This window comes from Podarcis cretensis, assembly GCF_951804945.1.
Source record: "Podarcis cretensis genome assembly, chromosome: 6".
Lineage (NCBI taxonomy): Eukaryota > Metazoa > Chordata > Lepidosauria > Squamata > Lacertidae > Podarcis > Podarcis cretensis.
In genome coordinates this window covers 82480216-82768573 of record NC_137175.1, presented here as the reverse complement: position 1 = coordinate 82768573, position 288358 = coordinate 82480216, and the positions used below count along the sequence as shown (strand labels likewise).

The 288358-nt window shown below is 42.3% G+C and overlaps 1 protein-coding gene and 3 long non-coding RNA genes across 15 annotated transcripts; 2 read left to right on the top strand and 2 right to left on the bottom strand.

Annotated features, from left to right (window-relative positions):
• Window positions 1–37265: 37265 nt before the first annotated feature.
• On the bottom strand, window positions 37266–48765 carry LOC307218965. Its single transcript, XR_013840199.1, has 2 exons — window positions 48499–48765; window positions 37266–37518 (listed from the first exon to the last, which is right to left on the bottom strand). It is a non-coding gene; the product is annotated as an uncharacterized lncRNA (long non-coding RNA).
• Window positions 48766–106333: 57568 nt separating this feature from the next.
• On the top strand, window positions 106334–220466 carry NR5A2 (nuclear receptor subfamily 5 group A member 2). 4 transcript variants are annotated; one of them, XM_079981542.1, is made up of 7 exons: window positions 106334–106728; window positions 129532–129650; window positions 131115–131256; window positions 136276–136925; window positions 186758–186877; window positions 198861–199008; window positions 219016–220466. In XM_079981542.1, exons 1-7 carry the CDS (start codon window positions 106662–106664, stop codon window positions 219261–219263), a joined length of 1494 nt encoding a protein of 497 aa, XP_079837668.1. In that variant the 5' UTR covers window positions 106334–106661; the 3' UTR covers window positions 219264–220466. The 4 variants fall into 4 exon arrangements, with proteins under 4 accessions (XP_079837668.1, XP_079837667.1, XP_079837670.1 ...); XM_079981541.1 differs by lacking the exon at window positions 106334–106728 and adding an exon at window positions 123927–124074; XM_079981544.1 differs by lacking the exon at window positions 106334–106728 and adding an exon at window positions 124277–124340.
• On the bottom strand, window positions 144134–277323 carry LOC307218911. 8 transcript variants are annotated; one of them, XR_013840118.1, is made up of 8 exons: window positions 276876–277102; window positions 275519–275640; window positions 274199–274321; window positions 253606–253725; window positions 176961–177068; window positions 158791–159008; window positions 146073–146203; window positions 144134–145013 (listed from the first exon to the last, which is right to left on the bottom strand). It is a non-coding gene; the product is annotated as an uncharacterized lncRNA (long non-coding RNA). The 8 variants fall into 8 exon arrangements; XR_013840117.1 differs by lacking the exons at window positions 176961–177068; window positions 276876–277102 and adding an exon at window positions 277133–277323; XR_013840119.1 differs by lacking the exon at window positions 158791–159008 and having other exon boundaries at window positions 276876–277099.
• Window positions 277324–277834: 511 nt separating this feature from the next.
• On the top strand, window positions 277835–282898 carry LOC307218971. Of its 2 annotated transcripts, XR_013840210.1 has the most exons (4): window positions 277835–277944; window positions 278112–278166; window positions 279874–280015; window positions 282831–282898. It is a non-coding gene; the product is annotated as an uncharacterized lncRNA (long non-coding RNA). The 2 variants fall into 2 exon arrangements; XR_013840211.1 differs by lacking the exon at window positions 282831–282898 and having other exon boundaries at window positions 279874–280638.
• The last annotated feature ends 5460 nt before the right edge of the window (window positions 282899–288358 follow it).

The following is a 288358-nucleotide window of genomic DNA, read 5'->3' as shown; positions in this document are numbered from 1 at the left end:
AAATCTCCACACACTCTAACTTAAATAAAGGGGAAAGTGGCTTTTCTGACTAGCTCCCCATCAGCACTTTAAATTCATGACAGTTGTTGTTGTTTAGTCGTTTAGTCGTGTCCGACTCTTCATGACCCCATGGACCAGAGCACGCCAAGCACTCCTGTCTTCCACTGCCTCCCACAGTTTGGTCAAACTCATGCTGGTAGCTTCGAGAACACTGTCCAGCCATCTCGTTCTCTGTCGTCCCCTTCTCCTTGTGCCCTCAATCTTTCCCAGCATCAGGGTCTCTTCCAGGGAGTCGTCTCTTCTCATGAGGTGGCCAAAGTATTGGAGCCTCAGCTTTAGGATCTGTCCTTCCATTTCTTCCCCTTCTATTTGCCAGGAGGTGATGGGACTAGTGGCCATGATCTTAGTTTTTTTGATGTTGAGCTTCAGACCATATTTTGCGCTCTCCTGTTTCACCCTCGGGAGGCGGGTGGCGCTGTGGGTTAAACCTGTGGGTTCAAATCCCCACAATTTGAACGGGTGGCGCTGTGGGTTCAAATCCCCACGATGGGGTGAGCTCCCGTTGTTCGGTCCCTGCTCCTACCAACCTAGCAGTTTGAAAGCACGTCAAAGTGCAAGTAGATAAATAGGTACCGCTCCAGCGGGAAGGTAAACGGCGTTTCCGTGTGTTGCTCCGGTTCACCAGAAGTGGCTTAGTCATGCTGACCACATGACCCAGAAGCTATATGCTGGCTCCCTCAGCCAATAAAGCGAGATGAGCGCTGCAACCCCAGAGTCGGTCATGACTGGACCTAATGGACAGGGGTCCCTTTACCTTTCCTTACTTTCACCCTCATTAAGAGGTTCTTTAATTCCTCCTCACTTTCTGCCATCAAAGTTGTGTCATCTGCATATCTGAGGTTGTTGATATTTCTTCCGGCAATCTTAATTCCAGTTTGGGATTCATCCAGTCCAGCCTTTCGCATGATGAATTCAGGTTCCTATGCAATAATTTTCTTCACAGCATTGGACTTTCCTTTCACTTCCAGGCACATCCGCAACTGAGTGACCTTTCGGCTTTGGTCCAGCCGCTTCATCAGCTCTGAATATTTTTGTTGTGAAAAGTTTGCTGTTCAATTACGTGAGCAAAAAAAAAATATTGTTGAATTTACCTGGCCCTTTTGTGCAGTCTTATATACAGAAAATAAAGCACCTCCATTAAGTGTTTGAATATTCATTCTGCCTGAAGTAAATTGCAAGTCTTTAAATCTGTCCTTCTCTAGTGACTACTCATTATATCTCAATTATAGGAACACAATTTAAAGAGCACAATTTGAAAAATAAGATGCTAAGGAAGTTTTTTTTTAAGGTTCTTCATTTATACTAGAGAAACACAATAGTTCTGTTTAACGCAATTACAACTGTGTGGTTACTCCCAACCTAGCTATATGATTAAATGGAATAACAACAAGCACCTTTTTATGTCTGAAAGCAATGCTCTTCCTGTTTATTCCTAAAGGGGTACCATACAGGCAGAAAACACAAGAGCCCTGAACTGGAGCCTTGTATGTGCTTCACTATGTGCATAGGGTCTTCAGTGCATGCTGGCAGCTCAGTTAATTTTAAGGGAGAAAGTGAACGGCTCTATGAGCACAATGTGCTATATAGGTGAATCTCCTTCAGAAATGAACAGGTAAATTTGTTTTGAGTGGAGGAGCTCCAACACCTGATAAAGATTGCTAGGTCACATTGCCACCAACGCAAATGACAACGCTCCTCAGATTTTAATCAAGTGGAATTGCATCCTCAGGTAGCCGGTCCATGATTAGACTTAACACACCTCCTAATCTCAAATATTTTTGCTTCAGTTGGTGCCCCAAAGTGTGCTTTTGCTTGTGCAGTAGACAGCTTTACTTCAAATACCACAAATTTATTGTTCATTATATTGAAATGTGTTATATTAGAGCAGGCATTCCCAAACACGGCCCTCCAGATGTTTTGGGACTACAATTCCCATCATCTTGGAACACTGGTCCTATTAGCTAGGGATGATGGGAGTTGTAGTCCCAAAACAGTTGGAGGGCTAAGTTTGGGGATGCCTGTATTAGAGTTAAGACAGGCATGATAAGCTAAGTAACAGTGGTTCCCGATCTTTTTTTTGCCATCTCTAAAATCCTGGTGCCCCCCCCCCCTCCTGTGACATATAATTCTTATTATTCAAAAAGTGAACTCATATTCACTTCCTATTCAAAAAGTTGGTGACACACACCCCCCCCATACACACACACACACTTAGAACCAAAAGAATATAGGATTGTGGATCCAGAGATATGCCAGCAAATGGAATTCTGGTGCTGACACTGTTCTGCAAGAGCTAGTGGAAGATTTTTCACAACACTAAGATTGTAAGTGGCCTGGAGGCTATCCTGCATTGGGAGACTAATAAGTCAAATTAATAATAATAATGGTGACAATAATTGTAACCTGCATCTTGAATCATTGCACAAGCTATTGCAGGAGGGGCGTTGCTAAATACCTTCCACTTAAAAGAAGCAGGCCACTGGGTTTCAGTTCTTTGCAAGACTTGCACTAAGTCTGAAAAAGCCCTCCTGCATGCAGAAGAAGTCTCATGGACAGGCACTTCTGGATCCAACCCATTAGTTTTATTTTCTTGAAGATTATTTCCCCCTCTTTATTGCAAACAAAAAAAACAATAATATATTATCCAGGTTTCATAATGGCTTTCGCCTTGATTTAGATGTAATGCAAATTGCTAGCTTCAGAAATCTGATGAAGGTTCTGCTGTTGGTTGGTTGGTTTTTTCTTTTCCTTCTTCCTTTTCCGAACCCTTGAATATCAGACCATAATTGGCAAGGCGGGAGCTGTTGAGTGCTGGTCCCTCTAGAATGCCTGGCACTGAGCTCTTTTGTAAATCTGACCTCACCCCTCTAAATTGTTATCCTGAGAAAGCTTTGCATCGCTTCGGAGTAATCATTAAGTTACAACAATTCCTAGCAGCGAAGTATGATGCAACCTGATCCTCGGTACCATCTGTAGGAAACACTGTAACAAAGCAGACAGTTGTCACCAAAGGCAGATTTCCTGGCTTGTGCAAGACCTTTGCAGGCTTCAGTGCATTTTTTCCTTTTTGTTGGAACACTCCAGTAAGGACCTTACTGTCATTCTTGTTTGCACTGCTTCTGCTGGTGCTGCTGCCTGCCAGTCACTTATTTATATTATTTTTTTAAGACTGGTGAGGAAAAGACGGGGGGGGGGGATATCCCTGCATGACCAATCGGCTGCTGCCTTCCAACAAGCTGTGATTACCTTCTTTGTCCTGTCCTGGGGTTAGCTGTAGCGCGGAGGGGGAGTGTGTGGTGGCGACTTGCAGCAGGAATGTCCCTGCTGCTACCCACCAGCAAAGCAGCAGGTGCCTCGTTCGCTCTGTGCTTGGGCTTACTTTTGGCAGGGGCAGGCGGCAAGTTGGAGAAGGGAGGAAAGAGCAGCAGAGCTGCTGCTGTCAGCCAGGTGGGGCTGGTGGCAGATGCTTCCTTTGCCCCAGGGAGGAGATTTCTCTGAAAGCAGGAGTTTGCTCCAGGAATAGGTGTGGGTGTGCAGGTGTGCAGGGCCTGCTTTAAAGGTAAAGGGACCCCTGACCATTAGGTCCAGTCATGGCCGACTCTGGGGTTGCGGCGCTCATCTCACTTTATTGGCCAAGGGAGCCGGCATACAGCTTCCGGGTCATGTGGCCAGCATGACTAAGCCGCTTCTGGCGAACCAGAGCAGCGCACAGAAACGCCGTTAACCTTCCCGCTGGAGCGGTACCTATTAATCTACTTGCACTTTGACGTGCTTTTGAACTGCTAGGTTGGCAGGAGCAGGGACCGAGCAACGGGAGCTCACCCCGTGGCGGGGATGCGAACCACCAACCTTCTGATCGGCAAGTCCTAGGCTCTGTGGTTTAACCCACAGAGCCACCCGCGCCCCCAGGGCCTGTTTTTAGGAGTGGGCAAAATGGGTGGTTGCCTGGGGCACTGATCTGAGCCAGTGGCTATGTTTTTGGATGTACAGTGAGCTAGGGGTGAGCAGGGGTGTTACGTTGAATAAAATATTGGTAAGCCCCATCCTGCATAATCGATCATATGATGCAGCACGTGAACACCATTTGAATGACAGAGCCTATCAACTTTGAGCAGGCAGATCTCTCAAATATGTTATTGGGGTGGGGGCAAAGGGACCTCGGCCTCTAGGAGTTGGCTCCTATGAAAGCAAATGTCTCAGCCCCCCCCCCCCGGTTCTACCTGTTCTTTGGATGCAAACCACAAGAATGATTTCTCTTTGGTCAGTCCGCTGGATGCAGCTGCATCTGTTCAAGGCAACTCTGCTATTTGTTGGTACTCTTAGAGTAGGCAAACCTTTTCAGCTTCTCACCATCATCCATTTCGCTTTCAGCAAACGTTTTTGAGAAATGATATTTGTTCACATTCAGAGGAAAAGCCGTATCCTTTGCTCTTTGCTTAGAGCCAAGTGAAATTAAGCACACAGCATCAGGGCATGTGCAGAGTTCCAGCTGAACCGAGCTTCTGGGTGACAATAAACTGACTGTTAAAAAAAGTAATTTCTAACTTTGGCAAGACCATCCAGCAAAGTACGTCGTAATGCACTTCCTGTTCGTTGGCGACTGCATATGGCACTCCAATATATGTGTAGGGGGCTTATGCAAAGGAAAAACCTACTTTGCATGATCCTGCGCTGAAACGCTTTTGTTTCTCAAAGTCTTGGTTGCATCACTGCCTGGTTTTCAAGTCCTCACCAAGTAAGAGCTTTAAAAATGTAAACAATGAAAGGTGATCATGTTGGGATTTTAACAGGTGCCTGCTAGCTCTACAAAAATGTTCTGGGCTACCTACAGGCTGTATGATAGCTATCCATGCCCCAGGGCACAAAATTGATTTTCTATCATTGAGATGTTTGCTTGAATGCAGAATCTTTCTTCTGAGTGTGGCTGGATATTGGAGCATAGAAGAGGCACATGTGTTGAATGGTTCATAATACTGAGCATTGCCGAGACTAAAACATTTAAATCATCTTCCTTTTATTTAATGTTCACAGTATGGAAGGGCTGCTGCGATTCACCTCAAATTCACACACAAGTATGCAGACATTGGCTCCTTCAAATCTAATGAAAGAAACAGCTTCCTATCCATCACATTTTATCCCCTGCCCCTATGGTCTGGCATCACATTATGCATTAATTTCTGTCAATGCATTCCTAGGAGGACTGACCCCTGCTCTATGGTCCACCTAGCAAAGGGGAGTAATTCACAAGAGCAATCTCACGGATGAAAATTAAAGATGAAAACATAACTAAACCCAGGACATTCTGTATCTGACGATGGCCAGCAGTAAATCACAGCTATGCATTTTCTGGACCAGTCACTGTCTTGTTAGCTGAACCCAGGGATAGCCAATGAGGTGACCTTCAGCTGTGGCAGACGTCAACTTTCACCAGCATGGCCAATGTCAGGAATTCACAGCATCTGGAAGGCACAATGTAGGCCTAACCAGCAGCTGGAGAGCACTACTCCTGCCTAAGCCTACCTCATAGAACTGTTGTGGTGATAAAATTAGGACGGAGAGATAAATATCTACAGCACCTTGAGCTTCTTTGAGGACACCGTCCCCAAGATACTAGAGATGCCACTCCCAGCCAGGCCTGCCTAAAGAACTTAAACAAGACTGTTAAAGGTTTTTGATTTATTTATCTTTCCATTTTGTTCACCAAGACTCATATCCATTGTTTTTTCATAAAGAAAACTCTTTGGGTAGGGAATCATAGCATTAAAAGTAGCACTACCTTTTGCACTAGAAGCCTAATTAAATAAAATAGCTTTTGAACAACTGCAGTCATGAAACATGAAAAGAAAAGGAATAACGTTCTTTTGGAACTATGACTGGTGTTTGTTCATTCGTTCATTCGTTTGCTTGCTTTTACAAGTGTGTCGTTTGCAAAATCTGCTAACCATGGAAGAATTTAACTCAAAATACAAATAGCTTCCTTAACTGGGACGTTTAAAATCTTAAACAGCAGATTTTGAGCCTACCACTATTTTTGACACTACCCCTTTGGCATGTGGCTAGGGGCAGCTGTTCAAGAAACATGTGTCCAGAGTCCCCTTGTTGTTGTTGTTGTTGTTTAGTCGTTTAGTCGTGTCCGACTCTTTGTGACCCCATGGACCAGAGCATGCCAGGCACTTCTGTCTTCCACTGCCTCCCGCAGTTTGGTCAGACTCATGCTGGTAGCTTCGAGAACACTATCCCCTTAGGTGTGCAGAATTAGTACCATGGTTCGATGGATTGTGGCCTGGCTTTTCAAGCAGAAAATAGCCCCCTTCCAGGTTCTTCCTTTTTAAAAAAGTTGGCCATTTTGATGCTTGCCTTACAGTTCAACATCTGTCAAGTTATCCTTCCCTTTCTGCCTTGTTCTTTTCTATCAGACAGCCAGCTATCACCAGACTCACCTCAGTGGCTCAGCACGCTCACGATCCTATTACACTGAGAGGCAGCACATCAGAATCTCCACAGTGCCAAACTCTCTGTTTTACAAGCTATTGATCTCAAGTCATTGTTTCAGCAGTGCAATGCCATCAGACTTTCCAAAGAAAGGAGGAGGCAGAAAGAGTGGGTGCACTATCAAGCAGGCTCCTTTCCACGTGAACTGACTTCTCTTATGAAGTCCGCTTGGATGGGGACAGGTGATCATTTTGTCCAGGTCACAGAATGCAGTTTGAAAGACAGACTGTTGCTGTTTGCAGTCTATATACTCCCCAGCGCTTCCAGCACTGGTATAATCAGCTTTTGCCAAGTTTTGTGTCATTCCAAAAGCCTGCAAAGCTTATTTTATCAGAGGTGACAGTGTGACAAAAGAAATCTGTATGGGAAGCAAAGTCTCTTGGAAACCACTTCAAATCCTCTTCAAAAAACACTTTCAGTCTGTAATATTTAACCCATTTTGAATAAGAGCAGTGCACACAGTCTCCTTCATCTATTTGACAGTTACCTGGGGTTTTTTCCCCACCTGGAGTTCTTTATGCAGAATGTATTATTAATTTTTCTTAAATGTGCAGCGATATATCTACTTGTAACTGTTCAAAACATCAGGTGGAGAAAGTGTGTCAGTATCACATCAAAGCCAGACAGTGTGTGAATTTGGGAGAGAACTTTGGTTCACATTTTAATATGAAACTCCCCAATTTCTCCCTCCCATGACAATTATGTGACGCAAAACACAGCACTCCTTTGAAATTTGTACTTTCAAAACTTTATGAAGTTGTCCTGCAACCAAATAATATGTACAAAAATGTGTATATTAGGGGGAAGCATGCACAAAAATGTGTATGTTAGTGAAAATAACGTGCTAAAATGCATTTTAAAGGGAAAGTGCTTGCAAAAATGTATATATTAGAGAAAATTGAATATAAAAATGCATTTATCAGGAGAAATCCACACTGAAATGCTGGGAATTTCTAATGAGGTCTCTTTTTTAAAAAAATGCAAACTAATTCAGAAATGTGGAGAACAGACGTGAAGGGGGAAAAGAGATGAGAAACTAAAATTGATATATTCACTGTTCCCCAATACACACACACAAAGTTATGTTCAGTGTTCCATCTACTAAGAATAGACTCACTGAAATTAATGGATGTCTCTAACTTATGTTGATCAATTTCAGTGGGTCTACTCCCAGAAGAACTTAGCCAAATGTAAATTCACACATGTCTGAAAGTTCTTTAAATTATTTGCTTGAAAACCCCTCAAATAGATGCAGAAATCAGCATGGCCCACACACCAGTGAAGGCAGGACTTATGCCACAATCCGTTCCCTGCACATGTTGCTATTTCACAGATATATCACCCAGCCTTAAATGTCAGTTAGATGCAGCAAAAGAAGGCCATAAAGGTAAAGGTACCCCTGCCCGTACGGGCCAGTCTTGACAGACTCTGGGGTTGTGCGCCCATCTCACTTAAGAGGCCAGGGGCCAGCGCTGTCCGGAGACACTTCCGGGTCACGTGGCCAGCGTGACATCGCTGCTCTGGCGAGCCAGAGCCGCACACGGAAACGCCGTTTACCTTCCCGCTGGTAAGCGGTCCCTATTTATCTACTTGCACCCGGAGGTGCTTTCGAACTGCTAGGTTGGCAGGCGCTGGGACCGAGCAGCGGGAGCGCACCCCGCCGCAGGGATTCGAACCGCCGACCTTTCGATCGGCAAGTCCTAGGCGCTGAGGCGTTAACCCACAGCGCCACCTGCGTCCCAAAGAAGGCCATAGCTTGTGTTTAAGTATAATTGGTCTAGCCATTAGAGCTCACCATTTCCCCTGGTGATTGGATTTATTTCCCTCTGTCTTTTGTAATATGGATGTTAATTTGTTGATAATGTTGTTGAAACATTCCTACATTTTAAGCAGGTGGACCCTGCAGTTCTGTGGTCCCTGGTAGAGAATCCCAGTAACCATAAAAAAGCACTGGATCTCCCTCTCTAAGAGCAGAAGAAGAGAGATCTTCCCTGGAGACTGAAATCTGCCAGTTTCAGTCTTACACAGGGATGCCAATTTGAATAAAATATTGGGGGGGGGGCAGGTAAGTCTCACCCCGCATAACTAATCACATGATGCAGTGCATCAGCCTTTGAATGGCAATGCCCATCAACTCAGGGAGGGGGGCAGCCCCATCAAATATTTTATTGTGGGGGTTGAAGCCCACACAGCCCCTAGGAGTTGGCTCCTATGGTCTTACAGTTAGGCAGGCCTTGCATCTCTTTGTCATACTATGTACAATTTGCATATTTTCTCCTTCTTAACCAATAGGATGGTTTTAAAATACTCCCACATGGGGTTTCTCTTACACCCAGCACCCATGGCAATTTATGATATTAACTGGGCAATCCTATGCATGACGTAAAAAGCAGAGACATCACCTTGCCAACAAAGGTCCATGTAGTTAAAGCTATGGTTTTCCCAGTAGTGATGTATGGAAGTGAGAGCTGGACCATAAAGAAGGCTGATCGCCAAAGAATTGATGCTTTTGAATTATGGTGCTGGAGGAGACTCTTGAGAGTCCCATGGACTGAAAGAAGATCAAACCTCTCCATTCTTAAGGAAATCAGCCCTGAGTGCTCACTGGAAGGACAGATCCTGAAGCTGAGGCTCCAATACTTTGGCCACCTCATGAGAAGAGAAGACTCCCTGGAAAAGACCCTGATGTTGGGAGGAGAGAAGGAGAAGGGGACAACAGAGAATGAGATGGCTGGGCAGTATTCTCGAAGCTACCAGCGTGAATTTGACCAAACTGCGGGAGGCAGTGGAAGACAGGAGTGCCTGGCGTGCTCTGGTCCATGGGGTCACGACTAAACAACAACATGCATTACAACTCAGAAGTCCCATTGGGCTTCCTTCCAAGTATATTTTATGAAATAATAAAAAAAGTTCACTGCACTTCTAACTTTTTGTAAGTTTTAAATTAAAAATGTGTCCTTAATGTTGTACACCGTCCTAGGGTCTTCTGATATAGGATTGTATATTAATCGAATAAATAATAATAATATTTTTATTGTTTGATCTTTTTTGTAAACTGCTTTGAGGTTGTTCTGCAATCAGGCAGTATACAAATTTTATGAAATAAATAAATAATAATAAAAGTACAGTGGTATAGGACTGCAGCCTAAAAATGCAACGATAGGACCTATGTGCTAGACAATTATGGGTTAGTTTTTTTTTTTCCTTTATCTACATAGAAAAATCTCCTTTAGCTTAGTGTATATGGCATGGACTTTAATTTGAATTAACTGTAAGTCTAGCACACTTATTTGTAATTATTATTTGTAATTATTATTGGAAAGAAATGTACAGTCATACCTCATGTTGTGTCCGCTTCAGGTTACGTGTTTTCGTGTTGCATCCCGCAGCAACCCAGAAGTACCAGAATGGGTTACTTCCAGGTTTCACCGCTCACGCATGCGCAGAAGTGCTAAATCGCTCCATGCGCATGCGCAGACACAGCGCTTTGGCTTGCGTCAGTTCCGTGTTACGAACGGGCCTCCGGAATGGATCCCATCCATAACACGAGGTTCCACTGTAATATTTACATTTTTAAAAAATCTGATTTTGATTGTAACTTTTAAAAAATCATTGGTTTTTATCCGCCCTGATCAGAATCCTGAGCCAAAGGTCCTTGTGTGCTGATATATAGTGTGCATGCAGCTGCCAAAAAGTGAATCAACATAGTAAGTTTTGACATCACCAGCCATCTGTGTGAGACAGAGTGGTTAGGGCAGCTGGATTCAGTAACACAGATGATCATTGTTAACATGTCTTTCCAAGAGTGGATGCTTTCTATTCTTACCACCGGCTCTCCGGGGATCAATGTAAAGTGTGGAAGAGAAGTAACAATCGTGGGGAGAGCAGTCAGGGAATGCGCACACCCAGACCTGGTCAAGTCAATACTTTAAGAAGCAAACACACAAATTTTGGAATGTAAAGTCTAGAATATTAACGAATATCAAATGTTTGTGAATATTCAATTCAGCTCCAAAAACAGATCTTAGGGGATGAGGGACTTTTTCTTTTATGCTTATTATTTGACATTTCCTGAAGAAGAAGAAGAAGAAGAAGAAGAAGAAGAAGAAGAAGAAGAAGAAGAAAATACAATTAAAATTGCTAGGTGGTTCTGCTATTGACTTTCTATAAGACATGCATTATGCATAGAGGTAGGAATGAAACTTGCACATTTCAATAGTGCTCTTGAAGGGTAGAAATATTTACTGATTTCCTCCCCCCCCCCCCAATTGTATTTTTTATTTTATTTTTTCCCAATCCCATTTGCTGTGTTTGCTTCTACTATCAGGTACTACTTGGGGCCATTTTTACTTCTTTTTCTCCTTTATTAGTCATATGAACAATCCAACTGAGAGTCACATAGTGAAAGGGATAATGTAATGAAATGGCTTAGCCAATCAGATTTGGCTGCATGAGACCTTCACAGGGGGTAAATAAAGATAGCTGAAAGTATTGGCACCTGTGATGATATTTTCAACTTTATCATCCTCTGAAATAAACCTGAGGAATTAATTGTCTTTTCAATTCTTTAGCCAACAGAACGTTTTTTATTTGAATCACACAGACCCTTTGAGTAGTCAATAGTGATATATCAAGCTTGTGACTAAAGAGCTCTGGCTTTTTTTTCTAACACTCCACTCCCCCCCCTCCAAAAAAAGAAAATTTAAAGTAAATAAATGTATATGTCTGGGGAGATGCTGATATTTGAATAGGACAATATTAGCACACATTAATTGTGAGAGGTTTGTTGCTGAGTTTGTGAAATGAAGTAGTAAAAGAAGATCACAGCTGCTTATTAGTAATGGCCACCCACAGTGTGGAGAACCTTGGATGATCAAAGAGCAGATATATTTAACAGGGTAATGTTGACATACTCTTCAGCTACTTTGCATAATAAGATCCAAAACGAGTGGTGCAGAGACGAGTGCTTTTAACCATTCAAAACTCTATTAGGTTAAAGGGCCTTCCTTCTTTGCTTCAAAAGTTAATGAATTTAGACACTGTTGTCTTCTTATTTTATCTTTATTTCTCTCCGGGTCATCCTTGATGTAGTGTGAATAATGCTTTACAATGTGCATATTGTGTTTGGCCCCTTGAGCTGGGCCCCTTGAGACGAATGCCTCGCAAGACAGAAAACCCGCTAGACGAAAGGGTTTTCCATTTTGGAGGTGCTTCGCAAAACGAATTTCCTATGGGCTTGCTTCGCGAGACGAAAATGTCTTGCGAGTTCCTGCGGGGGGGATTTCCTTCCCCCCCCCCTTTTTCTAAGCCCCTAAGCTGCTTATCTGCTTATCCGCTAAGCCGATAAGCTGCTAAAAGCCACTAATAGCGCTAATCCGCTAAGCCGTCAATGGGCTTGCTTCGCAAGACGAAAAAACCACTAGACGAAGAGACTCGCGGAATGGATTAATTTCGTCTTGCGAGGCACCACTGTACTGCTTTTTTCCCTATTTCCATTCATACTTCCATTCATTTACTGACATTGCTTCAAATGCGTAACTGTTTTCTGGACAGTTAAGATTATTTCATTATAGCAGGCCCCGGTTACCACAGTTTCTCACGGCACAGGTCTATTCTACGTGTCTGCAAACTACATCTCTATGCCCAATGAATAAGCTCCTCTGGAATATGAACATTTGAGGTAGCTCAAATGCTAAGGGAAACTTTTCCCACTTTTGCCCTGGCTCTATTCCAGAAAATAACACCATTTACTGAAATGGAGGGATAACAAGCAAAACAAACATGTCCAACTTATCCATTTTAATAGAGGATTTTGGCATAAAAAGGTGAATACAGTGATACCTCTGGTTACGTACTTAATTCGTTCCGGAGGTCTGTTCTTAACCTGAAATTGTTCTTAACCTGAAGCACCACTTTAGCTAATGGGGCCTTCCACTGCTGCTGCGCCGCCGCCGTGCGATTTCTGTTCTCATCCTGAAGCAAAGTTCTTAACCCCAGGTACTATTTCTGGGTTAGTGGAGTCTGTAACCTGAAGCATATGTAACCTGAGGTACCACTGTATGTTTGGCCCTGGCTCACTAGGACTGACCTGTTTAATGTTATTTCCCCCTATTAGAATGATATTAGATATGTGGTTCTAAAATGTCATAGGGCATACTTGTCAATTAAAACGTTTTTTACCTTGTTTTTCCCCGTCAAATGTAAGTAACATCCAGCCACACCATTTGCAAAACACTGTTTCTTTCCCTGCTACTGGTTGCTGGTTTCTCTGCTCCGCCCTCTGGTGTCACATTTTAATTCTTCCTCCCTCCGTGATCTGCGTTATCTGTGCATGTAGGCCCTTCAAATTTAATTTATGAGCAGTGTTTCACCAATATAGAAGCATAAAATGATTAACAATTAAGCGATAAAAAGGCAAGGTAACATAAAAAGTAGGACATTGTGCGGCTGTCTATGTTATCAAAACCATTCCTTAATGTTAAAAACCATGTGTGTAGATCCACCCTAGGTCTCTCTAAACCAGAGCTTTCCAAACTTTTCATGTTAGTGAGACACGTTTTAGATATGCATCATTTTGCGACACAGTAATTTGGTTTTACTAGAAAACCGGAGGCTAAAAATAACCCCTTCCCAGACCCAGGAAGACTGTGGGGAGCATTCGCGTGACACACCTACACACTGCAGCTGACACACTAACATGTTGCAACACACAGTTTGGAAAGCTCTGCTTTTGACAATGATGGAAGCTGTAGCCCAGCAACACTGGGAGGGTCAAGGAGTCCTCATCCCTGTACTGGGCATTACGTGAGCCCCATAGCCCCCCTTCGTGGAAACCTTTCCAGCCTAGGGGCCACACTCCCTTCTCAAGGCCACATGGCAAAGCGTGTTCTCCCTCATAGAGAGCATGTGTTGCGGTGGGGTCTACCGGGCCACCCCCCTGTTGCCAGGCAGGGTTAGAAAGATGGCAACAATTGGATGATTGGGTTGCTGGGGTAATTTTTATGTTGCCAATTTGGTGGGAGGGATCAAAGGTTTTATATTCTGGGCACGCAGATCACCTGCCCACCCGCCCTAACTTCAGGGGTTTTTTGCGTTGACCTTGCTATGCCTGTCATCGGGTCGTCTGCCATTGGGGCAGAGGCCTGGTAGGAATTTTGTCCATCTGGCTGATTGGCTTGAGCATTTGGTTTTTGCCTACTGCGTAGCAAATCATCATAACTTGTAAGGTTTGCGGTTACGCATTGGTTATCAATTGGTTGGAGGAGGGGTTAGGATAGGTTGGGCCTGCCCCTCCAAGGTTGCTGTGGAAAGGGAATTCCGTTAAAGGAATCCCGGGGCTTGCTGTGCTTTCGTCCAAATCCCTGGAATGGGGCTAGGGCCAGCAAGACCCGGGGAGCATGCGGGCAGAGGTGAGGGCCTGTGGCTCAGCTCCATTTCTCCCCAATATTGTTTTCCCTTACTGGCTTTCGCTGGAATCCGGAAGTCACTTCTGTCCCCAGGCGGGGGGACAGACAGTCTTAACCAATGCCTAAACAACCACTCACATTTATGTATTTTAATAAAGTTGTGGCCAAAATTATGCCAAAAACTTTAAACAAAAATTATGTGTGAGTTGTGAGTTATTTCGGGGGTGGCTTGGAGACCTCGACACGCAATGTTGGGTGGAACCAGAAGGAAAAGTCGATGGAACAATGAATTTAGATCTCACCTTTGTACAGTAGGCCAGGTTCTTCATACACTCCACACTCCTTTCTCTGTCCTCCAGACAAGCAAGAGGCATTTTCAGAGTTCAAAGACACGTTCCAACTAGCCAAAAGCACTTGGGCTGTGAAGATGTGGCCTGGGCAGAGTCCTGAGCTTCCTGGAGGGTAGTATTCAGCCCTGAGGACTGATGCTGCCCACTTCTGTGTTAGGCCTTTAAATCAGAATGGGAAGAGACTCTGCGGTTTCTGGAGTCTAAGGTATAGATCTATAGCTTTGGCACGTGCCGCTCTGCAATTTGTTCAAGTTGCACTTTGAAGAGTCTTCTCTCCTCTTTCCCCCCTTCTCCCTCTTTCTCTCTCTCTCTCTCTCTCCCAAAGCTGTAAAGTATTCATAAAAGCTAACAACTATCCGAAAAAATTAGCATTGATGGATGTTTTCTTGCTCTCCATCAGGAAATGATGTACTTGAAACTCATTACAGATCTTCACAGAATCTCTGCCGAATGTGCCTTGGGCTTTGTGTGGATCTGCACGCGCCTCGTTTGCTGCATAATTCATATCTCTTGTGTCACGTTTAATGTGTAACATGTATTCCTTGTTAATTAGAAAAATATAAACTGCCCCCTCCTTACCTTAGAACAGAACCAGAGAACTACTACAGAAATCAAGAAAACATAGATTCTCTCTCCCCCCTCTGCTGCCTCACTTACATTTTGAATTGAATTCTGGCACCTACTCTAAAGCTAAATCATTTAAACAACTGCATGAGAGGAGAGGGTGGGTGGGACTTTCATCATGCCAAGTCCTTGGTCCTCATTTAAACAACTGCATGAGAGGAGAGGGTGGGTGGGACTTTCATCATGCCAAGTCCTTGGTCCTCCACTCCTTACTATTTACTTCCAGGATCGGTACAAAACATTTTGCCGCCTGAGGCAGAGAAGCAAATGTCCCCCTTCCCACACATAGAAAGCTGCCTTGTACAGAGCCAGCCCACTGGTCCATCAAACTCACTGTTGTCTACACTGATTGCCAGCGGCTCTCTGAGATTTCAGGTGGGCACATTAACAGCCCACCTGTCCAGAGATGCCAGGGATTGAACCTGGACTACCCTTAGGGTAGTGATACCCTTAGGGTAGTCATCTGAAGGCAGCCCTCTTTAGGGAAGTTTTTAATGGTTGATGCTGTACTGTTTTTAATATTCAGTTGGAAGCCGCCCAGAGTGGCTGGGGAAACCCAGCCAGATGGGCGGGGTATAAATAATAAATTATTATTATTATTATTATTATTATTATTATTATATAACCAGGCAGAGGGCCTTCTTGGTAGTGGCGCCCTGTTAGGATTTCACACTCCCCAGTGCTGATTTTATGGTTGGTATATTTCACACGCCTGTCTGAATGGAGCCTGAGAAAGGAAGACTGTCTGATCTCTCTTCCAGTGTGAGTCTGTGAAACTGTACTTTCACTTCTACACTCTCTCTCGGAGCTGGATGAGAGAAAGCATCATGATTCTGTGTCTGTGTAATATAGTGTATATAAATAGTAGTTTAGAACTATGATGCCTCTTTCTTTTGCTGTGTTAAGAGAGAAGGCTAGTGTGCGTAAATCAAGTTGGTTTATGTCGCTTGAGCGCCTTGGAAAAGAAGGGGATGCCTTTCCCAGAGCTATGCTCACCAGACGATGCTCAGAGATCCTGGAGCATTATCCCAACACGCCCGCCCTGTGGAACGCCCTCCCATCAGATGTCAAAGAAATAAACAACTACCTGGCATTTAGAAGACATCTGAAGGCAGTCCTGTTAAGGGAAGTTTTTAATGACTGATGTTTTAATGTATTTTTAATCTTCATTGGAAGCCGCCCAGAGTGGCTGGGGAAACCCAGCCAGATGGGCGGGGTATAAGTATATAAATAATAAATTATTATTATTATTATTATTATTATTATTAAGTGGGATATCAAATCCAAACTCTTCTTCTGAATGCAAAGCAGATGCTTTATTACTGAGCCACTGCCCGGGCCCTGTACCCAAGGCATAGCTGTCAAGCGTCCCTTATTTGGCGGGACAGTCCCTTATCCCAGCGCCATGTCCTGCTGCTGTCCCTTATTGATGATGTCCCTTAAATTTCCCGGGCTTCAAAGGAAGCAGCTCCTCTCCCTCCCTCCCTGCCGGCCAGGGAGGAGGGAGACTCCATCTGTGTTGCTTGGCTGCGTTGATCACCCAATAAGGAGTCTAAGAATGACTGGGGGGTGGAGTTTGCATGCCTTGTGCCGATCAAATTGGCCGCATTGCCTGGGGACTCGCCTTTGCTCAGCGCTTCCCAGCGGAGAGGTGACAGTGGTTTTCCTTGCTGCATCCCCTTTGTCGGGTTGCTGCACTATGGGAACCACCACCTGAGGCTTCGTTTGGCTGCTGGTTGACTAAAATCCCTTATTTTGGCTGCTGATCCCTTATTTTCGAGGCTGCTGGTCCCTTATTTTCAAATCTGTAAGTTGACAGCTATGACCCAAGGCCACCTGAGTTACTTTGGCCGCTGAGGTGAAAAGCCCACAAGTGCCCCACTCCCTCCCTGACAGCAAATGTAGAGTAATCATCTGTCAGAGCTGCCCCTAGGTCCCAGCTCACAGAGGACCAACGCGAGGCTGTCGTTATGTACAAAAGTCTTTATTGAGGTTCAGTTTCCATTTCAAAGCCGCAGCGCGCAGCTCTACGTCTTAAACCCTAGACCGGCAAAGTCCCGTCTGAATCTCCTCCCCTCTGACACCAGTTTAAGATCCTAGCCCTGCTCCACCTTTTCCGCTGCTTTCTCCTCCTCTGGGTCCTCCTGCCCGCTGGGGCATCCCCCTTTCTGGACTCTTCTGACGCTGAGTCGCTTAACTCCTCCCCCTGCCTCCGGCGGGCTTTAGGACCCAGTTCCCAATCCTCATTCTCTGCTGTCCCGCGCTCCTGTACATTTGAACTTGCCTCTCGCGCCAACCCAGTGACCTTCCTCCTGACCGTTACACTACTTCTGTCACTGCTTCCCTCTGGCCGGATCTGACCTCCCCTCCGTTGTCTGACTCTCCGATGGAGGTGTGGTCAGCCCTGCCTTATCTTCTCTCCCTGGTGGGGAATGCACTGGCCCCGATCCTTGGGACTCTTCCCCCCCCCCCACTCTGCTCTGGTGGGGAAGCTGGTCCTGATTTCCAACTGCTGCTCTGGGAGTCCCTGCTGCCCCCTTGCTCCTGGGGCGTTCCCCTTGGGAACCCCCTACCCCTGGCCACTGGCGCCCCCTTCTGTGAATCTTCCGATTCGCTGGAGAGGCTCATGGAATCTCTCGGTCCACTGTCCTCTTCTCCTACGCTCCCCTCGGATTCTTCCCCTTCGCTCTCCATCTCCTCTCTTCCCTGTGCCTCTGCTCCTGAGCCCCTGACATCATCAATTTTAAAATTAGCAATCTTCCGTCCTTTTGTGAGAGCCCCAACTGCCTGATGCGGCCCACTCCTTCTATCGGTAGGTTGGCCCTAGAAATTTATAACGTTCTTAGAAATGGGCTCCACATGGATTTCTGTTTCCCTTCTCTGTGTTGCTGCCACTAACCAATGGGTACTGTAAATTTCTTGGGGCTGAGACCTACACTCCCTTCCTTTCATTCTTCTTGTTTGTGCTGCATTGTATGAGCTCCTGTTAATGGTTCCATAGGGAAACCCAGCCAGATGGGTGGCGTATAAATATCATCATCATCATCAGATGTGGGGAACCCTTGGCCCTCCAGATATTGCTGAACTGTACCAAATCTTTCTCCTTGCCTGTGTGATAGTGTACAACAGGAAGAAAATACAATCTGCCACACCCACCCACCCAAAGCCTGAACTGGTATAGTCCAGAATTCTGAGCCCACCATCTGATTCTGTATAATGTGTAGATATATTCATGACTGTTTTGAAACAGTTTGGACAGTACCACTGGCTAAAAGATGAAAGTATGTAAAGCACAAATATGAACAGAGGAAAGAACACAGCTTGTGGGTTGACACCATAAACCATTTTAGGACAATGCGGATGAGCAAAGGTTTGACAAAAATCAACTGTGAAATATTCTTTCATTTATGAAGTGTAGTGGATTTTTAATTTTTTGCATAGTTCATTTATAATAAAGGTTTTTCCCATCACCTTAGCATTTCACCTCAGGGCAAAATCATAGATTTTCCCCCAAGTATTGATTCTTCGTTATATCCTAAATGAGATATAGGGATTAATTTTTCTTCCTTGTGTCTAGCTCTGGGTTTTGGAAATATGTGTCTTGGCCTAGCACTGTCCATTATTGTGAACTGAAACCAACGTCACACACCATCTCTCCTGATGGGGATTTCACTGTTGAAAGTGTTTGATTTCTTTTGACACAAATCTTACTGTTTTGAATATTGGTTAAAGGTGAAAAGAAGGCAATGGAATTATTAATAAATTGAGGGGGCATATATTCCTTGAGGAAAGAGGATGTGCATTCTTAGCCTAGAGCCCTCAAACAATTCGAGACAACTAATTATTTTGTTTTCTGAGTATTGGGTGGAAAAGAATCTGTTCAATATTTGGGGCTGTAGTGCTAAGCACACTTACTAAAAGTAGTCACACTGAACTCAGTGGGGCCTGCTTCTATTTAAATATGTCTATTATTAGGCTATAAGCTTCCTTAAAAAGGGACGCGGGTGGCACTGTGGGTTAAACCACAGAGCCTAGGGCTTGCTGATCAGAAGGTCAGCAGTTCAAATCCCCGCAACAGGGTGAGCTCCCGTTGCTTGGTCCCTGCTCCTGCCAACCTAGCAGTTCGAAAGCACGTCAAAGTGCAAGTAGATAAATAGGTACCGCTCCAGTGGGAAGGTAAACGGCGTTTCGGTGCACTGCTCTGGTTCGCCAGAAGCAGCTTAGTCATGCTGGCTACATGACCCAGAAGCTGTACGCCGGCTCCCTCGGCCAATAAAGCGAGATGAGCGCCGCAACCCCAGAGTCGGCCACGACTGGACCTAATGGTGAGGGGTCCCTTTACCTTTTACCTAAGCTTCCTTGGTTATTTTCCCAAAGAGATTGCAAAGGGAGCGATCCAATGTGTTGGCCACTCTTAGAGCATGTTGTCGGATATAGTAGGATACAAATCCATATATGGGGGGGGGGGTGAGTCTTCATGGTAAGGAGCCCTAATGTTCTGTGGGAAATTTAATCATAGGCTCCTTTTTGAGGGTCCCAGTAATGGTGGACAAGCTTCCCTGAAAGACTTGCCCACAAAAATTGCTCTTCCTGTGCAATGCTCAACTGAAAGGGTTGTACATGCTAAAATGCTTCCCAGAATCCTTTGCAGGGTGGCCACTTACACATAACCGTTGGTGGGGGGGCAAAGTAGGACACAAATTGCATAATTGTATAGGCTAATTGATATATATAGGTGTATATTTAGAAATACGATGTGCCTTTGCAGGTGTCAACCACCAGCTGATCAGCAGTGCCTGGAAACCCTGCTTTTGGCAGACACACACCTGATCTCATTTAATAATAATAATAATAATAATAATAATAATAATAATATATTATTTGTACCCTGCCCATCTGGCTAGGTTTCCCCAGCCACTCCGGGTGGCTTCCAACAAAGATTAAAAATACATTAAATGTCACACATTAAAAACTTCCCTGAACAGGGCTGCCTTCAGATGTCTTCTAAATGTCAGGTAGTTGTTTATTTCCTTGAGATCTGATGGGAGGGCGTTCCACAGGGCACCACGACCGAGAAGGCCCTCTGCCTGGTTCCCTGTAGCTTTGCTTCTCGCAATGAAGGAACCGCCAGAAGGCCCTCGGTGCTGGACCTCAGCGTCCGGGCAGAACGATGGGGGTGGAGACGCTCCTTCAGGTATACTGGGCCGAGGCCATTTAGGGCTTTAAAGGTTAGCACCAACACTTGGAATTGTGCTCGAAAATGTACTGGGAGCCAATGTAGGTCTTTCAAGAGCGGTGTTATGTGGTCTCGGCGGCTGCCCCCAGTCACCAGTCTAGCTGCCGCATTCTGGATTAGTTGCAGTTTCCGAGTCAGCTTCAGTTAGTCCCTCAAGCCAGAGATTCCTGACCAGTGGCGGAGGAAGAGGAGTTCCATTGCATTGCTTTGAATACTTGAAAAATACATTTTATTTTATTTTAAGTTTTCGGGCACAGAGGTTGTATAAAACAGAGGTTCCTAGGCACTTATGGAAGACAGATAAGAAGTAATATACTAAAACTCTTTCTTTCTCTCCTTATTTCTGTAATCCCACCATATTCAAATTTCGAAAAGTATTATGAAGTTGCAGACCCAAGTGGTTGAGAATCTCAGAAGTGGCGTGGTTCAGACTCCTTGCTATGCTCATTTAGCTTGACTGGCTGTGGCATTCTCTTTGAAAGAGATGGATTTAGGAAGCGATACTGAGGGGGTGTCATCCGTTCTAATAATAAGTTTTTTCAAAAGTACTGTATATATTCTGTCAGAAGGGCTCCTCCTGCTGGTGGCATGAAGCATTGCATATTTCTAATTATACAGGTATAGCAATATACAATGAGTATCTCAGCCTGAGATAAGTGCTTATCACAGTCCATATTTCTTTGGAGGCATAACACTATTAGAGTTCCATATTTCCACTAAAGTGGCTTAAGGTAAAAAGTGATGAAAAGCAGCGTACAACTGGACACTGGACAATAATATATTAATATATATTTAATGATCTCGCTTTTTGCACAGAGCTGGTTGTAAACATGGAACAATGAACAGATGGTGTTTATGAAGCTATGTATTGTAGAAGTTAGAAGGATACACTTAATATATAAAGATTATTTAGCAATATTATTTAGCCTACTGAACCCTTCTTTCTCATTCCCCCACTTTCCCCACTTGAACTCCTATTTAACCCTCTTCCTCCCTGCTTTTATTTTATTTTAAATTTTCTTCTTTTTCTGTGTCTTCATTGTAAGTTATGTTATTATGTCACTGATGATTATACACTTCATCTGTATGAAAATGTTATGAGTTGATCTAGACTTGTACTCAGCCGAGTTTCACTAATACTGGAGGAACAGGGGGACAGGGGCAATTTTTACCAATTTCCCTTCCCCCACAATACCCCGTGGCCCCTGAAAATCTGTTCTGGATGCTTAGGAGACCCTTTGGACCACCATGAAAGAGAAGGGGGGGGGGTTGCAGGGCAAAGAGGAAACCAGCAAAAAATGAAAATAAAATAAAAATCACCTTCTCTTCTTCAGTGGATCTTGGTGCCTTCTGCCAATAATAATAATAATAATAATAATAATAATAATAACAACAACAACAACAACAACAACAACATATTTCTACTCCGCCCATCTGACTGGGTTTTCCCAGCCACTCTGGGTGGCTCTCAACAGAATATTAAAAACACGATAAAACATCAAAGATTAAAAACGTCCCTAAACAGGGTTGCCTTCAGATGTCTTCTGAAAGTCAGATAGTTGTTTATTTCCTTGACATCTGATGGGATGGCGTTCCACAGGGTGGGTGCCACTACCAAGAAGGCCCTCTGCCTGGTTCCCTGTCACCTCACTCCTCACAGGGAGGGAACCGCCAGAAGGCCCTCGGAACTGGACCTCAGTGTCCGAGATGAACAATAGGGGTGGAAAGAAACTTTCTATTCACAGTTGGGACACTCTGGATCCAATCCTATATGTTTTGTATCATAGTATATTTACATTGGGACACGGGTGGCGCTGTGGATTAAACCACAGAGCCTAGGACTTGCCTATCAGAAGGTCGGCAGTTTGAATCCCTGCAACGTGGTGAGCTCCCGTTGCTCGGTCCCTGCTCCTGCCAACCTAGCAGTTTAAAAGCACATCAAAGTCCAAGTAGATAAATAGGTACCGCTTCAGCAGGAAGGTAAACGGCGTTTCCGTGCGCTGCTCTGGTTCACCAGAAGCGGCTTAGTCATGCTGGCCACATGACCCGGAAGCTGTACGCTGGCTCCCTTGGCCAATAAAGCGAGATGAGCGCCGCAACCCCAGAGTTGGCCACGACTGGACCTAATGGTCAGGGATCCCTTTACCTTTACCTATATTTACATTATTTACATTGCATTACATTACATTTACATTATCCAGGCTCACACTTTTTTTAAAAAAATGCATCACTGTATTTTAATGGTTATTTGGGGGAGCAAGCAAACCTTTCTTCAATCCAGTACAGGTTTATCACAAATGCCATGAGGAAAAAAAATAATTTTCTCTGCACAGGTTAACTCAGGTTTAAGCCGACTGCTGGACTGACTGTCACTAAGTTGTCAACTGCCGGTTATGAATAGTGTACAGAAGGAGAACAAGTTGACCTTGAACTCACTAAATGTTTTATGAATAGCACCCATTTCCAGGGAGAAAAAATACGAATATGTTTTCCAGATTTTACAGCCCCTCTCTCTCCTTTCCTTAAGGCTCTCCAGCACCAAATGCTTTTCATCTTATCAAGGTGCTCATTACAGGGAAGGTTCAGAAAGCAAAGAGCATCGTTTTAATGATGAAGGTAATGCTTGGAGAATATAAGGAGCTGACGCCACTGCCTTTCCCCAAAGGCAACACAGAATTTTGCAGTTGTCATGCCATGCTTCTGCAAAAGACCATTTGTTTTTGAGGAGATTCCCATGCAATATATAACATACACAAGTAACAGGGGGAAGTCTGCATTTTAGGGTTTTTCTTCATCCTTTTTCAAAGCTGGGTTTTGATAGGGAACTGCACAGGTATAGGGAGAGCAGCTAATTTACTTCAGTGCAGAATTTATTGGAGCCCTTTCTCCTGACACACCAACAGAATACTTTTGACTCTTTCAGAGATTGCAGACAGTTTCAGAGAATGCAGACAATGGCTCTACCTAAAGTTAATGACTTTGAAAGCTCTGCAAATCCACTGGTATGAATTTATGTATCTTCTTGGGCTGCCACTTTAAGAAGCACAAACAGATTTAATAAAGAAGACACTCTTAAACATCATTTGAAGACACATAAATCTGCCAAGCTGCCTGCCAGCCTGCCTGCCTTTCTATCTAAGATGCTACCAGGAGCAATGCTAATTTGGAGGAGCGAGGAGTGGCAAAGACTATTAGGAGCACCTGGAGGTGGAACAAACGGGACATGTTTGGCGGAGCACTTGCTAGTCCTTGCTAGCCCCTCATGTCAGCCATGGGTGCCGCCCTTCAATCTAATACATTTCCAGAGCTGGTGGAATGAATTTATGCATTCGTAAATGACTATTTTTAAAAAATCAAAATAAGATATAAACACAATAAAATAGGAAGAATGTTGAGGAACAGCAGGTCCGTTGCAATGGTTGGCTCAGGTGATATGTTGGAAGGACACCATTTTGGCACCAGGAAAACTTCCCTGGAGAAGACATTCCACAGGAAGGAGACTTCAGGCGAAGGACCGCAAGACACTGCCCATTACTGAGTCTGTCTAGCACAATAAAGTCCATGTATCTGGTTACTACCCATCAGTGAATGAGAGGGATCCAGAAAACAACCTCAATGGGTTTACTAAGTATGACTTAGTTGACTATCACCATATAATCTATAATCTTTAATCATCCTCATTTATTTGTTTGTTTTAAGCATTTATTTTCTTCATAGAAGCCCCCCACCCCTCATTTCAGAAATCCTTGGCAGGCATACCTGAGGGATTATGCTCTCTGGCACTAAGAAGTTTCTCCTCAGCCACTGGCTCTATTTAGAAAGTTTCATGGGCCATCTCATTATTTATTTGTTTATTAGGAATTGTAGGAGCAAGAAAGAAGCAGCCTCAGCTGGCTGGCTGGAAATATGATTGTATTTTGAAATATAGTATGGAGAGAATCTATATTGTGTGCTTCATGGAAAGCAGTTGGAAGAAACATCTTGACCCAGAAGTTCCATTACCCATTTTAATTGAAATTGGTTACTTTTTTTTCCCCATCAGAAGAAGAAGGAAAGAGGAGGAAAAGGAAGAACTGAAGATCAAAATACCCCTTTCAGTTTGGGCATTTCCTGCTAAAATGCTACTTGTTCCTGTGTGGTAAATGAAGAAATGCATTTGCCGGAGTTGCCAAACACATGGGTTGCCAATTGGTTCTGAAAGCACCAGTCCTGGAACTGAATTTTCCCATTCAAGCTCAGGGGAATCTCTGTCCCTTCAGCTTCAAGTCAGCTGTACATTAAATGCCAGAGAAGTACATTGGTTCTGTTTATAGGATTGCTAATCTTTTGCCTTAACAGGAACTGGCTCACAACTTTTGCTGGCTCTAAAAAATCTTTTTCTCACTCTGCCTCCCCACCCCCAGCTTAGCTTACTATGGATACGACTGGACACAAATATTGGGTGAGAATGTGTTGTGAATGTGATCTGGGCAGTCGTGGCCTCTCTTGTCATATAAAAGATTTCTCTCCTCCTTCTTGGCAACCGGCGAGCTGGTCAAAGTTCGCCTCCCGCATTAGGGATGGTGAAAGGAAACCAGAGACCCGTTCCTTGTCTACTGACACACTTACAAGACAAACACATGCTCCATTAAAAATAACACAGCTCTGCTGTGATATGTGGCCCTCCCATGTCTTTGGAGTAAAAATGTGCTTCAGTGTGCAGTGTTGAGCTTCTTAAGATATAAGGTTTCCACTTGGCACTGAGGCAACTCAAAGAGTTATGAGATAGAAGGCAGCTGATTTTTTTATTTTTTATTTTGCCAAGGGGGCGCTCCTCACTCGCAGCCTCATACCAAAGCCAAGCACCCTTGTCCCAGATTTTTATCATTTGCTTGTTCTCCATATTTCTCAAGTCAGTCAAGCTCCACATTTGACAAACTCTGGTGACTCCCTTCTTTTCTGTCCCTGGCAGCTGCAAGTGAAGGGGGGGGGGGAGGTTGTATTTGCTTTTCTCTGCTCCATAATGCAGAGTGTAATGTTTCCTTTTTAGCACATCTTGGTATTGTCAAGAAGTCAGAGATTTTAATGCAGGTTATGTTGTGCCCATAGCTCAGGATTCTCTGAAAGTGGGGGTGGGGGTGGAATACCAGCCAGATAATGGCTTCCCTTTTTCAGGCACCAAACTCTTATTGCCACATATCACTTGACAAGAACAACAATGCAGAGCCATGACTGAAGACAAAACAAACCTTGATTTATGTGTTTTAAACCGCTGCTGATTATGAGTGATGTAGTGTGGGTTGCCAGCGCCCGGGGGAATGCATGTACATTCAACTGCCTAACGGTGTCACCCAGGAGATCACAACTGCAGAGATAAGAAAAGAAGAGGCATTCCATTGTCTGGAGAGGTCACTTCCTGGTTTGCATGGAGAGGCCATTTTCAACAGAGCCCAGCAATGGAAGCACACTGCTGTATTGAGGCAGCATTGGGTGTTGAAATCTTGCGCCCCTAACAATTTTGCACCTGGGGCAAACACCCCTGTGCCCCCACACACTGCACCAGTGCTGATTATTCCCGTTGTTTACTTTCATCGGCATTAATGTGGACAGCTTGAAACTGGTCTGAAAGTGGTGAAGCTTAGCGCTGCATAGAACTGGTGCTGGTTGCTGTAAGTGCAGCAGAGAGCTCAAAAAATCTCTGGTTCTGGGGCAATGGCCACATCTATGTTTCCTGGGCTTCTCTCTCGGTGCATTTGGCCTCTACAGGCTTCTCCTACAACTTTGACACACAAACATCCCTACCTTTCTTCTGCTGTCACAGGATTTCCTGTAGTGCTGAGTATTTAAGGCTGGACACTTACTTGAGACTGAGAGTAAGTTTCATTGAGTTAAGAAGGGCTTAACATTGAGTTAAGGGGCAAGGGCTTTATTTGTGCAGCATGTGGGTGGGTGCAGGACTTTTCCATTTCATCCCTTTTACTGCCTTTCCAAATAATAAGTTAGAACTAACCTAGAACTAACTTAGTTGGTCTTTAAGGTGCTACTGGAAGGAATTTTTTGTTTTGACTATGGCAGACCAACACGGCTACCTATCTGTAAATAATAAGTTGTTAGGCCAGTTCCTTCCCTATTCCCTGCTCAAACTAATATATGTCTGTGTGTCCTGGGAGTATGATGTGTCCAAATCACAATCTTATTTTGTGTGGCTTCTTTTCGCTTCCAGACATATAGACATATGACCAACCAAGCTCAAAATGAGAAGGGATTCCCACCCTATTACATTTCTATTGCACCTTTCTTCCATCACAGGACCCAAAATGGCGCACACATGATTGCCAGTTTTCCAATCCAGACACTGATCAGACCCAGACCTAATTAGTTTCAAGAAAGTGGTGACCTCATGTGCCTTTCAACCATATCCTGAGAACCACATTTTTTAAAACGAGGGAGAGGGGAAAGGGGGGTAGTCCTTTTCGAGCCATTTGGGTGTGGTACTAAAGGTAAAGATAAAGGACCCCTGACAGTTAAGTCCAGTCGTGAATGACTCTGGGGTTGCGGCACTCATCTCACTTTACTGGCTGAGGGAGCCGACATTTGTCCACAGACAGTTTTTCCGGGTCATGTGGCCAGCATGACTAAGCTGCTTCTGGCGAAACCAGAGCAGCGCACAGAAATGCAGTTTTACCTTCCCTCCAGAATGGTACCTATTTATCTACTTGCACTTTGACGTGCTTTTGAACTGCTAGGTTGGCAGGAGCTGGGACTGAGCAATGGGAGCTCACCCCATCGCCGACCTTCCGATCTTCAACCTCAGTGGTTTAGACCACAGCACCACCTGCGTCCCTGGGTGTGGTACTAATGTTCTCAATTTATCTTAGACACTATGAGAGCATTCCCCTACTTGAGAAGAAGGGCAGGGAACCCCTCATCTGGGGGGGGGAACAAAGGGGGGAACCCACCTTTGTATCTTTATCAATTACAAAATGATATTTTCCCTTTAAATCTGCCAACCCCAGATCCTTAAAAAGAGGCTAATCTGCTCTTCCATAATGCCATTCCTAGTGAAGAATACACAACTTTGGCCCAATTTGAGCTGGCAGCCCTGCCCATGGAGGTGCTGCAAAAGTTAGCCATATTCCACTCTGGACCCACTCAGTTATTTGTCAGCATGGGAGAATTTCCAGTGAAATCATGAAGGATGTGAGTATGAACTGCAGTGTCACCAGCTAAGGAGCCGAACTATCTTAGCTGTTCAGGTCTAAGCCTCCTTCAGGCGTTTTAGTCACCCATAAGAGTAGTTTTGTTTTGGGGAGAGTGGGGGCAAGCAGGCCACGCCTAGCCCCCTCCATTTCCATTGTTGTCCCGCTTCTCCTTCAGAAGCTGAAGGCAGAACCTCTGAAGGAGAGGCTTACTGTGCACACATAAGCATTATCATGTCATTAGAAACCTGATAGGTTCAAAATCACGTGGGAAGCTTCCATTTATACTGATGTTCTCCTGCTTTTGGAAGTTAAATTCTTCATTGTGAATGCTGATGTTGAAAATCCTCCAAATGCTCAGATATTTGTATTTCAAATCTGTATTTGGCATTCTACCACATTTGGTTCTTTACTAGTTCTTGATAGTTGACGGTATTTGAGACTTGGCATGCAATGCTAATTTAGTGCTTAGCAGTATTTGTTAGCTGACATATACTGTTATCTGGAATTTAACAGTACTTGATAGCTGCCCTGCTATGGTATTTGACATTCAACATGATTTTATAGATGACACACAATTATACTTAATATCTGATGGCATTTGGCAGCTGACAGATTATGGCAGATTGCCAAGAATCTGAGGTAAGATTTTACGTTTGAAAAAAGTAATTTTGACCTGTAAATTTTGAGTAAAGTTCTACAGTTCGTTAAAAAACTGAGAAGTAAAAGTGGAAATTCACTGAATTTTGAATATTTGTGGATATTTTCCACTCTATTTTCCATGTGGGTCCCTTACATAAAGGCCCATGTCACTGAAACCCTAGCTGCACATCCTCCCATTGATCCAGATATCTAGGCTTGTATCCAGTGCAGTGGTAAGTAACCGTCCCGTCAACACAAGAATTTCTGCTTGCACAATGGGACTTTCCCCTTCTCCTTCCCCTGTACCCCACCCTAAATCTGTTTCGGAGTGCCCCCAAGCTTCTGGAACAAATTTGGGGAGGGTGCAAGGCATGCTGGGAGGAGGAGAGCAGGGATGTATAATTTTGTAATTAAAAACCCCTGGACTGACAAGGGCAGTTACCTACCGCTGCACTGAATACAAGCTCCAGTTAACCAAATATTATGAATGCTCCCTAGGCCATGAGATAGTGATGATAGTGTACCTTGGAAGTCAAATGGAATCCGTTCCGGAAGCCCGTTCAACTTCCAAAACGTTTGCAAACCAAGGCTCCTGCAGCCAATCAGAAGCTGCAAAAGCTGCATCGGACGTTCGGGTTCCAAAGAACGTTTGCAAACCGAAACACTCGCTTCCAGGTTTGCAGCGTTCGGAAGCCAAAACATTCGACTTGCAAGGCGTTCGGGATCCAAGGTACGACTGCATTAAAGCTCTTCCTCCCACGCCATAGCATGCCATCATGTTGATTGTAGAAAACTTGGCAATGTTTCCCTATAACCTGGGATCCTATGGTTCTTTTTAGTATGGCATGTGTGCTAACGGTCCTCAGCCATTGGGCAGATTTTTTGTGACAGCGTTCCTGAAAAACAATACCGGTGATTTCAACAATATCCCTTCAATCAGGCAATTTGATTCTCAATCACAAACTTACTTGCCTGTCTTTAGACTTTGCTCACCTGGCAGCTCATCTTTCCAATGACGACACACATAATGGAGAGAGAAATTCTTGACTCACAAACACTGGAATTTTCACCGTGGTAATGGCACCGGTTCACTCATATTTTATTCATTAAATATTATTTGTCAGTGCATTTGGCTATTTTAGAGATTTACTGTAAAACACACCATTATCACTTTCACATTTTGAGCATTTGTCAATACTATACCAGCCAACCTGTGTATTTATAATTATGCACATTTTCTCCCCCTCTCTAAAAGGCCAACGATGTTTCAATTAAGCTTGGTTCAGAAGTGCCCTTATTTAGCAAATTTGTCCTTCAGTGGGATTACTAGTGCCTTTTTTTTAAGAGCTCTGAGATACAGCCAGATTGTTTCATTCTGTCAGACTCAAAATAGGATACAATCAAACTCTAAATCAATAGCACTTTTTATTCCTACAGAATTGATGCATGGCATCTTTCTTCACACAAAGACTTAATGTGTTGTAAATTAATTATCTGCAATGAATACAGGGTCAGTGGACCTTGGAATGAGGGGGATGCAGTGCTAAAGCCTTCCGTTACCTCCCACCACTTCACAGATCTTACTAAGTCTTCTATAAATATGACTGTAAGGCCCACTTTCTGCAGGGGCTGTTAGCAAAGACTGTTAATGCTCATCTAAGGATGGGTATGGAAGGGCATACATGCGTTACCATAAATTTGCTGCCCAAATGTTTTGCTTAGAATCTTTGCTTAGTATTTGGGATCTAAGGGTGGCACCCATTGTTTGCAATTCTCAGGATAAAGGTAAAGGGGCTCCTGACCGTTAGGTCCAGTCGTGGATGACTCTGGGGTTGCGGCGCTCATCTCTCTTTACTGGCCGAGGGAGCTGGCGTACAGCTTCCGGATCATGTGGCCAGCATGACTAAGCCGCTTCTGGTGAACCAGAGCAGCACATGGAAATGCCGTTTACCTTCCCGCCAGAGCGGTACCTATTTATCTACTTGCACTTTGACATGTTTTCGAACTGCTAGGTTGGCAGGAGCTGGGACCGAGCAATAGGAGCTCACCCCGTCGCAGGGATTCAAACCGCCGACCTTCTGATCGGCAAACCCTAGGCTCTGTGGTTTAGACCACAGTGCCACCCGCATCCCAGTCAATTCTCAGGATTGACCCATTGAAATCAGTCTGTTTATTTTCATTGGTCTACTCACCCTAAGGCTGCAATCTTATTTCTATGGAATGCACATGGAAACTCCCATAGACTGTAATAAAAGTAAATTGCAATCTGTGGCCCTGATCAAACTTCATGTGTATATAAGAACCACTTACTCTCTACATTCAGTAAAGAGACAAGGGGAGCATTAAACCCAGCTCCTACTCCCCCTTGAACACCTGATCTGCACTGCTATGAATATTTCATTGAGGTTGCATAGATTGCTCTTGGAGACTACACACACAGCACTCATTTGCGCATATGACTTTGCATTCAGCTAGGATTGCATGTGCAACTTCCTGTGTCTGCACAAGCATGAGATATCTCCTAGATTGATCGATGTGTATCTTCAGAAGTAATGCCTCCTTGTATTTAGTTTATTGTATATTTAAATGATTAAAACACTGATTTTTCACTAAAGGCAGAATTTGACATTACAACAAACCTGAGTGAGTGCGGGGAGATTGAGGGGAGGGGCTGCAGCAGGAAAAGTGATGGTAGGTGGGAGAGTTAAATACTCCTCTTCCTGAGACCACTTTGCATATTAAATACATATATGAGATGCTTTGAATTACTAAAGCTGCAATCCTGTACAAATGGTCTGCTTAAATCCCATTTAGGTCAGTTTAGTTCTTCATGCACAGGATTGCAATGTGAGGAAAGAGGAAAGAGACAAAGAAACTCTTCACTTTTTTATTTTTATTTTTGCTAAAGCAAAAGAAATGGACGGTCGTTGGAGTATTACAGTGTGCAGAAGCGCTACAGAGATAAATGAACTCTCAGCCGTGAACACCTTGATTAAAAAGCTTGAGTTTGCTAACTTCCGAAGTTCTCATTTAAAAAAATAAATAAAACCAAGATGGAGAGGAAACTGCCATTATTTCTCTAGAATTGCTTAGCTATTAGTAGCTATAGAAACAAGGTTACTAGGTAGTAAAGACGGGCTCTCCACAAAACACAATATTACTTAGATTTGAGAATAAGAAAGAGAAACAAGCCACCGTACTCAATTAAATGATTTTTTTCTCTCATGATGAATTGACAGGTCAGGGGAGATGGGCCTAGGATTGTAGATTCAGTGCTGGAAAACCATTCAGTCCTGTGCTGCTTTATTAGATTTGATTTTTTGATAAACAGATGTCTGTTGTGTCCCTGTGCTTTGGGAAACTGAAGAATAACAGGAACTGGGGCTCCAGGCACGCATGCCATTTTTAATACTACACCTTAGATCCAGCACAGCAGGCATGGGACGGACGGGGCGGCATGTGGAGCCGGCTCTACCGTTAGTGCCCTCACCTGCTTGCCCTGGCTGCCACCACCAGCCCAACTCTTGTGGGGTTCTTCAAAGGTCTTGTCCACACCCTCCCCATGCCTCACTCTGAGGAAGAGGGTCATTCCTCAGAATGAGGGGTTCTGGGTGAGGTGTCCCCAAGAGAGTATCTGTGTTATGTACTGAAGTTCTCACCCTGGGCCAGCAGGGGGATACTGTAGATAGTTCAGGTCCACATATGCAAATAAGTGATCGAAAGTGACGTTCAGTGATTGGATTGTTACAGAAAGTTGTTGCAGTTACGTTGTACTGGAGCTCTATATAAGCAGGCTGACTGAACCCTTCAGTTCTGTTCTGTTCTGGCCTGTGAATAAACAAGAGCTGTTTGAAGAATCACTGTGTCGTCTGATATGTTCACCCACAACTTAACAGTCTGCAGCAGCACATTTTTCTGCTCTGTGCATGGAAGAGAACTGAACATGTGTGGTGTGCACACAGCAGCTCTAGGGGGCAGGCCTTGCACACAGGCCCCTGCCTCTGTCCGACCAGGAATATGGGTGTGGCATTTGCCGTCCTAGGTGACATCATGCTGGGTCATAAGGAAAGGGTTAAATGAGTGTGAAGTGATTGGCAAGTGGGAACCCAAGGGGAGGAGTTAGAGTTAGAGTTGGAGTTGTTGGGAAGTCAGTTGGGAGTTGGAGAAGGAAGAGGGAGGATAAGTTTGTGGGTTGGTTGAGTTGTGTTGTGAGAGAAACTGATAGGAGGAGTCAGCTAGACAGTTGGGATAATCAGTTAGTAGTTATTAGGAAAGGTATAGGCCAGTAAAGAAACTAAGATTAAGAAACTGACAAGGAAAATCATCTGAAACCATAAACTTGTTCATGCTTATAAAATAAACTTGATTAATTTGTTTTAATGTTAACAACTGTCTGGACTCCATGTGTACCCGAGAGAAACGGGTTGGTGGCAGCGGGGAAGCAATCACAGTGGTGGCACAGGGATCAATAGATCGTCAAACATCCGGGGACCCTGTGTGATCGCCACAATGGGGTTAGCATGTTTGGGCAAATATCTGAACGTGCACCCGGCTTCTACGTTTATGTGTAATTTTCTTTTTTTCTTTTTAAATAATATTTATCAAAAATTTTAAGGGTTACAAAAAACAAAAGTAAAAGTAATAGCACCATATTAAACAAAAACAAAACAACACATCACAATAAGAAAAAAAACAAAAACAAAAACAAAAACACAACTAATCTTCCCAACTTATCTTTCATTTGCTTGTTTCCTTGACCTCCTCACACCTCCCTTTTTTGTATTCTAATTCGATTAACTATTTCAGCAAATCCTTTCCATCTTTTCCAATCTTTGTTCTGTCTTTTATCTCAATATAATGTAACTTTCCCTCCTTTCACCAATTTTTTTTAACCTTAGTTTAACATTAATACTAATATACTTATATATGCTCAACTCCTTATAACATTTCTGCTAAATCCATAAAATATCAATCCACCATTTTTCTATCACTCATTAATTTTGCAATATTTCTATACAGTGGTGCCTCGCAAGACGAAATTAATCCGTTCCGTGAGGCTCTTCGTATAGCGTTTTTTTGCAAGCCCATTGACAGCTTAGCGGATTAGCGCTCTTAGCGGTTTAGCGGCTTTTAGCAATCAGCTGTTAAGCGGCTTATTAGCGGATCAGCTGATAAGTGGCTTAGCGGCTTAGGAAAAGGGGGGAAGGGGAAAAAACCCACAGGAACTCGCAAGACATTTCGTCTTGCGAAGCAAGCCCAGAGGGAAATTCGTTTTGCGAAGCGCCTCCAAAACGGAAAACCCTTTCGTCTAGCGGGTTTTCCGTCTTGCGAGGCGTTCGTCTTGCGGGGCACCACTGTATATAAACTTTAAATTTTCCAATCTTCTTCCATCAACTCCTCTCCCTGGTTTCAGATTCTGCCAGTCCTTTCCATCAATTCCATATAGTCCATCAACCTGGACGTTTATGTGTAATTTTCAAAACAGTCCACACAAAAATCTGCAAACTGTTAATTTTTTTTCCTGTTAATTTTTTATTCTTATTCAGTTTAAAACCTGCAACTTGTCCAAACTCTTGAATTATCTTCAGTGCTTTGATTCAGCTGATCTCAGGGTCCTGTAAAGTCAATACCAAATCATCAGCAAAGGCTTTTAACTTATATTGTTTAGTTCCCACTACTATGCCTTTAACTTCCTCATCTTTCCATCTCATATTCAGCAGCACCTCTAGGACAGAAATAAAATGCCAGGGGGGGGGGAATGGGCACCCTTGCCTGGTTCCCTTCTCAGCATGTATTTTTTTAAAAAAGATTTTTGAATTCATTGGTTTGTTTTCAGTGCAGCACTAAGGAGATGGTTGCATCAGTGCAAGCATGTCTGCTTTCCCAACAGAAAAATCTCCCCTCTCCTCCCCCTCTGTGGGGCTTCTCTCAACCCTCCAGAGCAGATTTAGGGAGGATGATATAACAGTGTTTGCCATCCTACATTTGTAGATAGCACTTTACTAATCTGTTGTTGGGGTTCCAGATTTATTGGCTTGGCGTTAAAAAGAAGTGCTGTATTTGACAATGACTCCAATTAAACATTAATAAGATGTGAAATTGTTCTACAAGTCAATGTATCCTGAGGTACAGCCACATAGGAATGACATCTGGGCTCTATTTCTATTGAGTGTTGAATGATGTTGTCTTCATTTTGGGAAGGGGTTGCGCTGGAATGAAGCCTGTTTCGCTCCCCTTGACAAAAGGCCCTGCCACTTGTAAATCTGTTCTCTCCCAGTCCAGTTGTTAGTGTCAAAGTCTGTCATATCAGCAGGACATTAAAATTATACAACTACAGTAGGAAGCGAGTGCCCCTAATTCCCAGCTCGTGCATCGCAAGCAATAAATAAATAAATAAATAAATAAAGCAACTATTTCTAATTTCTACTGAAAGTTCTACCAAAACCTTTTCATCTTGGATTCCTTCTGGCAGATTATATAATTTTACCTGTTTGGTGGAGCTTAATCGCAGGGATTTGTTTTATTACTAGCTAGATGCCCACTATACGGTGAGGATGCTCACGCATTGTCCAATTTGCTGTTGCTATCTCGGCACTTTCAAGCATGGGAGTGATCTCACAGCAGCCCTTAACTGCACTGAGAGAGCCTTTTTCTTCCTGATTTTTCTGGTGAGCTGTGGAATTTAGAGTCTCTATCAGTGAATAATCACACTCTGCCATACAACAATTATTACCCTTTCCTTCCTTATAGCAAGGTAAGTGGAATGGCTTGTATGTGGTTTCATCCCTGGCCCCAGCCCAGTGCCAGACTTATGTATAGGCTAAATAGGCTGAAGCCTAGCGCCTCTAAATCTAGGGGGCCTTTCCAGGCTGCCCTCTCCCCAGTGCCACAGTCTCCCCTCTCCCAAAATTGCAAACCCAAGACTTCATGCAAGGGCAGGGCAACTCAGGCCCAGTAACTATGAGACTCAGGGCTAGCCAGTGGAGCCCAATTTGAAATAGTGGGGCCCAACTTTAGTTGTTGTTGTTGTTTTGTAGGGCCCCAGTTCACAGCCAAAGTCTGCAAAATCTTATAGATATAAATAAAATCCATCTAGATTGCCCTGGTGCGGGGCCCCGATTTGGCCAAATTGCTCCAATTGCCTTAAGGTCAGCCCCGATGAGGCAGAGGCAGCTACAGTTGCAAATGGAAACAAAATATTTGTGAAAGGAAGAGGAGCAAGTTTGTTCAAGTGTGTTGCAAGTAGAAATGCTGTTTGTAACCAAGTCAGGGCAGTAGTTGCTCCAACTAACAAATAAGATGCTACATTAAAGGTAAAGGTAAAGGTACCCCTGCCCGTACGGGCCAGTCTTGACAGACTCTGGGGTTGTGCGCCCATCTCACTTAAGAGGCCAGGGGCCAGCGCTGTCCGGAGACACTTCCGGGTCACGTGGCCAGCGTGACAAAGCTGCATCTGGCGAGCCAGAGCCGCACACGGAAACGCCGTTTACCTTCCCGCTGGTAAGCGGTCCCTATTTATCTACTTGCACCCGGAGGTGCTTTCGAACTGCTAGGTTGGCAGGCGCTGGGACCGAGCAGTGGGAGCGCACCCCGCCGCAGGGATTCGAACCGCCGACCTTTCGATCGGCAAGCCCTAGGCGCTGAGGCTTTAACCCACAGCGCCACCTGCGTCCCAAGATGCTACATTAAAATTGATTAATTCATTGAGAAGGGGATTGTAAGAAAAACACTGGGTCCTAATTAGAATAATAGAGTGCCTGCTATCTGGTGGGCAATTTCCTCCTTTATATTGACACTGTGGCTGCAGACCAAATCACCTGTCGGGAGAGCTATGAGATTCAAGTGAGGGTCATATGCCTTGTCAGTCCCAGCAGGTATATAACAGGAAGATTCAGCCTGCCCAACTTGAAAGTGACTTAGACAAACAAATTTTGACGAAGTCTTGGATGATTTTGCTATGAGGCAAAATGATGGGTTTAATTATGGGAGTGGAGGTATACAGGGCCTAGGCCATTTAGGCCTTTAAAGGTCAGCACCAACACTTTGGATTGTGCTTGAAAACGTACTGTGAGTCAATGTAGGTCTTTCAGGACTGGTGTTGTATGGTCCCGGTGGCTGCTCCCAGTCTAGCTGCCTCTACTCAGACCCTTCTAACAGGTGACTAGCAAAAGCCCATACTGCATATATGGAGGGAGGGACAATAACTCAGGGGATACTGCAGAATGCACAAAAAAGTATGTATTTCCTACAATAGAGACACTGCAGGTGTCTATCCCCCTTCCCAACTGGCCATGTGGTCCACCCCTCAACCCCCTCCTTTCAAGAGACAATCTTCCGAGTCATCTTTGGAAAAAGGGGGTGGGGGCAAATGTACACCCACTACAAGAATGGGAAACAACACTCTCTGACTGTGGAGGCAAAATAACACCATCCACATGCAAGAGAAAAACACCAGCTGGCTTGCGGGGAAGAAGAAGAGTTTAGATTTGGATTTGATATCCCGCTTTATCACTACCCGAAGGAGTCTCAAAGCGGCTAACATTCTCCTTTCCCTTCCTCCCCCACAACAAACACTCTGTGAGGTGAGTGAGGCTGAGAGACTTCAAAGAAGTGTGACTGGCCCAAGGTCACCCAGCAGCTGCATGTGGAGGAGCAGAGACGCGCACCCGGTTCCCCAGATTACAAATCTACCACTCTTAACCACTACACCACACAAGGTTTGAAAAGGGATGCAACTTAAGAAAAGAAAACTTGGGAGCTGGAGAAACAAACAACACAATGAAGACTGAGTATGCTCAGTGGGCACGGTATGCTGAAGGAGAAGAATGGAAAACTGGATGGGGAAAGGGGAATGGAATGGAAAGTCCTGGGAAAGGGTATGGCTGAATGGCTAGAATCCTAAAGAGAAGCACTCTATACTCCATAGCATTTTGTCTCAGATTCCATTTGTAAACACCCATGGAGACCTGCATCCACAAGAGCTGCAGTCATGTGAACCTCCTTATCCGCATCAATCTCCCTTGCTGGATCACAGCAATTATGCACATGTGTAAGCTGATTTATGATATACCTCTTGGGGATGAAGGAAATTTAATAAATGTGTTGAGGATGTTTGGAAAAACCCTTTTCTTCTTTTTATATTTTAAAGCAGAATTGAGTGGTTCAAAATCACGAACTTTTCATTGCAAATATAAAATAATGTGCCCACACGTGTCAGGAGCAGTTAAATCTCTAAAATCAGCTCTTACTTTTGAATCAGCTAGTTTACACGGCTGCATCAATGCAAGGACATTTTATTATCCACAGATTTCATTCCAGTCCAGTCATTATGGTTTACTGGAAGCTCTACAAAAAATGAGGAGTAACAGCTGGAATGCTACTGGTGGACATCTCATGCTGGGAATGATCAATTGCATCATAAAGGGCTTTTTAAGTCTTCTGTTCTGGCTGTACAGGAGATGGACATCAACTTTTAGTGGTTTTTCGCTTCCTGAAAGTCTTGCATACTTGAACTCCTCCATGTGGCAAAACTACGTGCAAAACGAGAAAAAGGTGATTGACAGTCTATCAACACGGATATAAAGAAATTTCATAGTATATACAAATAAATTATTTTTGCAGTCTTCTTTAGAAAGAAATGTGCTTTGGAAAAGCAAATATTAACTCGTCTTAACTGATATTCAGCATATGGTATTTTTTCTAGCTGGAATTGTTGAATATGTATTAATGTTGATTGTGATTAATATTAGAAGAGACCTTTGCTAAAACTCAGCACACAGTTGAACACAGTTTTCAAAAGTGAGGGGCCCATACTGGATAGTTGCTTTAAAGGCCTGGGTGGACAGAAAGGTATTCATTTGATTCTGAAGGTGTGGAAGTTTGGGCGCGACTCATCCTGCTGAGAAGGGTTTGCGTGGGTTAAGACAGAGAGACAAACTAGGGACCTCCAGATTCTATCCATGTAACTTCATGGCTATGCCAACTGCTCTCTATCTCATTAATGAGATAGGTCCTTGTTTGCTGCGTCTTTACAACTTCCTGCTTCTCCTCACAGTCTTTCTCTGGATCTCTACCAGACTACCAGACTTTTAGAAGACATCTGAAGGCAGCCCAGTTTAGGGAAGCTTTTAATGTTTAATAGACTATTGTATTTTAATATTCTGTTGGAAGCCACCCAGCGTGGCTGGGGAAACCCAGCCAGATGGGCAGGGGTATGAATAAATTATTATTATTATTATTATTATTATTATTATTATTATTATTATTCTCGAGGTGATATGTCATCTTGCATCTATCTTCTGAGAACAAAGAGGAAAGCATGGTTTCCTTGTTTCTCCAACTGGATAGTTAACTAGGACTGTACAACCCTTTCATACCCTCCAACATTTTCCCCATGAAAATAGGGATGGCCTAAGGAAAATCAGAATATATTGGGATCAAATCAGAAACCAGGATGGCCTCTGTAAATATGGGACTTTGTGGGTCTGCCCTTTCCTATCAAGAATGTACTTTTTTTAATAAACTTTACCTTCTTATGCCATGCCAAGTCTCAATCTGAATACCATTCAACTCTAGTTGTCCTGAAAGCAAAGATTTGTTTAGCTAAAGTTATGCTGCTGCATAAAAGCCCTATATGCAATCAGAAGAGACCACATATGGTCGGCCAACTGGTGTCAAGGAAGGATAGGACTTTTTTTATGTATTCCACCACAGCAGCAAGGATTCTTTTAGCAAAGTATTGGAAGACACAAGAACTACCCACATTGGAAGAATGGCAGACGAAAGTGATTAACTTTATGGGACTGGCGGAAATGACTGGCAGAATCCGTGACCAAGAGAAAGAGACGGTGGAAGAAGATTGGAAGAAATTTAAAGTATATCTTAAGAACTGTTGTAAAATTGATGAGTGCTAAAATGTCAAGGGAAAGGAAAAAATAGAATTATAGCTGTAATTGATTGATGAATTAGGAGAAGAAATTGAAAAAGAAAATAAGTTATTATTTAATTGGAGCGAAGGGTTGTTGAAAAAATTTAAAACAAGGATGCAGAGAGGGGGGGTAAGGGGAAGTCCGAGAAAGAAGGTTTATGAAAAAGAGGATCTGAAATTATACTTGTTTATATGTTTTTGTATGTCTATGTGTGTATGTTATTTTGTTTTAAATTTATGTTGGAAAATCAATAAAAATTATATATATAAAAAAAAAAACAGAAGAGACCACATAGATGGCATCAGGCACACTGCCCTGAGCACACTGTTGCATAATCTGAGTGCTTGTTGTTGTTTAGTCGTTTAGTCGTGTCCGACTCTTCATGACCCCATGGACCAGAGCACGCCAGGCACTCCTGTCTTCCGCTGCCTCCCACAGTTTGGTCAAACTCATGCTGGTAGCTTTGAAAACACTGTCCAACCATCTCGTCCTCTGTCGTCCCCTTCTCCTTGTGCCCTCAATCTTTCCCAACATTAGGGTCTTTTCCTGGGAGTCTTCTCTTCTCATGAGGTGGAGTGCTACTACCTAGCTAAGGTGCTCTAAAGACATCATCTTTGGTGGAGATACCAACCACCTCTGTACTAGAGGGTCTGTCAGGGGTATTGTAGTGGGCCAGCAGACTACTTTCCAAAGTCATAGTCCTACCAATAACCAAAACACATATTGGCCTGCACGAATGAGCTCAAAAGTTCAAGTTGATGTGTTTCAGAATAACCAACTATGCATGCTGCATACATTTAAAAAAAAGTCTATGGAATTCATGGGCCATTATTCTTTGTAGTGCCCCCCCCCATCTTTAAGATTATGGGATAAAGCCCGCACAGAGAAATTACATGCACAAATGTTGGGAAAATGGAGTGTTTGAAATCAATTCTAATGTTAAATGCAAAGGACATCCTTGGCTCATTAAGTAAAAATATCTCATTTAATGAGCAGGAAAGCACTGGAGCACACTGAACCTTGACACAAAGCAAATTATTTAAGTGATAAATTAAATTTTATGGGGAATGTAAAAGTTAATAATACTCTGGAGTAAGGTAATAAATGCAGAGGTGTAACTAACATCACTGACTGCTTTACTTACAAACATGCCATATGTACTCAGTTACTTGCAAAGATAATAAAAAGAAGACATGGCACAAATTTTTGGCAGTGAAGACTTGTGTCTCCTTCCCAAACAACTTTTGTGTTTCTAGCAACATCTTTCATTTTCCCTTTTCTTCTTTACTTTTCATTCTCCCCTCCCCCCCCCCATTTTTTTGTCTTGTTATCATAAAAGCTAACAGTGCAATATTACACATCTATACAGAATTTATTCCAATGATGGCAGCCTTAGTTTACCTTCTGATGGTCTGATCTGGAAAGCGAATAACTGCAAGTGAGCTGCTTCTGAAATGGTCTTCAGAAGGACTACTTGACCCAGCTGAAAAAGCCAGTGGTTCATGAGTCAGTAGAAAACTATACACGTTTCTCAGAGTTTAGGAGTCCTGGATATTGTAACACTTGTGTCATGTTGTGACATTGGGTCTGGTGAGAAGACAACCATTTTTATGATTTTTTCCCCCAACAACTAAAGAGATCTCTATACAGTGGTACCTCAGGTTAAGTACTTAATTCGTTCCGGAGGTCCGTTCTTAACCTGAAACTGTTCTTAGCACCACTTTAGCACCATGCCGCCGGAGCCTGATTTCTGTTCTTATCCTGAAGCAAAGTTCTTAACCTGAAGCACTATTTCTGGGTTAGCAGAGTGTGTAACCTGAAGCGTATGTAACCTGGAGCATATGTAACCCAAGGTACCACTGTAATAGCTTTTCATGACAGGTGGTTACTGCTGAGTAGGGTTAGGAACAAATGGTAGTTGGACATAGCCAGCTTGAGATTTTGCAGCTATCAGAGGAGCTCTGAAGGCATGCTGCTTGCTTATCTGCTCAGGGCCTGCTCTCCCATGCTCTACTGATATATTTGAAAATAAAACAATACTGTTGAAATGTCATAAGTCTCAAGGACATCCTCATCTCAAGATACTGAGCCCGGAAGAATGTAGTTGGTGCTGCATCTGGATCATATTTGCAACCTTATCAACTGACACAAACATAATGGGAGAATGCAAAGTTCTCAGAAAGTGATACATGACCCATGGACTACAGTCACTATTGTTAGAAAGGAGGTGGCCGGATTGGTTCCGACTCTCACCTTTGACAAAAATCTCCAACAGTGCAGAAGTTCTGGAACATGATAGATATACATAATAGGTATTTCTCAACATCTGCATGCAACAGCAAAGTCACATAGAGCACACAACTGAAAGTCTCCCAAGCAACCTTCTAAACAGCACTGAATTGATAAAATTCCAGACTCTGTGATTATGTTTAAGAAAGTGCAATAAAGCAAGGAATTAAATTTTTAATAACAACACCATGGTTTCCATTTACCTCCTGACTCGAAGTCCGTCGAGCTTCAGGGATTGTCAAACCTGTAAATTTCAAGTTTATCCTAATACACGCATCTCTGCAAAGCCACTTTCACTAATATAATTCATTTTTATACACACTTTACCCCCAGTGTAAGCATTTTATGTGGGTTTACTTAATACACATTGTTTCAGCAGGACAACTGCATTGCAAAATTCAGAGAATTGCAAATTTCAAATGGTTTCTGATGTTTGCTTTGAATATTTTGGAAAGTTGGAATTAGGTAAACTCACCTTTAAATGTAAACTTAATCAAATTTCTCCCCTGTCCCTATTTCTGATCATATTCCAGTCAAATACAAATGCATATTATTATTTTTTCTAATGGTGATTTGACAATAAAAGTACAACTATCCTCACATATAACGTACATTTACCTGGAAGTAAGTCCCATTGAACCCAGCAGGGGCTCCTTCTGAATAGACATATTTACTAATTAGTGGAGTTCTCTTACTCTAAGCTAACCCTTGATATCCTAAGGACTAATCAATAAGTTACCTTTTCTTCTTCTTAATTAGTGGTCTTGTAGTGGTATGTGTGTTTTCCCTTTTTCCTTGTCTGTGTTGATTAAAAAAAAAAAATCCATGTTAAAATGCAGCAACATTCCATATCACAAGATGTTAGTGCCCAAAGATGGCAGGGGCATGGCCTCACCTGAGTGAATGATAATTGGCAGTGCCTCATTCTAAGATCTCCTGTTGGAGGACATTGAAAACAATGAGGACTAGAAACCAACTCTTCAAAAATAAAGAAGATATTATTACGATTTTGCACACAGAATCATCAAATTGTAGAGTTGGGAGGTACCCCGAGGGCCATCTAGTCCAACCTCCTGCAATCTAGTTGTTTCCTGTTCCTCGTGAAACAGATGCGCAGCTGTGCAGAAAGAGCACCACTGTCCAGTGATGTTTGTTGTATCACACCATGCCCATTGGCGCGAATGAAATTTAGCATGCTATGTCAGTAAAGGTAAAGGGACCCCTGACCATTAGGTCCAGTCGTGGCCGACTCTGGGGTTGCGGCGCTCATCTCGCTTTATTGGCCGAGGGAGCCGGCGTACAGCTTCCGGGTCATGTGGCCAGCATGACTAAGCCACTTCTGGGGAACCAGAGCAGCGCACGGAAATGCCGTTTACCTTCCCACTGGAGCGGTACCTATTAATCTACTTGCACTTTGACGTGCTTTCGAACTGCTAGGTTGGCAGGAGCAGGGACCGAGCAACGGGAGCTCACCCCGTCGCAGGGAATCGAACCGCCGACCTTCTGATCGGCAAGTCCTAGGCTCTGTGATTTAACCCACAGCGCCACCCATGTCCCCGACATGTCAGTATATCTGTCAAAAAGCCACCACAGTTCCATAATGCAACAGCTACTGCAGTGTGAAACAAACATTAACAAGTGGGACAGAAGCACTTACACAGTGTTTCTCACATCTGAATCTACCCTCCATAGAATCATAGAGTTGTAGATTTGGAAGGGACCCTGAGGGTCATCTAGCCCGACCCCCTGCAATGTAGGAATCTCAGCTAAAATCCATGACAGATGGCCATCCAACCTCTGCTTAAAAACCTCCAAGGAAGGAGAGTCCAAAACCTCCCAAGGGAGACCGCTCCACTGTCTAATACAGCGGTTCTCAACCTGTGGGTCCCCAGATGTTGTTAGACTACAACTCCCATCATCCCTGACCACTGATCATGTTGGCTAGGAATGATGGGAGTTGTAGTCCAACAACATCTGGGGACCCACAGGTTGAGAAATACTGGTCTAATAGCTTTTGGTGTCAGCAAGTTCTTTCTGATGTTTAGTCAGAATCCTACCTTCCAAAGCAAGAGAAAACAAGCTTGCTCCGTCTTCCACCTGACAGCCCTTTAGATACTTGAAGATGGCCATCATATCTCCTCTTTTCCAGGCTCCCTCAACCGTTGCTCATAAGGCTTGGCTTCCAGACCCTTGATCATCTTGGTAGCCCTACATGATGCAGGCCTGCCGTTGCCTAGACTTTTCCCCTTTCCTACTGCCTCCCTTTCTTCAGGAAAAATAAATAAATAGTGTTCTTAATCATGTGTAGATTAAAAGATGGAATCACACAAGTTAGCTGTTTATATATTTCCCGAATCGCACAACCAGATTTGTTTTACACAGCAGTCGCGTGGAAAGCATCCTGCAGAAAAATGCCTGCGCAAGGGACTGGCAAGAAAAGGCAGCACTAGCCACATGATTTAAATTAATTAAGGCAGCACTGATGCCTCCAAAAGAAGTTGCATTAGCGTTTTGACTCTTTGCTGGGGGAAAGCGATAATTTACATGTACAATATCCTTTCACGTTGCCTATTAATTACATCTACAGTGTCTCTGTTTACAAGCAATCCATTTGAAAACATATGCTGCAATAATTAAAATGTTATTATGCTGACAGCGCCTTTCTGGAGGAACTTGTAACATCTGTATTGACCGTGATAAGCATTGATTATCTCAAGTGATATAAATATTTGGGGAGCTAATAACAATCAGGTAGGAATTCAGTTCATGCTATAGGCAGCAGAAATAAATTACAGGAAGCCTACATCAAAGCCGCCTCCTGCATAAGTTTGTTTTGATACTTAATGGCTCCCAATAAAGCACACACAGAGAAAACTCTTTGGAGATTTAACGCATAAGGAAGTGCCTTAAGGAAACTTCCCATCCTGTCAGCATCTAGCATTTCAGTACATCTGTAGAAGCTTACATACATGGTGAAGTTAGGAAGCTGGGGTAGAAAGTAAAATTAGGACCCCCGGTAAAAAAAATACAAACAAACCCAATCCAAACTCACACAGTCTTCTAAGATTTTCTTTGAATAGGGTGGGGTGTGCGATCCTAATGGCATGAAAGTATGCAGACTCAATAAGTATAGGAGAGATCAGGATTGCACCCACCAGCCTCTTCCCTGGCCTACAAGCAGGGATTCAGTTCACATTTAAAGGCAAACCTTCCTGCTTTGCATTTTCTAAAACAAGACCTGAACCAAAACACAGGCGCCTTCGAAATACACACTTCTCTGGATTTTATAATGCAGTCCTCCAGCCCAGTGATGTGTAAAAAGTGCGTATACTAGTGAAAATTGAGCATACAGATTTACATATCAGTGAAAATAACATACTCAAAATGCATTACATTGGGGAAATTGGTTTGCAAAAATGTGTGTATTTGGGGAAATTGCATAGGTTGCCAAAGGCTGCAACTTGGAATATAATCCACATGTGCTCTTCTTTCATTTCTTTTAGTTTTTAATGTCTTCTTTTTACATTCTTGGCTGGTGCCTTTCCCACCATCCTACTTCACAACCCACTTTGGGCCAGGCATTATCTTATCTTCCTTATAACCACAGCACAGTCACAGTTTTTCCATGATGCTTGTTAACAGTTTGTACTATTCAGAAATGCACAGATTAAGCGTCTCCCACTATTATTTTGTCCTTGTTTCTTTCAGACCAATGCCCTGTGTTTTTTCCCCAAAGCAGCCAGAATGGGAAAAAGAAAAAAAGACATTGCAATCACAATAGCATGAGCTAATGCTTTGCAGACACAACAATAGCTGCTACTTGCACCTTACATAAACTACATTTAATTACCTTTGGGTTTCTTGTTTCATTCAAAAACATTCATTTACAGCTGCAAATACTTTAAAGAGACTTCTACAGTATATTGCACTGGACTCCATGATAAAATGTTATATTGCTTGTTCTTCTAGCACAGGGAAGTATTGTTGTTTTAATTATTTTTATTGATTTTTGTAAGAAATGGAAACTATTATAGTTTGCTTAATAGCAGTTTAAACAACTCATTTTGGTTCACTAACAAACTGAACTGAACTTTAGTTTGACATTGGGACTCGTTTAGTATTATTATTATTATTATTATTATTATTATTATTATACACTAAAGAAATTAGGTGTTGGGTAGCCAGAATCTCTTGGGGAAACAACAGCAAAATGAACTGAAACATCTCATCCAGAAGTAAAAGCGGACTGTGGTTTTAACTGATAATGGTTGGCAAAGAAATCTTAAGCCTAGGAAACTGCCAGAACTTATTTAACTTAAACCAGCATAAATTACTCCCATTGAAACTGTTCAGTACTGCCAGCTGAACCATCCTAAGGCTGGCAGAGGGAAAATAAGCCTTTTAATCAGAGTTGAATTACACCACCATTTTTGCCAGAGTAAGTTATGCCCGATGGTCAGATCATGTGACCAAGCTGAACTGAGTTAGGATCCAGGATAACTTCTACCCTGCCTAGTCCAACCCACACCCCTTCCATGGAACACCCAATTTACATGCCTAACATTTCATTTATCCCCCATATATAAGCAGATTGACTCTTGGGTGCTTTTGATGCCTAGGGGTGATATGAAAATAACAGCCATCCCCAAGACTACCAAAGCTAGTGGGATCCAGATATATTTCCCCAATCCTGCGTCATCACACTTCATGTACACTTCATGTACATTCCAAACACTTCATGTATGGATGTTAATTGGGCAATCCTATGCATGACATAAAAAGCAGAGACATCACCTTGCCAACAATGGTCCGTATAGTTAAAGCCATGGTTTTCCCAGTAGTGATGTATGGAAGTGAGAGCTGAACGATAAAGAAGGCTGATCGCTGAAGAATTGATGCTTTTGAATTATGGTGCTGGAGGAGACTCTTGAGAATCCCATGGACTGCAAGAAGACCAAACCTCTCCATTCTGAAGGAAATCAGCCCTGAGTGCTCATTGGAAGGACGGATCCTGAAGCTGGGGCTCCAATACTTTGGCCACCTCATGAGAAGAGAAGACTCCCTGGTAAAGACTCTGATGCTGGGAAAGATGGAGGGCACAAGGAGAAGGGGACGACAGAGGGCAAGATGGTTGGACAGTGTTCTCAAAGCTACCAATATTAGTTTGACCAAACTGCAGGAGGCATTGGAAGACAGGAGTGCCTGACGTGCTCTGGTCCATGGGGTCATGAAGAGTCAGACACAATTAAACGACTAAACAACAACAACAAGAACCTAGGGCTTGCCAATCAAAAGGTTGGCAGTTTGAATCCCCGCAACAGGGTGAGCTCCCGTTGCTCGGTCCCAGCTCCTGCCAACCTAGCAAAGCACATCAACGTTTGCAAGGAGATAAATAGGTACTGCTCCGGCGGGAAGGTAAACAGCATTTCCATGCGCTGCTCTGGTTTACCAGAAGTGGCCTTTTCATGCTGGCCACATGACCCGGAAGCTGTCTGCGGACAAACACTGGCTCCCTCGGCCAGTAAAGCGAGATGAGCACCGCATCCCCAGAGTCGTCCGTGACTGGACCTAACGGTCGGGGTCCCTTTACCTTTACCTTTAAGAGGAAGGAAAGAATGTTTGCTTGAGTGCGAGGAGAACCCTCTGCATGAGTTTAGAGTGAGGCAACCACCCCAGGCAGCTCATAAAAGCATTGTGGGAGGGGGGGGGGAGAAGTTAGCTATTTATTTTATTACGTGGCATTTTTACTGCCAGGGAGCAAAAAAAAAGTGCTTGTGGGATTTCGGCAATTCTATGCCAGGCAATGTATGACATTGGTTGGTGGGTAGCATTTGCTAGTATTCTGAACAACGCAAGTCATATCAAAGCTGCCCTAAAATGTTATCACGACAAGATAGATTCACATTATTATGGCTATATTTTGCATTCATGGAATTTACTCTACTGTGCTAGCTACCAGCTCCCAACCTGAGCATTTTATTGCTATTGGGAGAGGGTCTGTTTTGAAAAGTGGGGGTCTGGACCCTTGCCCCTCTTGGATGAGAAAAAATTAGCAGGGAGTGGGCAGCTGGCAGGGTCAGGAAGGTTATTAATGCTGCCATGAAGGAGAAATGATTTTGCACAGAAGCATTTAGACCAGGCATCCCCCAACTCAGCCCTCCAGATGTTTTGGGACTACAATTACCATCATCCCTGACCACTGGTCCTGTTAGCTAGGGATGATGGGAGTTGTAGTCCCAAAACATCTGGAGGGCTGAGTTGGGGGGTGCCTGATTTAGCCCAAGAAACAAAATGAATGAAAACAAGTTATGGCAACCCTAAATCTTACCCCCTAAGATCTTTCCACCTGGATAAAAGAGCCACTGTGGTTGGGCAGTTAGAGTTGGGGATGGGGACTGCAGAGTTCCAAGTTCATATCCCAAGACAGCCATGAAGCTCAATGGATGGCCTCAGTGGTGTAGCGTGGGGGGTGCAGGGGGGGCCGGCCGCACCGGGCGCAACATCTGGGGTTAGGGCAAATCCACGGGTTAGGGGGCGCAAATCCACGGGTTAGGGGGCGCAAATTACTTGCCTTGCCCCGGGTGCTGACAACCCACGCTACGCCACTGGGTGGCCTTGGGTCAGTTGCCATCTCCCAGCCTAATCTACCTTACAAGGTTGTTGTGATGACAAAATGAGTCGGAACCATGTGCCTTGGAAGAAACATAGGAAATACAATACAATTTTTAAAATGCCATTTGTTGAAGTGTTCTTCTTCTGTAGCCCCTCCAAAATACACTGTATACATCCTGGAAGCTTGTACAACATTTTAAAACATTTCAGAACAACTCTTATTTAGATAATTTCTAACAATATTTTTGTAAGCAGTCAAACTGATTGAAAAGGTCTGATTGAAAAGAAAAAGAAAGGAAAACTGTGGTAAATGCCCAAAAACAAAAGAGAGACAAAATAAGGGGGGAGTGAAAAATTAAAAATTAAAGAAAGTGTAACAGGCTGTTCTAGTGACCTTGATGTAAAATAATCCATTTAGCTGCCAGCAGCTTTCCTGCTATTCCTTCTCATAGTCTGTGGGTAACTGTGGCAGAAGGAAATTTGTGAAAACATAATTATCTCTTTGTCCCTCTTTTTAAAATAATGATGATGGTGATAAAAAAAATTGAGGGCACTTGGACCATTGCATTGCAAAACCTCTTTGCATTGTCACTGTAAAAAGAAGCATAATTTGTACACAAGGATAAATTTTTCATGTTTCTATCAAACTTTAATAATAAAGGTTTTAATATTTATTGTTACCCGTGGCCAAAGACTCTGAGTTCCCGCTCCAGTCGGGTTGACACTTCGAAATAGGGATTGCCTTTGGGTATGACTGATTGGGATGGTGTTCGTGATAGGGATTCCCCTTCGGAATATCACACTGGTCCTCAGTTCTGCTTAATCTTCTTAATATTCACTTTTACATATTCATCTGTAATCAGCCTTTATCTGGAATTCTAATGTGTTCTCAATTTATTTTTCCTCTTTGTTTTAATGCTGGCACAATCCACTCTGGAGAAACACACACACACACACACACACACACACACACACACACAATCTTCATCAGGGCTTGTTCCATCTTCATATTAAAATGACCCTCCGTGCTGCATCGATTCCACAGGGCTGTGTTTCTCCCCGCTGAAAACTATCACCAGAGTTTCACTTCGTTCCAAAGCACATAAAGGCTTTTTCTGTGATATTCAAAGGTGGATTGTTGTTTTTCTAATGCCTGAGCAGTTGTTTTGGCCACCACAGGGTATACTGCGAGATTTTGGCATCCTCCCCCATGGTGGCCAAGCAGCTGTTCAAAGTAACAGGAAAGATACAGTGCCAGAGGGAGGATGGCTCAGGGGAGTTAAGATAGGCTGCGACTTTGACCTCCAGGTCATTGTTCTGAATACGACCCAGGAAATGGAGAGATCAAAAGTTACTGCCATCTGACAGCTGGTACTCTAGCTCAAAAACATTGCATGTTCTGTAGGATAGTATCGGGTCATTTCCACCCCTGCATTTATCTTTTCAGTTTTCCAAATGAAATACATGCAACACCAACAAATATTTTAAATGTTCAGAAATATATTGTGGTTGAATCTGCATAGCTCTGCAATTGTTCCCAAGTTAGTTCCCAGGCCCAATTCAAACTGCTGGTTTTGACCTATAAAGCCTTAAACGGCTAAGAACCGCAATACCTCAAGGACCGCCCCTCCCCATATGAATCTTTTGACTACTACTGCTGCTGCTGCTGCTTCTACTAATAATAATAATAATACTTTTTTATTTATACCCTGCCCATCTGGCTGGGTTACCCTGGCTACAATGGGCAGTTTCTAGCACATATAAAAACATAAAAAATATCAAACATTTTTAAAATTGCCTTAAAAGCTTTGTAAACTATTAACAAATCTTTTGCACACAGAATTTTTGACAGTTGAATTGAGGGAGGGATAGGCTTGCCATATTCCTGACAAATTCCTGACACCCCCAAAGTTGTGGAGCTTTTTCATAAAAAGCCACCAAAATTTTTGAGACCGGCCTCCTGTTAGCAGCAGAAAACAGCTCCTGCCTCAGAGACCCCACACCCAGCCTGAGGCAGTGCATGAAGGCCTCGCTGGAGCAGTGATGCCAGGGGCCGGATGGAGGTGCAAAAATAGAAAGGAGACCCAGTGTGGTTTAGTGGTTAAGCGCGGTAGACTCGTAATCTGGTGAACCGGGTTCGCGTCTCCGCTCCTCCACATGCAGCTGCTGGGTGACCTTGGGCTAGTCACACTTCTTTGAAGTCTCTCAGCCCCACTCACCTCACAGAGTGTTTGTTGTGGGGGAGGAAGGGAAAGGAGAATGTTAGCCGCTTTGAGACTCCTTCGGGTAGTGATAAAGTCTCTCCCTCTCCCCCAGCAGCACTCCGCAGAACACAGAGAGGAATTCCCCTCTGCTTGCCTGGAGGGGAGGGGCTTTCCCTGCTCTTTGTTCCGTTTCAGCAAACACAGCAACGAAACAGAGGAGGGTGGGCAGTAAGACCCTGAGGCAGAATGCAGGAAAGCAGCCGCTTCCTCTTTTCAGATTTCCCTTCTCCGTGAAGCGCCGCGATTTGATTTTTGCCTGATTTTTCGGCTCCAGGGACCACACATTCGCTCTATAACACGCACAGACATTTCCCCTTCCTTTTTAGGAGAAAAAATCTGCGTGTTATAGAGGGAAAAATACGGTACTCCTGACCAGCTAATACGCTTCATCAGTTCATGGATCCATAACAGTATGTGAGTGATAAAGTTAACTTTTCCATCTTGACAGTTAACCAGATCATGATCAACTGTTCTTTCCCATTCAGTGTCTCCATTAATTTGCCAGGGTGATCTCTGTCACTGTTCATATATTCATTAATAAAGAACCTATCTGCCCTTCTGTCATTACAAATATGTATCTCATGAATGTATGGATCATCCCTAGATCAGTAGCTTGTCATATTAAAACTGATTTCATTTTAAGGAAGTTTATATGTTTTGGAAGACAACCTTTGATTCACTGCATTGAAAATATGAACAGAATATAGTTGCTTGTGAGCTTATACTGATGGTATATGGTTTTTAGGGATCAAGTGTGAAGAGCAGGTTATACATATCAAAGACATTTGTGTGAAACAAATGCTGGATTTGACACTAGAGTGGTACCTCAAGTTACAGACGCTTCAGGTTACAGACTCCACTAACCCAGAAATAATACCTCGGGTTAAGAACTTTGCTTCAGGATGAGAACAGAAATCGTGCGGCGGCAGCAGCAGGAGGCCCCATTAGCTAAAGTGGTGCTTCAGGTTAAGAACAGTTTCAGGTTAAGAACGGACCCCCGGAACGAATTAAGTTCTTAACCCGAGATACCACTGTATAGGTTTTTGGCATAGCTATCAACCGTCCCTTATTTGGCGGGAAAGTCCCTTATCCCAGCGCTGTGTCCCCTGCTGTCCCTTATTGATGATGTCCCTTAAATTTCCTGGGTTTCAAAGGAAGCAGCTCCTCTCCCTCCCTGCCTGCTGGCCAGGGAGGAGGGAGGCTTCAACTGTGTTGCTTGGCTGCATTGCTCACCCAATAAGGAGTCTAAGAATGACTCGGGGGTGGAGCTTGCATGCCTTGTACCGATCAAATCGGCCACGTTGCCTGGGGGCTCGCCTTTGCTCAGGGCTTCCCAGCGGAGAGGTGACGGTGGTTTTCCTTTCTGCATCCCCTTTGCCAGGTTGCTGCGCTGTGGGAACCACCGCTTGAGGCTTCGTTTGGCTGCTGGCTGGGCTTTCTGCCTTTGCCTTGGAGGGGCTCAGAAGTTGAACATACCTGTGCTGGGGAAATCCCTTATTTTGGCTGCTGGTCCCTTATTTTCAAATCTGTAAGTTGACAGCTATGGTTTTTGGTCTGTTCCAAAAGAGATCTGTTTATATTATTATTAGAGACTCTATATTCTCAGGTTCCCCACACTTAGAAGGGATATAAAAGCATATTTTAAAGGCTGGGAGTTTGCCTGGATTCTTATAGTCCTTATTAGCTCCTGTCTGATTGCCAGATCCAACAGATATATCCCCTAGGCAAACTCAAAATGGAAGTACAGTCAACTTGGTGAAGATACTAAGACACATGTGACTGTGAATAATAGTTTATTATATTGGTATATTGTAAGATGAAGCAGTCAGGAGCTCTGGTTGTTTTTGTGTGTATGTGTGTATTTTATACATTTGTTTGTTAGCAAATAGTTGTCCACCATGCAGATAGTTGCAATTCATGGCAAACATGAGACAAATAAGATGGCTAAAGTTATATTTTTAGATCAAGGATGGGGGACCTGCAGGCCCTCCAGGTGTTGTTGAACTACAACTTCCATCAGCCCAAATGTGCATGCCCAGTGGTCAGGGATGAAGGGAAATATAGTCCACAAACATGTGGAGACCACATTTTCCCCAGACTTGTTTTATACTGATCCATTTCAGGCTAGTTTTTCTAGCTGAAGACATTTTTTTTATTGACTAATGCTAGAGATATTGTACAGCATGATATATTAACTGCTTGTAATCATTCTGTACTACTGTTAAATAATTTGATTTAGAGATGAGAGAACAGTAAGCGGAAATATCTATCACTGTGCCATTGATCAGTATTCAGTCAGTGAACTGGATCCTGAATCCAGAGTGTTGAGAAATAGCTGGAGAGCAACTTACCTAATGACAAAGTATACTTCCTCCATTGGAAGTGATTGTAATCTAATCTTCAATACATTATCTCAGAATGCTGACATTGTGGATTGCGCCTCATGATTTATGTATCATGAAATTACGATTAGCAATAAATTAATAACCATTTAAGGCAAATAGAACCAGCTGAAAGGCTGGCTGTTGCTGTCTTTAAATGTTTCGTGATAACATATTTGTATAAGTGTTAGTGATCCCTGAATATATTGCCTATGGAACAATTAAGGTCATATATGCAGAGAATATAACATTTTTCTTTTCTGATTTGTGATCGTTCTGTGATCAAAAAACTCTGAATCACATCTAAGATTACTCAAAGGCTCTACTTAAGGCCCTATAGGATTACTTGTTTTTCTAGTTAACAACTCATCACTGTAAATGCTGTGTAAAGCAACACAGGTGGCCAATCCTCTTAAGAGTCACATCAAAGAGGCCACCATGAAGTTTTAGATGTGAGGCAACAGTGGTCTGAATTGTGTCTGTCACTGATCACCAAAACGCAACATATGATGCATGATTAACATAACTATCAGTTCTCAACACAAAGCGGTGGAAATTTGTTTAAACTAGAGTACATAATCACACCCTGTGATATTCCTAGGTGTACAGCAGTTCATAAAGGCACTATTAATAATAAGCTAGGGCAGGCCTCTCTTCATCTAAGTCCGGCCCTGGTGTATACAGAAAATCCTTGGGGTGCTGGGGTTAAAGAAATCATTTCGTTGTATTTTGTTTTCTATATTTTCTTCTTTATTTCTATATTTATGCCTGGGCAGGCCAGGTCTTCCTGTTATATACTTGCTGGGATTGATAAGGCATATGACCCTCACCTGAATCTCATAGCTCTCCTGACAGGTGATCTGCAGCCACAGTATGGAAATAAAGGAGGAGATTGCCCACCAGATAGCAGGTACTCTATTATTCTAATTAGGTCCCAGTGCTTTTCTTACAATCCCCTTCTCAATGAATTAATCAATTTTAATCTAGCATGTAAATTCTCAAAACTTTCTTATTTGTTAATTGGAGCAACTACTGCTCTCACTTCATTACAAACAGTATTTCTACCTGCAACACACTTGAGCAAACCTGCTCCTCTTCCTTTCACAGATATTTTGTTTCCGTTTGCAACTGTAGCTGCCTCTGATGAGTTATCATTTAACTCTTAGGGGGGGAATTAGCATCAGACGTCATGTGCATGGAAGTTGCCAAATCAATTAACCAACTAGAAGGGTTACTGTTAATAGCACCAGTTTTCCTATGACTTGATATTGCTGGATAGTTCTGATGAACTGCAAAAGCATTTTTAGTTTGCTTTCTGCTGCCACCCCACCCTGGAATTTTTCTTTATTAGTGCAACTTTGTTTTGTACGATTCCTTGCAAATGAAGGAAAACAACTTTTCTGCTTGTATATGTTGCTAATATAATTTTGGTTACTGAGAACAAACAAGATTGTACAAAAACAAGATTGGGTGCAGGCCTGGCCAGGACATAGGCCTCCTGTGACAAAGGTGACCTGTGTGCTTGTTTGAATTTAAGTCCCTGCTCTCCCTTCTTATGGTCTTTATATTGGACCTGGAGACTCCAATAGAGAGCACCCCATGTCAAGAAGGAGGGCAAGTGGGCACCCTATCACATAACAAGGCAGGAGCTACACGGAGCAGGACCTTTTCACTGGTGGTGCCCATTGTATGGCTCGCTCTTCCCAGACCTGCTGTCTTTTGGCCTGTATTTTGGAGCTTTGTAATTTAGGAAGACTTTGAAAGAACTGGTTGACAAGTCTTATCAGTCGCTGACGTATGAGCGGATTTTATTTGCTGCTATTCTGGACTCCTGGTGCACCAGGGTTTATACTAGCATAATAGAGTTGGCCAGGACGCCAGAAAGGGGTACAATTTATGAGCTTTCTCCATTGTCTGCACAGCAGGGGGTGTTCAGTCAACCGTGCAAAGGCTGAGCTGAAGCGTTTCCTGCTGGTTACCTGCTTTCAGCAATAGGGGTCGCTGTTTGGGAGTACCCAATTGGTTAGCTGTCAGATTCTAGAGCTCCCTATTCATGGCTCTTAGGTAATTCCAAAAATACATAGTCCATTAATAAAACACAGTGTTCATTCATAAAGCAGTAACATAAATCTCCATTGCTACATATTTGGTGTGTATTTCAGCGGTTGAATGTACAGGTTTATGGCTATGCTGTAGTGTAGTGCTTAAAGGTAAAGGTAAAGGTACCCCTGCCCGTACGGGCCAGTCTTGACAGACTCTGGGGTTGTGCGCCCATCTCACTCAAGAGGCCGGGGGCCAGCGCTGTCCGGAGACACTTCCGGGTCACGTGGCCAGCGTGACATCGCTGCTCTGGCCAGAGCCAGAGCCGCACACGGAAACGCCGTTTACCTTCCCGCTGGTAAGCGGTCCCTATTTATCTACTTGCACCCGGAGGTGCTTTCAAACTGCTAGGTTGGCAGGCGCTGGGACCGAGCAGCGGGAGCGCACCCCGCCGCAGGGATTCGAACCGCCGACCTTTCGATCGGCAAGTCCTAGGCGCTGAGGCTTTAACCCACAGCGCCACCTGCGTCCCAGTGTAGTGCTTATGTGACTGCAAATAAAAGGTGGCTGGGTTCATCGTCCCGGGGTATGGGGGGGAAGGTGACAAAACTGATTTCCTTTTTTTATTATTTTTTAATACATATTTATTAAAGTTTTTGAATAAAAATGCATAAATAAACAACATTACTTATATTATAACATAGTTTCATCACTTCTTTGGACTCCTCCACGTCTCCCCCTCGCACTTACATCGTTACAGAAAAAAAAAATTTCCAAGCAAATTACCCACTTGTTTACCATCTTATCTCCGCTCATTTAAATAAAATCTAACAATTCTCCAATAAATTTATATTTTCCTTAATCTCACTTATCGTCAAAATCAGATCTAATTCAGTGGTAGGCCATTATTTATGATCTAGCATCCTTCTTAACATTCAACCAAATTACAATATTTTTGTAAATAATCTTGAATTTCCTCCAGTCCTCCTCAATCCTCTCCTCTCCCAGGTCTCGGATTCTACCAGTCATCTCGGCCAGTTGCAGGTGACAAAACTGATTTCCAATAAGTGCCCCCCTTTATCTAAAGTTGGGCCCCACTTCTTCAAATTGGGCCCCACTGGCTAGCCCTGAGTCTCATAGTTGCTGGGCCTGAGTTACCCTGCCCTTACATGAGGTCTTGGGTTCAACAACTGAGTCGCAGCTTCCGACTGGTTGCAGGAGCTTCCTGTACTCAAGCGGAATCCATGTCAGACGTTCACCTTCTGAAAAATGTTCGAAAACCGGAGCATTTACTTTCAGGTTTTCGGTGTTCGGGAGCCAAAACGTTCCAAAATGGAGGAGTTCAGGATCTGAGGTTTGACTGTACTGCCCTTACTGCTGTTTCCCCACCCCTCCCATGCCCACATAAGTCTATCTGCCTAATGGTATGGCAAAAGAACAAAGTAAGTAAGTAACCAAATTCACCCAATAAACATATCACCATTAAAGCCTACCTAGAGGAAGGAACACCCCAGGGAAGGCAGAACTCAAGCTAGTCTGATGACCAGTCAGAATCAAATCCTTCTCGGCCCCATTAAAGATTTACCAGCCAAAGCCCAGTGGCTTCCTCTGCCAAGTGGGTGAACATGTTGTACTGCACACTTACCTTAACAGGTTTTTAGTCTGGGTAGAAATATGGCAATTCAGCCCTGTTACCACATCTTCCTTGAAAGTCTCACAATACCTTAGCCAGATCGCTGAGCTTACAAGACTTCAGGTGATGTGATGGCCTGGGACTCAGGCTCGGACTCGGAACCAGAGGAGACTCAGTCTGCACTGGATCCTTTGCCTCAGGCATCATTAAGTCTGGGGCTTAATCCTGAAGAGTCCCAATCTGCACAGGTTCCCCTGCAACAAACACCAGCTGGGCCGAGTCAGGAGCCTGAGCCTGCCCTGGCTCCAGATGCAGTTTGGTCAGGGAGGCTGAGGCAGCCCTTGGGTCTAGTAACCTACCGACGTCTCCCGAACTGCAGAGACTAAGGTCTGAGAGAAGGAGAGACCTGAGTACTCGCAGGAGTGCTCGCCTTCGGGCGAAACAGGGAGGTGAGTCGCCAGGGGATCAGGACCAGCCACTATCCCGACAAAGATAAAAGGCTGTCAGACCCCACCCCAGGTTGCGGGAGTAACATTGCTGTATGCTAGATCCTGTACTTGTCCTTGCCTGGTTTCCTGCCTTGTGTCCTGCCTTGGCCCTGTCGGACTGTGTCCCAGCGGAACCTTCAGATTCTGGACCAGTCCTGGACTGCATTTCACGGGTTACCCCCGGGCCCAGCACAGGTGATAAGGCTCAGTGAAAGGTCTGTTATAACCATTGCCAACCTGGTGCCCTTCAAATGTTTTGGACTAAAACTCCATTCAGCCCCTGATAGCATTTCTGGCTTGGGCTGATGGGAGTTGTAGTCCAAAATAAATGGAGGGCACCAGGTTGGCAAAGGGTTGTTTGGGGACATGTGAGACTCTGGAATTGCTGGAGCTAAGCTGTATGGACTCGGTCAGTCCACCAGATGTGTGACCGTGGCACACTACATGGAACACCAGCGTATAATCACTGAACAGAGACATTGGTTGGGTGGTCACCTGTCATGGATGCCTTAGCTGAGATTCCTACTTTGCAGGGGGTTGGACTAGATGACCTTTGGGTCCCTTCCAACTCTGCAATTCTATTATTCTATGTTGTTGTCTTTTAAGACAGGGCTACTGCTCATTATGAGAGGCAACCCAGGGCTTCCCTACAGGTTTAGCTATGGGGATAGGGGTTTTTCCAGTAATAACTATATTTGCATCATCCAGAGTGATATATGGATTTTACTAACTCAGCTTTTCAGGATGCAAAAATTATCATGTTCTGCAAATGAACGGGTAGAAAACAGTGTACCTTTGATTTTAGTAATTTAGTGATTTTAGCCCCAAAGCCTCAAACTTAACTCTTTTAGGGGGATAAAAATGTTCCGTCCAGTTGCTAAACAGCCAACGTCTGCTGTATGGTAGAGGTTTTTTGTTGTTGTTTTCCACTCCAACCTAGGAGGATAATTCCTCTGTGTGGCTAATTAGTATTCTCTGAAAATGTCTAGAATATCGATCAGAGATTTGAGGATGCTATTGATGTACAGTAGTCAGTTACGGTTGGCTGAAAATTTCCTTTAAGGGAAATTCAGAAGAGGAAAATATATTAAAGTTTTTGTGACTTCCATTGTTATGTAAACTGACAGCTTAACTGAGAAATAAAAGGTACATCCTTTCAAATTCTTTGAGCTTTTACAATTCCCATAAGATCAGAAGCAATCAGAGAAATTGCACTGAGATTTTTTTTTTTTTACAGAATGAATCCACATTCTAACCATTTGGATACCTTAAATGTTTTCTGGATACCTGGAAACATATCTGAGCACAGGATGACCCTATATATATTGGGATTTATTGGTACGTTGACTAGGGAGCGGGTCCCATCTTCTTCTCCATCTCTGACAGCAAAGTATCTTGAACCAGTGGTGTGTGCATGCATCTCCTTTGATTTTGTGCCCAAGGTGGCACGGTTCATTGTCATCCATCTGTCTCGGGAGACAGTGGAAGAGTGTGCCTTTGGGGTGAAGTCAAACCATTGGTGAGTTACTGCGCCACCCATGGCATCAGAGACCAATGCAGGAGAGACATGTTTTGTTGCAGCTGGGGAAAACAAAGGCATGCGGTTGTGCTGATGGAGGTGTGCCATGGTATTTGTCCTTTCTGCACTCCTCCCAGTGGTCATTCCTCCTCTGGTTATTGCTGTGGATACATGACCAAGGTAACATCATGATGGACATTTTATGCATGTTTCCTTAAGAGCATGCACAACTTGTATCAAGGCAACAGGGAGGACTGGATGGGGATATATATACTGGATGGGAAGTATATACATAGTTCCCATTCCCCGCAATTGGTGTCTGTGTGTTTGCCTGGAGAGATTTTGACATTAGTCTGAGGTGTTTTGTTTTGTTTTTTAAGTCCCCACGGTCATGAAAATCCATTAACATTTTAGTGCATTTAGAATTCCTCCTAAAATTCACATTTAGATGTAGCTTTGACCAAGATGCGGGTGGCGCTGTGGGTTAAACCACAGAGCCTACGACTTGCCGATCAGAAGGTTGGCGGTTTGAATCCGCGCGACGGGGTGAGCTCCCGTTGCTCTGTCCCTTCTCCTGCCAACCTAGCAGTTTGAAAGCACTTCAAAGTACAAGTAGATAAATAGGTACCGCTCTGGTGGGAAGGTAAACGGCGTTTCTGTGCGCTGCTCTGGTTTGCCAGAAGTGGCTTAGTCATGCTGGCCACATAACCCGGAAGCTGTCTGCAGACAAACGCCGGCTCCCTCGGCCAATAAAGCGAGATGAGCGCCACAACTCCAGAGTCGGTCACGACTGGACCTAATGGTCAGGGGTCCCTTTACCTTGACCTTGACCAAGATACACATTTTTCCAAATCATTTCCCACTAACATAATACCTTTTGCATGTTATTGCTTTAATATATGTGTTTTAATGCACACTTTACCTTGGTATGTACCAATTTTATGGTACACATTACCAGGCAAACTGCATTACTAAATTCAGAAAAGTGTGAATTTCAAAAATTGTTTGTGTTTCGGTTTGTGCATTCGTTCAGTAAGTGTAGATTTGGTACAATCACCTTTAAACACAAACGGAATCAACTTTCTCCCCTATCCCAAATCCTCAGGTGTGTGTGCTGTGCCCTGGTGGACTATATTATACCCATATTATACAGTACAGAATATTCCTAAATATGAACAGCAACATGTTCAGTGTTATAATGAACTGGGCTTCTCCTGAGATTTTGTACCACTGCATGAGTGATATTGGGCAAGTTGCTCTCAGAAATGCCCCTTCCCAACGCTAAAAATTATAGCTGAATAAATGGCAAGTTTCTTCCTTCTAATGCTGTCCCTAAACCAGCCACCTTTGCCCTTCTTAATCTTAGGACCAGATTACACTCGCTTAAACTCCCTTAGCCTAACCAACCTTACAGGGAAATTGTGAAGAAAAAATGCTTCTCGGAGCTTCTTAGAAAAAATAATGCTTTTTCTTCATTTAACTCGACTCATCACTTATATGTTGATATAATGCATGTTTTTCTTTGATTTATTTATTTTTACACCATGCCTCCCAAAAGGTTTTCCCATTAATATTAACGGATATTTGAATCTCATTACTCTGATTTATGCCTTTTCAATATATCTAAAGCTCCGTCAATACAAAGTTATCAGTCTCTTGTGAGAGCCTGGCATAGGACTGAAACTAGGAATGCCCTGGGACTTATCCAAGAAGCCAAGGAGGTTTTAAAGTATCCCCTGGACTGTAATGGAGAGAAATGCTTGCAAAGGATGGCCGTCATTATGTTTTGTTATTTAATGCTGCCACAGATTTAACCAGTTATAATACAGGATTATTTTTGCGCACAAAAAGTATGAATGGCCATATTAATCTCCTAGCCCTGGATTTGTAGCATGAAGTTTATAAAGAAGTCTTCTAATCCTTCTGGTTTCAAAAACAGTTTGCAGGGGAAAGTTCCACTACTTTTGCTTGGCTCCTTTTGCCATGTAATGCTTAATAATGTTTCCAAAGGAAAATGAGAAATCATTTACATTAATTCAGTACAGACAGATGTGTTTTTATAAACTAATTCATTGCATGTATATATGTGTGTCGTGTGTATGCGTGTGTGTGTTGCATCATTGTTGAGCAACTCATTTTGAGGTTCTTTCTGCCATACAGAAAAATTTTCTGCTGCCAGCCTATTTTCCCCTACCCTAATGAAAATCAGATTACAGTGGTACCTCTAGTTGTGGACTTTATCTGTTTCGGGGTGCTGTTCACATCCTGAAAAGTCCGCAACTAGAGCGCCCTTTCTGTGCATGCGACCGACGCGATCGAGCCCTTCTGCACATGTGCGAAGCGTGCAGATCGCTTCCGCACAGGCGCAGGCGGCGAACTTCTGGGTTTGCCACGTTCGTAAGCTGAAAGTCCATAACAAGAGTGGAACACAACATGAGGTATGACTGTATTATAGCAACATAGGAAGCTGCCTTATACTGAATGGGGCTTTTGGTCTGTGAAGTATTATCTGCACTAGCTATCCAGGGTTTCAGATAGGGGGCAATCCTACCTTGAGAAGCTGGGGAATGAATCTGGGGCCTTCTGCATGCAAAGTAGAGCTATGGCCTTTTCTCAGTCCATCGACAGGGGCAAACTTTGGGTCATACAGTCAGATTTCTGAGCAAAGGGATAAGAATTCTAATTCCTCTAACTTTCTGGAAATATCCTTGGTTCTAATATAGATTGCTAATTACTAGGCTTGCCTGTTTTCTATTGCTGTGTCAATACAAAGGATAGTGTTGCTGTTGACATACTTCGATAGAATTGATATCTGTATTAAACACTGGCTGTTAGACTATCCCCTATGTGAACTATCCCATGTTTACGACGCAAATGGACAAAAACACATTGGAAACAAGCAGTTATGTTCACTTGCAATAAATACTCTGAAAAGGCTTGATAAGCACATTTCTGGGTATATCAAAAATGATTTGAGCAAATAGCACAGAATTACGAACGGTTTTTCAAAGTTGTTCAGCAGAGCATTTACAACATTCAGTTTGGCTTCACTCCTGGATGCCTGGGGTTTGGTAGTGGCAAGGAACACTTTTGTACAGCTTTGGCTAGTGTGCCAAATGTATCCGTTCCAAGGAATGACAGATCTTGCCACAATGACATATGCCTTTGTTATATTGGGCGGAATTCTCAACATAGCATTAAATGGAGTATGCGCTCCATGGTCCACTCACCTCTGGGCTTGGCCAGCAAACCTGAGCAGAGGGACACCTCTGCCCAATCCAACCGTGCTACCAGTCCAGAGTAAGAGGAGTTTGGATTACTCTGTAAAACGATATGAGTAGATGCTGCGGCTTTAGTAAGAACAGCTTAACTGCTCAACGCTGGCAGTGACTGAAATCAGGGGCAGACTTTGGTCTTTCATATTTCGGTGGCGCCCTATGCAAGGCCAAAATTCACCCCATCCCAGACACTCCTCTGCTGAAATAGAGGAGAGCCTGCTACATGCAGGCAGTGCCCTACAGAACTGCTTTTGGCTAAGCACGTCTCCAGCAGGAGGACTCAGTAAGAAATTGGTATTTTTACTGGGTTTATCTGCTCAGAAACAGGTGCTGGTTCAAAACACAACTGCTAGATTACTAATTGGAAGAAGATGGATGGATCCTGTTAACGCCAGTTTTTTTAAAAGCTGCCATGGCTGTCCATCTTGTTCTGGGTACCATTCAAAGCATTGGTATTGACCCACAAAATCCTAAAAGACTCAGAACTCATGTCCTTCAGGGCCTGCTATTTCCCACATGAACCTGCCTGTGAATTAAGATCTGCCTCAGAGGCCCTGTTCTGTCCCCTCACAAAGAAAGAGGCACACATGGTCTTGAAGGGAAGGTGGGTGGTGAATGGAGGTTAAGCCTTCCTCCAGTGCTATTTCTCTAAGGGGCAAAAAGAGCTGCCAGAACTCACCATGAACATCTCACTTGTTCTCTTATAATGGCAGTGGTGCCCATCAAAGAGGTGGTGGAACCAAGTTTGGAGCTTTACCCTGCTTCCTACATTATGGTGCCAAGCTGTGGAACTCACTCCTCCGTTAGTTTTGCCTGAGAGCAAGATGGCTGTCTTTTTTGACCCTGTTTTTAATTGTCTGAGACATTTTAGATTTGTGTGTTTCTTGGATTTTTTCTGGTCCGGCTACTGTTGCATCACTCTGTGACTTACTTTATATTTTTGTATTGGCAGCTGCTCTGGAACGGGGGTAAAAAGTTCAGCTCAGGGGAACTTACTCCCACCCCACGTAAGAGTGTACACTGTAAAGGTTGCAGCCTTAATAATGAATGAATAATTGAAATAAAAGTATAAAACTTTCAGATATTTCTCTGTGCATACCATTTTTTATATCCTGAGGCAACTGATAAAGATCTGTTTCCTTGTTGTGCACCCACAGGCCATATGCTGATCAAATATATTATTTCCAGTTCTCTTCAAAGTTACTTGTGTCCCTCATGCATATATTCTCTCTGCACTTCCTTGCTGATTACTGGTAGGAGATTTAGACAATTCTCTCGCTCGCTCACACACATTCTTATGTCATTGTACTGTTTATGGGTTCGAACAATAGAAAGTTAATAAGTATGTTTAACAGGAAATATCTTTTTTTGTGTGTGTGAAGAAAGTTTCAAGCTGCCCACCACAGCACTTCCTAGATTCTACAAAATATGTTATAAATGAGGGGTTTTTTAAATATTTAGATATACACAGCACACTACTATGCTCCCCCCCCCATGTGAATGAAATCAACAACTTTACAGTGAAAACTTATGCATGCCTATTCAGATGTAAGTCCAACTGACCTCAGTTATGCTTACTCCCAGGTGAGTATAGGCCTGCAGCCCTAATATTCTAAGATGGTGGGTGTTCTTTTTTTTCTTCCCCTGGTTTCAGATCTGTAGTTTAGGATTTTAAAAAAATGTTTAGCAAAATTTGTCATAGCTAGCAGAATGAGGAAAATGCTTCAGGCAGTTGGTTTGGGGTGTCATGAAAGGGCAGCAAATTGCTAGTGATTTAAATTATTATTGCTGTATTTTACTCCCTGGGAGAGGTGCTTGTGGAATTTTCTGCCTAAACATGTGCCAAAGTAACTTGTGTAGGCTTGGTTGCCATGACTCGGGGGGGGGGGGGGCACCATATGATGCTCCTCCTCAAGCAACAAAATGTCTAGGGTCTGCCCTTGGTGATTCCAAAGGAGAAGACTGAATCCAGTGAGTGGTGGCTCATGTGTTTCCAATACACTGTAGCTCTGGTCATCATAGCTTTGTAACACAACTATGGGATGGTAGTACCTCTCTATTGCTCCCTTGAAATCTACCCTCTTGAGCAAAACGAACAAAGGAGTATTTCCTTCATCCAGTTTGAATGATGCATTTCAGGAGCAGCTATGACAGAACTACATATGCAGAGAACTGCCTTTGTATGTGACTACAGATCGCAGCTGCTTCTGGAGCTACATTTACAACCCCTAAAACTGAAATGGGAGTTATGAAGGCTGCCCCAGTCAAAGGCTGGTCTTCATTCCACTTGTCTGGAGAAAGAGGAGACAGAATCCAGCCCATTCCCACAGATCCTATCAGTCCTATCAAAGTCAACAGCACCTGGAGGGAACAATACTAGGGTGAGGAGGAGCGGTAGCATAGACTCATCCCACGGGACCTCAGGGCCAAACAACTAAAGGTAACATTGGAAAGGACTTTGAGGAATTTGCAGCTGGTCACAAGCACTGCTGGACTGGATTCAATGCCTTGTCAAGTTCTCCTTCAGCAACAACATAAAAATCCGCCCAATTTTATTTTGACTTCCTAAGATCGCTAAACCTTAACTGGAAACGAGTCTTTCTTTTAAATATTGGCAGATAAATTCTTGCTGAATGGCTGGTTTAAAGAAAATATCTCAAATGATAAATCCTAACTGCACCACTTCTACTCAAGGTCCCTGCAGCATTATCAATATTTGGCACTGTTTTACATCCCCGGATTCTTTGAAAAGCAGAAGAATGCTGCAACACTAGATTAGCCGTAGCGAGAAGATGCCTTGGTCTGCACCCTCATCGCAGGATTGTATTTAAAATGCTGACAGCTGTTTGCCTCTCTTGTGATTTTTCTCTTCCTGCTGAATGCTTGTGAGAAAACAGGGTCTGAGAATGCACTAGAAGCAATACACCAATTTCCTTGATGTAGTATTGTGGATAAAGTCCATGATAAAGTACTGCGATAAGAGAACAGAGATAAACGTATAATAAATGAGGAGATGTTCCTCATGCATCAGACCAAGAGAGTTGGGACAAAGGAACGAGCTGTGGTCAGAGTGGCGACGGTAAGGGTATAGCCCAGGCATAGGCCAACTCGGCCCTCCAAATGTTTTGGGACTACAACTCCCATCATCCCTGACCACTAGTCCTGTTAGCTAGGGATGATGGGAGTTGTAGTCCCAAAACATCTGGAGGGCTGAGTTTGGCTATGCCAGGTCTAGCCAGCAACTGGGGCCCTCGGGGGCATTTTAGCCAAGGGCTGAGCAAAGTCTATAGCTAACTGTGGCCCTGTTGTTTCTGTGGCCCTCCACCATCTAAGATGGGGTGACCATTTACACATCACCAAAGAAGAAGAAATGCATCAACAAAGAAAAGCAGGCACGAGAGCACACAGATTTGCATAAAAAAATTATATGTACCAGTACAAATTTTAAAAAGAGCAGCTATAATGTAAATAGAAATACAATGTTCTCACCATAGTGCAGGGAGTCTATGATCAGGTGGCCTGTGTGCCTGCCCAGTCTGCTAATTGTTGATGGGCAACTAAAAGGCTCCTCCTCTCCCTTCTTAGGTTTCTTTATCTTTATACAGTGGTACCTCAGGTTACATAAGCCTCAGGTTACATACGCCTCAGGTTACAGACTCCGCTAACCCAGAAATAGTGCTTCAGGTTAAGAACTTTGCTTCAGGATGAGAACAGAAATCATGCTCCGGCGGTGCGGCAGCGGCAAGAGGCCCCATTAGCTAAAGTGGTGCTTCAGGTTAAGAACAGTTTCAGGTTAAGAACGGACCTCCAGAACAAATTAAGTACCGTATTTTTCGCCCTATAGGACGCACTTTTTCCCCTCCAAAAATGAAGGGGAAATGTGTGTGCGTCCTATGGGGCGAATGCAGGCTTTCACTGAAGCCTGGAGAGTGAGAGGGGTCGGTGCGCACCGACCCCTCTCGCTCTCCAGGCTTCAGGAGAGCCACAGCGCCAGCCCCACAAGGTCGGGGCTCAGCGGGGAGGCGGAACGCCGCCATCCTGCTGTCTCCCGATGTGGTTTGGAGGCTGACGGCGGGGAGACGCATGCTTCTCCCTGCTGCCTGCCCCGCAAGCTCCGGGGACAGCTGGGAGGCACAGCGCGTCTTCCCGCTGTCCCCGGACCTGGTCTGCAGGCGGGCGGCGGGGAGAAGAGCGCTTCTCCCCGCTGCTGGCCCCACAAGCGCCTGGGGGGGAAATAAAATTTTTTTTCTTTATTTCCCCCCAAAAAAACTTGGTGCGTCCTATGGGCTGGTGCATCCTATGGGGCGAAAAATACGGTACTTAGCCTGAGGTACCACTGTATTGGATTTGTACTAGGTAAACCTTCAAACAGAGGACCTTCTGATTCTGGATAACGGGTGGGTCTATGCATCACTCCATATTCCAATGTGGGTTCTGGAGTAAATAAAAATGTTTCTCAAGCAGGACTTATGTCCAGATCTGTGGTTGTTTATATTCATACTAAAAGGTAAGATGCATTCAAGCTTCTGACACCCTTAAAAGTGAAGAAATAAGTCCCATTGAGCTCTCTCTGGTAAAGTGGGTACGGGATTGCAGCTGGGCAGAGCAACCTGATTAGGGTAAGGGAGAGAGAATCTGTGGTGGCAGGACCACCAGATCCCAAACTCTGCCAGTTTTGCACTGTCAAGAGCAGAAAATGTAAGGCTGCCTGAACATGAAAGAAGTGTGGTTGCTCTGGGGCTAGAGTACTCCCACCACCACCAGGTCAGAGGAATAAGGGGGCTTTGGATCCTTTGGATCTACTGTATTACCAAATCTGCCTCTGACATGCCCTCCCCACCCCCAAAAAAGGCTGCCTTTTTGCTCCTCTCTGCCATTAAGCTACTGGTGGTGGATGGGAAATGGTATGAGTCCTTTCCATTGTGGCTGTGAGGGGGATTCTGCGAGTGGTCCTCCTTCTCCACCCACAGAGAAGGAGTGCCACAAAATCCTACAGCCCATGAGATGCCCTTGTTCTGACTGCACCCTAAGTCACTAATTTAAGAGAGTTACATAGTGCAGGCCTACTCTTGTTAAGCCAAAGCAAATGAATATTCCCAGCTCATCCTCATGTTATATTGCTTAAATGAACCCTTTGCTCTGTTGTACATGAAGGAGAAAATGGAATGTTTGTTTTCATCATTCTGGTCAGTCTGCAGGGAAACACAACCAGGGTTGCAGAAAAGACAGGCAGGAACCCTTCCACCTGACAGCAACGAGGAAATCTTGATTTCAAATGCTACACAATCGGCTGGCACTTTTTATGGTCCAACAGCTGCGTGACTCATTTATATGGGGTGGGAGTGGGGGTGTTTTGGTTTTTTGCCTGCCTTAGCACTAAGAGGACTGGTGTAAATAGGAAGCGATGAGGAAAATCAATTCAAAGCAAACACTTCCTCCTCCCCTCAAGGCTAAAACAGGAAGAGATAGGAAAGCCCAGGAAGATACTTGATAGATATTCAGCTCCGTAAGAGAAAAGGAAGTAGGCATGTCGAAGCACCAGGGTGGTTATTTTTGAGTTGTCGAAAGGAAATGGGATACAGTGCAGAAAGGATGCAGATAGGACGCTTTGTGTTTCATAGCAACAGAAGAGAACAGAAGCTTCTGTGCAAAACCGAAGCCCATCTGTGGTATGAAAGAGACAGAACGGATTAAAGGGGTAACTAGGAAGATGCTGCAGAAGGTTTCTGTGCCACCTACTGAAGCCAAGTAGGAATGGGGCAGAAATTCTATTCAGTTCACATTCTTGGTGCGAACCTACCTAATTCCCACTTTCCAAAACAATATAAGAACTGAAACACAGCTGCCCTTTGAAATCCTCCAAATTTTCCATTGCAGTTCTTAAGGCAAGTAATGTGTAGAAAAATGCACTATATTATGGAAAACTGATCTGCCAAAAAAAAAAGTATATTAGGCAAAATTGCAAACAGGTCTGTACATTAGGATAATTTTGCAAGGTTGGTTTTCATGAGAATTTTTTAAAAAAAATAAATAAATCACAAATTAATGTTGCAATGCAGAGAGCTGAACTTAAGCCTGGGAAAATGAAAACTTGAGCGAACTTGAAATTGACAGATTCATTCATAGAACTGTAGAGCTGCAAGGGACCATGAGAGTCATCTAGTCGAAGCCCTGTGATGCATGTCTAACTATAATCCTGCTGTCATTGATAACAATGATAAATAATGATGATGTATTAAAAATCTCTTTGCCCTATGGTGTGACAAGGTGTGACAAAGGAGCACAAAAGTTGTCACAGCGCTGGATTTAGAGTGGTGTGGACAGTTCCTCCACAACGGGGCGCTGAGCCAAGGGGGTGCAAAATTAAGAATATCCATAATTGAGAAGATTCATGTGGGGCGCCAAATTTGGGGCTCGCATATTACAAAATTTTGATAGGTTTGCCAAAGTCTGCCCCATTTTACCAAAGTCCACCCCTAGTTGTAAATTAAGAATCATCTGAAATTGGAGTGCTTTTTATGAACATGTTCAGCAGCTGGGGAGGGGAGCAATACCCTTTCAGTGACTGCATGGAAGCTGTTCAGAAAGCTGGCAAAACTGTTCATTCATGAAGAAGTCTTGACCAGGGGTAAAAATGGCACCAGTGCAGGACAAGAGAAGGGAAACAAACAGCAGCTATGTAGAGCTTTGTAGTGGTCATTAAGGAATTGTTTTGGAAAGCTTCAAAACATTTGCAGCCTGAGAAAGTAAAAGGGCAAACATCCTAGCTGGAATACTTGAAAAAGAATATGGTTGCATATTTTTACAGAAATCGAATTCCAAATATATAAGTCCAGCATAGTGAGAATAATGGGGATTCCTTTTTGCAGTGTGCTTCCTTGACAAATTCCAAGGTTGCCAATTGCCAAAGATATTTCCCTGCCCCTTTCTTTAGGCTAAACATTCATTTGAGAGCACTTTAGCATAAAGGGCCTTTGAAGTGCCACACTGTGAAAACTCACTGATGTACCAATCGCCTAATCATTCAGGGGGAAAATGGAGAGGAAAATAACTCTGAATTTGAAAACACAGAAAGCCACGTCATGCGGGTTCAAAGCAAATGCACTTGGACAAACATGGTAAGGAAGTGAAAGACTGGAGGAACCTTCAGGATACAAAGGCATCCTCAAGGAAAGATGGAAAGCCAAAGAAGACTGTGACTCACTGGTGTTTGGGGCTGTGTTTAAAGAAGTGTTTCTCCAGAGGTTTACCAGGAATCAGCTGCCTACTCAGACCTTTTCCCCTCCTGCAGACCTAAATGTTCTCTAACTAAAATAACATTGCTTTGATAAGATTTCAACAATTAGACAATCTGTGTATAGGAAAAGAAATCTGTTTTTTTCCAAAGGCACAGACCTAGAAACCATTCTTAAGAGTGGGCAGGGGACAATTAGGTCCGTAAACAATTCATCTACTTGTTGAATGAAAAGAAGAAATGGCCAAGGACTCTGGGCCAAATTGTTCCACCTGGGATGCCTATAGTTAGAAAATAAAAGCATACCTGGCACCAAAACGCAATCAGAGCATGTGGTGAAACATCTTGCTGAACTTCAGTTTAGATTCTCTTCCATAAAAATAAAGATCCGCAGATATAAAATTGTGTATCAGAGACAAAGCTAGACTAAGACTGGAGCTAGTTTTCTTTGCATACTAGTTTTGTTTCAAAAGAATGAAGCATTCAAAAATGCAATTGCTTGTCTTCTGTCAAAAATTATGCCACAGGATTGCACCCTCTGCCTAGTGCATTTGAGGCCTATTGTCGTCAGCACATAGTAGGATCTTCCTGTGGGGGCATCTTTAAGTATATAATTTTTTTAAAAAAAAATATTCTGCCACCATGTTTCAGAAAAGGGAAAAAAATCTGGCTTGTTTTTGGAAGCAAATATGTTGATCACTTTTCTGAACCTTTATATGGTCATTAAAGTGCCGTTTCGTAGAGTCAATAGTGGTCTCAAATCCACAAAATATAAATGGAATCCCACTGCTTATATGGAACTAGTGACTGATGTCACATAAGACAACTTTCCCTGACTAGTGCCCTCTGAGTGTTGTTGGACTCCAATTCCCATCAGCCCCAGCCCTGATGGCTAGTGATCAAGAATTATGGGAGCAGAAGTCTACAACCTTTGGAGGGCACCAAGTTGGGGAAGGATAGCATAAAAGTAGCTAAACTACAACCATCAAACTATTCTCTGATCAGGAAGATAAGAGGATGTGGTCATAAAAAGAGGGTTGTATGGGCAGTGCCAACATATTTCCAGCAGCCTTTGTCTTGTTTTATTTCCCTTTGTTTCCTTGTTTCTCCTCTGTATCGTCCCTGATTCCCTAAAGCTTGCAGATATCACTTTAATTGTTGTGTACTTGTGTATGCCTGCAGTTATTGATGCTTTGCTTCCAGATCAGTCCCCATGGCAGGTATTGCTTCTCTCTATGGTATGAGGGGTGTTGTTGCTAATCATGCAAATACTGTAGGTTTGAGATAGCTAGAGAAATGACTGCCATTATCACAAAGGCATTAGGACATTAGGAACAAGGTGGGAAAGAGAGATGTTGGCATCAGGATCTGTTGCCCCCGTCAATCCTGCCGTCTGAGGCGGTTGCTTCACCTTACCTCTTAGTTGGGCTGGCCCTAAATAAAGATCTACATGAGGATCTGCTGCCCCTGTGATTTCTGATGCCTGAGGCAGTCACATCACCTTGCCTCATGAGTGGGCCAGCCCTGAGTGGAGGACTTGGAGCAGGAGTGGGGAACTTCTGGACCTTCAAATGTTGCTGCACTACAACTCCCATTAGTTGTAGCAAGCTTGGCCAGTGACAAGGGATGATGGGAGTTGTAGTTCAGCAACAGCCAAAGGTTACCCACACCTGACTTAGGGAAGAATCAGGGAATAGAAGAGAGTTGCAGGGGGTGCAGAGAACCGGCGAGGGAGACATTCCCAGCGCACCCCACTCATAGCATAGCAGAAGATGAAGCAGAACCAGTTGTCCACATCTCCCTCCCTCTTCCCGTTTCTTATAAACCCATTTCAAATGAGCATACAGCTAAGCAGTCATTTTCAGAGCCATCCAGTATGTAATTGTTGAGGAGATAACCGTAATAACTGTCCACGCAAATTTATGGCTGTATATTGTGTGGCTCTGAATGGCTCATAGTTACATTAACAGTGTTCGCTCTGATTGTTTTCTTCACCAGACTGTAACGCAACGTGAGCAAGGGGCAAACCTTATCAGCCTGATATGTGACACATGCTGTGTCATGCTCTCCTAGAGCTGTCAGTTTTCGACCTTTCCTGCACCTGCACGGGGCACAGTTTAACCAACTAAAGCCAAGTTCCTCTAGGTGTGGCAAAGGTAGCATTTTATGCCCAGGCAAACACTTGATAGAACAAGTCAATGAGGCAAACCTATCAAGAGTTATCAACTAGCAAAACTTCTCTCGGACTGTACCCCTTCAGGCTATGATGTTGTTGCTGTTGTTTAGTCGTTTAGTCATGTCCGACTCTTCGTGACCCCATGGACCAGAGCACACCAGGCACTTCTGTCTTCCACTGCCTCCTGCAGTTTGGTCAAACTCATGCTGGTAGCTTTGAGAACACCATCCAACCATCTCATCCTCTGTCGTCCCCTTCTCCTTGTGCCCTCCATCTTTCCCAACATCAGGGTCTTTTCCAGGGAGTCTTCTCTTCTCATGAGGTGGCCAGAGTATTGGAGCCTCAGCTTCAGGATCTGTCCTTCCAGTGAGCACTCAGGGCTGATTTCCTTAAGAATGGAGAGGTTTGATCTTCTTGCAGTCCATGGGACTCTCAAGATAGGGGACTGCATGTTTGGATGCTTCCCTGTACAAACAAAACAAGAGCAATAAAACTGGCGCGCCAGATAGAAAGCCAAAAGATTTTCCTCTTAACCTCCGGTTTCCTGTGTACAAGGTATTTGTTTTGTTATGTGGAGAGCACTCAATCATGCCGTTACTCCACCTGCAGCCTGAAGTGGAACAGTCCAGAAAGTTTTACAGCATGCTCTGCTATTTGCAGAGCCCTGGCCAAAATCTGCCATTCTGTGACTAGCACAACAGTGGCAAAGATGCACTTAAATGAGCGCTAGAAATAGGTTTCCCCATCTCCTTCCTTCATCAAGTGTTTTGTCTTCTCTTGCACATCACCAGTAAGCCCTGGTCTTTGGGCCGCACCCAAGACACAAATGGAACATCACAATGTATTGCAGGTGAAGGTCTTGCCAAGAGCATCATTGATGACAAATGACTTCATCCTTTAGCAAAGACTGCAAGAAGCCTTTGAAGTGTTTGCCTGGAAGTTCAAACAACAAGTTCTTTTTTTCCTTGCCCATCACATTTTATTCTGTGGCGAACCTTACATTTAGCCCTATTGCATGGTTTCTAGTGGGACTTTCAGAGCCACTTCATGCCAGTGAGGAAGGAACAGGAAACACCAGTGCTGCATGCTTTCTACTCCTCAGCATTATCTCAGTGTGCAAAATACCGGTAGATCTCAACAAGTGGGACCAGCCCTTCCAATAGGCAGGGTGGGGCAGCTGCCTAAGGCAGCGGATGCCAGGGCATTCCATCTGAGTCCCTTAAGCTCACCTGCTAACTTCAAATATGGTGAATGATGCTGTAGAGAGAAGTCAGATTCATCTGCCAGTCAAGTCAGGTTCTGTACTTATAGCTTGTCCTTTGACACCAGAATGTCTAGGGCTGACCCTAGACCTCCAACAAAACACACATCCTGAACCTTTCTTCAGTGTTCCAGCAAGCCACTCTATCACCCATTATTCCCTTTTCCGTTTCCAAGCAACAGACAACCTTCTGTGATACTGAGCATGCTCACTTCCTCATTGGCTTTTCCCACCCCCCACCCCACCACATAATATTTTGGTTTTAACGTGATATTTATGTAGTTCTGCAAATCTCAGGGTTCCCCCAAGCATGCCTTTGGCTCTCAGTTGTTTTTCAGTGGCCCCATCTTGGGTTCAAACTAGAGCATCTCTATTTTGGACATGGTGGTGAAATGGAGGGCAAGAAGAAGTTGATTGATCAATGATTTAATTTCTATATCACTTAATATGTTAAAATATCTCCAAGCGGTGTGCAAAAACTGAAGCGACAACTGACAACAGAAACAAAATATTACAAAAGTAGACAGTTACATAGAGAAATGTTACATTAATACAAAGTCACTAATACATATAAATCAGTATCGATTCATTTTCCTTCCGATGCATCCTTCCTCTCAGCCTCTTGGTTCCCACAAAGGATCCAACAAATGCTCAACTCACCTACAAAAGACTCACAACAAGAATAGATCCTGGAAACAACAGACATCAACCTAGTCTCTCGATCTAGACTTGCTTTTTATGGGCAGGCCCAAGGTGGATGGTACTTCCTCAAGCTAGGTCCCATTTAGCTGCACTCTCCACAACCAGTTCAAGGTATAGGAGGTTTGCTGAGTTTCCCAGATGGTCCAAAGGATGGGAAGATGTGTCCCCTCCACTCACAGCTCTTTCTGTCCTCTCCTCCTCCCCCAGCTGCGTTTCTGTCCCATGGCAGGGGACAGGTGTACTTTCTTCTCCCTTTGTGTCGGTGAAACATCCAAGGCCACTCAGTCTAGGGATGTCAGAGAATTCCATCAGAAACAGAAATGCGAATTCAAATTGCCACAATTCACATGCTTGTCTGAGGTTAGGAACGGAAACCATGCAAGTGAATACGAGCATGCTATCGTCACACACCTTTGTTTTGACGTTTCACTTCCATGTAGGTTCATTATGTAATTAATCAAATTAGTTTCAGCCACGATGGATAGCAAAACAAATAATGCCGGCCTTTCGAGGAAGTCGAACAGTAGCGGAACAGAACCAGCACTGATTGCAATAAACATAGGATAGGGTGGAAATTGCTGCCTCCTTATATCCCTAGTCACAACTAACTTCTGTTGGATTCTGCCTATAATTTTTAAAAATCCAGTTATTGTCTTGCTTTGGGGCATTTTGGATTTTTAAATTTTTTAATAAATAAATAATAATTTTTAATTCCTGTAGCTGCACCGGTGCTTAAATGCCAAGGTGTGTCTGTTAAAAAAGAGCAGCTCCGATCTGAATAAGTGGTAACACCTGTAGATATATCAGAAATATTGAAAATGGAAGCGGCTGGCTTTCCAGCTGTGCAAACATGCACAATCTGATTGGCACGAGAGGGTTCTCCTCCACACACACACCCAATATTAAGCTATAACCTTTGAATAATTCTGTATGATCCCATACACCATACCATATGCTTAATTTCCATGGCCACGTTGCATCGTCCCTGATGCTTTGCTGGGTGTTGCCTGCCAGGAAAGAAAAAATTCTGTCTAGGGGGGCACCTTTTCCAATTGCTATGTAATTTCATAAATTGATTGTGCCATGAAAATTCTGTAACCCCGAACTTTGGTATGTTCCAGGTAGTGTTGTTATGACAGGGGGGCTGCAGAAGATCTTGCTGAATCTGCCAGATGCAACCCTAGCAAGTGCTCTTGATACAGGGAAGACGTTGCTCTTAACAGCAATTTAACTCAATAGCTCTTAATCCGGGATCCTGGGAAGGAGAGAGAGCCATTCCTGGCCTCACTAATTGTGGCCATTACATTTCCTTCAGTATGGGAAGGTTGTCTATATTAGTGGCAAAGGGACATAGGGATGGACAAATCTGTCAATTTTTTGTTCCCTCGGTTTCTCGTTTTTCCAGTCTTAAATTCAGTTCTCATTTCTGCAGCAATTTCCTTTTTAAAAAAATAAAATCCTCATGAAAATTAGTCATCATTTTAGTTCAAATTTCTCCAAATAAACATATTTCGGTCTGCAATTTTGAGATATATATACATACTTTTTGCAAGCAACTTATTTGAATATAATGCTCTTTTGATGTTGTTGTCACTAAGATATACACTTATATGCACATTTCCCCTTAATGTATGTATTGCTGACTGGAGAACCACACTGCAAAATTCAGAGAACCTCAAATTTCTAAGGATGTCTGTGTTTCAGTCTGCATATTGTTTTAGAAAGTGTGAATGGAACAAGTTCTCAGTTAAATGCAAACAAACTGAATTCCTGCCCTATCCCTCTGAGCATCTAATAGACATTCCCTGTGGCACCAATGTGATTGGTCATGACTCTCTCGCCCTGTCTTTCTGAATGAGCCACTCCAAATATACATTTTTACTTACTTTGTTCCATTTTGGTTTTTTGTTTTCAATTTCCAGCAGCAAGAAAGCTGCTCTACTTCACCAAGTCTATCCCCATTTACTTCCATAAGATGACAAGAGGTTACTTTCTCCTTAAGAGGAGCTTTTAGACCATGCAATAGGTCATCCTTGCACATAGTCTTCTACCCAGCCATGGAATTTTAATGATGTTTCAATGATAATGTTATTTGCCTACTACTATTGTTTTAACTGGCCCTCTCCTTGTTACCATTTATGTCTTATTCCACTGCTTTCGATTCTAAGTTTTAAATATCTTTATGTGAATCCCAGCCTTTCCTAATCTGTTTATATTTGCAGCTAGTTTGCATTCCATACATAGGCTCAGTAACACCCCATCAATTTTGATCTACTGTTTGTTTAGCCATATGCCTTATTCTCTACTTATTTTCTGCTTTATATAACCCCTCATGCAACATATAAATAAATTGTGTTGCACGTGCAGATTAAATATTACAAGGTCTGTTGAAGAGATTTCACAGCACTTTGTAATAGGTATGCAGATGTTATATTTGTTGATGTTGCTGAATTCATATATATTTTATTCATTTGTTAACACTGCACCCCACTTTGGGACAGTTGGTAGTGAAAAATGAGTAGTAAATCATATGCCAAGCAAGTGCAGAAAACAGTGTTAGCAAAGAATTCAACACTGTGAGAATCTCATCTTTGTTTTTTGAGCAAGACTCTAGTGCTTATGGGTGGAAAGATGGATTTGACAATATGTAGACATGGAATAAAGAAATCAGGAAAGTTGCAGTGTCCTTTGTGATGAAGAGGAAGAACTCAAAAAGCTCTCTAATACGTTGTACAATTTTCCAGTGTTTTTTTTATTTTAAAAAACCTACCAGGGACATAAACATATGATTGTGAATAACAGTGTTAAATTTTAGAGTAGGAACTGTAGCAGTCTGCAAATCATAAGGTGGGACAAGATTTTCAGGATAAATCATGGCGTTAATGTGAAACCTGACATCTATGTCTACAGGATGTGCTGGGAGTACTTAAACAGTGTGTGTGATTTGAAGTGTTTTCTGATCATTACAATCCATTGTATCCATTAGCAGTGCCTCATCCAATCTGGAAGTCAGAACAGTCTTTGAAAAAAAACATATATATATAGGAAGGTCATCCATTTGCTTTCAATAACAGTACAATCAATATTTTGCTTGGAAACCTTTCCTCCTCTTTTACATTACCTTAAATAAATAAATAGAAACATTATTTGATCATCATCAGCTTGTAATTGTTCGGATAAAATTATATAGGTACTTGAACTCCTCTTCCCATATACCATTTCTCCAACAATCTTCTGAGCTGATACCTTTAAAAGCTGCTTGCTGAGTTGAGGGGCAGAAGGCTACAGTCATTATTTTAGTGTGTCCTTTGGATATTATTGTTGGATAATTATTGTCATTTATGTAAGGGTTTGTTGCATTCGTTTTATGGCTAACAGCTTTGAGAGCTTTACCAAGAAGCGATCTATACTTTAAAAAAAAAAAAAGTGGGTAGGTTGGTAGGTAAATCTGTCAATACCCATGAAAGCATCCTTTCGAACTGAAAACAACTAAGGGCTTATCCACACTTCCTCTTGTCCTTCTCCTTGCCCCCACCCCAGGGAAAGCCACTCTTTAGCGCTCAATCAGAGCAAATGGCAATTCAGGTTTTCCCCAGGTTGGCATTTGTTCCAGTCTATCGCTAAAGAGCAGGTTTTCCCATGGAAAGGGATGAGGCAAGAGGGAAACTGCTTGGACCCATACCACAAAGCTCAGGTCAAGCAGAAAACAGCTTGGGCCCATGCTTTCTACACATGGCACAAACAGAAGTTAGGACAAGCCCTAAGTTGCTCTTGCCACTTGCCGGTGTATCTGTCTCCATCACAGACTGCTCTGTTTCTCTGAGAAGGTATATAGAAGGGAGCGGGGATTTCTCCAGGGCTGCTCTCCAGTACCAGTGACACTTTACCTTTGCTCTTAATGCAGCCCTTATGCCCAGAATCCCTTTAACATCTGTGAGGGTAAATAAACAAGCTGCATGTAAATGGATGTGTTGAGAATCACCACACTTGGGGCATCTGTGCAGTGGAGGCGAATCCTACCCCTGCATATCTGACACTTAGGGTCAAACCAATACATGAAGCACTGGAAGTTCCAATGTTTGAAAGTCAGCTTTTTATTTTACAAACAGCAGCTTGGAGGGTGACAGTGCAGAGGAAGAGAGACTCTAACCCTTTGCCCCTACACCACAGCCATAAATGACACTCCCCACCTTCAAATCTGCTTCAGACCACAGAAGGGGAGCCTTGGGGACTTAAGAGGTGAAGCCTACATATTTTCCCTTCTGCAATTCGCAGTAGCTATGGAGTGGGAAGCATTTTTGATCAGGGCTCTGGTGCTGGGACCAAAATTAGGCCTCTCCAGCCCTGTGTTCCCTCTCCCCTCATGGCTGCTTTTTGTAAAACAAAAAGCTGTTAATCCATTCCACACATTTGGCCCTGTGTGGCCTAGATTTCATAATACACCACAAAGGGTGAGTGGAATGGTAGTGACATTTTAAAAGCAGTTCCAGTTTGATAGATCATCCTATTCGCCAAGCCAAGCCTTGCTTGAGAATTGACGGTCTTAAAGATACCACCAGCTATCAGCTCCCAGCAATTATTTATCAAAATGCCTGCTCTGTGTTTGGTTTTGCTTTTCTCAGAATGTTCTTGTTGACGGTAGAAACCCTTCAAGCATCGCACAGTATGTGAGGACCAATCTAAACAACAGAAGGGCATTGGAATAGCACGTCCACTATCAGAGATTAAAGCAGAGCCAATTAGATAACATGTTTGACTAACAGGGTCTTCTTGCGTTGCCTCTAGGAACATGGAGTCCTCTTTGTGTTACAATGTGGTTTCCCTCAAGGACAAAGTCCGTATGGGCACTTTATGCTTCATTTCGGGCTGATTATATATTCTATAGACAGAATAATCTACGTGCTTGCATTTGCAGCCTCTTTCCTCTCTTTATCTAATCAAGGAAGTGCAACCAGATGATTCCATACCCTTGGTGAAATATGCCACCTCTGCTCCTTGTTTCTGAATATCTGCTTATCACAAGTGGTTCTTTCAATGTCCACACAAATGGAGAGGGGTTATGTTTGCCAGAGAAAACTTGATAGCACCGGAAAATAGGTTATCCTCTTCAATCGGTACTGCTGAACCAGTGCAAGAATGAAAATAAAAACAGGCCAATTTCATAAACTCACTGGGCCAGGATGTGGTGGAGAAATATTAACACAAACACACAACCATTCTCTCCGTCACAAATGACCCAATTCACACAAGCTTTTCCCCTCAACAAAGAAATACAATGCAATACAAATCAAGTAATCTCACATGGATTTGCCTTACCTGTGATGTTAGGTGTGTGGGTGTTGAGAGGGGCATGTGTTTCAAAAGGGGATCTGGTTCACCACAGTGGTGCCCTCTGGATGTTTTGAACTACTAGTTCCATCACCGTTAACCATTGACCATCCTGACCGGGGCTGATGGGAGCTGGAGTCAAACAACATCCAGAGGATAGTGCTGGACCACATTAATCACACCCTGTGTTGGTTCAAAGGTGCACATACCACAACCTGAGATGGGTACCACAGTGGCAGTGCCACCATTTTCTCTTATTGGTGTATATGTTTTTAAATAGAAGAAAGAATAAGTGATCAAGACAGAGAGAGAGCAAGAGAGAGCGATGGGTTAGGAGACAAGGGTTTGGATACAAAGTAGACCTTACTAAAACCAATGGGACGCATTAAAGGTAAAGGTAAAGGGACCCCTGACCATTAGGTCCAGTCGTGACCGACTCTGGGGTTGCGGTGCTCATCTCGCTTTGTTGGCCGAGGGAGCTGGCGTACAGCTTCCAGGTCATGTGGCCAGCACAACTAAGCCGCTTCTGGTGAACCACAACAGCGCAAGGAAACGCTGTTTACCTTCCTGTCAGAGCAGTACCTATTTATCTACTTGCACTTGACATGCTTTCGAACTGCTAGGTGGGCAGGAGCAGGGACCGAGCAATGGAAGCTCACCCCATCACGGGGATTCAAACCGCCGACCTTCTGATCGGCAACTCCTAGGCTCTGTGGTTTAACCCACAACGCTACCCGCATCCCTCATAATGGGACGCATTACTTCTGACTAAATACAGTTCCATTTATTTCCATCATTCTACTCTAAGCACAACTGAGTCTTCATCCAACCCACTTACTATAACAACAACAAAAGTTGTAAGTGGGGCTCATGTGTCATGAACTGGCAAGATGATGGGAAGGAGAAAGAGGAGGAGAGAATTCTGGCAAGGGGTACAGCCAGGACTGGGACACACTGGGGCGGGCAGGGGGTGGGGAAGGAAGTACTCACAGGGTGATGGAGTATGGCAAGGGGATGGTGGTCAATGCACATTACCAGAGCCAGGGGGGCCCCTGTCCCCACAAACACAGTGGCCTCTGAACAGCAGAAGGCTGAGGCAGGCAAGGGCCCACAGCCCAGCTCCCTAGATGGCCAGGTGGGGCTTGCTAACTCTGGAAGAAGATGTGTGATTCCTCTGCTGCAGTAGCCTTGGAACAGGTGAGGGTCATATGCCTCATCAAGCCCAGATGCTGCAATCAGCATGCCAAGTACAAAAGGGAAGCAGAGCTGCAGCGCTGTCTGCTCAACTTTCCATGTTAATGGACCTTGGCTTGGATATTCCTAGACCTCTATGAGACTGTGTTTTGAGTTTGACTCTGTACTGTATTCTGACTCCAGATTTGGCTGCTTGGATTGACCCTGGGCTGTGCTTCCTTTGGACTTTGCTTGTGTGGCTTGACTCCTGGACTTGGACTTTGGACTCGATCTGCTGACTTTCTGCCAGGTAGGTCAGGGGTTCAGGACATCATGTTACATTTCTACACAATCTACAAAAAAAATACAGCTTGGGGGGTAATCCTATATTTTCCCCTGTGTTGGTCCCACTGAACTTGGTGGGGGTTACTTCCGAATATACAGTGGTACCTTGGGTTAAGTACTTAATTCGTTCCAGAGGTCCGTTCTTAACCTGAAACTGTTCTTAACCTGAAGCACCATTTTAGCTAATGGGGCCTCCCGCGCAGCAGCTGCATAATTTCTGTTCTCGTCCTGAAGCAAAGTTCTTAACCCGAGGTACTATTTCTGGGTTATCGGAGTCTGTAACCTGAAGCGTATGTAACCTGAAGCATATGTAATCCGAGGTACCACTGTATATCTATAGGATTGCAATGTTAATCTCAATTAATGCATTACAGCAGAAAAACCAGAATGAGTGAAAAAGTAGTAAAGGAATTAAGAATAAAATTAAGGAGAATCCTTAGAAGAATCCTTTACTGATGTGAAAACTGGAAAAGGAACTTCCCAGTCAATCTCAGTTCAGTAGATTAAACAAATATTAGATAGACTATTCTGGATGAAGCTGCATTGAAAGATCAGGCGCATAATCTGGGCAAAAATGCAGGGGAAGGGGGCAACAGAAATGCTTTTTAAAGACTAAAATATTGTCATCGTTTGAATTACCTTACAGTAAACTTCCCAGTGGATTGTGGCTCAGTGTTTTCCACAGAATAGCATCTGCAAGCAATTATATGGCTGGTTACTTGAAATAACTATGTATACTTCTCCTTTCCTTGAGGTGGCAACTTCCTCGTTGCAAAAAAAAGGGGTGGTGAAGGCAGGGGGTGATTCAATTTGCATAAAGTTTGCACATGCTTGTGCACGGGTGCAAATTTAGCAATTATTTTAAAAATGTAACATTTCAGTATATTGGGTGAAGACTGTGACTAGGTCACCAGTGTGCCTGCTCAGTCCAGGAGCTAATTTTGGATGGGCAATTTCAAGGTCCCTCCTGCTATATCTTCTTTGTCTTTGGACTGGACTGTCACCAACTTTAGTTGGTAAGACATCTACAGCCATTTCTGGATCAGGGTGGCCTAACCACTGTCATCCATATGCTGGCAACCCCCAGACTCAGTTACTCCAATGCACTCTTTGAGGCTGGTCCAGAAGCTGCTGCTAATGCAAAATGCAGCAGCTTGGCTGTTTAGTGGGGCTATTGCTGAAAGAATTGCATTGGCTGCCAATTAGATGTGGCTGTGGCATATAAAGCCCTATGCAGCTTGGAATCGGAACACCTGAAATATCATCTTACCCAACCCATCACTGTGTTCTACAGGAGAGGGCCTCATGCAGATACAATGTTATCAGGTGGTCTGTGAGATATATATATGATTCAGGCCTTTAGCGTTGTGGCCCCTACCCTTTCAAATTCCCTCCTATTAAATATTAGTCAGGTGTCATCTGTCAACTTTTTGGTGCCTACTGAATACCTTCCTCTTCTAACAAGCTTCCAGCCTTGCCTGGGGTTCTCCATCCTTGTTGTAGAATCGGAGCAATTCTGACAATGGCAGCAAGAGACCCTCAGCCTGCAACTCATCTTCAACAACAACAACATCACCCCAACTAAACCCGATAATCTTAGTGCACTGTAAGAGAACTGTTTCAGGAATTTTTTTGTCCTGAATGCTATACAATGATTTTTAGCAATGGAAACAAAATCCAGTCTACTTGTTAAACGCTGCCATTTGCTTTTTATTCTCGTTTGCAATTGTGTACGGGGCCCCCGGCAATACAGGGAGAATGAAGTGTAGCCTTTGTAATACTTCCCAGCACACCACCTAAGCCTAGTGGAAACCCATCCCAAATAAGCTCAAAATAAGTGCAGATTTAATCATACAGTTGATCGATGGTTCTAAAAGAAATAATGGCTTTGCCGGTGTGGCTTGGTTGTAAAAACATTATTTGGCCACAAATATTCTTAAGACACCATAAAAAAAAAAGATCCACTTGCGTAAATCAAAGAGTGTAAACCTTGCAGAGCAATAACACTGATGTCTATTATCCAGATATGATTGATTATCCGCTTATCCAAAGCTCATCTAAATGCCAATCTCCAATGCACAAGGCAAGCAGAGCTGTTTCTATTTATAGCTGGCAAATAACTTGACCAGACTGGATATCTGGACTAGACTGGATACCTCAGATACACTTTTTAAAAAACCTAGTAGCCAGGGTTTATTATTAGCCAACAAAGCTTCCTAAGGAACGAATTATCTCCATAAGAAAGGGTCAAAGTTAGCTATATTTAACGCACGTTGGACTTAGTCACACTTGAAGCAGGTCCCCTGAAATCAATGGGATTTAAGTTAGTAATGACCATTGATTTCCATGAGTCTGCTCAAAGTATGACTCTTGTTTCCAGTGGGCTGGATCCAGTCAGCCATGACTAGCTCAGTCAAGTCCCATCGTTCAAATAGAAGTAATTCAAAGAAAGTTAGTCACTCTTGGACCCAGGGCTAATAAACCATTGGAACAAATTACCGTATTTTTTGCTCTATAAGACTCACTTTTTCCCTCCTAAAAAGGGGAAATGTTTGTGCGTCTTATGGAGTGAATGCAGGCTGCACAGCTATCCCAGAAGCCGGAACAGGAAGAGGGATCACTGTTTTTGCTGCGCAGCAATCCCTCTTGCTGTTCTGGCTTCTGAGATTCAGAATATTTTTTTTCTTGTTTTCCTCCTCCAAAAACTAGGTGCGTCTTATGGTCTGGTGCGTCTTATAGAGCGAAAAATACGGTAGGTTGCTGTAATACTGTATGCAGTATTGGCAATGGTCTATGTTTGCTAGATTATGATCACTTATCTGCCATTCATTATTCGGTATGGTTTCTTCATTTGCACCTTTTCTATCTTGTCACAGTTGTGAAAAATTGGTTGAAACCTTTTTGATTTATTGGATCTCAGAACCAAAGCTGCAGCACTTGTGGGAAAAAATAATAAACCACGAAGTTCATTAAATCATTAAAACTAATCCACATCTTGATCATTATGTTTGGAAATGAGCTTTGGCTGCAATCCTATGTCTACTCAGAAGTAAGTCCCATTGAATTCAATGGATCTGGCGCCCAGAAAAGTGGAATTAGGATTGCAGCTTTAATTCAGGACTGTTCTTTGGTCTTTTGGCAACTTATGATAATTATTAAGACTGCAGCCTCAATCGTACCAGCTTGTGGAGCTCCTGTGCTTATTGGCATATTTCTGATGGAGTGCTATTGGGGTGATCAGCTTTTGGGCATGAAATGGGATGTAAGAGAAACTGAAATCTGTCTCTTTGCCCCTTACTAGCAGCCAGCTTGTGGGATTTTTTGCTCATTTTCAAAAGGGGGTCTAGTTACCCACTGTTCCACTTTGTTTGTTTGTTTATTAATTTTCTATTCATAGAGTAGGGACGCGGGTGGCGCTGTAGGGACGCGGGTGGTGCTGTGGGTAAAAGCCTCAGCGCCCAGGGCTTGCCGATCGAAAGGTCGGCGGTTCGAATCCCCGCGGCGGGGTGCGCTCCCGCTGCTCGGTCCCAGCGCCTGCCAACCTAGCAGTTCGAAAGCACCTCCGGGTGCAAGTAGATAAATAGGGACCGCTTACCAGCGGGAAGGTAAACGGCGTTTCCGTGTGTGGCTCTGGCTCGCCAGAGCAGCAATGTCACGCTGGCCACGTGACCCGGAAGTGTCTCCGGACAGCGCTGGCCCCTGGCCTCTTAAGTGAGATGGGCGCACAACCCCAGAGTCTGTCAAGACTGGCCTGTACGGGCAGGGGTACCTTTACCTTTACCTTTACCTATTCATAGAGTCCTTCCGACTGGTGGAGGAATGGGGGCGTGGAGGGAGCAGACCGCCCCTGGCACCACTATTCCGGTGCAGCGGGGGCCCTGGACACGCACCTCATTCCCCCTCATGCACCGGGCACCACGCCCCCACAAGCGGCGCATCACGCCCCCAGAACATGTGCCACACACCCCAGAGGGGGCGCCTGCCACTCCGCCACCTGCCCTCTGCCCCGGTAGCAGAGCACCCAGCTTCGCCACTGGTCCTTCCCACCGGTCAGTTACAGTGAGTGTGAGACACTGCTGTCAAAGGTATTGTGAGACTGGGTGGGAGAGAAAGAAGCAGCTAGTGATTTTTCATTATTTTGCTTAGTGTATGTGCAGCACTTTTGTATCAGTGTTGCGATGATAGGTTATTTATCTGTTTGTTTTTGTTGGCGGTGCGAGAGGTTGGAGAGCTCAGCATGGTGGGTTGCATTTAATTGATTGCAGCAACATTGTATGTACCCTTGTTAACTATGAAAATCCTTTAATAAAAACAACTGTAAAGAAAATGGGGGAATCTCCTCCCAAAGGAGCCCAGGAAAACAAATGACAAAAAGTTCAAACAATATAATTTAAAATATTTAACAAATTTAAAACCAATATTAAATCCAGCCAAAAACTTTGTAAAACAAGTTTAAAATTATCTAAAAGCATTTAGAACATCTAAAAACATTTAAAAGCAGTCACGGTGGCTAATTTCATGGTTTCCGTGACCAGTATCTTTCAGCCATCAAATGCCTAGGTGAAAAGGAATGTTTGCAATTTCTCCTAAAAGTCCAGAATGATTGAGACAAGTCACAGGTCACCAAGGAAGGCCTTCCAAAAATGAGGAACCACCACCAAAAAAGGCCCTATCGTGGGTCAACACCAACCAGAAGTGGCACCTCCAACCATCTCCTACAGACTGGGGAAGAGAACTCTGAAAGCAGCATGCATTAGTGCATACAGTTCTTCATCAAGTAGAGATTAATGCATCTACTGCCCCCAGATGGTTTGGGGCAGATATCATGAATATAATACATTAATACATGTAGTGTGTTCTTTATGCTATGATTTGTTGTTGGGACAAAATATAAATGTTTGAGGGATGAATAGGCAATTCTATACAGCAAATTATAGTCGCTTGCAAATCCTGAGCATTTTGATCAATTGAAAATATTCGGAAGCCTGACTCTCTTGATTTTGCTTACTGCAGCCTTTTCTTGGGAGGCTCACAGAGCACCAGCAATTTTGTTATCATGATAAATGACCCCCCTTAGATAAGTCACTCTTCTTCTTTTTAACCTAGAGCCACAATTTGCTTCTTCCTTTAGGTCACAGACTATTTTTTTCTTTTCTTCTGGGTGACAGATTTATTACTTTCCTTCTATACACACACAAAACCAAGTTGCCAACAATTGCCTACTACAACACAATGCTGTCACAAGAACTTTGGGTATTTCCAGCCTGAAATGATGCACAATGTGAGATTTCCTGTGTGAGCCTGAAGCAGCAAAATCATGTAGACACATCACAGGACTTTACAGAAAGAGAATGCAACAGCTAATGAGTGCACTAGAATTAAACTATAGAGTATTGCTTTCAAAACAAAACGAAATACCATTAGTAAGACAAATAGTTAAAAAATTAAAAAAATGGAACATCTAAAATATTATATTCCTTACTTCTTCTGGAGAACATGGGATGTTACTCAACTAAAGTTTACTCAGAGTACACCTGCTGAAATTAATATACATGATTAAGTTAGGTTCATTACTTTCAACAGGTCTACTTTGAGTACAACTTGGTTATACTCATAACCACTAATAGAGGAAGTCAACTTAGCATTAAGCAGATCATTCCATCAGCAGAAGCCTTTTGACTTCCCTGACGGAATGATCTACCCTAGCCTTCCATTGTGCACTGTTCCAGGAATTTTCCCAAAACTGACCCACCCCCCAAAGCCATCTGTGTGGCAAGGCTCCCCTGCCCCTCAACTGGATAGGAAGAACTAGACACAACACCACTTATTGGGTCAAATAAAGCCCCAACTTTATTGGTTACAGGTGTATGAGGTTTGGCATGGGCACAGCCATTGACCTCCGGCCCACTTGCCAGAAGGGACATACAGGCTGTAAAACCTTAAAATTGTGCCCTTTCCAGTGAATTCTAAAATGTTCCCTTTAAAAGCTGCTTCCAACATTTCCCACTTTCCCAGCATAAAAAAAATACCACATGCTTGGTAAGTTATTATTTACTTACAAAAATCTCCAGAGGTCAGATTCAGTCAGAAAAAGATGAACAGACAGTAAAACATAGTTTGGTTACAAATGGTAAAAGTTCCTAAACTATTGGTATAGAAAAACATTAGTTTCTGACTCCATTCTTGTCTGAAAAGAGGCTGGTTAAAGCCATGCGGCTGGAGGGAGCAGCCCAGAGCTCCTCTCACACTGAACTTAACATGCAGACTGAGGGAACAAAGGCTTTGTTACCTATTTCCTCCTAAGATGAGAGGAAGTGACATAGGCTAAGCCTGGCAAGACAGTTTACACTATGACATTAGCCTCTTCATGCATTAATTAGATTCAAGCATGCTGATTATGAGGCTGGTTTAGCCTTACAGAATCAACTGCTGAGGTCCACAACCTGACAGGGGACCCACTGCCTATCCCTGGAGGTAGGGATGGGGAACCAAGAGCCAGAGGCCAAATGCCTCTTTATCTGGCCCTCAAGACTCTCCCCAGGCTATCCCCTCCCCCTTGCAGAAAACAGCTTCCATTAGCCCTTTTTCATTCCCCTCATTGAGTGCTTTCCCTTGGCTGGAATATGTCCTTAAACTGTGAAAATGTCTCTTGTCTGGATAGAGGTTAGAGGGGTGTGGGTGTAGAAAACTTCTGGCTCCTGCATGCCAACCTCACTTTCCATCTCTCACCACACCCACTTCATGTCTTGTCCCACCCACCAACAGCATGTGGCCCTCAGAAGGTTGGCCAAGAGGGAATGCAGACGTTGGGATGGAGAAGATTCCCACTCCTCCCCAAAGAGCCTCCTGGCCCTGCAACTCCTTCTGCTGTTGCAGTGAGAGGAGCCAAGAGAAGACTAGGCCTCTCTCTGATGGTGCTGATTGGGCCAGGAGGAAGAGACAAGCAAATGGGTCGTAGCAACAGTGGCACAGACATAGGGGTGGACTCAGTCAAGGAGGTAGCAGAATGGGCCTGGTAGCAACACCATCCCACTCTCTGGTTGGGAGAGCAGTGAGCCACTGATTAACAGGCTATACACAAAAAGCAACAAAGGGTCTTGTAGTGCCTCAAGACTAACAGATTAGGCTAACACAGTTGTACTTACACAACAATGACAAGGGTTCTTTACACTCTGTTGTTTACCCATTTGGTTAATTCCTCTAATCACTCTTAGATTAGATTAAGCAAAAAAGGTAGTTTGCAAATTGCCATCGCTTATAAAATGCTAGGGTACCCCCATGTTATAGCATTTTAAAAACAACAACAACCCACAAACACGTAACTTCACTATATGTCCATCTGTGCACATGTCCAAATTAAATTCTGTGTAGATGGAATCCTTTGGACAGATCACTTTGGGAAAGCACTGGTGGCTGTTATGGTTAAGGTTGGACAGGCCATCTGTTTCAGTACATTGAACAGAATGGATGGTGAGAGAGTTGGTCAGTGTAGTGGCCATTAGGTTGTGGGTGAACATATCAGACGACACAGCGATTCTTCAAACAGCTCTTGTTTATTCACAGGCCAGAACAGAACTGAACTGAAGGGTTCAGTCAGCCTGCTTATATAGAGCTCCAGTACAACGTAACTGTAACAATTTTCTAAAACTATCCAATCACTGAATGTCACTTTCGATCCCTTATTTGCATAACTATCTACAGTATCCCCCTGCTGGTCCAGGGTGAGAACTTCAGTACATAACAGTGGCTATGAGTGTGAACAGGGAAGTCCCTTAGTTTACTACTCCACATAGCTGTGGCCTCCCTGAGGAGCCGTAGGCAAGCCAGAATCTTTGAGCTTCAGTTTCCATCTGCAGTGTGAACGTTCATAACACAGAGAATGCCGAAGTGTCAACCAGTCCTCCTGCCAACTAATAAGGAATCTCCCCAGCAGCCTGAGCGTCACTCTATCCAGAAGGCTTGCTAGTAGCACCATGGCAGGCAGTGGGGCCAGCCCTATCATAAGGCAAAGTGAGGTGGCTGGCTTAGGTAGCAAATGCTGAGGGTTTGAATGCATCAGATACAGCTCCCTTGGCCATTCCTCCTGAGTACCCTTGCCAGCTGCTTTTCCTCTGTCGGAGGACAGAGATACGGCCTGCCATGCATCCCTTCATGTGAGGTGGTGGGTGCTGTATAGATTTTTGCCCAGTATTGATGTAGAGTTCAGCTGCCAATCTGGTTGGCTTCTGTAGGTGGAAGTGGGTGGGTGGAAGTGTTGCAGTTGTACTGCAGGCTGGTGAGTTTGAGATTTAGCTAGAGAGGGAGAACTTGCATGCTTCCTAGGCTGCTGTGCTAGACTTCCTTCAAGTGCTAGACTGATACTCTCAAGGTTGCTGGCCTCACTTCTTCATCCTTACCTCATTTCTTCATCCTTACCTTGAAAGAGGAGACATCTCTGTATGTCCCTCCCACAGAGATGGAAGAGCAAGCACAACTCTTTGCCTCTTCACCTTTTTTAGATAGGATCTTCCCTATCAAAGATGTTTCCTTTAATAAACTTAGATTTCTTATTTTTCCTGACGTCTCTATGAGATTGCATCCAAGGGTAAAAGTGTGCTCTTCCAAGCAGAGATTCAGAGTTAAGTTCAAGATCCACTGATGCATTTAATCACCACAATATATATTATTATCTATTATATACAGAGGGTGGGCTTGTTTTTTATGTGGCAAAACATTTCAGCTTCTGCCTTTATCTGATGCTCTGACAAAAATGAAATGATGTTGCTTCCAAAGTGGCAATTGGAAATTTTGGGTTGGATTGCTCAGAATGACTTCAGTCGCTGAAGCCAAGCAATGTTAGTACTCTCCTCCAGGTTGAAGCATTGCGGTATTAGTGTGTCCAGGATGTATGTCCAGAAGTTCGCCCTCTTTGAGAGCCAGTGTGGTGTAGTGGTTAAGACTCGTAATCTGGTGAACTGGGTTCGATTCCCCGCTCCTCCACATGCAGCTGCTTGGTGACCTTGGGCTAGTCACACTTCTCTGAAGTCTCTCAGCCTCACTCACCTCACAGATTGTTTGTTGTGGGGGGAGGAAGGGAAAAGGAGAATGTTAGCCACTTTGAGACTCCCTAAGGTAGTGATAAAGCGGGATATCAAATCCAAACTTCTTCTTCTTCTTCTTTGTTATCATTCTTGGATCCATAGCAATCATTGATAAGTCCGACAAGCTGTGGCTCTCAAAGCTGAAATATTTGTACCAACTGGTTGCTCCGTGTGTATGTGTTCAGACACATACATGCTTTTATTCCTTTGTGTGTTTCTACCCATGATGCCCGTACTCTAGGTTTCAACACTGCTTATTGCCTTTAGCAAATATAAAAGCATGCTCAAGATGATTTTATGGAATTTAAATTGCCTTCCCAGCTGCAATCTTGTCCACACACACACACATACACAACTGCCTCCAGCTGAAAACACTCCACTCCAATAGAGCTACAACTTGCTTCCCCTCTTTTTTGAAACTGCTCTGGTCTTAGTGCAGCTTTCCATGATTTTCACACAAGTTATGCAAGTGTGAGGAATGTCAGAACTAAATATATACAGATGCTTTACATGGGTCCTATGAATTACCCGTCTAGGAGTGGTGAGCTTTCTTAAGAGGTGCTTATCTTTATTGATTCACAGAGAAGTCTGTTTTCTCTAAGATGCTTTCGGGACTGTTGAAAGAAATAGCGCCCCGCCCCCCTTCTCAAGCCCATTCCATGCAAGAAAAGAAAATAAGATGGGTGATCATTAGCCAGTTTTTATGTTATTTACCGAGATAAGGTTTATAGCTCTGCAAGAAGGCAAAAGGGGGGGGGGGGATCTCTAGCACTCCTAAGACAGCGTTTTAACACAGAAAGGTAGATGCCAACATACTATGATACAACAGAGATTCTGCCACTGTTTCACCATACAATAGAATTGATGACAATAGGACATTTGTGGTTTTCTGTTGGTAGGTACTTTCACATAACATGACAGTGGCTTAAGATCACACAATGTTTTGCAGTGGCTGGAAGAGGCAGTGGGATGAGCCTGCAACTGCTTCCTCCAGAGCATGTAAGATGCTCTCGAAGGGGGCCCATCTCCTCCTATTCCCTGCTGTTACCATCATCCATTCACTTTCCTCTCAGATGTCTACATCCCAGAGAGAGAGAGAGAGAGAGAGAGAGAGAGAGAGAGAGAGCGAGCACAAGGCATTTGGAAGTTGCTGAAACTTAGCCTGCACCCAGTTGAGGCTCATTTACTTGGGGGGGGGGGCAAGTGAACAGTCGCAACAGCAAGATGTGGAGACTCCATGGTGTGGCAGTAGCCCCCCAGTGATATCAATTTCACACATTTATACACAAACACATGTAATTTCTGAAGGGTATGTGGTAGGGACATCCCTCATATCTCTCTCTCTCTCTCTCTCTCTCTCTCTCTCTCTCTCTCTCTCTTTCTCTCTTTCTTTCTTTCTTTTTCTTTCACTCACACACACATGAATATCTTGGCATTTGAGAAGTTTCCATCCCAGTTAGCCACTGGACGGTCTTCATGGTCAATTTCAGACTGAATTGTTTGCTTCCTTTCACCGTAGACATAGTAACTCGTGGCTGTCAAGTCAATGCAGATTTCAAGATGCTGAACCTGGGCTAGAGAACTGGATTCAAATTTCACCTCAGATACAATGATCCCTGGATAAATTTGGGGTGGCAGCTCCCTTAATCTACTCTGCCGTATACTCTGTCCAGTCTCAACAATCTGAGACATCAGTGTCCCCAACCCATTGAAATGAATATATGTACAGTGGTACCTCAGGTTAAGTATTTAATTCGTTCTGGAGGTCCTTTTTTAACCTGAAACTGTTCTTAACCTGAAGCACCACTTTAGCTAATGGGGCCTCCTGCTGCTGCTGCGCCGCTGGAGCACGATTTCTGTTCTCATCCTGAAGTAAAGTTCTTAACCCGAGGTACTATTTCTGGGTTAGCGGAGTCTGTAACCTGAAGCGTATGTAACCCGAGGTACCACTGTAATGTCATCTCAGAGTCTTTTCTATAATGTTCTTCAAGCACTCAAGAAAGAAAAGTTCCAATGTGCCCATTATATTCACAAGTAAAATAACAGTAACAACAGAGGTCTGTGGTGGGGATATAGTTGAGGGTCATGTTTGCTACATTAACATCTTTTATGTGCAGGTGGGATACAAACTAATAGCAATAACAAGCGAGCAATATATTAAAATGGGTATATTTTATTCCATTCCTGCTTCTACCACAACCAGCTTTCCTCAGGCAAAAGTGGGGAAAGAGATTCCAGCATGAAAATATTGCACAGATCAATCAAGTGGGAATTGGGTGGATCAATATGAACCCCACTGATGTCATGAGCATTCTGATGAGATATCAGTATCCCCAACCCAGGGAAATCAATACCTGTGTTGTTATCTCAGACTTTCTCCTGCAACGTTCTTCAGTCACTCAAGAAAGACAAATTAGAATGTGCACCATTAAAACAACTACTACTACCACTTCTTCTGATGTTGGGAAACACAAACTTTCCTTTTGCACTCTTGCCAACACAGCTGCTAGGACAAAAGTAAATGGATGGGGTGAGATCACTACATCCTGATCTCATTCTGAATATAATTGCTTGGAACATTAAAGACAAGTGATAAGATGGGAACTGAGCACTGAACCTAAGAATGGCTGTTGCTTTTATCCCAGCAAGAAAAATATGCACCTTCATAACAAGGGTTTTGTTTTGCTGGATTCTTGCTTCACTTGGACTGAATGCAAGTGTGAGCGATTCTCAGATGTTGAATTGTCAGGTGGATAGGGGGGTGAATAATATTTTGTGGTTCCATTCATGGCGTGAAGGATTTCCATACACACTGGAACACAGACTGTAAAAGAGCATGTCCAATTGCATTTTGAAAGCTCCGTGCAAATATTCTTGTGCCCAAGCATATCTGTGCTAATGTGATAGCAAATTTATTTTATTAATTTGTATTTATGTACTGCCTTTCAGCTGTGCAATTTCCCAAAAAGGTTTACAAAAAATAAAAAGGCGTAGTGGTCATTTTTCAAATGGAAAAGAAAATGCTCATTTAAACAATGAATGGCAGCTTTCTTAAATTCAGTTTTCTCTTCTGTTATACTGTGTTCAAAGACCTAAGAAGCCACTCCGTTGAAGTCTTGCTAACAAGCAAGTTAGCTCATTTAATTGATGAACCAGTTGCAAGCCAGTTGTTTATCAACAAAAAGTCTTTAATGAATGTATAGCTTTGATAAACACTAAGCTAGGCTAATGAATAAATTAGTAATAAACAATGCAATCCCATACTGTACATGTCTACTTAGAAGTAAATCCTGTTGAGTTTAGCCTTGTTTCCATGCAAATGCAAATGTGCTTGTAGCCCAAGCAATTTATTTCCTTTCTTATGGATTTCTTTTCATATTTTTACCCAACAAGTCTCACTGTGCTTTATAGGGCTTACTCCCAGATAGGAGTGCTCTGATGGTGTTTCCTGCTTGGCAGGGGGTTGGACTCGATGGCCCTTGTGGTCTCTTCCAACTCTATGATTCTATGATTGTAGGTGGGTACAGAACTGCAACCAAAGTATATGCATATACAAATTAACAATACTAGATGGATAAGACAAAATAACAGTGCACTGAGATACGATGCAGATGGTTTATTTACTACAGTATTTACATTACAGTAATCTAACCTAGAAGGGACGCAGGTGGCGCTGTGGGTTAAAGCCTCAGCGCCTAGGACTTGCCGATCGAAAGGTCGGCGGTTCGAATCCCTGCGGCGGGGTGCGCTCCCGCTGCTCGGTCCCAGCGCCTGCCAACCTAGCAGTTCAAAAGCACCTCCGGGTGCAAGTAGATAAATAGGGACCGCTTACCAGCGGGAAGGTAAACGGCGTTTCTGTGTGCGGCTCTGGCTCGCCAGAGCAGCGATGTCACGCTGGCCACGTGACCCGGAAGTGTCTCCGGACAGCGCTGGCCCCTGGCCTCTTAAGTGAGATGGGCGCACAACCCCAGAGTCTGTCAAGACTGGCCCGTACGGGCAGGGGTACCTTTACCTTTAATCTAACCTAGAGGTTACCAGAATATAGACAATATGTTAGGCTATCCCTGTCCAGATAAGACATAGCTAGGCCACCATCCAAAGCCAAAATACTAATGTATTAGAACATGCATATTAATACTAACTGCATAGATATTTTACATATTATTTATATATGTGATATTATTTTAAAATGAATGTCCAAATAGGCTTCAAAATTAACCTTAGTTGCTATATCTTTTCAAGTTTTAAAATTAATTACATGCATTGGTTTCTTTTTCTTGATAAACTTATGATTTGACCTGAATTCACCAAAATGCCATTTACAAGTTAATGGTTACACTTGCTATTTGTCATGCCATTAATACTAGACAAGCAGCACAGTTCTTACAACTGCTGAATGGGAAGGTACATAAAGACACAGTAAGCAGTTCAAGACCTTATTAAAACATGTCTATCAAATGAAGAGGTACAAATAAGGTGTCTGATTCATCAAAAAGATAACTCCTGCACACAGCACACACAACTCCCTAGAGTATCTTGCAATATAGCTAAAAAAAAATTCCCTACACAGACACAAACACTTTAAAATGGGGGTGGATTCGGCAAAGTGAGCATTTCAGTGAAAAGCTCCAAATAAATGATGAATTCTGCATAAATCTAATCTCTAAAGACTGGAGCAGACGTGCAGCACCAGACCTGAGTCTGGGAATCTGGGTCTTCTTGTCTGCAAATCGGGGGGGGGGGGATATTTGTAGCAGAGTAGTTGTGGGAGGGGGATTTCCCATATCTCCCCCCCCCACTCCAGTCTACACAATCATATAGTATGATATTTTGGTTGGTTGGATTGTACAATTTCAAACTTATATCTGAATGACAGTTCTCTCATTCTGTTGATTCCGTCCCACGGGGGTGAAATTTGATTCAGTTTGCATTTAAAGGGGAGCTTATTTAATTAGCACTTCCTAAAACAATATGTGAACCAAAACACAGCTCCCCTCAAAATGTGCACCGCTTTGGATTTTGCAGTGCCGTTTCCCCAGCAAATTAATGTGTTACCAAAAAAAAGTATTTGCTAGAGTTTTGTGCATAAGAATGCATTTCCAATGACAATAACTCACATAGCCCTTGTTGTAAAACAGCAGAACTGGTTGCCACTGTGTTTCCAGGCCCAAGTCAAGGTGTTCACTGTAGTGCTTAGAGACTTAAATGAAACGGCTTGCAAAAATGCGTGCATTAGGCAAAATTACATTAAAATGCGTAGAATAGGAGAAACTCCTACTGAAATACTAATGAGCTTTCCTGAGATTATTTTTTATAAAACATAAATCGGAAACCGATGTAGAAAAGTGGCGAACTGAACTTAAGATCTGAAAAATAAGAAACCAAAAAGAACCCAGAATTAACACATTTCCCCATCCCTAGGTCAGACTACCTTTCTTCATGATATACTCATTTTCTGCGTGCAGTTTTTCTGAAAGGAAGAATTCAAATGCTGAGTTCCCTCAGTTCCATCTTCAACCTGAAGTGGTACAATACAGGTTTCGGCTTTGTTGTGTGATTATACTTCTCCTACACACTGTTCCCAAGACAAAAATGAATAGTAGATGGGATTGTTCTGCTTTTGTTGAAGTAAGATGTTAAAAACACATTGTAGGTGTAACATAGATGTCAACCAGAGAGGGAACAATCTCCTTGTGGAATAATCTCCCAATGGAAATGAGGCAGCTTCTAACCATGGGGTGTTTCCATTGACAGTTGAAAATATACCTGTTTGTCCTGGCATTTGGGCCACTGTGGTTGATATATTGGTTGACGAGAGATCCAAAGGGTGGCAGCATGAGAACAGGTCTTTTCTGCAGTGGCTCCCCATTTGTGGAATACTCTCCCCAGGGAGACTCACCTGGCACCTTCATTACAGACAAAATTTTTTATCTTCAACTAGGCCTTTGGCTGATTAACAATCTATGGCCTTTTAAATGTGTTCGTGGGAATTTCATGGAATTCTCTTCCCAGTGGTGTACCTGGCACCTTCATGTTATAGCTTCAATCATATGCTGAAGGTGCAGCTCTTTATCCTGGCATTTGACTCCTGAACTATATTTAAGGGCATTCCTCAATTGTTGTGATTGCAACTTGTTTTAACTGATTTTAATAATATATTTGTACACTATTATAATAACTCATCCTACAGTGTTACGATGAAATAGAAGCTTGTATTCAATGGTGTGGTAAATAGGCACCTTGTCACAATATTTCCTGCTCCTGTGCACTCCCTAAATCTATTCTAGGGGTCCCCCAAACTCTTCAAGCAGATTTGGGGAGGGCATGGGGTATGCACAGTGGAGGACAGGGGAAGGAAGTCCATCATGGAAGTAGAAATCCATGTGCCACTGGGGTGAGGGAGTTTGATTAACCCGTAATCATTAATAATAGCAATAATAATAGATACTTTGGTCTTAAAGCACTTAAACAATAGATTGTGGTGCCTGTGTAACATGAGTGAGAATTCTTGTGCCTGTACAAAAAATTAAGTATGAGGCCTAACGTATTTTGTTTGAGATTTAGAGGGAATTTCTGAGGGCTGTGGCAGCTGTGCTCCTCTTAGGCACTTTAGTGAGGTGGAGTGTCTAATAGTATTGCTGTGAAGGGAAAAGAGTAGGGTAAAGAAGGCGAGGGTTTCCATGACCCCCTTGCCTCCCCTTTCCATACTGAAGCACTGGATAAAAACTGAGGATTTTGAGAATCTGGACTGAGAATTCCAAACTGATAATCCGGCAACATTGTTCTCCATTGCAAAACAAACGGCAAGCATCTCTTGGGGGAAACCTTTGCTATTCCGCATGGTAAGCCCTTATTGAAAGCTTTTTTTACAGTTTAGCCTCTCTGGCTAATGTGATGAAATTGCCTTCATTGTAGTGCAGATGTTCAGGAAACCAGGCTGCAAGATGGTTCCTCCACAGTGAGATCAAATGAGCTCAGCCCTGTATCTGCATTAAACATTTTGTCATGCTAATGTCTTGTTTTAAAAACGCTTTGCCGGTGATGAAAACAGGAGGCACCGTGTACAACCCAAAGAAGATAAAATAAAATAATAACCCTGCTTCAGCTCCATGGAACTTCAGGCCATCTAAAGAAAACTAGGAAGGCCATACATAGGAAGCGGTCAGGACCACCCTGGACAAAAATAGCCCTCACTGCTATGTTTCCACTATGTCAGTTCCAGGGAAAGTGAAGTGAACTGCCACTGCATTTATTATCTTCTTCCCAGTCATAAAACATAGTCTTCAAGAAGGCCTGAATATGAAGTATGACTAGCCCAAGACAATATGCTGTGTGCACCAAAAGTTATGCCCCAGAATCCAGAACATTTCAGAGAGGATGCTGGGACACAACTTCATTGGACAGGCCCAATATATGTCTGCCCCTTGAATTGTTTGTGCACTCAGGCCGAACTCTGGTCTGGAGACCCACCCACAAACAGCCAACACTTCCTCACAGAGTGAAAGTCGTTTGGTCTAAGTATCATGGCACGTAAAGGTAAAGGGACCCCTGGCTATTAGGTCCAGTCATGACCGACTTGGGTTGCGGCGCTCATCTCGCTTTACTGGCCGAGGGAGCCAGTGTACAGCTTCCAGGTCATGTGGCCAGCATGACTAAGCCGCTTCTGGTGAACCAGAGCAGCGCACGGAAACACTGTTTACCTTCCCGCCTAAAAGTGCCAATACTTTTGAAATCAAAAGCTGGCAGCTTCAGCTGGTGGCGGGTGACACAAGGGCCTGTGGCATTTGCCTGCAGTATTTGGTGATTCTATGGTTTGCAAGCATCTTTCTGGTCCCAATATGTGCACCTCATATTTTTTTCTGCAAAGCTGGGGCTGTGAAGAGGAGAGAGATGACTTGAATTTGAAGACAATTAGACAGTCAGACAGATGGTAGGTAAGGCAGCAAGGGCCTCCTGTTGAAGTAATGGTCATCATGCTGCAGTGTACAGTGCCAGTGAGTGAGAGAAGACAAGCTCTTGTACCATGTACAATGCAGCACCCAGTAACCATAGTGTGGTTGTCAAATTTACTGTCAGTTCCTTGACGCAAAAGAATGTTTTCTTAAAAGGACAGAACTGACATATTCATGAATAGCTAGAAAGTCACTTTATGCCTTCCTGGATGTCATTATCCTCTGGGATAATGTCAGGAGTGCTCTGATGGTGTTTCCTGCTTGGCAGGGGGTTGGACTCGATGGCCCTTGTGGTCTCTTCCAACTCTATGATTCTATGAGTCTATGAATTATTGGTCCTACCTAGATATACGTTGGCAGAGGAGCCAACTCAGAGGCTTAGGTCCCTTTGCTGCCCCCCCCCCCATTAAAATATTTGAGGGGTCTGTGCGCCCCAAAGTTGATGAGCCTGGCCATTCAAATGGTGTGTGTGTGCTGTGTCATGTGATTATGTGGGGCAGGGCTTACCCCCCCCCAATATTTTATTGAGGCTCTCACCCCTGTACATTAGGAAAGGTGGTATCTAGGTAGAAATTATAAATTAAGAAGGGTAGAAATGTCAATTCAAGCACTGCTGCCTGATGGGTAGCCAAAGAAGTGAGACCATAGCTAGCTTCTGCTGGTAAGCAAGGGGGTCTTGCTACTGTTTGATGTGCCTGACAGAACTCTGGAAAGCTGTAAATTAGGATATCTCCATCAGAGTGTTTCAACGGCCCATAAGGACAATAAGCCTTTTGTGTGCTTTAGTGACGTTAGGGCTATGTTATGCCATCGGAGCGACTCAAAACACCCTAAATAGCTTATTAAAACAATGGTGTCAAAGCAATGGAGGATTAAGGAAAAGTACAAAGTACCATCACGTAGCAAGCCACTTTCAACATTTGTTGGCGATCAAATCAAATAAGATAAAAGAGAGGACACCTAATTCGTTATCAAATCACTTAGGGCCCTGTTCTTTAAGGGAGATTCCCTAAATCTTTCCTCATTTTCTGTAAACTGAGAAACTGAAGCAGGGCTCCTTTTGGACGAAGGCAGGTATATTTTCTAGATTCTAAAGTGTGGTTGAAGTGATTTGAGCACACATTTGCTGCATTTGGAGACATTCGTTTCTAGGGCAGAGAAGGCAGGTCAGACTACCTCTTCAATACATTTGAAGTACATACATACATGTGCGTGATCTAATATCTCTTTATCTCTTCTTCTTCTTCTTTTTTGTCTGAAGCAAAAGCCTCAGAAGTGCTGAAATTTACAAGGGAATTAGGCTATCAGATATATCACTTAAACCCCTTCATCTGATGTAAGGAGACACAAAGGTGTTACAATATTGGTTCCCAGAGATAAACCACATTTACCTATATTTTTTTTAAAAAGAATGGTAAAATAACACCTTTTGTGGGTTCTCGGAATGTGGATGTTCTTGAGTAATCTAGAGCTCCCAAACTTCCAAAAGAGTTATACTCAAAAGCTTGCATTCCTCCAAGGAAATCCAGGCATGCCGGTATATTTGGATGTGAAGTTTATTCTTAAAGGGGGGAAACTATTGCAGTGTGGCCTCAACTATTTCTTCAAGTGCGCTACCACAATCTCCAGGGCCCTCAGTGCAACAGAAACATTCCTAAGCTCCTGACCATGTGTGTTCATGCCATTCTAGGACTACACCAGAGAGGAAGGCCCAATAAGAACTTTTCCGTAAGGACTTCTGGGAATTGTAGTTGTAACTGCAAGAATATTTCTGAACATTCTGTGCCATCACAGCAGTTAATCCAATAGTGTGGGAGACCAGGAGTTCAAGGAAGCAGAAGGGAGAAGCAAGCCGTAGGTGTCAGATAGTTTTTAGTTTGTTTTTATTGTACACTAATGGACAAATCTTAGACCAAAAAGAGGAACATTCTTTCAGTCATTTCAATCATTTCCCATCTGATACAGTCATAACCAATTAGCCTATTTTTAACTAATGGACTCATAGCCATTTCCCCTTTGAGACACAGGAGGGGGGGAAATCTGCCTTACTGTGTTCAAATTGGAATGTCAGATAACAGCACCAAATAGGGAGAATTTCAAGAATGAAAATAATAATAAAAAATCGCACTGGAAGTCTCATTAGTTCAGTACTAAAAGCTTGTACAATCCCAAGCATGTACACAGGCTTCATTAAATAAACAACTATTGATTATACTCGAAGTCTAGGTGTAATTGCATAAAACTCTTCAGTGGAGGGGAAGAGGATAAAAGAAATCATCAGGATGAAATCACTCAGATGCAGGCAGTGTTGTCTTCAATTTTGGGGAGGGCATCAAGCAAGATGTCTTCAGTGAGTATGTGCCCTTTCACCTACCCTAAATTATAGGGCTGCTGCCATACTGCATACCCATCTGCCAGCATCAAGGATGGTCAAGTCAGTGAGGGGAAGTATACCTGTATACTAGTGGGGTAGACATATGTGAGAATACAGGAGAATTTAAAATTGAGAAATGCTGAAACAACCATCACTTCCAGAAACATTGCCCTAAACTTGAAGGACAGTTTTTTATTATTTGCATGATCATTTGAAAAAGTTCTAAAGAACGAGAAAGCTTGCTGCTATTTTGTGACATTTTTGGTTGGTCCTACTAAGGTATTGCCCTAATATGGATTTTGGAGGGTTTTCTTAATTATGGACCTTTGCTGAGAAAGCAGAGCTAACTGTATAGGCTGAGAATCAAAGGGGACCTTTGTGTCTGTGCAAAGTTCTTCCAAGCACACAAGCTGGAGGAAATCCCTCTTTCCCTATTGGAAAATACAGTTGTGACACATCCACTGCAAAGTAGTATGCCATGACTGTCCTGTTTAATTATTAGTACTTTCCACTATTTACCTGGCTGCAGCAGAACTTTGCATGATTTATTATCTCTCATGCCAGGTGCTGTGCTTCTCACAATACCAAACAAGATGCACATGAATCAAAATGGCATAACTTCCAAGTTATACACATTTCCAAGGGGGGGGGGTGGCTTGTCATGCCTCCTAAAGGTTTGCAGCTGTGAAATCTCTTCTCTTTGAATGTGTTGCCCACTGCATTCATATGAGGTAGAAGAGCAGGACCACCTGTGCTGGCCCTGGCCCCTCTGTGGTGTCCCTATCAACCAGTCTCACCCATCTTCCACATGTTGGAGAGAGAAGATTTGCAGCGGGAAGCCTGCTATCTGCAGGTTGTTGTTTAGTCGTGTCCGACTCTTCGTGACCCCATGGACCAGAGCACGCCAGGCACTCCTGTCTTCCACTGCCTCCCGCAGTTTGGTCAGACTCATGCTGGTAGCTTCGAGAACACTGTCCAACCATCTTGTCCTCTGTTGTCCCCTTCTCCTTGTGCCCTCAATCTTTCCCAACATCAGGGTCTTTTCCAGGGAGTTTTCTCTTCTCTTGAGGTGGCCAAAGCATTGGAGCTTCGGGATCTGTCCTTCTAGTGAGCACTCAGGGCTGATTTCCTTCAGAATGGATAGGTTTGATCTTCTTGCAGTCCATGGGACTCTCAAGAGCACCATAATTCAAAAGCATCAATTCTTCGGTGATCAGCCTTCTTTATGGTCCAGCTCTCACTTCCATACTCACTACTGGGAAAACCATAGCTTTAACTTTGTTGGCAAGGTGATGTCTCGGCTTTTTAAGATGCTGTCTAGGTTTATAAACCTAGACAGCTATCTGCAGGTAGGCTCCCTAAAGTTAGAGCTGACCCAAAACATTTTGGCACCTGAGGCAGATCCCAAAATGGTGTCAGGTAAGAAGGCGTAAGGAAATTCTACATCAGAAACAAAAGGGGAAGAAAGATCTACATTGGGATCTGCTGCCAAGGTGGACCCTACAGCCTGAGGCAGTTGTCTCCCTTGCCTCATGGATGGGCATAAAGATTGATAATCCTAACCTGAGGGTTTTGGATTGCCTCATTTAATAAGATACTAGTTGCAGGTCACCATGCAGCCAGTCCATTTGTGAAACACAACCATGAGACAACTGGGTAGGGTGAGGCAAAGGAAATCTGTATGTAGGAAAAACATCCTGTATGAAACCAATTAACTTTTATAGCGAGCAGAAGAATCATCTAACCTGTTCTGGTGAAATATACTCGGAGTCCTGTAGTGATTTCATGCTTGTAAAACAGTGAAATGAATTGCCCCCCAAACCTCAGGCTTTTATATACATTATTTACACAATGAGTCCTGTCTGATTGGCTGATTCTGCTTCCCTCATGGAGCCTGATTGGTCTTTTCCTACAAGCCAATCAGTTGTTGCATTCTAGGATCCTACTTGCCTATTGTTCTAGGATCCAAGCTTAGTACATAACACCTGATCTACTGCAGGTAAGAGGCCATCTTGCCAGTTCGGCTGGTTTCCCTGTGGTTCTCTTCTTTGGCCAAAGCTAGCACAGCACAAACTGCATCCCTTGCTTTAGATTAGATTCAGGGTCTTCTGTGGGCTTGCACCCTTACAGGAGCTGTGAAGTAGCTCCCCGCACAGTTTCAGACTTTGGAGGCCTGTATGTGGAATGGCAGAACAGCATGGTGGAGGCACCAGCTTGTCCTTACCTGAGACAGTAGAATGCCCCCTTCTGTCAAGTCACTTCATCCAAATTGACCCACCAATTGATTCTACTCAATTGCACCTTCAAGCATGCACCCAAACAGATAAAATGGGTCTTCTCGTGTGAAATGTTGATTCCATCATTCACTGGATTTTCCCTAACTTATATTTACTACATGTTACTCAGGCATTAGATTAGAGGCATGGGAAGCTGCCTTATATCAAGTCAGGCCATTGGGCCATCAGTACTGTCTTCATAGACTGTCAGCAGCTATCTGGGCTTTTAGGCCAAGAGTCTTTCAAAGCCCTCCCTAGAGATTGCAGGAATCAAACCTAAGACCCAGTGGCAGACCTACATTTTGGGGGGCCTGAAGCTTGAACTGTTATGGAGATCCCTTCACAACTAGCAAGGAGGTCTGGGTAACCACTGTTACCTTCTTCAGTTGGGTTGTTTGCAACAACCTTTATAGCAACAGTGCTAAAGGTAAAGGGGTAAAGGGACCCCTGACCATTAGGTCCAGTCGCAGCCAACTCTGTGGTTGCAGCGCTCATCTCTTTCTTTATTGGCCAAGGGAGCCGGCGTACAGCTTCCGGGTCATGTGGCCAGCATGACTAAGCTGCTTCTGGCAAACCAGAGCAGCGCACGGAAACGCCGTTTACCTTCCCGCCAGAGCAGTACCTATTTATCTACTTGCACTTTGACGTGCTTTCGAACTGCTAGGTTGGCAGGAGCAGGGACCAAGCAATGGGAGCTCACCCCATCGTGGGGATTCGAACTGCCGACCTTCTGATCGGCAAGTCCTAGGCTCTGTGGTTTAACCCACAGCGCCACCCGCGTCCCTAGCAACAGTGCTACTGAGACTCAAATTGTGGGAAATATAAGTGACAAAAAATTATCAATTTGAGTCATGCAACTCAAACGAGGTCTACTAGACCTTCTTTTTTAAAGCAATGTGGACTGGTTGCTTCTGGGGGCCCTTTAGGATTACGGCCCCTGAAGTTTAAGCTTCAGTAGATCTGTCCCTACTGGGACCTGCTGAACAGCCCTTTCTTAAAATCCCATCTTCTAGATTATGCAAGGATGAAACCAAGCCAGTTTAAGCCCTCCTGTTCCATTCTACCTTTGGGAAAAGAAAATCTCTCCTCTGTTATGGACTGAGAACTGCATGGCATCCTGAGATTGGCCTCACAGCACCTGCTGCTTGTTCTGTAAATACAAATTCTTTCCCACCAACTGCCCACTTAATAAGAGGAGGGGGAGGAAATCTGGCATTTTCTCACACTGTGCTCTGCAAAGCTATCGTTTCTAGCAAATGAGCTTTCCAGATAAGCTTCCATGTGGCTAATGTACCTCGTTAATATCATTTCTCTTAGCATGCCAATAGTTTTAGACTGACGAGTCATTAAAAGGTGGGCAGTTGCCGGGAACATCTTTAGAAGTTAAGGGCAGGAACACTTGCTGCAGCTTGTATGATGAGCAACCTTCTTCTGTGTGTAGTCTCGGTTCGTCCCCCACCCACCCACCTACAGGCAGCTAGAATGAAGCCTGTTCACCACGAAGTGCCACCAATACTGTTGCAATTATCAAATAGGTTCTGGCTTGATTAATGGAAACTAACAGCAATACTAGGAAAGGTCAGGCTACATCAGGCCCAGTGGTGTAGCACCTTTTTCAGCGCAGGAGCTGTATTGCCTTATTCAATGGAGGCTGGTGCCCATTGGGAATGGTAGGGCGGAAAGCACACAGCCCAACAGGAAGTAGAAGCAGAGCCAACTGATTCTGGCTTGGCTCCCATCTTCCTCCCTGCTGAGTTCTACAGTGGCAACACAGAGATGAAGGAAGAGGTAGCTACCAGCCAGTGCTACCCTCTGGAGTGGATACAAGTAAGAGGACAGGCAAGTGGAGGATGACTTTCCTAGTGGATCATCCCCCACTGCCATTCTGGGCAACCTTCCAAGGTTGGGTGAGGCAAGAAGCAAAACTGGGCAGAGCATGGCCCGCCCAAAACATTTTGGCACCTGAGGAGTACCACAAAATGGCGGTGGCGGCTCCAGTCAGGGAAGAAGGTTGAGTGAAGGCCTATCCCTGTTCTAGCAAAATCACGCATCTCTTAACATTAATAAGTTACCAGCCACACCAGAAAATAAACGACACAGCAGAGGTATGGACCAATCTGCTGGCCATACAAGGATACATCTACATGGCAGTTTCACACTATCCATATCGTAGGGACACAGCCTTAGAGTCTATGGATCTGCAAATCTGCCTAAAATTGGGAGGAAGAGTCAAAATACTTCAGAGCAAATGCCTGTACTTGGCATGAGGGGTGCTGAGCTGTTGAACTCCTTGCCACAGTTAAAATGCTCTGGCAAATAATTTCGCAATTTCCAAATATGGATTAGATATCGGTAGAAAACAATATCAGTAACTGCCAGCTGATTATGCCAAAGCCACCTCCATCAGCCATTTTGTGACCAGCTCTCCCCCTGTACCACAATTTTGTGACTAGTGGGTCTCAGTTGTTTTCAGTCATCTCAAGTGGGTTCCGTGGGGTTGAAGTTTGAGGTCGCCTGTTCTACAACCGGTGATTGGCACAGTTCTGTGAAATGCATGTCAGCTGAATGGATGTAGGATGACATCCATGGCATTCAGCCATTGTACCTGAGGGGAAAGCACTGTTTAAATAGCATTTTTTACTACGTTTTAATGTTATTGACAGCCATTTTACTGTATATCAGGGCTGGAGTTGCATAGCGATGAGTCGCAACTGGTTCCTGAATGAGCCTTATTTCTGGTTGCCACCCGTTCCATGTAATATGGAATCGTCCGGTATTTCAAAGTAAAGTGCTGCCTCCCATATTGATTTAATACAGGACATAGTTTGTCCTGTGTTGCTGAATTCATCATCCTTCCCTCCTCCTCCTCCTGCCTTCACACCGTCCCCCAATCAGAAAGCAGAAAACAAATCCACATCCTCTTTGACCCCACTCTCCTAATCAGGGTGTGAAGGCCTGGCAGACCCCTCAAGTTTCCCATCATCCTCTGCGCCTTTTGCCAATGTGCAGAGAAGAGAAACCAAGTCTCATGGGAAGGAGCAGAATACAGTGCAGTGTTGGAGTCGCAGATGTTTGAACCTGCTACCTCCCTCCAGACCCCCTGCCCGAAATGTCACACCTAAGCCACCAATTGGAAACGGAGATGTCGTGCGAGGGCTTAAGTCCCGCCTACCACCCGTTAAGCAAGGAGGATAAGGGCGTGAAATGCGGGGATTGTGGAAATCCTAAACGTGCTTCCTCAGGAGTAAGTCCCAGTGGGCTTTGGTTGCCTAGTAGATGTGCCTGAGGTGGTAGCTGCAACTAGGTATGTTATAACCAGGTATATAATTTATTTTTACCAACAAACAACATCATAACCTTCATAAATTGGAGATCTTAGGGGGATTAGGGCTTATGTGAACCCTGTTTAGATGTTGGAGGGTCTGAGAGAAAGAAAAGCAGAATTTGTTGCTGTCTCTCCCCCGCCCCCGCCCCCCCATTTCTTTTTTCTTTTCTTTTTTGGCTAGGTTTCCTCATTTATCCTTCTTAGGCAGAAATTCAGCAGGTGGGAAGGACGTGAGTCATTGAAATGAAAGCACATTACCCACTCAGATCCATTAATTTGATTGGGTCTACTCTATGAGTATGACCAACATTGAACACAACCCATAGTGTTCAATGGGCTTTAATCCCCAGTGTTTAGGATTTATGAAAGCATATTTCAAGAGAGAAAAATATGTTCAATGATACATATTTAAATGCACATCAACATGCAATTTTTATGTGGATTTTGATCCTTTTGTGAACCACCCCTGGATCTTAGGAAGAAGGGCGGTATACAAATTTAATAAATAGTAAATAATTTCAGCACTCGGTGGGGGGGAAATCCACCCTGTTCTGTATTTTGCCGCAACAAAGCTGGCAACCCTAGATTTACTAACAAGAAACCAAGCCATTGATGTCATTGGCGCAGACTTGTGAAATACTCTGCCAATAGAAATTCAGCAGAAACCATCTGTTTTGACTTTTAAACTCCTGCTAAAAGTTTTTCTGCTCCACCAGGCCTATGCAGGCAATCAATAATACCTCCTTTCCATGTCTGCTTTTAACTTTTTATGGTTTTTATTGTACAGTTTTATGCTTTTATTGCTGCAAACTGCTTTGAAATATATATATTTATGACACAGCATTATGTAAATATTTTAATAAATTAATAAATCAGTAATAGGTTGTCAGGTTAATAGCAGTGAATACTGGCAACAAAGGCTTAAGCAGGTATTACTTCCACGTCAGGGATTCTAAATCATAAATAGTGACCAAATTTAGACAAAATTCTGTTGGTGAATCTGCTCAGTTCACAAAGAGGACTGAGGAGAAACTTTCTTCATCTTAGTCAGGTTTTCTTTTTCTTTTTTTTAAGCCATTCCAACTGCGAGTGAGCCATTATTTTCCCAGGATAATTGTATTTAACGAAGTAATAAAGGACTTAAGCGATTGAAGAAGAAAAAAATACTTTACACTTTTAACTGGTGACTATTCGGCAAACAAACTGGGGTTAGTCCCCTGTCTAATGAATAGGTACAATAAAATGTTTGTGTCAGACAGAAAATCGCCATGGGCTAGCCCCCGCCCCCCCTTCATATTGCTTTGGGATGTAGAGCAATAAATGGATTCGCAAGCCTAGGTTAAGGGGGTGAGTGTTTGCTAGTGCTACCTTCCAAAGGTATTTACAGAAGCCCAAGAGCCCATGGTTGTTGTTCACTCTGTAAAGAAATGATGACATCAAGAGGCCAGGTCACAAACATGAGTTTATAGGTATTACACTTTACATTGGGATGGAAGGAGGGAGGGGGGGTTATCCATTCAGCATGATCTTCTGACCCCCACAAGTTTACAGCCTTCCTCTCTCTGCTTCATAGCGCCTCTCCGGCCCAGAGTTAATCATTTCTGCGCTTGTTATCTGCCAAGAGTTCTTATCTCCTTTTTGCTGTCACTTTATAACAGGGTCCTCTTATCAACCTGTTTAGAGTCACGTGACCAGGGCAAGCCTATCCCTGCTCCCGATTCCTCTGATTAGGGACCATCATGAAATGGGATGGCTGGTTTACAGAGGGTCACTAATGCTGGAAAAAGTACAGAGTCCATTGAAAAGCAGGCCTGTTACTTTCTGAATTATTGGATTTGTGTGTGTGCGTGCGCAAGTGTGTGTGTGTGTGTGTTGTTGATGGACTGTTCCCTGACTTTCACTGAAGGTTACTGTAGCCAGTATCCCAAGGCCAGGAAAGTTTACAAGCCTCACCTTTTGCCGTCCTCAATGCTGTATACCTGAAAGCCAAGGGCACTATATATTTGCACCTAATTATGTCTTCTAGTTCGGATACTACCGGCAACGCACAGGAACCTATAAAACATGGACTTCTTCCAGGTGGTAAGTAAAACCTTTTTGACTGTTTTGATAAGCCAGTCCAACAGAACTAAATCTCAGCCTTATCAGCCATCTCAGACTAAAACGTCATTATTATGGGATCATTTCCCACTTGTCTAATTTATGCTTCAAAAGAATATGGCTCCCAAAGACTATGATATGCTGTACATTTAAAAGTGCAAGTGTTGATGTGTGAATAAGCATGTTTTTTCTTCAGATGAAATATTTTTAATAAGAGCACACTGCCCCAGTAAAGCACTTTGTACTTTAAAGTCACATTTATTTCAATGTGAAACACATGCTTAAATCTCTTTCATTTAAGTAAACTGGACTTTAAAGTGAATTGCAACTAGATTATGCCTGCCAAGTGGGAGGACAGAAAATGATACATTATGCTGGACCATACTTTATTTGTTTATAAAGTTGCTAAGATGGCATTAGTGGTGTAGGAATAAATTTGAATTCAGGTTGACCTTTCTGAAATGGCAGTTGGCAAAATACAGGAGATTTCTAAATTGGTGTAATCTGACTTGTTAAAGAAAGATCATTGTCAAACACACATTCATATGGACATTAATCTTTAAAAAGTTAGGGTTACATGACAGTCAGTGAAAAAGTATTTTAGCATGCTATTTTGTAATAGCGAGTATAAGAATTTTTTTATTTAGGCCTTTCCTGCTTTTTTTATGTTGTTTTGTCTTATTTCATGGAAAAAAATTTTAACAATTTCTGGTCCTTATTTAACATGCACCATCCATTGGTTAACAAAACTGAAGCGTCTGGGTACTTTCAGTTAGTTTTTAAGGTTTGAATTTTTTTTACATATCCATAGACAACCCTTTTCATTTGCGCTGATATTGACTGTTTGGATTATATATAATTTCTCTTGCAATACTTTTGAACCTGTGGTAAAAGTTCTGCTGTGTTAAAGCCAACAGCTAAACTTCAGAGCTTTTTATATCGTATCAACTTTGTATATAAAATTTTGGATGAAAAGTAGAGTTGCCATATGTCCTCTTTTTTCAGGACATGTCCTCTTTTTCATGGGTAGAGTCATAGCGATCTATAGTTAAAACTAGAAGTTGGCAAATGTGTCTTCTTTTTTGCTCTTCAAAATATGGCAACCCTTTTCTGAAAAGGGTGGGCTGTAACTGAAATGTGACCAGGGAATTGGTCTTAGGATGTTTGTTTTATACATTTATTTTAACAGATTAAGGTTGCAATCCTAAACACACATTTATTAGGCAGTGATCCCCAGTGGGACTTAATTCCAAGTAAACACACCTAGGCACATGGTTATATTTTATCAAATTGCAAGCAAATTCATGCTTTGCAATGCCATCTTGTTAACCTTATGTTTACCTGGGAGTAAGCTTTACTGAACACAGTGGGATTTACTTCTGAGTAAGCATGCACAGGATCTCTGTTTTTAATGTTGTGTTTCTCACACAAGAAAAATTAAAGTGATGTATGTGTATGATTGTTTAATATAACATATACACATCCCATCTATTCAGAAATGCAGCGTTTTCATTTTTAGGCAGCTGTGAAAAACACCAATTCTTAAAATCAAAAGCAAATGTCCAGAACATACCTTAAATTGGGGGGTTCACAGAAGGGGGGGGTAATACTCTATTGTGTCCCCCTACAAGGCTTGATCCACCATGTTTAAAATTGTACTCCCAACTCTAACTGCTTTTGTTATAACTTCCAAGTTTTCTGCTGTAAAAAATGTATCCTTTTGCTTAGAGTTCTCTGGTCAATCTGTATGGAAATGACAGATCTGCAATTATCAATCCTTCCTAAGATTCCATCTGTATGAGTTTTACATAAAAGGGATTCTTTTCCCCACTACTAAGATTTTATTGCCGCATGGCATGTATGTTGGAGGGAAGCTGATAAGCCTACAATAAGTCTCGCTCTTTAACACATGTGCAGCCTGATCATCTGTGTGTATATTCAAAAGTAAACCCCATTGAGTTCCAGAGGACTTAACTTGTGAGTAAAAAAAAAAATGTAGAGGATTATGCTACGTGGAGTTTTGTATACACACAAGTGCGTAAACACATAACAAATACAAACCACAACAGAGTATTGCTCTATGCACTGTGGTGGTATTTATAAGCACAAATGTGAGTAGTGGAGTGGACATTATGTGAACACTTCCTCAAGCTCTTCACAAATCCCAGGTGGCACTTTCAATGGCAGTTGTAAAGTAAAGGTAAAGGGAGCCCTGACCATTAGGTCCAGTCGTGACCGACTCTGGGGTTGCGGCGCTCATCTCGCTTCATTTGCCGAGGGAGTCGGCGTACAGTTTCCGGGTCATGTGGCCAGCATGACTAAGCCGCTTCTGGCGAACCAGAGCAGCGCACGGAAATGCCGTTTACCTTCCCGCCGGAGCGGTACCTATTTATCTGCTCGCACTTTGACGTGCTTTCGAACTGCTAGGTTGGCAGGAGCAGGGACCGAGCAACGGGAGCTCACCCCGTCGCTGGGATTCGAACCACCGACCTTCTGATCGGCAAGTCCTAGGCTCTGTGGTTTAACCCACAGCGCCACCCGCGTCCCTATGGCAGTTGTAAGCAGTGCTTTTTTTCTTTTAAAAAAAATGTTTAGGGGTACTCTCATTTTCCTACTCATATTGAAATACTGCCCCTCAATGAGGCCAAACTTAGATTCACAAAATGTTTAGGCCTATGTGTACCCCTGCGTCCCCCCCAGAAAAAAGCACTGGTTGTAAGTCGTCTTTCACTACCTCTCCAACTGGCAGTGGTTTGCCAGTTTGTCTCTTGGTCAGTTTCTGGGTACTCGCAATGATGTTCAAAGCCGTAAGTGACTTAGGCCCCAAATAGCTGAAAGGCTGTCTCCTTCTGTAGACTCCCTTTGGTGTTAAGATCAGCAGAGGCCCTCTGATAGCTCCTTTACCCGTAGAGAAGTTCATGGGGTGTAGAAGAGAATCTTCTCTGCGGCAGCTCCTAGGTTGTGGAATTCCCTCCCCTCATTTCATTTTACAGTTTCTATTGCATGCTGGAGACACTCCTCTTTTTTTACCCTGTCCTTTCTCACACTTGAGATGTGTTAGAGCACACTGTACTCTTGTGTCTGTAATTTCTTTTAAATTGTTTTTAATATTACATTTTTAAATTGCTGTAACCCACCCAGGACCTTATAGTGAAGGGCAGACAAGCTATCAAATAAATAACAATAAAGTAGTAGTAGTAGTAGTAGTAATTACTACTACTGCTGAGTATACTTGGCTAGCAAAGAGTCTTTATTTAGTTTTATATTTGGAATAAAGATTGTTTTTAATGGCTTGGGTTACATCTAGGTATACTAGGTACTAAGTATAACGGGTGATCCTCAGAGCTACTCTTGTGAATGTGCTATGGGGGGGGATACATTAAAAAAAATTATTTTAAGGGCATTCTAAATTCAGGGGCTAGGTGATTGTCATCATGGAAACTCAGTGGAAATAACTGATACAGTGGTACCTTGGTTCTCAAACTTAATCCGTTCTGGAAGTCTGTTCCAAAACCAAAGCGTTCCAAAACCAAGGTGCACTTTCCCATAGAAAGTAATGCAAAATTGATTAATCCGTTCCAGACTTTTAAGAATAACCCCTAAAACAGCAATTTAACATGAATTTTACTACCTAACGAGACCACTGATCCATAAAATGAAAGCAATAATCCATGTACCATACTATAAAATAAGACAGTATTAAAGATGATAAAAATTAAAATTATATTTGTTTCTTACCTGCATTGATGATAGTCATTGTTTGGATCAGGGGCTTTTATCCATTTCTGCAGTCACACAATCAATCAATCAGTAGCTGAACTGGGTTCCACAGAGTCACAAAAACAAATTAACCGAAAAAGCCTCAAAAACAAAAACGCAAAATAAATAGCAAAAACAAAAGTGCTGAACTTAATCCATTCTGGAAGTCTGTTTGACTTCTGAAATGTTCAAAAACCAAGGCACAGCTTCTGATTGGTGCAAGCGCCCCGGAAACAATAGCCAATAACTGCATCAGATGTTTGGCTTCAGAAAAAGGTTCGAAAATTGGAACACTTACTTCTGAGTTTTCAGCGTTTGGGAACCAAGGTGTTTGAGAACCAAGGTACCACTGTAGTCTGGCGACAATTTTATAAAAGATGGAAATGATAGAAATTTACAGCAGACTCCCCCGCCCCCCCGGTGTTAAATTGTGAAGTAAGATTTCCCTTTTCATGTGAAGTTGTTCATTGTTGTTGACCGCCATAACAGAAATAAAAGAATGTGTATTAAAAACAAATGGGGTGATTTAGGGTATTGGAATAATAATAATAATAATAATAATAATAATAATAATAATAATAATACAGTGGTACCTCAGGTTAAGAACTTAATTCGTTCTGGAGGTCCGTTCTTAACCTGAAACTATTCTTAACCTGAAGCACCACTTTAGCTAATGGGGCCTCCTGCTGCTGCCACGCCACCAGAGCACGATTTCTGTTCTCATCCTGAAGCAAAGTTCTTAACCTGAGGTACTATTTCTGGGTTAGCGGAGTCTGTAACCTGAAGCATCTGTAACCCGAAGCATCTGTAAACCAAGGTACCACTGTATGTATGTATGTATGAATAAATAAATAAATAAAGCTCCTATCATCAGCAGTCCACATAAAACGCACCAAGCAGTCCAAAGCAAAAGTCAGAGGGAGTCAGTTTTTGTATCAGATTGATGTGGGCAAATTGGACACAAAATGTCACCTAATTGCTAGGCTGCTGTTTTTACTACTTCCCACTATGCCTTAACATTTATTTATTTATTTATTTATTTATTTATTTATTTATTTATTTCTAACAATGTGCTAGGTGCTATGCAATCATCATCATCAATGTCGAGTATTTATTTATTATTTAAATGCACATATATATATGAGATTATAATTATATTCATGCATGTGTGTATATATATGTGTGTGTATAACATACAATGAGTCATAATTATTATAAGAATATAAAATAATTAATAAGAATATCATTATTTAGTCCGTTTCTATCATACCCTTCCTCCCAGAGAAAAACACCAGAAACATTTCAAAATCAAATATTTTCACACCAGAATAATTGCTGTGATAATCCCTATAAATTATTTTATGTGTGAGTTCAGTGATTTTTTACAAAACTAAAGGCTTGACTCCTGGAAGAACCATGATAACATAAAAAAGAGCCCTCTTGGATCATGATGAGTTCCCATCTAATTCAGCCTTATATTTCCAATGCAAGCCTTCAGATGGCTCTGGGAACCATACTGTGCACAGCTAAAATTGAAATTAGTTCCTTCATCCACTTTTGCTTCTGGCCCCGCCCACCACAGGCAAATGGCCCTGGGGATCATAGAATCAGGAAGGTTGCCTAGAAGGGAATGCAGCCCTCCAGCTGAAGAAGGTTCCCCTCACCGCTGGTGTAGATAATATTGAACCTAGGTATGCCATTGTCTGGCTCAGTACAAGGCCAGTTCTTAACGTCTCTATCACAGGGAGGCCTGGGAACCGGAACTGGAGCTAAGTTGGAGGTTAATGTACAGTGCTGACTTCAAGTTTGGCAGGCACTTTGGTAAGGTATTCTACTAGAATCATAGAATTTTCGAGTTGAAAGGGACCAAAAGTATGATCTTGCCTAACCTCTGCAAAGCTACACTTGGCTGTTGTTTCTTGCCATTATAATGGACCAGTTTCCAGGCTACCTAGTGAGCTTCATAGCTTAGCTGGGATACACATCTTGGTTTTCTAAAGTCACATTTCACACACCAGTGACCTTTGGACACCAGTTCTCTTTGGGCTATAGGTGAGCTCTCTAGTCCTTGCCATTGCCCATTCATTTCAATCAATCAGTCGTTTTATTTGTATGCCACCTTTCCACAGTTGAAAGTTCAAGCCAACTTACAACACATTAAAAAACTACATGTTGTTGTTGTTTAGTCATTTAGTCATGTCCGACTCTTCGTGCCCCATGGACCAAAGCACGCCAGGCACTCCTGTCTTCAACTGCCTCCCGCAGTTTGGTCAAACTCATGCTGGTAGCCTCGAGAACACTGTCCAACTATCTCCTCCTCTGTCGTCCCCTTCTCCTTGTGCCCTCCATCTTTCCCAACATCAGGGTCTTTTCCAGGGAGTTTTCTCTTCTCATGAGGTGGCCAAAGTATTGGAGCCTCAGCTTCAGGATCTGTCCTTCCAGTGAGCACTCATCGCTGATTTCCTTAAGAATGGATAGGTTTGATCTTCTTGCAGTCCATGGGACTCTCAAGAGTCTCCTCCAGCACCATAATTCAAAAGCATCAATTCTTCGGCGATCAGCCTTCTTTATGGTCCAGCTCTCACTTCCATACATCACTACTAGGAAACCATGGTTTTAACTATACGGACCTTTGTTGGCAAGGTGATGTCTCTGCTTTTTAAGATGCTGTCTCGCTACACATTTAACAGTAGTAGTCATAAGCAACAAACAGAACAACAAAAAGCACACGACCAAACTGAACAATTTCCACCCGAATCATTAGATACAAAAAAAAATACAAAAAAACAGCAGCAACTCCACCATAACAACAAAAAACCCTTAAACAATAACCCAGCCCATTTGCATTTTTGTCTGGACCCAGTTGTCACCACGTCCCAGATGCAGAGGACAAGACAAATGGAGATTACTTCTTCTCCTTCCTCCTCTCAATGCTTGCTTGCTTGCTTGCTTAGACAGGGCAGGTAAAGAGAAACCAACAGCAGAAAGGATAATAAACATGCCAGGAGTCTCTAGGGATTGGCACTGGGCCTCTTACTGGGTTGTGGACTCCAGCAAGTGCCTGATGATGCCAAACCTTGATGCCGGCCCTGCAAACATACCCCAAAATCGGGGGAAATTTAAATCTTGGTTAATTTCTAGCCTTATCCTTTTATTCCTCTCTTAGTTTCACATAAAACTCATAAAGCAGTGAGAGAAAGTAAGTCAAACCCCCAGTTATCAACTGGAGTTCTGGAACTATTTTTAAAGTACCCTATATAAAATCACTTACCAGACTTTATTTTTTTTTCTCCCACCCATTGTAAAACTACAAACTTCCTGATAATAATGTTTAGGAGTTTGGTATGTTTGACTAAGGGAGGTGAAGCGGAGCACTAACTTGAAAAACTGGCCTGGGTTGGAAGAGAAAACGAGCCACTCTGTCACTTCTACCTGTGAAATTTTGCAGCTCGTGTAACATTTATTGTTATCCATGTAATACTAATGGCAGCCTGAAGCATCTGCCTATTGCAGGGAGTGCCTTATTGGCCTTATCAAAGAGCAGTTGATATCCCTAGTGCAGTCTCTAGCAAATATGAGCTTGAGCAGGGAATTGACTCCTTGGGGCAGAGACCTGCCTAAATTTGTTTGTTTCTGAGTTCATAGCCTTCCTTTCTTCAGAAAAATTCTAGATGGTTCTTTGGCTTATCTTACTCTGCAATGCACTGAATAATTCAGCCTTCCCCAACTTGGTGCCCTCCCAATATTTTGGCATCCAGCTCCCATTATCCCTCCCATTATCCCTTCAACCACGCTGGCTGCAACTGATGCAATTTGGAGTGCAAAACATCTGAAGAGCCCCAGGTTGAGGGGAGGAGGTGTAGACCAAAGTTGCTCTGAAAACTATAATTCTAATAATAAAGTCCCTGGTTCAAATTTTGCCTAAATTTTGCTCTGAGCTGTCAGCCACTTTTTCTGTGCCTCAGCTCTTCCATCTGCAATACAGAGATAATACTACACTTCCTGAAATATAGAAAAATAAGATATGATAAATTATTTGAATATTCTGAAGTATTACTCAGATATGAATATGGGAGAGTGAATCCTATATCAAGATCAGTAGGAAAGTATCCCCTTTCTATGTAACTACTCAAATCAGATGGATTGTGAAAGAAATGCAAATAACAGATCAATATATTGACTCTGATCCAACCAAAGATAACATGATTAACGTTCCAATAAGTCTAAATAAGATCTGTTCAACATACTTCCGAGTTATGTTTAGAATCTCAGTGAATATTCCGATGAAATCAATGAAACAAGTTAGTCACAGCAACTAGATGTGCTGAATGTTCTCATGCAAATGTTTATGATGCAAAAGGGAATCTTCAGAGCGGGTGAAATGTTTCCTGAAACTTCCCCAATCAGCTGCTTCAATGCAAATTAGACCAGAGGTGGAAAGTCTGTAGCCTTCCAAATGTGGTTGGACTTATCATCATCATCATCACCACTTATCATCATCCCCAGCCAGCATGACTATTGGCCAGAGATAGTGGAAGTTTTAATCCTGAAACATCTGGAGGGTCACAGGTTCTCTACCGCAGGGTTAGTCCGTCTTCCTAGTGGTAAGATCCCTGTCAATTTTGGAGCATAATGACATTTCAACCAAATGGTCAATCAGATATGGCTCTATTCAGTGCAAAGCTAGCTCAGAAGGAGAATGCTCCCTGCCCTCACTCTGAATAGGTAAACACAGCCTTCAAAATGGGTGCGCTTACATGGGTTTCAAGGGTGTTTTAAATGCCTCCCCAACTCAACGGCTAATGTTATCTGGCAGTAATATGGCACTTGCCTAAGACTGAATAGAGCAAGGCTTACTTCTAAGCAAAGATTGGAGGATTGCACTGTAAATCCCATTGATCTCAATGGATTCCAGCCGCAATCCTTTGCACACTTAGTTGGGGGTTAAGCAACTAAGTGGAATTTGCTTCTGCACAAGCTTATTTAGGATTTTGCTGTTAGTCACAATTAACTTACGCTGTCTTGGTTTCATCACCTGGTGTTAAATTCCACTGAAATCAAAGGGGCATGTAGCCCAGTCCCAGGCAAGCAAGTGTGCAACTTTAATTCCAATTTAGTAATGGATGGGAGGTGGGGAGTGGACTGTTGAAAATTGCCAGGAAAGGCATATTGCTTAATACTATTCGAGAGCATTTGGACCAAAGTCCTTCTGTGTTCAATAGAGTTTGCTCTCAGGTATGTGAGCAGAGGGATGCAGCTTTCAACAATGAAATGGCCTCATGCCTTGACTTGGGAAGGAATAATATAACTTTCTCTGTTGATACACGGGGAAGTTTTAAGGGACCTATTTTTCTTTTCTTTTTTGTTATTAATTTAAAAATGCTCTGGTTGCGTTTACACTGAAATAAGGGTTAAGAAAGACTGGGCGGCTGGGAGGAGGGAAGTTACACAGCGGGCAGCCAGGAGTAGGATTGCAACATCCATCTGCTCGGTTATTCATTTTCGCAATCCAAAGCGAAAGAAAGAAAGAAAGAAAGAAAGAAAGAGAAAGAAAGAAAGAAAGAAAGAAAGAAAGAAAGAAAGAGAAAGAAAGAGAAAGAAAGAAAGAAAGAAAGAAAGAGAAAGAAAGAGAAAGAAAGAAAGAAAGAAATGTCAGACCCTATCATCGCGTCTTTTTAGTTTCACTTTGCGCCTGTGTTGTTGACAAAACTTAAATACAGTATGGGCGGTTCAATTCGAATTCGGTTTTCCTTTTGGAAAGATCCAAGGTGGGGTTTTACAGCAACCAGAGACGAAAACGTTCCTGATCCAGAAATTCGTGTTGCAGTTGCTTTGGGACAGGAAGGAAGGAAAAGTTTGGAATGCTTTGCGATGCGAATGCGAAATAGTGGAAATGGAAACGCACTAGCGTTTGGCCGAGTTGACACCAGCCTTTTCCCAGCCAGCTCCGCCGCGCGCGGTTTATAAAAAGAGCCCTTGGTGGACTCTGGACCAGGCAGTTAAGATCGGCTCTTTCCCCCGCGGCCCCGCCCCCGCCCCTGACGAAAGGCACATTTTTCCATTGTGTGCCAATGTGATCTTTGCATCTTTGTGGAGGTTCAGCAGAGACAAACATGGCCTGCGAGTGGATCTCGACGCTACAGTCTTCTTCTTCGGTTTCGTGAAAGTCGCCTTGACTTAATAAAAAGATTGTCGCTTAATATAAAAAAAGATTTTAAATGCAGAACCCAAAAGCACACTGCTTTGGAAAGAAATCCCGACTGCTTCCAAACTTGGTTTCCAAGTACAGTAAGCAGACAGGAAAAGTCAGGGTGTAATATGCCCCCCTCCCCCCCTTTCGGGGGATGAGTTTTTTTGTTAAAACTACAGTCTTCCACTTACCTGAAAGGGGGACTCTCATTGAGAATTCACGAGAGAGTAATTTCAGAGTAAGCATAAGTGGTTGGTTAAGATCGCACCTCTGTGTTGTGTGTGTGAGAGAGGGGGGGGGGAGGGAGGGAGAGATTTCTAATCCGCACAGTGGTTTTGTGTGCTTTTAATACCGACGCTGGCAATTGAGGCTAAACCATAGGTGACATGCCCAAGGCCAGCTATTGAGTCTGTGGCAGAGGAAGGACTTTAAAAAACAGCAACTGGGCTAAGTCACTCGCTGCTCCCTGGAATGCATAGGCGCGCTACCATTCTAAGCAATATTATTTGGAGAAAGGTTGAAGTGAGATCAATGTGACACATCCTCCCAAGAAAACATATTTAAGATACCTATTCCTCCCCCCATGTGTACATTATTTGAGGATGTACTCTGCTATTACTAAGAAAGAGTGCCACCAAGTCGTTTATGGGTGAAGCGCGCGAATACACGCAGCGTTTTGCGGGATGAAAAAATGAAGAGGAAGCCTGTCTGATCTGATCACCTGAAATCCCAGCAAATTCTTTAGGAGACGAACCTAAGCAAAGAGGAGCTTATGATAGGGCAGCGCAATCCTGCACACCTCTGCTTGTTTACTCAGAAGTAGCTCCTATTATGTGTCTTACTCCCTGGTAAGTGTGCACAGATCTAGCGCCTTAGTTGGGCGCTATCCGGCCGAAGTGGAACACCAGAGTGAGAAAGATGGAAGCAGGATCCTGGGGCGTCCTGTTTTACAGAGTGGCGCTGATTAAATAGGTTTAGGTAGGACGACGTTGGGATCACTTTCTTCCTCTTGGCAGGATTGTGCCCTGTATTTCGAAAGGAAGCGGGAGGGCCAAAGAGGCGCAACGAAACGTCCTAGCGGGGTGAGAAATGGCAAGAGGCCCGGTGACTCGGGAAAGGTTTGCTCTGGGTGAATTCCCGCTGATAGAGAATGAGCTACTGTCCTGCTTCACTTCCAAGAAGCTCATGGCAACGTAGAGAGAACATAAGAGCTCTCTACTGGATCACACCAAGGGCCTTTCTCTTCCAGCATCGCATCCTCCAGTAACCGACCAGGTGCAGGACCTGAATTCCACCGTACTCTCCCCGCTTGGGTGCCGAGGTATCCTGCCTCCAACAATGGCCTTGATTGCCTTATTGGGCAATTGCCCAGTCCCTCTTTCAAAGCCAGGCAGTTTTGTGGCCGTCGCTCTCTCTTGTGAAAGCGAATCATATGGTTTTAAGTGCGCTATGGGTAAAAACAGAACCTCCTTTTGCCAGCCCTGGCTCTGAATGGTTGCGTCTCTTCCCCCCCACCCCTCTCGACACACCACTCATGATCTTGTATTTCTCTTCCATGCCCCTCCCTAAACTAAAAGGCCACAGATGTTGTCACCTTTCCTCCTAGGGGCGTTATTCAGGCCCCTGGACCATTTGGGTTGCCCTTTTTGCCAACTCTGCGGCACCATCAACCTGAAGTCAACGCAGCGTTCCAGCGCCATATAGATTTGTCCAAGGACACCGTGGCACCGGCAGTTTTACTCTGAAGCCCTCTCCAAATGATCCGGAGCACGGACTCCGCCTTAGTCACAACTGCCACACACGTGGACCGCCGTTTTCATGGACACCAATACAGTGGTACCTCGGGTTAAGTACTTAATTCGTTCCAGAGGTCCGTTCTTAACCTGAAACTGTTCTTAACCTGAAGCACCACTTTAGCTAATGGAGCCTCCCGCTGCTGCTGCGCCACCGGAGCACAATTTCTGTTCTCATCCTGAAGCAAAGTTCTTAACCTGAAGCACTATTTCTGGGTTAGCGGAGTCTGTAACCTGCAGCGTATGTAACCTGAAGTGTCTGTAACCCGAGTTTAGAGCTCCTGAAGTTAGGCAGAGAGGGGGATTCCACTAGCCCACCTCGCTTCCCACTTTCTTCCATCGACTCGCATTTGCCATCTTCAGGCCCATTCATTCACCCAACTTGAAGAGTTCCCTTGGGAGTTCTCCACAATCCCTTCTTGTGCTTACGAGCCTGAGCAATTTGGAACCATCCGCGCATTTCCTCTCCTCTGTTTCTTCACAACAACCCTACGATTGACCCAAGCTCAGCCGAAGAACTTCGTGTGCCGGAGGAAGGATTCGAACCTGGCCCAGCCGGACATCTTAGCGCTCTAACACACTGGCCAGCTCAAGTTTCCAGGCTCGGGATTGCAAGACTTTGAAATGCTACAGACTGTATTTGTTATTTTACTCGCTCCGCGGTTTCTTTCTTTTTCTTTCCCCCTAAAGTGGGCTTCTATCTTGAGTGGAAGGAGGGCGGGTTTATGCTTTCCCCTCCTAACGAAGGCTTCTGAAGCCTCCCTGAGCCATCATCTTGGATAATTGTAAGCGTCAGTCAAAAGCTTCCGCCAAAAGTCCGGGCGAGCTCCGCAAACTCGGGAGAGGCGCGTAGCGCCGAGAGAAGTTAGGAGAAGTTGGTGGTGAAAGGGATGGGAAACTGGGCTTGAAGGAAAGGACGCCAAGGGCCCTCGCTCAAGGCGAAGGGAAACGCTAAAGCTCTCGGTTAAATTAAAGGCAGACCCGGGAGACTTTGCCTTGAAATTGTCGCTTTGGAGTAACCGACTTGGGCAAACCGGCGCAGCCCTCCGGTAGGTTTACACGGGACAGTCGGGTGTCCCTCTAGTCGTGTAGTTCTGACTCGGACCAGCGCAGACTCCAGAGGTAAGGGACGGAAGTCCCTATCTCCCCCGCCTCCCTTCTTTCTAGAGGATTTTCGGATTGGTGATAACGGGGCCCTTCTCCTGTGTTTGCCCCCTGGGCAATCTCAGATATAACATCGCAGAGATATTTTTCCTCTTTCCCACGGAAAGCGAGTGGTGTGAACACGGCCCCTGAGCCATTTTATCCCGCGGGCCCTCTAGTTTTTGGGTCCTAATGCAACAGCATCTAAACCAAATAAGGCCAAGGCATTTCAGCCCCGATCCCAACCCCCTATACTGGGAAATGCCCCCCATTCGCTGCCTTCCAAGAAAGTAGGTTGAGGGTCTCAGCCCTCCAATCCCTTCTTGTTATGCAGGTTATGCATTATGTTTGATGTCGCTTATTCCCAAGTTATGGACGGGTCAAGTCCTGGACCGCTGACCTCTGTTGGAACCTTTAGTAGCAAATTGTTCCTCCTCCTCCTGGGACGAAGGTTTGAAACTATCTAAAAACAAGCGCAAAGAGTCTGGACATTTGGACAAATAAACTTCGCCCTCTCAGACCTTAGCGGTTCGGCATGGGTTATAGGTGCAAAATAACTCAGGTATCATAGACTTGACCTTACTACTTTCTTTCACTATTTCCCATCGCTTAATATCTCTGTAGTTTGCAGAGAGACAGCTGCAGAAACTTGCCACGCCCAGAAGGATGAGGATAAAGATGGTGAGAAGTGTTCTGATTGGTCAGGCACGGCTTCTCCAAGTCTGGCTGGTGATGCTCTAAACTTCTCCCCGACTTCAGCTGACGGCCCTGCCTTTAGGACCAAAACAATGCCTCCAGTCGCTTGGACTACCTCCTGGAAATCTGATGTCGCGCTCTTTTACTCTTGTTGTGCAATTGACTAGCCAACAGACGTAACATCAAGGCACTTTCACGGAGCGAACTAGAGGCCCCATACATTCTCCACCCTCAAGCAGATTTAGAGCTGACTTCCTGGTGAAGCTCCACAATCAAATGAATCTAATGTCTAAAAGGGTCTTCTGGAGAGACCACCATCGTTCAGGCCTGCCCGCCTTTTTCTCTCCCCTTCTGTTTTGTTTTTTTCCTAGTGACCAATGGCATTGGAAGATGAACCGATCCTCAACACAAAGCGCACGGATTAAACAACACCACCACTTTGAGTCCCAGGGAAATGCAAAACCAACAAACCATTGTCAGTCATTTTGGTGGGATCAACGAGAACAAGGCAAAACTCTTGGTTGGTTGGTGAATCGGCAGCCTCAGAACGAAGCAGCGAACAGTTGTTTTTTTAATTGCACCCAGATATTTAATGTTCGGGAAAAGCCCAAAGCAAAGCTAGGTCAAAGAAAGAAAGACCCAGTTAAAAAGTGGCCCAATGCTTATCCACGCTGAAGTGACCGAAGGACAAGAAAACCTTTTAAAGAAATAGCCAGATTTCCAAACAGTGAACGGCATCGCTGCCTGTGTCACATATAGAGTACGAAGTTATTGATGTGGTAAGATATTTCCAAGCCTAAACAGTTAAGAGCGAGGAAGCCTAAGCAAGAGACCCTCTTGGGTCCTGGAGTCTAGGAAGATGATCCGCCGTTCCTTTGGGGGCATCTCTGTGCAGCTGAGAAGGGGCTTGCTGAAAGCAGAGATGGGGGTGGGGAGAGCAGAGGAAAATCTTTGCAGGAAACGCTGATCGGGGATTCACTAATTGGCTCTTTTAATTCGCTGCGTGGAGCCACAGGCAGGTCGGAGCGACTGGGTGATCTGGCCTAGCTTGCGGGTCGGCAGAGAGAGAAATGAAGTCCATGCCATTAAAAGCAAAAGATCTTAATGCCGCTTAGATAAAACTGAGGATCGGGATTTCGAGGTTTTAATTTGGTGATGGTGTAAGAAAACTGGAGAACCAATAGCACCCAAATAAAGAGTGCGGACCTGTTTCTTCAGGACGCTCCTTCCCCATCACCTGATTAAGCGTTCCCCAAAATCAGCGGAATTTTTAATGCGTTTCCTAAAATCCGTAGAACTTTTAATTAAACCTAAACGCTAGAACCGATGACTTTTCTTGTGGTTGTGGTTGTTATTAAGAGGACAGAAAACATTCATTTTTACAGCCCTGGAAATGGGTTTGCGTTTCTAACTGAGGTGCAACGAGGTCTTCCTGCCCGTTTCCCAGTATGTTAGTTCTGAGCTGTTGTTTCTCCAGCTTGTCACCGAGCAGGAAACAGCAGGTGAAATCTTGATTAATACAGTTGAAAAAACAATAGCCATTGCCAGTCCTAACAGATGCGGATCGGGGCGCAACATCCCCCCTAAACGGGCTGAGAGAGTGGAGGATTCTGCTCACCAAAATGAAAACGCAGTTAACGCGCTCACCAACCCGGCTGGGAAAACGTGTCACTTAAAACAACAGGCGCATCGTGTTCGCTGGTGACTTGGAGGGTTCGAAGAGATGCGTATATCAAGCCTCGGCGTGGCTCAGTTCCGAGGTCGCCTTGGGGTGGTGGTGGTTGTTTTATGAAGGCGTGAGGCGCGCGCCCGATCCACCTCCACTTCAGCCCGCTTAACTCCCGCGGATGGAAGCCTTAATAAGCACGTGCTTAAGATCTCTTTCGCGGGAAGTAAACGTGCTTCATTTTGGCCGGATCACGCCCTATTCATTTATTGTTTTGTTCAACGTTCGTATTAATGTTTGTGACTGGGCGGCAGTAGCGGGAAGGGCAAGGACCCATCTCCCCGGTCTAATTCAGGGAAACGTAAGCAGTGGGGGAAGGATGTGGGGGGGGAATCTATTTGCAAAACCTTTAAGATTACTTCGCAGCATCTCAGGGGACATAACGGCGACGGCGCCCTTTGGGATCTCGAGCTGCCACGCGCATAAAGAGTTACAACTTATAAGCGGGGCGCGCGGAGGGAAAGCGAGAGCGAGCGAGCTCCGGGTCTGTCTAGAGACAGAGCGCAAAGTCTTGGGGTTTCATACAGAACGAAGCAGGCAAGATCAAGATCAACTACAAACACGCTGCCATAAGCGACTGTATCTCGTGGCATTTACCCCGGGGTAAAAGCCTTTCAATCACGGCACAGTCCGTTTCTGTCCTAAGCGCCTCCTCTTGCTTCCCCTTTCCCACCCGGTCCCCTGGAGGTGGGTTACACAGCAAGGAGGATCGCATCCTGATCCCCCGCGCGCCCCAGCCGGGCCAAGGTCTCCTCTGGCCCTGGCACCAGGGCATCGCCTTCCCCAGAAGTGCCTGGCGCACGGCCGCCTGTGCCTGTTTACTCGGAAGTCAGTCCCGCTGCGCTGGACGAAGTGAGCGCCACCATAGCTGCCTCTGGAGATCGCAAAGCCCGGAGCAAGAACATTAGCCAAACAGATTAGTTATCTGCACCCAGTGGCTTAGCGTGGGGGGTGCAGGGGGGGCCGGCCGCACCGGGCGCAACATCTGGGGGTTAGGGTTAGGGGGCGCAGATCCACGGGTTAGGGGGTGCAAATTACTTGCCTTGCCCCGGGTGCTGACAACCCACGCTACGCCACTGTCTGCACCTCTGACAGCCCCGGGGAAGCACCAGGGAAGCGGAATTGCAGCCTCCGGGACATTTCTTTCTTTACAATGGAAAAGAGCAACTCGGAATCACTGTGATCAAATGTGTCAGGCCCTAATCCCTTCCCCCCCAGCCCCCACCGCAGGAAGGAGCATGAATGTCAACCTTACCGGGGTGGTGGTGGTGGAATAGGAGGAGGAGGAGGATGCAAAAGAGGTGTGGGAGAGGGGGTCGGAAGAACTGTCTGGGCTTCTTCCTCATTGGCTGAACCGGCAGCGTCTGCCCCCGTTTCCTCCCCTCCCCCCCGTTACACCCAAACGCTCACATTCACACGCCAGCTCTCCCCCCCCTCCCCTTTCCTCCGCTGGGAAGAGCCTCTTTCCTCGGTACAAAGTGGAGTTGGGCGGCTCCTCGGAATCTAAGTGACTCCGGAGTCGGGAGACTTGGAAGTTGGCGACTCTCCCCCAGCGCGCGGAGAGGAGGTGTTTGGTTTTTTGGGGGGGAGAGGTGGACCGTGCGAGCGTGTGGGGGGGACGGGACTCCGCTGAGCAGGTTGACCTTCCCGCCCCCTCGCCTTCCCTCCCTCCCCCCGTCCCAAGCCCGACCCCGAGCGAGGCAGCGCGGGCGCCTCATTCCCGAGCGGGGGATCGGGGCGCTCGCAGTGCGCGCAGGCTCCAGCCCACCCGGCTCGGCGTCCGGCAGCGAGCAGGAGAAGAGGAGCGCAGCCGAGAGCAGCCGCCGCCGCCGCCGCCGCCTCTCCGCGCTCCGGTGCTGCCGCCGCCGCGTCCCGGTGCCGCCGCGCCACGGACGCGCAGGCAGCGCCGCCCCGACCGGCCCGCGGCTGCCGCTTTGTCATGCTGCCCAAAGTGGAGACGGAAGCCCTGGGACTCGCCCGGGCGAATGGGGAGCGTGGGCAGATGCCGGAAAACATGCAAGGTAAGCGCCGGGCGCGCCGAGAGGCGGGGAGCGGGCGGGTGCGCTGCCCGGGCAGGAAAGCGGGCGAGCAAGGAAGCCGGCGCTCGGAAACCGAAGCGAGCGCCTCCTCTCCCCCTCCGCGCCGGGAGGGCTCCCTGCCGTCTCCTCCCCTCCGGTAACTTCAAGGCTTGGCGGGTTTTGGAGCGCCTTGGTTCCCAAGCAGGGTGGACTCCGAAGCCCACGCGCGGCCGAGTAGTGCTGCTCCCGCGCGCGCTTCGCCGGCGAGGGTGAGCGCACTTTTTTTTCTCGGGTGGAAACCGTTCGGAGAGTCGGGTCGGACCTGGGAAGCTGGGCACTTACTCCCAAGTAAACGCTGCCCGGCTGGCTGGCTGGCTGGCTGGCTGGCAGGGACACGCACACCCTCTTTGGATGGAGCAAGAGGGGCACCGGGAAGGCCCCAGTGAGAATTGGTAGGGCAGCTGGTGGCCAGCGGGTTGCCCGAGCGCACGCGCCTTTTCCTCGGAAGCAAGTCTCGCTCACTTGCCGGCCCCTGCTCCCCAGTCAGCGAGCCCCGCACCGGTGGCCAGCGAGGGTCCCGCAGCGAATTTGAAAGTTGCAGAGTAAGAGGTGGGACATTTAAAGCGGAGGGCGTTGAAAGAGTTTCTGATGGAAAAGAACGGGATCAACTTTTGTTGGGATGCTAGCTTTCAAGTAACGCGGGAATCCTCCTCAGGCACAATCCGCGCGGAAACTTTATTTCTTTCTCCGACTCCCGCCCCCCCCCCCAGCATAGTTTTGGGTCCAAAAGCTTGTTTTCGCCAAAGGCAGAAGTTGACCCATTAAAAGGAACGGCCGGTTTTGGTATGGTTTACGGTGTTGCCCTGGGGCGGGGGGGGGGGGGAGAGAGAGACTGGAAGGCAGGCGGGAATTTGTAAACTTCTACCCGGAAATCACGGGACGCTTGTGCCTTTCTTGGACATCTTAAACTTGGGAATAAGTCTTTTTGCTTTGCAAGTAAAAAAGTGAAACACGTGTGCGGTTGGTTCTTCAGCTTAGGGAGAGTATCTGGACAGGTTTTGGGGACGACGATGGGAAGTTTTTTAAAACACGAGTACACACATACACTTTTCCGTAGCAGAGGGTGAGCCGCGCTAATGACAGAATCAGGAGGAGGCAGCATCGTACATACAGCCTTTCAGTGAGGCAGCCAGTTAAGAGGGCTGGGAGACCTTTCAATGGGGAACCAAGGTGGTAGAGACCCCCCGCCCGCCCCCCCGCCCGCCCCTGCCCAGGATCAGAGGAGACGTGTGCAGGGACAAGGGGACCTGCGGATTCTCCTTTTTGCTGCTTTAGTCTCTGGCTTGGTGGTCAGAAGGGAGCTCATTTATTCTAGCCTGCTCATCTCATTCCAGTTCCTATAGATCCTAGTGGGCTGCGATTCCCGGAGAGAGCGGGGCAGGATTGCAGCGGAGAGCAGTTTCCTATCTCTAGAGCCTTGTTTCCTGAGGGGCTTTCCTCTCTAGCAAACTCCCAGCAGCAGGAACCGGAGTGCCCTTCTGCAATGGGGAGACCGATCCGAGGGTCTCTTTTCCCCCACGACCCGTCCGTCCCCGGTGACTTCGGACCTTGCCTGCTGCCGGGCTAAAAACGAGGTTTTCTTTCCACGTCGCTGGCGCGTAGTGGTGCCAGATTGGAAGCACGGACCCACCGAGGAGGAGCGCGCGGGAACCGTTTGGTTCAGCGTCCTGCCCGGCTGCAGTTCAGCGCCTGAGGCTCAACAGAGTTTGGGAGCGCTTGGCGCTTCTCGGAAGGCAAGAGGGCTTCAAGTTTCTGAAAGGGTCGGCTGGTTCTGGAAGGAGGGGGGGCTTTGCGAATAGAGTTGCCAGTGTGGGTGTCTTCAGAGTTGGGATCAGGGAGGCAGAGAGGTTGGGGTTTTTTTTTGGGGGGGGAGATAGTTGGGTGAAGAGGTCTCCTAGGTTTTCCCAATAAGACTTAACAGCTGCTCTGTATCTAGCATCCTCTTCAGTCAAGTGGGGGAGGGGAAAGTGGAGTGAGGATGGGGGGGTCCTCTGGGGAACTAATACAGGCTTGTCCCAGTGCAGATGCCTGTTCTCCATGCGCCTGGGGGGCTCATTGGTGGGTGGGTGGGTGCACTGGTTACACAAACGGAATAAAAATTACTGCCACAAATACATCTTAGTGACTTCACAGATCGGTTTTGAGAACCACTTGAACAAGCCTCCCAGAGGATGTCTAGGAGGAGAGTGATATCTTAGGGGTTGAGAAGGCTGCAATCCTAAGCACTAGGGGGGCATTGAACTCCATAGGAACATCTGCTTCCGAGTAAACATGGTCAGGATTGCACTGTTGACACCGCAGCCCTCTCCATGCCTAGTCAGAAATTAGTCCCATTGACCCCCACCCCATTGGTGGGGGCTTCTTCCCTGGTATCTAGGATTGCAGACTGACCAGTCAATTGTTTTCCATGGAATTTCCTTCCAGCTGAACACGCTTGAGGACGGGAAGCGCCGGGCTGCGATCTTAAGGGCACTGCTTTAACTTACAGGGAGTTGGGTTCTTTTAAAACCAGGTCCTCCAAGTTAACGTTGTTCAAAGCTGGCGGTTCTCAAACCCCACAGACACAGGCTTGCGGCTCCTAAGCACATCGTGTTATCTGGAATTACTTTACCAAGTACTGCAATTGCATTAGTTGGGAAAGCCTGTTCACGCGTCTGGCAGTCGGCGAAACTCTAGGTGATGCCAGCGGGGATCTCCTTCGCCTCTGCAAACTCGATTCCCGGAGATTTCGGGGGGGGGGATCCATTTATTTCGGCTTAAATGGGACCTGGCTCGTTCCAAGAGTTGACGCTGGCAGGAGGCAGGAAGCGCAGAGAGTCCTAGAGATGTGAAACGCGCAAACTTGGGGGTAGGATGGGAAATGAACCCTGAAACTCTCTGCCTGTTTACCCCCCACTTATGCAGTGGGACTTGCTTCTGAACTAGGAAGTTGCCAGGCATGACTGTGCCTCCCTCCGGAGCTGCCACGCAGGACAGGTCAAGGAAGCAAACCCCTCGTGGCCTTGTTTGTTTTTCATTTCCAAATAGGTCCTTCTCTACTTACAGCAGGCTAAGGCCCGCATCCCTCCATCCCATTTCACCACCAAAGCGATGTAGCTGTAGCATTATGTGAACGGGGGTTTGTATGCGTGTGTGCAGAGCACAGCAAAGAGATGCCGAAAGTGCAGAAGTTAGAAAACTGCTTTATTAAGTTATTTTCCCCCTCTTCTCAGTGAATGCACAATATTGGAGCCGCACAACACTTTCTAAGTGTTTTTAGAACACGCAGAAACTCAACTGCAAAAGTGTGGGGCTAGGGGAGGTGTGCGTGTGTAAACGTGGGGCTGTCACCTCGTTAGAAAGACCCCAATCCAGTCCCAGAATTCAGTAAAACAAAAACCAACAAAGCAAAACAAGGCTGTCATTTATTTTAAGGACTCTCCCTTTTGCACCTTCCCGGTAATGCGGAATGCGTTTGAATGCGGAGCAGTGTGGCGCTTCCAGGTTTGTGCGTGTGCCCCTTTTCTTCCCGAAAAAGGCAGCCGGCGGCTCCGCTTTCCCTCAGGCCGCAGGCCCTGAAGTCGCCCGGGGAGCTCCTGAGCTCTCTCTCCGCCTCCTCCCTGGTTCCCTCTCTCCTCGCCTTGTTAATTTCACTTCCCACCTTCTGATCCCCGAAGAGGCTGGCGGAGCGGTGGAGAGGGAACCGGGGCTTGCTTTGCTTCTTCTCTGACCAAGCTTTTCCCTGCTAGAGAAGTCTCCTTCTCCAAAGGCCCTGCGCTTTCCCGTGCGCCACGCTCGCCAGACCCAGTTCATGCCAGCGTACATTGCGGAAAGTTGTAAGGAACGCCTTAAATCGCTCGGCTTGACTCGATCATCTAATAATAATAAACAAAATCAACCCTCTTTGAATCTTCCTTCCATTCAGCCCTGCTTCCGTCTCCCGTCCGTGCATCTATCATTTATTCAAACACCTTCCTGGGACTCTGATCCGCCTCCAGCTGCTGCGCCAAAGAGAGCGCAGCGAGCAGAGGCGCAAGGCGTTCACAGCGGCGTCAACAGAGGGGATCGGGGGTTCTGTTTAGAGTCGATCTGCTGACTGGGCTCTTTTTGGGGGGTGGGGTGGGGTAGATGCATCGCTTTCCCACCACCCCACCCACCTTCGCGATGTCCCAGCCCCTGTAGCCTCCCACCCGCAGCATCACCCCGCTCCAGCTTTTTCTTTGGGGTTTCTGCTCCTACAGGCAAAGAGACACCCAGGGAGTGCTTTGTGGGGGGCGAGGGATAAAGACTCAGGAGACCGGCAGATCTTCCTGTTCGTGTTGCAGGCATCTTTCTTTTCCCCCTGAGCCGGTGGGACGCTCGCCCTTTCTCTCCACCCCTTTGCAGGAATTTGGCTCGCTTGGTGAGCCTCTCGCCCCAACGCGCTGGGCTTTCCTCTTTGGGCTAACTCAGAGGATCGGAGCAGTTCCTCGAAAGTCTTTCTCTTGGCCCCCGAGCAAGAAGATCCGAAGAAGGGAGGCGGGCCTGCCTGTTGAAGAACTTTATTCCTTATTTTAGTTGCCAGCCTTTGCAAGAGTTTAGAAGCTAACAACTCGGCGCGCAGCGGGATCGGACCCTTTCAAAAGCCGGAGGAGTTTGCCTTGCTCAGGTCGAATTAGGCAGAAAAGAAGAACTTCTGGTCCGAGGAACGGATTTAGACAAGTTTTAGCCGAATAAGAATTTATAGCTCCCATTTTTCATTTTTGGTACTGTTTAAGAAATTGATTTTCAACTCGGAGCAATTGGCTTTATACAGCTGAATTGGAGGTTAGGTAAATATTAAAAAGTTGGCTGCTGCAACACAGAACTTCGGGGAATGCAACAAAAGCTTCTCTCTCATTAAAAATATGTGGACTTTTGCTTTTTTACGTTTTTCAGATGAAATGCACATTTTCTTATTTTTATTTGGGGTGGGGGCAGGGAATCTGCTAATAGTAAGTTGAAGAAAGCCTAAGGCTACTGCCCAGTGAACTTGGAAGTGAGCTGCTTTGGGCTTCATGGGACTTACTTGCAAGTAAACATGCCTAGGATCCAGCTTGAAGTCAAATGATTTTGGGGATGAGGTTGTTGGACTGGGGAAGGTAAACTGAGCAAAGTACTGTCAAGAATGCTGGCTGTGTGTGGCTTGGGAGACTTAATTCTCCTAAATGAAATATGGGAAGAAAAGTTACTGGTCACTAATTAAAATGTTTGGTGTTGCTGTTGATTATTTATTTATTGATTTTTTTTTTAAAAAAAAACTTTATTACTTTGGCTATTTAAATAGGATGAATGTCCAGGAATTGTTTCCCAGTCTCAAAAGTAATAATGGATGTAAATTGAGGTGATGCGGACATTTGCATACATTCTCATGGGGTGTTATTCTCTTTATTTATTTTCCAGTGTCTCAATTTAAAATGGTGAATTACTCGTATGATGAAGATCTTGAAGAACTGTGTCCAGTGTGTGGAGATAAAGTCTCTGGGTATCACTATGGACTCCTTACCTGTGAAAGCTGCAAGGTTTCGTACATTTTTCCCTTCTTTTTTATGGGAAGGGAAGGGGATTGATAACTTTATCGAGAAAAAGCTTGGTAATTGCTATTTCTGTTTCTTTTGATGGGGACGGCAGAATGTTGTGAATATAAGTAAAGTTTCTTTTTGGAAGAAGTTTTGTGAAGAGCAGGAAATATTTCCCTTTTTTAGTCAACAGTAAGAAGAACTCAGTAGGGTGTTCTGTATACAGTGTGGCTATATTTACTGCCTTTAAATATTTGGTTGTCGTGAAGTGATGTAGTTGTAGAGGAGCTTTCGTTCCCAGCTGTCCTCAATATTGATTTTAGTTGATTTATATACATTGAGTATTATTGTTCCTGTATCTTGTTCTTGATAAATTTCAGGGCTGCAGTATTGAAGGCAATAGTTTCAAGTTTTTCATCTTTCAGGATGAAAATGTAAATTTCTGTTGTCATAATTTTTATGCTTACACACACAAACAATATTTTATGTCAGTATTCATTTGGAGGGTGATCAAGTGGAAATCAATTAAATGGTTGTTGTTTTTTGAAAACCTCATATATCACGATGAATATTTTTGCATGTGTATTTCATTTTAATACACAATATGCGCATAGGGTTCAGAATTATAGGCTGATCCCATGAAGCCAGCTATTAAAGTCAACCACATAATTTGATCTGAAATAAATAACTGGACAGCTGTAAAAGGCGGTGGTAAAAGAATATGTATTTTTTATATTACTGTAAATGATCCTAATTATTAGACTACCTAATTATAGTATAGCACATGGCTTTCCCCCCTCATTAGTAGCTGTTGTAGTTTATATAGTCCCAACGGAAGGTCTCTGCCCCAGTAAGCTTACACTCTAAATTTATACAATTGGAAAACAGTGGGAGAAGTGGGCAATAAGGGCAAGAATAATAAACCAGGGGAGACAAGGAAGGCATCAGTGAAGGTAACAGATAGAATAAAATGTATTTTGCAAGCAGTTTGGCTTTGCCTCAGTGGAAGTTGAGAGATGAGGGGTTAAGCCCAAAGCTTTGTGGAAGAGATGGGTGCAGACAACACATCTCTCTTGTACTGGGTGAACAGGCTTTTTAAAATTCTGCATCAAATCACTCAAAAATACCAATTCAAACATAATTTTAATTCATACCATAAAATTAAAAGACTGTTTCGGCAAACTGTAGAGGATTGCTAGGGATGCAGTAAGGAAGGCTCACTGAAGTCTGTTATAAATCAATACTAATGCAGACTAGCCCCAGAAAACTTCTGTCTGTGGCCTAAGTGAGTTTCCTCGAAGAGACGACATGAAGAAATATGGAATCAAGTCTGCTGCTTCCTAAGTGCTCAATTGGCATAATGACGATAGAGAAGCGAGTTTGCTGAAGGTTTTCGGAATATGACATAAACCCCAGCACCCCACCTGTCCATGCAAAACAGGTGAACCTTTTGTATCTGTTTTACAGGGGTTCTTTAAACGAACAGTCCAGAACAATAAAAGGTACACATGCATAGAAAATCAAAGCTGCCAGATTGACAAAACTCAAAGGAAGCGCTGCCCTTACTGTCGGTTTCAAAAATGTCTAAGTGTCGGGATGAAGTTGGAAGGTAAGGCCAAGACTTGTTCCTGCATATTTGTAAAACATATAATATGTAACTGCTCTGCAGCATATTCACAGTTGCTGCATTTCTGTCATTCTGGACTATTCCAAGATTCATGTCTTTATGGCTGATCAAAACTATTGATGCTCGTGGCCCTGCACACAACTTTTGTTTTTAAGGACTCCCCTATAACATATGTACAGTAGCTATTGTGCTGGGAAGGTGGTTTAAATGTGTGCATTAGAAATGGCAACTCGTAAGTACATACAACTTTACAGTTACAGCAGACCATAAGAATGTTTGAGTATTCAAGCTAACAGTAAATACAAGAACAAATAACATTCATTCGTTTAAGCAAACAGAATTAAATGAGAGTAGATATCATAAATTATTTAGGGGGAGTTTGTTAACAGTTCCCACAGCAAGATTTCTAGCCATATCGGAGAGTTTTAAAAACACATCATTAGAGGTCTCGTATACTGGGCATTTTTCTCCTGCACAATTGGTCATTCTTAGTTATCAATGGAATTCCTTGCATGGACAGGTTGTGCAACTGAGCGAATCATTAACTAAATAATCATTGAAAGTATGACTAGCATTCAATAGAAAGGGACCCTACTTTTGTTTTACTTTGCTTTGCAATAGAAGTCAATAAATGTGAGGAAGTATAAAATATTTTGGATTTAAGATTTCCCTAGTATAGTTGTATGCTATACAACTATAGTATATTTTAATAGTTCACTGAAATGATAGGATTCAACATTAGGAAAGACAGCTGTCTCTTCCCCTTTCTAAATTACTAGTAAGTTTGAGTTCATATCTATTTTAACAAGTCACAAATGCAAGATAAGAATTGCATCATGCTGCATTCTTTTACTCATAGCAAATTACCATTCAAAGGTCTGGAAAATTCATTTTACTTCAGAACCAAATGTTAGCTTAAACAGAGATTTTGGGTTCTTCTTTTTTTAAGTGGCCATGGATATTGCTGTCTCCAAGTTGTGATAGCACTTTATAAGGTATCTAGTTTGGCCCCAAAAAGAAATTCAGTAATGTGTTTAACAATGGATATTGAGATGCTAACACTTTTGCCATATTATATTATGATTTTATGATGATCTGCTTGGTTACGTCTCAGGTCACAGCGATTGCTAATTTGAAGCAAATGCTTTATGAAATTTTTATTGGTTTGCAGTGTTTCAAATATCAAGAAATGGGATTCAAAATGGCAGAAAACTCTGGCCCTATGTATTATAATTTAGTTATATGATTGCTAGAATTTTATTTTATTTGCGACTGATTTCAAGGTTGATTCTGAATGTAGAATGTATTCAGAGTTCCATTTCACAGGTTTTTAATGGTGAAATCCTGGACAGCCTTAGCCTGCAATCCTACCCAGGAAAAAAGCACGATTAAGCTCAGTGGAATTTACTTCTGAGTACACATGTACATGATAGCATGGAGAATGGGACTTGCATGAGATTTTACTGTACATGATTTTGCCAAGATTTTAAAAATGGGCTAGGCATAATTACTGCATTTTAATACTTCTAAACTTTAACTGGCATTAGTAACCTAAGAGTTTATTAATTTGCGGTGACTAATTTTAATCAGTGGGTCTGACAGTTGAGGCAGACTTGCTTATTTTTGAAGCTATTTTGGTTCCAGCATGAATGTGAAATATTTGTCATGCTTAAACTGACGGGTGCTAAACAGGATGGTATCCTACACTTCCTTCAATACTACAGAAAGGCACCTTTGGTGCTTTCACAATATGGTATTTGATTTAAAGATAATTGATGGAACAATTCATCAGTTACTCACTTAAACACAAGTAATAAGCAAACTTCCTTCCATTAGTAGACAGCCATATTTTCGTGCACACAGATTTCCAATATGTCCCAACATACCGCTTACAAAGTGTAGTCCACAAACCACTTGTTCCAGAATAATTCTGCATAACAGGCAGTTAAGCCTATATTTGTTGCAGTCTAGGGGATGGCAGAATATGGTCCACAGAATATAACATAGTAGAGGTAATAGAAGTAATCTTGCCAAATACATGCTCAGAATCTGCATTTTGCAAGATATAACATTAATAGAGGAGCAATAGGTGGACAGGAATAAAGGATGCCCAAGCCATCCCCAATCAAATATTCCTTTGCTACCAACCCCAGGTAGAGTTGAATCCTGTTTCTCAGCTCAGCTAGAGAGAGAAATATTTAATGGATTTGCAAAGGAGAATCAGATGTCAGGGACAGGATGAAGCACCACACTGCCAATTTTCTCCTAAAATATTCCCCTCCCATAACAGTACTATGAGGGAATAACGTCAAAACAACAACTATGGTTACTTGGTGGGGTTTCGGTGATTATGCTAAGGTTACCAGATGTCCCCGTTTCCTGGGGACAGTCTCCGAATTTACAAATCAGTCCCCATACAAAATTCATTGAAGTTGAAAAGTGTCCCTGGATTCACTGAAAGAAATCTGGTAACCTTAGCATGTGCCCCTGAGAGACAACAGGCACCCACTGTCCGTACTTTCCAGAAACAAATGAAAACATTGTCTCAACAAGTTTTTTTCAGCTTGGTGAAAAGGTCTCTGCCACAGGTGTTCATTTTGTTTGTGAACTTATATTGTGGTGTGAGTGTTTCCTTTTTTTTAAAAAACTATGTTTGGCTCTTTTATGGCATGCATGTAAATTGCTTTGATGCAAGTGCAAAAAGGTGGTTTATAAATTAATAAATAATAATATTTTTAGTACTGGCTAGAATTTTTTTTTTTTTTTAAATGTAATCATTCGTCTGTTTTAATATCAGCAGACATTTGGAATTATTTGACACCACTAGAATGGTGTTAAAAATAATGGCAGCAATCCTATTATGCTTGCACACAAAGCATTTCCGTGTATATATGGGGAAACATCCGTGTATTCCGTGTATATATGGGGAAACATTTTTTGTTCTGGCTGTAGCCTCTCTATTGAATGTTTCTTGGGAGGCTCTCCACCTTCAATATTACTGTTTATAGGAGCCACAAAAAGCCATAGCAGGGATGGAAGCCTGAAAACTACCTGCGCTCATCCAAAATGTTGAGCATAGACTTGGATGTCAACTCCCCATCAAATCTTCCCTTTACATATATGCCTATCACATTGCTACATAGTTCAGTTGGCACTGTGCAGTTTACCTGTGGTACCCCTGAAAACACACACATGCATACACAGGGAGAGCCTTGTTCCCGGGCAGGATCAGTGCTTCTGATCTTACAAAGGTACAGCAATCAGAAACTGGCTAATGGTGTTGCATGTTGCAGCACATTGGAACAATTTGTATACAAATGGCACACCATTGCAGCCAGTTAATAAACCTTCCAAATCAGGGATGCAGTTTTAGTTGCCTGCAGTCAGAGACAGTTGATGCATTATTATTATTATTATTATTATTATTATTATTATTATTATTATTAAAACTACCTTGCCATCCTTCTGCTCTTGTATCATAATCCAACTTCCCTTTTGTTATCAGCAGAACGGGAAGAAGAAATGCATGCCCTCATAATTGTAAATGCCCGTGACATTTATATACATGTTTCCTTGATTGTGATACATGGACTTAAATTCTAGTTCATAAATTACAGTTTAGGCTGGAATCATTAATTGTTAACGCCTTTATGATAATGTATAGTCCTCTGTGTACCTAGGTCTCCTAATACATTTTTAATGGACCTCTAATCCTTAAGATAAAAGCTTAGGAACGTAACCTCCAGCCATCTCAGCATGTCACCAAGCTGTCAGAGGCCTTTCTTGCTATCTAATTGCCATTGGGAAGGGCAGGGATGGTGAGACCCTCTCGCTGCTGCTTTCAAAATATGCTGTGGCAGAGACCACCGCTACGTTCCCCAAGGCAACTGTTGGAATGGGTTTCCTTGACTTCTTTCCTATCCAAATTCTGTTACAAGCTGAATGGCTTCAGCAATTGCTGGATCAGCTCATCTCTGGGGTGGGTGACACCTAACTATTTGGACATATATAGGCTATCTGGAGAAGCATCTCAAGAAGCTAGGGGTGCAGGGAGACTCAAAAGTGTTCTTAGAATGGCTAAACCCAAACAAAATACTGTTAACTGTATTATAGCTGTTATTCCCTCACCAACCCCACAAACATTTCAAACAGCATCAAACCCAAAGGCTTTGAGAATTTAGTTAAGTGCCTCAAAATAGCATCCTCTCTATAGGCTGACGGAGATTTTTAAAAAAATGCAGATTCCTAGGGCAGCTTACCAAAAGTTAGAATTGAAGCAAATTGAAAGGAAAACATTAAAACGCCACAGAATAAAACAGCAGCATTAAAGCAATCAGCAGAATAAATCAACCCAACACTAATGTACAGAGGATTAGTAAGCTTTGGATAACAAAAAGGTTTCAACCTGGCCCCAAAATGTTGTTAAGATAGGTGGAGAAACCTGAAGAAGAGCCTCTGTTGAAAATATTAGTGTGTGGAGATAAACAGCTTTTTAGATGTCAGAGCCAAGCTGTGAAGGGCTTGGAAAGTAAAAAACAAACAAACACACAGCACTTTTGAACTGAACCCACAAACAATCTGAAAGCCAGTGTAGTTGGTGGATCACAGGTTTAATGTGATCATAACACCCGGTCAGAGTTAACAGCTTCACCACTGTAATTTGGACTAAATGCAGTTTCCGAACTGCCTTCAAAAGCAACCCCATGTACAAAGCACTGCAGTGGTCTAACCTGGAGGTTACATGGATCACTGAGACCTGGATACTTCCGTTCAGGTAAGTTCACAGCTGGTGATACAGCAGAAGCTGGTAGAAGAGGCTCCATGACAAGGAGAACAACCTGTATTTCCAGTGACAAAGATGGTCCTTTGAGAGGATGGTCCTCTGCTCCCAAGGCATTTATAGTCTAAAAAGATCCATATTGCTAAGTTAATTTGAATACTGTCATTTACTTCACAGCCATAATTTAACGCCCGTCATTTTTTCACCTCCACTTTCAACAGCCGTGAGAGCTGACCGGATGCGTGGGGGTCGAAACAAGTTTGGACCAATGTACAAGAGGGACAGGGCACTGAAGCAGCAGAAGAAAGCTCTCATCCGAGCAAATGGACTCAAGTTGGAAGCCATGACTCAGGTGATCCAAGCAATGCCCACTGACCTAACAATATCCTCTGCGATCCAGAATATCCATTCTGCCTCCAAGGGCCTACCTCTGAACCATACAGCCTTGCCTCCCACAGACTATGACCGAAGCCCCTTCGTAACCTCTCCCATTAGCATGACAATGCCGCCACATGGCAGCCTGCAAGGCTACCAGACCTACAGTCACTTTCCGAGCCGTGCTATCAAGTCTGAGTACCCCGATCCTTACACTAGCTCCCCTGAGTCGATAATGGGCTACTCTTACATGGATGGTTATCATCAGACAAGCTCGCCAGCAAGTATTCCTCACCTGATACTGGAACTCTTGAAGTGTGAGCCAGACGAGCCACAGGTCCAGGCTAAGATCATGGCCTACTTGCAGCAGGAGCAAGCCAACCGAAGCAAACACGAAAAGCTCAATACCTTTGGGCTTATGTGCAAAATGGCTGACCAAACCCTCTTCTCGATTGTCGAGTGGGCCAGGAGTAGCATCTTCTTCAGAGAACTTAAGGTACGCTACACACTTGTTTTCTATTGCATGACAATGAAACAGAAATATGGTTTGCCGTTTTGCTTGGCGTGACTTACATCCACTCACTACTCTTTGGTCAAATGGCACTGTATAAACTGTGAGCGTGGAGCTGTTCTGCTCATCCGTTATCCTTTCAGCAGAAGGTATAAAAAAAGTCAGACCTCTATTCTGCAGATTTCCAGATCAACAATTTTTAAGCAGAAGATTCTGATGAGCTGCAGGGCTACTTGCAGAGTCTACAGCTGTCTAGTATGACACTTGTGCAAGTGGAAGAGAATGTTTGCTATGGGAGATAGAAGATGCTTTCCCTTTGAAGGCCTTTGGCATATTTGCATGCGCCTCAGAAACAGCAGGGGGATAATGGGGGGTTTTGTGGGGAGAGGGCTAGTGATAATAGAGAAATAGGAAAAAGACCATTGGTAAGGTATCTTAGCAGAAGCAAGACTGAGAGAAAGGTATCTACGAATCCCAGGGCTTGTTGTGAGCTATGAATGGCTTCAAGCTTGCTGAAAGAAAAGTATAAACCAGTCACTTGAGCTAATGCCAATCATTCATAAGACCAGAAGGAACAAGTATGGGGGAGTCACTGGGCACAATAACTCCTGGGTAGGGCAGGATACATAAACATGTTGCAAAAAGAACCAAAATGCCTCAGTTTCTGTGGCTCTGTAGAGTTCTGATAAAATGAATATTATTCTGGTTGGCATAGACTCCAGGAGCCTCTCAGCAAAATACTCCAACAACTTGTAGATATCAAAATAACAATGGGTGTGCTATCTGAGGAAGACATGCTGTGCTTTTGAGCACTCCAGAATGCAATGTTTTCAGGACTGGGGAGTACCCTGTGATTTGCAAGTATCAAATGTGCATTTACTGTGCAAAAAACTAAACAATCACACACACAACTGCTAGTGTGTAAAGGCCCCCAGAGTTACATTCCTTTAATCTTTAAGAGTGTCAGAGAAAAAGGTCTATTCAAGTTGCTGCCCATAGATAAGCAAAAAGAATAAGAATAAGAAGTCAGGGACAGAACTGAAGTGGTCAGCTAATGAAGTGGTCAGCAGTTGGCTTAGAAGGAGTGGAATGAGTGCAGAACCCTAGAAAGGAAGGAATAATGTGAGATGTGCTGATGGCAGTTTTGAAGGAGACCAGAAAGGGGGTTGGGGAGCATTTTTGCAATTCACTGAGGATAGGACTAGGAACAATGGAGCTTAAACACTAGGAAAGCAGCTTTCTTTTGAGCATTAGAAAACAACAATAAACAACAGTCACTCCCCTGTGGAAGCAGGTGTCCTGAGAAGTTGTGGAATGTTCTTTCTGAGAGACGTTCAGTGGAAGTTGGAAAATATTTCTGCCAGGTATTGTTCACATACAGCACAACCTGCCCTAGGGAAAAGGACTAGGAGCAGGGGACTCACTCTGATTCTAAAGTCTTCCATTCACAAGTGTTACTGAGGAGTATGTCACATTTCAAGGGGGAGGACGGTAAAGAGCAACAAGATTGTGGCAGGCCTTGGCTGATCTCATGAGATCACATTTATCTTGCAGTCGTTGCTGCTTATTGCCGATATGTAGTTTTCTTGCTGATTTGCACAGCATTCCTGCTCCTGAGAGCTGTTCTGCACAGATGCAGAATTATTATTATTATTAATTCTTGAATTTATATACCACCCTATACCAGGAGGTCTCAGGGTGGTTCACAGGATAAAATCAGAATATAAAACCACAAAGTACATAATAAAAATAAAAACAACAACACAATAACCACCTCCAACACATTTTAAAAGGGCATGGGATATTTTTTGTGTTTGGTGACACATTTAGTATTTTATTTATTTCCAAAGTAGATGAAAAACTATTAAGACATGTTGTTGTTTAGTCGTGTCCGACTCTTTGTGACCCCATAGACCAGAGCACGCCTGGCACTCCTGTCTTCCACTGCTTCCCGCAGTTTGTTCAAACTCATGCTGGTAGCTTCGAGAACACTGTCCAACCATCTCGTCCTCTGTCGTCCCCTTCTCCTTGTGCCCTCCATCTTTCCCAGCATCAGGGTCTTTTCCAGGGAGTCTTCTCTTCTCATGAGTTGGCCAAAGTATTGGAGCCTCAGCTTCACGATCTGTCCTTCCAGTGAGCACTCAGGGCTGATTTCCTTATTAAGACGTTGATGTCTTTTAGTTTAGATTTGCATATATAGTGCAAATCTAAACTAAGAGACATCAACATCTTAATAGACAGGTAAAAATAACCAGAAGGACTGAAATCGTGTGCAAGAGGCTGATAAGCTAGAAAGAGCTCTCCTGGCACCAAAGGGAGAAGAAGGCAGCAGGGAGAGCATTCCATAATTGGGGTGCCACTACTGAGAAGGCCCTCTCAGACAGCAGGCAACTGCAGAAGGCCCTTTAGTATCTTAAAGCACATATGTTTTCACACGTGAAACAGGCAGTTCTTCAAGAACTCTCGTCTAACCTGGATGTTGCCAGAGCATGGGTAACTGAGGCAAAGCTATCTCTGTCCGGGTAGAATCACATTGTTCTGGAGTGCACATACAAAATATCCCCCCCCCCCAATGTTCCTTGCTTGCATGTAGTAAATTAGCATGCCAAGGAAGATGTCTCTCTCTTTGCCCTCTGATATACTAGTTTACTCTGCATAAAGTGGTTTGTTTATTTTCTTACTCACTCAAGGCCCATGATCCTTCCGCTTACAACTTCAGCTGATTCAATCCAGAGTAATTCCACCTCAGTCTGCACGTTCTGCATCACGTGTAGGCCAGCCATTAACCTTTGCTCTTTCAGTTCCATCCCCTCTCTTTATAGTCTCTATATACAGGCTTTTTCTGTTTCCCCTTATTTTCCACAGTTTTGCTTACCATCACAAAATGAGGAAGCTCATCCATGGGCAACTCGTTTGCGTGAAGGGATTCTTCTGCGCTTTGCTCTTGAGATAGTAAAGTCACAGGGATTCATTTCTGCCACTTCACACCATGCTGTCTGTTCCTGAATATGCAGCTGCCGCTGAGGGAAATGTTGTTCCTTCAACCTATACAATACGGTGGTTATCGATAAGGCCTCTGTGGTTATGGGAAGGAAATTGAGCGTCCCTCTGGAACTGCTGTCATAGAATTTCCCCTTGTTTAGAAAAGGCTTTTCTCATACTGCACCAAGAGTACTCATTCTGTTACTACTACCAGATGGGAGGCCAATGAGAAAATGAAGCAACAGCATGGAGGGCTGCACGTTTTAGAAGCGTTCCTAAGGCAGTGCTGCAGCCAAGCTGGCCTTGGACTTAATCAGTTCTAAAATGGTTGATTGCCTGTGACTCCTATGTGTGCTGCTTAGAGTACTTATGGGGAAGAAAACACTTTATAAGTGAATAAGGGTCATATGTAACAAATATTTACAGAGTTGTTGTTTAGCCGTTTAGTCGTGTCCGACTCTTCGTGACCCCATGGACCAGAGCATGCCAGGCACTCCTGTCTTCCACTGCCTCCCATAGTTTGGTCAAACTCAAGTATAGAGGTCTTATTCAGGATGCCAGCCAGTCAGATATGCCCTTTTTACATTACTCCATTCCATCCCCCTTTTTCTCATGCTACCTCCTCCAGCAAACACTAATCATTTCACACACAGTGATTATGCTCAGTCCTCAATGAGCTATTTGTGTGTGCATTGGGAGGTGCCCTTAAAAAAAAAACAACCTAGTGGTGGTTTGTTTGTTTTTTGCACTTTTGCAAACCTTTGGATTTTTCCAAGCCTGCTGGAAATGGCATTCATGGTGCCATTTCTACTCCATAAGAACACACACTCAGAGAATATATTCACTCCTAGTTTGGTCTCAAAAGTTTTATTGGGGGAATTCCCATGATTTCAGCAAACCTTAAACACACATGGTTCTGTGAATGTTTAACTTGCATATTTTCATGAGATGTTGGATGTGTTGTGCCCAAGTCTGTTTTGCTCGGGAACTCATAGCGTGCAATTTATTTAGTGCAAACAATGAAAGAATCGCCATCAAGTTGTAGCATGCACTCTGGTCGTTGTTTTATCTCATGCTATATGCCAGAGGACTTGAGAAAGATACAACAAATTTTGGGTGAGAAACCATAAAAATGTTCGTCTGGGCACTTACAGCCCTCCTTCATTTCAAAGAGACTTGTGCAGGAAAACGTACTGCAGGATTGCACCCTTATTTCTTGCCTCTCCCTACCATGACCACATTGTGGTTGAAAAGCGAGTTATACATACCATAAATAAACAAAGCAATAAAATATTATTGGGCATTGAAACACTTAGCAATGTGGATGTGTGCTGTTAGTTAGTTTAGAGCTGCTCCTTAAACAGAACCTCCATGTCTAGGGGGAATCTACTCCTGACTAACAGATGCAGGGGACAAGAGGGTGTGACTGTTCCTTTCCACACCACCCTTGTAAACTTTCATGGGAGCATTTGGATGGACACTGTTGGATAACAAATGCTGGTCTCAACAGAGCTTTCATAAAATCACAGCATTTCAGCTGGAAGGGACCTTAGAGCTCATCTAGCTCAACCCCTTGCTCAACTGATCTGATCTACAGAACTTTTTGTTATCAAGTATTTGTGCCTAAAAATACACCACTTTATTATGTGGAAGACATGGTCTTTCAAAGGTTATAAAGGAATTTATAAAAGAACATGAATGTCATGTGTATATTGTACTGAAGCAAAATTAGGAGTCCCTCAGCCAAAGCTGTCTTGCTGAAAAATGCCACCTGGCTCCAAAAAAAGGGAGCAATTGTAATGTGTTATATAATGCTTTTGGAGCACTGAAAGTAATCTGTGTACATCAGTCCCAGAGCAAGCATGGCCAGTGGCCACGGATGATAGGAGCTCTAATTCAGCAACATCTGGAGAGCCAAAATTTCTCCATGTCTGACATACATAATAATTGCATTGCAGTTATTAAACAGGCCCTGATGCCTGTTTCTTATGCATACAAGAGTTGACAAAATAACAGAATGTTGGGAAGTGGCTGATAATAATATTAATAATAATAATAATAATAATAATAATAATAATAGAAGTCTCATTGCTTTTGGTGGGTCGACTCTAAGTATGACTAAGAATGGGGAGTGGGTGGCGCTGTGGTCTAAACCACTGAACCTCTTGGGCTTGCTGATCGGAAGATCAGCGGTTCGAATCTGCATGATGGGGTGAGCTCCCATTGCTCTTTCCCAGCTTCTGCCAACCTAGCAGTTCGAAAGCATACCAGTGCAAGTAGATAAATAGGCACCACTGTGGTGGGAAGTTAAACGGTGTTACCATGCGCTCTGGTTTCGGTCACGCTGTTCTGTTGTGCCAGAAGTCGTTTAGTCATAGTGATCACATGACCTGGAAAGCTTGTCTGTGGACAAACGCCAGCTCCCTCAGCCTAAAGCGAGATGAGCGCCACAACTCCATAGTCGCCTTTGACTGGACTTAACCTTCCAGGGGTTCTTTACCTTTACATTTTAATCCTAACCCCATTTATTACAGTATAAGCCCCACTGAACTTGGGAGGACTTACTACTTAGAATTGCACAGTAAGTCTGGAAGCAATCCACATATATAGAGTTGTCGTCATGAATGTATTCATTTATACAATTCTATTTGTTTATGTGGTGCCAGGTGAGAGATTTGTCCAGGCCTTTTAGGACTTTAAAATGCTTTTGCTTTGAATGCTGGGTTTTTACAGCTTGCTGTGATCTGTTTGTACATGGTTTTATTGCATTTTTCTGTTTTGTGTGGAAGATGCTCTGGAAGCCGTAGCTGAAGAGCAGCTAACGAATATTTGAAATAAACAAACAAACGGTGAAGCCTGTGTACATAGCACCTTACAGCGTAAGTCAAAAAGGTGCTTTTCTTGATTTCTTGTATTAAGTGGCTAGGAGCTTCTAATTCAAGTTTGGCTATACAGCAAAAGCAGATGGGGAATAGGTACTTCTGTAGCAAATTTAATTATTTTACATCCACCTTCCTTCCATCATAGAACTCAAGGCAGTGTACCCACAGCTGCCAGGCAATCCACAGTCCTCTCAGAAAATGGGATGTAGGAGCACAGAAAGCTGTCTTGTGCCAAGTCAGGCATTGGTCCATCTAGCTGAAACTGGGACCTTCTGCCTGCAAGATAGATGCTCTGTCACTGAGGCCAAATCGGTGCCACCAAGAGATGCTTTCTGGCACCAAGTTGTCAACCTACCAGAGTGAAGGGGAAGCGGAGGAGCAGCAAAATTTCTCCCACCTCTTGGTAGAATATTATGTGTGACTAACTTAGCAAGTGGTTAGAAGTACAATCCAGTATGTTGCCTCCAGAAGCAGCCCTAAACATTTGGGTGTCTTGAGGCAACATCCATATTGGCATTCTATGATGCTAAATGTATCTTAATATCCAAAATAATCAGCATTTTGTTGCCCTTTAATGGTATTGCATGGACACGGGTGGCGCTGTGGGTTAAACCACAGAGCCTAGGCCTTGCTGATCAGAAGGTCGGCGGTTCGAATCCCCACGACGGGGTGAGCTCCCGTTGCTCGGTCCCTGCTCCTGCCAACCTAGCAGTTCAAAAGCACCTCAAAGTGCAAGTAGATAAATAGGTACCGCTCCAGTGGGAAGGTAAACGGCGTTTCTGTGCGCTGCTCTGCTTCGCCAGAAGTGGCTTAGTCATGCTGGCCACATGATCCGGAAGCTGTACGCTGACTCCCTCGGCCAATAAAGTGAGATGAGCGCCGCAACCCCAGAGTCGATCACGACTGGACCTAATGGTCAGGGGTCCCTTTACCTAATGGTATCCCAAAATCTGCTGCATGGGGTAGTCTGTTTTATCCTGCTGAACAGTTACCACTGTGGTGGGTGGTCATCTGTAATCACCTCACATTCCATGTCACAACATGGTTCTGGTGTCATTATTGCTAGGACCACATTTTCCCCCTTTTATTGCCACAGTGTAATAAACACTAGGATTGTACCATTAAGACAGCAAAGCTATTACCCATCCTGGCTGCTACTGTGGTCTAGTAGAATCCAGAGGCGATGGTGAGAGACAGACATACAGATTTCCCTATCCCAGAATAACAAAAGCAGAATAATGTAGCATTTGTGTCAAGGAAACGACAGGTTGGGTAAATTTAGTAGGAAAAAATATTTGGCCGGACGGACAGACATGCTTTTAGCAAAACTTTTATTTACTTCAGTGTGTTTTCAATGTTGCTCCTAGCAACTGGAAAGATACTAAAAGCTTTCTTCATTGACATGAAGGCAGCAATCCTATGCTTCTGTGTCAAGGAGCGAGTCCCGCTGAACACAGTGAGGCTTACTTCAAAATAAACACACAGAGAGTCAAACTACCTAGGAGAGAAGTGATCTGCTTCCAGCTAAATCTGGCTTGCTCATTTGGTGAAGGAAAAGTTTCTTTGAAAATGTGTTACTAAATAAAAATCTTGGATGGAGTACGTTTAATGATTAAAAAAAAAAAAGACCCAACTAGGGTAACAATAAACACAGGAAATATACATGAATAAAGTGTTCTGAAAAGTCAAGCCACAAGTCCTTAACGACTATAAATACCACCTAAGCTGGGTCACTATTATTAGCAAAGGTTGAACAAAAGAAGAGGTCCAGAAATAGATACGGTGGCCTGAGTAAGGGATGGTATGAAATGTCTTGTTTAACCTTACGCAGATATTGTTGCCATAGCATAGGAAATGGTTTTTGCTGGCTCATGTATTCTATGGGAATGAAGGATGTTTCCATGTTGTCTGTTTGCCAAGGAAATTCCTTAACAGGCCTGTTTGCTAAATAGAGGAAATATCAGCCTACTGGGGTGTCGCTGGACGCGATGGGAACATCTATCTTCATTCTGTTGCTGGCTGTGATCAGTTTGGGCTGCAGGCTTGTCCAGGCGACTCTATATTTATAGTGACAGTGAGCATTTATGTTGCACATCTGAGTGTTCAAAGTCCGTGGTGTAAAATAGAGAAAAATCTCCGCCAAGTATTGTCGCTTTTGGTCCTGTGCGCCTCGTCGTCGTCCCATTCAGCACCATTTGCTGTCATCCTTCTTCTGTAAAGAAACAGATGTGATGTAAACATCCCCTCTATTTCTGATGTCCAGGCTGTGAGTGCCATAGAATCACAGAACCACAGAGTTGAAAGGGACCACAAGGGTCATTTAGTCCAGCCACCTGCAAGTAGTTTATATAGCCAAAAAGACTATATAAACTACACTCAAGAGGAAGGTTTTGGTGGCCAAAGGGGTCTCCCTCCTGCAAGGTATGCGGAAGTACAAATGATCTGGGGTGGGGCAGGGTGGGGCAGCGAGCCTAAGGGAGGAAGCATTCCTAAAAACAGCTCAGTGAGATTTTAGCATGCTCATTGCTAGGGAATGCTGATTGACTGTTGGCGCAAAAGAAGGAAAACTGTGGAGGAGGGATGGAATGGAGATGCTACAATCATGAACAGCAGGATTCCACACCTAATCATTTAGTTGCAGGCCCCACTTGTAATATGGCGCTGTGGGTTAAACCACAGAGCCTAGGACTTGCCAATCAGAAGGTCGGCGGTTCGAATCCCCGCGACGGGGTGAGCTTCCGTTGCTTGGTCACAGCTCCTGCCAACCTAGCAATTCGAAAGCACATCAAAGTGCAAGTAGATAAATAGGTACCGTTCCGGCGGGAAGATAAACAGTGTTTCCGTGCACTGCTCTGGTTTGCCAGAAGCGGTTTAGTCATGCTGGCCACATGACCAGCTCCCTTGGCCAATAAAGCGAGATGAGCGCCGCAACCCCAGAGTCGGTCACGACTGGACTTAATGGTCAGGAGTCCCTTTACCTTTACCTTTATATATATTCCAAATTCCTTTCCCTCCTTCCTGACCAGTTGAAGCCCCCCCTCCCCACACACTTAGAAGGAATAGATTTTCTAACAGTGTTTGTCACTGACAGCCTAATACAAAATGATGTTTATGCTGCATAAGTTTGTATCCAAGCTAGTTTTGTATTTGAAGGACATGTTGGAGAAGGATGTGTGTTTTTCTCTCTTCTATTAGCACACATTCACCCATTGGAATATTGTTTCAAACATAAACCTAGCTTCCAATCTATTAAAAAAAAAGAAGATACGGACCATCCCAGCAGGGTGATAAAGTCTTCCTGTGTTCCAATAATAAAGCCTGTCCATTCCGTACCAGCAGTTTCCAGTTCCTTTGTGGCTGGACAGCTTGGGAAGACGAACTCACTCCTAAGTAGCCAACCTGCAGTATCAGTGAGGGAGTCGGAAACAGATGTTCACCAGGCTATACAATTTGTTGTCACTGTCAATATTACGTGGCACTTTTCCCAACGGAAATTGTTTGTGGATGGAAAAGAATGCAATGGTGGGGGCACGAGGGGGGATCATGTCAAAAAAGGGCTGGTATTTCTTCTGCTAGGTGTAAAGCTCTTTTTAAGGGAAAATGATTACATGGGAGCAGAACTTAATATGCTGTGCACAGGTAGCTTAGATTTCATTAAAATTTAGCATCTGTTTTGCCAAATTCACCAATATGTTTGCAAATGACTTTCTCTGTTCTCAGAAGTATTGTGAAATATCAGAATATAGCCAGAGTTAAATGTGTTCAATCCGAATTATTCCTGTTGAAGAGATTTTGAGCATGAGGATAAATCAACTGGATTTTTTTAAAAAAATGATTTAACTGTGGCAACGTCATGTCCAGTATTTTCATAACATAAAGTCTGTGTTGTTTTTTTAAAACAAATTCCATTAAAATGTTTGGCCAGAACAAAATAGCCAATCTTATTCCAGGTACAGTATCATGAGCGGTATTAAAGATATGCATACACTTTGCTAAAATGCTTTTAGAGGTTTTTTAAAAAAATCTTTTCCCAGAAACTCCCAAATATATTTAGCGATGGAACATGTGCAGAAAACCACCTAGAAAGCTGACTATACCATTTTAATATTCATAAGTATTATTAAAAAGATTCATAAAATGATCCATGATAAAAGTTCTAGATATAATTCTCATGCAATCATATAATTCTTCTGTAATTTCCCATTATCAAATCATTATGCTTATACATAAGTTAGTTCAACAAAAGTGTTTGGGCATTAAGCATTGTGTTTAATTTGACTTAAATTCAGTTGCCAATCAGATTTTAAAACAAGGTTGTATGTAGCTGACTTTGTTTGTTCCCATGAATATAATATCTGTTTGGCTCTTCAACATAATTATGTCTCAGAAATAAACATGAAGCTTAAAGAAGATTTAGGGATAATTACAAAGTTGTAGTCCGAGTAAAATCATTGTTAAGCCACAAAACCAATAGTTGGATCTATTTATTTTTTTAAAAAAGGCATTTGTATTTCAGTAATATTTATTTTATGGTTTTAAGGTATCATCAGCCACATAATTAACATTACTTTTTAGAAATGTTTAGTATAGGATGCTTGAAATGCTTTTGTCAAAACACAGAAGAAATTGATCTTCAATATATAAGATTTTTTTTAACTGCCACATCATTCCTTTTCAAGGGTTCATTGGGTTTCCAGAAACCTTTATAACATTAGACATCATCTCAAGGCATATTGTTAACAGTAAACGGTAGTTTCATTAAACGATTTCCTTTAGACAGCCAGTTTCCCCGCTTCACTTTGTTTTCATTTGTGGTAAGAACAGAATAAATAAATGCAGTACCTAGACATTGGTAAAATAACTCTGAAAGAGCATGTGAATGTAATCTGGTAAAGATACAACGCCGGCTTCCCTCAAACCACCATTTGCAAATCAGGTTCCAGCTTTGGGAAATGAATACAATCTCCTCCTCCTTTCTCCACAGCAAATTTCTGCATTAACCAGTATGCAGTTGTACATAGTTAAAGCTAACAAAGTTTTCTCATGACTATAGTCGTGAGAATATAGTCTGACTATATTCAGACTATATAGAATATAGACTATATTTCAGACTATAGTCTGAAAATGTACTTCAAACCATAGCTTCAAATTCTGGTTTACAAATGAACCATGGTTAATGTTGATGTGCAAGTAACTCTAAACCTTGGTTACTGTTGACAAGGAAATAATTTTATTTAGGGATGGCAGAGATAGAAGAATTCATCTCTAAGGCTGACTCCTGATTTGCAAACCACGGGGAGCTGATGTTACATCTGTACCAAATCTCAGTTACTGACAGTTTTTTCAAACGATGGATGTAATCCAGTGAGACTTAATTTGGTTTGAACTGTCTTGCAACCTGTTCCTAAATATCTGTTGTTGAGTATCTGCCAGAGACACTCATGTAATATTAATACTGTACAACATTGGTGTATTAATGTCACAATTCCAGAGTCAGCACTGAGTGGCTCAGTATGATTGTTGTCACACTCAGAACTGCTCTGGGGCAACATTAAGCACTATAGAATGGGCTGATCAAATTTCAAATTGCAACCAAACTCAGGTTAGCTGTCACAACTTTTTATACATTTCATTGTGGGCAAGAATTTATTGGACCAGCCAAATAGACAGGAGGAAAACCTCACCTCCCGTCTCACTTCCTGGTTCTTACCTGCCTACGGGTTGGTGGGGGTAGGGAGCAAATCTCTTGCTTTGCTCTGATTTTACAATGCTATTTTCACAGCAGTGAAATTGCAGTGTGATTCCAATCATGTCTGCTCAGGATTAAGTCCCAGTGACTTCAGTAGGACTTGCTTTCAGTGGAAAGGGCAACCACTTTCCACACACGCGTATTTCACTCCAAAGAATCATAGAATGGTAGAGTTGGAAGGGACCATGAGAGTCATCTAGTCCAGCTCACTACAATGCAGGGATCATTTGCCTAATGTGGGGCTCAAGACCTCAATCCTGAGATTAAGAGTCTCATACTCTACTAGTTTGAGCTATCCTGAGTTCAGAGAAGGGGAGATGATTACCGTATTTTTCGCTCTAGACCACAAGACGTACCTAGTTTTTGGAGGAGGAAAACAAGAAAAAAAATACTCTGAATCTCAGAAGCCAGAACAGCAAGAGGGATCGCTGCGCAGTGAAAGCAGCAATCCCTCTTGCTGTTCTGGCTTCTGGGATAGCTGCACAGCCTGCATTCGCTCCATAAGACGCACAAACATTTCCCCTTACTTTTTAGGAGGGAAAAAGTGAGTCTTATAGAGCAAAAAATACGGTACTTCACCGCCAATCAGAGTGGGAGGAGCCCTGCAGACTTTTGGAACAGCTCTGCAAAGGCAGCAACTCACACATTTTGATTTGTAACTCGGTTTCTGGAAGGGTGACTTGCATTCATTCATTCATTCATTAAAAAAAGCAAGCTCAGACTCTGCAGTCACATCTTTCTCTCATTCATTCATTTAAAAGAAGCTGGGGGAGGAGTGTTACTGTTTTCCCAATGATATTTTCCTGATGTAAATATTCCCCTTCTCCATCTCACCCCACCCCAGATGAGGGGCAGCCATACCTTTATGCTGAATGAAGCAGTTGCTTCAGGGGGGCAATTTGGGTGTTATGTAGAGTGCAGCAAATTGTTAGTTATTTAATTTATTGCGTCTGGATTTTTTTGTCAGGAAGGGGAAGAAGCATTTGTGGGATTAGGTGCCAAAATAACTTTGCATGCCTTGGATATTATGCACCTTAGTGGGAGAGGGGTACCCTTTGTTGCACTGCCTCAGGTGGAACAATGTCTTGGACTTGGCCCTGCCTGGAAGCTGCTATTTGCAGTATTCAGGAAAATGTATGGGTATACATACAGCTTCCCTAGCAGAGATAATTTACTCCGAAATAACAACACAGAAAGAAAGAGTCAAATTCTGTTCCCAATGCTATGGTTCTAAGGGAATCGGGGGGGGGGGTCTATTGTTGGGGGGCAAGAATATGAGATCTAATCATGGATGTCCAACATCTCATCTAGTTTGACCCTCACTGTAATGTTCACAGGTGTCTCAGAATAAAGTTGAACAGTTACATTCAGGAATTGTGCTTCATCATCATTCACTGGATTGTAAAGGCAGATAATAATTTATGGAAAGGGGGAAAATTAAATATCCATACCAGACAAGCCATTAAGTCACTGCAGGAGTGAGGGTGGATTGTAATAGGCCTTGTTCTTTCATCTGCACCCAGCAGAGAAATCCTGAATGCACAAAACAGCTGGGACATGTCATGTGTACAACTTGAGCTGATGAATTGAAATAATAAATTCATTCTAATTAAGGTTTGGTTCTTTCCAATTGACTATTTCCTGTAGTTGAAAGCCACAGCTTTTCAAACCAGGATTGTAGTGTATATTACATTTTTTTATTGTACAAATATATTTGTCAGCAAATTTGTTTCTCAATGTCTACTGCCCTGTGATCTTTGGGGAAATGATAGCTTTAAATTATTGTAAATTAGAGTTTCTTCCTATCCATTGCAGTTATTTTCTGTTTTCAGAGTGGGGATGACACAACAAAATAACATTCTGAATTGCATTTCTACACCAATTTACTCTTTATTATATTAGTTCTCCATATGAAAGCAGTTTTTGAAAAAAATTCTGCCCTACTCTGCAAACATGTAGTTTTGAAATGGAAGGTAGAAGCAAACAAAGTTTGTTTAGGCAAACATTTTATATTTTCTTAAAAATAGGGTATGGGCAAACTCTGTCCATCATAAGTGTTTTAATTATTTAGGATGAGTGCCTGAAAAATGAACAGTCCATGAAAATTATGAATATAACACTGAACACAGTTCTAGTTCACAGCTTATTTGCTTAAATACCGTATTTTTCCATCTATAAGACAACCCCTATTTTGGGGGACTCGGATTTAAGAAAATGGGGGGAGATATATCTGTGTATAAGATTGCCCCCCCCCCAATTTTTGACATTATTTTTTAGGGGAAAAACCTAGTCTTATACATGGAAAAATACGGTAGTCTTTTTTAAACACACACAAACATGCATCAAAATTTGCCCACTGCTGATCTTTGAGATTTCATGCAATCCAACCCTACTTATTTACCAGGGACGTTCCTTGTTCTTTTGATACCTAACTGGAAAATCACTCTTCCAGTTTGGTTGGCATTCTCCTTTTGGGGCAGATGTTAGTCAAGCAGCTTATTTTTTGCTCTATAAGACGCACCAGACCACAAGACACACCTAGTTTTTGGAGGAGGAAAACAAGAAAAAAAATATTCTGAATCTCAGAAGCCAAAACAGCAAGAGGGATCGCTGCGCAGTGAAAGCAGCAATCCCTCTTGCTGTTCTGGCTTCTGGGATAGCTGCGCAGCCTGCATTCGCTCCATAAGATGCACACACATTTCCCCTTACTTTTTAGGAGGGAAAAAGTGAGTCCTATAGAGCAAAAAATACGGTATTTCCAAAATGTTGCTAGTGTCCACTGAAATGCTGTAGAATACTTTGTCATATTTCAGCCCCTCCTCCGGGGACCCAGAAGTAAAATTTCTAAATGATGGGAACAGGTACATTTTGACACGTTGACTCTAGTGTGCATTCATGGAATCAGTGATGAGAAGCTCATGCTCCTCCAGATGTCGCACTCGTTCCTATCAGCCCCAGGTAGCACAGCCAATGCTCTGGTATTATGGGAGCTGTATTCCAACAACATCTGGAGGACCACATGTTCCCCACCCCTGATGTAAATGCATGCCCACAACGCCCTAAGGTCCCATCCCCATATATTAAATGTTGCTGTTGGTGGTGATGAACTATTGCCCTTATTAGTTGCTTTTAACAAGAAGTAACCCAAAGTGACTTATGAAAAATAGGACATATATTAAAACCAGCGTAAAAGCTAAAAACACACTTGTATTTATATAAAAGCAGGACTAACACTTCCCACTCACCAAAGGAGGCCACAGATAATTTAAGGCCCCAAGGCTGGGTGGAAAAGAAACATTTCTGCCTTGCCTTGACAGTGAAGTGGGGAGCCACTACTGAGAAGGCCCATTCTCACGTTGCTGAACTTGCATGAGTTGCAGCTGTTATTATACAAAGGCAATGTACAACAGATGAATAAGAGCCAGTGTCTAACACAGTTGCATGTAGTGGGTGCCTCAGGCCAGTGTCGCGTAGTGGGTAAGAGCGGTGGACTCGTAATCTGGTGAACCAAGTTTGCTTCCCTGCTCCTCCACATGCAGCTGCTGGGAGACCTTGGGCCAGTCACACTACTCTGAAGTCTCTCAGCCTCACTCACCTCACAGAGTGTTTGTTGTGGGGGCGGAAGGGAAAGGAGATGGTTAGCCGCTTTGAGACTCCTTCAGGGGAGTGAAAGGCGAGATATCAAGTCCAAACTCTTCTTGGTGAGGCTCGGTGTAAGAATAGGAGTGTGTTACCAAAGTGGACAAGATTTTCACCCGTGAGATGTTTCTAGATAAAAGATTGCAATGGGAGTGGGGGGAGTTTAAAACTATTTGTACTATTGTTCTTCTTTGTACATAAGATAAAAAAAGGTTACAACGAAGTTGCCCCCTCCCCGTTTAAGTGTAAAATATTATATGTTGAGAAACAAGACTTCCTAGCTGTATTGATTGAGCGGGTGGGAGGCTTTAGAAAAGGGGAAATTTTCAGTTCTTCTCTAATATCGCTTTGTAACCCCTCAAGTTAGCCACAGAGCCCTGAGTCTCCTCTTTTGATCTCTGGCGATATTTTTCTCTGTTATGTCATAGAGGTCACCTGGCTCATGTGTGACAAACTGCCTGCATAAGTCACAGTGCCAGTGGCAGAGATTTGTAACCATGTCCCTGGTCCATTGCCTTTGAATTATTTCGCAGGCCCTCTGCTTTACATTTGCACTCTGTCGGAAGATGAACAAGGGAAGGGAGTAAAATCAAGGGCAGGGTCTCATCCTGAAGGACAAGGGGAAACAGGTGGAAGGTTAATGGCCCTGGAGCGTATCCACAAGCCTCTCAGGCTTGATATATGGGCCTCGGGCCTAAAACAGGCATTGGCTTTCAAAGATATATTATTTCATTTGAGGAGAGACATTCTGGAGATCCTGCATTTGTCTGCTGATAGATGATCCTCTGTCCACAATTGGTTATGGCGTGTGAGTTTTCCTTGGGCCTGCTCCCGTACATAAAATTTTTGCTGAGCTCTCCAACCTTTCACATGCCTTTAAGAATGGGACGCGTGCGGGTCTTCTGGCAGGCTGCAGGCTGGATTTTTGCTGCTGCTATTTTAGTCATTTCTTTTGAACCGCTAAGGCAAGTTTGGGAGGAGGGAGAGAGGGATGAAAGGCACTTCTGTTCATTCATACATAACTTGATAAGGGGCGGCCTTGCAAAAGGAAAACAGAAACAATGTTAGGAATCAATTGTGTGTGTGTGTGTGTGCGCGCGCGCGCAAGGGGGGGAAGGAATCTTAATAAAAGGCTTTATAGTGACCATAGCCAACATAACGATGCACATAGCAAAGTAACATTTTGGAGTTGTTAAGAACAAGAGAACCTCCTACAGATTTGACAAATACTATCACTGTTGTATGGGATTTTATTGTTACTCTTACTTTGATATGTGGCTGTTCAGAACAGAATAAAAAGAATCCTGATGCACAAACTGGTTAACAGAAAATGCCTCCCCCCCCCTTTTTTTTTGAGCCCACGGAAACTTAAATCCTGTATGTGTACATTTGAAAATAAATCTCACTGGTTTCAGTGGAACTCAGTTCTTTGTTTTTATCTGTGCTTTATCTGATGCAAACCCACAGTAATTTTATTTGCCACTGTGGCAGCATTTAAATATGCCTCCCTGCAACGCCCTCTTTCATTCCCCCCCCTTCTAATTCTACTCCCCAATGGACAGATATTTAATATTTATACATTTTTGTTGGTCTAAATAAGTAAATAATAGTACGCAGTACCAGCACCTTTTTTTCCCTAGAATAAAAGCTCTAGTTAGCACCATTGAGAGGAGTGGGGATCACTTAACAAGGAACTGTGATTCAAGCGCTCATGCCTGAACACAATTGAGAATACAATTGCATGTCATTTGCACCTTGTTTTATCCATTTCTATCATCCCCTGAACAGGATTTTCCCAGGGCTACTTTTGAGACTGGGATGTAAAATGAAGCACAGACATTTGCACAGCCTCCAGGCACTGAACACACATAGAATCATAGAATCATAGAGTTGGAAGAGACCACAAGGGCCATCGAGTCCAACCCCCTTTCAATAATTCTTACAGTAACCTCTCTTAGGTGGGAAGAGGGCATATAGCTCAGTGGCAGAGCTCATGCTTCACATGCAGAAAGACCCAGGTTCAACTTTAACACATGCAGTTCAAGAGATCTTAAGTCGGTAGCCCAGGAAAGACCCCTCTCTGAAACCCTCATGGCCAATATTTAATAATATTTGGCTGGATGGACCCAATGGTGTGGTTGTATGTTTCTTGGCAATGCATTCATTTCTGAGCTGGGCCAGAAGCAGGAGCTTCCACTCATAAGTTACTACAGAACTATTTTTACAGGCTAGCTGGATTGCCTCATCTTCATAAGACGCTCCTTTATCACACAGTGTCCTCCTTTCCTGGGCCAGTATTCCATCTGCAGGAATAAAAAACTACAAGAATAGATTGGATTCAGCACTAGAGGAAATGTGCATATCAGAGGAATTCCACAATAAAATGCAGTACCAAGGCTAATTGAGGGGTCTCCTATGGTTTTCAAGAGGTGGTTGGGGGTGTTTTCAGCCTATGCAGAGTGGTGGTGCATTAGATGATCTGCTACTCTCCTTCCAACAGCATAGCCAATGTAGGCCCATTAATCCAAGTGTGATGAACAGGCCAGTTAAGTTCCTCATGTGGTAGACACTTAGCAGAAGAGTATACTCTCCTGCCCTTTCCAGTACACTCCATGTAGACACCAAGTCACATATACATGATTTGCCCTCCTTTTTCGAGATTAAAGAATCCCCTGTATCTGATATTTGCACCTTGCATGTTGAGTGTTTGCCTCATATTTATGTACATGGTTGAAGGGACAGAGGGCAGTTTGCTTTGCTTATCTACTATTCAGAGAAGAGCACTGGTACTTTTATCTGGGTTACGTTGTGCCTTTTCCTTTTGAACTTGCCATTTAAGCCATATTAGAAGTGGCAATAGTTTGTGCAGATACATCCTGTAGGTCTGTGACACGCTTACACTCATCTTTTGTGTGTGTGAATCTACAGGCCAGTGCAGAATCGTTGCATTGCCCATACAACGCCATATTTCACAGCTTTGTGCTAGTCCAGCAAACTGTATGTCCAGCTAATGTGCTCCTTTGCTGGGATTGAGCTGTAAATGAGCATGCTTATATCACTCCTGTGCACAGATAGGGAATCTGTGATAAAAAGGTCCCACCAAAACCCCAAATATACACATAGAAGACCATGTGAGCCTAGGAATCCCAGCCACTTTTACCTTAACTGTATCTCCCTCTCTCTATCATTTCCCTGCTTTTCTGTTTTTGTCAGTCATTCTCAATTTCTGCCCACATAGCTGTGCACATATTATAAATCTGTGTACACTGAGCATGTGTTGAGGAGGGAGAAGGATTATGCACTCTTTGTGCACATCCTCAGCATAACATCTGCAAAAAGCTACACGTAAACAGAGATTACATGGTTGTTTCTCTTCTGCCCCCCCCCACGCCAAAGGTTATAGTGCCCCCGGTGCCACTCGCCTAAAGGTCATCATGACCCAGTTGTAGGCCACAGATCCCCATGTGCAGATCAGCTTTATCTAGTGCCAGATCTACTGCCAGATCATGACTATTCTGCTTACTACTTTCAGGAACAAGCTGTGAACAGAGTATGTTTACTGATAAGTCTTTCAGCTGCTGAGACCTACTCCTGCTTCCCTTACTGACAGGAAACGTGTTTTGAGTGCAAAGGCCGTGGAGTGGAGTGGGTTATATAAGAACTTATTTGACTTACTTGCAGCACATGGCTGTTGACTGTCTGCGACAAATAAGACCTTTCAACATTTTAAAAGCCCAAACAGGCAAATTTTGATTCTTAATAGAGTACTCTGACTGAAATAAAACTAATTCATCCTGGTCACATATTTAACAGGTCTCTGTAGGTGTCATTACTTTGTGCAGTAAGGACTCCAACACCAAGGAAGTCCCAGTTTTAGTCTAATATATAGATCAAAATGTTGGTGTTGCTTCTGGTCTGCTGTTTGTAGGTTCCTGTAGATAGCAAAGTTGATCCATCTGTTAGTTATGTACATTGACTTGCAGAGAACTTGAGTTAACCAGTCAGCTGAGCTCTTGCAAAGCTTCTACTGTATTTCTTACCTTGCCAATGATATGTGGAATGTGTGTAGGAAATGTCAGGGAACACTTAGTATTTTTGATAAATGATCAGAGCAGGAGAAAACTACAAACTAGTAGATGAGATCCAGATGTCATAAGGAAGCAGATGAGCCCTTATGGTGGGAGTCTAGCACAGTGAGTTCACTGCACATACAGAGATGAATGTTAGCATGAATTGTTGGAGAATCACGATATTAGTTCGGAGGTAATTTAGCTAAAATATGTGAATTTTTGTAATCCTGAAGGCATGAACGAGGAGAGCATCTCACAGACAGCACTTCTGTGGCCCAATTTGTAAACATAATCTTCCCTCACTGTCTTTGGCAAATCCTTTTGCATCCCCTTCTCATGTTTTTGGCCTTTTGATCTTCCTTCCTTTCCCCCCTGCCTTTGCACAACTTCCTCCACTGCTGAATCTTAAAATTGTAAGCTCCTTAAGGACAGTGGCCTCTATCTTTTGGCTTATGGTACTCTGTACAGGACTTGAATGGATATAAAGGGCATGAATGGATGCTGTGGTGGAGCATCTATAGTTTCAGATCTCTGAATGATCAGGAGGACTTTCCAGAGGAGGCAGTTGGTTCAGATGCATATTTTTGGGGTGGACCTTTGGAGGAAGAGATACATGATGAGATAAATGGATTAGTTGACGCTGGTGACATTAATAAATAATTATTTAGTGTTAATTGTTGTACTGCATATTTTGATATTTTGATGTATTCTTTACATCTTACTTGTCTTTGCTGTAAATCCCCCTGTGACTTTTGCATAGGCGGCATATAAATTATCAAAATAAGGAAAGAATCTTGCTCCTTCCCCTCCTACAAACACCTCGCCTAGGCTGAGTTTTGCATTCTCTGCCAACCTAACACACAATATCCACCCAGTCTTACTGGTTTTCCAGTACTGCGTAAGCACCTTTCACACAAACGTAGCAACTGGGCTGATTCCAGGTAATCCAAACAGCATATTAACAGGGGCAGTGACAAAACAAGCCATCTGTTACCTACAGGTTATGAAGGTGGCTTGCTTAAACTAACCACAGTTAGGGTAAAGAAAAGGTGGCTAATCTGCCCATGAGATGCTCTTAGCATACAAATCCCAGCTGGGGCTGGTGGGAGCTGGATTCACATCCAAACTGAGTTTGGACACAATGGCAGATCAAGTTTAAGTAAACTGTGCAGCCAGGAGGGAAAGGGACTAAACACCAGGAAGAACTTTCTGACAGTAAGAGCTGTTTGACAGTGAAACAGACTCCTGCGAGAGGTGGTGGACTCTGTTTCTTCAGAGGTTTTTAAACAGAGGCTGGATGACAATGACCTAGTTGAGACTCCTGCACTGCAAGGGGATGGACTAAATGATCGTCAGGCCCCCTTCCAATTCCACAATGCCACAATTCTGTGATTCTATGACTCACTTGGGCTCATTTCAAGTCATATGTCACCATGGTTTAATACAGATGTGGGGAGCTGCTTGCTGGGGCTGATAGTAACTGTAGCTGAGCAACATCTGGAGGGCCAAAGGTTCCGCACCCATAGCTTAGCATGATATGTGAACTTGGCCTAGAAAATCTGAATGGGAAATAGATGCCTCTTGACTCCATTGCATACACATGCCAAGGCATGAGTATGAATGGAAGATTCCAATGCCTAGCTTACACTTCATTCTTCCCATAACATCTTGTCCAGCTAGCAAATGTTGCTGAGAACAGTTGCAGCTCTTCTATAATAAATACAATCAAATCCCCTGCAAGGAAAGCTATCTGATACTCTTTATTATTTTTAAAACAAATAAACCAAAATGGTCAGTTGATTGACACACATCACTTCCAAAGCCAAACATGTCCCCGTGTTCCACCATCAAACACTGGATTGTATGCAGCTTTGCCAGTTCAGCGCTGTAGCACCTAACCAGCAACACAGCAGTCTCCAGTGTGGGGAGGTGCCCTTTGTATTCCCCGGACGTATTTGTGTTTGTTTTGTTCTACACTGGTTGTTAAGAGATACTAAAGCTTGAGATAAGTTGAGGCCGAAGCTGCAATAAACTTCAAAGAGATATATTGCCACATACAATTTTACGTATCTTTTTTAGGGTCCACTCCTCTTTCTGCTACAGTCATTGGGAAAGCACTCTTGGTCTGCTTGGTAGGAGCAGAGTGCTGCTATCATGCCTTTCCCTCTGCCTCTCCGTAGCTAATATACAGTTGTAAAAACAAACGAGTCTCCATTCCTGTGGAATTCTGCTGAGTTTAGGTTAGACAAGCAGGCTAAAGACTTGAGAGACATCTTTAGAGCCGACAACAGCAGCGGCAAGGAAATCCGAGGGCTTGTTAAACAGGAAGATTTAGCATCCGAAATTCTATAGAGAGCACTGAACAGAGGGTGTTAGAGATCGGGAATATCTGCTTTTCTACTTGTTGCTTTGATAATGGATAAAAGGCTGTCATGAAGTATAAGTTACCAGCTGGGAGTGGGTAGTATAATCTCAGTAGAAAGGCTGTTCTCTCAGTACTATAAAAAAATCTTTTATATCATTCTTACCTATTGTGAAGAATACAAAGGAGTTGTTTATATCACAGACATCCTCCCTAATGGGGAGGGAGCTGTCATCTCATATAGGAAGCCTTACAGGTTGCTTTCAATTAATTTTTCATTGACCCCGCTCTGCTCTTTGACCAAGCGCTCATCCGAATGAAGATTCCCATAATTCCAAGGCATTAGATGAAACACGCTGCAACCTTATGATGGATTGGTGGGGCCTGATTTAAACCGAACGACAAATGGGGATACTGTTTAAGGAAACAATGGATATATCCCCTGTGCATCTGTTTGCTTGTTTTCTTTAAGATGTTCTTTACCCACAAATAACTTCAAGGTGACTCATAACAAAACCATTAAAAATGCAATTAAATAGAATGACAAACAGCAATCAAACAGGAGGTAAAAGAATCACAAGCCAAATAAAACCAGGAAAAAATGTGAGACTTCCACGCCAATCCCATTAAAGCTCATGAGAACATGAATTTTTAAAATTATTTGGGTAGTTTTACATTTATATCCCACCTTTCCTCAAAGGAGCTCAAGGTGGTAAACATAACTATCCTCCTCCCCGTTTTATGCTCACAACTTTGTGAGGTAGGTTAGGTTAAGAGACAGTGACTGGCCAAGATCACCCAGTGAGCTTCATAGCTGATTGGGGATTTGAACTCTGATCTCCCTAGGGCTTAATCCAACACTCTAACCACTGGCTCCATCACTGATGGATGTTGCCTGGTGTCTAAAGGACTACAGTGCTGGTACCAGGCAGACATAACAGACTAGGGAGTTAATCATTTGGGAGCCATCATGGAAAAAGCCTCCCTCCAGTAGCTACCTAACTTCCAAATACAGGAACACCTGGAGAAGGTCCTCTGACCTAGCTGTCGACTTTTCCCTTTTCTTGCGAGGAATCCTATTCGGAATAAGGGTATTTCCCTTAAAAAAAGGGAAATGTTGACAGCTATGCCTTTGAATAAGATCTTAATTGGCAGGGAGACATGGGAGAAGGTGGGCCATGAAGTACCCTGACTGTTTAAGGTTTGAAGGTCAAAACCAGCAGTTTGAATTGGGCCTGGAGGCACACTCGGAACCAGCAAATATCTTTTAATAGTGGTGTGATGGGGCCGCAATGGTAGGTCCCATTTGGTAGGCCGGCCATCATGTTCTGCATCAGCTGAAACTTCTAGGTAGTTTCCTAAGGCAGCCCCACATATGGTAGTCTACCCTAGCAGTTACTAAAGGATGAACATCTGTGGCCATACTATCCCTCTCCAATCAAAGTTAATGATAGCTGCTATACCTTTCTGAAGCTGCCTTCACATCCAGTGGCAATTATGGATCTGAGAGCTTTCCAAGTGGCATACGTTCTCCTTAAGTTGGAATACAACACCACTCATATTAGATTAAATGCCATTTTATTGGTTAGGTTAGGTATCAACTATCACATATCCAGTGCAATACTGTGGTTAAGAGTGTTGAATCTAGCTGAGGACAACCCAGATTCAAATTCTTGCTTATCTGTGATACTTTGTGCCATTTCACACTTTCTGTGATAATCATTTTTAATGAACACGTTTAATGCTACAGCAAACCTATGTAGGAGAGACACATTCCTTGTTCATCCTTAGGTGTACTCTCACAAACAGCCATTTGTGTCCAGACCATGCTGCTTAACAAAGCAGAAAGGAATTAACATGGCTGAATGCTCTTCCCTGCAGAAGTTCCCTTCATATAGAAAACTAGGTGTCAGAGACAAGGATTTTAGCCTGACCTGCTCCCTTATATGCTAGCTTTCTCTGTGTAGGAATCTTCTCTCCCTCAGCCTCACATGCGGTCATATGAGCCCTCAGCCTGATGTGATGATTACGGTAGAGACAGGAATACTGATCTCATCTGCTGTTTGCAATAACTAAGTCACAGTAAACATGTATTGGGGATCCATGTTTGGCTGTGGCTGATAGGGACTATAGTACTCCTATCTAGCTTAATTGTATATTTGAGGAAGTGCATCTCCTTATCACGTTACATGCTGCTACACCGAAGACTGAGCAAAAACCCACACAATGTACCCACAACAAACACAATTGATGTGTAAAATATATATCAGCTCTTGTGAGGAGGCCTTGAATACACTGCTGTCTCTAATCTATCTCATAGAATTGTTGTATCTGTAAAATGAAATGACACACACACACCGCCCATGTATGCTCCTTTGAATCTGGTATACAAATGTGATGCATATATAAACAGTCACATTTGCCAATTGGCCACCCACATCAATATTAATTTAAATATTTGTAGCTTCAAGACCCACACCAGTTACTGTTGTGGTTAAGAGTAGTGTTGTGATTTCTTTATTTCTTTAAAAATGTGTGCCCCATGTCACCAACATTGTTCTATTGTGTTATGAGCCACAAATATCAAATGATGATATTTTTTTTTAAAAAAAAAAAAACCCAGTGGGAAATGTCTAAAATGTTTGCATCATCAGGGGTGTTTTTCACATTCTATTCATAGTTTTGCAAATGTCATTTACTGGTAAATAATGGAAATGTGGAGGACATTTATGGCAGAACGTACAATTACAGGAGAAATCTGGCTACCACCAAAAACATCAGCCGCATGTATGCTCTCCTCAACATGAAGTTTATTAAATAAAAATATGTGACATGACACTTCACATTTCCCTGCTCCCACACCACTTTATGGGTAGCTGCTTGTGGAAGTGTGCAAACTTGGAAGCATAATGACATCACGTAATGTTTTTATTTACTGGTTCCTACCAGGGAAGGGGGAAAGAGAGATGCAGGGATGCTATTTTGGTGGCAGCCACACATATTTTGGCATGTTCATTTCTGTACTTAGTGAAAATACTCAGTTGGATTTGACATTTAGTAGTCAATATTTTCTGCATTTCCCTCTGGTTCGGGGAAACCTTGACAATCCCCAGTAATTGTTGACATTCACCAAATTACTGTGATACCTTCATATAGGTAGATAGATTTTTAAAAAGTAGGCATTTTGTTCACAAAACAGCAATTAGGATTTTAGCTGGACTTTGATCCAGACCTTTTCTGGCAGAATTCCCAGGGAAACTTAATGAATTTCGATTCTGAAAGGGGCTGCAAAAGCTGGAGTCTTAAAACGCAAAAGCTTTGTCAAAGCCAAGCAATTACAAACTTGCATTCTTCCTCCAAAAAGGCACACTTTACGCTCTGCTTGTCACTCTATAGTGCTCATTTTAATGATATATTTAGAGCCTTGTCTTACTTTGTATTCTTAGATGTAATTACCCATATTAAAAAAAAACTCCACTCATTAGTGTTCTGTTCCACTGACTTAATTATACCCTTAATTAAATCTTGACAAACTGGGGGTCACTGTTGTGTCAGTGGAATTTGTCACTGTTTGTCAGCAGGTGTCTGGCCACATCTATTTCTGATCTCCCTGCTGCTGACGTCTGTTTAAAGAGCCTTTTTTTTCCCCAAACTGCACTGCAAATAGTTCACTTCGTGCATCTCTTTCAAAGCATTACCAAAAATGCAAACAAATGCATTTTAGCTATCTATTACCATTCCGCTTGTTTTATGTAAATGTATAAAGAAAAGGAACAGCAGGAGCCAGAGCTTTCAACAGCAAATGAAAAAAAATGTTGAAAAAACCATGGCTCCCATCTCACATCAGCGTACACAGAGCAAATGTGCAGACAGGGGAGTGTGATCACACCTGTTAGTCAGCGCACTGAACCTCTGCATGCTGGGCTTCATGCCACACACGATTGGGAACCTTTAATGATGATGGCTCCCTATCAGAAGCAGAGGCCTTGTATGTGTACAGCTTTTAAGAATGTACGGAGAGTCCTGCTGGATCAGGCCAAAGAAAGGCCCATACATTTCAGCATCCAGTTCTCACAACAGGATCCCAACTAGATTCCTATGGGAAGCCCAAATAAATGACCTAAGTGCAATAGTGCTGTCCTCATTTGTGATCCTCAGCAACTGGTATTCAGGGGGATACTGCCTCTGACACTGGAGGTAGAACATAGCCATCTTGGCTGGTAGCCCGTGATAGCCTTAACCTCTACAAAAGGACGCGAGTGGCGCTGTGGTCTAAGCCACTGAGCCTCTTGGGCTTGCCAATCAGAAGGTCGGTGGTTCGAATCCCCATGACAGGGTGAGCTCCCGTTGCTCGGTCCCAGCTCCTGCCAACCTAGCAGTTCGAAAGCATGCCAGTGCAAGTAGATAAATAGGTACCGCTGTGGCGGGAAGGTAAATGGTGTTTCCGTGTGCTCTGGTTTCTGTCATGGTGTACTGTAGTGCCTGAAGCGGTTTAGTCCTGCTGGCTACATGACCCGGAAAGCTGTCTATGGACAAATGCCGGCTCCCTCGGCCTGAAAGTGAAATGAGCACCGCAACCCCATAGTCACCCTTGACTAGACTTAATCTTCCAGGGGTCCTTTACCTTTACCTTACCTATCCTCCATAAATTTATCCATGGATTTTGCTTTTGGCACCACACTATCAATCTTGCCTCTTTTCCTCTGAACAAATCATTAATATTAATGTTATTTAAATCTGTATATTACCCTTCATCTGTAGATCTCAGGGTGGTTCACAATATAAATATACAATATGAACAATACAATATTATGCAAAAAATGCATAATAAAAACAAGGACAAAACCAAACCAATAATCCCCCCTCCCCATCCCACAACACATTTAAAAGAGTATTGAATGCTAATCAGCCAAAAACCTGGTTGAAGGGGAACATTTTCACCTAAAGGTGTATAATGAAGGCACTAGCTGGACCTCCCTGGGGAGAGCATTCCACAAATGGGGAGCCACCACAGAAAAGGCCCGTTCTCACGTGGAAGAGGCACACAAAGGGCTTCAGAGGATGATCTCAGGGCCAGGGTAGGTTCATATCGAGAGATGCGGCCCTTGAGGTATTGTGGTACTGAGCAGTTTAAGGCTTTATAGGTCGAAACCTTCATAGGAAGTGTGCCTATGCCCAAATGGGAGGAAATGGGGAGGGTTCCAAGGGACACAGTAGTGTGTGGGAGTCAGCCTTCTGCGGTCCTCTTGAGTCTCTCGATCGGGCTGGTGGAAGTTTCCTGTCTGAGGAACACAGCGATATAGGAAGCTGCTTTCTACTGAGTCAGAGCATTGGTCCACCTTGCTCAATATCTTCTGACTGGTAGTGGCTCTACAGGACTTCAGAAAGGAGCCTCTCCCAGCCCTAACTAAAGATGCCAGGAACTGGACCTGGGATCTTCTGCGGATGCTCTACCACGGAGCTTATGGCCTTTCCTCAGGCTTACACAAAGGATTTGGCTCCCTGTTTCACCTGTCCCATATACAGCTCAGCAGCCCACCAGCCACCTATTGTGGTGGCATGCCAGGCTGCTTGAAATGCCAGCTCGTTTGGCATTTATAAATGGAGATTTATCAAACTGCTCAGAGGACAGAATTCCTAATGTGTTCAGCATGCTGTATCACAAGTTGTGGAGGCCTGGGCTTGCACATGCGGCGATGTCGGGAAGGGGAGAGGCAATCTATGTGCAGGTCAGCTTCCGTGCCAGATCACCCCCTCGCTAGGTCAGGGCCCTGGAGTTTTCAAGTGAGCAGGGGGAGGTAGCTGTAACTGAGCTGCATCCTAACAGCTATCACTATCCACTTCGCATATGCATATTTGAGGGGTTGTTATTTGGGTACTTTACCTATGGGGAAACTAATTCCCATGTTTAGAGATATATAGTGTTCATCTGAATAATTGATCAGCCCAGTCAGTCTTCAGTCACGTCAGGCTTGATTAATTAGCTGATGGCTTTCCAGTACATTCATTGCAAGACACTTGCCGTCAGCTGACAATGGAGTCTTCGTTTAATAAAATATGATTATAGAAATGTACTGTAAAAGAGAGAGAGAGAAAGCTCCAGCGTAGGGAAAGGTCATCTCTGTCTACAGTCTCTGGAGGCTCGGGGCTTGATCCAAAGAACTACTAGTTCTGCAATATCAGGGTTACTCACTTTCATTTTCCATGAAAATCACACCCAGAAAATTTAGTTGGCCATTCAGTATTGTCCTGGGGCTTCTCTCTTTTCATTCTGGCAGCAGGTTTCTTTTGTTGCAATGGAGGACAAGTTGCTCTGAATTTTTATCAAGCGGCATGGGGAATTGCTTCCAGAACGAGAGTCCTCAGTATCCCCACAATGTCCCTGATGCTTCCCATGGAGCCATTTGGATTCAGCTCTAGTTATTAATTCTGGTTGGGCTGTGAAGGTCGGAAGAGTCCTCCCAAGCCCACCTCGAATTAACTAAAAACGATCCCGCTTCCACTGTTGTGGGCCAAAACTTGTGGAACTGCCTCCTGACTGAGATTAGAGAAGCACCCTCCTTGCTGCATGATAAGACTTTCTTATTCCAGCAGGCGTGTTAAATCTGAGCCTTGTAAAAAATGTCCCTCTCCCGTCCCCACCTGCCTTTTCAGCTCACAAAGCTCTTACCATCACCAGAACCTCACTCTTCTTTGCCTCCCTGAGGCGATGATCAGCGGACACAGCTGGCCTGTGACATTTTGCCACCTGAAGCAAGGCATCAAACACCACCCCCTGCCAAGGTTCATAGGACCCAAATCCAGCCAAGCTATTTTGGTACCCGAGGCAGAGAGCGCCACAAGTGCCTCCCCACTACCACCTCACCTTAGAAATTAGTAACAATTTGCTGCCCTTGCACGACAGCTAAAGCCAGCCACTGAAGTCAACTGATTTGCTCTGGCTAATGATAGTATTGTGCTGCAGTACAGGGTCTGGGGACCCCAGGGCATGCGGTTCTCCCAGATTTCAGTTGAAACCTCTCTGCAGACAAGTAAGGACTCTTTATAAGTTCACTTACCAAAAGACTAAGTGCTCAGAATGGTCAAAATGCCAGTAGTTATTCCTCCATAATATACAAAGTTAATATAATGCTATTTGGCTGTCAGTTTAAATAACTATAATTTGCACAAGGATAAATACATTTTGAAAAGTCAGAATGATTATATCAAATCACTCAGGTATTTTTTTCCTTCATGAAAGCCTGTTGTATTCAGGGTAAAATTCAGGTTTTGTGGGAGGGGGAAGTTGCTCTCAGGTGAGCCTCCTATTTTGTTGGGTCCTGGTAGCAGCTCGTGACAGCAGCAGTATCACTGTGGGGCATTGTGGGAAATTAAAATGGCAGCTCCCCACTGCTTAATGCTTTTTAAAAGGTGTAATAATAGGGCTCTGTTGGGACTCCGGCAGTTGCTCAAGGATGCCACATACTGGTTATTTTACACACAAAAGGAAGTTTCATCTCAATTGTTGCATTCAGACAATCCTCCAAACCATGGGAAGAAGGATCATGAATGAGCAAGGTGCTTGCCTCTCATTCTATCTCCTCCCCTCCTCACACATGCATGACTTAATTCATTACATTTTGTTTCAACCAAACCCCTATTTGCTGTGACATGTGAACTGGCAAACTATGATCTGAGCATCCTTCCTAATCAGAACTGCAAACTGGGATCAAACCAGTTCAATTGTGCCTCAGCTGGCAGTTCATTGGGTGTCCCTTGGCAAGCCATTACTGATCAACCTCAGTTCTCCCAGTACTGCAGCAGGTCGGTAATAACACTAACATACCATATGAGTTGTTCAGAGGAACGTTGAGATACTACACTGGAACTGAACGCTCAAAAGTGCTATATAAATACTAAATACTGTAATTCTAATGAAAGTCTGCTATTCAACTCAGTCTGCATCAGCAAAGATATAGAGGAAAAATATATTATGCAGTCTGTGTAAGGACAATGAGGGATCAGAGTCAAATACAAATTGAGATATTTTTCATTATTACTGCACAGTAGTCTCTTGTGTGATAACCCAAGAGTTCAAATACAGATCCCTATAGTGTTGTCTAAGGATCTCAACATTTATATCTTGATTCTACAAGAGTGGTATCTTAAAATGCATATAAGGGGAATAAATAATGTATATTTGTTAAACAAATTATCATTTCTTTGCTTAGGCATGTGAACTGGTCACAAGGAAAGATCATATAAATAAACAATGAATTGTTAAGCTAAATGGGATGTCTACGGCTTTTTTTTTTCCAGTTAAAACTAAATTAGAACCATTATGCAGGCTTTCAGATAAACTCACCAAGCTCTTATCTGTACAAAGCTGATAGATCTGCCATTATTCTTAGTGAAAAACAGAAGTTATATCATTCTGTGTCATTAAAAATGCATTAATCCTTTTTAGTAACCTTCCTCTAATTCATTGATTCAATTATAGTCTGAAGGATAAAGACATTTTGCTTTAATAAAAATAGAGTATTAAAGATGGTATTTTATACACAAGAGGTGTATTCGTTAGAGATCTTAAATGGAAGGGAAATACTGAGAAACACAAAAATATAAGTTGAAAAAATAAATATAAAACAGAAACGCAATCCATGGTGGGTCTTGAACTGGTGACCTAAGGAATGTTGGTGGGGATTTAGCCTGTTACTACCAATAGTTCTGACTAATGCATGAAGACCAAACCTCCTTGCACCAATGGGCCACAGCAGATGATGCCATACTCCCTAGCATAGCACCATTACAAACTTCCAGAGCAGAGTTACTGATCTAAGCAAATAGAAGATCCGTTCCCATTGAACACAATTTGGGCTTTTCTTCAAGGGTTAAAGAGTTGGGTCTGACATTAATTTCACTGAAGGTATAAACCCAGGACTTAGATGATGGTTTAGGATTCTGATGAACAGCTCCAAAATTGCTCATTTGTGGTTGTGCTTTTCAATATTTGTATGAGCCATTGCATGTTGAGCTTTCCATGTTGCAGTGGTTAATATGTAAAAATTATTATGCTATCTACAGAATTGCATGGTTTTAGTGGCAAACTTCTGTGGGAGCATACTTAATTACCATTTAAACACATGTAAAGCCTTTACACCCAGATTGGGCTCAGGAAATCCATTCTGTTGTAGGGGTTTGGTTTTTTTTTTGCATCAATTGATTTTTGGATCAGATCCCATTAAAAGTTAGTAAATTTTAAGCCTTGGTACTAATGATCATGATCCTCCAAGGAAGTGGACTAATATGTTTTGGTGGGCCCTCAGGGCTTCCTTGCGTGAAACTAGTGGTAGGTGACTCATATCTATCTATCATCTATATGTATATATGTAAGCAATATGTTTGTATGTGAAACTAGGACCTGTATTAATTCATTTATTATTTTACGTTCATGGTGAAATATGCAAAACTATATATTAGCTTTAGCTATTCAGGCTGATGTTTAGGAATGTCATAAGGAATGTCCCAGTCTCTGCTTATGGGTCTGAAATAATATGCTTGTATTGCGTTACTTTTGTTATATTATTAAAATGTATTTTTTCTTCTTAAATTAGTAAATTAGGCTTGGTACTAATGCTCACAATACTCAAGGGAAGAGGGCTGTTATGTTTCTATAGTCACTCGGAGCTGTGTGAACTCAGCGGAACTATAAGAAACACAGTTGTTATCTGACATCACAGTTTTATCCATATGGAAATTTTCAGGAGCTTCCCCCACTCCCCAATAACATCATTCAAGCTTACATTCCCCCCCTTTTTTACATTTTACCATTTAATTATTTGCAGTATTAATACAAATGACATCTTCTTTTGTTTTTGTTTTTGTTTTTTTAAAAAACCCTACAAGAATGGGATAGGAGACAGCCACGGGAGAACAGCAAGCACATTGTGCTAGTCACACACACACAGTAACTTATGGGTAAAAGTGTGCATTTAGGTCTAGCTAGTATTTATCTATGGCCACTTTCAGGCTGATCCACACTAGTGTTTCTGCTGATCCTCTTTTATCTTTACATGTACTTGTCAACAATAAAACAGATTTATTAAAAGCAGTAACCTGAGGTCTTCATTCAGACACGTGGTTTGCAGTACTGCAGATAATTTGCACCGCAGGGCAGAGGTCACTCTTACCGGTCTGTTAATGCAGTTGCTCTGGGATAAGATCAATCTCCATACTTCATTGCAATGATCTAATAGTTCATTGGCACTTCGCTTTGTAGATTGATTAGCTCCAGTGTGGAAAACGATTGATAGATTTCTGATCCTTAGGATTCTGCTTTGGTCAAGGGTAGCAGAGGCTTTTACTACTGCATTTGAATAACCTACATGTAAAAAGTGTTGTAGCATAGAAGACCTTGATTTGATTTATATCCATTAAAATCAAGACACACTGATATTTTAATGTTTAATTTTGGTTAGTTCTGCAAAAGCTGTGAGAACTTAGTAGTTCCTGAAACATACAAAGGAAATACAATGAAAGCCAATGAGTTAATTTTAATATTTTAGTTGTATGCATCAAACTAAAATGCCAACAGTTTCCATTACCATTGCTGATGCCATGCAAATGCTGGCTGTATTTCTGAAACACCAGTTCATATGCGCTCTCTTCTCACATTTCTCCAGCACATCTGTGGCTGCTAATTGTGAAAGAAAACTATTGTGTCAACTGGCCTTTCAGACTCACATGAGCAGAAGAACAATGTATTAGGATATCCTTTAATTGTTTTGTTTCCTATTTATTATAATTTATTGAAATATTAAAAACCCATCCTTCATCTATATAGATACCAGGGTGGCAGAACAACACATAATATAAATGAACCGTACAATAAAATTATCAAACAATAAAACCCCACAGCAGAATAAATGGAGGCAGCTTAGAACAAAACAACAGCAGCAAAACAGAACAGCAAAACACTTAAAATACCCAAGCAAATAAATAATTCCTGATCTGTTGCCAAAATGATTAGCAGGGTTAGTGACGGTCCTGCTGCTAAACAGAGGGCATTCTACAGATATGCTGCCACCCCAGAAAAGGCCCTCTCCCAGGTCATCACTTAATTCACAGACAATAGTTCCCCCTCATGGTCAGGCTGGTACTGTATAGGGAGTGTTTCTTCAGGTGCTTGAGTACCATGCCATTCAGAGCTTTAAAGAAATAAGCAGCCAAACTTGGAATTGGGCTCAGAAGCTGCCAATCTAGTTCCTTCAGAATCTAGGGAACATGATTTCTATGGAGGTGCAGGTTGCAACTGCAGCAAAGGCGGCATTTTTCCACCTCCGCCGTGCTAAGCAGCTGGTCCCTTACCTTTCTCGCCCTGATCTCGCCACAGTGATCCATGCGACGGTCACCTCCAGGCTTGATTATCGTAATTCGCTCTACAAGGGGCTGCCCTTGAAGCTGACCCAGAAACTCCAGGGGGTGCAGAACGCCGCAACAAGACTCCACATTCATCCAGTGCTACAGCAGCTGCACTGGCTCCCGGTGGAGTACAGGGTCAGGTTTAAAGTGCTGGTTTTAAAGCCCTATACGGCCTAGGACCCTCGCACTTACGGGACCGCCTCTCCTGGTACACCCCGCGGAGGACCTTACGGTCCACAAACAATAATACTTTGGAGGTCCTGGGCCTCAAGGAGGTTAGACTGGCTTCGACCAGGGCCAGAGCCTTTTCAGCCCTTGCCCCAGTCTGGTGAAACGCTCTGTCACAAGACACCTGCAAGACGGAGCTGTTCCGTCAGCCCGTCGATCCGGGCCCAGTCTGACCCCCTTCTTTCTATGGGACCCTGTATGTAAGTGGCCTCCTTGGCTCTTTCTATCAGCCCATATGAGACCAGCACAGGTGGTCAGGCCTGGTGAACTTTTAATTCCTTACCCCTACGGTTATGATTTATGGGTTCCCACTTAATTTTATTTTGATTTTAAATGTGATTTCGAACTGTATTTTAAACTAATCGTTTGATTTTGTGTTTATAATGTATTATATATTTGGTGTTAGCCACCCTGAGCCTCAGCCGGGGAGGGTGGGATATAAATAAAATTTATATTGTTGTTATTATTATTTTATTTTAATTTCCAGCTAATTAACATTCTGGAAGCAGCACTGTACACAACTGAAGCTTCTTAGCTGTCTTCTAGGGCAGCCCCACATTCAATGCACTGAAGTAATCCAATTCAGAGGTTACAAGAGCATGAGTCACTGTAGAAGGTCTAGCCTATGCACTGACATTTTTGAAGCCATATTTTCCTATGTATCTCTGTTAACAAGAGAGCTAGAAACCTATGCAAGGTTTTTGATGCCAGAGGTCACAGTTCTAACAGCCAATGCACATTGCCTCCCTCCCCATATGGAATTTTATAATAATAATAATAATAATAATAATAATAATAATAATAATAATAAATTATTTATATCCCACCCTCCCCAGCCGAAGTTGGGCTCAGGGTGGCTAACAACAATCAAAATAATCCAACGATTCTAAAAACATTTCATTATAAAAATTAATTAAAATCAAATTGATGGCAACCATTAAGCAAAATTCTGTGCAGATTGCCAGAGGAGGGGGGTCAGGCTGCGCCCTGACCAAAGGCCTGGTGGAACAGCTCTGTCTTGCAGGCCCTGCGGAAAGATAGTAGGAAAATGCCTGGCATCTGCTGCTACTGGCCCAATAATTGTGTGGTAGCGACAGGGCAAATCTTGGAGGAGTGCAAGCTGTACCATTTTGCATCCCCGCAGAGGCCTCTGGAGTACTGAGTTCCTGGAATAGCAAGTTCTGATTGAATTCATTGACAGCATTTAATGTATGCTGTGGGCAGGGAGGGGTTAATCCTTAAGCAGGCCAGCTTTTTCTTCTTCTTAGCCTCAGCTAAGAAGTGAACTCTAGAAGTGGGCTGTCAGTCAAACGCAACAGCGGAATTGGCCTGTGTATATGTTTTCCCAGAAGCAATAAGAAACAGCCAAGTTCAGTGGTGGCTGATGTGGTGGTGCAGAGATGGTCACCACCGATGAATGGCAACTGAGAAGCAGGAGTGCTAGAGGCAGCAGTGCTAAAGTTAGTAGTGTAAAGATGTGCAGCTGTTGACTGGTTCACAGCGCCCATGCATGTGGGCATGCATGCAGGCCAATGAATGGCCATAGATATTACCATATGCAATGTTTATGCAGACAGGTATCTTCTTGCTCTCTCTCTCTCTCTCTCTCTCTCTCTCGGCAACACAGTTTTTCTTTGGGGGAGATTTATAAGTGGCCTGGGACTCCCCCCCCCCCACTTTGTGAACTTGACATTTATGGCACATAGCACAATCAGTGGAGCTACTGATTTCAAGTCATTTGAGGGTAAATGCTAGCAATGTATACAGTGGTACCTCGGGTTAAGTACTTAATTCGTTCCGGAGGTCCGTTCTTAACCTGAAACTGTTCTTAACCTGAAGCACCACTTTACCTAATGGGGCCTCCTGCTGCTGCCGCGCCGCAGGAGCACAATTTCTGTTCTCACCCTAAAGCAAAGTTCTTAACCCGAGGTACTATTTCTGGGTTAGCGGAGTCTGTAACCTGAAGCGTATGTAACCCGAGGTACCACTGTATTTGCCCCTTCAAAGTGCAAGTAGATAAATAGGCACTGCTCTGGTGGGAAGGTAAACGGCGTTTCCGTGCACTGCTCTGGTTCGCCAGAAGCGGCTTAGTCATGCTGGCCACATGACCCGGAAGCTGTACGCCAGCTCCCTCGGCCAATAAAGCGAGATGAGCTCTGCAACCCCAGAGTCGGCCATGACTGGACCTAATGGTCAGGGTTCCCTTTACTTTTACCTTACCAGCAAAACAAAACAACAAAAACATTTTGGAAATGTTTCTCTTTTACAAAAAGTTCTTTGAATGGAGTATGCTTCCTATTTCCAGCATTGCAACACACACACACACACACGTATTGATTCTGCTACTACCCCTTCACAACAAGGCTACCCTTGCTTTCCTCACTGTGATTGGGATATCGCAGCCAATTGTAAAGTGAGGCTAATGGAGTGGAGTGGTCAAGAGAACTGAACTGTAAACCACTGAGGCAGGAAGTTCAAATCTCACCTCTGCTGTGAACCCCTTCTAAGTTATTAAAAGGCAACCAGCCATCCCCCTTTAAGCTACTGATTTGTAATACAGTGAACATACTACAGTATTGACTTCTTTTACAAGGTAGTTGTCAGGATTATTGAAACCAGACTACACACGGGATGGAATAAGGTGGCAGAGGCCTGAGGTGATCAAATGGACTGTAGCCCCTCAAATTTTTTAATGCTCCCCAGCATAAAAAAGAACTCTCTGTACATATAAAATTAGCACAGCAGGGAGAGAGTGTGTGTCTGTGCATTTTGCTTGCTTGCAGGTTTTTATAAGAAAACGCTCACAATTAGCATTCCTCACTTGTAGCCTAAATTGGAAGATGCCATTCATCCACCTGGGTATTCTATCTCCTTATTCTGCTGCATGTGTAGACCAAGCTTGAGATACTATATTCATTTTATTTTATTTAATGTATTTCTTACCTGTCCTTCAACCTAAATTTCCAGGAGGGTGTGCAAAAGAATAAAAATTGACCTGAAGTGTCCAATGCGTTCTTGACCACAGGATTTTGACCCCAAAATTAGCACACAAAAAACCCATAGGAAAACCCTCTGAAACCTTGCAAAAAGCAAACACAGAAGGAAAATAGTATTTCAATAAAGCACCTATGGTAACGCAATGCAATATGTAATTACCGTATATACTCTAGAATAAGCTGACTTTTAAAGCAATTTTTTTATGCTGAAAAAGCCCCCCTCAGCTTATAGGGTCCTTCCAGGCTGCTCCTTCCTCCTCCACCACCTTTGCCGCTGTCAGCAGCAGAGAAGGAAGAACGAGCAGCCCGAAAGCAGCCCTTTTGGGCTGCTTGTTCTTCCTCCGCCTTCCTCCGCCGCTGCCACCACCAGCCTCTGTCTCTCGGCAGCACCCTAGATAGGTAGGGGGACGGGAGAGGCTGGGGGGGGGAGAGAGAAGCCCCCTATGCATGCACACACGCACTCCGGCCCACCAGGAGGTTTGTGGTGTGGTGAACCGGCTTATACTCAAGTCAATATGTTTTCCCAGTTTTTTGTGGTAAAATTAGGTGCCTCGGCTTATATTCAGGTCAGCTTATACTCGAGTATATATGGTAATTGCAGTGCCGTTAATATACTATGGACAGTTATTTGTGTATAATAAATTATTTCCCTAGTTAATTGGGTAAAAGGCAGATCAACTGAAAATCGGCACCTAGCCTTGTTAAACACATATCCTTCCTTACTACCTTCCAAACTGAAACACAACACAGGGCTGGACCACAGAACTGTGAGTGGAAAGCGTAAATATATTACTATGGGTCCATGAACTGTTGCGCAAACTACTGGAAGATTTCTAGCAATGGCATAATGTACAAGTGTGTGTATCTGAGAAACATGGTGAATAATAGAAGACAGAGGTTGTAGCATTTAAACACCAGTGGTCTGCAACACAGTATTGACAAAGAGCTCGTATGAAGCCTTGCAAAAAGAGCTTTTGTAAATGGAAGAACATTTCTGGATCAGGGGTCACTTTTAGAATCAGAGAAGAGTTGGAAGGGACCATGAAGATCATTTAGTCCAACCCCGATTTTACGCCCAAGCCTAAGACCCTGAGATTAAGAGTCTCGTGCTCTACCAACTGAGCTATACCTCCCAGCAGTACTCATTTTCTAGTCAGGAACAGAGCACATTTGCACCCAAGCTATATAGACTGTCGTAAGTTCTTTGCCCCTTTGCTTTTTTTTAAAGTGTGTGTATTTGTTTGTGTATGCATGCACACACATACACACAATAATGACTTGAGGACTATACTTGAGTATCTGCTTTGCCTCAGTCTCCACAGCCATAATGGAAAATATCTAATTTCCACAAGATGTGAATCAAGGGACCCAGCAAGGAAGAAGCTAGGTTAAAAATGATAACATACTATTTAATTTTTTGAGTTGCATTCCCAGCTGCAAAATATGTGAGGATCAGCTGATCAAAAATTAAACTGTTCACATACACGTTCATTCATAAATGTTCCAGACATAATGCTTCATATATAATGTATTGATTATAATTAAGGAAATAAACAGCACAGTCTCAACTGTAGTGTATTTATGGAAATCCACATATTGTAAATATTTTATTAAACGCCAACAAAAAGTTGTTTTCTACATTGTGAATAACACTCTAAACTGCCACTTAGGGCTGCTCCTCTTACTGTTTTGAAAAACCACCCTTGTGCCTTCAAATGTAAAAATGATAGGTGGGGAGAATTTGTTTTTTAAACAAGCAATGTGAGGAGAGCAACACATGCATATACAGTGGTGCCCCGCAAGACGAATGCCTCGCAAGACGAAAAACCCGCTAGACGAAAGGGTTTTCCGTTTTGGAGGCGCTTCGCAAAACGAATTTCCCTATGGGCTTGCTTCGCAAGTCGAAATGTCTTGCGAGTTTTTCCGACTTTTTTTTCCTCCCCCCCCTTTTTCTAAGCCGCTAAGCCACTTATCTGCTTATCCGCTAAGCTGATAAGCCGCTAAGCCGCTAATAGCGCTAATCCGCTAAGCCGTCAATGGGCTTGCTTCGCAAGACGAAAAAACCGCTAGACGAAGAGAATCGCAGAACGGATTCTTTTCATCTTGCAAGGCACCACTGTACTTCTAAATGTTTCTACATATTCAGGCCTGGGTACACTGCCTGCACATAAACACACACACACACACACACACACACACACACTACACTCCAGTAATCCACATTCTTTGTTTTTGTGAAATTTACAGTGAGAACTTAAGGCAAACTTTACATAATTTATTGAAACCAACTCCAGCTTGAAAAATAGCAGTGAGGAACAGTGAAATGATTGCATTTGATAAATTGCCAAGCAAGAGACCACTGAATAGTATTTGTAAAGACAAAACACTAGTGACCTGTGGTGTCAACAGAGAATTCAGTCAAACACATTCATAGTCTATTGATGTCTATTGTGTAAGAATTGAAACAATATATTCAGAATAAATTCATCACTGGTATTTTAAAATTCTCTTGCTCCCTCACCCCTAGCCTGTTCTCAGGCATATGTCAGTGTAGATTGTGCAGAGACCCTAGAACCCCCAGGTTTGTAAATAAACCTCATTAGACCCAGTTCTGATTTCACGCTATACTGAAATAAACAGACAAAGTACATTGTTAGACATTATGAAACAATAATTAAGCCTATTTTATTGTTTGCATATGACAGGCAGAAGTTAAGATGACTTGTAGTAAATGACAGTGGGATTTTCTTATTTTATTTAATTAGATTTCAATTTTAAAAATAAAAAATGTCCAGTGACGAATACCTTAGATTTACCAATTTATTATGGCACCAACTTTCATAGACTAGAATCAACTTCATCAGTTTGTTTCATCACTATATAGGACCAAATCAGCCTAAATCCTGACAGTCTCTTTCCGTTTATTTTACAGCCGGAATCCACAACATATTACCAGTATATGAATTGAGAGCTAAATGACACAACCGCTGAGGCAGTTAACTTAGAATCATAGTATTGGAAGGAATTTCAAAGGTCATTAACAATACAGGAAATCTACTTTTACAGAATTCCTAATAATTGACCATCCAGCCTCTGTTTAAAAGTCCATCTTTTTTTAAAAAAAGTCTTTTTTAAAATCTCCAACCACTTTCTTCTGGAGTCTGTACCACTCTTTCCTTAAAGTTTAGTCTAGACCCTTTTTCTTGTAATTTGATCCCATTGCTTTCGGTCCTACCCTCTGGAATGACAAAATCAATTTGTTCCATCGTCTACCTGAATATTTGAATTCTAATATTTGAAATATTTGAAGGTAGCTGTTATATCACCTCTTAAATGATCTTTTCTCCAGGCTAAAACCCCCAAACTCTTTCAACCTAGTCTCCAGGCATCTCACAATTTTTGCTGACATTCTCTGGAGACATCCCAGTTTATGCATATATTAAAATGTGGTGCCCAGAACTGGACACAGGTGTTCCAGGTGAGGTTTGTCCAAAGCAGAATAGACTAATACCATTGCTACATTTTCTTCTGGCACTATGTGACTACAGTGATCTCCCTGTACACAGATAACTAGCAAATCGGGAACAGGTGAGGCAAGAGCTCTTACCTGTAACATGCTCATTTTTTATGCATAATTTTCATTTCATTTTGTTACTGCATGGAAAACATTCAAACATTTTTTAATGATGAAAAGTCAACAAGAGCTACATACCCCATAACCCTCTTGTTTATGTAATTCAGCTCTAATTCATCTGAAATTATTTCATAATTTCACATAAACATTTGTGGTTCCGTTGTTGACGTAAGTGGAATTACTGAGCTAGGAAAGAGTAACATGACAGAGAAAGAGCTTCCAGGATGCAGCTCTCAGGAGAATGCTTGCAGAGCATTTCTACAGAACAACACTTGCAATCACTTTGATAAAGAATAGCTCCTGCGTTACCGGTATAATTTTCAGCAGAAATCTTAAAAACCTGCCTTTTTAACAACAAAAAAGGAAAAACCCTGGAAATTACATTTATAATTCATCAGAAATGATGCTGAGTGTCAAACATGAATAACCTACATGTGATCTAGCATGCAAAGCAAAAAATACAAAAAAAATTCCACCCCAAGTCCCATAAAAGCCAATTTTTAAGTGCCAGGTACTCTGTTTGATGCTTTGAATAATGCAAATATCTAGTGATGACCTTATTTTCTTTCCCACTTAGAAGTCATCTGTGGGTTTGTGTGAAATGCTGAGAACTTGTATTTGTCTACTCTTCGGGAGTTCAGAAACCCTGTTGAATATTAGCATACTGGAAGGAGGCGGTGGTAGAAGGAGGATAAGCTGTCTTGGGGGGAGTTGGCTCTACTCCGCAGGTTACCTAAGCATTTTGTAAGGAAAGGTTGGACTAGTGGCAGCTTGTAGTTGTTTGGCATCCATGTTTCTGGACCTTAGTTGTGTGTGCTAATGGATGGATTGGTGTAGCTGCACACCATTGATCACATGAGTGTCCAAACCATGCCCTTAGGTCGGACAATGGTGTTTATTCTAGAGTAAGGTTACCAGATTTATTTCAATGAATCCGGGGACACTTTTTAACTTCAATAGAAGTTAAATGAGGAATGAGGAACCTGTGCCCCCCCCCATGTTGTTGAACTCCAACTCACATCAGCCCAATGGCCAGTTGCAGCCCTACAACATATGGAGCGCCACAGGTTTACCAATGCCTGTCTCATAAACTGCTTGTTGACTATCTACAAGGCTTCTGGGGTTATTCAGCAAGCCTCTGGGGATACGCAAGCTGGCTATAGTAGGAGTGTTGCTTTAGGGCTCCATGCTGGCTGCTATGGTCTGGGTGTTCATCCCTGCCAGCCCACTGTGATCCTGGTTCCCATATGTATCGCCTTACTACACTTACTACAACATCTGGGGACCCAAGGCTGAAGAACACTGGCGAAGAAGACATGCTTGAGAGTATGTTAGTCATTTGCCTTGAGTCTTGCTCCTGGGACTCGCTCCGACCAATGGGCCTTGATCCAAGTCCCTTCTGCTTGTCCTGTCATCATTGTGCTAAAGAATTCAGGAAGGAGAATTGTGGGTCAGCCATGGTTGATAGACTCCAAGGCAGGGGCAGTGCTGGCTTGAGTAACTTGAACCATGTGATTCCTTTCTACAGGCAGTGCTAATGCACTGTAGCATGATATAGCACAATGGGTGGGGTATAAATAAATTATTATTATTATTATTATTATTATTTATTATTAGCACTGCATGGATGCAGCACAACCACTTGGGTGGCATGTGACTTGGTCCTCCCTTGCATTTCCATGTTAACATGGTTTTGCCACTGCAGTGCACCCAAGGAAAGTGAGTGCCTCACCTGGTGAACACTGAAACACTCATCTATTTTAATGGCACCAGAGTGACAGGCTGATGGTTTGATGCAATACAGGATCACAGCTGGTGCAGCAAAAGGCTAGAACCACAAGGCATGGCAAAAGTGCTTTCCGTGATTGCTCCATTGAATCCAAGTCCCATATAAACATCTGGTACGCACCAAAATTCTGTACTACTTGATAACAACGTAAAGTGCAGTTATAACTGCACAATGTTCCATTCTCAAAATTAGATAATCAAAAATAAACAGGGAAAATAGAACTGTGCTTGTTGAATATTTCAATATACTCTGTGTGGCTTTTTTATCAGTGTTGTTGCCAATGTTGTTTGCTATTGCTGGTAAAAAATGGTTTTTGTATTGGTCTACCCTCCCTCATCGATAACACCACTACAAAGGTGTTTTTTTATTCTTTTTAATTTTTCAGATGAGTAACTTTTATGAGATAGACTTTCTGAGATAGACTTTCTGAGACAGACTTAGTTCTAACTACAATTTATAACATGTTTTTGGGTTTCGGTGTCAACTGAGACTTGATGCTGTGTGTTACTGAAGTCCTTGCCAAAGCCTGAGTCTGTGTGGCTTGGGCGTGTAGGTTTTCAAACAATGAGTAAACTGACACCACAGTGCATCTGATAGTCTTCTGCCAAGGTTCCTTCATTTGTCAATGTACCATATCCAACACCAAGCCTTCAGTGCTTCTTGTACTTCCTTTCACTGGCTGTTCCCTTCTTCTCTCTTATACATTCCTTCTATCAAGCCTTTCTGTTGCCTCTATTTTGCAAAGCCAGCAGAACTGCATATATACAAAGACAGTGCTGGGAAGAGAAGCTGCCACAGATGTGCTGTTCTTTAGAGAGGGTGTGAGCGATGGCTGCCTTTTGAGGAGCAATGAACACAAAGTAGACTTAGGTGCATTAGGGAAATACAAATGATGACACTCTTCTCCCACATGCATAAGAAAACTCCTTATCAGTAGTTAACAATTAGTCTGCAAATCCACGTTGGAAAGCTCATTTGCAATGGGTTTTTAACACAACAGATTTCAGCATAGTCATCTCCACACCAACATACCTAGACTTTTCTGCATTTACTATACCGTATTTTCTTCTTCTACCTAAATCAGTAGAATTCTGAATCCAGGTTGCTGAGTTGGAGAGGACTCTTTACTAATATTGAATGAGATATGGCATAGATTCAATATATGGCTGCCTTTTATATCATAATAACTATGTGGTAGCTGTTCCATGAAGCAGCTACATTAGATTCACAGTGTCCTTTCCCACGTAAATCAGGATGGCGAACCTGTGACCCTATAGCTGATGTTGAACTACAACTCCCAGCATTCCTGCCCATTTGTCTTGAAGGCAGAGGCTGATGGGAGTTGGGAGTGCAATATCTGGAGGGCCGCAGATTAGCCATCCCTGATGTAGATCTGGGCATACACTGGACATAGGACCTCCACGTCAACACCACAGATTAGTGCCCATGCAACCTTTTTAACTAGGGCTAACTGCAAAGGTGAAGGAGAATTTTCATTGAGATCGTGGTGAGTAGAAGGGTTAAGCCTTGTCTTCCTATGCTCTACATTCTCAGTAATCACCCCCCCCCACTTGTAATTAAATAAAGAAGAAAAAAGCTACATGGTTGCAAGCGTCATGTGTAGTTAGGCCCAGCTGAGCTAAAGGTTTTGTGAACTACAATTCTGTTTTGCTACATTTATGAGCCTTGTATACAACAGCAGGAGCTGAGCAGTGATTGTTTATTCTGACTTTGCTGTTTCACACTGTTTGCACAGCATTGGCTTGCTAATGAGGTGATACCAGCTTGGGAGGGGAAGGTAAGCTTTGATAGCATGCTGATGACTCTCAGAACCTTCAAAAAGCCCCCTCCCCGCACCTACTCCACAATGCAAAGTGAATTTTTGGCTTCTAGAGCTGCTGCCTGTGGTTGAGACAGATGTTTGCTGAAAGCATTTCTGCAGCCAGGTGTTGCATCTTTAAAACGCATTTGTTGTTAACTGTGAATATGGTCAGACCCAACACAATTCATAGAATGGGATGCAATATTCAGAAAAGTTGATGGAGTTGCAAAGTTAAATTAAGCCTAATACAAACTAGGGCTTTTCCTGTGGTGACCCTGGAACACCATGCCCAGAAACATCTGTTAGCAACATTGCACAGCACCCTCCAACTGGAGAATGTCAAGATACCTTCCCTACATATTGATTAATACATTTTTGAACTTGATTATGCTGCTGATACAGTTTGGGTCTCTCCAATGTTTCATTTTAGAAATGTTTTCTGGATTCTATTTATGCATGTTTAATTTTTTCTCTTCTTTGTCCCTCTTCGCCCAAAAAAAGACTAATAAAGTCTAATAAGAATAATAGTTATGGTGCATAGTTTAACTTTTGAAGTCAGCTAAAGATACACCTCTTTGGGGGTTGATGTAATGAGGTCAGCTGTACATTGACAGATTGTTTCAAAATTTGGTTTGCTCTTTTAACTTCTAGACTGTAATTTGTTTGTGATTTAGATTTGTAGTATATCTTCTATGTTGTGTCCCACCTTGGGAGCATGAATCAAAGCAGTGTAAGCTAGAAATCGCAGGAACAAACAATGATGGGGTATCAAAAGAGTTATGGGGAAAGTTCTTGACATGTACAAGGGCTTTTCAAGCCTTGTTCATACTATGTTATACACTATAAAAAGACAGTATGGAAGACAGTATGAGGTAGCCACTGGTGTCAAGAGCAGGACTGTGGCTGGAGAAAAACCTCATTTTTCTCCTTGTGTGCATTCACTTAATTATATGTTTATAACCGAATAGGTTACAGCCCAATGATTTGCAGTCATTAACCTGGTAGTACAGATTAGCAGGATACAGATTTTTTTTTTTTTAAGTTTTAGACATCTACGTTCTACTCAGAGTGGACCTATTCAAATTAATTGATGGACCTAAGTTAGCCGTGTCCATTAATTTTAAAGGGTGTACTTTGAGTAGGACTAGCACTGGAGCCAACTCTTTGTTTCTAGATAATTTTTGGAATGTAGATGGGACAACTCTACATGTTTCCAACCAATACCCATCAGTCTTAAATACAGTTAAAATTTGTCTTTAAACCTTCTAGTAAAACTGTGCTGAAGAACAAACATAATACTATAACTGAAAGCAATCTGACACATTTCTGGGAATTGGGAAAGGTGAACTGTGGACCTGTAACTCCTACTTTTTCAACAAAGCATGACTGCAATCTTCTCTTCCAGATAACAGGGGACTTTGTTAGAAATGGCATGGGAGATAAATACAACTGGGGCAGAGTGAAAAGGAGCTCTTTTTTAATATAGGCTCAGCCTTGTTCTGTGATCTAAGCAAGAATGAATTATTGTGGTTACATGCAGCATGGGGACTGAGCAAGGTTGCTCCTGTGATAACACAAGCTTCACTTTGACTTAGTAATATATCCCTCTGCTATGTACCCCTCCTCTTTCTTTCATCCAGCAATATTGTCAAAAGGCTGCACAGCTTCTAAGTAATATTAGAGGGTGTTTGTAATAAATTGTCTGCTTTGTGTACCACACTGGATCCTGCCAAAACTCAGTGGGTCACTTGATGGGCTGGCTGCACGGTGCTTCCAGGCCAAAGGGTCAATCTGTTCTTGAGGAGAGAAAGTTGGATAGGTTCCCAAAACTTAATTAACGTGAGGTTCTCTTGGCTCACAAGCGGGTCAGACTAGATCAGTGTTTCCCAAGCTTTTCCCCCCATGGACTATTTGAAAATTGCTGAGGGTCCTGGTGGACCACTTAATGATTTTTCTGCCAGCTGTAGCATTTACAATGTGCCGTGCGATTTTTAATTGTATTTGTCTTGCTTCTTCTGTATTATATTTGGTTTTATTGAATTCCATAGAATAAATAAAAGAAGCAAGACAAATACAATTAAAACCAATAGGATTATTTAAAGTGATAGATGTGCTGTCTCCTGTCTTCAACTCCAAATCTATAGACATGCTGTGTACCATCTGAGTGAAGCTTGTGGACCACAGACCACAATTTGGGAACCCCTGGTGACAGTAAAGAGGCTGCTGCCAACAAAAATGGTAGCCGTGCATTTACCTCTCCCTCTCTCCCCTTTTGTGGAAACATCCAGAACAGATGCGCGGGACCAAGGGACAAAAATGGCCCCTCAAGCCTCCTAATTTGGCCTTTGCAACTCATCCTACATCACATACCTGGCCATATCCCTCACTGACCCTGTTCTCCACCTTTGTCTAATAATTTTAGCCGGCTGAAATTTGTCCTTGAACTGTGGTTGTAACTCATGGGAGAGTGCTGTGTGCCTGCTACACCAACCACCACCTTCAGTCCACATGTTCAGCAGGAGACGGGCTCAGCCAGCTGAAGGACACCTCTCCTCAATACAGTCAAACCTTGGTTCCTGAACAGCTTAGTTGCTGAACAAATTGACTCCCGAATGTCGCAAACCCAGAAATAAGTGTTCCAGTTTGCAATCGTTTTTCAGAAGCCGAACGTCCGACATGGCTTCTGCTTGAGTGCAGGAAGCTCCTGCAGCCAATCGGAAGCCGTGCCTTGGTTTTTGAACGGTTCCAGGAGTTCGGGACTCCCAGAACAGATTAAGTTCGAGAACAAAGGTTTGACTGTACAAGCTCCCATAGCTTGGTGTAGGTTGGGTTCAGTTTGCAGCCTAAGATTAAATAGCCACACTTTTCTGGATGCAAAGAGAATCCAAGTGGGGCTCACACTGTTAGTCCCCCCCTCCCAATGAACTTTATAAACCTATTAAAAATACAGTATTATGCCTGAGCTACCAAGTGCACCCCTGAATATTGGCATTTGGCGACATTTTTAAAACTGTCATATCACAAGCAAATCTTCCAAATGACACAGGCACCATTTTGATCAACCATTCTGGTTGTTGTGAGTTGTAAAGTGTACTGCCAATAAACTTCCACAAAATGCACCTTTCCCCATTTTAATCGTGAAGATACTCAAGAGCAAAGCCTTTGCACGTTTGCTGTGATTCTTTCCCCTCCCAAAGCCCAATCCCACTGAAATCTGAAACAATGTGCCTGATGAAGTATAGTCAAAGTCATTGCAAGCTTTAATCTTAAAATCAATTCACTGTTATTGTGCCACTGATATCAAGCAAAACTATGCTTGAGTTCAGTGGCTATTATAGCAGTAGCCCACAAAAGCTCATGCCAGGAATAATGGCACCTTTAAGATACCATAACAATATTTGTTACTATTGCTTATAAAGATCTGCAAATAACTGGGTTTTATTCACCATTCTTGATCAATCCTCTAGATTGCATTTGCTCCACCAAAGAGTATGCTTTAGTATTGTATTTTGAATTTCCATTATTCTATGATTTAAGGGGAAATAATATGCCTTACATCAATGATATTTCTATGCTGATTTTTTTCCATTCAATTTGTTTACTTAGTTAAGTTTCATTATTCAATTCCAGTTGGGCAAGCTGGCTGCTAGTAATTCTCTTCCTCATGCTCACACGAACAATTTAACATGTGGATTTGGGTCTTTTGAGAATCCACTTTCATTAATACAAAGCAAGCCTCAAAAGTGATCAGCTTTAGCCTTGCATTTAGCATTGGAATGAAATATGTGATTAAACAGTTCACGAAACAGGACTCTACATTGCTTTTTTCTAGCTGCCATTAGACAAATATTATAGTGGAAGACAAATTACGTTATGTGAGTACAAAAACTTCTTGTCTTGTTGTGTCCATCCATGCTCTAAGGCCAGTACTTAGTGACACGACTTGTTTACATTTAACATGTATGCAAGAGATGTTTGTTCGGCATCTGGAAACAACCAATTCCTCACGGGAAGTTCATCTTGCCCTCTCTCTTATGACAAATTGCTGGCAAGCAAAGACATTTTTTTTCAGCCTGTCATTTGTAATGATATTGCTAGTAGTTTGTTTATATTATTTTATGCTACTTCTATAAAATTAGTTGCTAATTGATATTGGTGTCTTTTGTTGCTACTGAGTAGGTTTCATCCTGCTGACTAATTTAGTAATTAGTATTCTTGATACTGTTAACAGATACTGTTTACAGCTGCCTACATGCTTTAATTAATAAATCATACTCTCTGGATCTGATATTTAGACATGAATATGTTGCTTATGTAGGGACGCAGGTGGCGCTGTGGGTTAAAGCCTCAGCGCCTAGGACTTGCCGATCGAAAGGTCGGCGGTTCGAATCCCTGCGGCGGGGTGCGCTCCCGCTGCTCGGTCCCAGCGCCTGCCAACCTAGCAGTTCGAAAGCACCTCCGGGTGCAAGTAGATAAATAGGGACCGCTTACCAGCGGGAAGGTAAACGGCGTTTCCGTGTGCGGCTCTGGCTCGCCAGAGCAGCGATGTCACGCTGGCCACGTGACCCGGAAGTGTCTCCGGACAGCGCTGGCCCCTGGCCTCTTAAGTGAGATGGGCGCACAACCCCAGAGTCTGTCAAGACTGGCCCGTACGGGCGGGGTACCTTTACCTTTACCTTTATGTTGCTTATGTAGCTGAAACACAATTCCTACACAAGAGTAAGCAGAAGTCACAAACAAATAATTATATTTTCATATTAGAAAGGCTTAACCTGTTGACTGTGTGCCTGTCATGCAGCTGTTAAAATCATTGCTGTCCCTCAGTGCCAACAGTTGTTAACCAGTTACTGTAGGTCTTTCGTCTATTGATCTCTGGCAGGAAATACTACATTTAGTGCATGAACAGGCATGGTATTTCAGGTGGAGAGGTGGTGGTCAGAACAGATTTAAGATTTTCAGCAACCAATGTTCAGATGCCAATGCTTGGATAAATTCAAAATTAAATAGTTAAAAAGCAATGTATTTTATGAGCATTTGTTCTGTACTCATTTATAAAATGTAACTACAACAAGGTTAATAGTGCAGTTCAATGTACATCTTGTGTGTGAGAGAGAAGCCATAAGAATTGAGCTTTTGCATACATGTTTGTGCAAGAAGAAACAACCCCTGCTCCCAATAAATCTCCTATTTTCCCATAGGTGGAAAAGCAATGAATCATCCCTTCCCAGCACGTTATTGTTACAACCAACAGCCCACCCCTGACTGCATTTCCTCCTACAAAGCAAACAAAAAACTCAACACATCAGCACCGGTTAACACCACTGCAGGATTCTCACACGCTACTCTCAGTCCTCCAGCAATATTAATATACCTGGGCTACTTTTTCAGGGCTTGGTGAAACTCACAGCTTCTCAACCACAATCTGAATGCACTAATGATTAATTTTATTTGTATTTGCAGGGTAATTTATTAAAGTTTACATACTAATATTTTTCCTTTTCCTTTTTTGAAATTATGAAATTAAACCTAAGTTAGAAGGAATATAAATTCCTGTCTTTGCTATTACCTTTTGTTTTTGGGTGGACACAATACTGCTCAGTTGCACCAAAATTCTGATTTTTAAAATTATTTTCTCTGGAAAGTAGGTAACAAAACAAAAATGGGAGAGGAGTTCAAAATGAACTAGGCAGCTCTTCTGCATTATCTGACCTTTTAAAACAAAAAACAAAACTGGATTCATGTATGCACCACAGAAATTGCCCAGAAGTTATTTTCCTGTTGTTTGGGGGAAGGAATTTCCTGGGTCCTTTTAAACCTACTTCTAGATCTTCCATGGTGCTTATACGGCTCTAAATTTCTTTTCAGTGCTCATCACTTATAGCTCTGACTTCATTCATTAGCTAAAAGCTGTGAAAGGCTGAAGCAGGCTCATATTTCATAAAGAAACTGCTTTGAATGGTGCCTGCATATTTTGCTTCATAGCCTTCCTTTAATAAGGACTAGACACTTACTTTTTTTTCCAGAGTCTGGGCCCCTTTATGGCTCCCAACCTGGTACAGCAGAGACACCCTCCCTTCCACAAAAATAGCCCTGAGTATTCCAGTTGCCGAGGGTCAGCTACAGAGGCCTTGGCCTAAGGTTCCCCCCCCAATAGTTTTAAGAGTACCTAAGAATTCTGTCACCAGAAAACTCAAAAGTAAACAGCAACAATAAGCCACCAAGGAAATATCATATATTAAAATATATATATTTGTTTGTCTACAGGTTGATGACCAAATGAAGCTGCTTCAGAACTGCTGGAGTGAACTCTTAATTCTAGATCATATTTATCGCCAAGTGGTACATGGGAAAGAAGGCTCCATCCTTCTAATCACTGGGCAACAAGTAAGTTTGCAAACTGAGTATTTTGGTTTCGTTTTTAAACCTCTTTCCAAACTGTAGGAACTTAACTATGTCTCAAACGTTCCTGGTATTACACCGAAAGCCTTTCCTATTGAACCACGGTATTAGCTGCAAAACAACTGAAGTAAAATGATCATCCGCACTGTGATCTTCAGATGAAAAAGGGTGGTATATAAATTTAATTTAAAAAAAAATTAAAAGTAAATTCTGTTCCTGATCCAAACTTGTTACAATAAAAGCAAATGCAACTTATACAGTGGTACCTCGCAAGACGAATGCCTCGCTAGACGAAAAACGCGCAAGACGAAAGGGTTTTTCGTTTCTTGAGTTGCTTCGCAAGACGATTTTCCCTATGGGCTTGCTTCGCAAGATGAAAACGTCTTGCGGGTTTGCTTCCTTTTTCTTAAAGCCGTTAATACCCAGGGAATCCGCGCTCCGCAAGACGAAAAAATCGCAAGACGAAGCAACTCGCGGAACGAATTAATTTCGGCTTGCGAGACACCACTGTATAAACATTTACTCATCTACCTCTGTGAGTGAGGCCTGGCGTGTAAGAAGCATGATATCTGCAGCATAATGCCAATCCAATTTTTTAAAAAAATAAAAATGGGAATTTATTTATGATAAATTGTGAGTCAACATACCTTTAAAGCACATTTATACTGTTAAGTTGTGGGTGAACATATCAGACGACACAGCGATTCTTCAAACAACTCTTGTTTATTCACACGCCAGAACAGAACTGAACTGAAGGGTTCAGTCAGCCTGCTTATATAGAGCTCCAGTACAATGTAACTGTAACAATTTCCTAAAACTATTCAATCACTGAACGTCACTTTCGATCCCTTATTTGCATAACTATCTACAGTATCCCCCTGCTGGCCCAGGGTGAGAACTTCAGTACATAACATATACCACTTTTAACAGTCATGGCTTCCCCCAAAGAATCCTGGGAACTATAGTTCCCATCACCCTTAACAAACTCCAGTTCCCACAATTCTTTTGTGGAAGCCATGTGTTTTAAATGTATGTTTTGTAGAGGGGGTTGGCATAGTGGGAACTAGAAGCAGATGGTATGAATTAAAGGAATCGGCCCATGAAAAGAAAAAAATGAGAAAAAACAAGAACTCAGAAAGCAATGAAGAGCAACATTTGTGAGGCCAAACATTGTGATGCAAGCCATAAGTTCAAGTTCAGATGTAACATTAAGCCAAGCCATGGTTTAGCACCATGTAGATGTATTTCAAATAGTCCCATTTTCTCAGCACTGCAGGATTAGACTGCCAGAGAGAATAGTGCACTGTACTACACTGTCATCTAGTGTGCACTGTGTGCAAACATTTAAAAAAGATTCTGTGCTAATATATTAATTCAGCTACTTACTGAATTCATTTACTTACTTGGATTCAGAAGCAGCTTGCCAGGTGTAGTGGGAACTGCCTGGCAGGTCAGTTGCTATTGCTTACTGGGAGAATGAAAGGCAAGGCAGTGGGGAGGTTAGTGCAGTGCTGGTGCACTGGCTCAGCCAGTTAGGTGCTCCTGCCACTGCTTTTGCACCTCACTGACCTCCCCGCTATCTTGTCCCTTTCTGGTAAACAGCAGTGACCTACCTGCCAGGAAGCTAGCATAGCAGCTTCGGCACACACAGACAGCCACTTCCACTCAGATTAGGAGAATCAGAAGCAGCTTTAAAAGTCAAGCTTAAAAGCCACAGAGGGCACAGACTTCCAGGGAGTTCTTCTGCACAGACAAGCTCCAGTCAAACAAATGCAACATGCACAAGAGCACTGCCGTAATCTTGCGCAGCTTGAGATCACTCTCGGCGATTGTGGTGAGAGAAGTTGCTCATACGTTGTGGCCGGGTTCATTTATAATTTCCAAGAGCCCTGGCAAAGTAAATGAGAGCGACAAGGCAAATTAAATGAAAATGTTACTCTTTGAAAATGTCTTTCAGCTCTAATGGAAAAGAATGTATGGTGTCATTGGAAAGGCAGAGTGCATTTTGTGTGTTTTATTTCTGATTCAAAGTGAAACCAAATGATGGTCCACTGGCATTTAAGTAGCTGAAACCTAAACTGCCTCCATTTATATACATATGAGGAAACAGTTGCTTGTTTGGACTGCAAACTACATTATTCAATTGCTATTCAAAATTTGCATAGAGAGACTTAGCCCTAATTTAAACCATGTAGGGTGATTCCTTTGTGCCTACAAGGAGAGTTGCATGTGTTGTGTGCATCAGGCAGAAAGACATGCACATTATATGAAAGGCAGGTGAATAAACCATTTGATCACAGCTACATTAACCATGGGCATGATCCAGTCCTAAGTGGTGTTTGGTCCCATTGGTTTCAATGAACTCTGCCTGGCAATATGCTCCTAGGAAATTGATCAAGCCTGGGACAAATTTTCCAAAGCTAAGAACTACTCCATGAGGCTCCATGCCAGATAATTTCTGAACTGCACAAGCCACCTGGATAGCCTTTAAATAAATGAGCAAGGGTTGCAAAGACAAAACAGAGCATTTAATCACATTTAGACAATAACAGGCTCAAGCTCACTAACTACAGATCATAAAATGTCTTTGGAATTCCCCTCCACCCAGACTAAATCAAAATAATTTCTAATTTGGACTGACTCCATTTCTGGCCCTCCCCTCTCAGACCAATTTAAACCCCCAACTTCATGTAAGTTTCTGATTGTATTTGTCATTGTAACTCTGACAGCTATGTAGATTTTATCTTTATTTTTGAGCATCCTATATACACTATTCCTTGAAGGGGTGATTTAATAGACCTGCTGCAAAAGGCAATGTAAACAGAAGAGGAAAGAAGCAAATTTATACTGGTCTTGCACACACGTACCAGGGAAAAAGTCCCACTGAAATCAATGGCGCTTACTTATGAGTAGAAATGTATAGGACTGTGTTGTTAAATGCCAGTTCTTGCATAAAGAATTATGATCAGACCCATTAGCAGTTCCTTCAAACCAAGTTGTCTGTTACTCACTCTTTTCATTCTTTGCACAAAATGCTGCTCATCTGCTACAATGATTACTGTTTTAAAAGCAAACAAAGTGCATTCTTTCACTCAAGCATCATTTAAAAACCAGGAATGAATTGTTCTTTGTCAGATGCACAATATTGCAACAGTTATTATGCCCCATGTATATTTCAGTTTCCAGAGTTATTCTGCACACTTTAAAAGAAAGTTAAATTTCTTCAAGGCTGCAGAATATGAATATACTACTGTTATTTGCTGTAATTATTATCTTTGTTAAAAGAAAGCAAACAAAAATGCTATGAAGGTTTAGTCTGAGATGAAGTACTCCCTACATATTATTTTCTGCAAATGCTATTACACAGTTAAATAGTTGGAAGTCCACGCAGTCATAAAGAATTCATTGTGTAATAAACTTACAGTGCAATGGTCTACATGCCCACTCAGAGGTAAGTCTCTCGGTGTTTAACGGAGTTTACTCCCAGTTTAGTGGGTGCTGGGCTGCAGCTTTGGCTTTCTTGTGAAGAAAGAGCAGAGTTCACAGTGAAGATGTCAGTCTCACTACAAAACATACAGATCTTAAATATAGACCATCTACACTACAGATATGCAGATGACACAACTTTGATAGCAGAAAGTGAGGAGGAATTAAAGAACCTTTTAATGAGGGTGAAAGAGGAGAGCGCAAAATATGGTTGGAAGCTCAACATCAAAAAAACCAAGATCATGGCCACTGCTCCCACCACATCCTGGCAAATAGAAGGGGAAGAAATGGAGGCAGTAAGAGATTTTACTTCCTTGGGCTCCATGATCACTGCAGATGGTGACAACAGTCACAAAATTAAAAGACGCCTGCTTCTTGGGAGAAAAGCGATGAAAAACCTAGACAGCATCTTAAAAAGCAGAGACATCACCTTGCCAACAAAGGTCCGTATAGTTAAAACTATGGTTTTCCCAGTAGTGATGTATGGAAGTGAGAGCTGGACCATAAAAGAAGGCTGATCACCAAAGAATTGATGCTTTTGAATTATGGTACTAGAGGAGACTCTTGAGAGTCCCATGGACTGCAAGAAGGTCAAACCTCTCCATTCTGAAGGAAATCAGCCCTGAGTGCTCACTGGAAGGACAGATCCTGAAATCGAGACTCTAATACTTTGGCCACCTCATGAGAAGAGAAGACTCTCTGGAAAAGACCCTGATGTTGGGAAAGATGGAGGGCACAAGGAGAAGGGGACAACAGAGGACGAGATGGTTGGACAGTGTTCTCGAAGCTACCAGCATGAGTTTGACCAAACTGCGGGAGGCAGTGGAAGACAGGAGTGCCAGGCGTGCTCTAGTCCATGGGGTAACGAAGAGTCAGACACGACTAAACAACTAAACAACAAACAATACATTGAAAGAAATAGTTCATTGCTCTTTGGCCAACCAGACCAAACACATACAAAACTCATACTAATATGCACAGCCCACTATATTCATTATTATTTTATAAAAGAGAGTGATAAAATCAACAATAATTTTAACACAATTAAATTATTATTAGGGGGGAACATTATACCATTTAAAAATCATGCTAGTTGTATCTCAGAGGTTTTGCTGTTGGGGCAGAACATTGGATTAGTAGGAGCGTGCTTTATTTTATTTTTTAATTGGGCAGTCAGGAAAAATACTGACCCCTTACTACTTTACCTTCAAAATCAAAATAGTAAAAGTTTTAAATTAAATTAAAACACACTACTCTACTTTCCACAACTTCCCCCTTCCCCAGTGACTACAGACCTAAGATAATTCCTCTTAGGAATGAATCTTCTGCACAACTGAACACAAGTAGAACTTGGGCCATCAGTAAAATGTGCTACAATCAAGATAGATTAAGACTGGTTGAAAAATATGGCCTCTGGGTAGAAGAACCAAAAGAGGATGTCTATGATACAAGCACCAAGTCCACTTTTTGCAGCCATTTTATGCCACCTTCCATGTCGACACAGCCATGTAGAACAGGTTAGGCTGAGAGTTGGAGACTGACCCAGAATATGAAGTGAGCTAAAATAATGAGAATCGAGTGTAAAATACAGCACAAAACATGTTCAGTGTTTTCTTTTTTCTTAAGGTTGCCAGAATCCTTTTGTGTGTGTGTGTGTTTTGCAGAGAGTTATGAAACTGCACATGCTCAGCATAGTTTTTGTAGTCCATGAAAGCTTATGTAATACTAGTTAGTCTTTAAGATACTTCAAGGCGTATTTTCTGGTACCTTATTTAATGTATTCATTGAGCAGGGTGGGGGTGTTTGAAATTACCAAGGTCCCCATCCGCCTTGTATAGCAGGATAAGTACAAGAGCCACTTCCTTGTCTGCACCTGAGCAGCTTAAAAATAAGGATATTTTCAGTCAGCTCCTTTACGGTAATTATATATATCCAGCCTTCTTAGCCTGCCAAGGCTATTCATAATACAAATATATTTATTTTTATTTGGAAAGATTGTGTAAAACATGTAATCACAAAACTTTCTGAGTGATGTACATAATAAAAAACAACTTAAATTCACAGAACTGTTACAAATACGCAAAATATAACTGTGGATGAAACACGGGGGGGGGGGGAACCCCAGGAAAACTTTTTTTAAAAAGCAAATGTAAATAACTGAACTATATGTCTAGGTAGGCCCGCTGAAATAAAAGTTTTCAGCATGCAAATAAAAACAATATAGTGAGGGCGCTTGCTTAATGTCAATTGGCAGGGAGTTCCAAAGTAGAAACGCTGCAACTGCACATAACATGAAGCCATGGTTTAGCACAGTATGGAAAACCCTAAACAAACCGAAGCAAAGGATGAGACTCACATGCTCCCCTTCCCAAGTGCTCCTCTTCCATAACTAGGAGGAAGAATTTGGCAGAGTTTAGTTTTGCTTTTACAGGAATCTCTCAGCTCACCATTATATTCAAGCCAGGAATTCTGGCTTAAAACAAATAATGGTTAGTTCAACAAACCAACTTTTATAATCCTTGGTGTGAAGTTGACTTCTAATGAAACTAGCCATTGTTTAAGCCAAGGCTCAAAGCTGATCCTAAGCATTTCCCCTTCTTTCAGCTTCTCACCTTCAAGCAGCGACAGCTGATGACTTTGCACTGATGCAGCAGTCAGAATGCCCCTTCCAAAGCACTTACTTGCTGCTGTAGCAAGTTTTTTGGGATAGGGCTGTAAATCTTCTTAGTGCCAAGTGCACAGTGTGTGTTAAGTTTCTTGATTCAGTTGTAATAGGATAGGTCTCACTTGCTGCATGCTAAAGCCATCAAGCTTTGCTTTGCAGAGTGCAGCTAGGAATGCACACACACAAGAGCAGGAATAGGCAAACTCAGCCCTTCAGGTGCTTTGGGACTACAACTCCCATCATCCCTAGCTAACAGGACCTGTGGTCAAGGATGATGGGAATTGTAGTCCCAAAACATCTGGAGGGCCGAGTTTGCCTATGCCTGCCTGCACAGGAATCTCCTAAACAATGGGGAGGTGGAGGATCAGGATCTACTAGTAGACCTATGGTTGCTTTGCCAATCTACTAGTTGCTTAGGGCTTTAGCTCAGTGTTAGAGCATCAGCTTTCCAGGGTCAATTCCTGGCATCCCCAAGTATGGCTGGGAAAGCTCCCTGAAGAGCTGCTGCCAGTCACTGTGAAAAATACTAGATCAATGCTCTGCTGTCCTACTGCTCTAACCTTAAGGTTATTAGGGGGGGGAATACTTGAGGGTGAGGGAACAGGACTTGGGAGCTTGTTTCTGGTACTGCTCACAGATTCAAGACACCCCTGGTACTCATAGGTGCCATGTTCCTTAATTCCTTGTGTTTCCCCCTCATCTGTGGCCCTTTTTTGCACTTTGTTCTGGTCGGTAGACCACAGGGTTCTGGTAAAAAAAAGCAAAGCAGATCCCACATGCCCACCCCTGCCGTAGCTATTTGGCATCTTCCCTCTATATGTCTAGAAGCAGGAGCCAGCACAGCAAATGGCATTTTTCATTGTTCGTAATGCACCAATGGCCCATAAATGTATAAGATATTTTATAGCACTTTGAAGCATTATCAGTTTTACTATTTGCATATTAGAACTAATTAGCAACCTCTGTAACATCATCCTGAGGGAGAGGTCTTCTGGCAACTTAATTCATTATCTTCTATTATTGGCATATCATGTTAAAATGGCAGGCATCATACACTGTACAAGTCATCACAATTTTAATTAATTTGATTTCACGATGCCTGCTGTCTCTATCTAGGAGGAACCCATTCCCACTCTTAATGTATGAAAGTCCTCTGCTTTCCTGCAGTAAAGTACTTGCTGAAGAAATATTTATATATTTCCATTATATAAATGTTATCTACGATCTTTGCAGATAAAATGCAATTTGTAATCATAAAGTTATCATTGTTTATCATGTAAATTTGTATTGGGGGGATGCTAAATTAGTTTCACTGACAGTATAATCATTTTAACAGGAAATACTGCTTGAAGAGAAAAAGGTTGCCTAAGACTCATCACGGCACACATTTGCTTCCAGTGCAACAGTCTGACTTGTGAAATTGCACTAGTGCCAAGATCAGATCCTAGTCAAAATACTGAAAGAACAATTTCATCTACCACCTTCCAGAAACGCATCACACAAGGAAGAAACTAAGATTAAAAATAGAAAAATTAAAGAAAGTTTCCCTTACCTTAATGCATGCAACAACAATAAAGACTAAGTTCTAATTAACTACATGGATCATTAACTTTAATCATTCACAGAACTGAAAGCAAATGCCTTTCAACCTCCACTCTGCAAAAACGTTTATCCCAGCATCTAATAAAGAGAGACTAATGTATTAACAACATGTCACTATAACCTTTCCCAATGCTCAGATAAGCCACTGCAGTTAACTTGCCAATTTCCACTACCTCTAAGACCTTTATCAACCATTTCTTAGCAGAAGGGACACTGGAGGAAGTTACGCTGCTTTGCAGCTGTAATCTTAGCTAAAAGATTCATAACCAGACCCCCTATTTTTACACTGTTTCCAGCCTGTCAATTTGAACAAGATAACTACAGAATCAACAGATAAGTCATACTCTGTTATTTCAAAAAATGACTTTAAGAACCCTTTCCCAATATTGCACAATTGCCATCATAAGTACAGAAAGCCGTGGTTCAACAGGCCTTCTAGGTTTCCTCTGTATCTTGGGCACCCTTAAGGTTTCTATTTAAGTCTTGCTTTCCCGCAGGCAGGTAAAAACTTTTTAACAGCTAAGAACTTACATCAATTTACAGTTGAAATTGAGAAAAAATGTGCTATCTCTTGAAAGGAGTGGAAACGGGTGCAAGAATATATGCAAGAACAGAAACCAAAGATTTTTCAGCTTCAGTAGATGGGAGAATATTCAGTACATCTATATGCATTTGTTTTTTGACCCAGCTAGGAAGCCTACACTAATTACTCCTATCTGCATGGAACATGTACACTTCTACTGGAGTATATTTCTCCTGTTGGATGGGGAAGTCCCAGCAGAATCCACCACAGCTTGGAAATTCTAAATGGTAGTGAACATTTGCTAGGCACAAACCACAGTTTGAGGCGTATTAGCTGCATGCAGCAATCCTTTCTAGAGTTGGTTTTTCAGAGAGTTGTGGGTCATATGCTAGAGCTACAATTAAGATACTCCATCATCAGTTATACTATTCTACCTGGCCAAGTGGTTCTTGGTTTCCAGTTTTTGAAGCACAGCAAAAACTGTCCAAAACAAAAGCAAAATAAATGAGTGTACTCATCTTTCACAACAATACATCTATGAGACCACTTTCAAATATCTGAAACAGACCACTGTCCTGTCTGTGGTGTGCAAAGTTTCAAGCAGTACTTACTTACAAAGCATCACGCAGTCATCATTCTAGAAGGAGTCACTCAGTGAACATGGTCATGTATAGGTCTTAAATATCTGGATAATATCCACCCATATGCCACGCTCATCATCCAAGTATACCTCATATTCCCCCCCCCCGTCATTTTCATCCACACTCTAATATATTGGCTCAAAAGGCTACCCTTTTCATAGATAAGTAGCCCATAGACTACGCAGAGAAGATAATATTCACTTTAATAATAACACTTCCTCCCCAGCCCCCCTAGAAGAGACATTAACTGGGGCTTTTTCATGCACAGTTGAGTTTATATAAACTGATTGACACCTTTGGGGGTCGTCTTTCCACTGACTCATAATTTTGCTCACTCGTGAAAAAGGCTTTCTCGGTGCTCTGTATTCTCTAGTTAAAGCTGAAAATTCAACTCATCATATTTACACAATAAAAAAAAATCCATTCTGCCTTATTTTTAATTGCAAATCTGACTCAAGGGACCAATTCTCCTGCTTAGGAGGCATCCCTGTGCCTTCTACTAGGGAACCAAGTGCAGTCAATTATGGTAATGAAATGTCAATAAATATAAAAATTTAATACAGTCGGCTCTGGGTGAGTGGCAGATGAAGACTTGCCTCCCAGACAAATTTGCTGGTTCTGCAAATATTAAATGCATCGGAAAGAGCAGCTAGTTGCCTAAGAGCCTTCCAGTAGCAGAGGGTGGAAGAATCTACCTATTGGGGTTTCCCATTATGTTATCATCTCAGTGGTACAGGCAGTGATATTCATGACATTCATCCCAACATCTTAACTTATTATTAAGAAGTGAAGATCATATTTTCTCTTGTGTGGAAACAGCAATTGGTTACCTCACCAAGGGATTCCCACATGCCCTCCCAATGCATCACAGAGGGAAAATTCAGCTGCAAATTAGATGTCTCAGCAGGAATTACACTTTTCTAAAAACAATAGCCTAGCTAATGTCCTGGGGTAGGGCTGTAAAATGATTTACATAAACGTCATTTGCTTACATTACAGGCACAGTTTTATGTCTTCATTTATTGAAAAAGGTAGTTCAGCCCACTGTCCAAACTCCCAGTCCACTGGACTAGATGGAATTTGGGTGAGGCAGAGGTTTCCCTTTGCCTAGCCCTGTCTCGTTCCTCTGGCTTCCACTGGTAGGGGAGCTCCACCGGTGCACCTTCCCTGGGTAGGCAGACGTTTCTGCAGGTGATATCCCTGCCAGAGACTCTTAATGAGTCATTCTGGAAGTAAGGTGGTAGGGTATCTGCTGAATCCTCAGGGGTTGAATTTGGCCAAGTGGCTGGCTGGTTTTCAGCAGTCGTTTGTTTCTTCCACAGTTGTACTGGATGTTCTGGATGTTATACAGTCATACCTTGGTTGTCGAATGCCTTGCAACTCAGATGTTTTGGCTCCCTAATGCCGCAAACTCGGAAGTGAGTGTTCCGGTTTGCAAACATTATTTGGAACCTGAACGTCCGACGCGGCTTCTGTGGCTTCCGATTGAGTGCAGGAAGCTCCTGCAGCCAGTCGGAAGCCACACCTTGGTTTCCGAACATTTTCAGAAGTCGAACTGACTTCCGGAATGGATTCCGTTCAAAAACCAAGGTACGACTGTACTGGTGACTTTTATTTATATTTGTTACCTTGATGTTTTTATGAAAACTCCTTAAGGATGACTGTCATTGCCAGCTAAATTAAATAAACACACAATGTTTACTGTTAAAAGTTCCACTACATTCAATGGTGTGTTTAGACTGCAGCATTAAACTCTCAAAAAGTGGTGCATAAATGTTAATAATTACTTTTCACAGGAAACTCAAATAGTAGCCTTAAAAACAACAAATGAATGAAAAACAGATACGGCAGTTGTGAAAATCAAATGAACTTTTATCTACAGTGGTACCTCTGGTTACAAACTTAATTCTTAACCTGAAACCATTCTTCAACTGAGGTACCACTTTAGCTAATGGAGCCTCCCCCTGCCACTGCACGATTTCTGTTCTCATCCTGAGGTAAAGTTATTAACCCGAGGTACTACTTCCGGGTTAGCAGAGTCTGTAACCCGAAGTGTTTGTAAACCAAGGTGTTTGTTACCTGAGGTACTCCTGTACTAAGTCCAAGGGCCACAGGAGTATAAAGTTTGAAGAAACAGAAGAGGACAAGATAGTTAAGCTGTGCATCAGCTGATACATATTCCCCATTAGATACTGTCCAGGAAACGATTTACAGTGGTACCTCGGGTTGCATACGCTTCAGGTTATATACGCTTCAGGTTACATACTCCGCTAACCCAAAAATAGTACCTCGGGTTAAGAATTTTGCTTCAGGAAGAGAACAGAAATCGTGCTCCGGCGGTGCGGCAGCAGCAGGAGGCTCCATTAGCTAAAGTGGTGCTTCAGGTTAAGAACAGTTTCAGGTTAAGAACGGACCTCCAGAATGAATTAAGTACTTAACCCGAGGTACCACTGTAAGGCCTTTTGAACTGGGAAGGCATTTAATTTCTTATTTAAAATAGTTATGTGCCGCTCTTCAATATCTAAATTCCAGAGTGGTTCATACTGACTTTTAAAAAGCATCAAAATAATGCAATAAAGAATAAAAGCAGCATAGAGATATAAATAGAGCACTATTTAGCAGTAAGGTATGTTTAAGGTTTTATTCTTTATGGGTGAAAAGCATACATGTCTTTAAAAATTATATTTGCGTTCTACTCTGCCTCAGAGGAGCTTAGAGGGACATAGTATGGTGTTAAGCAAACAAGCAGAAAAATAAGTTAGGCTACATGTGATTTAAATGTGTGCTTTCATTTAATGTGTCTCCACCCCACACCTCTGCTGTAGTGGAGCTAGTATAGCAGAGCCAGGTAAGGATCATGACCACTGTGTGGGTTTTTTTTCAAAAAACAAAACCTCGAACAACAGCAAAACCCGATGCTGGGGGCCCAGTGAAAATGACCTTTCCTTCCAAAGCTGTTAGAAGTCCCAGGACTAATTGAGCAAAAGTATGAAATAGCAGTATTAATGTATCTGGTTAAGATAACTCAATGTAAATATTACTCTTTTACAGGTGGATTACGCTGTAATAGCATCTCAGGCAGGAGTCACACTCAACAATCTTATGAGCCATGCACAGGAGCTAGTAGCAAAACTACGATCTCTGCAGTTTGATCTACGAGAGTTTGTGTGTCTCAAATTTTTGGTGTTATTCAGTTTAGGTAGGTACTGTCGCCATTTAATTATTGCTTATATGTCTCAACATTATTACTTATGTGTCTCAACATTACCTTTTTTTCTAAATTAGAGTGTATCATTTGTCATTGTTGATGTGGGCCCCTCCATGTGTGAGGTCTGGAAAAATACACAGTTATTGTATTATATTATATCCATAGCATGGTTCTCTGAGTGATGTAGAAAAAAGACTATATTATAGAAGACAAAAATATAAATTTTACCATTTTAAAAACACAGCAGAGATTTTTAAAAAAATTAAGAGCAACCACATTCAAATTCATCTAGTCATATGGAGAGTTAAAGCATCAGAACCAGTCTTACAAAATGCTAATGAATAGTGAGACATTGTGACATCAGGTATGGAGCAGGTAAAGAGGTGGCTGGATCAGCTGTGGAACTGAATTCCACAACCAAATTGACATCAAATGATTGACAAGTAGTTGTCCTACACTTGGGAACCACAGTATAAGGGGTTTTGCCAGTCCTGGGCATAGCATATGTGTTGGGCTGCTCTCATGGCGTGCAAGGTTCTTTGTGCATTGCTTCCCAAACTTCAGGCAACCAGCTGGCTGTCGGGCATTTGGAAAACACTGTGCAAAGGGCTTTGCAAGCCCTGAGCATAGGGCTGTACTGCAAGGATTGGCTGTGTGAGCAAGTTCACCATGAGGAACTTGGTGACAAAGCTGATCCAGGAGGCTTTAAGTCACCAGCTGATGGGCAGTGACCTCAACCCTGCTTTCCGCAAGCATGGAGAATCCATCACCTGTGTTACTCTGGACAGGCAGAAAGGGCAGAAATGGCAATGGTTGGCCAACCTGAGGGGAAACACCACTGGCAGCAGTACTCGCTTAAAACAAAAAAGAAAAAACATTCCTGGCACTGAATGGAAGGCAAGGCAAGGAAAGAAAGAAAAATATCCAGGTGCCTTAATGCCCAGTGTAGTACTGGCTGGTTCTTCCATCACCCCCACCCACCAGTACCCATTATGTGAGATTGCAAATAAAAATGTATCACACCAAGGAGGAAGAACCAAGATCATGCTTTTAAAAATCATTAAAACAGAGAAGCTAATATTAGGCGAAATCAGAGCCAATGACAGGCACAGCCAGCACCAATAACAGGTGATGCCAGAGTGAATGGCAGATAATTGTTACACAAGCTATTGTGTTTCTTTAGAATGATACTATCTGGTTACCAGGATCAGGCCCCTTCATCATTTCAACAGGTTTCAAGGTTAAAGAAAGTTCACGCCACAAACTGTTCCATACCTTTGAGATGCGCCCAATGTACAGAACCAAAGGGGCATGTGCTATTGTGCCACTGTAGACACATTGGTACAAAACACTATTCTGTGCCCATTAAGGACGTCATGGTCTACTGGCATGCTGTACAGTTGTGGCCTTTCTAATCGCCTGGACTGCAGAACAGGATGTCAAACTAATGGTCTCGTGTGTGCACTGTGCCTGGCCTTTGCTTGGAGAACTTTCCCCTCAAAGGATTTCCTTAGGCCTTTCTTGTCATCAGATCATACCTAGAAATTCAAATGTCATTCTCAGCTGGCTGCGTTCTAACTTAATCCCCTCATCCTTCCTCTCATTTTGGAACTCAGCAGTTTTTCCTGAATTTGGCAGATTCAAAACATGCACATTTTTAATATCGTAAACCAGGGTGGATTGACTGAAATCAAGATAATAAAATCACGAAGAAGAAGAAGAATAAAGACCAATTAATGTAACTGATTTAAAGCAAAAGAAACAACAACACACTAGTTTATTATTTAGATACAGTACTTCCTCAGTAAAAGTGCATAATTTGTTGCTTTAATCAGAGAAACGTTTATAATTAGGGTATTATCTCTGAAGCAGTTCCTGAATTCAGGTGGTTACTAGGCATGAAATAACCTAAAAAGTAACCTGGATTTAGTGTGTGGCACCTGTGGTCATTTGCCAGTCCCTGGCTCCTAGAATCAAGCCACTGGATAAATACATATAATATAGTGCCACATGGTGACAGATGAAGATGTTTTCCCTATAGTTCTTTCTTTTCAAAGCAAAGCAACCTAAAAGCACCTTTCATAAGGTGATCAGGAGCTCATAAGAGGGTTGCACATTTCGCTTTAAGAGATTGTTGGTTGGATCCAGAGTTAAGTGAGCATAGGGGCTTGTGGAAGCTGATTTTCTTCCCCATAGGCATCTCTTACCTTAGTTTGGAATGTAAGATATTTTCACACACATTAGGCAATGCAACCCAAACGTCTAAGGAGCTATGCAGCCTACTCTGTGATGAAATATTTAAAGAGATCCTTTGCACTTCAGTGGTATTTTAAATTAGCTGAATATCTGAATTACATTTGGAAAATGCTCACGTTTACTTTAAACAGTCTTTACGTTTGATCACTTTCATCAGCAGCTCCCAGTACTTTGCATTCATTTAGAACATCTACCATTCCGTGTCCTGTCACTTGAGGCTCTCTGGCAAGGAGACAATCTTGGTCTCAAATGAGATACTGAGTGGCACCTGGTTCTCTTAGTAATCTAAAACATTTGTGTTGCACCTTTCTACCCCTTATAAAGCAAGCAAGATAGCAAATAAAAAAAGATAAAAACAGAATAATCAAATAAGCACAGTAAGCAATAAATAATATATAACTACAAATATTAAAACCACAGCAAGCAGCCCCAAAAACAGTTAAAGGGATATGACAACAGCCAGCCAGTCATTTAGCTCAAATACGCCCTGAAACATTATCATCGTAGCTTGCTGTCTTGATTTTTAGCATGAGGGAGTCACGTGAACTTCTTTTTGAGAAGAATTAAAGGGCCTTGGTACCCCAACAAACTATGGCTTACGATTATGTGTGACCAAGGCCACAGTAACAACTAACCATTTTCTAAGTAAAGTTTGAAATCAGATACTCTCATTTCACGTAGTAATAGCTGTTGCTAAATAATGGAGCAATCCTTCGTGTGCCTACTTAAATAGTCCCTTTGGGTTCAGTAGGGCTCACTCCCAAGTAAGGGGGTACAGGATTGCTGCCTAAGATGTTTTCACAATGATGAATAGAATCACAGAATTGTCGGAAGGGACCCAAGGGTCATCTAGTCCAAATCCCTGCAATGCAGAAATAAAATAATAATCTGAACAAAAGTTGGTGTTTCATTTCTTACTTATTCCCTTGTTAATTTTTTTAAAAAAAAATCATTAACCATCAGTTCTAGCGTTGTCACATAGTCTTACTGAAAGTGAACTTTAAGACAAATTCCATTATTTTTGCTAGGGCAGAACAACAGAGATGTCAAATGCAGCTCATGACAATTAGTGAAAGCTCAGAATGACTTCGTACACACCCCTCAATTACCACAAAATTTTGGCTGAAACCAAAACTTGAGATAAATCTGGGGGCAGGAGGACAAAAATAAATCAAAGCCAGCTGGGATAATAACAAACTTTCTTGAGCATCCCTACTTTGGTCCTAAATATATTTTACTTAGAGGTAGGACCTCGGCTTGGACTTCTTTCCACAATTTAGAATGTGGCCTAAAATTAATTTATCAAATTTTGGATCACTACAGCAGGAACTAGATTCAGTCATCCAGCAAAGTCAGACCTATGACTATAATAGTATTCTTTGAAATAGTTTACATTAGTTTTTTTTTTGTTTTTTTTTGGTTTTTTACTTAAGGAACAAAAGTCGTTTTTCTTTAGCCTTTTGTTTTCAGGTGTGGCCTGACTGCTTCCCTTGTTTTCTCTGCCCTATTGCCAACAGTCCCAGCCATATCAATGGCAATCCAGTCATTGTTTTCCCTTTACCAAAACTTTCCATTTCTCCTGCTAGCTCTCATTACTCGAAGTCGGCAAGGGTGATTTGTCAAAGCTTCCATCTGAACAGTTTGTAAAGTGAAATGCCAATAGGAAGAAAGTTAGACATCATTTCACCCATGTCCAGTCACTTGTCTGTCTGCTGAGCTTAATGCTAGAATAGGCAGCGACTGATGGGTACTGTTCTCTTATCACTGTCAAGACCACAGATAAATGTACTTCATTTAAGAAATGAAGGCTTTATCAATGGGCAAATAATTGCAGAGCAACTATTGATCCCACGTCTCACTTAACAAGAGACAACTGGGACTTGTAGAAATGGTAAACATTTAATCATTATGTATGGCAAACAGCAGGCTGTTACTGAGAGCAAAGCGAGCATTAGTTTTTATGCAGGATACAGTGCCATCTTTTGTGACAGTTTTGGATGCTAATAAAAATCCTGAACCACAGTGACCCAAATCACTGTGTCAGGGAAAGCTGAATTCATTGCCACCTGTTAAAATATGCAAACGAAACACATTTACATATTTTTGTTTAACTTGCATAATTTATTCTGCTTCTGCTAAATGTTTCATTTTTGCTACTTTTCTCATTCATTCATTTTGTTTAAACTTTTTATTCTTTACCTATCACTGCTCTCAATGGAATATCCAGACAGTCTTTTGTAACTGTGGTCCATTTTTTCTTCCTATAGGATCACAGAATTGTATGGTTGGAAGGGACCCCAAGGGTAATCTAGTCCAACATCCTGCAATGCAGGAATCACATGATAGAATATGAGTGGCTTCAAGGGAAATACTTTTAGCATGTTTAACATGAGGACAAAATGACTCCATCACTCTAGACTAGGGATGGAAAGATCTCTCAATTTCAATATTCTCAATTTCTCAATCTTAAAATCCGTTCTCCAGGTTTCTGCAGCTATTTGTAGTGGGTTTTTTTAAAAAAAAAAAAAAATCTCATGAAAATACTTCAGCATTTTAGTGTGAATTTCTGGCCTTATCTAATTTCTCTCCCCCCCCCCCCAACATCCCTTCATATTTCTCAAAAGTTCTGCATATGCAGGAACCTCTATATTCACCCCCTAATTTCATTGTCCAGCAGTCTAGGGAGATGTAGAATGATTCTGAGAAATTTTCCTCATCTCACCATAACTCAGAATCCCTCAGATGGGCCTGGACTCCCCATGTTTACTTGTAGTTTTGCTTTCTGTGGACTAAAACTGCCATTTCAGTTAGCCAGGAATGTACAGGAGATTGTGTTGCCCTCAGCAAGTACTCGTGGCTATTCAGAGCCCTATTGCAGTATTGCATAAATAATTTGCCTCGAATGAATTGGTTTACCTCAAGACATCTTAGGAGGAGATCTTTTTTAAGCTGCCTCAGTATCTGGGGGAAGGGTAGAATTCATTTCTCCAATAGCTATGGAAAATCTTTGTAACATATACCTCACATTTTGTTGCCTGTATACTAGTCATATTTCACCAACTCAGCTAAAATAGGTAAGAAGTTGGTGTATACACTACTATTAGAATTTAGACAATGTTTTTAACTTTCTGCATATAATATCATAATTGGGGGGGGGATGATGTACTACGTAAGAGCCAAATATATATCTTGCAACCTTATTTCTGAGTAACATATGTATTGGGAAGCTAATGCCAGAAAATATAAATTTCCTGAAATTTATGGAAGCACTTGGGATTCAGATAGGATTGATTAGCATTCAAGGGAGGAGACCGCTCAATATTTACACCACAGAGAGTTGGCAGAAGCAAATAATTGTACATAAAGCTGATGCTTGTCTTAATTAAAGTGGTATAATAGGTGTTGGGGTAGGGTTGTTTTTTTCCTAGTGAGCAAAGCAGTTTAGCAATGACCAGATATAACTCATTTTGAAGTTCAGAGTTTAAACCTAATCAATATGTATTTATAACAAGGAAAGAAGTGAATAACATTTATTATAGGGTGGCAGCTAACAGTAATGGATAAGAGTGCCGATAGTTAAGCTTATTTTCTCCCCGCAAACAATCAAAATATTTACCCTAAGGGCTTTTTTTATATATAATTGCTCTTATTAATTGCTTGCTTATGTCTTGGTACACTCCCCTTCACTTTTCCTAGGATTCAAAAACTGGTAGAACCTCGAAATGATGTTTATCCCACACACACTCGCCGAAGTCTGGTTGCACCATCATATCTAGTATAAGAGCAGTGTGTGGTGCATTTGGAACAGCTGGTACATAATACTCCTTTAAATGCTGATGAACACAAAGGGAGAAAACTGCAGCCAAATCAGACATCCGCCCAATAATAAAGAAGCCTGTTAAACTGTAGGGTAAAAGTGGTTGCTTTTCTTAATATGGTAAAGGGTCACAGTCTATATTTTTGTTGTGGCATAAATAGGGTAGTGTGATGACCTGAATGCTAGTTAATGACTGTGTGTTACCAAGCTCATATCTCCATTCTTCAAAAGCTTGCCACTAAAAATAAATATCACTATATCAGCAGTGCAAAGTGTGAATTGGTCCTCAGATCACTGCAGCAGGGACTACAGTTTAGCAGGCACTTTATACTATATAATAATATTTAACATAATTCTTACTCTACCCAGTCATTGATTGCAATGGGCCTAGGGCATCTGAGACTGAGGAATCTTAGTTAACTTTGGAAATTGCCCAAATCAGTTATGAAGGCTCAACACCACCGCCTGTTCTGCACGTCTTCGTTTTCAAAATGCATTTAGAAGCACTCAACATGCTACAGATTTTAATCCAAAAATGACCTGGTACCAGTTGGAAAGGTTGGCCTCATTAGTCACCTGCCTTTCTCAATATGGTATGAGGAGCAACAGCCGAACACCCATACCTCAACAATATGCCCATATTGCTTCTCCATAGCCGAGGTTCATAAATGTGCTTTGATTGTGCCCTAGCCTTTAGAGCAGGCTTCCCCAATCTGATCCCCTCCAGATGTTTCAGACTGCACCAGTCCCAGCCAGCACGGTGCTGGGCTGACGAGAGTATAACTCTATTGCAGTCAAAAACACCTCGAGAGCACCAGGTTGGGGAAGCGCTGCTTTAGAGGTTCACATATCCACCCTGTGAGTTCCCCTGCCATCTATCCTCAATATAAAAAGCACATCCTTGTGTGTCATTGCCCATCCCATTAATAATCCATGTTCATGGTGCTACAAGAAAATGGAGGGAAATGGGTAGGGGGAATGTACCATCAAAGAATAATCTGGGAGTTTCTCCAACACAATTTGGTGATTTTCTCAATACCAGTGTGTATCCTTTAAAATTATCTGCAACTGCAATGCAGAATGTAGAGAATGATCCCCTATTACAAAACATAGCAGAAGCTAGGTTCCCATGCAGGGAGACAGTGACTTACTTAGCACCCAGGTTAAGCTGATGGACAAAAAATTGAAAGCCTTTGTATGGATTAGGTGGAAATTTCCTTGGTTTTGAGGAGACTGCAGACACCCAACTACAGACACGAGAATCAACACATATCATCCATACCCAGGATTGTGGTGAAGTTCTCTCCATCTTAAGCATGATCTTTAGCCAAAGTCCTTCCTGTACTTTTGGATTATGGTTAAGTAATCTTAGCCACAATCCTAGGTTCAGATAATACACGCAACCAAACGTTGATTAAGCTGCTGCACCACACTACACTGAAAGGACTGGGGAAGAACAAAGTAGGTGCAAGCTCCTCTCTGGGACATTTGCACAGTCCTGGTAAGCCATGGTTCGGTTTACCATCACATGTGAATGAGGCCACTGCTTTTGTGCTATTCTGAAGTTGCATTCTACTTGCCCACTCCTACTGTGAATAGCTCAACATCATTGCCCAAGCTATGGCTTGGGAGCCCGTCGTTGCTTTACTTGGTGATAACAGTGATTAAACCTGCATGCACACTCTGCAACCGAGCTTTGCCCCTTAAAATATTTCCATTCTAATGCCTGATCAGCCGTGGATGGCATGGAGTAGCTGGGCTGCTCACCTGAGCTCTGTCTTGGTACCAAGGTGGAGATGCATGGCAGCAAGGTTGGCGTGGTGCAAATGTGTTGGCAGAGTTGATCCGGCACTCCTACTGACACTTTTGCACTGTGCCGACTTCACTACAACCATGCCATTCACCCTTTTCATCCTGGTATGCTGCAGTGAGTCAGCCAGCTAGGGGTCAGGTGAGCTGCAGCCATGCCATCTGCCACTGCACACGACACTGATGTACATGACTGCATGGAGAGAATATGAACCAAATTTTGGAATGAATTGAATTGGCATTGTAGTCAGTACGTACCTGTAAATTAGGCAGAATTGAACCACTAGATATGGAGAACAGCTTTGATGCAAATCTGAATTACAATCTACAGATTAAATTAGTGGTTTCTGCTAATTAATTCTTTTCAGCCGTCTTGAAATCCTACCAATTTCTTACCAAATTTCTGTTCTTTCTTTTTGGACTACAAGGTATATAATAAGAGCAAATTAATCCTTCCAGTACAAAACAGACCAGCTTTTGGTAATCTTTTTAAAAGAAACTTTAAAAAAAACCCAATGAAACATTGTGTTGTGTCCTTTAGCACTATTACGGGCACTCAGTCTGTTAGGACATATTGGGCGATTATAGGCCAGTCTTTTCAGAAAAAGCCATGGGTTTCAAGTTAGCAGTAACCATCTATCAATTCCAGAGATTATGGCATGATTTACTGTCCCGGCATGGTGTATTCTCTGATTTTCTGCCTCCTATGAAACATTGTGCTTTCCTTTTCTATTGATGTATCAACTATAATAGTTACAAGCAGCTACAGAAAAATCAATAGTGGACTTTCATTACTGAGCACATAAAGTAAAAGAGGACCCACGCTGTGATAGTCTCTCGCTGTTAAATAGTCACTGACTGCAAGGTACACAATAAATGTCTGTTATTTTGGTCTAAATGAAGGATGTCTGAATTTGAAACATCAAGTATCTCAGATTTTGGACACAACCAGGGCTTCAAGTCAGGTTATCCTAGCTAGCAATTCTTTCCCAAGGCAGGTAACAAGACCAATCTGTCTTTCCTACGGTGGGATCTGGGTGTTGTGCCTTTTAAAGGCTAAATGGGGAAAACGAACATTCAAATGACATTTTCCATGTGTATTGTGTTGCAATCCCTCTGATGTGTCAGCCTGGGTTGAACTGTGCATTTTAATTGTGTTAATGTTCACCGTATCTCAAGAGTACCCTTTGGCCTAAGCTGAATGGTGCAATAACCTGTGTGTTGAGCACTTAGAAAAGCAACAATGATCAAGGGAGGAGAAAAGGTTACAGGGTATCACTATAAATGGCTTAATTTAGGGATAGGGAACATGTATTAGAAGAATAGGATGCCCTGGAATAGTATTAGAGAGCAGAAGCTGTAACATTTTTCAGTTTCATATTTTTATATTCCATAATGACAGCCCATGAATGACAACAAAACTAATATTTCTGAAATGCTTCATGTTTCATGGATGTTTGACCCTATAAACATTTCATGTTAAGAAATGAATTCCTGGCTCTGAGTAGTACACAAAAGTTCCTTCTTATCCTTTAAGGCTTCCTAGCGATTGCAGTGAAAAAGAGTTATTGCTAATCTCAAAAGTTCAAAATCAGAAGACTGCTCCTTTGGAATCATTATCTTTATGTAAGATTAGTTGTTGTTTTTAATGGGGAAATACCACTTCAATGTGACACATCTCCCTCTAATTCTTCTGAGGTTTACTGAAGTACAACAACACAAAGCTGAATAAATGAAAATTAATGTTGACTTCTAGAAGTTCCAAGTTTCCCAAATTCCAGAATTTTATCACATGGTGGCCTATTCAGAAAAGTGGATATCCAGTATTTACAGTTTGTCTGAAAATAGTGTTTCCCTGTTGTTGTTTTCCAAAGTTATAAAAACTTCCCCTTAGAGAACATGAGATGCACAAGCACATCTTGAAAATCATAAAGAGGTAGCTTTATGCAGTGTTTGACCTAGAAGTGTCCCATAGTTGAACTTATATGGGTCTATGCTAGAGTAGCTTGGCTGAAAGCAGTAATGAGCTACTGTGATAATCTTAACGTGATGCGGAGGGGGAATCAGAACCGGGATAATTCAGAATACAACCCCTTCCATATCAAAGCTCAGCCCCTTCCAAAGTTGGGCCTGGATCATATTTGGGTTTGATCCTCCGAGACCTTGTTGCTGCCACATGCTATCCTCTCCCTGCTGCGCAGTCTCTTTCCCTGCTGTGTTTACCACTAAACCATACCCAATAATTGCAGCAGTAAGAGCAAGGTATTGGGGAAGTTTTGAAAGCAGTGTTCCAGGTGCTAGACTAGGAAACAGTTTTCCAGGGCACATCGGTCCATAATATACCTCACTGCTCTGCTGTTTCCATGTAGCCTGATGGAAAAGGCAGCAAGAGAAGAGGGGGGTGTTTTTAGCACATGAGGCTGGGAATCTGTCAGAGTCTTAGTACAACGAAGTTTCACAATTTGGAATTGAGCAGGGAGGAAGCATTACCTGGGGTAGGGGAAACAACTGAACCATTTACAAATCAAGCGGAGGGGTATTTGCCCACCATTTGTGTTAAATGGCAGGTTTCTGTAGCTAGAGATGCTGCTGAATCCTGCCACAAGGTAAATGCATATACACTATGGATCCACAGATACAAATGACATATTTCCCAAGGCATATATGCATATATGTGTGCATATATTATTAAATTACATAGGCCAAGGGCCAAAAGGTTATATTTGGGTTTCATACACACTGGGAGACTTTTGCCTGTCCCATTGGAACCTCTTTCGCATCCCAAAAACCTGCCTCTGAATATCAGAGAATCACATGAGACAACATTCAATAAACCACAAGTAGATGCATTTAGAAAAAGCTGGCCATGTGCACCCCTGCACAAAAACATGCTTTCCATTTGCACACTGGGCTCTTTAGATCCCAGCCATTATATACCAACACTTATTGATGTTAACTTGGCATTAGCAGCCTCTTGAGGAAATCAGGCATCAACAATGCAGTTTTTGTCCCCTTGTTGTTGATTAGTCAGAAACTACATTCTAGTCAGTCCCTGAGTCATATCTCCTTTCTTTTGGCATGCAGTCTTAATAAATATGCTTCACAGAAGAGGAAGCACGTAAATGCCCTTGAAGTCTGATCATTCTTTTAGCTTAATGCATACTCAGGCAATGAAACATTATTATTAAGACATTTTCTTCCAGTGGCTGTACTGGTGATTAGTAGGGTGAATAGCTGCTGACTCAGGCTATCAGTGGCTCAGCATCCTTTGATCCCAAAAGGAGTGTTTCCATGTGGTTTATTGTGAACCACTGCGCCAAAAAAACATTTGTGTTCCACTTGGTCTGGCATAATTTGTACCAACATGAAGAGTGTTTTATTTCATTTTGACATCATCTGGTGCCACAACCTATAGAACGTTTAAAGCCAGCGTGGAGAACCTGGGGCCCTCAAGATGTAGCTGGACTACAACTCCCATCATTCCAGACCCTGTGGGTTATTGGCAGTTGGAGTCCCAACAACCTGTGGCAAGCCAGAGGTTCCCCATCCCTGATGTAAGCACCCCTGCTCAGTTACTTCAGATCTGGGTTGCAAGATCACCAAAACAGCTTTAGTATATGTAAATTTTAGACACACGTATTTCAACCAAGGAACCTGCTGTGGGAGGAGGCACAGTGTATTTGGGGCACATATATAAAACCAGGTTTTTTAAGAACCTAGACAGCATCTTAGAAAGCAGAGACATCACCTTGCCAACAAAGGTCTGTATTGTTAAAGCTATGGTTTTCCCAGTAGTGATGTATGGAAGTGAAAGCTGGACCATAAAGAAGGCTGATCGCCAAAGAATTGATGCTTTTGAATTATGGTGCTGGAGGAGACTCTTGAGAGTCCCATGGACTGCAAGAAGATCAAACCTATCCATTCTTAAGGAAATCAGCCCTGAGTACTCACTGGAAGGACAGATCCTGAAGCTCAGACTCCAATACTTTGGCCACCTCATGAGAAGAGAAGACTCCCTGGAAAAGACCTGATGTTGGGAAAGATGGAGTGCACAAGGAGAAGGGGACAACAGAGGGCGAGATGGTTGAACAGTGTTCTCGAAGCTACCAGCATGAGTTTGACCAAACTGCGGGAGGCAGTAGAAGACAGGAGTGCCTGGCGTGCTCTGGTCCATGGGGTCACGAAGAGTCGGACATGACTAAACGACTAAACAACAACAAACAATATAAAACTATTTTTCTGGTTTTCAGTAGAAGCTGGATTTGTACCGCCCTACTTGGCTTGCTGCTATATCAGTCACAAAGCCACTCCACCCTACCTTATCTGAGCAATTTTTAAAGCATCAAAGGTGTTGCAGATAAACATGCCAAGCATCTCGCCATCTCCCCTGCCTTCTCAGAGAAGTTAAAAAAGAAAAGAAAATCATTGAAAAATAAAGTTGCAAACAAATATTTGAACCGATAAGGAAAATGCTTCAGAATAAAGACAAAGAGGGCAACTCACCCAAAGCTAGGGGGAGTAGCAAATAAGTCAGTATTTGATCAAGGATCTCTTTTCATGTGCCCCTTTAAGGAGGGAACACAGGACAGGAAAAGTATTAACTACATAGCAGAGGGAGGGAACCTAGTATAGTTTCTCTCAAGTCCTATAGCTTAGCAAATCTTTCTCATGCAGGGTTTCATATTGTATTGCTTTGTTAGGGTCCTTACTACTGTGGAATCCCCAGCCCACTGTCATTATAACAATTAGCAAAGCTAACATTTTAAGCCACTCTCATAAAAGCTTGAAATGCCATTAATTACATGCAAATATTCCCCCCCCCCATCCCAGAGACCAGAGGAAGAGCTTTGAGCTAATATTTATAACAAGAAGTGTTCGACTGAGATCTCTTGTAATTTTCATCATACCTGAGGCTGTTTTCCTCATTCGATTAGCTGAATTTATCCTGAGGCAAGCCAGACATCTAGTACCAGCTAAATTCAACAACTGGAGCTTAAAATTTGGCTTAATATATCCCCATTTGGATCTGCCTGCTTAATTCTCTTTCATATGATAACATTGGTTTATTCATACCACGGACTTGCCACTTGAATGAACTTAACCACATATCTTATTCTAACAATGTAAGAAAACTTCATGGGAGAAAAATCATGTAAGTTCCCAAACAAAACTAAAATGAAAAGTTGAGTACGAGATATAAATATTTTGTAGAGTGATGGCAGAATTTATTCCCCAGGAAAAACTATTTTTTCCATTTTCCCTTTTGGCAGATATGGATTAATTTTCTAAATGTACATGGACTGGCTCATGGGGTTTCTATAAAAATTGCAGAGCTTTGCTTTGACCACAGAAAACATTTATGTAGATGACTTTCTTCAGAAAAGAAAAGAAGATGCTTCTGTTTCTTTTTATGCAGGCACACTTACCACTTTGGAGAAGTTGTTATGGCTTGTTCCTTAGACTTTTCATCAAAACAGCTCAGACTTAAGTTTCCAAGTGAAACATTCACTACAGTCATTCTCTGCAATTGGCAAGAGAACATAATAAATGCTCTGTTGGATCAGACCAAAGGCCTGTCCAGCATTCTATTCTCCAAATACTCATCTAGATGCTTATGGGACATCCACAAGATATGAGTGTGATAGCCCTCCCTCTCACTCATGATCCTCTGGTATTCCAGAGGTATACTCAAATGAACATATGGATATACTCCACCCATAAGGTGCTTCTTCCCCATTTGGTTCACAGGAGAAGTCATCTCTCTATAGTGGTTCCATTTATTGAATCAACTGCTCCCTCAGTGGTGGAAGAAAGGCACACTCATCTTCCCATGTTCAGAACACAAAGCTCTGGAACTGCAAAAGAAGTTCTTCCCACATATTCATTGCAGCATGTAGTGATTTGTTACAAGAGACAGCCCAAAATGCTCATCTCTGTATGTCAAAAAGACATTGTTCTTGGTTCAAAGGGTTTCCAATCTAGCAAAAGAAAGAAGGCATAGATGATCTGTTGTGAAAGAAGGTACCATTTTACATGCTTTTACAAAAAAAAAAAAATTAAAATGAAGAGAATCATAATTTTAAATAATGCACCCGGCAGTCTGATGCCATAAAATGTTGTAAAATGTGCTTTTATTTGAGTTGTGAACTGGTCTGTAACAAATTGTAATTCTAGCTATCCTTAACAGTTAGAAGCTGAAATGGGATTCACACCAATAATTGCAGCATTCCTCTACTATGTAAGCATCTTAAACTGCATTTAGGAGAAAATATCATTGAGCCTAGCCTATTATTTCTGCATGATTGAAGCACACTGGTTGTTGTAATGCACTTTAAAAAGGCAAGACTTCCAAAACAATGTATCCATTATTTGACACTCCAATGAACTTTAAAATATTTTATGTCCAAAGTAAAAAAAGGGAGAGAGGGAGGGAGAGGGAGAGAGAGAAATTACGCTTGTGTATTTGGTCTTAGGCCAGGGACAAAAGTTTCAAATATTAGTGTCCTTGGCCCAGGTTGCTCACTTGTGGGTTCAATTTTTTTAAAAATAAAACCAAATCTCCTACTTGCCAGAACCTCAAGAAATTAAAGGCTACCATCATTTTCCTTATATAGGAAATGTTGACTGCTCGTCAGCTGTTCACTTGTTGACATTTCCTGCTTGCTAATTTTATTGGGTCTTTTTAGTCTTTTACTTTGAAAAACTGTGACAGCAGCTAGCAGCATCCATGACCTTATCTTCTATTCCCACCCATCTGAGTGTGGGTCTTTCCATCTTACTTCCTATGAGAAATACTGTGGTCATCCATCTAGTTTACCTTTTCCCTTCAGATTTTGAGGCCTAGTTGACAGCAGGGGTGCCAACTTGAATAAATGTCTTATAGCTAGTTTCCCTTGGCTGCTGCTACTTCAGTATATTTCCTCCCAGATACTGATTTCCTGAATTAGTTGCATTGCTGATCTCACCAAATCAGGGACCACACAGTGAACACAATGATGTTACAAACCTAATAAGATATGGCTATATGATTATGTCAGCAAGGACAATTGAGGATGAATTGTGTAAATAGTTTTCAAAGGAAGTTAATTTATTTTCATTGCACATCTTGGATGTTGTACAGCTAACAAGGTGTGTTGCGGGGAGGGGAGAATCACTAAAACTGAGAGACCATGTCTCAGCACTTCCAAAAAATACTTGTGAAAGACTTGGAGTCGTTGCAGCTGGCTGATTAATCCACATAATATCTCACAAATGATTGCACGATTTAATACCATGGAAAAGCATTAAATTTTATGCAGCTAAGATATACACAGAGTATACTCATTGCATGGGAATCGGTTGGTGCTGTGGGTTAAACCACAGAGCCGAGGACTTGCCAATCAGAAGGTTGGCAGTTCAAATCCCCACGACGGGGTGAGCTCCCATTGCTCAGTCCCTGCTCCTGCCAACCTAGCAGTTCGAAAGCACGTCAAAGTGCAAGTAGATAAATAGGTACTGCTCCAGCAGGAAGGTAAACAGTGTTTCCGTGCGCTGCTCTGGTTCGCCAGAAGCGGCTTAGTCATGCTGGCCACATGACCCAGAAGCTGTAAGCCGGCTCCCTTGGCCGATAAAGCGAGATGAGCGCTGCAACCCCAGAGTTGGCCACGACTGGGCCTAATGGTCAGGGGTCCCTTTACCTTTTATACTCATCACAACACATGAAACTGAACTAATCATGTCCATTAATTTATTTTCAGGGTATGACTAACAGTAGATATAATCCATTAGACTGAATCCAGTGCTACAGCTCCATTGGTCTAAAGACCTCCATGTGCATAGTGGAACTTCCTCTCCCTATTCCCCCCTCCACCACCATCACCACACACCCTAAGAAACAGCCCTGAGGTGTTTGAGGACCCCCCTGAACAGATTTTGGGGGTGTATGGGGAGAGGAAATTGAAGTTCTGCTGCACCAGTGGAACCCACTGGCACAGCATTGGGTTCTAAGGTAACATGAGACAAAGTGTCTAAGGTAACATGAGACAATACAATCGTTCTGCCTGAGGTAATGAGAGGCAGTACCAAAATTCCATCTGAAGCAATACAACATGCATCTATGAAGTAATGCTATCTGTGGAGGTGGTCTTATGGCAGCAACATAGGAAAACACCCGTAGCATTGTATCTTCGTTCTTCAAGGCCTGACTTCTGATCTTTTCTGTGTGGATATGTTCTATATTGACCAAGTAAGAGACCCACTTATTACACTTGCTTTTGGTTATTTAACTACATTCCACTATACATGAAGGTACAAAGCTATGAGGGCCATGTGTTCAATAAGGCACCCAGTAAGATATCCAAGATGTGCAATGAAAATAAATTAACTTTCTTTGAAAAGTACTTACACAGCTCCAGCACAGTAACCATTTTCAGACTTAAATCTCTCATTCCCTTTCATTTTTCCTTTTCAAAATTCCCAAACCAGTCTGCATTCTCTATAGATTAATAGTGCACCAAATTTCAGTTTTTCATGTCTTGAATATAAGAGGGGAAGGAAGCCTCTCTGAAACCTAAATATTTTTATATTTCTCCCCCTCTAAAGGCCAGACCCATCTTTTAAAGAAAATATGCTAACGCACTCTGTGCAAGCTGAATTTCATATGCAGAAGCTGGAGCTCAAATCTCTGCTTTGTGGGGGAGGGACAAGCCATTGAAAATTGGGAATGCTGACAGACCTTAGAGTGACTACAGAACTAATACTGGCACCTCTGTTTAAAAAATAGTCTTTATCTTCAGAAGTAAACTATAGAGGAGACAAAATTCAGTGTTTTGACAGAAATGCTACTGCAAGTGCTTGTAAAAAAAGTAATATATTCCACAAGACCTCAGGGTTTACTCTCCAATAAGGATTGGGAAAGAGATGCGCCCCACTGTGAGCACACAGTAAGATGGTTTCACATAAAAAGTTGGTAATTAGTCCCTGAGTGAATAAAGTGGAAGAGATAAGAGATTAGTACTTACTGAGGCAACACAAAAAATGTTTTTCCTTGTAGTTAGAGCTGAGAGGGTGAGTGGGAAGAAGGATGCCATTTCCACCATTTTTAATTGTACAAGACTTTTAGAACTTGGAAGTGCTGATTTCTTAATATTATGCTTAAGCACAGGGACTCACTGTTGAGTATTCAGATGTATAAGCCACCTGAACACTACAAAAAAGAAGTGCTTTAAGCTCCAAAGATTGTCTTGTTAAAGTTATAGATTTGATTTCATGACATCGCAGACATCAATACAGTTCTGCTGGCATTGCATTTGTATTTCCCCAACATTTGCCATTAGCTTTTCATGGTCTTTTTTTCCAGAAGGTAAATAATTTTCTATAAATAAATCAAATGCCTCCACCACCATCGGTGCGACTAAAACTTATTTTAAAACATCAGTAACAAAGAGGGTTTTTTTTTCTTCCTTCCATCTCCCACTGCAATGTAAAGGAGAGCAAAATGATCACTTAATATGCATTTTCATGCATAACCTATTATGGATATCATTATTTTAAAGGCACCATCTAAAAAGACAAACCTTATTATGATTTTTTTGCACTAATCTTAAAGCCTTTGCAAGAGACACCAGAAGTTCTCTGAGAGGCATAATTTATTTAATACTTTCCCTTCAGTGTTAGTCTTGCCAGAAACTTGTCTTTCACCACCTTGCTTGTTTCATTTTTTAAAATAAATCAGATTGCTATGAGACATTTTATTAAAAAGCCATAAATTCCCATGACAAAACTATGAACACATTCCAATATGAAATAAGAGAATCGGACTTCACTAACTGACTTATCATTGCACATGTAAATTGTCGTAATAATATATTGCGATTCTTTCCTCTCACACCCACAACCCCCGTTTCGTTTTTCTTCATCATTTATTATCAATACCTATAGAGCTAATGGGATTTGCCTCAAGTCTGGTAATATGACCTCAAACACATTCAATACTTTATGAATGAAGACTACCTCTGGATCAAACACCTCCAGAGCAGATTGTACTCTGTTCTAAGATCTATGCCATCTTTTCATTGCTATCAAGGAACTCTGCGCAGAAACAGAGATGTAAGGACTAGCCATTCAGAGTAATTTACTTTTGTATACAAAATGCTCTATGCAATGAAAAATGAATGAGAAATGGCCTTACCTATAAATACAAACTGAGGAAGCAACACAATATTTCAAGTATTTACGCTATGTTGGGAAAAGAGAGTCACACACAAAAATTGGGACTGCAGGGCAAAGTTTGTTGTTGTCAGTTACATACCTCCTGTCACAAGTACCAGCAATTGGTTGTCAGCAGTACAGTTAGAAGTCTTTGCCAGGTTAGAAGACCCATCATTTGAGCTGTACCATTTAGCAATGCAATTTAATGCAATGTAATGAAAACACGAAGGGACGCAGGTGGCACTGTGGGTTAAAGCCTCAGCGCCTAGGACTTGCCGATCGAAAGGTCGGCGGTTCGAATCCCTGCGGCGGGGTGCGCTCCCGCTGCTCGGTCCCAGCGCCTGCCAACCTAGCAGTTCGAAAGCACCTCCGGGTGCAAGTAGATAAATAGGGACCGCTTACCAGCGGGAAGGTAAACGGGGTTTCCGTGTGCGGCTCTGGCTCGCCAGAGCAGCGATGTCACGCTAGCCACGTGACCCGGAAGTGTCTCCGGACAGCGCTGGCCCCCGGCCTCTTGAGTGAGATGGGCGCACAACCCCAGAGTCTGTCAAGACTGGCCCGTATGGGCAGGGGTACCTTTACCTTTACCTTTAATGAAAACACTTTCATTTGGCTGGTTCATGCATATGTGGTGATGGGAGGACATCGTATGATTTTAAACCTGCTTAAACACCTCAGCATGCTCCCTCATCTTCCCGCACCCCCATGGCTTCATAGCCACAGATTTTTACTTAATTCTTTAAGAGAGAGTTGGGCTAAAAAGAGGGGTGGTGGAGTGGAGGGACAGCGTGTGATGGTTAAATGTGCATTGAAAGTATGAGAGAGGACCCATCTATACATAAGAGCAGAGGTTTTATGCTGCGCTCAGCCTGGAATAGCCCTCATTAGAGAAGCATTTCCCCCCTCAGTCATTTAGAGACTTGCCTTTTAGAGAGTTACATGAGCCACATGATCCAAGCCTAAAAAGCAGGCTTCTAGAGCAGTATGTTGGTGTGAGAGAAGGCATTCCAGCAATCAGTTTTGCTCCAGGATTCAGTGGTGACGATACTGAAGCAGATGAGTAAGTACAGGATGTGTGGAAATATTTGCAAACTATTTGACCTCCAGAAAAAGTCAAAATCATCTGACAGCTAGAAAAAACTAATATATAGACATCCAGCCACCATGTGATGTACTAGTCAATCTGTCTAAAGGACAATGGTTTCAATTCAGGGGGGAAGAGGAGAGAGAGAGAGAGAGAGAGAGAGAGAGAGAGAGAGAGAGAGAGAGAGAGAGGAAAGAATTTAGTAATTGAAAAATGTATTTTTGAGGGATTCAGGTCAAGCAGGTTATTTTGGCAGTCACTGGAGTGTACCAGATGGTTCATTAACATAAGGGTAGACAAGTCAAAGGCTTTCAGAATAATTTAGGAAATGTCAAAAAGAAACAAGATCCCTGTCATTTTTTATTAGAATTAACTGCATCATATCCTGGACAGAGACTTCACCTTGGGTCAGAAAAATTAATACAGAATTATATGAATTGTGTAATATGTCGGGTTAAAGCTACGCCTTCCTCTGGGGACTCATTTGCTGGCAATATATTACAGTCCTCTATGTTAGGAGTCTTCAGCCTTTGCCTCCATAAGATTGGGGGGGGGGGGGACAGCTGACCTTGCTCAAAATCCATTGGTGTCTAATTGATCTGAGGTATACGCAGAATTTCAACAAGATGCTCCACTAAAGCTGTGCTGTGATCATTTTCCCAGGAAACTTGGCAGAGGGATTTAACCTGAATATTCAACAGCATGTAAAGCATCCTTTTGTCATGAGCAAAATACAGTGAAACACCATTTTAAATAAACAGGAGTTAAAATGTGTCTTTTTATTTTAAATACATATATAATGTGATTCTGTCTGTCTCTCTCTTTTTTTTTACTTTTTATTCAGATGTCAAAACCCTAGAGAACTTCCAGCTGGTGGAAGGTGTTCAAGAACAAGTGAATACTGCTTTGCTGGACTACACAATGTGCAACTATCCACAGCAGACAGAAAAATTTGGGCAGCTTCTCCTGCGACTCCCGGAAATCCGGGCAATCAGTATGCAGGCTGAAGAATACCTCTACTATAAACACCTGAACGGGGATGTGCCGTGTAATAACCTCCTCATTGAAATGCTGCATGCAAAGAGAGCATAAATTATATTCTTTTAAAGCCTCTGCTTTTGAGGAGAAAAAGCAAAATACTCTGAACTACTCCAAACGACACTAATTAAAAAGAACTTGGTTTAAAGGAACTTTGTCCCCCCCAATGGTGTAATAATCAAATACTTAATAGTAAATAAGTGATGTATCAGGGTATTTGTATTGCAAACTGTGAATCAAACCCTACACAGTCTCCCCAAAGGAACATGTATAGGACTTTATCACTAGAATGAAAGGAGATTACAAATGGATATGGATACCATTGCCAATGACAAACAAACAAAAAAGGAAGGAAGGAACAATTTTTGTAAGTTAAAACTTTTGCCAGTTGCCACTATTGAGAAATTTAGGAACAAGTTTTATCTGTGTTATTCAGCTAACTGAGCAAAGGGATCTGTATGAACTGCATCCCTTCTTGTTAGCAGGACTGAAAACACCTCTGATGGACACAAAACTGCAGTCACCCTATGGCATCCTTCCAAGATCTGCATTCTTATCTCTCCTCCAGAAAGGATGTGCAGCACCAATCTAAAAAAGTTCTCAAGTAGGCCACACACACACACACACACACACTAGCACCACCAAAACAGCCTAGGGTGGGGGCTTTGGGGGACTGTCTGTAACTCAGGCCTGCAAACAGCTAATATTTTAAAAAAAATGTTCATAAACTAGTGTGACATTCTTAATATGTTTCCAAAGTTTGTTTTTGTCATTGTGTTCATGTTGATTGTCCAGGCAGTATCCCTCTTCCACCAATGGGAGAAGGAACAGCTACAAACGTCAGAATTAAGCTGCTCCAAAGCAACCGCTGTTGGATCGTGTTTCTAGTGCAGCAACTCAAGCTTTGCTGAAATGGCTTCTCAAAGCTTTTAGTGCCAAATAATAAGCTTGCGGATACTACTCAGCCTCTTGGCTGTCATCAAAAAGAAAAACAGTATTTCTTTCTTCAAGGTTTCAGTCAGCAGCATCTCTTGATCTGCCGTACTTAATCTGCAACCTAGATAAAATGAATTACTTGGATTTAATAAAGCAATTAATTTCAGTGGCTTCAGACTGTGCCACCGAGTTTTGGACACAGTGATGGGATGCACAAGTTGCCCGCCAACCTGTGGCTGCCACGCCCCATGAGCATCCATGCTGTCATAACAGCAGGGCTGCATCACAAAGCTAAACACAGGCAGCTGGGCATCTATTACAGCCTCTTGTTTTTGCTGCCTACCTAAGACAGAAAGAACAGGAGGATTGTCAAGTACCATATTACATGATTGGTGGGTCTCAGGTTGTGCAGATCTTTTCTAGAATTGCCGGTCGGCCACAGTTCTGGCCTGACAGAAAGCCTGTATCAGGATCCGAAAAGCCAACAAAAGCCAGACATGGCCAATTCCTGGTTAAAGAGGACCCTGGATTTAGAGGGGTCCTCAGACCCGCAAGGGTCCTTTAGTGGGTCCCCTTCTATATTGGTGGGCCCTGCCTATGGGCTTGCCTGGTCACTGGAAGGGAGGTATGGGATGCCATTTTAAATTCCACGCTATGCCCCAAAGTGGGATTGCCAGGCACTGGTGCCAGTAGGCTCTGCTGAGGCGTCTTAGTTGCCCAAGGCTGATAACCTGCCCAATTCTACCTTGGTCCTACCCATGATTAACCAATTCCATATGGGATCTATCCACTTGTTTCTGAACTCACTATACTTCTAGGGATTTCTGTTCGTTCACTCTGCCTTGAGCTGTCTGTTTTTATCCCTGGCCCTGCCTCGGCCTCACAATCCTGGTGTGGCCCAGGATGCATGTTTTTGAAAAGTTGCCAACTTTAGATGACTTCATCTCAGGGACTGCACCAGTGCAAGGGGAGAATGCAATGCATTATACAATCATACAGTTTCCTGTACTGGTGTAGCACCCCACTGTGTCAGATGATTCTGCATCTTCCCCTATCCCCACAAGCTGAAATCCAAGTACTTCAGCTTTAACTAAATTCTGGGTCACATTGTAGGTAATAAAAGACCTTTTTAAAAAAAAAAAAATAAATGATTTTACCTATGCAAGATTTAAAAATATTCAAAATGTATAAGCTGGTTGGTTAGTATTACTGGTAGTTTTTAGTACAGTCTATGGATTCAGAAAATACATTTTAAACCAATTATTCAAACAAAAATATGTGAGGACAGAAGAGTGATACTGCCAGGTCCATGTAGACCAAAGTCTGCTGCAGAACAAATATTGGAGAAGGACAAATAACTCTCTATCCAAAATGAAGATATCAGTATTATAAAATGCAGTGCCACTGTTAAGAAAGCTTTGCCTTATTTCAGAATTCTAAATGGTAACTATACAGATGCAGATCAACGTATGTTTGGGGGGAAGTATTAATACTTTACATATTTGAAGGGGAGGAAAGATGATGGTTGTTTACATTTGTTAGGTCCTGGGGTGGGGGGAACTGTGATGATGTTGCAAAGCAGTGATTTCCTTAATGTTGCTTTCTGATTGGTAATTAGTTTACCAGTACTTAATTACTGTATGTCGTGAGACACTAAAATCAATAAGGGAATCTCATTTATACTTTAATTTTTTAATTTTTAGATTATTGGCTGCACAATCACTTGTAGAAACTGTATTAAAACTTCTACTCCCTTAGCTTTGTTTGTTTTCATGAGGATTGCTGGCTTTTAAATAGTTTATTTATATTGTATATCACAGTTTTCATTGTAGACAATTATGATGCTAATTTATTGTTCCTTGGTTTCATCTTTATATAAAAATATAGCCAGAATAAAGAAGCCAAATATATGTGTTTATTACAGCATGTCTTCAAGTTAGTGGAACATAGTTCAGGGACATACAAGGATCTTTACAGTTTAAGATCATTTGCTTGATTAAATGTCTGTAAATCTTTATAATTCTAAATGTGGTTTATTTAAAATCTATTGTAAATTTAGTGATTCGCACCTTCCTTTATTTCACGTGAGCCTAGTGAGGTGCATTCTTACCTGAAAATTCTTTTCTAAGCAGTGGACATTGTATACCAAAGACAACGTTTATTTCTTTTGTATTAGTACAGAACAGAGAGTTTTATCACCCCATGGATCTGGTCTAATAATCTTTTACCTTGTGGATCAGAGCCATGAGGGAAGTGTGGGGAAGAATGAAGTACGAAAAATCCTTGCTCATACAAAGTGGTATTCCCTTGTCTGCCCTGCTACCAATACTTCTGCTGTCCCATGACTGTCCACCCTCAAACACCCTCACTGAAAGTCAGCCTCAGGCTGACTTTATTGTGGTAAAAATAAATATTTGGGATCAACAGAACCATTTTACCAAGGAACATTGGACTAGTGGGCATCAAACAACAGCTTGCCATGCTCCTTGGAGCATCTCCTTTGAAACTAAGGAGACACTTGGTAGCTCAGTCGGTAGAGCATGAGACTCAGTCTCAGGGTTGTGGGTTCAAGCCGCATGTTGGGCGAAAGATTGCTGCATTGCAGGGGGAAACGACTAGATGACCCTTTTGGTCCCTTCCAACTCTACAGTTCTATGATTATATGAGATTTTTGGGGTCTACTGTTTAATGAGGGGGTGGGAAATAAAAAAATCTCACTAGAAACGCTTAAGTCCTTGGGTGCATCTAAAATAGTTATTTGAATCCCAGCCAATAAAATCCAAATAGTTGACAAATTACATATAATGTCTCACCCTTCCAAATGGAAGAACTACTCCACTTCCATCATCATAAGAATACTAATTATGGTGTTCACCTAGCAGCTGGTGAAGCAGCATTGGTAGCTGTGCTGAGAATGATGGCTGGGAAGAGCACTTTTTGTTGGTACCCAAGTCTCCTGGAGGATGTCTGTCTGAAGGACTTGCCCTGGATTCTAACATTTGTTTGTGCAGTAAAGATGGGTGGGGATAGCGGACTTAGCTAAGTCTAGCATGTGCAGCTCTTAGGTATTTGTATCATGCACCATCAATTCTGTACTAAGGATCTTTCACCCTACCTTCTCTATACAAATGGGAACATTGCTTTTAAAAAGAAGAAAATAAATGAAGTTATCAACAGTGGCATTTAAAAGGTAACTAAGAGAGTGTTCAGTTCGCATATAGATATGGATGGTGATGATTTTTACACTGTCACACACCAGTATTTTGTAAGCCCTTACCTTTTTTGTTGAAAACCATGGCATATTTTACTGAAATTATGAAAGCAGAATAAAACCACTAACAAAGCACAATTATCTAATAGACACAACCAGATCATTAATGTAAGGATGTTAAAGGCAAAGAATGATTAACGGAAACAGTTTCAAATAAAATAGAGCACATATTAGTCAATATCTGTGGTTCCAAGAAGCCCTCTGATAGCCCAAGCTTGCAAAACTAATGTTAATTGTTAACCACTTTGTAACAACACATTTACTTACAATTGCTTTCTTGATTACATATTAGTAAAAGCAGACTAAAATTCAAAGGTTTTGGCTTTGGCTGGTTTCTTATAGTTGTTCAGTGTTTGTAACCAGACAATCTGTAAGTGTCTGAATATTTGTATTACAAATATGTTCCACAGCTGCCTGGCATTTGAATCCATGCAACCCTTTTAGAATGTGCAGTTAGTTACTTGTTAAAGTTCTCTTACTGTATCTGTGAAGTTCATGTTGTCTCATGTCAATTCTTGCCAGGAATTTTCTCAACACCAATGGATTTTTATTTCCAGTATTTCAATAAATATTGATATGGCCATTCTGATCATTTTAAAATTGTTTCTATGACAACTTCATTGTAAAAGAAAAAGAAAGGGAGAGACGGAGAGAGATCCCATAGCAGAGGTGGAGAACAATATTGATGCAGAAAGGTCTGTCATGCAGTCTCCTGACATCACCGGCTAAAATGTTACTATCAGGTCTCGAAAATACCTCTGCCCAAGACCGTGGAGAATTGTAGCTAATCAGAGAAGACAATACAAGGCTAAATGGGACAGTGATCTAACTCATTAATAAGGGATAGCATGGATTAGAATTTACACAAAATAATATTTCAGACCTAGCCCACAGGAAAGTGTAGAAAATTATGTCCTGTATGGTTTTGTAAAGAAAGAGAATAAGGAAAGTTTTCTCTAGAACTTGTGGACATCCAATGGAGTTGAATAATGGAGGATTCTGGAAAAAGACAAAGTACTTTTTCACACGGTGCATAGTTAAAACGTACATTATACATTCCCATAGAAGGCAGCAATGGCAACCAATTTGGATGCCTTTCAAAGGAGATTAGGCAAATCAATGGTGAATAGGGCTATCAATGGCTGCTAACCCTGATGACTATGTTCCACCTCCGCTGTCAAAGGCAGCATGCTTCTGAACACCAGTCGCTGGCAACAGCAGGTAGAGCAGTACTCCAGATCCTGGTTACAGTCTTTGTACGGGCACCTGGTTGGCCTCTGTGAGAACAGGGTACTGGAATGGATGGGCCACAGCCTGATCCAGCAGGGCTCTTTTTACATTCCTGTGGCATCAAAGGCAGCCTGCCTACAATGATTCTCTCTCACAGTTTTCACCTACAAGCTGAATGCTACCTGACTTAATAACCTGTTTTGTTCTGCAGTCCTGGGCAACAAAACTTGGCTTACTTGAAGCGTTGTGAGCTATACAGCGCACAGTCTTAAAGCTCTCACCATTCACATCATTATATGCAGCCAAGCCACCCATTTTAAATCTACTCTTTTTATTTTTTAAAATGTGGCATTAAGAACTCATCATCGTTTTATGCATTCAGTATATTTTTGGAAATAGGATAGGATCCAAATAAATTTTAACGTCAAACTATTAACTTTGTTAGGGACGCAGGTGGCGCTGTGGGTTAAAGCCTCAGCGCCTAGGACTTGCCGATTGAAAGGTCGGCGGTTCGAATCCCTGCGGCGGGGTGCGCTCCCAGCGCCTGCCAACCTAGCAGTTCGAAAGCACCTCCGGGTGCAAGTAGATAAATAGGGACCGCTTACCAGCGGGAAGGTAAACGGCGTTTCCATGTGCGACTCTGGCTCGCCAGAGCAGCGATGTCACGCTGGCCACGTGACCCGGAAGTGTCTCCGGACAGCGCTGGCCCCTGGTCTCTTAAGTGAGATGGGCGCACAACCCCAGAGTCTGTCAAGACTGGCCCGTATGGGCAGGGGTACCTTTACCTTTTTATTAACTTTGTTTTTTTCTTGCTTATGGTCACAGCCACACCATTGAGTTCTAGCACTCTTATACAACAGCCACGGTCTCCCACCAATAATCCTGGGAACTACCATTTGTTAAGGGCGCTGAAAATTGCAGTTCTGTGAGGAGCTCTCCTAACAATTCTAGGCACCCTTAGCAAGCCATGACTGTAAAGTGGTATAAAAAGGCTTTACACATATGGTGTAGATGTGACTTTGGGCTAAGCAGTGGGGCAGCAAGTAGAGACTCTGAATTCAGTCTCTAGTTTGCACTTTCAAAATTTGGCATCTGCCTTGCACCTGTGGCTTAAAAGTAAAATACATGATCATCATCTATTATACATGTGGTATCCCTGTTCCTGAATGTAAAAAAGTAGAATGTAAATGACAAGGCTCCCTGGGAAATATTTTGTTTTAATGTGAGATATTATTCAAACACTCATTCCCACACTAGCAGACTGAAATCACACAGATAGTCATTTGGGGATGATGACTGTGTAGCTTGGTTTTCATTTATTGATACCTCTCCAGTTATGCTGAATAAAGTACTAAGGCTGGAATGCTATATCCACTTCTAAGTCGGGATTAATTCTTAGTAAACATACATAGGCTTGCACTGTTAGGCTGCAATCCTATACAAAGTTATATGGGAGTCAATGGGACTTGCTATAGATAAGCATTCTCAGGGGATAACTAATGAAAACAATCAACTCACATATTTGGTTCTCGTTCCTACCAACTGTTTTTACTTGGTGGGGGGGATGGGGGCAGAGGAAAGAAATGGCAAGACAACAGAAGAGGCAGGCAGCAAATGCAAGAGTTCAGCATAACCTCTCATCAATGTAAATATACCTGATAGAGCCAGGGGCAATTCCTGAGTTCTCCAAACAATTGCCAGGAGAGCCTGCCAAGAAGACAGATGTTGCTGCTACTAGAAAACATGGTATTTTGGCTCCTGATCACCACTTCAAAAACAGAGGCGGCATTGCTGCGTGGGAGGTCAATCAGATACTGCTGAAGGAAGATCAGTCTCCCCTCTCTGGCTGCTCTCTGGGACAAAGATACCACTTTGTCCCCTTTCTGGGACAAAGATACCACTTCAGTGCAAGTGTATGTGAGGGGGTGAAGAGGGGGAAATACCACCCTAAAGTAAGAGTGGAAATAGAAGCCTGAATCTAGCCCATGTTCAACATCAAAATTTGTAGCCACAAACTGTGGGAAGAACTTTGGCAGCAGATGTCTTCTTCTGGTCCTCCCTACCTGCAGTAGCTGAGCTTGATCATCTCCCTCTGCTATGCTAGTGCTCTACTTGCAGGGAGTTTGTGTTGAAGCATTCAAAAGCAGCATCCCTCTCTGCTACATAGTTGTACATTCTAGTCTGCCCACTCATTCTGATAAGATTTATGACATTTCCATTTAAAAGTTGAGGAAGCCAGGCCTAAAGCTTAAGGGAGCTGGCCCTCAGCAGGCATAGGCAGTATGATGTTATTACTAGTTATTTAATAAAGACAATTTTATTTTAGTGATTCCTCTTTATCAGGCCTAGAGCATAGGAGCCAACTCCTAGGGGCCAAGGTCCCATCAGTCCCCCACCCAATAAAATATCTGAGGCATTCCCCGTCCCCAAGTTGATGGGTATTGCCACTCAGATGGTGTGCATGCACCACATCATGTAAGCAGGGCTTACTTGGGGCCCCCAATATTTTATTTTATTCAAGTTAGCACCCCTGGCCTAGGGCTATCACCTGGCTGGCACACACTCTTCCAGCTGCAATGCCCTCAGCAACCTCACCCTGATACCTACCCCGACTTAGGGTGGCAGGGTTGCCTAGCAATGGCAGGCAGCCATTTTTATTTCATAGAATGATCAGGTCCTCTGGGATATTTGTGGGGAATTAAAAGCAATTGTTTGCCTCTGCTACCCTCAGGTAAACTGATGACCTACTGTTTTAGGAAAGGCCCCCTCATGGGGCACTTTCCCGCCTCAAATCTCCTCAGACCAACTCCGCCTAGTGTGATCGTTAAACAATGCACTTCCATAGACACAGAAATAAGTAACTTAAGAGACAAGCTACACAGAATCCATTCCACAACTGGAATACTGCACAACACAATACATTATCAACCAGCCTTCACCTACCTGGTAATCTCCTTATGTTTTGTACTACAACTTCCATGAGCCTGAGTCATGTGCTGAATGAGGCTGATGGGAGTTGTGGTTCAAAACATCAGGAGGGCATTAGGTTAGCAAAGGATGTTATAAACAATGTATTCAAGGTATGGGAGAAAATTGTGGCTAATCCATTGCCCTCATTCCCCACCCTCCCTCCTTGCAAATCCCACACCCTTAATTTTGTTCCTGAAGCCACTTCCAAGGAAGTTGTTGTTCCTACTACAGCCTGCATCAAATTCAGCATGCAATGGACCATGGGAGTACAATAAATTCAGTCAAATCCAAGGCAGAAAGAGAAACTTCCTGTATAGCAAGTCAATCATATACTAACTTTAGTTTCAGAAACATATGTTCCCAGGATGGCATCAATCCACATTGTCAGATATAATAATATAGCAAACTCTAATATTGCTTTGGATAGCTGGGAGTCAAATTTGTGTCAAAGACTCAAGTGAAGTTTGAGTATGTTATATATCAAATCACAATCATCAGCAAAACCCATACCCCCAATTCTGTTTTTCCAGGGTATAATTAAAAGATAGAATAGAGAATAGCAAAGTGAGTGCAATACACTAGCAATGTAGTACCAGGAGAAGTTTACTCTGATTAGCATCTGATTTAACTTCCAGCTGTACACAGAAATAATGAGCAGTGGATTTCTTTTACTTATTTAGCTGCAGAGACTATGCTATGCACAAGGCTCAGGGCAAGGCACACATATTCACATTACAACCAGAGATAAAATGAGATGCCTTCTTAGAACGGAGGGTTCACAGCACGAATTGTCAGCTTGAATTTATTTGCTCAGATTCCATCTCATCTTAGGGGCTAGGGACAGTAGTGCTCACAATTTTCTGGATCAGAGCAAAACTCTTGTTTATCCAGGAGCTCCTCGATGAAGACTCTTCCTCTTTGACTTTAATTCTGGGGGTAGCACCAAGCACATGGAGGCCTGCTTCACATGTAACACCTATCTATGGTTTGCTGGGAGTGAGCCTCCAGCTTATGCATTTTCCTCTTGCTCACCCTACTCTTTGCCCATGTGCCAGTTCAATTACTTATTTCTTAAATTACTCCCCAAACTGTGCTTCAGATCATCCCATTAGTGCAGGAGTGCATTTAGCCCATGGGTCAATTTTCCTTCTAGACACCTTCTGAGGGCCACATGCCAGCAGCAGACAGTGCCAGAGACAGAAGTGGGCAAAGCAACCAATGAAAGTTTTACCTTTGTACAGTAGGTAAATTTTACCTTTGAATGCATAAAGCCCTATTTACTCTCCCTTCCAGGCAAACAAGAAGCATGATCAGAAGTCAAAGAGACATTCCAGTCGGGGTAAAGCAGGGATGCTAAGGGGTATGATCTGGAGAGATTTCCAGATAAGAGATACCTGTGCTCAGTCCCAGAACTGAGATTCTTCACCCCTGTGTTGCTGCAAAAGTCTGAAGAGATTTTTTAAAATGTGCTTAACTGAACACACTTAGAAACTCTAAAATCCAGATAAGATAGGATTTCCACTCACAGGAAAGATTCCAAGCTCGTTAAAACAGATCTGCTTGAAAACTATATTCAGACTTTTATGCTAATCAGCATGAAGATCTGAAGTGTACCCCAGGGATATTGGGGGTAGGGCTTTATATGTGCCACCCTGCTCCCAGGTAAATGCCTGAACACAACTATAGCCTGCCATTCCATCCACACTAGTTATAGTTTCTTTTGCCAACTTTCAAATCAAGTAACTAGCTGAAATTAAGCAAGCAAAGGAGAAACGGTGTTAGATCTGAACTAGGAGAATACAGGTATGATGCTTCAGCTTCCACTAAATTCAGTGGGCACACATGAGCCCCCGCGAGGGCATGTGTCGACAGTCCCTTCACCCCTGAGGAAGACAGGCTGGGAAGAAGAATGCTTTTGTACCCAATCGACTAGGATGTGGTTTGTGCTTGGTTTTGGTTTGAGGTGGCCACTACAACCTCTTCTGTTTGCAAATGGGCTCATGGGACCAAAAAAGTCTGGTGACCCTTTACCTACACATACAAGCTCTCTTGAACTAATAAACATGCCCATAAGGTTAAGCGACCTGATCTGGAGGATCACATAGGTCAGCTAAGAGGATGACTGACATCAGTGTGTCATGTAAATACCGGGTTTGAACTGTTCTATGGTGTTGCCCAGCTACTTCATTTCAGCCTGAAATGGAAAGCCGGGAGGGAGCAGAGAGAAAATAACAATACAGTAAAACCACATTTATAAGGCTTCGTTAATATTTATCCCGATTCACTCTGAATCTAGAAGAAATACAAGTTTTAAAGTGTGTTGGATTATTATAATTGCTTTGAAGTTACAGTATTGAACTAGGCCTGGAAAAAATGATTGTTTATGTATTTCAGAGATTTCCTCTATTAAGTGGTACTGCTATTAACTTATATCTGACATACAATGTTCTACTCTATCCTATATGTCCAGAAGAAATTGTTCTCCAATATATTAGAAGGTAGAATTGTTCTCTTGAAGTATCACACTTAAAATGCAACCAGGTTTTTGGGGTTTTTTTGCAGCACAATCTCCACCCCGCCACTCATCAAAATAGTTTCACTGCAAGCTGATGTTGGCTGTAATGGGCTGCAGTCATAGAGTTCATCTGTTTCAAAGTATGGAAACAATTTGGAAGTCTCAGCCTACTTCTCTATAAACAGAATGTCACCATATCCAAGTTCAAGGAGGCCTTGATCTAGCAAAACATATAAATGCACGATCCTCTTCTGAATCTTGTGAATGGCTTCACTGATATTGAAGGAGTTTTTTCATGTAGTGCTGGCCCATGACTGCAGGATGTCTTAGGTGAACATCCCTAAAACAGCTACTGAAACTGCCCACCTCTTGCCTTGGTTCCCATTACCTGCTTGCAGTCTAACAACATCTGGCAGGCACACCTTTGGCTACCCCGAGTTCTGCCTGAAAGACTATCATAGGACAGTCTTCTTTCTGAAGTTTGGTAGCTCCTTTCAGTGATAACCTGCTCAAAACTGAAGCACGGTGAGAGACTTCCAAGCAGAAACAATTCTGCTGTCTTTCTCATAGTGCCTGCCTGCAGTTCTCACCAGTTACCTCAGATGACCCAGAAAGCTGTCTGAAGACAAACGCCAGCTCTCTCAGCCTGAAAGCGAGATGAGCGCCGCACCTCATAGTCATCTTTGACTGGACTTAACCGTCCACGGGTCCTTTACCTTTTACCTTTATCTCAGTAGGTGATCGTATAATGAACAGAATGCATAACACATAAACAAACAAACAAAACCCATTAGTTCAGGAATTAGTATTTTATTATATTGTAAATCACTTTAGGATGCCTGCTTGGAAGTGATTCATAAATGAAATAAATCATAGTAGTGATAAATTAGTATTAATTTAGTTATTATTTGCAGACTAGCTGAACTGGAATTAATGGGAGTTCTGCAAAAGCACACAACCTGAAATGCTTAAATATTTCACATTTGAATTCAGTGCTAGTCCTACTTAGAATAAACCCACTGAAATTAATGAGCCAAAGTTAGTCATGTCTAGTAACTTCAATGTGTCTACTCGGAGTAGGACTAGCACTGGATACAACCCCTAACTTTAAACAAAAATGTAAGTTAGAAAATATGAAATAGAACTGAAACAATTTTGCTGCAAAAAACCTCCTTGAACAGTCTCTTTGAAATATTTATCTTGCAACATTAACAAATATTTATTATTCCTATTTTATTTGATTCCATATTGATGTTGGATGTCCGCAATCTGGCAAATGATGTGTGTACTTGGTAGCTGACATACAGTGGTATTTACCATTTGATAGTGCTTGATAGTTGGCATGTCAAAATTAGTATTCTGACATTAGTATTCTTAAGACAAGACATGCAAAGGTATTAGCATCTGATAACATTTGCTATTTAGTATTTGAAAAATGACATGCAATAGTATTTTATTTCTTTTTTTAAAAAGTTCTTTTTTATTGAATTTCCTTTACAACCAACAAAGATACATAGAGAACGGAAAAATTAAAAAGGCACCAAAAATAAAAAAAGACAAAACAAAAAAGACAGAAAAACAGATATGCATGACAAAAACCATTTCAAACATACAAGCTGACTTCCTTCCCTGCTGGATTCGGTTTTCTTAATTAAAAAACTCCGTTTTCTGCAGCTGGTATTGTTACTGGATTGTACATCGTAAGTTTTATAACAGACCTGCTATAGTTGTTAAGTTTCTATGATTTCCTTCTATATATGCCATAAATTTATTCCAGTCGCCAATAAACTTTGTATTTTTTTGGTTTCTAATTTTTTGTGTCATTTTTGCTAATTCAACAAATTCAAATAATTTAGATTGCCACTCCCTCACCGTTGGAATATTTGTACTTTTCCAATTTTGTGCAATTAGTATTCTGGCCGCTGCTGTCGAATACTGAAACAAGGTTTTGTCTTCTTTTCTGATTTCATCCCCAATAATTCCTAATAGAAAGGCTTCTGGTCTTTTAGGAAAGGTGTATTTAAATATTTTTTTTAACTCATTATAAATTAAGTCCCAAAATTTCTTCACTTCCTCACATGTCCACCACATATGAAGGAAGTTACCCTCTTTTATTCTACATTTCCAGCAGGCCTTGTTTCCTGTTTTGTACATCTTTCCTAATTTTACTGGCGTTATATACCACCTATATATCATCTTTTCTAAATTTTCTCTAATTGCCACACTTGCCGTAAATTTTATCCCATTATTCCATAATTTTGACCATTTTTCATATTCTATATTATATCCCAGGTCCATCGCCCATTTTATCATAACATCCTTAACTTCCTCATCTTTAGTGTCCCATTCCAATAATATGTCATACATTTTAGATAGTAACTTAATTTTGCTTTCAATTATTTCTATTTGAAATTTGGATTTCTTTTCATTTATTCCTACTTTTTTATCTTCCGTCCATCTTGCATTTATTTGATGATATTGTAGCCAGCCTGTTAGTTTTCCTTTCAGATCTTCATATGGTCTTAATATCCAGCCGCCTTCAGATCTTATCAGTAGGTCCTCGTAAGTCAATCTTTGCCCTTCCATATTTGTTTTTTTAATTATTAGGATATCTGTTGGTGACAACCACCACGGTGTTTTCCATTCTAGAATTTTTTTGTTTTTCTCCCAAACTTCATATAATGGTCCTCTAATAATATGGCTTGAAAACCCTTTGTGTACCTTTTCTTTGTTTGACCATAAGTAGGCATGCCAGCCGAACCTATTGTTGAATCCTTCCAAATCTAATAGGTCAGTGTTTTCCAAAGTTATCCAATCTTTAACCCAACAAAGGCAGGCGGCCTCAAAATATAATTTTAAGTTTGGGACCGAGAAACCCCCTCTTTCTTTTCGATCTGTAAGTAATTTGAATCTAATTCTTGGCCTTTTCCCTTGCCATATAAATTTCGAAAGAGTTTTCTGCCAATCCTTAAATATTTTGGAACCTCTAATAACTGGTATGTTTTGAAACAGGAACAACATTCTTGGGAGTACATTCATTTTTATTGCCTCCATCCTACCTATCCACGAAAGTTTAACTCTGTTCCAGACGTCTAGATCTTTTTTTATTTCTTTCCACATTGTTAAATAATTGTCTTGAATTAGATTTATGTTTTTTTGTGTAAGCCATATTCCTAGATATTTTATTTTTTTGGTCACCTTAATTCCATGTTTTGTCTCTAATTTTTCTCTTTCGTCTTTTCCCAGATTCTTAAACATCATTTTTGTCTTTGATTTATTCAATTTAAAGCCGGATAGTTTGCCATATTCTTCCAATACTTCCAGCGCTTTGCTAATACTTTTTTGCGGCTCTTCCAAGGATAGCATCAGATCATCTGCATAGGCTTTTAGTTGATATTCTTTTATTCCTACTTTAATCCCTTGAATCTCTGGTACTGTTCTTATTTTATTTGCAATCACCTCTAATACCATAATAAACAAAAGCGGGGAGAGGGGGCATCCCTGTCTTGTCCCTTTTCCGATTCTAAATGTGTTTGTAAAGTTGTTATTTATAATCAATTTGGCGGATTGGTTCGAATATATTGCCTCTATACCTTTCAAGAACTCGCCCTCTATCCCAGCCTTTTCCATACTTTTTAGTAAGAACGACCACGAAACATTATCCAATGCCTTCTCTGCGTCTATGAATATCAACGCCGCAGGTACTTCATTTTTAGTTTCCAAATATTCAATTATATTTATAGCATGTCTTACATTATCTTTCAAAAACCTATTTGGGAGAAATCCTGCTTGATCTTTGTGGATTAAATTTATTAAACACTTTTCAATCTATTCGCCATAACCTCTGCAAAGATTTTATAATCATTATTTAATAATGATATCGGCCTGTAATTCTTAATATTCAATTTATCCGTATCCGGTTTAGGGATTAGCGTAATATGAGCCTCTCTCCAGGATTCTGGTATTCTTCCTCCTCTAAGGATATTATTCATAGTGTCACAAAGCACTGGTGTTAGTTGACTCTCCAAAACCTTATAGTATTTGGCAGACAGCCCATCCGGTCCCGGGGCCTTCCCTAATTTCATTTTTCTTATTGCATTCTGGATCTCTTCTATTTTTATAGGTTTATTTAATTGAATTCTTTCTTCTTCTGTTATGGTCTTCCCACTGCAGTCTTCTAAATATTTTTCTATTTGAACTAAATCTTCATCTTCTTTTTTGTACAGTTTCTCGTAGAATTTGAGAAAATTTTCTTTTATTCTTTTTGGATCTTCTATCAATTCTTCCTCTATTTTTATCTTATTTATCACATTTTGTTTTTGCCTTCTTCTCAATTGCCAGGCCAATAGTTTACCCGTTTTATTAGCTGATTCAAAGTATTTTTGTTTCATTAGCTTGATTTTCAATTCGATTTCTTGATTTGTTAACATTGAGTATTGTGTTTGTAATATTTTTATCATTTGTACATTTTGTTCATCTCTTGAATTTTCTATTAATTTTTTCTCACACACTCTTAGCTGATTAAGTATCTCCTCTTTCTTATGTTCTCTTATCTTCCTCTTATAATTGTTTTGTTGGATGAAGAACCCTCTTAAAACGGCCTTACTGGCATCCCAAACTACCTCTATATTTGTTTCTGTGTTAAGATTCAGGTCGAAGTACTCTTTTAGGGTTGCTTTGGCCTTTTCAGTAATTTCTTCACTGTCTAATAAATATTCATTCAATCTCCATCTGAACCCCCCCCCCCTGTGATACACCTTTTATCTCCAACATTATCGAATTATGATCAGAGAGGGTTCTCGGTTGAATTTCACATTTTACAGTTCTTAAAGTAAGTTCTCTTGAGATCCAGATTTGGTCAATTCTGCCCCAACTTTTATGTGCTTCTGAGAAGAAAGTGAATTGTTTCTCTAATGCATGTTTATGTCTCCAGATGTCTATTAGATCCAAATTTTCTTCCAAATCTTCAAATGATCTTGGTAGTTTCCCTTGGTTGCGCTTTTTCTTTTCTGTTTGTCTATCAACTTCTGGTACCGGCACGGCATTGAAGTCTCCCAATAATATCGTCCTGTTGCTTTCTAACTCTAGTAGGACCTGCTCTAACTTCTTATAAAATTCTAATTTGTTTGAGTTTGGGGCATATATATTTACCACATTGAGTTTTTCCCCCTGGAAGTTAATTTGTACTCCCAGTATCCTTCCTTCATCATCTTTATAAATCAGTTTAGGTTCCCATTTTTCATTGACATATGTTGCTACTCCTCTTTTTTTTTTCCACCGTGGAGTTTATGAATTCTATTCCCAACTTTTTATTTAGCAAAATATGTTTATGCTTTTTGATCACGTGTGTCTCTTGTATGCAAATTAAATCAAGTTTTTCCTTTTCAGGACACTTATAATTTTATTCCTTTTGGTTTTTTCATTCATACCATTTACATTCCATGATAAAACTTTCAAGTTCATTATTACGCTTACTTTCTTATAGACCAATAAATTATCACTTTAGATTCTAGTGATTTTACTTTCTGGTTCTTCTTCTTCTGCTTCTGCTTCTTCTTCCTCTACCTCCCCCTCTCCTTCTTCTTCCTCTTCTTCTCCCTCCCCTCTTTTTTCTTCCTGTTCCCTTCTTTTCTCTCTTATATCTCCTCTTTCCTCTGGATCTCCATTTCTCCCTCTATATCTCTCCTCCATCCTCCCAAGCTCTCTTTCATATCTACGGAGAAATTTACCCACTTCCTGGCTTTCCGTAATCTTGAATCTTTTATCTTTATAAAAAAAGGAAATCCCTTCAGGGAATTCCCATCTATGTTGTATGCCATTCTTTTTCAGAGCGTTTACTAACTGTTTGTAACCCTCTCTTTTGCGTAGAAGCCTGGTTGGTATTTCTTTAAAGATAATAATTGGTCTACCTTCAATTATTAACTTCCTTTGGTAACTTTCTCTTAAGATTGTGTTTCTCATCTCTATCGACTTGAATATCACTAAACAGTCACCTACCACCTTTTTCGATTTTGCTTGATTAGACCTTACTTTTATTCTAAAGGCATTGTCTATCGTTTGTGCAATTTCTTCTTCCTTCAGTTCTAACCATTTCGCCAATTCTTTAATCATTTTTTCTTTGATGTTCTCATTAGTTTTTTCTCCTACTCCTCTAAACTTTAAGTTTAACTGTTTTTGTTTCATTTCCGTCATTGCTAAATTGTCCAAAACCTGGTCTTGGCTCCTACTCAATTCTCCAAAATTCTCTCTTAATCTATCTGTCTCCTTCCTCTGTTCCTTCATCTCTCTTTGTGTTTTTTTGTTTGAGTCTTCTAAAGTTTTGGATCGAACCATTAGATCTTTTATTTTATTTGACAATTCGCCTACCGCTCCCTCTATCTTCTTATCAATCAATTCGTGCATCTCTCCTAACTTTCTTTCCATGTGGATTTCATTCTGTTTAAATTCCTCCTTTATTTTCAACCATAGGATATCTAAGTCTTTAATCTCTTCTTGTCGAGATGCTTTCCTCTCTGATGGTGTTCCTCCTATCTTTTTTCCATTCTTCCCAGCCATTTTCTCCGTTTCTACTTCTCTCCTGTTTTATCCTTAATTTTCAACATAGATTTAACACAAATTTAATTTCTTGAATTGTTTATACTCTCCCCTAGAGGGCGCACAATCTTAACAAATTCCGGTTATCAGAGGGTAAATACGTAAGTTTCCACTTAATCTATTAGATTGAGATTTTGCTAACTGGAACACTTTTACAAATTCAATCAGTCAGATCTCCCCTAATTTTTAAATTTCTCTTAATATATACAAGTATTATTTACACTTTACAATTATAAATTTTTCAAGTCCAAAACTTTGATTTCAAGTGTTATTTAAATTCTTTAAGTTCTATATCCACTTAGATCATTAACAGCCAATGCATTTCAAGGGCATAAGTGAAATTAACGCTTATTAGAGATGTAAGGGTATAAGCCCTATAATAGGGTCACTTAGGAGGTTACCAACCTTATACAAAAGAAAGGGAAGAAGGAGGGGGTAGGCAAGAAAGAGAAAAGAGAAAAAATAAAGGGGAAGATTGGGTAAATGTAGGTTTAACCGGTGTCCAACTTTCGTTTTATTTTCCCCTTTTGTTTGCTCTTCAGCCACTTGGTTGGCTTAATCCAGGTCAATGGGGTGTGGGTGATGTATATATGTGTATGAAAAATAAAAACAGGGAGGGTAAAAAGAAAGCAGAGATTTCCAAAAGCTCCCAAGCTCCAATGCAGTCCAGAGATAGCCCGTAGGGGTAGCCAATCCAAGTAAATTCCAAATCTTGAAGTTTCCCAGCCTCCTACTGGGTTATTCCACTCAAAAAAACTATGTTAGAAGGGAAGTTCAGGAGTCCAATATTGGATCTTGTCCATCAGGTGGGGGGGGTATGGATCTCAAATCCCACCCCTTTTAGAACTCAGTCCATAAATGATTTAAATCCACAAAGTTCCAGAATAAGATGATTGTCCCAAAAGGAATGATTCAAAAGGCCGTAAAGCTCAATTTATACAGGGTCTCCAGCCAGTTACTAATAAGAGGTGAGGAAGAAAAAAAAAAGAAAAGCCCTGGGGTAGAAAGAAGAAGCCAAAAGTCCAAAGTCCAAATTCTTCTGGGGGGAGGAGATTAGGATCCAACATTAAAGCTGGGGGGGGGAAGAATATTTGCTTGTTCACCCTGTGATTTATGCAGTCCAGAATTTAAAGCAAAAAAGGGTGAAGGGTAAAGATTATTGTTTTTTCCCCTTCAGCGCCGTTGCAGTCATTACGTTTGCTCCATCCTTTTCCCTCCTCTCCCTTCTTTCTCTTACGCTTCCATTTCTAATTCAGGCTTCCGCTTATTCCTTTTCTTGTAGTCACTCAATTTAAATCCTCCTCTTGTTCTTTAGTGCTTACCAAAAAACGATACAAAGTCTCTAAGGATTTTTCTTTTCTATTACTTCTGTTTTATTTTGTTTCCTTTGCCTCGCTAAGTTACTGCTGAGCACTTTCACTTCTCTGTCTCTACAGCGGGCGGTAGCAATTTGCTTACTTCACTCTTACGATTTTAGGTCCAGCGCCATTTTAACTCCGAAAGACAGGTCGGGCTCCTTGCTTCAGTCCTTTTACATCCAGCACCCCCTTAGTTTGTAACTTCTTATTTTTAGTTCAGGATTGATCTCATAACACTAAGGGTTTCTGTTCTTAAAGTTACGGAGGTTTGTCGCCTTTTCAGTGAGAGCTAGAGGCATCGCCACACGGGGTCCGCAGAGCTTACCGTTCGCGTTTCTCAGTCCCGTCGCTCCCGAGTCTCTCCAAAAAAGAAAAAAACCCGAAGGAACATCAGGACTACTCCAACGCTGCTGGTTAGCGTTTCCCTCAAGGGGGCCCCCCTTGAGATTTTGGGGTCGCAGTGCCCTTGCGTTGCCCCAAAAACCCCGTGTAGCTCGGAAAAAGCCCTTCAGCGGCTTCTCCGCGCTCCCTTACTGCTTGCGATCCAAACCGGAAGTCCAAATAGTATTTTATTTCTGACAATATGAGATTTACATGTGATGCCTGCAAAAATCAAAGAAATCCAGAGAATTCAAGTTCCTCTCACTGGAGGTACAGCCAGCCTCATTTTTGTTTTTCCAACTCTTATTAAACACTTATTTGTTTACTCAGGCCTCTGGCATGAATTCAGCCAGTAAAGCTTTATTGTTCACTTACTGCTTTGAAATTAGCCTCTGCTGCATATTTATTTATTGCATGTTTTAAGCCTATATTTATACATACAGTGGAACCTCATGTTACGGACGGGAACCGTTCCGGAGGCCCGTCTGTAACATGGAACTGACGCAAGCTGAAGTACTGCATCTGCACATGCGGCACAATTTAACGCTTCTGCGCATGCACAAGCAGCAAAACCCGTAAGTAATCCGTTCCAGCATTTTTGGGTTGCCACGGGACACAACACGAAAACACATAACCTGAAGTGGACACAACATGAGGTATGAGTGTATGTTTTTATAGTTTTATTTTGTATGGTTTTATATTTTGTACATTGCTCTGTGAATTTTGGGTTAAAAGCTGTTTAGAAATAAATAATAATAATATTCACGTTTTTATGGTCATATTCAGAATTTAAATTTTGACAAAATCTGGGTGACAAAACTTAAATGTTTTGCCGAATTCTGAATCTTATCCAATATTTATTTGATATGCAAAATTAAAGAATCATAAACTGGATGAATTGGAAATTCAAAGCCTTTTCCTACATTGTAGTGTGTCAGACCGCAAAGAAGCTTTCACAAAGAATGTTACCAAATTTAACAGAATTTCAATTTTATGTTTCTACATCAGTGCATTGCATTTCAGCGCATTCTAAAATATTTGAGACGTTTGTTGCTCACTCACTTCCCCTTCTAATTCCAAACATTTTAATTAAAATCTCATTTTTTTTCAGTCTCTCCTCTCAAAACTTGCTCTTCTTCTCTTTCATTATTTTTCCTTTCTTTTTGGGATGTCAGATCAACTTCATGAAAGGTGTCAGGGTGTCATTTTACAGAATCCTAAAACATTACTGTTCATTGTAGGCTCTCTACAGATGTTTGTGAAACTGGTGGTAGAAATTTGCTATCTACTATAAACTCAATGCTATGTTTATTATTTTTGTGGAGACTATTAAATTTTATTTAATGATAATAATAACAATAAATGAAAGGTGTCAAGGCTACCATGGAAGTAACCATCATCATGTGCTCTTACGGCCCACAAAGAGAATGAAAAATGCAAGGTAGGAACTTGTGCAGGCCTTAAATAAAGAAAATGCCAGAGAATGTCAAAACAGGAAAAGCAACGGTTGGAAGTGATCAGGTTGAAGAGTAATCTGGCTAACAGTAAAGATAAGGTCATGGGTCCAGATGACAGCATCTGGCTGGAAGGCTAGCACTTTCCTTTACTATACCAAGGAGATGGGCTGTTTTCAGAGACAGTCCCATCTGTAGGTTTAAGCCAGGAAATAATTCTCATACCAAATCAAGTCGACGGAAGAAAAGGGCAGAGCTTTCCAAACTTTTCACATTGGTGACACACTTTTTAAACATGCATCATTTCGTAACACAGTAATTTAGTTTTACTAGCAAACCAGAGGTTAAACTAACCCCTTTCCAGCCCGGGGGGGGGGGGAGCACAGGGAGCGTTCGCACGAAACAGCTAACACTGCAGCTGACACACTAACACCTCGCGACATACTGTTTGGAAAGCTCTGCCTTAGGAGTTAGAACTGAGCAGTCTTAAGACCAATTTAAGACCAATTTACACATGCAGCACAAATAGTGCTTACATATTAATACTTCGGGACGCGGGTGGCGCTGTGGGTTAAATCACAGAGCCTAGGACTTGCCAATCAGAAGGTTGGTGGTTCGAATCCCCGCAATGGGGTGAGCTCCCTTGCTCTGTCCCTGCTCCTGCCAACCTAGCAGTTCAAAAGCACATCAAAGTGCAAGTAGATAAATAGGTACCACTCCGGCGGGAAAGTAAACGGCATTTCTGTGTGCTGCTCTGGTTCGCCAGAAGCGGCTTTGTCATGCTGGCCACATGACCCGGAAGCTGTACGCCGGCTCCCTCGGCCAATAAAGCGAGATGAGTGCCACAACCCCAGAGTCGGCCACAACTGGACCTTTACCTTTACCTAGTAATACTTCAGGAGTAAGAATGCCTTTCTTCTGTCACTTACATTTTCAGTACATGCTGGGATTATGCAACTCGTCTCATCCCATACATCCAAGTGGGCTTTTGGCTTGGTTTCCTTGAACAGCAGCTCCTGTTATCACACAGCAACCACTTTTGAAAGTCTGGGGGGACTTTCAAAAAGCAGTTTATGAGATGGCATGGGCTCTGCTGTTTAAAAAGGGCAAGTCAAAAATTCCTCTAGAGATGTCGCAGTTTTGGGGAGCACCTACAATAACTGCACCCGCCAGTGGGCCCCTAAACTGCAGGCGCATATGGCCCACCAAGTGAAAATGCACCCAACAGCCCTCTGCCACATGACGCATGCAAGCAAGCCAAACTATTTTTGTTATCTGAATGCCATATCACTTAAAAAATAATGAAAATCTTCCAGTACCCAAAGGAGACCTGCTCCACTCTCAATTCCAGTGCTGCCCTTTAGTCACAAACAAACAACCTTTGTTTGAAGGTTCTGTCCAGATTCCACAGGGGGCGGCAACACCATGGCACTTGTCGCCTTCTGGAACCAGTCATGGCTTTGGGCAGGTCTTAGGCCCCACTGAAAGCCACCTTTGAAACTGCATATTCTTCCCAAGCAACACTCAATATGGGATGGGGCTCTGCTGTTCAAAGCAAAATCCAGGACTTTGGGAAGGCCTAAAGTGTCTCTTTTGAAGGAAGGCTTAGTTTTCTCCCTTGGTTGTTATACTATTCATTACCTGCTTTCTATCTCTAGTATAACTCAAGAGGTAGATGGCAACTACTGTGAAGAGAAAGCCCCCAATACATGGAATGTCATGTTCTAAAACAACCAGAAGCCATTCTTATGTGAATCACTTGCATTTTCTTTAATATAAATTCCACAAATTTTTACCGAGCCATTCCACACCCCACCGATGGGGGGGTAATGAAAGCAGCAATTTTTTTTGTTAGCATTCTTTTAAAAACAAAAAACAAAACCTTCACTTTTTCCCAAATAGGGTGTCTTTTGCTAATCTCCCTTTTTTAACATAAACATCCCAAAAGAAACTGGATCATTGGGTAAAGGGGGATTTTTTTTTATTATGTCTAGCGCATATACCCTAAGGAGACATCTCGTTCCCATGTAATGCAGACCGCCGTTTCAGTCCCAGCGGATTTCACTTGATATCAGAAGTAGTTCGCCGCTGTAATGAAAACGACACACTTGCAGCGGCAATACCTCTTAAGCAGCCATGTAGTGATCAAAGGGAATAGCAGAGCAGCATCTGTTAGGTTGGAGAACTGCTTCTCGTCACTGAATGTGCCAAGCTGTCAAAGCTGCCTGTGACCTATCACAGCTACTTGTAACACTGCCACCCTACTTGAGTTGCCGTCAAAGCCAAACAAGGCTCAACACACACACACACACACACACACAATATTGGCAGAGGGATCTTTTTTGAACTACTCTGTTATCTGCAAAGGTGTATTGTGGAGGGCAGGCAGGGACTAGGAAACCGAAAAGCAAAGACACATCTTTCTTCCTTCGCTTCTTAACTGCAATCTTTTTCATGTCATTTAAAAGAGAGAGAGAGCAGGAAATTGTACCAGTCCCCCAGGCTATGAACAAAAAGAGCTATATCGCAGCTAAACACTTTTCACAGAACTAACACCACACATTCAAGGTAGGTCTGCCTACCATGTTTCCACCGCCTAAAAAGTCAAGTATGTTTCCACCCACCACCACCAACACACACAGAAGCACTTTATCTCTCAATATTCCAGAGGGTAGTATATTGGCTATAACTAACAGGCTACTATAGACATTAATGTATAACTCTGGTTTAGAAGCTTAATTGTGCACACAATGCAAAATTTCTGAAAAATTGAAGAGTATTCCATTTTTAATCCCCATAAATCTTGCAAGAGTAGAGATGTCACAGGTGAACAACTGAAGTCTGAGCTGTTGTTGCTTGAGAGGCAGACATGATGGGTATGGCCAAAACACCAATGCAACTCATCTGTTCTATATCTGTTACCAGCACTCATTAAATGTGCAACCTAGCAGTATGCTAAAAGTTTCTCCCACATTTCTGTCTGCTTTTCTCTGTCAATCATAGAATTGTAAAGATGGAAAGGACCCCAAGGGTCATCCAAACCTGCATTGTCATTCATGCAATGAATTGGGGGGGGGGGTCTCCTTTGTTAATTTTCAAATGCAGAGAAAATGATGAAAGGGAAGTGAAATTCTCCTGGTTGTTGTTTTTTTAAGGGGGTCACATTGACCTTATTTTTAAGGTGGTTGAGAGTGAGTGTTCTTTCTTTCATTTTACAAATCATCTCAGCAGCAGTCTGCAATCCGCAGCCTCCCTGGGTGACCACATTTAAAGCCCAAGAAAAGAAATCATGAGATCATTCCTCCCATGGGGATATTTCAGATCAACAAGACTAAGCAATCAAGGAAAGCTGCAAAGTTCATTGGAAAGGAAAACGACAACAACAGCAACAAGAAGAAGCCACCCTTGACCACCTGCCAGTGGTGAAGACAAACCTCTACACCCAGCAAATTCTAAAGAAATTCTAAAGCGCCCTAAGAATAAAACCAATAATGCAAATCCTGTTCTTCGGGGGGGGGGGGGCTTTTCAGAAACTGGAGGACAGCTTTCAGCACAGTACCAGTGCAACCAGCCCATGGTTCAGCAACAGAAGAAGATGCACCACAGCACTGCAGGTTTTCACTTAATGAAAAATGCATGTCAGTGTATTTAGATCTGTGTTGTTACACCGTATTTAAAATAATACAACTAATAATACAGTGATGCTAACAGCTATACCATCTCTTTCTTGGAATAAATCCCATGTTATTTCAGTGGAACTGGCTCTGGGAAATGGCTTCAGACACTCTATACAATTGCCAGTGGGATTTGCATCCCCCTGCTTGCAGGAACACTGCCAGGTTCAAGAGCCCTGAGCAGGGTGTTAGTAGCAGGGTGTGGCGCTGACCTGACCTCATTGGCCCACACCGCTGCTGCATGACAAAACAGAGAAGGGGGAATACAAGGTGGCAGTGAGTTTGGCATGGTGGACTCATGGTAGGAGCACCAGACTGGGTCTGCTGGTACCTTTGCAGTGCTCCAACCTCTCCTCTTGCCATGGTTTCTTCCTTCCTGGCTACTCACTTGGCAACCACACTCTACACTGGAGCTGGTTTCACCTGCCATGTTTCCAACTCACATCCTCTAGGCTGCATTTCCAAAATGTCAGCCAGCCACCTAAACAGCTATTACTGGGATCTCAGTAACAGCGCAACCATTTTGCTGCGAGATCACTGTGTGCGGCCATCCCAGGTTCAGCCCAGTGTCGAGGGGGCGTGGACAACCAGGGTGCCTCATTTGGGCCTCCCTGAGAGCTGGGCAGCCAGACCCAAGTCCATGCCTAATGGCACTGCTGTGTGTTAATACCACTTGTGGTACCATGAGAAGACGTGCTGCTTTTTCCACACAATGTGAGAGCACAACCACATGTGATGTGTGATGCAGATTTATGATTATGATCTCTCAGTTTCTTAAAAATAATAATAACAGCAGTAGCCTAGAGCAGTGGACAAATCAGATTGGGGTGTGTTTATTATTTAATCCTTTCCCATGTACAATTTCCCCAAAGCTCCACAAAGCTGCTGTTTGACATCTGGGATAAAACTTACAGGCAACAATACTGAAATCTGTGTAAGATGCGTAAATTCCATGCTAATGTGCAGTTTTCCCTTTGCACATTACACAAAAAGGTGTGTGCTTCTGTGCAATATCAAAAATGAGTAGCCAGGATCAAATCTTCCGGCTCCTATTTTGGCATTTAGGAATTTTACAACTTCACTCTGGCTCTTCTTTATTTTTATTTCACAAACTATGCAATGCCATTGCTTCCTCCAGATACATCTAGCTTTCAGCTGCATTTCTCTATGCATCCCCCTTTGCAAAAACTCAACACCTTAGCCGTTAGAAACATTTTTTTCCTTCCTAGGTTGAGCAAATCTAGATGCCCTAGGTAGTGCTTCAATAGTATAGGAATATTTTGAGCTATATGTCATAAGAGCAATGGCGCCTTAACGATGTATTACATTAATACATCATCAGGGTTGAGGCATTCTTATGAAATATTAGTTTAATGCATCTTAGGAATGCTGTTGGTTTGACAACATATTACTCAAATACATAGCAACACCTAGAAAGATCAAGATAAGTTTTGTATTTTTTTCTTTTCAGCTTAAATTTTGGTGTGTCTTTTTTAACATTTTTTTAAAAAGTGTTTGTTCATGAAAGGGGGGGAGATTTAATAAATATTTAATGTTGGCCCAAAACATTATTTGCAACAAAAATAGTAATTGCAAAATGTTTAATCTAACTTTATGAAGTGAGGACATCACCAAGTACCCTTGACATAAGATTCTACACTATTCTTTGAAACCATTTGTATAATTGTATTCTCAAGCATAGTTTCACCTGGCACTTGGTTCTCTTGTGTCTGTAAATCAAATGAAAAAGCTACATTGATAATGATGCTCATTTCAGGCTCTTTCCTGTACCTCATATTAACATTCACAAGTTAGCTGGATATCAAAAATAATTTAGATTCCATTTTCCCCCCTAAGGAGATCGGAGCAGTATAAAATAACAGCAGTTAAAAAATAAACCAAAACCCATAATCTATCTATCTATCTATCTATCTATCTATCTATCTATCTATCTATCTATCTATCTATCTTCATACCTTGCCCACCTGGCTGGGTTTCCCCAGCCACTCTGGGTAGCTCCCAACAAAATTATAAATAAATAAATAAATCTAAAAAGGATAAAACATCAGACATTAAAAGCTTCCCTAAATAGGGCTGCTTTCAGATGTCTTCTAAAAGTCAGATAGTTGTTTATTTCCTTGACATCTGATAGGAGGGCATTCCACAGGGCGGGAGCCACTACCGAGAAGGCCCTCTACAGACTATATATATATTTATGAGAGCTGAGGAGTTCCAAGGGATGTACTGCTGGGTATCTTTTCTCTGAATGATAGGGCACTGGAGATGTAAGGTTGTATATTAACAGATTGAAAAGCAGGGTGTGAGCAAGCCTGCTGTCATGTCACCTGTACGATTATACTGCCGGTTCTCCCTAGAAAGCGGTTGTGTCAGTTTCCCCTTCACCTGAAGCAGCAAAATGTCTTGGGCTGACCCTAGTTGCCACACAATCTACCAAGCACGCCTCTCAGGGGCCACCCTTGCAGGTGAATGAACCATTCGGAGGATCAACCACAGCCAAAGTAAGAAACAAGAACCTTCCTTTTGTCAAATTCTGGATTCTAATCAGGCAATTCTAATCTTCACTCAAACCGTAACGACAGACCCGTTTTCAATACTGAGACAGCAAGGCTTTCATCACTACGCTAAGCGCACTGTGAAGCCACCTCTATAAACGTTAAGATAGCGTGATGCTTTCAAGGCCATGCCTTTTTCAAATTTTGCAAAACATTTTCAGAGTCTCAAAAACAACATCTCAACATCTAGCAACAAAATTGTTTCCCTTTTGTCTGTTCTTGGCCTTCCTTCCTGCTAGCACTTGTATCCTCTGCTTGTTTATGGGTTGTTTTCTGCAACACGCTGGTTTTCTGCGAAAACTGCCATGTTTTCTGTGTAGATGTCGGAAGGGGAACATCACTGTTATCAGTAAGCCAAAAGTTCCTTCTATCTCCATCTGTGCTTGTTTGGCAGACCAGTCAGGAAACTGAAAGTTAGCATAATAGGCTGCTCAGAAGGACCAGGGAGCCACTCAGATGCTATGCACCACAAAACTAATTATTGGCAAACAATAATCTCTCAGCGAAAGCCCTGAGTCTGAACCCTGATAACACAGATATTTTTAGGAGCTAAATGACAAGTTCGTAAAGAAAGTAGGAAATGATTGAAAGGGCAAGGAGGGTGGGGAAGGGTGTGAGAGAAAAAATATTATGGTGTCTAAGGTGTCCACTACAAAGCCAATTATAGCAATTTAAATCTGAAAATGTAAAATGTAAGAAGTGTACGTTAGAAACTCAAACCATTCAGTGGGTCCCTCCATGTGTACATGGGTGGTGCTGTGGTCTAGACCACTGAGCCTCTTGGGTTTGCCAATTGGAAGGTTGGCGGTTCGAATCCCTCTCTCACTTACCCTACTTGAACTCCCATATTGCCTTATATCTTACAAGTATCTCCTTATATAACAGGTGACCTCCCTGGGCCTAGAAGCGTAACGTATGTATCACTCAGTGGCAAATATGTTGAGCAAGGTGTTCAAGGAGGTGGTGTTGGTCCAGCTTCAGGCATACTTGGAGGAAACTGATTACATGGATCCATCTGAGACTGGTCTCAGGCCCGGCCATGACACTGAAACCACCACCATGGTTGCCCTGATTGGTAATGCTTGTCAGAAACAAGATAGGGGAGTATGACCATGATCCTTTAACAGCTTCTGATACTGTTAAATGTGGAATCCTTCTCCTCCTCCTCCTCCTCATTGTTATTATTAATCACCACATGGATCAGTGATTTTCTCCATTTCTCATGAAACCTCATGGCAAAGGGCATTTGTGCTGGTATGGAGAAAATTGCCCAGGTTGCATGGTATGTCACTACACAACAAATACGTCATCATGAAGCATCACCACCCACATGGAACTATATAAAAATGGGCTCCAGTTGGCAGCCATAATGTGCAAGTATGTACGTCCTAGATCAGGAATAGCCAATGCAAAGTCTTCCAGATGCTTTGGACTCCAACTTCCATCATTGGCAAACATCAGCTATACTGATTGAGTCTGACAGGATTTGTAGTCCCAAACATGTTGACTGCCCTTGTCCTAGCTGCTTTAAGCTTGCGTAAAACATGAAGGAAGTGTGGGATGTATCATCCCTGAAGCAGTCAAGTACAATATTTTCCTGTTGCCTAGAGTGGACACACAGGGGAATGTGGCTCCAGACAGGGAGGACTTCCTGTCAAAGCTGCTCTGGAGTCTCCTCCCCTTGTGTGTGACCAGATAGATGGGCATGACCCTAGATAGATGGGCATGACCCTAGCTGACCATGTAAAAGCTGACTATGTAACTGTAACCACAAGATAAAGCCTGCCTTCAGATTACTGCTGTGAACTGAACGTAAGTAAAACTTTACTCTTACTTTTAAAGAAGACTGTCGTGTTATTATTATTTTAAAGAGGAAATAAAAGGAAAACTTACCAGGAACAATCCAGACTGGACAAGCCAGACTGGATTGATTAATTTAAATGATTCTAACAAATCATCAACTTGCTTCCAACAAGCTGCAAGGAATGTGCTCTGCTGCTTGCTCACTAATGTGAGTGAGGAGGAGGAATAATATTTAATCAATAGATCCTACCTTCCTCAACATTCCCACAGAAAGCTGCACTTCAAGAGAGGTTGCATTTAAGGAGCAGGATCATCCCAAATATTTGGCAGGAAGAAGCAGTTCACCTCAGACAGCATGTTTTGGAATACCATTAAAAGGCAGCAAAATGTCAATTATTTAGTTTAAATACTCTGACCACCATCGGGATAGTCTGTCTTGGGCCTCAAATGTTTTGGGACATCACTATTAGGAAGGTGTTTTTATAATGCATGCTATTGGAGATATGCTGATATTATCAAATGAATGAAATCTCCTCTAAACAAAAAAAATTAATCTGCTGAGAAACAGCAGTCAATACAAAAGTCTTTAAAAAGCTGATCAAAAGTTTCACAGTGCTCATTACCTTTCATAGTCTCAACCAACACTTTCACTCCTCTTATGTCAGCTTTTGCAGCAAAGTCTAGTTCAGATAGCTGCCAAAATTTATTGCAAATTTTGCAAAGCTTTTGACCTGTATCGTCTTATTAAACTTTTATGAAAAATCAATGGAGTTCAATCATGTTATGGGCTGTTCCTCACACACGTGTCAGTGGTAAACGGAGAAGTCTATTTATCCCAAAGTCTGAAGGGAAGATGTTTCAACTGATGAAGGGCTCTGTTTGTAGCTACATGTTTTGTGCTGCCTGTGAACTTCAAGCCAAGTTCTTACCAAAATGACATAAAATAATCAACTGGACGGGGTGAAGTGGAAATCAAAGTGAAGTGTGCTAGCGACAAATTCTCTTCTAATAACATGAATCGATATGTAAGTTCCAGTGAGTTCAGTGGGGCTAACTCCCAGGTAAGTGTGTACATTGCAGACTTAGAATAATTTAGGATTGTTTTCCTGTTGTTTGGGACACTTACTGAACTCCATGAACTTTGTTTTAAAAACAAGTTTCTTCAGTTCTTCTTTGCACAGTTTAGAAACAAAACTTAACCTCCGATAGAGACAACTGTATAAATGCACTGGGAAATTGCACAGCATTAGAAGTGAGGTTTAGAAGTTTGTGTATATATGTGTGTTCATAATTAATCCACAGAAATTAAGATTTTGCAGATTAATAACTGAGACTTGCTGTTTTAGAAAGAACCTTACAATAGAAGTAAAACCAACTTTACTGTCATCATTCATCAACTTTCCCACACGGTACTAAATTAAGAATGCAGCTCAGACTTTCCATGCTTACAGGCATAGTGTGCCACTCCACCATCAATGAAAGAGCTTTTTCTGAGGAACCCTTTGAAGCACACAACAAATTAATCTGTCTCTGTTCTCTTGCTTGCCAAACTTGGTGGATGTGTTTGTTTTCATTCCAGCTGCTTTCAGAGAGGCATCACACATCCTCATTGCAACAGAAATATAAGCATTATGACAAATGACCAGGAGATGAAAGCCGTGTGTGGGATCAGCACTAATTGTTAATATAATAGCTAGACTCATTGTTATTGTTGGTTTTACTATAAAAAACAGAAACCATATTTAGCAACATACGTTTTTCTGACCAAAAACAACAACATCATGAAAATGTTTCAGAAAACAAAGGGTGAAAGGGAATAAAAAGGGTTGCTGAACTGGTGGCAGAGTTAATGAAGCCATTACAAGATGATGTGATTTCAATCTGGATGATGTTTTCATATGAATATTTTGACACACACAAAGCACATTCTTAAAATGGTCTATGATTAGGCTAAAGCATTGAAACCAATAGTTATTCAGTCCCCCAAAGCCACTTTGCGGTGACTCTACTACCTCTGATGTCGATCTAAATTAACCTTAGGGCCGTACCTTGTTTTGCGACTGGGATCTGTTCCGGAACCCCAGCTGCTAGCCGAAAAGGACGCAGGGCAAAGTGCCGCATCTGCGCATGCGCGCAAAGCACAATTTAGCACTTCTGCGCATGTGAAAGCAGCAAACCCGGAAGTAACCCATTCCGGTACTTCCGGGTTTGCCACAGACATTCGCTGGAATGGACGCTAGATGAGGCAGACGTTCGCGGAGGAATTACTATACAGTGGTGCCCCGCAAGACAAATGCCTCGCAAGACGAAAAATTCGCTAGACGAAAGGGTTTTCCGTTTTTCGAGGTGCTTCGCAAGACGAATTTCCCTATGGGCTTGCTTCGCAAGACGAAAACGTCTTGCGGGTTTGCTTCCTTTTTCTTAAAGCTGTTAATACCCGGGGAATCCGCGCTCCGCAAGACGAAAAAATCGCAAGACGAAGCAACCCGCGGAACGAATTAATTTCATCTTATATTAAATGAAAGTATTGAAAATTAAGCCCATAAATTTTCCATTCACATCCTGGATCCGAAATTTTGTCAATCTGAAGCCAGCAAGCAGTATGTGGATGCCATTCTGTTTGTGATCCCCAGGAACTGCCTCTGACAGTTGAGGCAGAATATAGGCATCATGGCTAGTGGCCACTGAGAGCCTAATGTGCCATAAATCGGTCTAATCTCATTTTGAAGCCATCTAAATTGGTGGCCATTGCTACATCTTGGAGAGCTCCAACTCCTGCTCAAAGAAGCTGCATGTTGTTGCTGGACTTTGTGTTATCTTTCTGGAGCCAGATGAAAACCTTTTAATTTTCCCAATCTTTTAACTGCTGATTTGACATTTATCTTCTCAACTGTGTTTTTTTTTATTTATTTATTTATTTAATTGTTGTTCTATGTTGCTTTATTACTATTATATTTTATTAATAAAGTGCTAATTGAAGGGGAGTACAGTATATATGGGACGCGGCTGTCGCTGTGGTCTAAACCACTGAGCCTAGGGCTTGCCGATCAGAAGGTCAGCAGTTCGAATCCCCACGATGCGGTGAGCTCCTGTTGCTCGGTCCCTGCTCCTGCCAACCTAGCAGTTCGAAAGCACGTCAAAGTGTAAGTAGATAAATACTTCCAGCGGGAAGGTAAACGGCGTTTCCGTGCGCTGCTCTGGTTTGCCAGAAGTAGCTTAGTCATGCTGGCCACATGACCCGGAAGCTGTACCCTCGGCCAGTAAAGCAAGATGAGCACCGCAACCCCAGAGTCGTCTGCGACTGGCCCCAACAGTCAGGGGTCGCTTTACCATTACAGTATATACAGTAAGGAAATCCCATATATATTAGCACATATAGATTTGATCAGTTTAAACAACAATTATCTTATTTGATTGATTTCTTACCTACCCTATGCCCTAAGGTCCTAGGGTGGTTCAGCAGTATTTAAAATTATAAGATAAAACAGTTGCAATTATAAAGCACATAAAACCATTCCAAATGGAATAGAATGGTACAAATTTAGCCAAAGTCACCTTCACTGCCAAAGGCCAGCGGGGAAAGCTGCTTCTTTAACATACAGCAAAGGCTGCACAGTGAAGATGCAAGATGCATCTATGGGGACGGAGTTCCCCAATTTAAGGGCTGCCACAGAAAAAGCTCTCTCCCAGCCTCCACAGTTCCAAGGGTGGGGGAAATATTAAGAGAGCCCCCCCCCCTACAGATCTTAACGTTACTCAACTAAAGCCTTAGTTTTGCATCAAGGAAACAGGAAATGAAAAATAAAATATTAAGCTTCCCTTCCAATGAGTGACACCTTTTTATTAAATTGCAAGCTATGTCACATTGCCTTCAAAATCTCAGAGGACATCAGGTTTGGCAATATGCAAAGTTATTTAAATTTAGTTGTTTAGATTTAATTATTACTTAATTGGTTAAATTGCAGTTGATCAATCAAACATTATTTAAACAGTGTGGAGCCCGAACACTTACGTTTGAAAGCTACTCTATATTCATTAGAAACATCTCTTAAGATAACACGACAGTCATTAAGTTCAATAATTATTCCTTTCTGCGTGCAAGTCTATACACAACGGCCACAATCAGAACACTCCCTGGAGCCCAGTATATTCATAGCTTCCTGTTCTCTTTTACATGATAGGAAGCTTCATTGTGCAGTCACAAATTCCCCACTGTGCACACCAAATTGTGTGCTCTTCAGGAAGACCCACACAGAAGAGAGATGGATCTGGATAGCAAACATAACATAGTCATGCGACCCCTGAACTACGCGCTAGGAAAAATCTTTCCTCTTTAACCAGGCCTTTGGCTAATTGATATCCAATGCCCTTTTAAAATGTGTGGGGGGGGGTGTTATTGGGTTGTTTTTGTTTTTATTTTGATTATGTATTTGGCTTTTTTATATATATTGTGATTTTATCCTGTGAACCGCCCTGAGACCTGCAGATATAGGGCGGAATACAAAATAATAATAATAATAATAATAATAATAATAATAATAATAATAATGGAGGCAGGGGTGTGTAAAGACAGATGAGCAGTGTTTCCCAACCTTGGGCCTCCAGATGTTTTTGGCCTACAACTCCCATCATCCCTAGCTAGCAAGACCAGTGGTCAGGGATGATGGGAATTGTAGTTCAAAAACAGCTGGAGGCCCAAGGTTGGGAAACACTGCAGATGAGAATAGCTATTTTGGTATTTCCATCTTGTATTTTTATGTCGGGAACATAAGATCTATATATAATTATGAAATTCAGGGTAGCCTCCTCAACCTAGTGATCAGCAGATGTTAGGGACAAAACTGCCATCATCCTGGACAATAGACCATGCCAGCTGGGGTTGATGAGAGTTGTAGTTCAAAACTTCCGGAGGGACCAAGCTGCTTTAACGCTTTTCCTCCCTTCGTTGCACCAACATATTGTTCTATTTACCGGTAGATGGTACAAGGACACACACCCACACACCCAAACCCCTATAGCTGGCTTAACTGCTTAGACAAATTCTCTTCTGTATACAATGCTTCCTTTGGTACTTCCACTGTAGACGGCTGAATTATTTATTCAAAAATCACTTCTTGCACCTTTTGCCAGAGGCTATTGACTCTATACAAAGGGTCAGGGCTTAAAACGTGACACCTTTGCTCAGTGGTGGGTTGCCTTCATATTAATATACGCAGTGTAAATATTTATCCTTGTGCACAACATTTGATGACAGTGTAGTATTCAATGCTGGATATTTGCTTGTTCCAATAACACTTAAAAACTGTGGTGCTGGTATAGTAATTCAATTCAATTTTACTTTTAGACCAACTGCCTCCCATCATATCAATGCATATTCATAAAATCCAGCAATAATTCCCTTTAAACATTTGAAATATACATCTCTGTCCAACAATACATAATCACTATAGTATACAATAGAAAATAAAATGACCAATTTACAGATTGGCTCCCAAGGGCCATGATAAAAAGATGGCTCTTTAAGGACTGTGTAAAACTGCCAAGGGATGAGGCCTGACGGATCACGTTTAGAATACGGTTCCGTAACTGGGAGGCCACCTTTGAAATGGTGTAGCATGTGTAATTGCATTTGCTCACCTGGCTAACTTGTCCCTTTCAGCTTAGGCTTCTTCTTCTGTTGCTTGATCCCAGTGTTTAATTTTAGATGGCCAGCTTGTAAGTGCAGGAACTAGTACTAGTAGGATTCATCATCAGCATCTAGTGGAGAGATTATCAGTTTTAAAACCACTCATAGTGTCAGCCAAAATTAACCTTGAGGTGCAAGGATAGTCTTTTTAAAGGTACACAAAACGGTCTAACTACAACTTTTAAAGGTACACAAAATCCTAACTACAACTTAAATTTACAAGATCACACTTTCATTGATAGCAACTTGAGGTCAGTTTACAGGAAGTGCCTTTAACAGGTAATCAAAATATTGCATTTAATGCCCTCTCTGATCGTACACTGTTATTTAAATCACCTTTTGGTAACACTGTATGGCCTGTGTAGCCAATGCAGAACTTCACATGTGTTAAGTGAAACAGGAATTAGCAAAATTCCAGCAGCCTGCTTAAATGATAAGAAACCATTTTAAGGAAGGGATCTCCTAGGGAGTACGGAAAAACCTGCAGCTGAAGGCAAGGAAGTCCGGATATGTAACTCAGCACAGGCATAAACAGGAAGTTGAGCAGCTTGCATTTGGATTGACAAACTGGCTCCAAGGGCTCATCTAAAGGCACAAGGTTTGACCTCTGTCAAGCATGAATGCAGAGGCTTTGGAACAGTCTGATACACTTGAAGGTACAGACCTTATATAAAGCAAATGGGCAGCAAGCAGAACTGGAGCTCTCCAAGCACACAGGACTGGCTCACTCCAGAATAAATCTCTTCTATGTAATGGACTGAACAAAGTCTCATTGTGTATGCAGACAAGCACTCCTATTTTAGTCCATTTCAGTTTTATCCTATTTGCTACCCTTCTTTTAACCTTTACACATTTCCCAAACACACCTACTTCTCCCAAAATGGGAAACTCTTCTTTCTTTGCTTTCATTTTTCAAAAAAGTGAAATAGCACCTATACATACATGTACACACATTTGATACAGTTTGCTGGCAAAAGTGGGAACCTGGAGCAGAAATTTGTTGTAATTAACAAACAGATGAAACCCCCCACCTGCAAATTCATTTTTTTTAAAAGGTAATGGAAGAGGCGCCAATAATGAAGGCACATGGAAAGCTGCCTTATATTAAGCCAGATCATTAATGATAATAATAATAATTCATTATTTGTACCCCGCCCATCTGGCTGGGTTTCCCCAGCCACTCTGGGCGGCTTCATTTGTCCATCCACCTCAGTAACGGTCCACTTGTTCTGCCACTAAGCTGCAGCACTTATCCAAGAATGGGTGGAACAATAAGCAACTTAAGGAGAAAGAGACATCTCTTCGAATCAACTTCCAGAAAATGTGAAGACCTAGTTTGGCTATGTAATTCTGCAAGAGTTTTTCCTATGTATATATTATAGCTGTATATCTGCCTGTTGGGATTCAACAGGTTAAGCTGTTTCTTATACAGAAACACAATTATGGGGAAAGCATCATTCCTTGAAATTCCATCTCACCCGACATCATCTTACTTGTGCACAGCAAATTTGCATATGGCACAAAGTGTGTGTAGATTTGCAAGTGGGAGGAAAAATAAAGTAAAACAAATCCTGATGGTTCACCTGTTGGTTAGAAGAATAGTAAGGCTGGAAAAGAAGTCCACAAAGGAGATCTGCTAACTAGAAATTAAGATCATTTAAAATACTTGGGAGTAAGCAATTAGCATACAATGGACTGTTCCCTGCTGTTTAAATGCTCTGTAGCACGTACAGCATTTTCATACATAAGCAACAATGGTTTACAAAAGTGTCGGCTGGCAGTGGATGGAGCTAAGCAGCTCAGAGGTGACACAATATAAACCTCACCACATGAAATACTGGAAGTTGATGTAAACAGCTTTTAATAGCATTGAACATTTGCTCACTTTGTTTAGCCCATCTGGATGTTCCATTGTGCTCAGTTCAGCGGTGACTGCCGTTGGGTGACAGTTGATATATGTTAAGTACAAGCAAAGTGCCGCAGCCCATTTGAGGGACCCTCAGGAGAACATTTACTGTTTTGCGAAATATTCTGTCAAGCCTGCTACAAACGTCACCTGCATCCTTAATGGCTCTGTGCCAAAGTCCTCTGGCTTTATTATTATTATTTTAATCAAAGGCGAGTTTTGCTTTTACTGTTTGTAAGGTTAGGCAAACTATGCCAAAGTTCTCCCAAGCTACTTGGGAGAGTATCAGCTGACAGGAATGGTTTTCAATATGGCTCGAAAAATAATGAAAGAGAGCCACTCATTCCAAGAGACTGTGGCTCATTTGATATGTAACCGGCGCAACAAATCAAACCGTCAGGAAGCAACAAAAGAGCAATTTAGTAATAAATAAAATAATGGAGCTCTACTTAAACAAAAGGGGGAATTGATATTCTAAAACCTATAGACTGTTCCATCTACATAAAACAATGTGCTGCACTGAATTTTTGTAGCATTGCCATCACAGTAGGTTATGCAGCCCTAACAGACCTGGTCAGCAATTAGGATTTGCTTTAAGAAATTTAGTGGTGGATGAAGACCTTAATTCCAGTCCCCATTATTGCACCCAGGGCAGAGATTAGACAAACTCAGGCAAACAGATGCTGGAGGTTGGCAGTATCACTAGCCCTGCATAATCATTCCACCTGAACCACCCTCCTCCCTCAACAAGGATAGGATAGGTTCCTTGTGGATAAAGGCAGCAGAGTGGGGGCATAGCATTTATAAACCCATAGGATATACTTTATAGTGAAGTTATCTTTAGCCCTCTTCAGTTCTTTGTGATAGGGGTCCTATCAACCCTATTTGATAGTATGGCCATGTTCCTTCTGAAAAAATGTTCTCTTTGTGTATCTTCAGGGGCACTGTGAGTTAGTCAAAAATATCAACCCCATGTCTTCATTGAGGGAACTAATGCACCTTGACTTGAGGGTGCATGTGGGGTTGCTGCTCAGCAGCAGACAGCAAAAATGTCTTAGCTTAGCTCCCGTTAGTATCTAGTGCTTCCTCAGAAGATTATGGGGCCAGAGATCACCACCACTATCCTGGGGTATAATCCTGCATTCCTCATCTAGCCCATCCCACACGCGGACATCCTATGTTAAGGACTGCTGTTAGGTTAATTCTCCATGAGCCAGCAGAGATTCGTTCCCCACAATGCACCTGCAGGCATACTGTGATTGTCTTACGTGTACTACTGGGCAGATTCAGCAAGTAACTTTGTGTACAAAAGGGCTCAGGTTACAGAATAGCGTGTTGGTCGTGGTAGGAGATAGCCTTCAATTCCTGTGGTGTTTGCACATCACAGTGCACCATAAACCATGGCTTTTTGTGCACTAGCAAAACTGCTTAATTCCACCCAGAGAAAGCAAACCACCACCTTGGATTTATCACTACATCCAATGACCTGTAAGCCAATAATAAAATTTGGCTACAGGTTGTGATTTGTTTGGAGTAACACTAAACCAGGCAGGGACCATGTTTCCCTCCCTCTTAGGCTCTGTACACGTTAGATTGAAGATTGAATGCGGTTTGTGGGGGAAACACATCAAAATGTAGCATTTCATTACAAACGACAGGATAAAGGTTTGTTGTGGTTAATGCTGCCAGACTTGCAGCAGGAGTGCACTGGATGCTGAGTAAACAGGAGCATATACACAGCCTTAGTGTGAGCTGGGAGAGGGCAGGAACCTTGTGGTTTATGCCTTATAATGTGCGAACATTGCCATTTCCACTCTCTTCCCTCTGTTTCTTCTATTAGTTTAGCAAAGGGGCTGGTATACTTAGCTTGTATGTCACTTAAGATCCCGAGAAAATGTGTATTGCTGAATAATTCAATAACTGGTGCATAATCATACAGGAAAATTCAACACATCACTCTAATTGTTAAGCTATGGAAAACTAACGAGCATGTCATTTCAAGAAAAGTCTAAAGGGATGGTCAGTTAGGGCTGCAGTTCTATACCCACTTACCTGGGAGTAAGCCCTATCAAACTCAGTGGGCCTTATTTCTAAGCAGGCATGTCTAGAATTGTGTTGTAAATTATCTATTTAAAAGGCACTGGTGTGTGTTTTTCCATTTATGTGGACCATGTAAGTAAAGTAGGGGTCACCAGCCTTTTTTGAGGCGAGGGGGTAGTGAGTGTAGGGCATGCCTCTACTTGGTACTTTAAGGCAGAAACTGCTTGCATCCTTTAGAGGTACCAAGCAGATGAAAAATGTTATTACAGGTTTTAGTTGGGTTCTGCTTGATGTCAGGAGTTTTTAGACTGGTTTCAATGTAATGTTGCTTTAATTGACTATATCTTATTTATGATGTACTCCACTCTGGGTTCCCAACCAGGAGGGCCATACAGAAATAAAATAGTAACAATTATAATACAGTATTAGTAGAAATAATAATAGTCATTCTAAGCTAGCACTCGTCTGCAAAACCTCATGCTTCTTTATGTCATATCTCAATTGCTCACAGTGTAAAACAAAAAGAAGAAAAAGCAGTGCAGTCCCAAATTGTCTATTCAAATGTAATGGGGGCTGCATTGCAAGCACATCACATAGGATTTTCGTTACCGTTCACTAGAGCTCACCAGTCAAATTAATAGAAGCTGAAGCTTTCCATTTACTTACAAGGCAGGTATTTTGTGAGCAGCTGTTCCACACATTCCTCTGCATCACTCCAAACCTCAGCCCTGTGCTATATACTCTGTGTTTCTTCCTTTCCTTCCTTGTCTTTGGTCATTTTGTGTGTGTGGTTGTCAGTACAAAGCTGTCTATCAAAACAAACTTCCATTGTCACCGGAGCCTCGGTTCCAGCCATGATTGTGTTGGATTTTTAACTTCAGGAACTATTTTAAAAACCAACGTTGAGAGTAAATAAATACATTGTGATATAGCCTCACCTTATGCCAGAATTCAGTGTGGGTTTCTTTGAGTAAGCCCTACTGAACTTACACATAAAATTATGCTGTATATATGTGTGTATCAGACTGCAGTCATAATGCCTTCCCCAAAAAGTCAATTTTGATAAATGTACAAAATAAAATTGCTGATGCAATTTTTTTAAAAAAAGAACCTCCCTTTGTTGGCTTCACTTCAAAAGCTAACCAAATCAATGTCTTTCATGACATAGTTACCAAAACATTTAGTCCAGCAACAAGAAGAATACAAGAAATCAATAGAATACATGTTAAAATATTTCTTCTGGCAAAATTCATGGCATTTTTTGCATTAAAAAGATAATTGGATGCATAGCTTCATCCTAACTGTTTATTTTCATGCTGCCTCTTGCCTTTCTAGTATAGTGTAATCTTTTGTGCTTTAAAAATAAAAGTGACTAGACTTGTCCTTTGAAACAAATTACTATTATAAAAGAGGAAGTGTAGTCAGTGACACTGAAGTTCTCCAACAGCTGATGGATGTCGGTACTGTAAAACTGAATGCCACCTAGTTGGTTGTGGGGGGGGGGGGTTAAGCAAAGATGCTAATTCTGCTGATTAAGATATTGTTTTCCCCTCTTGTGCCCTATTCATTATGCAAGGCTGCAGAATATGAAGTGTGGTGTGTGATCCGGGCAATCTAATGATCTCCCACACCTGCTCATCTGGTACAATTTTAATTAACACTCCAAGGAGGTTTGTCAAGAGTAATCAAAAACATTGTCGCTTATAAAGCTGTGGCAAGAAATCAATAGTTTTCATCAGAAAAGGTAAGGTCTGGCATAACTGAACCATTTAATTGCTTCATTCCAATAAACAAAAAAACCTGCACATTTTAATGACTTGATTCTGGAGATCAATATCGAGCCGCATATTGCATTAAACAGCAACATGTGGTGGGGACGTTCGCAGTCATTTCCATTCAGAAGGCTGCATTCCTCTTTTTTATTTTCATCCTGAATGGCAATGGGTTGCTGAGCCTATGCAGTGCTATGATTTATATCAAATGAGTGACCTCTAGGGCTGTAAGACTCGAACGGGTGACTAGTTCTCAATGGTAAGCTACTGGCACTTGACAAAGTGCCTGGAGCAGAATGAATTTACTTCTCTTTTCCTCAATCATCAACAGGCTCTGCCCTGACCCCCATACTGACTCCTATAACAAGATCCCCTGTCTGGGACTGAAAAATTTACTGTCATGTCTACTTCTCATTGAGCTCAAGTGAGTACTTCTGTCACCTTCAGTGAACTGAGTCTGTAAAAGATTTAACTAAACACCAGTCGCACTTTAAAAACTAAGTAAGTACATCTCATATAACAAAGATAACCTTTGAGCACATCACTTCTTAAAAGCTACTTTGCAGCTACTGGTGTTGGCAAAGCCAGATCTATTATTGCTGCTTTGTTCTGCCTTTCTGTTACATGTGCAAACACATGCCGTGGCAATCATTTACTCTAGAATAAATTGTTCTAAAAGATACGGGATTGCACCAGACAAAGTCTGTTCACTATTGCAGCCAGTTCTGTAAAATCTCTTAATATTGTTTCATTGTGAAGAACAAAACACAATAAAGACCTCTCAGTAGGCTAAATACTTGGGCTGATTTAATTATGCAGTTGTTTTTCACATATAATACCCTGAGCCTCAGGATGATAACCTAATGCTGAAAATCCTACCAGAGTTCTTGAAGAGAAGCTTACTTCCAAATTAGTATCTGCAAGAATTGCAATCCAAGGATGAGATCCTAAACCGAGTTAAGCTGAAAAGCTCAAACAACCTGCTATGGACTAACCACGTTTAAACCAATAGGTGGTTTGAAGGCTGTATCTTAAAAACTTTGTGATTGCATCAACTACTGTAGAAATAAATAAAATCACTCCCTTGGGCTGTGATTTGTGTACACACACAAAGACCGTAAACAATAAATAAATAAATATCCAGGCTAAAGTTTAACGGGTTTGAATTTATGTAGCTTCTCTGAAATCAAAGTAAAATATATGCTTTTACTAATATGAATAAAATATGGGAATACCTTTTAAATACATTTAACGCACTATATACTGCATACACAGAGCATGCTATGTCGCAGTGCTCATATGCATACAGAGAGCCAGAGAAAGAGAAATTGTACTTTCATGAACTTCTGCATTTACGTTTTTGCAATAGCTCTTAACATTTTTAGTGGGGGGGTTTCTAAACCCTTTTTTCACTATTTCAAAAAGCAATGAAACAGAGTACACAAAAGCTATCCAAATATGTAAAACACATGGGATGTGTGTGTGTGTGTGTGTGTGTAGTTGACCTACCCACAAATACAGTGTGTGCTATTTAATCATTTTAACTAGACTGTTTAAAGTCATAAAAATTAAAATTTCAAGACCCCCCTACATCAACAATAAGGCAATTAAACGAGTGACATTTGATGTTTTATTCCAACCTCTCACTAAAGCCTTACACCAAATTTTCACTCCCTCTTTAATTTTCAATTCTTCTGCCCTCCCTGCTTCATAGCTCCTAGCTATTGGCTTTTACAATCTGTCCCTAGAGAGCCAGGAGTTATTACCCCTGTCGATGGAAGAGAAAGGGATGTTATTCCCTTGTCACCCTCTTCGGCTCCAGCAGATTCCTAGGTCTGATCTATAGCCTTCATTGGAGAAAAGCGTCTGACACGCTGTTAGTTCTCAGTCCTGTCAGATCCATCTACCCGTGCTACCCGCATTAGTTACTGGAGCTGGAATGACACTCAAGACTCACAGGAGTCAGACCAAAGGATTTCAGGAACAAAACTCCACAAGCACACTTTTTAGTAGTAAGTGGAATGTCACTTGCAAGACATGTAAAATCAGCAGTGAGAGACATGTGCAGCATGTGTAAATTCACCAGACTAATTCCTGGGCAGCTGGGAAACTTATTACGTCTGATAAGTCATTTTCAAAGCTTTCATTTATTTCTTTTATTTCCAATTTTTGTCCAAAATCCCACTCTTTAAGGCAAGTCATATATAGTTCTTTTAAAAAAAAAAGAATGACATTTTTTAAACCAGCAACTGTAGAAATAATTTTTTATTTGATTATATTACCAATGTAATTTACCTGGATGTAGTTGGGGATTTTTTTGGGGGGGAGGGTAGGGGAAAACTGTATTTGATTGTTTGTATTTGATTATATGTTGTTCTTATATTCAACTAATAAAATATTCAAAAAACAAACCAACAAACAAACCCACTCTACATATATGTTGCAATTTACGTCCAAAATTTGGTGAATGTCAATTTGCACATATGAATGTGAACACTAGCTGAATTATATGAGACCCAAACAAAGATATATATTTCCCCCCAGTTTTTAGACATATTTGAGTTAATGCTCATGATTACATTTGGGTGAAGGCAACATTCATCAGCGCTATTGAGTTTTCAGACACTCATAAAAATTCAAATGGGATTGTCAATATTCACATGTGAATAGGGGCATTAACTGGTGTGTGTGTGTGTGTGTGTGTGTGTGTGTGTGTCTCACAAACCTGCTAAACTCTGTCTGCTAAAATATAACTTGTATTAGGACATCTTACAGTACTTCCAGAAAGCATAAGCGGTTGGACTTTGGCTGCATTCAAATGTGGGGATTATTGTATTTGTTTTCATAAAATCATATAATTGAAGGGTTGGAAGGGACCCAAAGGGTCATCTAGTCCGACCCCCTGAAATGCAGGAATCCCAGCGAAAGCATCCATGACAGATGGCCATCCAACCTCTGCTTAAAAACCTCCAAGGAAGGAGAGTCTACAACCTCCCAAGGGAAACTGTTCCACTGATAAACAGCTCTTACTTGGGTCCCTTCCAACTTTTAAGATTCTATGAACTATGTGTGGTGTAAAGAAGTACCTTCCTTTGTGTGTCTTGAAAGTTCCAACAGCCAACCTCACTAGATGGCCCTGGGTTATAAAATAGGGAGAAAAGCTTCTCTCTATCCACTTTCTGAGCTCATCTTCCCAGGGGAGTGCACAAACCTAAGGCTTGCTGTGGCTTGCTTTTTGCTTGCTCGTGTTCCACTAAACTATGGTTTAATATGACATGCAAATGCGGTCACTGTACAACAGTGGACAGAATTGGTCTCTGCAGTCAGCAGTTTGACTTCACCTCCATTGTCTCTTACACCTTTGCACTCCATTGTTTCTTGAGACAGACAGATTCCAACAAATTCATCACAGTTGCATTTGGAACTCAGGGCAGTTTATAGGGAATTCTGTAATTTTCTGCTCACATGAATCTTGTAAGGGGAAAGTGACCACTGATGGAGCTTTATGGTTCTGTGAACTGCCCTGAGGGCTTATGATGAAGGACAGTATATCTATCAATCAATCAATCAATCAATCAATCATATAAATAAATAAATAGATGGTGGAGGGAGGGGCATTTTAACTTGGGTTTCCTATGAAAGCCCATCCTAAATCACTCCACTCCAATACCTCTCAAAACTGAATAATTACAAAATCTTTCCTTTCCTTCACAAAGTTGCACTTAAATTTGTCAGTTCATTTTGTCAGTGACATTTTATACTCTTACAATTCATGTGTTCATGACACGGCCTAGGACCCAGAAAACTTCACATTTTATTCTTCAATCCCTGCTTAATTAAGAGTTAACAAATAGGGATTAACAAATTCATCCTTTGTTTAGTATAATTTTATCCTGTCCCACCCGCCACCCCCCACCCCCCAGAAACACTAACTGACAAAGCGGATCACAGCAGCTGAAAGTTAATACAAATAGTTCCACATCCAAAATACTGCTTACATAGTCAAGTGAAATTTCATCTGGAGCCAACCACAAGCAGTATCTTGAATAACGTTCAAAACAGATTCCCCACAAGAATTAAATTGTTTTTCTAAACGCACCAACATTAAAGGAAATTCAGCTCCTCAGGCACTACATTTCCAACCCTCTAGGGTATACTCATTTCAATTTTACCTGCAATGAATACAATCTGTAAACCATTTTGGAATACTTTTCTTTTCAATTTGGCAGAAATCAAATAAAAAGGTCATTACTTGGGGGGGAGGACAATAAAGCAGCCGAAGGTATTTTTGCACATTTTTATTGCATCCAATCACCTGGCTGAACAGGTTTTAAAAAGAAAAGCAGCAGTAAAAGCTTTCCAAACCACTTCTGTCTGTCTTCCTCATCCCCACATATAGATGCCTCTGGGTTGGATTAAATCTTAGCTTTCCCCCAGCACCACTCCCCTACATATGGTGGGGAAAAGACCATGTCTACCCTTCTCACAAGTACATCCTGCACTTCAACACTACCGGAGGTCAATTCACAAGCAGGCATCATGTTCTTAATGCATAAATCCATAAAATCCCAAATACTGGGGCCCATATCAAGCATCCGATTCCTGGATTTTATCTAGGATCATCTCAAATTTCATCTGGAATATTGACTAAATCATCCAGGCTTGGGCACACCTAAGACTGTTATGCCCACACATGGATATTCAGTGCTGTCAGATTCAAGACAGTCAGATGGGATAGAAGACAAGGGAAGAGAGCATTATTACTCTGCATAAAGGAGCAGATCTGGATTAAAGGATCCTCTGATCTCTCCTTAGTACTACGAGTTTACTGAAAGCCAGTGTCTTCCTCGACACAAAGAGTGGCTTGCGGTTTAAACAGGGTTGCCTTCTGTAGTTCAACTTTTCTTCTGTTCATTTATAAGTGCAGCACAAAGTAATACTAATGACTGTTAAAAAAGTTTAAATGTGGTAACAAATAATCTCATTTTGTATGTAAATGAATTAGCAGAACCTTCCAGTAAATCACAAAGGTCCTTACAGCCAAATGCTGCAAAATAATCTTTCTAAATACATGCACTGATAACATTATTACAACTGGAAAGGGATACCAAGTATGGGGATCAAAAATCAAACCCCACAAATAATCTTAATTTCAAGAGAAGTGTGTGTCTGAGGCCCTTTAAACCTTGGAAGTGAACCTAAAATGCATTCTAAATCCTAGCTCCCAGCAGTAAACACCTCAAGTAAGCCCATTATGTATTCTAAGTGGTACCAATTTATCTTATCATATAAACCTAGAATATTAATAGTTAAACAGCCAGAGTTTAAAGTACGTGGAACAGTGGAATTATTATTCATTTACATGCCTCCGCACCATCCTTCACTTCTCTACAGTATCTGGCTGCTCCGAGTCTCATATGCAATGCATCCGAGTGCTAAATTACCAAGTCTATGCACAACCAGAATATATCCTTTGTCGGTCCATTAAGACATCTATATTAGAACTAGATTGTTCAAAGTTTTCCATCTAGCCTCCCACGAGGCAGACAGAAAGGTTGGGATAGAAGAAGACTCAAGGACAGACAACACAGAGAGGGAAAATGCCATGGGAAAGGAAGGAGGTGGAAACAAAGGAGATGTTACGTTGAAAAGAATGGGAGAGAAGCATATCATGCAACTAGGAACAAGCACCACTTTGTAGGCAGCAATCAATTCTACAAGGCCTTAAAAAGTGAGAGTATTAAGCTTGAAGTGTAAGGCAGAGACAAAAAGGAAATTAGTGGAAAAAATGGAAGGGGATATGTAAGGTGATCAAAGCAGAGGTGTTTTGTAGGGAAATGTGAGAGGCAAGGAAAGCAAAGGGCAATACGTGTTATGTTGGACAAGTTAGGATCAATTTGTTCAGAAGGATGCCAACAAAGCAGTGACACACTTTAGCAACCTGCAATCCAAAGCAGTCAGTAACATGTATCCAATTCTGGTCAGTTTAGGCCACAGAAGCAGTAATCCTGGCAGTAGCAAGAGTGCTACTGGAAAAAGGATGAAGAGGTGGATCAGCAGCTGAAATAATCAATGAGGACAAAAGAAAGAAGTTTTGCAGGAGGTGCGAGATATAAAAATAAATATAAAGCCATTGGATTTTTAGAAGCCATAAAATTCAACACCACCTGCTGGGATATTATTGCTTTAAGGCTGAGGTCTTGTGCATACGTGCTTGGAAGTAAGACCCATGGCAATGAGATTTTACTTCCAGGTAAAAATGCAGAAGAACTGCAGAGTGAAACATTCCCTGCACCCTCTTCCTTGACCCCAAGCTTTTCCAGAACAGAACAGAAAACACACAGAGCAAATCTACACATTGCATCTACATTTAGCTGTTGTAATGCTAAGCAAGACAGGAGTGCCTGGCGTGCTCTGGTCCATGGGGTCACGAAGAGTCGGACACGACTAAACGACTAAACAACAACAATGCTAAGTAAGAGCATGTACACCAATCACTTGTTGATTTCTGGCCAGTTCACACTAGAGGCAAGGGCTATGGAAGGCTGTAGAGTTAGCAAAGTAACCTCTGGCACTGCACCATTCCAGCTGTTTGGCAGATGTTCCCTTCTACTCTTGTAAATACTAGAGCAGAAAGCTGATATGAAGGGGGTAGCTACATCTCCAGTGTATACCTTTAAGGGCAAGAAATGAGATTCTTACTAAACATCAGGAAGAACTTTCTGGTGGTAAGAACTGTTCAACAGTGGAACAGACTGCCTTGGAAGGTGGTGGACTGTCCTTCAATGAAGGTTTGGAAACAGAGGTTGGCTGGTCATCTGTCAGGGATTCTTTAGCTGTGATTGCTGCATTGCAGGTGGTTGGACTAGATGACACTTCAGGTCCGTTCTAACTCTACAATTCTGTGATTCTGTGAAGTATTAGACCTTCATGTAGAATTAATGTACTTTCTCACTACACAAGAAACCAAAATTATTAATGGGAATGCTAAACTGGGAAACCTGAATTCGAATCCAGACCATTGTGGGAGTTCTCACCTCCTTTTACATGTTACTAATAACTAACAGCAATAGATAATAAGCAACATCTATCACTCCTCTCTACAAAGACAACATAATTTTTCATCAAATTCCCAATGTACTTCTACAAGCCTGTAACATAACAGCCCCAAAATGGAGACTCCATGTTCAAAGGCAGTGTACCTTGAATAACACATGCTAGGGATAAAATAGTGGCTTTTTCCATCATACCATTTTTGAAAACTTATGACAGCATCTGGCTTGCCACAGGGTGTTGGGCTCAATGCACTAGCAATCCAATTTTTTATGTTCTTAACACTGTACTTTGTTTTCAGAAGCTGATCATGCAGACAATCCAGCACATCTGGTAAAAAGTTGACAAAGAGAGGAAGTCAGATGCTGAGATTGGCTTGCATTTTATGGTTCCATAAGGAATCAGGCTCTAAAATTCAATGTGTATTATTAAAAACAAACTGCTTTCAGTAACAGTAACAACAAAAAAATCTATTTCTGGGGATTGTTTGCAGAAATAAAATGTTTATTCCCTACGGCAGTATTACAAACTGTAAAGATAAGTGGTAAACTGTTCCTGAACAGATAAATCAAGTGCTGTAATGCAACAGAGAAAAGAAGAAATGGAATATCAGATTTTCATTAGCTAACTGAGTAGAATGCTATGCCTCCCAGAGTCATTATCCCATTCTAGAAACTTTTAATCCATGTCATCCATGGTCCAAGATACACTGATTACAAGAAAAATATGACAACTTATTTGTACATCTCTTTCTTGCCATATGCTAGAGTGCTGGCTTCTGTTGTGGTGTGAACTTTATAGGACAGGTTTTGACAGCTAAATATAATACTGTCCCATTTTCAGACTTTTCAGAACCACTGTAGTCATATTTGAGCAGTCACTCCTGGCAATTAATAATTATGTGGGGGAGAATGCCACCCTTCAGTGTTGTGCCCCAGCACAGATGAATAGGAGTAAATATCTGCAGAGAGGCGGCACGCATGCAAACTAGTCACTTCCAGTGATTACTTTCAGTCTGTCAGCACTTTAGAGCATATCTTTCACCCATTCAATATACACCCTTTGTGCAATAAAGTGCACCTTCATAACCAACCCAAAAAAGTGGTACATTGTGATAAACAGCACTACAGCACTCATGTGCAACAAATGTGGTTTTTTAAAAAATGACTTTTTACAGTAAAAGGAAAAAGTAATGGAGAAATGTATTTTAGAGTGTGGGATAACTACCACTTGACAGTGGTATAATATAAAATCCATGCAAATTTTGTGCAAACAAATCAGGAGTAACGCTCAATTAAACAGATCAATCTGGAAGCAATCGGAGAAAAGGTTAAGAACAGCACTAGCAGTCAGTGCATTAGAAGGGAAGAGAACTTTGCTACTTTCACTTCCATGCCTTGGTGCATGGAATAGTGACAAAGGACCAGGCTCTGAACCTTCTGAACCAGCAGGAACATCCTGTCCCCAAACACATCATCCAGTCATGACACTAAGGCTAGCTGTTGTCCCAGGAGCGAAATATTCAAACCAGGCCATTGCATGTGATGTTTCAGTGTCAGTAAGGATGGCTGCAAATGGTTTTCTCCTTGTGATGCTGCGCCTGTCACAGCTCAAGGATGAGAGTAGCATTTTAGCTGTCTTTCGTTCAAGCCAAGGTGATGTTAAATAAGAATTTTCTCAAACTGAGAAAAGGTGAGAGGTAAAAATGCCCCAGATGGGAGCTTGGTCTTTAAGGAATAGCAGGAATCTATTTCAGAATGTTGTTAAACGAAGGGAGCTGCTCTCTGGATTTTGAGGCGTTATACAATCATGCAAGTGTTTATTGTAATTTTTTATGTATTGTGATGTATGGTAAACCACCCTGAGATTATACACTGAAGGATAGGATACAATTATAGGATACTTTGCCTGATGCCTAAAATATAATGAGAGTCTGTGCCAGACAAGCTTCCTTGGGAAGGGAATTCCTCCGATGGGGCACCATGGCTGAAAGTGTGATTTGACTGTTGAAAGGTGGTACAGAAATTGATTGATCAATAACTATTCCTCACATGTTGATCAGAAGCAGAGAGGATTATTGAGGTATGGAGAAGAAAGAAAAAAATGAAGGAAGAACTTCAGTAACAAACAGCAATCTGTAACAAACACCAACATCAGCATTTCAAATAAATTTAGTAATTCAGTTCATGACAACCACTCAAAATCAACTATTATAATAATTCATCCAAATAAAAAAATGTTTCAACAAAAACTTGTAATAGCAGCAATAAAAGCAGTACAGTGGTAACTTGGTTTACAAACTTAATCAATTCGAGAAATCCGTTCTTAAACCAAGGTGTGCTTTCCCATAACAGCGAGGGACTCAATTTACAAAAGGAACACACTCAACAGGAAGTGAAACATGTTCTGCTTCCAAGGCAAAGTTCACAAACCAAAACACCTACTTCTGGGTTTGCAGCGTTCTTAATCCAAGTTGTTCATAAACTAAGCTGTTCTTAAACCAAGGTACCATTCTGTACATAGTATGGTATAAGAATAATTTTTCAAAACAATCCAACTGATAATCATAATTCAATTCAGTTATATATATCATAACTAACACAAGAAAACTATATTAAAAACTCCACAGAACTCTAAAAAATATAAGCCTTATTCACAAAACCCCTCATGAATTCAATGAATGAACGAGGAGGGTGGAACCACTCTCATTAGCCACACTCGAGCATCAGCATGTGCCTTCGGCATTCAGCTGAACGCGTGAAAACGGTTCCTGCACATGTCTTTTTATTTTTAGATATCCATTTTACTTCAAACTGTACTCCTGACTAATACTTCTGTGCAACAAAGGGAGGGGGGGACTACTGAGGGTGTTTGTCAGCCTTACTGTCAAGGAAGTCAAAGGCAGATATGTAGGAGAAGAAAGATTATCACATTAGACACAGGAGAAGAAAGATTAACTTATGAGAGCTATGAGACCAGAAAGATGAGTGGACTACAGGAGACTGGGTGGCTCAGGGAGATTGGTGATGGGCCACAGAAGCTTTTTGCCTCTGGATCATTGGTTCATAGCCAGCCTACCTCAGCTGTGACTGAACACTATTAACATCTGATGGGCTTCAGATGCGCTCCAAAGAAACAAATTGGTAGTACCCATAAGGGCCAGTGCAGAAGTCTATTAAAAGCAGAGTTCAGCTCAAATGCTGCAGTTTTGTTAAACTGTTGTGGTGTGCCAAAACAGCTATGTGGCTTCCGTAATCCATTTATTTATTTTTTGTTAAACCTGCTACCCGTGCATTTATTGTGTCGGCATTCTAGTGATGCTGTTGTCATGCCCGCAATGAGCGGAGAGGAGGGAGAACTTTAAGTGGTTAAGTTTTAAGACTATGAAACTTGAGATACGGCAGCACTGCCACACACATACCCAAAGCCAAAAGCATTCAAGTCCACGAAGCTGCAAATCTTCCTAATTCGCTTACCTGGGAGTAAGTCCCACTGACCTCAAAGATAAAATCACAACCATAAAACCTTCCACTGTGAGTGGTTTCATCCTTGTGACATTTCAACCCCTTTCTGCATGCAGCAAGATGCTTCCTTACACTGTGCAGGACTGACCATAAAAACTATTAAACAAAATGCACACAAGTGACACCCAGTACCTTTAGCTGATGAAGACAATTAATTGTACTGAAGGAATGGCTGCTTAAACGAAAACAACTAGACTCTGAACAGACAGAAGGATTTTCTGCAACTATCGACTGCTCAAGGCTGGGGAAATAGATTTAAAGGGCAATCCAAATCCTTCTTAGGCTGAGCTATGTGAGGCTTAGATTGAGTGGAGGTGTCCCTCAGTTCAGCTCTGACAAGTGAGTCAGCCTCCTGCTGGCCACCAAATAGCCAGGAGGCCTGCTGTTGATATCCTCATTGGGGGAAACCCAGCAAAAAGCCCCAAAGAGAAAGGAAGGGTGGGGAGAGGCTGTGCTGGCCTCCGATCTGTTGTATCCAAAGCCAATCTCACAGCCACTGGCAGCTGGCATTGGGCACAGTTCAAACTCAACTAGTGCACCAGTATGGAGATATCACAGGGACTGGTCCCAATTGTCCTGTCTCCTCACAGGAACTATAAGTGGCTAGGCCAGGCATAGGCAAATTCGGCCCTCCAGATGTTTTGGAACTACACCTCCCATCATCCCTGACCACTGGTCCTGTTAGCTAGGAATGATGGGAGTTGTAGTCCCAAAACAGCTGGAGGACGGAGTTTGCCTATGCCTGGGATAGGCAATGAATGTACCAGTTGTTCCACCACTCTGCAAAGCCCCATTAGTGGTGGGGGACAGTTAGGATTTAATTCTTATAAAATCAAGATTCTTCACATGCCTAATCCCTAATTTCAATTTGATTCATAATAAGCAAGTATTTTATTTCTTAAATTTCTATCCCAAAGGGGCCCAGGAGTTGCAAACCACCACTATTAAAACAATTAAACTTGTAAAAACAACCAATTATCCACACACTTAATAAATTCAAAGTTACCAGGGGTGTGTATTTCAGCCATCAGAATTATATACACAATCCCTTTCTCTATCGTTCACTCTGTTGCTATGTTTGTTTTCTTCACTATCTTGGAAGCAAAAGCAACGTATAACCTACTTAAGTTGTCATGGCCCAGAGAATACAAAAAAAGGCTGCTCACATCCAGTTCTTGAGATCATTTGCTAATTGCACATATAGTGCTCAGGTATAAAAGAGTGTGAGGGCTTTACAGGTTTCCAGCTGTTTCTGAGGACCAATACAGTGGTGCCTCGCAAGACGAAAAGAATCCGTTCCGCGATTCTCTTCGTTTAGCGGTTTTTTCGTCTTGCGAAGCAAGCCCATTGACGGCTTAGCGGATTAGCGCTATTAGCGGTTTAGCGGCTTTTAGCGGCTTAGCGGATAAGCGGCTTAGAAAAAGGGGGGAAGGGGGGGAAAACCCGCAGGAACTCGCAAGACATTTTCGTCTTGTGAAGCAAGCCCATAGGAAATTCGTTTTGCGAAGCACCTCCAAAACGGAAAAATCTTTCGTCTAGCGAGTTTTCCGTCTTGCGAGGCATTCGTCATGCGGGGCACCACTGTATGGGCATGATGTTGATTGCATGTTTACAATTAACATCTCTTGTTTTTAACTTTTATAAACAGCAGGATCAGGAAAGCAGCAGTGAGACTGTGGTATGTGAGAGTAGTGGGATTTACACCACACACACACACACTGCAGTCTCAATGAATATCACTCAACTGAAGTTGTCATTTCTCACACTGGAAATGAGTGTCTTCCAATGGGGTCAAATAGCTGTGGGAGGGGATTTTCACAAAGACTGTGGCATTGGGGGGGCACAGCATGGCCCCAGTCCTGATTGCCCCTTTATTCAACATCTCTGAAGGTGCTACCAACTCAGGACAATGACCTTGGAAGGATTTTCAAGAAGGTATATGAAGCTCCTTGATGGCTGCCAGAGATGATAAACAGCAACTGGCTTGCAAGTTAGTGTTGGCGTGACTTTGAAGTCAATAAATACCACTATGTTCAGCGAATATTACTTTAGAAAGGCGAAGGGACAACGCTTAGCATTAAAGAGCTTTCCATGGAAAAGGTCCTAGATTCAATCTATGGTAGGGTTGGGAAACCTTGGAGAGCCACTGCCAATCAGCAAAGAGAATACTGAGCGCAATGAACCAGTGGTCTGGCTCGACATAAGACAGCTTCCTTTGCAGCGTGTTTGCTTTCACTTCTGCATTGCCTTATTCAACAGAAGCAAACAAGTCGGCATGGAAAAACAGGCACTGCTGCAGTTATGTGGTTCATGCTTGGTAAATAGAGTAATTTCAGTCACTGGCAATCTAGCACATTTCAGGAGCACTAAATTTATTTAAAATTTGACATGTGCCATCATCTATCATAGGCATCATTGCAAGTAGCATTATCTATCTCTCCACACTTCCAGTCTATTCAAATGCTCACCCATTTACCATGGAAATAGTTCATTTCAAAGGAAGCCCATTCACAAACAGCCCATTTTATTAAATGAATAAAGCAGCAAACGAGAACTGATTTCTATTACGTTCATTTTTTTCCCTTGATCAAATTTTATATTCAAAGAGCCAGGGAGGAAATGCAGGGAGTACTTTATTTAGAGAGAAGCCCTTCAGTCCTTTGGAGCCCTGGAAGATTCAAGGAACTACTCTGCAATTTTCTTTTTATTCTATCAATAGAGGAATTCTCAGGTACAGAAACAATGGCTGTTTGCACCCCTCCCCATCACCTCCTGCATCAAAGGCATCTCATATATATATATCTTATTTTCACTTTTCCCCTCCATTCTCTTGAATCTGTAAGATATATTCCTTTCTATGTAACTACTCAGAAGACACAAAAATGAATTTCTATTTCAGGAATAAGACAGATTTGCCCATATAATTGGAACCTTACAAACCAGATGCTTCCCAAGCCCCCCTCCGCAAAAAAATATTTGCTCTGAATTAGGGTTGGGGAGTCCTCCAAGACAGTGTGGGAGGTGGCACTGGGGAGCATCCATTCTGTGTCATGGGAACCTCCTTAGAACCTAACTCGCTTACACATATCAAAAGGGTCCTTACATTCGTGAAACAGCAAGCCTACATTCAATCCATGATCTCTACTGCTTCTTTATGAAAATACAACACTTGCAGAAATTGCATGTAGTGTAGAGTAACATAAAAGCTTCAAATTTTGTTTGATCATCTGGAAAAGCTGGTGCAAAGTAAAACTAGTGAAAGACACTGTGGTGCAATGGTCAGAGGGTTGGACTTGGACTGGTGGTTCTTGATTCAAATCTCCATTCAGCCATGAGGCTTATTCGTTCACTTTGAACTAACTATAGTGCTTCTCATTCTAATCTACCTCCTTGTATAGGACAAAAAGAATAGTCCCATGTATACTGCCCAGAAACCCTTGGATGGGGCACAAAGGTAATAATAAAACAGTATCAAGATCACAAAAACAGAGATTATCTGCTGCAGCCTGCACCATGTGTAGGAAGAGAGGGAACAACATTAGACAGACCAAACCCCTCATTCTTCTTAAATGGGCATCTTTATTTTTATCAGGCTGTATCTGCTAGTCAGTCTTCTAATCTTCTGGACCTGGCCCAAACTACTCCCAATACTGATGTGGCATTAAAAGTGCTGAATGAATAACAAGGCATCAGACCTAATCGTATAAAACACCATAAAGCAAAAAGCAACTGTTATGCAATCAAAAACCAAACACAAAATGGCTGAAAGCCCTATTTTTTCACAGGTGGCTATGAAATTTATTATTTATTACCCTTTTCAAATGTCTTAAAATATGGCTATATTATAAATTGTTGCAGTTTTGTGGCCACCTCAATTTCTAACCCTGACTTCCACTGAGATGACTCCCTTCTTGTGTGTAACAGAGAGGAATCTTTGATTCCACATAGCTTGGGAGTCTAGCCTTGAACAAAAGACATGGTGCATATTGTACTGTATTCATTTTTATTTCATCAGTTTTTATTCTTAAAAGGGATTAAACTGGCTGAAATGTAGGTGAGGGTGTGACCCTCTGGATACTGAAGTCCTATTGAATACAGTGTAATTTACACCCATGCAAGCACGCCTAGACTCCATGGCTCTACTTGATATAGACCTTGGAGCTCAATCTCAGTTTTACTAAGCAGCAACTTACTAAGATCTCAGAAGCCTGTTTTGTATATTTTGCAGGAAATGGGAAAAGGAACTTACATGCTTCATGATCATCTTCTCATTTACAATAACTTCTGGTGCCATTTTCAAATTGGTAGCAGGTTATCAAGGCTGTTGCTGCTGAGGAGACCTCCCTGGCCTGAGTTCACAAACCTACATTTGCTGATCAACCTAGTGCTTAGAGAAGGGAAGAAATTCTTTGCTGCAACAGGAAGCCCATCAATTTTTGCCTTCTGCCACGCCCCAAACAGCTATTGCTGCAGCTGCAGCCACCCTGATGAAGAATATGGCCAGCTGGCTGGTGTACTCATCATGCAAACACACACATAGGCAAACCAGGCAGCCATGCAGGAAGTCATGTGTGTAGAAACCATGGTGGTGTTAGAGGGGAGAAACTGTGGCCTGGGCAGAGAATGTGCTCTGGGAGGCTACTAGAACTTCAAGTAAACCAGGAAGCAGTGTGGTGAGGGCTATGGAAAGCTCATAAAGGTAAAGGGACCCCTGACCATTAGGTCCAGTAGTGACCAACTCTGGGGTTGCGGTGCTCATCTCGCTTTATTGGCCGAGGAAGCCGGCGTACAGCTTCCGGGTCATGTGGCCAGCATGACAAAGCCGCTTCTGGCAAACCAGAGCAGCGCATGGAAACGCCGTTTACCTTCCTGCCGGAGCGGTACCTATTTATCTACTTGCATTTTGACGTGCTTTCAAATTGCTAGGTTAGCAGGAGCAGGGACCAAGCAACAGGAGCTCACCCCATTGCGGGGATTCGAACCACCGACCTTCTGATCGGCATGTCCTGGGCTCTGTGGTTTAACCCACAGCGCCACCCGCGTCCCTATGGAAAGCTCATAGCCACCACCTATTTCCAAATTAAGGACTATCACTCATGCTTGAAAGTTGTGGGAGCTATATCCACTCCATTTCTTTTCTGTTTCTTGGAGCCAGGTGGAGGAATACCCTTTAATAACGACTTGCCGAAAGATTGGGTAAAAAACAAAATAACAGCCACAAAGCTCACATTAAGAGCTGGCAAAGACAAACAAATCCATTTTTAAAGAGAAAAGATGATGTATTTGGCATGAGCAAGAGTTTTTGACAATGGGGTTTTGCAAATCAAACACCTGTGTAAATTACGATAGTCAAAATGTTTGTGAAGTGTATTAATTCTGCTCATTTGGTGGCTTTAAATTAACATAACATGTACATCATTCTCATGTACATGGCAGGGGTTGAAATGTAGCTATTTCACTTGTTCTGCAATACTCTGATTCTAATTTAGATATAGATATATATATTGAAGATTTTTTTAAAAAATTATATTATTGAGCTTTGCCATTACATTTGTGAATACATCAGGACTGCACACTCACTTTCATTAAGTGAAGATTTTCAGTTTCAAATAAGTGTCTGCTGGCTCCATGGAATTGTTCTGAGGCCTGCCAACCATGTATTGCCTATCCCTCACAAACACGATATAAACACTGTTAAAACAAGTGTATGATCAATATTACAACAATAATGAGCATGCTCAAATGGGGAGAAAGATAAGGCCCAGTGAGCAACCTTAACACCTGCTATATCTAGATTGTTCCTAGTTTTCTATTAACACTGTTATTTTCCCATGAAGTGACTTTTGTTTGATCCTTCCAGTTTCCTACTTAGCATGTTTTTAAGGTGTTAAAAATAGATGCAAGAACAGGAGGGGGGGGGAATAACAGAGGTAGATTCTGCTTTCTTCAGATGGGAAAAAATACAGCTCTTTCTATTAAACAGATTACCCAAATAAACATCAAAAGCTCAGATATGTTAACAGGGAAACTATTTGCACGAGATGCTTGAAAGCAGACAGATCATGCCAAGAATGAGAAGACCAAAACAATTACACATTAATAAATGTAAAAAAAAACCCCAGAGGCTGAAAGGCCTCCTGGTAACTCCTTAATTTTGATGACATGAGGGGGAAAATAAAATAAAATGATGTCCTTGTTAGCAAACTTTACCTAAAGGCGCCAGTTCCTTACAACTTGCACTGTCTCAGCCCCTGCCCCCCCCCAAAAAAAAATTTTTACAGGCTAATGGGGAAAGATAATGGCTTATCTAGGGCCACCAGCATACACTCCAACATTTCTCCAATAGGGATGTCCTGTTCCATAATAATAATACTTTTATTACTTATGCCCCACCCATCTGACTGGGTTGCTCCAGCTGCTATGGGTGGCTTCCAATATATATAAAACCTAATAAAGCAAGTAAACATTTTTTAAAAACTAAACTTCCCCTATACAGGGCTGTCTTCAGATGCCTGGTTGTATTGTTTACTTATCTCCTTGGCTCAGGGGTTGCATAACTCCATACCCTCCAACATTTCTGTGATGAAAACAGGGCCATCCTAAGGAAAAGCAGGACATTCCGGGATCAAATCAAAAACCTGGGTGGCTTCTGTAAATCCTTGAAAATAGGGACACTTGGAAGCTGAGGGAAGACTTTTAATGGGGGACCTACTTTCTGCCTTCTCCTTGTTTTAAGCATTGCACTGCTTACGTTTGTTCTCTCTCTGATAAAAAGACAGTGGAGGCCTTTAATAATCAATTTTCTTCCTCACACTTAGGATGAGAATATCACCCCAACCCCCCAACCCCACTATTTTTATATTGCCTATGATTTTACAGAGACAAACACACACTGCATTAAAACAGGAAAAAAACAAGCAAGTTACTGATTCAGAAAGAAAGCTTAAGGAAAGCTGTTTTGGTTTCTTTGACTTCCATCTTCTATTCTCCACAGCGCCTTCAGTTCTGGTAGCTGCGAAGTGAGCCCCTAAAGCTTTTTCATTAGAGTAGATTTCAGTTACTGGTTCACAGTAATTCCAGCAAAGTGAACCAAATGGAACACGCTCAGTCGCCTGGAACCCTTTTCTTCAGAATTTGCTCCCCTCGGGAATACTGTATAGGCTATAAAAATCAGTCTACTTACCTGGCGTGACAAGATCCAGAAATCAACTACTAGATAGGCCCCCCAATTACAGTTCCTTCTCAACCATTAGTTGAATCCATTAAACTCTCTTAAAAGATATCAGGCACACTGCGTTTAATCCCCCCACACACATCGCCACGAAGCTTTAAACAGACTTGTTTACTCATATAGTATTTTGCTCAGTGCTATTTTTCTAGAAAAAGAGGCGCCGCAACTCACCACAAACACCACCCTCATTCTCTTAGAATGGCAATGGCGCCCACCTTAGAGGTGAAAAAAAAGCCCTGATTTTACTATTGTAAATTAGTACTAGGGTTATTTAGTGAACCAGGAAGACTCTGGGTTAAACTACTACTTCTGCCAAAAACATGACTTGAGGCAAGCTGCTTAACCTCAGCCCTCCACACACATAATAATAATAATAATAATAAATAAAATAATAATAATTTTACTTTACAAGATGTGAACCCTCTCAGGTATGCATGCCAGGAATAATCACACTTGCTTCTTCACTTTGTCAAGAGTTCCTGGGGTTGGTTTATGACTGAGTTTAACCTGGAGATTCTTTTGCATCTGAAATACTCTACTGTATCCAATGTGCAACAGGACTTCCATTTTCTCTCCACCCCACACCTCATATCTTCTCCGGAGAGTCCTCCAGCCCTCTGTAGCTGCTTTTGAGGGCACTTAGGGGGTGGAGAGGAAGAGGAGGTTCCTTTGCAGAAAGAGGAAGTCTGTTGCAGGAGCAAATATACAGCAGGCGATGCAGACCATCATTCTTGGTGTTTTGACTTATTAGCCATCTTGAGCAGGTGAGATACCATCATTTTAACTAAATTACCTGCAATTTTAATCTCTTTTATTTTTCAGCTGACTGGATTGCAAATTGCAGGTTCTGCCTACCTCTGAGGCTGTGGGAAAACAAGCTGCTGCTATGCTTCTTTGCCTGCTATAGAAAAAGGGCTTTTTTTTTTAACAGCCGGAACTCGCCGGAACTCAGGTGGATACTATTGCCATTATGAGAGGCTTTCGTGGTGAGTTCCGGCATCTCTTTTTCTTGAAAAATAGCATTGCATAGAATCATAAAATTGTAGAATTGGAAGGGCTACAAGGGTCATCTAGTCCAACGCCCTGCAATACAGGAGTTTTTTGCCTAATATGAGGCTTGATCCCATGCTCAGGGCTTTTTTTTTGTTAGCCAGAACTTAGTTCCAGCATCTCTCAGGTGTGCTCCATTCTAAGACAACGAGGGAGGTGCCCATGGTGAGTTCCGGCACCTCTTCTTTTTTTAGAAAAATAGCAGTGTTCATGCTGTGCGGACTGAATTATCCATAGAAAATCAGAACAGTGAAGCTCAGTGGTACCAGCACTCACATTGGGTTGGAGGGGGCCATGGGCAAGGTGACCACAGCAAGGCCTCAAGTAGGCTTACCAGGCAATGGTGGGCATTAGTAGTGAAACTGGTACTTGGCAAACTAGCAAGATCAGCACCATCTTCGTTTCCCCATAATGACTCAAGATCCTGATAGAGCCCAGTTATTCCTTATTTCCCTATTTGTTATACATAGGTCAGCAGCCACTTTCTTAGCCATTTGTCTGGCTGGTAGAAAAGGAACAAAACAATGCTGCAACTCTTTAATCATTTTTTTAATAAAACAGAAAAAAATCCTTCCTTTCATTTGATCTCCCACGTCCCATATATTACCAATTCTGGAACAAGCTCCACCAAGGATCTATAAACTAACATCTCAACATACCGTGCCACGCTGTGGCCATTTTCTAAGTTAACTTTGACAGGAACTAACACAATCTTCAAAAACATCGTAAACTTTGCTTCGGAGCTGACACTCTATTGCTGCTTTGTGCATTACAGAAGTCGTATCCGGAGCTGAGGAAAGACTATCTAGTGCTGGTCAGATATATGCCTTTTTGTCATCACCTCGAGACGCTATCTTTCAATTAGATTTAAAAAGAAGACGACGGAGCCGGGGGGGGGGGGGGGCGGGCAAGAGAAGCAGCTATAAGGAAGTGCCTTCTGGAAATGTTCTTTGGTACTCCATATGTAGGTTAGATCTGCTGCTGTTAATGCTAACTATGGTGGCTAAGCAAACTGGCAGCTGAGCAGTAGTGTGAGTGTTTTGCTTTGCCATTTAGGAAGCCAGCATTCATTCATCATCATGGCTTCTCTCCCAGGTCAAGTGGGGTTGAAGCTACAAAGGAAACAAGTTCATTCAGCCCCAGTGGGACAGTGTGTTTCACGTTACTCAAGAGTGTCCTCGAATTTTCAACAAATATAATGTGCTTTATTATCACTCACTCCAGGAGAGGGCAAGGAATGGTTGATCAGCCACACTAGAAAGTTTTTAGTTATTACGTTTATGAAACAATAACTACCGCCTCCCCCCCCCCCCCCGTTTCTCTAAAATTGTTTCTCTAAAAATGCAAATTATGCATGAGAGGAAGGTATGGCTAAGTATAGCTTTGGTCTCAATTTGCGGGGAGGGAACAGTGAAAGCAAAACCATCACCTTATACTAATTTGAAGTCTTCATATGTGTAGAAATACATGTATGACATTGAACTGCTCCATAGTTAGGGGTTAGGATGACCAGATGCAAAGGAAAATGGGGTGCATGTATGTTTAAAAGTTGTAGAGTAGAGGGAAACACAATAGATAAGATTGTCAGGCCAGGCAAGGAAAAAACCTTCCTGATAAAATTTCCTTCATTCCATTATTAACAGTGCAAGAGCCCTGTCCTTCTTTGCATTTTATCAGTGGTCAGGAGAGTATCAGTATTTGGAAATCATGGTAGAATACTTTTTTGGAAGGTCTTCTTTGTTGGGAGGCAAGTCATCCCATTATGCAGTGTGAGGCCCATGAAAGGTAAGCATTTTTACATCATCATCATCTACAACAACAACAAATATTATATTTTTAATTACAAGATAAGGCACTTGCGGGATTTTCTGGATCAGGTACCAAAACAACTTGACCAGCTTTGGATTTTGGATGGGCTCTGTTTCGAGTTCTTCCTCAGGTTGCAAACTATCTTGGGGTAGCCCAGGCATCGCCAACCCTCGGCCCTCCAGATGTTTTGGACTACAATTCCCATCATCCCTGACTACTGGTCCTGTTAGCTAGGGATCATGGGAGTTATAGGCCAAAACATCTGGAGGGCCGCAGATTGGGGGTGCCTGGGGAAGCCCTTTGAAACATCATAGCAAATCAAGCACCCAGGTGACTTGGCTCAGATTAAGCCCACATCAGACTTGTAAAAGAGATGTGTATCTAACTGCAACCTCTAAAAAGCAGGAGAGGAGAACCTGTAGCACTAAAGATGTTGCTGGATTCCCCGTCAGCCCCAGCCAGCATGACTAATGGTCAGAGATGATAGGAGTCTAATAACATATGGAGGGTGACAGGTTCCCCAAAATGACTTTTAAAAAGTGAAATGGTTATTACTTGTCAAATCATAGGTTCACAAGAGAATTGTAGACCACTAAAGAAAAATTCAGGGACGCAGGTGGCGCTGTGGGTTAAAGCCTCAGCGCCTAGGGCTTGCCGATCGAAAGGTCGGCGGTTCGAATCCCTGAGGCGGGGTGCGCTCCCGCTGCTCGGTCCCAGCGCCTGCCAACCTAGCAGTTCGAAAGCACCTCCGGGTGCAAGTAGATAAATAGGGACCGCTTACCAGCGGGAAGGTAAACGGCGTTTCCGTGTGCGGCTCTGGCTCTGGCTCTGGCCAGAGCAGCGATGTCACGCTGGCCACGTGACCCGGAAGTGTCTCCGGACAGCGCTGGCCCCTGGCCTCTTAAGTGAGATGGGCGCACAACCCCAGAGTCTGTCAAGACTGGCCCGTACGGGCAGGGGTACCTTTACCTTACCTTTACCTTTAAAGAAAAATTGCTATATTTTTTTCTTTCTTTCCATGCTAATTTTACCCACAAAAAAAAGGTGGTACAACAATTCTGTATATAATGTAACATGCAATGGTTTTAAATGAAGTCTTTAATACATTATCCAGCAATGTATAGGTCTAAGTGCTCTAAGCAGTTGAAATGCACAGCTCACAAGTTTAGCTACTCCCTTCTTGTTGGTCATTGGTGGGAGCTTTGTTGTATCTGGGTTCTTCTTTAATAGTATATATACAGAAAAGCAGAAGGGCAATGACAATGGAAATAGTGCTGCCATCTTTTGGTCATCAACATTAATAGTGCTACATAGGAAGACGGCACACAAGTAATCCTTCGGGGGGAATTTCCTACCAGTAGAAAATGTTCAAGTGGAAAAATAATCCTGTTAAGCTCATTAAGACAACAGAGGTCAGATAATTTAAATAACAAATTGCAAGGATATTAAAAATGTGTAATTCCTGCTTTTAGCGGTCAACAGGATAGCACTACTGCAGCAGGAGACAGTAAAAGGGAGAGAAAATCTCAATAAAACACAGAAGAACCTGCCTTAGAACCATTTGACTCTGGAAAAGAGAAATAAGGAAACAGCTAATTCTCACACAGCTGCTCACAACATGATCTCTCTCAATTAAGATTCTGAGGAAAATGTGTGATCTGTGTCCATTGGAAATTATTGTATTTGAATTAACATTGGGTGGCACAAATATTCCGTCATTCTTAAACTGGGATGGCACACATGCAAGTCATTGCTTGGTGCAACAAATCAGTAAGTGATGTGCAAACATATGTGATCTGGCTCTTCACTGAGCTACAACCCAGGAAAATAAGGAGGGGAGGGAATTAAAATGCAATGTATTACTTTACAATCATTATTACAATCAGCACTTGTCAATTTTAAAGATTTCCCAACTACTGATTCACTTAAAGGATTGGCTCTGGAGATCTTACTTAACAGCCAAAGTTTTTAAAAAGTGTAGAAATATTGCTTCATTTTGGATTGGCTTTCTCTTTCAAAGCTTCATCCTTTTTTCCAAATTGTCATTTAATCTGTGCCTTAACTCTGCTCTGCACCATGTTTTTGAAATATCAAATACTAATGGCACAAGGGCATCCTACTGTCAGGTATTTTAAGGTGCTGCATGTTGCTGAAGGAGAAGTATTACCCTGAACAGAGACAAGCTGCTACTTGCAGCCTAAACAACTCCAGCCAGAGCTGTCAAAAGCCCCCAGTTTCTGCCTTTTTCCTCTCCCTCAGCTTTGCTTTCTGCCTCCTTCATGTCCTGCCTTCTGCCTCAGTTGAGAATCGCTCCCTTCCCTCTGTCCCCATGTTACCGAGCCAAGCCTTTTACCATGTTGGACACAGATCCAAGCCAGATACTGGCTGTGTGTAATGTCTGCTCACACAAAGTGAGGACAATTATATTACACATCCACGGTAGAAATCCTTTGGAAGGTCCATAATTGCCTTCGCAGGAGAATCCATGTAGCCAGTTATTTTTATACTGGAAAATGGCAACTCGTCTACCTCCCTTTTAGGAAAGTAGCCTTTCCTGGCACAAGATTACATATGGATGGAGCAGCATGTGGTTGTCACTGAGAAATTGCCAGTAGACTGAACAGGTTTTAGGCAAACAGGGGTCTCTGTCCTGGGAGCACAATCAACATCCTGTAACATGTAAAATGTTAATGTTCTCTTTTTACTGAGGGACGACTAAGCATGTTTGCAGATGAAGTGCCAGTGATTCAACAAACTGCTAGTAAATATCCTGCTCTTTTGTGATCTTAAGGATCAGCCCTAAGACTGGGATCCTCACCTGACCCACTTCAAGGCAGAAGCAGATTTCACAGCCTTGAGTATTTCCTCTGAGTTACACCAGTGAAGATTTTCTTCAGCTTCCCTCTGTGGTCAACATTCAAGGAGTGCCACACTTGACGATCCTGGGTGTAAGAAAAAGGGTTGATCTGCCCATTTCCACACAACTTTACCTGAAAGAAGGTTACCTTCAGTCATACCACTAACATTCCCCACCTTGGGGTTATTGACTTGTTATTGATAAGGTGGTTTACCACACAAACATCCAAATACAAGAAAGAAAAGTCTGTTTCAATCCAGTCTATGTGGCAACCATCAAAGGGGGCTCATTTGGGAGCCATTTTTCCCTAGGCAAACCCTCCACACACATCCTCCTGTGACAAAAACTCCTGAGGGGGGAAAAAAGAAAAAAACAAACTGCTAGTTAGAAAGACTGCCCTGAGGCACATTAGAACAAAGCTTATACAGTGGTACCTCGCAAGACGAATGCCTCGCAAGACGAAAAACGCGCAAGACAAAAGAGTTTTCCGTTTTTTTGAGTCGTTCCGCAAGACGAATTTCCCTATGGGCTTGCTTCGCAAGACGAAACGTCTTGCGAGTTTGTTTCCTTTTTCTTAAAGCCGCTAAGCCGTTAATAGCCGCTAAGCCGTTAATAGCCGCTAATAGCCGTGCTTCGCAAGACGAAAAAACCGCAAGACGAAGAGACTCGTGGAACGGATTAATTTCGTCTTGCGAGGCACTACTGTATACCGGTTTCAAAGAGTCATAAAACTTCAAAATATTATTCTACATACTCAAGAAAGGTTACACTTCATGGGATGTAAAACATGGTGCCATACTGATAACTACTCTCCCAAAATTACCTCGGGGTGCCCCACAGTGCCCAGGCCATTTGTCGTACTTTAACACTGTTCCCTTCGCAACCAGGCCTTTGGCAGGGCTGTTGACATTCTATTCCTTCTATTCCTTCCCTTGTCCCTGGGACATCTCAGGAAGCTTCATGGAGATGCTGGATTTACAGTCCAGTGTTAACTCAAAACAGACATAGTGAACCTCCTTCCTTGGAGGTTTTTAAGCAGAGGACGGATGGTCATCTGTCATGGATGCTTTAGCTGAGATTCCAGTGTTGCATGGGGTTGGACTAGATGACCCCTGGGGCAGGGGCGTAGGAAAAGGGGTGCGGTCTGACCCAGGTGCCACCTGACGGGGTGACAAAATGGCGGGTGGCACTCACCACGGGGCCTGCAGCATGCACGAGCCACAAGTCTCGGTGCCCGCAGGCTCCGCGCTGGCTGCTGGCTGCCTACCCCCACCTGTAGGGCAGCTGGGGCCCTGTGGCACGCTCCGTCCCTAAGGGTGTTGCATGCCCCATCCCATCCCTATGGGTGCCTGGCGCCCAAAGGGGCGGCGTATGTGGCACCCATAGGAAAGGCACAGGCCGTCCCGTCCCTAGGAGCAGTTCACCCCACCCCTGGGCACGCCGCCCCAGGTGCCGAGGAGACTTCCTCCGCCACTGCCCTGGGGTCTGTTCAACTCTGCAATTCTATGATCTGCTTGCTCAGAGGCTTTGTACAAGAAGCAGGGTGAGGCAGTTTCCCATTGACCTAATGTCTCCAGCCTAAAATAGAAGCACAAGCTTTATTTGCCAAGTAGTGTAGATTATGGCAATCGGCAGACTAAGGATTACAATCATTCATTGTCAGATTTACAGAGGTTAATGCTCCTTAACAGACTGGATATATCTGTAAAATTATTACAGTCATCTAAACTTAATTAACTCCTTATTTTTAAAAAAAAAAAAAATCACATCAGAAGTGTCAATGGTTTGTCATTTTGGAAGCATTGTGCCTGATTTTGTAGAACTATACACTTATTTCATACATCTCTTGGAACACATATTGATATGTTTATTACCATGACTATTAAAATAAAGCATAGAATAAGATGTAGCCATACATTTGGACTTTGAATTCAGAATGCCAGCATAGAGTCCTTCCCACTACACACACATATACAATCAAAACTTTAACTGACTGAGGGGAGGAATTCAAAGGAATATCATATTTAACTTTTACAGCAATAATTTTGAAATCCTCCCAGTATGAACGGAGTTTTAACAAACTCACAAAGAAGCTTTAAAAAAACGAAAAAACACTGTGCTATTATTTTATTTCAAAACTAATTACATTAAGGAATGTAATTTAAGGCAACAATAAGTAGAAGGAAAAGAGTAGGCAGTTTTATATATAAATGATTTATTGGTCTTGCTTTTGTGAAATTTCAATTACCTCTCCCCCCCCTAATTAGTTAATTAGTTAATTGGTTAACCGTGCCAGGCAGTTTACAGAGGAAACAAGGTGAGGTGTTTTACAATCTAAAATTCAACGCAAGAGAAACAAACAGGAAAGGAGGGGAAGTAGAAGCAGGGGGTTAAATAAGGAGAGACTGTGGTCACACCCACACAATACATCTAATGCACTATTATGGCATTTTAACAGTCATACAGCCTTCCTCAATGAATCCTGAGAACTGTAGTTTGCTAGGGGTGCTGAGAGAGGTTACACAAACTACAGGACCCATGATTCTTTAGGAGGGAGCCAGGACTATTAAAGTGGCATATGAGCACTTTTAAGGTATGATTTAAAAATCACCTTAGTGGTTATTTCAGTTAAAACATGCTTAGTTTACAGCAGGGCATGAGAACATGGGGACTGTACCAAAGGCTTTGCGGCAAAGGTACCTTACCATATAAATATTTTGACACATTCAGGGAAAGCATTGCCAGGCATTTTTAATCATTACGGATGCAATGCAGCTAAAATAATTTTAGTTTGAATTTATACCATATTTTTGCCAACGGTCTTACAAAAGGAAGGTGCAAAGTCCCACTGAAACAAACGGGAGCTGTAGAGCTGAGAACTTGCAGCAGCACACCCTCAACCCAGTAATAAGGATCTAAAATAATATTTATTCAAATGTATGCATTTGAAAATGTCTCTAAAGTTGAAAACACAATTTCCCCAAAGGACTCGGCCCAGCCAGGCATATTTACCCCGTCGCTTCAGATCGAAAACGTTTCCAAGAGCAAGCAGAAAATATGGCAAAGGCAGCCTCCTTGTCTGAAGTATTTTACATGCTCTACATAGTTTAAAAATATGTGGCTTATTAATGACTGATTTTTCAACCTCCCCAATAAGCTTTTTATTATTATTATTAAGATAACACCCCTTTACTGATACAGGTGTCACACAATTCCGCTCTGTGCATGTATCCTTTATGATGTTTAATATAAAAGATAGCCCAGTATTTATATCCCTTACAATAAGAGAATGGATTGTTTTAAGGTTATACAGTCCAGCTGTGATAAAGAAAGAAGGAACCTTACAAAATGATAAATATTTTCATTAAAAAACTTTAAAACTAAAAGTTCAAAGATATGTTCTCTTCTCTTATATCTTGTCAAAACATGACTTAGGGCCCAAAACTAATCTACTTTCAATTTTATTCCATATTTCAGTGCTGTCATAGTACTCAGCAGAGAGTATTGGAATACGATCATTTTTTATTTTGTTGATGTTACCGACAGCTTTATTTCACAAAGCAATCTTATACTATGTCTACCAGTGGCAGGTCACAGAGGTCAAATAGTCTATCCTTACAGGTAGAGAGCTTATTAAATGGCACGTCTATTAAACCCAATGGACAACATAAAGAAACATTTCAGCAAAATATTTTTAACATAGTTCAATGAAAATATGAGTGGAAAGAGTAGTAAATAATTTAAAATGATGCTGGTATGAAACTTAGGTCACAGCATTTTTAGAAAAAGGGGGGAAAGGAGGGGGATCTTCAAGCGCAATCCTACTGCTAAAGTTTTTAGAACAAAATCTATTTTTTTTAAATGCCTGAGGAAAATCAGTGTAGCCCATACATAAGTTTACATTGTGTGTTGCATTTATTTACAGGTAACTGGATTCGTGACTCTGTAAACTGCCTATTTTTTGGTAACATACAAAAATAAACAACAGCAACAGCCTAATCCTATACAACCATTGCCTAAAATTGTGTATTGTGGTAACACTCTCCTCTTCTTCCACTGCAGAACCTCCCTTGCTCCTGCCCCATAAAAACCTTGTGACGAATGTGGTGCAAGAACTGAGGCCCCAATCTGCACTATAAATGTAAAGCAGGAGCATACCACTTTAAACAGTTATGGCTTCCCACAAAGAGTTGTTAGGAGTCCCCCTATTCCCTTCACAGAGCTAAAGTTCTCAGGGTGGTTAAACAATTCCTCTTTTCAGGAAACTCTGGGAATTTTATCTTTGGAGGGAAATAGGGGCAGTCTAACAACACTCTTTTGAATTATGGTGCTGGAGGAGACTCTTGAGAGTCCCATGGACTGCAAGAAGATCAAACCTCTCCATTCTGAAGGAAATCAGCCCTGCGTGCTCACTGGAAGGACAGATCCTGAAGCTGAGGCTCCAATACTTTGGCCACCTCATGAGAAGAGAAGATTCCCTGGAAAAGACCCTGATGTTGGGAAAGATGGAGGGCACAAGGAGAAGGGGACGACAGAGGCTGAGATGGCTGGACAGTGTTCTCGAAGATACAAACATGAGTTTGACCAAACTGCAGGATGCAGTGGAAGACAGAAGTGCCTGACGTGCTCTGGTTTATGGGGTCACGAAGAGTCGGACACGACTAAACGACTAAACAGCAACAACAACAACACTCAGCAACTTTAACAAACTATAGTTCCCAGGATTCTTTGGAAAAAGCCATGGCTGTTTAAAGTGGTGTGATACCGCTTTAAATGCATAGTGCAGATGGGGCCTAGGAAATCTGCATCGTAGTGTATGCAGGTCATGCTTACAGCAGCACAATGGGTTACTTTTGAAATGCACTAGTAAATAACTAAGTTAGCAAAACCCTAACTTCAAGCCAGACTCTTAAGCTGCATGGGGAGGGGACTGGATTTCTAGAGGAGTAAGCCATGTTAGTGTCTTGCAACAAAAACAACAAGGAGTTTTTGACACCATAAAGATTAACAAATTTATTCTGGCATAAGCTTTTGTGGAGTACCATCCACTTCATCAGATGCAACAGAAATTCAGTCTCGATCCAAGTATATGGACTGGGATCAAGACTGTGTTTCTTATAAACAAAAGGGTTCCTTGTCTCCACGGAAGACTTCTGTTCCATTAGCGTAATTTCATTGGCAAAAGGGGTGAGGTACCCCATTTTGTCAGTTTCCCCCCTCCTTCTACGGTGCCCTATGTCCCCACCCCTGAAAATCTGCTCCAGAGAGTTGACTTGAGGGACCCTCTGGAACACAGTGGGAGGTGGCACTGGAGGGCTGCAAGAGGAATGAGAAATTGGCAAAATGCCTCTCCCCGGACTGGAGCATTCCAAGCAGAACTCCTCTCAGGAGTAACCCCTGGAGCCAACTGAATATGTTTGTTACTTTGCCTCAGGGATGGAGATTCTGAACCTCCAGATGTT

Excerpts from the sequence above, each read along its gene's own strand:
- NR5A2 (XM_079981541.1), top strand. The coding sequence starts at position 123,993 with ATGCTGCCCAAAGTGGAGACGGAAGCCCTGGGACTCGCCCGGGCGAAT. Across the intron at positions 131,257-136,275 it reads TGTCGGGATGAAGTTGGAAG|CCGTGAGAGCTGACCGGATG; the intron begins GTAAGGCCAAGA and ends CACTTTCAACAG. Across the intron at positions 136,926-186,757 it reads TCTTCTTCAGAGAACTTAAG|GTTGATGACCAAATGAAGCT; the intron begins GTACGCTACACA and ends GTTTGTCTACAG.